The sequence below is a fragment of the Plecotus auritus genome (genome assembly GCF_963455305.1).
Source record: "Plecotus auritus genome assembly, chromosome: 12".
NCBI lineage: Eukaryota > Metazoa > Chordata > Mammalia > Chiroptera > Vespertilionidae > Plecotus > Plecotus auritus.
The window spans coordinates 12,880,348-13,167,071 of NC_137778.1; the positions used below are offsets into that span (position 1 = coordinate 12,880,348).

Below are 286,724 nucleotides of genomic sequence, written 5' to 3' on the forward strand. Positions count from 1 at the left end.
TTATCTTTACCTTTTTCTTCTTCTTCCTCTTCTTAAAGAATACCTTTCAGCATTTCATATAATACTGGTCTGGTGGTGATGAACTCCTTTAGCTTTTTCTTATCTGTGAAGCTCTTTATCTGCCCTTCAATTCTGAATGATAGCTTTGCTGGGTAGAGTAATCTTGGTTGTAGGTTCTTGCTATTCATCACTTTGAATATTTCTTGCCACTCCCGTCTGGCCTGCATAGTTTCTGTTGAGAAATCAGCTGACAATCATATGGGTGCTCCCTTGTAGGTAATTAACTGTTTTTCTCTTGCTGCTTTTAATATTCTCTCTTTGTCTTTTGCTCTTGGCATTTTAATTATGATGTGTCTTGGTGTGGTCCTCTTTGGATTCCTTTTGTTTGGGGTTCTGTGCGCTTCCTGGACTTGTAAGTCTATTTCTTTCACCAGGTGGGGGAAGCTTTCAGTCATTATTTCTTCAAATAGGTTTTCAGTATCTTGCTCTCTCTCTTCTTCTGGCACCCCCATAATTTGGATGTTGGTATGCTTGAAGTTGTCCCAGAGGCTTCTTACACTATCTTCAACTTTTTGGATATTTTTTTCTTTTTGCTTTTTCGGTTGAGTGTTTTTTGCTTCTTTGTATTTCAATTCTTTGACTTGATTCTTGTGTTCCTCTAGTCTGTTGTTGGGTCTCTGTATAATATTTTTTATTTCAGTCACTGTATGTTTAATTTCTAGTTGGTCCTTTTTCATATCTTGGAGGGTTTCGTTATATTTATTGGCCTTTTCTAGGATATTCTTGAAAAGCCTTATAACCGTGGTTTTGAATTCTATATCCAGTCGTTTGTTTTCCTCCATTTCTTTCATTTGTGATCTGTTTCTTTGACGCCGCATTTTCATTGCTTCCCTGAGTTGGTAGGGTAGATTTGTGTGCTAGGTTTCCTATATGGCCCAGTGGGTCGGCCTCCCAGTTAACCTGAGGTGGACACTCTTGGTACACCCCTTTGTGGACTGTGTGTACAGCCTTGTTGTAATTAAGTCTTGATTGTTGTTGGTATCACTGGGAAGAATTGACCTCCAGGCCAGTTGGCTGTAAGGATCAGCTGTGTCTACGCTGGGAGAAGTTCGGTGCTGGAGACAGCTTTATAGAATTAGACTTGCCAAATTGCAATAGCCTCTGTGCTCAGCTTCGATGGGGTGGAGTCTCAGGGCGGAGCAGACAGTCTTGGCTTCCAGTCAGCCTTGCCCTTGCGCGCGTGCGCGTCTGCAGACCTCTGCCTTCCCCAGCTCCCGAGTCTCCGCCCGAGAGTCCAGATTCCCCTCACAAGAGCGTGGGTCCCCAGGGGCTCGCCTGGAACTGGGGTTCAGTGCAGTCAGAACTGGGGCTCAGTGCAGTCAGGAGCTTCTGACTCCCTTCCACTAGGGAAAGCCTGTGGCAACCTCCGCAGCCTTTGTGCGCACTGGCACGCGTGCGCCTCCAGTCCTCTGCCTTCCCCGGCTCCCGAGCCTCCGCCCGAGAGTCCAGATTCCCCCCGTAAGAGCATGGGTCCCCAGGGGCTCGCCTGGAACTGGGGTTCAGTGCTGTCAGAACTGGGGTTCAGTGCAGTCAGGACCTTCCGACTCCCTTCTGCTAGGGAAAGCCTGTGGCAACCTCCGCAGCCTTTGTGCACACTGGTGTGCGCGCCTCCAGACCCCTGCCCACCGGGGCTCCCCCGGGTCTGCCCAGGGTCTCCGAGTCTCCGGGTGCCTTTCTCTCTACCTGACAGTCCAGACTCCCCCTGTATGAGCCAGGGTCCACGGGGTTTCATCCGGGACTGGGGTTCAGTGCAGTCAGAACTGGGGTTCAGTACGGTCAGGGGCTTCCTTCCCCCTTCTGCCAGAGAAAGTCAGCCAGGCTCTCAGCCGCCCTTCCTCTCTGCGCGCACAAAGACCCTTTGCCGTACCTCCAATTCTCTGTGAGCTTTTCTCTTTCCTTCTAGTTGTAGAATTTTCACTCAGCCAGCTTTCCCGTGGTTTTGGATGGTGTCCGTTCTGTTTTTTAGTTGTAGTTTTGAAATTGTTGTGCGAGGCAGCAGTTTAGGTGCTTACCTATGCCGCCATCTTGGTTTCCCCATAAAATTATTTTCGTTGCTACTTCATAACTGTAATTTTGCTACTGTTAGGAATCGTAATGTAAATATCTGTTTTCCGATGGTCTTAGGCGACCCTGCTAGTGGTTCTCAACCTGTGGGTCGCTAGCAGGGTCGCCTAAGACCATCGGAAAACACGGATATTTACATTACGATTCATTAACAGTAGCAAAACTACAGTTATGAAGTAACAACGAAAATAATTTTATGGTTGGGGGTCACCACAACATGAGGAACTATATTAAAGGGTCGCGGCGTTAGAAAGGTTGAGAACCACTGCTCTAGGGTGATGGCATTATGAGCAAGGCCCCAAAACACAGGGTTAGCCACACAATGAATTACAACGTGGAAGAGAAGTGGTTAAGAAAGTATCAAGAGATGCCCAAGTGGATCACCCAAATGCCAAACATGTTTCTCCCTGCCTCCAATGAATAATGGCAGCTCTATCTCCCCTGGCCAAAACAGTGACTCCTCTCTTTGCCTGAGATACCAAGGAAGTAAGAGTTTCTAGTTCAATGGGATTTCAGCAGGGTTTCCCCTTTAAAAAACTGTCCTTACACAGGTAGAGCCCAGAGTTGTGGGGGTGAGCAGCACATGTTCCTTGAATGACCCATGGAATATGAGTCTATTCTGCCCAAATGCAGTCAATTTGCCACCACATGGCCAGATGGTTTCTTTGAAGGATGATGTTCCATTGTGAGAGCAGCATTGTTCCCTGTTGCTGGTAGGTTGGTCAGGTGACAGTGACATTAGATAAATCAGCTCTGGGAGTTGGTGCTGCTGAGCTCTTGTATAATCCCTGCCAGCATGGCTCTTACATTCATTGGCCCATGGTGCCAATGCAGGGGTGGCCAATGACATAGATCCTGGCCAGGTTTTCCGTGTACCCAGTTCTACAGTATCTACTCTATGGGAGAACGCTCTCTGATAGGCATAAACATAAGATACAAAGGTCTTTGCACGTTAGGCCCACTTCCATATATCCATCCTCATGTCTCTAGCCCATACCTTCTTGTCCCCAATCTTCCAATCTTTCCAGGTTCCTCATTAGCCAGCAAACCTGTGAGTCCATAAATGTTCTAACTGTGGGCCATTATTTTTAAACATAAAGCAGATGACTAAGAGGACTTCCTGCGCTCTTCCCACCGCGAAGCTTTCCCCTAGTCACTGTCTTTCAAACCCACCCCTGAATAGTTATAGTTCAACTGCAAAACATACCCCATACCCAGCCAACCTACCCGTGAACCAAAATGGGGCTTCTTTCTCCATCAAGTGGTCATTAGGCACCACATGTGTAGCCACACATGTGAGCTGAGGGAAAGGCTCCGGTGCAACAGTGGCAGAGGCCATGGGGTCTGGGCTACTGACTGTGCAACTTGCTTGCACCCTCTGGTCCTGCTTGTGCTCTATCCCAGGTGTATCGCTTTCAACATAGGAAATCTGGGCTCTCCTGACCTTCGATTTGGTGAATCTGCTCAAACCTGGCTCATGAAGGGAAATTCCAGATGCATGGTCATTTAATGTCCTATGATCAAGTGTTCCATCTCTACTAGGGACCAGTACTACTCCATGAACTGTTTCTCAAAAGGGGTGTAATTCTCTGCTACAGATGGCATGGCCTCGTCCTAGAATCCCAGGTGCCTGTATTTCAATCCTCTCTCTGGACTTCCCCAAAACCCTCCAGTGCATCGTTTACCATCACTGACACCCTGATACCACTGGGTCTGACTGTGTGGCTCAAGCATCAGAACCACTTGTACTACAGCCAGACTTGCTCTCGGTCCCACTCAAAGCTGACCATCATTCATGTCACCTGGTATGTGGGTTGTACCGTACTCCCAAGTATAGAATATCTGCCTCCAAAATCCAAAACAGGTATTGTGTTTTCTTCTTTATGAAGGGAGGGGCAAGACACAATACATTATCTTTCACTTTAGAGGAGATATTCCAACATGCTCCAGCCCATCAACTCCAAGAGGGTGCACATGTTGCCTTCTTCACATAACCATGCCGCTGCTGGTTACACTTCATACCCTGGTATCTGGTCTTTTACTCACTAGCAATGATCCAATAAACCCTTTTTAAAATTTTTTATATTGATTTTTAGACAGAGAGGGAGAGAAAGAAACCTGTGAGAGCAAAACATTGACCGGCTGCCTCCTGCATGGGGGATTAAGCCCACAACCCAGGCATGTGCTCTGACCAGGAATGGAACCAGCAGTCTTTCGGTGGCCAGGATGGCAACCAACCAACTGAGACACACCATCCAGGGCAATCCTTTCTTTTAAAAAGGCTTTCGGCCATGGAAATTATAAGTCATGTCTTATAGGAAAAACCACACAGGCCTTCATACGACATTGCTCCTATGGCTGTGTCCTCAAGCCAGAAAGGCCCAGCCAGTCTGGAAGACGTAGTCCTCTACTGCCTCCACTGCCTTCTCAGGGACTGGCTTTGGGGTAGGTGGCAACAGAGGGTCTGGATCCTCCCCCTCCTCTCACAGCCCCTTGTCTCCTACACTGTAAGTACAAATATATTTTGAGTGTGTGTGTGTGTGTGTGTGTGTGTGTGTGTGAGAGAGAGAGAGAGAGAGACCATATTCACATAACTTGTATTACAGTATATTGTTACAATCATTCTATTTTGTTAAAAATTATTGTTGTAAATCTCTTATTGTGCCTAATTAGTAAATCAAACTTTACCATAGGTAGTATGTACTAGTATATAAGAAAAAAATATAGTAGGGTTTGGCACTATCTGTGTTTTTAGGCATCCACTGGGGGTCTTAGAACATACTCCCTGCAAATAAGGGGGGACTCCTGGGTTACTCAAGGATAGCAACCGACTTTTCCTTTTTAAGTTTCCAACACTCTCTGCTCATAACCTTATCATCAAGCTTTGAGAGACAGAGCAGCTAAAAATTACTCACAGCAAATGGCCACTGATGAGTCAGAAACCCTTAAAAGCTGTAATCTGGGGCCAGTGTGATGCATATAATTCCCTGGTCAGGCAAGCAGGAGTCATCTCCAGGAAGGATGGAGATTTTTCCCAGCAGCCTGAATGCTGTGCAACCAACCGCCCCTCCCGCAGCACCTGGCTTCTCCTTAATTTACCGGTGACATGTTGCTGCACTTAATTGCATTTGACAATTAGCAACATTTCAACACCTCTTTTAATGGAACAATTAAGAGAGTGCTTGTCTGGGTTGCAAGGAAATATATGAGCTGATTTTTCAGAGGAAAAGAAAAAAGACCAAACGTAAAGCGCAATTGGTAATTCAGTTATAGACAGCTTTGGGGTCAGCCCTTCTCCTTCTGCATTTTGCAAGAATTATGTGTCAGCTCGCCTTTCCGTGTTTGTTTGTTTGTTGCTTGGTTTCCTGAATGAGCATTTTTTCACCAGACAGCTCCAGGCTGTTCACCAGCCACGTGATATTAATTACAAGGAAGAATGGATGCTAAGCAGTTGCTGTTACTCATTTCTCACTCGTGTTGTTGCATTGATTGCCTGGGAAAGCAGATGCCCCAAAGCCACTTCTTCCCACAATCAATGAGGCCTCCTGGGAATGCTGGGAAGAGTCTTTGAGCCTTTGTCCTGGTTTTCAGTTCTTTCCAAGTAACAGATCAGTGGAGAAATGTGGCCCCTCAAATAACTTAAGTACCTGCTTTTTCTATTATCCACTCCCCACATCAGTAAGAGAGAAAAATCATGCTGCTCTGTTATTATAAACCTTGCCTTAAAGCAATAGTTTACAAATCTCTTGACTCGCAAATTATACAATATTGTCACTGTAGACAAGACCACAAGGTGTGTGCATTTGAAGACTCTTCTTTAAGAGCTGTGAGGGGCACAGATTAAATATATCATTTACAAAGGTTGATGCATTTTATTTTCCAAAACATTCATTTGGCAGAGCAGATGGCCTAGGTCTGTGGTTGGCAAACTGCGGCTCGCGAGCCACATGCGGCTCTTTGGCCCCTTGAGTGTGGCTCTTCCACAAAATACCATGGCCTGGGCGAGTCTATTTTGAAGAAGTGGCGTTAGAAGAAGTTTAAGTTTAAAAAATCTGGCTCTCAAAAGAAATTTCAATCGTTGTACTGTTGATATTTGGCTCTGTTGACTAATGAGTTTGCCGACCACTGGCCTAGGTTATAGAAGTGGTGTCTGCCTTAGAAAAAGTCTCAAGAATCTGACTGACAAACTGGTTGAGGCTTCTGCTGTTGCCCAGTGTTCACCAAACACAGGGCCGATTCCACCTTCACAGCCCACTGCCATCCTGGTTCACCAACTGGATACCTGCTATCCGACAGTGAGCGAACGCTACTCTCCCACCACCACCTGGCCACGTGCCATTCCTCCTCTCTGCTCGCCCCAATCTCACCATTCCTCAAGATACAGCTCACATGGCTTCACGAAGCTTCCTCTGACCTCCTCACCCATTCTCTCAGACCCCTCACCACACTGGGATGCCTCTCAGATCGTTCATTATTTATGGCATTGTCTTATAAGCAGTTGGACCATTTGATTTTGCCTGAATAGAATGTAAACTCCTGAGGCCAGAAATCATCTATTATTATTCTTTAAATTATTTATGAACTCCATAGCACAGTATATGCTTATTTATAATATCAATAATCCTTACAGCTGTTGTGTGTCCTTCAATAATGTTTTTCAAATTAAATTGTATTGAACATTCAGATATTGTGTCTGAATTTTTAAAAAATCACATTGGTTTGTTTACCCCATTCCATCCCCCAAAATAGTGTCTGTCCAGATGAAAGGCTGGGAAGGGCAAGGAAAGCACTTCTGCTCCTCCCGTTGAAATTGAAATCTCCAACAGCAGCCATTCCAGAGGAGCTGGGCATTTGCAACCCAAGCCAGGTCACAATGTGCCCTGGGGAGAGATGCAATCAGAAGAGCAATGATGACTTTCTGTGAGCTGGGATGAACGACCTCATCTCTTGGGTCACTAGGGCAACCATCTTCCAAAATCTACCACAGATTTATTTTTCTTCTTTCTATTCTGACACTATTCCCTCTCCCCTTGCCCCACGCACAGCAGCATGCACCCAAGGGGCCCTGATTGGAATATCTGAGGATCTAAACAGAAGGTTCACAGGCACCATCCCTGCCCTGGGTCAGCAGGAAAGGGGGCCTCTGGATCCCAAAAGATGGACTTAGTTTCTTCTTGTACTGAACATCCTGAGCACTTGTACGTCCACCGCCTCAACTCTCCCCCTCCCCACCCTCTCCCCCATGCATGCGCGCACGCACACACACACACACACACACACACACACACACACGCATGGCTAACTGAACACACTAATACCACATCTTGTTAATTGCATTACCCTTGCTGGTTATTATTAAGGTCTTGCTTTCAGAACAGAGCGGGAACCAACCACATAATGATCAAGGAGACAAATGGAGCATATCACTGCAGCGACTGTGCAATGATAATGAGTTACATAAATCAAAAGTTCCGTAATTTACCTATCAGACTGAGCAGTGAATAGGGGTGTTGCGTTACTGTGATTGTTTTGTGATAGATTTTTTTAATAACTCTTTTACCGAGATGTTCTGGAAACTGGGGATTTCTGTCCTAAGGGGAGGCGGCACAATGCTGTGCCAGGAAAGTGGCAGGATGCATCAAGAGACCCGCAAGCTAATTTTAGCTCTCCTCTCCGGGAAGAACCAGCTCCCTTCTCTGGCCTTCAGATTGTTCTGTCAAATAAAAGGGGCTTTGCATTCTTTAAGGGTCCCCTTCTCTCTGAGGCTGTGTTACCTACTCCTTCTGCCTTCCCCTTTGCAGAGAGAACTGGGCAGCAGCTTTAATGGAAGTCAGCCAGCCCTTCACCAACTGGAGAAACCTGAGTTTTGACTCACTCTGGGTGCACTGCTTCCCTCCCCAGACCTGACACCAACTCAAGGATGGTATAACCCGCTCTCTTTTTACACTTGGTGAGAGGTTTGCCTGTGCGTGGAATTGGGTGGCGTCATCCACGGTAGTTTCCCTGAGTTAGAATGTTTTCGGTGTTAAACCACTTTGTTTATTGGTGATTTGTGAGTCGATACTTAGGAACTTTGGGGAAGAGATTATATTTTGGATCCATGGTATTAATAATTCATTTTATTCCAATTTCCCAATGGATTAAACCTCAGGAAGTGCAATGTCCCTTGATTCAGACCCAGACTCAAGAAGCATAAGTCCCACCAAGACTGTTGGTTCAGAGAGGAACCTGGGCACAGGGTTCCTTTGAGGGGCTGTGACTAGGAGTGTGTGTACATGTGAATGTGTGTGCATGTATGCATGTACATGCGTGCATGCACATGTGTGTATGTAATTGTATGTATCTATATGTATATGTTGTCTCTGTGTATATGTGTGCTATATATGTATACATGTGTCTGCATGTGCACACATGTGTATCTATGAGTACTTATAAATGTGTATGTATATGTATGTACATGTATATGTTGTGTCCCTGGATGAGATGATGGTAACATTGACAGTAAAAATGGTAAAGATGCCAAAATCTTAGCCCTTCCCCAAACCACTAGCTTCTACCTCCCTCTCAAACCAAGATCTTTCACTCCAGCCACAGGGAGAAACAACCCCTAGGTGGAAGGAGACCTGCCAAGCATGAAGCGATTTGGCACCGGCTCCTTTAGAAAGGAACAGACAAGCACACAAAGGGGAGCTTAGAAGGAGGACCTGGGTTACGTATAAAACAATGTTTTATTAAGCTGGTATTAAATTTCAACTGAACGGTGCTTGGGATACAGAGGCACAGGCATATTCCTGAAACTAATTGGTTTTCCACATCTGCCTCACTTCCTAATTGGACTAATTACTGCACTGTAGGATCATGCTCCGTGTATTACAAAAAAAGCAAGAAACCTTGATTTACAGTGAGAGGAGCAGCAATTAGAGGGAATTAATTCATAAAACAACATCTAAATAAATCATATTATGGGAAGACAGCAATGTAATTATTGTGACTGGTGGGTCCCTGGTGGGAAAACATCAAACTTAAACCTCAAACCAAGCTGCTGGATCCTCCCCACGTCAGTGTGGCATCTTCAATTTCGTCAGGTGTGTCCTACCTATTCTTTAAGGCCTAATTGAGGTGCCGTGTCAGAAGCAATGTGGCCCGACACTTCTCCTCTCCAGTGGCAGCAGTGAAAGCAGCACGTCTCCCCATCTCGTCTTTGTCCTTTGTCAGAATTAAATATGAGCTCAGCATGACGTGGGTAATGTGTTATGGCTGCGGTCTCAACACGGGAGCCTTTGCAAACTTAAGTGTCATTATGAATCTCCTCTTGACATCCAGTGGTATTTTGGGGTTGTTGCTAAGAGAGCTTATTAGTAAGAATAGCAAGTTAAATGCTGATGTTTCAATAACTCATCTGTCCTCCTTATGAAATCACAGCCGAAGGTCCTGCCTGGCTCTGGTGGGTCTGGAGGCCCCTCAATATTCACTGCAGCTCCTCCCTTTGACAGTGGGGAGCCTCTTCCTCCCTTTGCTGTTCTTGCTTTTTGTTTGTTTTCTCCTGTCATTCATGGCCTTTGAAGAACTGGTGAACAGCTTCCAGAGTACGTTCTGTTCTTTGACCTGCAGTTTCCCCATTCATAAAACCCAATGATTTTTTTTTCTTTACTAAGGTGCCCCGTGCAAGATGCTCTAAGAAAGGTTTCCCTGTGTTTTCGCATCAAGGCCTCTGTAGGAAATCATGCTTTTATATGACACTAGGGTACCCAGAAGGGGCTGTTAGTGGTCAAGGGCCATTCGGGTTTCCGGATCCAGGCTCTGGCCACACTCGTGCCTGGCTGCTCTGCTGCCTAGTTAGCTGAGGGGATTGGTACAGTGGACACCCATTGGGGAACTCACCCCAAAGGAACGACACTGTCCGCTTCAAAGAAGCTTCCTGCAGACTCTGGCCTGGAGCAGAGCAGCCCTCCCCTTCACCACACAGCAGGTCATCCCTCTCTGTTGGTCACCACCACCTCACTGACCACCGGGCAAGCCTTTGCTCATCTCTCTCTGCTGGTAGAGCCTTAAGGAACACTGAGCAGAAAATATTGTAGGAAAATAATCTCCAAAGTAACCACACACAGTGCGAGGCCTCCGCACTTCCTTCGGAAGGAGACTGACTCCATGCATGTGAAATCCAGAAGACTTAGCAGGGGTCAGACCATGGCTTTGGAAAAATGGTGTTCACTCCCAGGACCAGAAGAGACTAAATTACTACGAACAAGTGCTTTTAGAATAAAAAAGACCTGGGTTTAAATTTATTTCTGTGATGGTTAAGCTTGAACACACCATTTAACTTCTGCACCTCAGTGTTCTCATGCTCAAAATGGAGATACTGGTACCTGCTCCGTGAGGTTGTTCTGAGGCTTAAGTAATATACTGTATGTATTTAGCATCTCCCCTGGCCTAGACTCTCTCAAAAAATAAAAGTTACCGTTATTGTCATCACTATTATTTACTGCCCACATCTAGTCCTTCTGGTCATTCTTCTGTAACCTCACCAAATGGTTGTCCATCTGAATTCCTCTGAGAAAAGGAATTTGCTTCCTTCTGAGGCAGCCCATTCCATTTTCAAGCAGGCCCAAATCTCCTGGCTTCAACTCTGAATCTACAGGATGTCAGTTTGTCTGTGTCATTTCAAAATGATTCATTTTGTCCAAATTAATACAGCAACATCATTCCCAGGGAGCTGAGGGAGCTACCTTTCCTGTTAGGACTCCATCTTACATTGGGAGTTTGTCTACAGAGGTTCTCTCTGGGGATGATGGTTCAAACACTGTTCCGAGCAGATTTTTCAAATCCAAAGCAATATCTAGTCTGACCTCATGAGCATAATTCCACCTGGGTTTATAAAAACAATTGCCAACAGGGAGCAGTTCTGTTTTAAAAAAATAAATAAATAAAAGAAAGAAAACTGAGTTTATTTCTATTTCTCTCCAGGCACTTCCTTAAGATGCAGACCTAAAAGAACAAATTTCCTTGTGATGTAGAATCATATTTTATGCCACATTCCAACACCCATTTGGATTCTCTGACACTGCGTAGGCCATTGGCTAATATACATAAAAGTTGAATAAATGTGAACGTGTCCACATGAACTGCAATGGCCTCCAACAATACAAGAAGCAGAGAATTTCAAGTCAAAGACTTGGATTTGTCTTTGTCAAACGAAGGGCTCCCGTAACAGCAGCCAGCTCGCTGGGGTGCAGGAACTCTGGGCAGGACTTCAGCAGGTGCTCACACCTGGCCTTCTCCCTATACCTTGTGGAGAAGTGGCCAGCATACATCTGGATGCACCATGAGGCTGGACCCCAGCCCAGGCACCACCACCTCTATGTGCTCATTGTTTTGTGGGGTGAACACAGGAGCAGCTTTGTATGGGAGGATAAACATTTGGGGCTCAAACGTCTAGTAGTCTAAGGTTAGGTGCTGACTCAGAGCAATACTCAGAAAAACATATGCCCGCTGCCTAGATTATACTTGGGGCCCTCAGGACCCGTGGGAAGCTAAGTTTGGGCATAGCTCCTCCCTCTGTGGAAGGGAGATTCCTTGATACCAGCTAGCTCAGGATCAGGCAACCCAAGTTTCCAGGTTCATTCACTGGACAACCCTCTTTGTTTCTCCAGACTTCCAGCTCTACATCCTAATCTCTGTATGATTTCAGGAAAATAGCTTAGACTATGAGTCCTCACTGACTCATTAGGAAAATGTGACTGATACGCATGCTTATCTCACAAGGCTGTGGTGTGAGGAGTAAATAAGATGCTGTGTACAGAAGGCCCCTCGTCAACAGTCAGGATGCCTTGGGCTCTCAGGATGTTTAGGACAATCCACTGGGGAACAGCTTCCCTTTCAGGAACAGGAGCCCCTGTCTATTTTCCTTTGATGTTTTATAGTCACATCACATTAAGCTGTGTCAAATCACCTTCATATGATGGAGGAGAATTAACATAATATGTAGTTGGAGGGCATGTTTGCTGCTTGATACACCATAAATTCCTCCATTTAAAAGCAAAGCTTCACAGCCAATTACCTGCTCTTAACAAAAATTTTATCCAATATGAGCCAGAAAGATGAGGGATCGTTTCAGGCAAGCAGAAAGGGATCCATCTCGATTTGTGATGCTTATGCCATGGCTAGGAGGCCTTGCAATCTGTTCCTAGCTAGTGTGGTGAGATAATATCACTCCAAGGAGATGCAATCCAAGAGGGGCAGAGATTTATTCAACATTTCTCTCCTCTCTCTCTCTCTCTCTCTCTCTCTCTCTCTCTCTCTCTCTCTCTCTCTCTCTTCCTCTTCCTCCCTCTCTCTCTCTTTCCTATGCAATCAATGGCCATGATTTGAGGAAGCCAGGGCACATGCAGAGGCCTCACGTGAGTGTTTCAGCCCTCAGCCCCAGTAAAGATCTCAGTTGTCAGTCAGCATCAACCACTACACATGGGAGGGGACAAGCGTTCAGATGATTCCAGCTCCCAGCCTTCAGTTCTGAGACCCCAGACATTGTGGAGTAAAGAAAGGCTCTGCTGAAATGTCTGACCTATGGAATTCAGGAGTATAATAAATGGTTCTTTTATGCCACTAAGTTTTAGGGTAATTTACTATGTATCCATAGCAACTAGAATATCATCTTAATAACAAGCTTAATAATAACAGGGCTTCATAGATTTTTATATTCACTACTCACTTAATCCCCCATGAGAGACATATTATTACACTCCTAATTTTAGAGAGACAAAATTCCCTGATTAAGAGACAGAGCTGGCTGATGGTAGAGCGAGCTTCTCTGGCTCCAAATCTTGTGGTCTTTTCCATACCCCCTCTTCCCTGGGTCACAGTGCATTTTGATAAACAGGAGATGGGCTCAGTTAGATCTGTGAGTTTCTAGCACCAGTGTAGCATGCTATGTGCAGTGGCTCTGAGATCATATTGCCCAGGTTCAATCCCTGGCTCTGCCTCCTATGACCTGTATGATCTGGGCAAATAAAGAGGTATACCTGAGTTTCATCATCAGTAAAGAATTTAGAACAATGCCTGGCACATCAGATATGCTCAATCAATGTTGATCATGATTGTGGATTATACAGTCACTCTTAAGAGTCAGGAAAAGGGGCCCCTGCCCTAGGCCTTCCAGTTTAGGAGGATGCTTTTTGACTCATCTCCAACCATGACCCTACTCACAGGGAAAGGTACATGGAACCAAGAGGGCATGAGTATCCAAGCCTATGTCCTTACCTCAAGAGTGTGCTCTAGGTGAGTAAGGTTAGGTTTAGGGGTTTAATAGTCTTCCCAACGTTACCCAGCAGGCAAGAACCAGAGCATGGATGTCAACCTACTCTTAGTTCTAACCTCTCATAGAATCATCTATCCTCAGCATTCAGGAATCTGTCCACAGTGTGGAAGAATTTAGGCAAAGTGAACAGAACAAAGGCCAGAAAAATGATAGGAAGTTAGTTAAGAGGATACACAACTCACTGTAGATGGCAAAGTTTCTTCCCAGTGAACTGCTGGAGGGAGCAATGTATTAACGCTGTCGACATAAAAAACATCCAAGCCTTTAAGAATTGTTATGAGTTATTTAAGCCAATCTGACGACAATTGCCAGGAAGCAAAATCTCCCATGGATTGAGAAAATGCTCCAGAGAATGGCAATGTTGTACCTTATTTTATACATCAGAATCAGAGGGGGTTACATGAAATCCTTTGGTGGTAGATTAGGAAAGCAGGAGAAAGCAAAGCAGGGAAATCTCTGAGATCAGATTAAAAGTAAAACAGATAGACACATACTGCTTTTTCATTGGTAGGTATAAAATAGTTAACAATTAAAATTTACAGCACACAGAGAGGGTATGTGGGAGAACAAGGTAACAATGGGGGGGAGGTTCCTGTGGTCTCATGATTTGGTGGGAGATTGTGCCCTCAGGGATCTGGAGAAAGGGGGTTACTCTGACATTCCAAAGGCATGTTATTGTAGATGCAAAGACAATAGACAGGCTTAGTTAAGGTAAAGATTGACCTTTACCAAGGAGGATACCAGCCTAGGACACGACTACCCACAATGATTCATTTTTAGCTAAGAAGTTTTAATTTCAGACCATCCTATGTGGTTACTTTAGATCTCTTGAGTTTGTAAGGCTTGCCATGCAGGCCTCCCTGAGCTCGTCAGGTTTAGTATGTGGCCCCTTTTTCATTCACAACACTAAGAAGGGACTGTCAAATGTGAAATACCAACCACTGAGTAGAGCAGCTGGACTGAGACTGTAGGTGAGTGTGGGGTATGGATAAGAGTGGAGAATTATCTTGGTGAAGAAATCATATCAGCCTTGGAGGTTCAACTGAATAACCATCTTTCTTAACCTCGCCCCCCAAACAAGTTTAGACTCTATGTCATGAAGCACTTCTCAGCTCTCTTAAAACACCATATTCTGCCTTCCATTATATATGTGGCAGCCTTATCTACTTTTGGAGATTGCAAACTTCCTAAAGACTGTGTCTTATTCATCTTTGTTTCCAGACTGCTTGGTACTTAGTAAAATCTCAGTGAGTCTGTTCAATTGAGAATTGTCCCTCAAATAAGTCTTCCTGGAGGCAAAGAGAACTGTCCTTGATGGTGATACTGTTAATAACCCAGTTATTATTTACCAGGAAAGGAGTAAAGGGGAAACTAAATACTATAGGCACCCCATTTATATAGCTTTGCCAGGAAACTGCAGTTAAGATTCTCCAAGACTGTCCCCCACAGATCGATAGGGAAAAGGACTGGACAAAGGCAGTTTAGACACATGCCCAATAAGGTCTGAGAAATGTGGGAAGATGCTAACCTGTCATCACACCTAGGAGCCAGTCAGTGGCCAGAATAAGCCTGGCCACTGCAAAGGCATGAAATCTGAGATACTTAACTACTAAAGAAAGAGAGTTCTCTCTCTTGTCTCTCCCTCTTTCTGTTCACACCTGATGGCCTGCGGGGCTCCCATGCCCTGCATTCGCCCACATGGCTAAAGGCCATGTAGAACCCATACAATGGACTAAATCTAGCATAATGCTACATGGGCCTCAACTCCACCATGGAACGGAAACTCTGGTCACTGGCTTTGTCTTTAGCTCTATTAAAATCCCAGCTGCACCTTGTTCAGGACTGGGTTAAAAGACATGAGATTTTACAACCTGAGGAATGTAATTCTATGCAAATAAAAAACATTCATTCTCCCATGCGAGTCTTAGAAAATTCCTATTCTAGATATCGCAAGAGCCACCCCACTTCCACTGGTGAAGGAGAAATCCCATCAATCCAATCCTCCTGCACCAATGGGAAAAATTTAGGTGACTATATTTAGAAGGATTAAGGGGGCTCCTTCTGAAAGGAGTGCAATTGGAGAGAAGGAAAGATTATTTCCAGAACATTGGGGGTTGCAGTTATTTGGAAAATCAAAGTCAGTGTTCTCTGTTAACTCAAGGATGGTCCTTTGCATTTAAAAGCAATGCTATTTATTTACAAATTATAATGTTTTCATGCAAATGAACCACTTCAGGACAGTTTCCTGTCCTCCAGATTAGCTAAGAAACATGAGAAAATTGACCAAGGATGCAAAATGCTAAACCAGACCTGAGGCCTATTAAAATAAAGCTTCTGTTTAATTATTTCTGTTTCTGAAGTAAGAGGCACTTAGGACCCAGTGAAGTGGCAGGAAGGGTCTGACCCAGAATTTTGCTTTTATGTATGTAGATTTTTAGGTCTGGATGCGGCCAGCAGAGCACACTTGACCTGACAGTGTAGGGAAATTGCAGAGTGCAGCCGCATGTCCCAGGCCGGACCTGACCCAAAGTTGCAGGAAAATTGTGTTAAATGACTGAACCCCATTGGCCCCCTATTTCTCTGTTAAATAGGGATAACTATCCTGTCCTCTTTATAGGAGGACTGGTGACAGAATATTAATCTAATGGCTGGCATTCAACAATTTATAATTTATAAAGTGTTTTTGCATCCATTATCTTATTTGACCCTCACAAGACCCTGTGAGGTGGGAATTATCATCATTTGCATTTCCAACAGAAAAACTAGTACTGGTAGAGGTTAAATTGCCCAGGTCACATAATCAATCAGTGATGGAGGCATGCTGCTTCTAACTCCAAATCCCATTAGGCCTTTTTTCCTTCCTCATAGATAGAAAAATAGTAAGAAGTGTAGGGGAGAAATGTTTTTCCCTGCACCCATCTTAAGTTTTCACACCGGAGTCCTGTCAAAGTGACTGGTGAAAGAGATTAACAAGAGAAAAACACACAGAAGTTTATTAACAGGTGCACTGCCCATGTACACATGGGAGCATCCATCAATGAGCAATGTGGTGGTTGAGAACAAGCCACCCCCAGATGTGCTTCTGTGGTGTGTGCATTATTTGGAACTAATGCCAATTTTAGCTTCAGGCTCAAGAGAAACTTCTGCCCCTCCCTTACCTGCCTAGACAAAATTGAGTTGACACAACTGTGGTACTACTTGAAAGATGAAAATGAGTATTTCCCTCCCATTCATCCCTTCTCCTCACCCAGGAGAAATCATTCCTACTAACCGTCATGCTGCCAGGAACTCTACCATTACTGGTCATTTCTGCAGACAAAGTTATTAGTTTCCCTTGTTTAAAGGCTCTCACTCTACCTGTCTCCTTACCTACCCACCCCACCCCACCCCACACACCTGCACACAGAATAAAGTCTAACCTTCTAGCAGAAAATCCTCCGTGATCTCAACTCCCTCTTGCTCAGCTCTTGCCTCTCCCTGCTTCATACCCTGTCTTCCCAGCCCACCAAGGCCCTGGACATCCTTTGAAGAGGCCATGATCTCCTGCATGTCAGTGCATCTTTATGTTTCATTCTCTCTTCCTCATTATCCTATCAAACACCTATTTTTTTTTAAGTTCTTTGCTGCCCTCCCAGTTTACTCTCACTGCGCTTTATCAGTGCTCCCATAGCAACCCGTGCATTTTCCTTTCATAGGACATAATTGTTCGAGCAAATTAACTGGGAGCTACTTGAAGGGAAAGGTTATTTTTTTTATTCATCTCTGTATTACTTATTTCAATGCCTGGTACTTAGTAGCTATTTGATAAAAGTTCCTCTAAGTCAATAGTGTTTATCAACACTCTATTATAAACTAGTTTATCAGTACCTTTCTTCCACAATAGAAATAGCTTTATCGGTATGTGTTTTCCTGGTTATTAAAGGAAGGCATTCTTTGTTGTAAACGTTTTTCATTATTACAGGGAAATGTAAAGAAAAAAATAAACATCACTAATATTATTACCATGCGAGATATCTTCCCTTTTAACTACTTCTCTATAATAGCAGCTAGCTGAGAAAGGATGGTACCTACAACATGTTTATTCAACATGAACAGGCCCAAGAGAAAAGGAGAGACCTGAATCATGGAGCACTGCCCTGGCAAGCCATCTGTGCAGTGAGCACAACTTTATACGTTCCAGACCAGTAGGGACAAGCAGGGGTCACTGGCTGCTGAAGAAAGAACACCAGAAGAAATGGGACAGCCAAAGCTATGGCAAGAGAATGAAGGCGCAGCCTTCTTTGCTACCTTCGGAGAGCAGAACCAGCATATGTGGAAAATGTACAAAGACTCAGTCTTTGACTCACTTTAAACAACTCCCTAATAATCACAGAGATCTACAAAAATAACATTGCCTTCTAAGCTAGCAAGCAGCCTGTTTCCAGAGGTGTCCAAAGAGCTGCTGATGGTACCAGACTTCAGTGTGTGCCCAATGCTTTGAAAAAGTCAACACACAAAATGTCAGAGTTTGGAGTAAGGAAAGGTTTATTGATCGAGAATGCACCATCTGAGAAAATGGGAGTCTTAGAAATACCTCAAATCCATCTTGCTTACTGGACTAGGTTAAGAGCTTTTAATGGGGCAACAAGTATGCAGAGATGCTGACAGGTCAAGTTTTAATTGGAGGACCTTAGAACTTGACCATTTATGATAAAGGGACATCAGGGGGACCCTTTCCCCCTCCCTACGTGGGAGTCCATTCTGTGGGACGCTTTCCCTCTCCCCATGTGGGAATCTGTACTTGTTCTTCAATAAATTTCTACCTATGCTATACTAAAAAAAAAATAAATAAAAAAAATAAAGGGACATCAGTACTGGATCTTCCTGGACAACAGACTCTTGCTCAACTTAACCCCTTCACACATGTACATCAACTCCTCCCCATCTCCTAGCTGTCTCTTCAGGACCCCTTTCCACCATTACAGTTGACCTGGACCTCTGCATAGAGATGGCCTCATGGGGCATCTAGATGGTGATAGAGGAAACATTTGCAGACTGGGCAACTCACTGGACTTTTGGCTAATGAAGACATTAGGGACAAATAAGGTGACCCCCTCATGTGACTTGACTATCAGGTACTTTGTTCCATAGTAAAGATCCTGATCTAGCCTACCTCCTAGAAACTTAAATAGGACCCCCTAGTGGTCCTCTATGTCCAACTGCCTAGCACCCACTCTACACACTCCTGGTGCTGGGCCTCCCTCTTTTCTCTTCTTTCCCAGTCTCTCCCCAACTGCAAAACATACTTGCATTGCCCTCCACCCAAAAGTTTTATTTTATTCTTTTCTTTCATATGATACCGAAGTGCAAGTTTAATGTGATCCAAAATAATTATCACGCATGCACATGTGGGTATGCACACACATAGACACACACAGGTGCAGGGAGAGTTTGGGCTTCAGAAGCACAGTTGCTAGTAGGGGAAATGTTTGTATTTTATTCAAGAGAAGGTCACCTTCCTGTCCATAAGAGAAATTGACTTCTTCTAATGCAGTAATGAAACAGCCAAAAAAGTAAGTTGAGTTGTTGACATTTTTATAAAAAAAAAGCAGGTTGGACATAAATATTCTGCTATATCCATGGAGGATCAGCCAAAATAGCTTAATGACTGCTAGCTCACAGAAGGGCTGGGGACACTCCAAGTGTGGTGGGAAGACAGCAGAAGACACCACAAAGATGATAGGAGACACAGATAGAGGGGGTGTATGGGGTGGGCCCCACTTGACTGTCAACCTCAGCATGTCTACCCAAACCTCTGCTGCTGTTTCTGTTTCCTGCCTGGATGGAGTGGCCTGGTGGGTTCCTCCAAAAGTCCCAGATAGGCAACTGAGCAGGCTGGCTGGGTGTCTTTAGCAGATACTTCCTTACAGGGGATGCTTAAAAGAGCAGAGGAAGAAAGTGAAAGGTAAATGGCAAGGTTGTGTGCTGAAGAGTCTCTTTTCTGAAGCCGATCCTTGAATTCCCATCAGCAGGGCAGCTATGTATGGATGTGTATATTATTATCTGCAAAAATTAAATTAAATTAAAAATAACACATAGCCAAAGAAGCAAATTGAGGCTAAAATGCAGGCCTGCCCCAAGGGCTACATTTACCCAGAGCAGGCATCCCTTCTAAATCCCATAAAGGCACTGCATGGGTTAAAAATACCTGCTAAGAAGCAGCTCTGGGATTATGCTGCTCCTGTCATTCCAGTCCCCATAGTCCACGGGCTGGTTCCCTGCCCTGGAAAAAGCTGGAGCAGCAGGATAGAATCCAGCATCATCACCATGTCTACATCCTCCCACCAGGGCCGGTACTCCTCTCTCCACACACTGGGATTGAAGGCAGCTTGTAAGGGGATAACAAGGGGTCTGAGGTTTCCAGGGAATTTGTTTCTTGTTCAGCTGCTGCCACCCTACTGTGTGATTGATTCGGAGCAAGTCACCTAATCTCCTTGGATCTTTTATTCCTAAAAGGAAATAGATCACAGTCCTACTTTGAAGTTTACTGTGGCAATGAGATAAAATGAGTGTCCTGCCTTTCAGACCTGAGGAGCAATCAGAACTATCTCCATCTTGTTCTCTGCCCACTCCCCACCACTTGACTTCAAGTGAGGACAGTGTGCTGTATCCATTGCTCCTTAAAATGCTGCAGGGTATTTTCCCCAATAAAGTGTCTTTGGGGGCTTACTGTCTCTCTGCTTCCTTCATCTCTGACGGGAGGAAGAGATGCTTACTGAACTTGTTCAAATAACTCCAGATAGCTGAACCATGAGGCCACCGGTCTGTGCTGTCTCCAGCCCCTTGGTTTGCTGCCCTCTGCTCAAGTCATCTTCTGAGCTGATGGGGGAAAGGCTGAAGTCCTCTCAGCAAGTGTGTAGAAGCTATATCAGGCATCATTGTCAACACGGTAGGTCTCTTTGACCTTCAACCCAGCATCCCTTGCAGGGCAAAGGCTCTTGTGAGATCATTATTTGCTCCAACCTTCAGCTGCCAGCTGGGTGTTCCCAGAGCTCTCCATCTGGAAGCCCTTGGGACTGAAGATTTAGTAGTTGTCCAGGCACCAGAGCTTCCAATTTATGGTTCAGAGAAAAGAAACCCTATTAATCTGGCACCTTTTATTCCACTGTAAATCCCAGCCATATTTAACTCAGCCACCATCAAGGTTTCCCCCCCTATCTGCCAATGGCAGGGCCATAATATAAAGCTTGCCAATTCAAGGAGAAATTAAGATCCCGCTTAGTATTCAAAAGGTGGTCCCTTTCACTAGCTTCCTTTCGAGGTGCCCACCATGCTCATCATTTACACAGGAGAGAAGAGTCTGCCATAATTTAGGGGAACTTTATGGGCCATGTGGTCAGAAAAAAAAAATACTTAGTCTCCTTCCACCAAGTTCAAAGTAAACCTGGACTATCTGTGCTGATGACCTGGTAACAGTCCCTTTCCGCATGAAGCCCAGAGAACAAAATGACTCCCCAATGCCATGGAGCTCATAAGTAGCAGAACCAGGGACAGGGAAAGGAGAAAACAAGGGATTCCAATTCATTAATTGGTTAATTAATTAGTGAGTGACTTCTATATTCAAGGCACTTTTCCATATTCTGTCTTATTAAATGCAAATCTTCAAAGTCAGTCTTACTATCTCCATTTCAAGAAGGAAGAAACTGAGGCTCTGATCGCCCAGCTAATAGGAGGAAGCCTAAGATTAGAATCCCCAGTTCTAAAGGCAATTCCTTCAGAGCCACCCAGTGGTTTGTTTTTGGTTTTTTTTGAGGACACGCTATGTGCCAGGCACTGTCCTGGAGCAGGGAATATAGACATGAATGTGATATCTCTTCTACTCTAGTGGGAAAGACAGAAATAAGGAGATAAATATGAAAAATATCAGAGTAATAAAATAGGATCATGTGATAGAAAGAGGCAATGACTGATTGAGTAGTCAGGATTGAGGAGGTGATATTTAAGAAGGGATCTGAGGGCAAGAAAGTGCCAGCTCTGACAAAGGAAAAAGAAACGGGAATTGTTGTCACTGCAAAGGGTCCAAGGCAGGAATGGGTGGCTGGTTTATGTCGGAGGACCAGGAAGAAGGCCAGCATGACAGAGTATGACATGAGCCCAGTGCTGCAGGCAAAGGCCAAGTTAAGGAGTTTAGATTTTATTCCAAATATAATGAGAAGCCATTGGAAGGTTTTAAGTGGGAAACTGACACCATCTTTCATTAAGAAGAGCTGCTGGCCCCTACAGCTTGGGTGGGAATGATGAGATGTAACTGTTTTCCTGGCTAAGACTTTCTCAAAAAGCCAAGTGGCCAGATTCTCTGTCGTGTTATCTGAAAGGACAGCCCCTGCCATTGTTCCTGAAATCCTTGCCAACAAAGAATTGTTTTGAGGCAAAGAAAACAATGAACCTCTTAAAAATAAAAACATGAAGGGGTCAGAACCCACTAAACCTGTGTCAGTTCTGGCACCACAGAACCAGTTGACCAGATAAATCATTCCAAGTTCATAGGCCTGGAGTAACAAGACCCAGGATGGCGATGTGCTGATTGGGGAGGGCACAGGTGAGGAGAGGCCCAGGTGATAGGTTGGGCCAAGCGTCCCTCAACATCTAATAGCCTGAGCAGTCAGTCTGCCTAACTCCCTGAGACTTTACTCAGGTGTATTTGAAAGCTATTGGAAAGTTGACTAAGTAACTTCCCATCTCTTGATACAAACCGGCAGCTATAAAGTCCAAGTCTATAGCTCAGCCCCTGAAAGGTAATAGAAGGCAGAGTTGTCCTTCCATCTCTTTCTCTTCTCACAGGTTTGCTTAGATGTGATACCTGGAGCACTGGCACATCTGCCCTAGAACCACATGGAGCACCACTGATTCACTGGCAGAACCAGGGCATGTGAATTTGCAAGAATGGCAGCATTCTGATGCTGGACAATATTCAACTGCTGAGCAACCAGCGAGTCACCTTCTGTTGGCTGCTGATGGAACTCCTGATGGAGGGTGCTTCAAAATATTGCTCATGTCAACTCCTGCTCATAATAGTTCAAGCTCTACCCTTTTCAAAACAAAAATCATCTCATTTGTCTTCAAAGCCCTATGAGAAGATAAGGAAGAATAGACTCATTCACTTTGTAGAGCTGAGGAAATAGAGAGGGAGGTTTAGTGACTTCCCCAAGGTCATGTAGCAGGTAAGGATTAGAGCTAGCATTCGAATTGGGTCTTCTGAGTTCAAACCCTGTGTTGTTTCAACTTACACCAATCACCTGAACCAGAACAGAGCAGTAACGCCCCTTCTTTCCAGCACTGGGAGGAGACTGCCGAGACCTGGCAACAGAAAGCTATTTGGAAAGCACCAAGCAGAAAAAGAAACGCTGTGCATGAAGGGAACTTCATTGATCTGATTCATCTCAATGATAAGGAACTACCCTGGTCCTCAGAGCACAGGAAGACCTAGTTATTGTGCTCTCCCTGAGGCAGGTTTTAAGAACTTATAAAAGACTGGATTTTTTTATCTCTTGATGCCTACCCTGTAGATTAATCAGTTTCCAGATCACACTGGCTCTCCTCTCCACCAACACACGTAAGGGAGGGACTGAAGCTGTTTCTCAACGTGGGAGAAGGCAAGAAGGGAGAAGATGGGGGTTTGGAGTGGAATTTCTGTTTGTTCCTGAGCCAAGTAAGCTTGTCCCACTCTAGGCCCTTCAGGGAAGGGAGGGGAATTAGTTCTAAGGGGCTTCAAAGAAAAATCACGACTGATTGGCAAGTCTGAATCCTATCCAAGTTGGAGTGAGTCAAGGGAGAGTGGGGTAAAAAAGAGGAGGTGGCATATTTTTAACCCCTTATGGAGATGTTCTGACCAGCTTAAATCAAAGATCTTCAAATCCTAGAATGGATAAGAATTATATTGGATTTTATGTTAAATGCAAATTCCTAGGCCTATCCCCAAAGAATTTCATTCCGGAGGCCTGGGATGGGGCATCTGAATTTGCCCTATGGCAAGGACCCCCAGATCATTCTATAGGATGGTCCACACGATCATACCTTGACTGCCTGGACCAGATCCAGGGCTAGGATTCCCACAGATTCCCTCCCTAGTAACACTTTACCTGGACAGAGAAAGCTCATTTCAAGTAGGAGCTTAACAACCCCCATAATCCACTGCTTTGTTCCCAGACCATTACTGCACCTCCACAACATGATGAGGAGGAGAAATATTCTTCCCTATCTCTGACTTCCGTTTTCAGATTCTTTTCTACCCTGGGACACTATCCACCCTTACTCCTTCAGTGCCCTTGTGAAATAGTTGCCCATGGATTCCAGGATACAGAAGTGAAATGAGGCCAGGAGAGAGCAATGGCCCAGAAAGGTAGACAAGTGCTCCGCAAGGTTAATGATGAGGTTTATGAGAGAGGTAGAAGCCAAGCAGTCCCTGGTGACAGCAGAATCCAGATGTTTCCACTGAAAGGAGCTGAAGTGAACTTGTGTGTGACAAGCAGAGCGACTCTAAGGCTGTGGAATTGAACATATCCACATGGACATTGAAGTTGCTCAGACAATGATGGGAAATGGCTTGCAGAGGAAGGCTGTAAGCCAGAAGCTAAATACTTCAAGGAAGAGATGGCCATGTCCACCAGCTCAATAGATGACAGCAAGCCCTGGGTGTCAAAGGAGGAGGGGCTGGGGAAGGAACAAATTTGGACAGTGATGGTTAAAAGCAGAAGTAAAAGCCTAAAGAATGTCAACTTGGTCTCCACCCTGTAGCTAGAGGAGGGGCAGTGAATAAGACACAAGGAACATTAGTAACTTCCCAGGAGAGGGTTTCAAAGGAGGTGGCCCTATCAGGAGGAAGCCAAATGTCAGTTAACACAGCATCATGTGATGATTTAGGAATCAGACAGACTTGGGCTCTAGCCTGGCTCTGCCAATTTCTAGTTGTACTATCTGGAGCAAGTCACTTCGTCTCCCTTTGCCTCATTTTCTTAATCTGTGAAATGGAGATATAAGCAGTGCCTGCCTTATAAGTTGTTTGTAAGGCTCTGATAAATTAATTTATGTTGGGCGATTACTACAGTGCCTGGCACATACTAAGTGCTCAATAAATGTCAGCTATTACTACTAATATGAAGTTTAAAAATCAATGCATGGATGGAATAACTTAGAAGAAGGATTTTTGCAGAGGAGGAAACATTGCTTAGTGATTTGACAGAGACTGGCTCGCCCATCCCATTTCTTCTTCTCGGGCATACAAGATTATGCTTTCCAGTCTCCTTTGCAGTTTGCTTGAATCTTACATAAATTAAAATCTTTCTTTGAAGTATTTTTGTATACTTTCTAAGAAATGCATTTTAAGCACAAGATAGCAACCAAAGGAAGCATAAGGGTTGAACAAATGCAAAAGGAGGACCCAGTTCTTTCCTTCCAATTGGCAGTAAGCCTGTTTTTCCCTCCTTAACCCCCTCTATGGACAAGGCTGTGTTCTGCAGATCATTATACAAGATCAGAGATTGCTTTTCTTCACCAGGTGATGCAGAATGGGTTTGACCTGGAGCATCACTGACGAGATACAGCAAAACACCTGACGTAAGTTATTGTCTTCATAGAAGATGCTATTGCATTCCTAGAACACACTTTGAGGTGTTTCTTCTGGCACAGTCATATTCTCACCAAGTTTCTGGGTCACTGATAGGTCCCATTCCCAAGGGGTCTGTTAAGCGTGTTGAGAAGCCTTAACTAGGGCACAGGGCAAAGCTATGGGGAACCCAACATACAGCGTTGACCTCATTAGTGCTACGCTGTAAAAAGCTGAACACAACCCCATAATCATGTACGTAGAGCCTCTCCAATGGTGAAACTCTATATTCATTTACTTAACCAGTGTTCATGGAGTGTCTTCTTGATGTGAGACAGCATGCTAGGTACTAAAGGTTTGATGATAAACAACTCAGACAAGGTCCTAACTTGCCTGGAAGATAATTATTACAACACACTATAGTAGTGAAGCACTAAGGGTGTTAGGATAGGGAAAGTACTATAGGAATGAATGTAAGGAAACTCTAATTGCAGTATCCTTTCCATCAATGTCTTGTGGATTGAATAACCCTGGGCAAGCTTTTTGTATGTGCACGAGTCTCAGTTTTGTCAACTCTACAATGGAATATCATATTTCTCCCTTAAGGGTCTTAGAGGTAATGTATGTATAATACTTCCTAAAGTGCATATTCTTGCCCAAACATGAGAAAGTATTGCTAAGAGATTCCCAGTCTGTCTTCCCTTCTGAAGGGCCCATCATGCTGAATGGTGAAAGAATTTCCTGATGGTTTGAGTTTTACCAAAATTAACAATGCTAAAGTCCATTTCTGGCTGAGCCCCCAATAAACATGGCACACAGGAAACACCGACCAGCAGTACCTATCTAAGGCTCATTCTCAGTGTCAGCTGTTTGCACTCTTTCAGGCTGTGCCTTGAACTCCTTGGCCATCCCTGCTTTATCCCTACTCTCCTGTCCCTTTCAGGATGGTTAACAGAGCATACTGCAATCTTCTCTCTTTTATTACTCAAACGTGGGATCTGAGCACCAGCAGCATCCATGTTTATTGGGTGCTTGTCAAAATGTAGAATCATGGGCCCTAATCTATGCCTGGTGAATTGGAATCTCAATTTTAGTGAAATTTCCAGATGATTTAATGTACATTAAAGTTTGGGGAACATTGGCTTAGAATATAAGTTGATTTCTACCCAACTGCATAATTCTTTCATTCTAAAAATAACAATTCTGCATCTACTATGTGGTGACACTGTGCTAGGTGCAAGAGTTATACTGTTGAACCCCCAGAATAGTAGGGAAACATCTATTTGAAACCTTTTTGGAATGAGGCAGGTTATAAACTAATAGGAAGTGGCAATCTCACCCATACATGTATTGGCGTGGTAGAGTATGAGAACTGCTCTTTAAGGATGACAGAGGGCTGTGGGAATATGGGAAGAGTTAAGTTGGCATGGGCAGTTGAGAAAGACTCCACAAAGGAGGGAATGCTTGGGCATAACATTGAAGGATGAGTCAGAGCTGGATGGGTGGAGCAGTGAAAGGATAAAATTCCCAGCCAAGGGACAGAATGATGAACGTCAAGGCAAGAAGAGGCCTGTTCTGCTCTTGGCTGCTGGCCCGAGCTCTGCTGTCACCATGGGAAAGCTCTCCTCCACTTGGTGCTCTGCCAACAATCACTATGGGGCCTTGAACAAACCGCCACTCCTATATGGGCCCTATATTCATCTAAAACTTGTGGGTTGGATTATAAGTTGGCAGTTTTTAAAATGTAGAGTTCTTTCAACCGTCAGCCATGGCCAAAGGAATGGAGAGGAACCGGGGCTCTGGGCAGCCAAGAGAACATGGGTCAAGTGTTAGATTTCTTACCATGGGCTTCCACTTAGCTTTAATAAGGGAGGGACAGGTGAAGTGTGATTCCACATATTGAATAAGTGTGAAAACCACTGAAGGGATGATCCCTAAAATCTCTAGTCAGTGATAACACTGAATTCTTATCTAGTTCTTTAACAACTCTCCAGGTTGGACTTGCAACTTGTGGCCAGAGGCCTCCTTTCACTGTATATACCAGAGCTGTAATTTTTATGCTTTTTTAAAATAGCAGAACTCCTTCCCTACATAAAGTCATATAGGAAAAACACAATATAAAGAAAAGGTCAAAGGAATAAATGGATTTCTGGGCAGATTAAATCTTCATTACTTGGCAATACTTTTTGTATTTGGGTCCCCTTGCTGTTATCACTATCCCACCTCATACCCTTCGGTAGACCCCCAGGATTGAGTATAAAAAGCAATGACTCCACCGAAGGAGTTTAAGCTAATATGAAGGTTGCATTCGTTAAGTCCTGCAGCTATGAAAGCAATGAGTTTCCTAGAGGAAGGTACAGCGAGGGGCTGGAAGCAGCGGCTTGAAGGGAGTTGGGAATGGGAAAAGGGGAAAGGAGAGAAACAACTAAAAGAAACCAAAAAAACAAAAACAAGAACAGAAAGCTCCTCAACTGGCCAACTAAGTGGTCTGAAGGAAGACCACACAGCGCCTTAGTACCTACTCAGTGCTTTCTTTAAAAGCCAGCTTTTAAAGAAAGTTGCCTTGATCCATCCTTCCACATTTGCTTGCTAGTATGGGTCAAGTTGTATTCCCCGAAAAAGATATACTGAAGCCCTAACCTCCAGCACCTCATAGCATGCTCTTATTTGGAAATAGGGCGGTTGCAGATGTAATTAGTTAAGATGAGGTCATACTGGAGTAAGATGGGCCCTTAATCCAATATGACAGGTGTCCTTATAAAAGAGAGACAAGAAACAGAGATGCACAAGGAGAACACAATATATGATAATGAGGCAGAGAAGGAAGTGTTGCAGCTGCCAACCAAGGATTGCTGGCCACCACCAGAAGCTAGGAAGAGGCAAGGAAGGATTCTCCTCTTCCTGCTTCAGAGAGAGACTAGCCCTGTTGACACATTTGATCCTGGACTTTTAGCCTTCAGAACTGTGAGACAATAAGTTTCTGGTGTTTTAAGCCACATAGTTGTGGTCCTTTATTAAGGTGGCCCTAGGAAACCAATACACTTGCTCTGGAACTAGCAGCAGTGGGTTTTGCTAAAGAAATCATCCCTGATAGTCAGCAGATCAGTTGGGCATGGGTATGGGTATGGTCACAAAAAAGCTGGGGGCCTCTGAGCCAGCCTGGCATTCTCTGTCCACTTGGGCATTCCCATTTATTGCTGGCAAAGCAAGCCAATCACACCCTTTCTTTAGAGACACATAAATGCAATGGAAACTAGAGAGAGAGCAGATCAGAGCCCAGCTCACCCCAAGTCACTGTTTGCCAACCAGAAAACACTCTTAGTCAAATCTGGGCCAAAGGAGGAGGTATCCCATAAAGAAAGAGATCGTAAGAGTAACAGAGAGGTCAAAGCAAGAAATCCCCCAAAAGGATATATAGTGCAGGCATGCTGTGAAATAAACCTGTTGCATGGGCGATCACCCTAGGAATGACTACAATGCCTATATTCCAGGCAGGGAGGAAAGGAAAAAAGATAGGGGAGTGAATGTGTAGAGAGAAATATGAATGAAGGAGGGAGGGACTATAGAATGACCAACCATCACAAATTGCCCAGGACTGAGGGGGTTACTGGAACACAAGTTTGAAAACCAAGACAATGCCAGGCAAACAAGGATGAGTTGGTCACACAACAAGAGATAGTAAAACATCTGAGTGAAAAAAAAGGTTCACAAGATAGGCAAGGGGTCCACCCCCAGAACATGTCCGCAGAAGTGTCTGGACCAATCCAGGTCAATCCAAACATGGGGCCCTTGGCCATCCTCTGGCTTAGCCAGGTGGGCTTCTCATTGGATTCAGGGGAACTGGTGCTCAGGATTCACACAGACCCTCTATTTTGACCATGAACTCTTGAGAAGAAAATGGTGGGTGACAGGAGCACCCCCTTCTGCAGTCTGGAAGGCTTTGCCCAGTCCAGCAATGTCTCCAAGGGGAGGAACCCTTCACAACGAACTTGCCAACAAATCTCATTCTATGGGACTGGTCCAATGCATCTCTCAGTCTGAGGCCCTGCCCACAGAGATGCCTTTCCTTCTCTCCTTGTCTTTCACTCCACCCCCACCACAAGGCATACATGGGATGCTCTCAAGGATGTGTGGAAAAGGTCATTTATCAACTTACCCTATCTAAGCAAGAGAAGTCCTGCTGTTTATGTTTCTATATTCTCCTAGTTCAGAATGTAACACAGTCATTGGTTTTATTTCCAACCTCCTCTGCTTGAAAACGATTCCTTCACAGCGGAGTCCACACCTTGCTCTTCTTTGATACCCTACTGCACAGGAAAATGCCTGGCATGCAGGAGTCTCTCCTGCAATATCTGGCAAGTAAGCTAACTAATGAGTGAATAAGTTAATGTGGATCAGCATGATCTTTTACTTTGAGTCAAGTATCTGTGACCTGGCTCTTCCTGGATTTCTGATGCATCAGTCAGTAGCCCACCTGCATGCAGTTAAAACAAGGGAGAAAGAAGGAAACACATCAGAGCCCTGCAGCCTCACAGCGAGGCATTGTAGCAGCTCTAAGGGCCAGCCCAGGGTCTGATGCCGGGGCAGTGACAAGGCTCGGGAAGTGGATACAGACCCCTATGCACATGACATGGGCTCTTCCCTGATGCTCCTACTTCTTCCACTCTCACCTGATGACTTGGTTCTAAAAGAAGAAAAAAAGAAACTGAGCTAGGGAAAAGACCCCTCCAGACAGAAACTCTATAAAAGACAAGCAGGATGGTGTAATTGCCTAAGACAGTGGTCGGCAAACTGTGGCTCACGAGCCACATGCGGCTCTTTGGCCCCTTGAGTGTGGCTCTTCCACAAAATACCACAGCCTGGGCGAGTCTATTTTGAAGAAGTGGCGTTAGAAGAAGTTTAAGTTTAAAAAATGTGGCTCTCAAAAGAAATTTCAATCATTTTACTGTTGATGTTTGGCTCTGTTGATTAATGAGTTTGCCAACCACTGGCCTAAGAGCACACTTGGCTTGAACACCCCATGACATTAATCAGATCTTGTCATGAAGGCCCTTGATGATGAGGTAGGGGACTTGGGGTCTAATCTCCATTCTACTGCTGTGTGTCCTCAGCCAGTTGTTTAGCCTCTCTGAGCCTCTATTAGCCCATATCTACCCTCAGCTAATACTCCTTTTGCATGAGGTCCATTGGGTAGACACGTGAAACAATACAATCCAGACATCTTGAACTCTTCTAAAGAGGTCCCCTAGAGAAATTCAAAGGAGAGAATTTTCTCTGCCTTAAACTAACTCCCAGGGCTCCAAGGACAGTTATTTTAGAAAACCTGCTGATGAATTAAAGTTTATGAACCTGAAAGCTAATGTACCTTCCATGGTAAAGAGCAGGGTACTGCTGGGCTTTAGGCTGTGTAGAAACTCAGTCACCCAAGAAGCCTATTAGTAAATAAGGCCTATCCTTTGTAAAGTAAGCATCCTACTTCTAGAACAGCGCTGTTCAAAATTCTTTTGTTCTGCAATTGTATAAAGAAAACACACAAAAAGATAGGCCTAATGTTTCACTGACCTCCTGTGGGCATAAGAAAGAAGTACATTCATTCCACAGATCTAGATGTCCTGGCATGCGCTAAAGAAGAACTCCTTACAACTACTTTCCTGATGGAAAATTCATGCTGCAGTAACACGCCCCACACACTATTTTACCTTGCCCCAGGATCCCTCAAGGCCTGATGGAAAGTTCCTCCTGATAATTTAGCTGATACTTCAATCCGTTTTACAGATGCATACAATGGCAGAGCAGGCAGCAACGTGGAGGAACTAATTAAAATGCAGGTTCCCCTGCTCCAATCAGAGATTCTGATTTTGAGGGACTGTGGCGGGCCTGGGAATCTACATTATGCTGCTAAGCGCCTGGGCGATTCGGATGCCAATAGCTAGGTTGATGGATAACAAATCCGAAGGCTGATACCAGGAGACTTCTCCTTTTCAACATTTTACCCAGGGTGGTCATTCCTAAGACAGAGGAAGGAGAATCTACTCTAGGCAGGGCCTAGATTCTCTGCTTCCTACGCCAGGTCATGCCCGCTGGGGTGGAAGCTTGACAGCCCCTCCAGCACCCGGAACGCAGCAGAGGAAAGGAGCTCCCTGCCGCAGAAGGCGATTTCCTGTGTGCCAAGGGAGAGAACTGGGCTCGGCAGAGATGCCGCACTGGCAATGTGACCTCCACTCACAAGGTCACCAGGAAAGATGAAGCAGCCACTCCTGAAAGGGGGAAGTGATTTAGAAATCAGCTGTGCCCATCTCCACCATCTGCTGCTGAGCACGAGTAATTAAAATGGAAGGGAGAGCCAAAACCGGTTTGGCTCAGTGGATAGAGCGTCGGCCTGCGGACTGAAGGGTCCCGGGTTCGATTCCGGTCAAGGGCATGTACCTTGGTTGCGGGCACATCCCCAGTGGGAGGTGTGCAGGAGGCAGCTGATCGATGTTTCTCTCTCATCGATGTTTCTGACTCTCTATCCCTCTCCCTTCCTCTCTGTAAAATATCAATAAAATATATTTTAAAAAAAAATGGAAGGGAGATCCGTTGGCAAGTTAATAACAGGGCTAACACCTCAAAGGGGTAAGTGGGAAAGGATCCATCATTAACGTGGAAGAGAAGGGCAGCCATTGGGAAACACCCAACTTACAAGGAAGATGAAAGAGTAACAGGGAGAATGGTGAGGGATCTGGAACCCCCGACTCGGTGGGCCTGCAGGGGTGCTCCTGCTCGGGCTGCTTCTTTCTTGTTTTCCTGAAAGCCCCAGAGAGGCTGGTTGGGAGGATCCTCCACATCAAACTGTAGACACCCACCACAGGATGCTGCCCCAGCTGCGAGGGCTCTGGAACTTGAACACTTCAGCCACTGAGTTCTGCTAAGAGGAAGCCAAACAGCCTGGCTCAGCGAAGCTTCTAGCAAGATAGGGTGATGCAGTGGGCGTGGTGAGCATAGACTCCACCCCAGCCTGGCACCCCAATGAGCAGGGACAGGAGGGCATGCATTTCAGTGCTACTGGCTAGGTATTGAGCTGGATGAATGAGGTGGGGTGACGCGAGGGGCCAGAAAGAGCAGCCTGCTGCAGGTAATCAACCTGGTTTCTGTGTCCCCTCCCAAAACATGCCCTTAAGTATCTGCAGTGGCTCCCAATGCCACTTTCTACAGGACGAACGCCTTAGCATCTTACAGGGTCTTTTACAACTTGGCCCTACTTTCCAGTCTCACCTTGCTGCGCCCTCCCGAACCCCCCCTTTCCTCCAGTCACACAGAACATGTCCCCTTCCCCTGAACATCCCAGCCTTTGCAAAGACTGTCCCCTCCACTGTGGGGGCCCTTCGTTTCCTTTCTTTCCAGAGCAATTTCAACATATCTGCCAAGGACCAGTTCACCCCTTTACAGTCCCTTTGCTTTTTGTTCCTCTGGTATATGCATATGGCATTGATAGAATCTGTTTATCTAGCAATAATGATAATTAGCATCATTAATTGAATCGTAATTGTGTTTTAAGTATCCAGTATGTTCACATTGCATGGAAAGAATCTGTTTATCTGTTTAATAATAATCTAATGATAATATAATACAGATAATGGGCAGCATTAATTGAAAGCTAATTGTGTTTGAAGCACTGGGCTAAACGTTGACATATATAATTTGGACACTCAGATAAGCCTGCACCGTTATGCCAATGGCAGAGGCAGGACTCAGGCCCAAGGTAGCCTACTCTGGAAGACACAGCTCCTCAGCAACAGGGACTGTGCTTCATTCATTCCTGACCTTCAGGTCATACCAGGCCCTCAAAGAAATATTTGTAAAAGGAGGCAGTAGGGATATTGAGGGGAACTTCACTCGTGTTAACTGCCAACACCAGCTGAATGTTTATCGTCGGCCAGGCACGATGCTTCACATTTTACTTGCCTTCATTTAATTTTTGCCAAAATACCTGGGAGATCGGCACTGTTATTATTAGCATCTATCACAAAACCTGACACATCATGCAAGCTCAAGTAATACATGGTGAACGAGTGCATCTCCATTTTATAGATGTGGTGACTGAAGCTTAGAAATCGAACTGGATCCATAGAATAGGACGCAGCACAGCTGAGACGGGAAAATACCTGTATCCGTAGTAGAAAGGCTGCCCAATGGCTGTCTCCTCCTCTCACACTAGTCTGGATGGAGGGCGGTGTCTGAGGTTTGGAATCGGGGCACGGGGTGTTCCCTGAAGTGGGCTTTCTCTGTGGTAGCTTCCAGCCAGAGTCCCAGCCGTGGGCAAACTACGGCCCGCGGGCCGGATCCGACTGTTCTATCCGGTTCTCTTGCTCTCCCCTCCGCTCCTTTACTTTGAATTTATATTAGTTCACACAAACACTCCATCCATGCTTTTGTTCCGGCCCTCCGGTCCAGTTTAAGAACCCATTGTGGCCCTCGAGTCAAAAAGTTTGCCCACCCGAGCCAGACACATGGTGGAAATCAGCCCTGGGCTTCTTAGGAAGCTGAATCCTGGTCTGATCTCTGCTGACAGGCAGAATAGCCTCAATGAGTCCCGTAAGCTCTGAGTCCAGCCCCTGTATCAGCAAAGCAGGTCCGTTTATAGGCTCTGATGCCAATAGAGAGAGATGGAGTGGGTATAGCGTGAATGGAAAGTTAGGGCACCTCTGATTAAGATAAGTCCATTGATGTTACAATAATTAGCACGACGGAGGCCTGATAAAGGTCTCCTGTGTGCTCAGTGGCAAGACAATTGATGCAAGGAGTCAGCAGCTACCCCACAGCTCCTCCACGGGGAGCTGCCCGAAAGTCCAATTAGCAGCCTTGCACCCCACCTGGTCCTGGACAGCTCTGGGTCCCTGGAGAGGCTGCCATCATCTCTCTTCCTCGGATTTGATTAGGATCATAATTGGACATTTCTCCACTTACCTGTGGTGATGAAAGAGCATCATTGTTTCCATCACGCATGGCCCGGGAAGTGAGGCTAGGGCGCCACGCATCACTTCTCATTGCAATGATGCGGCACCAAAAAGCCATCCTTCATCATGTAAAAGACACTCTCCACACCACAGTGTCTCTATTTGTAACAGCCTCTGAGATATTCATGCGATAGATCATCTATTTGCCTGAATCAATATTTCCCTGACACTGGGAAGCCCGCCACCCATCCGTCCCATTCTATTTGATAAAGCCTTTCTGTGTCGCCTTTACTCAGGCTGGTGGGACCACAGGCCCTGTTTTCCCTACTGATGGAGGATGTCCAGATGAATGATTGCTTTGTAAATTACTATCTTGAGAGCAGAGCCCCCAGAACTCAGTCAAGCCTGTGTGGAGCAGACAGCAAGAAGAAGGGCAAAGGTTCATAGAACCTGAGCCAATAAGCTATTAGTCCAACATTCTAATTTAACTGAGGAGACTGAGGTCTACAGTGGTTAAGTAACTTGTCCAAGGTCAGATGGTTAGGTATAAGTAGACTTTGGATTCCCACCACACATGCTATCTCCCAGGGTTGGATCCTTTTCTTTCTTTCTTTCTTTCTTTTTTTAACTGTCCAGGAAAGCTAGAGAGAGGTGATCCCAGCTTGACTCTGAGAAAGAAAGATTTCAATTCACATTCTCTCTACTCAGCACCTAGCAGACTCCCTGAAGTGAGCTCTAAGGCACCAATAAAAAAGTTTCTTCCCTAGAAAAATCCCACCCCTTGTTCTGTGGCTGAAGAAATTGAGTGACCAAATGAAGTACCCAAAGAAGACACATAGATGGCCAATGGGTACATGAAAAGGTGTTCAACATCACTAATCATCAGGAAGGGAAATTGAAAATCAAAACCACGATGATAGTACCTCACACCAGCTAGAATGGCTATTATCATAAAGACAAGATATAACATATGTTGGTAAGGGTGTAGAGAAAATCTTATATACTGTTGGTGAGAATGTAAATGGGTACAGCCACTATCAAAACCAGTATAGAGGTTCCTCAAAAAATAAAAAAATAGAACTAGTATATGATCCAGCAATTCCATTTCCATTCCAAAGAAGATGAAATCACTATCTTGAAAAGATATCCCATATTCACGGGAACATTATTTACAATAGCCAAGACATGGAAACAACCTCGTGTGTCCATCAACAAATGAATGGATCAAGAATATGTGATACACACACACATGCACACACAAAATGCAATATTATTCAGCCGTAAAAGAATTAGTATTGTTGAAAGAAGGATAAAAAGAAGGCTATCCTGCCATTTGTAATAATACATACAGACTCAGAGCATTATGTTAAGTGAAATAAACAAGCAGACAGAGAAAGACAAATACTGCATGTTAATACTTATATGTGGAATCTAAAAAGAAGAAAAAAAAAGCAAGAAGGTCAAACTCACAGAAACAGAGCATAGAAGTAGTTGCCAGGGGCTTGGGGTTGGGGGTTGGAAGTTGGGATAGGGAGAGATTACTAACAGGATACAAACTTTCACTATAAGATGAATAAAGTCTGAGGATCTAATGAAATACATGGTGACTATCCTATCTAATAAAAGAGTAATATGCAAATTGACTATCATTCCAACACCCAAGATGGCCGCCCCCATGTGGTCAAAGATGGCCGCCCCCATGTGGACATAAGATGGCTGCCACAAGATGGCCAGCAAAAGAGGGCAGTTGGGAGGGACCAGGCCTGAAGGGGATGGCAATTGGGAGGGACCAGGCCTGAAGGGGAGGGCAGTTGAGAGTGACCAGGCCTGAAGGGGAGGGCAGTTGGGGGGGACCCAGGCATGAGAAGCACAGTTGGGGGGGACCAGGCCTGCAGGAAAGGGCAGTTGGGGGGGACCAGGCCAGCAGGGGAGGGCAGTTGGGGGTACCAGGCCAGAAGAGGAGGGCAGTTGGGGGTACCAGGCCAGAAGGGGACCAGACCTGCAGGGGAGAGCAGTTGGGGGTTGGACCAGGCCTGCAGGGGAGGGCAGCTGGGGGTTGGACCAGGCCTGCAGGGGAAGGCAGTTGGGGGGGACCAGGCCTACAGGGAGGGCAGTTGGGGGACCAGGCCTGCAGGGGAGGGCAATTGGGGACAATCGGGCCAGCAGGGGAGCAGGTAGGCGTCGAACAGCCTGGCAGGGGAGTGGTTAGGGGGTGATCAGGCTGGCAGGCAGAAGCAGTTAGGGGCAATCAGGCAGGCAGGCAGGCAAGTTGTTGGGAGCCAGCAGTCCTGGATTGTGAAAGGGATGTCCAACTGCCTATTTAGTCCTGGGCCTAAACGGGCCTAAATGGGCAGTCGGACATCCCTTGAGGGGTCCCAGATTGGAAAGGGTGCAGGCTAGGTTGAGGAACACCGCCCCCCCATGCACGAATTTCATGCACCGGGCTTCTAGTAGTTTATAACACTGTGTTATATAATTGAAACTTGCTAAGGGATTAGAAGTTAAATGTTCTCACCATAAAAATAAATAAAAATTAAAAAGATAAATACATGAGGTGTTAATTAACTTGATGGTTGGAACCCTTTCACAATGTATATGTATATCAAATTACCATTTCAAATCCTACAAATTTATTTGCCAACTAGAGGCCCAGTGCACAAAATTCGTGCACGGGAAGGGCGGTCCCTCAGCTCGGCCTGCACCCTTTCACAATCCAGAACCACTGGCTCCTAACCGCTCACCTGCCTGCCTGCCTCATCGCCCCTAACTGCCTCTGCCTCGGCCTCGGCCCCCGCTGCCATGGCTTCATTGGGAAGGACATCCGGAATGACATCCAGAAGGTCGTTCAGCTGTCTGGTCTAATTAGCATATTACGTTTTTATTTATATCTCAAAAAATAAGAAAAAACACCTTGAAAAAAAGTTCAGCCATCCAAGATTATTGCAGAGACTGGCCCTTTCCCAGTGCCCACCTTCCTGCTTCCAGTTGGCCACAGTTATTGCATCTTCTGAAACCCAATATTCGAAGAGAAACCAAGATGGCGATATAAGTAAACACCTAAACTGCTGCCTCGCACAATTTCAAAACTACAACTAAAAGACAAAACGGACATTATCCAGAATCACAGAAAGGCTGGCTGAGTGGAAATTCTACAACTAGAAGGAAAGAGAAAATCACACTGAGACTCACAGGAGCTGCAGAAGGCAGAGGTATGGAGGCGCACGTGCGCGGAGAGGGCTGGCAACTGAGTACGCGGCTGGCTTTCTCAATCGGGAGGGAGACAAAAGCTCCCAACTGCTCTGAACTCCAGTTCTGGGTGAGACTCTGGGGACCCAGACTCATTCAGGGAGAAACTGGACTGTCTGGCAGCGGGTGAAACTCGAGGGCGGCTTTCTCTCGAGGTGCTTGCAGCGATTACCAAGGGACACTGAGATCTGGGGGCCTCTTAGGGCAGGGCTGATGGGAAGCCATTGCTGTCTGCTCCGCCCTGAGACTCCGCCCCATCCAAGCTGAGCACAGAGGCTTTTGCAAGTCTTGTCTCATAAGGGTGTCTCCAGCACAGAAGTTCTCCCAGCGTAGACACAGCTGATCCTCACAGCCAATTGGCCTGGAGGTCAATTCCTCCCAGTGATACCAACAACAATCAAGGCTTAACTACAACAAGACTGTGCACACAGCCCACAAAGGGGTGCACCAAGAGTGTCCACCTCAGGTAACTGGGGAGGCTGAGCCACTGGGCCCTATAGGACACCTAGCACACAAAGCCACTCTATCAACTCAGGAAAGCAGCCAAATACGGAGACAAAGAAACAGGTCACAAATGAAAGAAACGGAGGAAAGCAAACGACTGGATATAGAGTTCAAAACCACGGTTATAAGGTTTTTCAAGAATTTTCTAGAAAAGGCCGATAAATTTAGCAAGACCCTCGAGGATATGAAAAAGGACCAACTAGAAATTAAGCATACACTGACTGAAATAAAAAATAATATACAGAGATCCAACAGCAGACTAGAGGATCGCAAGAATTAAGTCAAAGATTTGAAATACAAAGAAGCAAAAAACACTCAACCGGAAAAGCAAAAAGAAAAAAGAATCCAAAAATATGAAGATAGTGTAAGAAGCCTCTGGGACAACTTCAAGCATACCAACATCCGAATTATGGGGGTGCCAGAAGAAGAGAGAGAGCAAGATACTGAAAACCTATTTGAAGAAATAATGACCAAAAACTTCCCCCACCTGGTGAAAGAAATAGACTTACAAGTCCAGGAAGCACACAGAACCCCAAACAAAAGGAATCCAAAGAGGACCACACCAAGACACATCATAATTAAAATGCCAAGGGCAAAAGACAAAGAGAATATTAAAAGCAGCAGAGAAAAACAGTTAATTACCTACAAGGGAGCACCCATACGATTGTCAGCTGATTTCTCAACAGAAACTATGCAGGCCAGACGGGAGTGGCAAGACATATTCAAAGTGATGAATAGCAAGAACCTACAACCAAGATTACTCTACCCAGCAAAGCTATCATTCAGAATTGAAGGGCAGATAAAGAGCTTCACAGATAAGAAAAAGCTAAAGGAGTTCATCACCACCAGACCAGTATTATATGAAATGCTGAAAGGTATTCTTTAAGAAGAGGAAGAAGAAGAAAAAGGTAAAGATAAAAATTATGAACAACAAATACATATCTATCAACAAGTGAATCTAAAATTCAAGTGAATCAAAAATCTGATGAACAGAATAAACTGGTGAATATAATAGAATCAGGGGCATAGAAAGGGAGTGGACTGACAATTCTCGGGGGGAAAGGGATGTGGGGGGTGCGGGAAGAGACGGGACAAAAATAGTACACCTACGGATGAGGACAGTGGGTGGGGGTAAGGGCAGAGGGTGGGGTGGGAACCGGGTGGAGGGGAGCTATGGGGGGGGGGGAAGAGGAACAACTGTAATAATCTGAACAATAAAGATTTATTTTTTAAAAAAAGAAACCCAGTATTCACTGATGTTTCTTTTTTCATTTCCCACATTCTGTTTTCTATACTAGTTATTTGCATACCATTTTTATCTATTAGGTAAAGAGTCTCAGATGTTGTGAAGGTGTAAAATGGGGCACATTCCAAAGTATTCCTGCAAGATCACTCACACTTGTGTTTTGTTGTGTGTTTTTCATACTAGGAAGAAAACAATGGTGTTCTGGCCCACACAGGAAGTAGTTGTGCCTGACCTGGGTCTGCTCTTGGGGTAAGTGGCTAGTATATCTCTAATTGGGCAAAATCTACTGCAGAGCAGTGACTAAGTTTTACACACTGGGTCTCCCCTGTGTCCCCTGGCCCAGGGCTTACTTAGGCAGGAATTCGAGGAGCATGTGTGAAATTCTTCCCTTGAACTAGAAGATCTTCCCTAGATCTATTCTAGATCTAGACTCAGTTCAAGACTATAACCCACAGAAGACAAGGCAAAGTTGCTGACCACCAGGACAAAATGGAACTCTCAACAGTTTTAAGTGTTTCTTTCACCAGAAGGCATTTGCCTTTGGACCAACACATGGCCTTGGTTTTGACTTATTAATAACAATGTGTACCCCGCCTCCTGTGACCCCAGGGTGAACCCTGTACATCCTGGATGAACAGAGAAAGGCTGGCTTTGTTCCTTTGACATTGGGTGCTCCATGAGGTATAGGAAGCTCATACGAATCCTGCACTAAGGCCCAAAACTGGTGAACAGTGTGGCCAAACCCAGAGAAAGACTAGCAGAATGGGGAGGAGGCTTCCCTGGCCACAGAATGACAGCACAGAGGCAAAGGAGTGGAGGTGGGAAGGGGTCCCATCCGTCTAAGGCAAAGGGACAAGGAGGCCCTTGCAAATCAGGAGACTCGGCATCTTCTATGGAAATGGGAGCTTGTTCTGAGCAGGGCTGCCGTGAAGCACTCCCTGAAATCTAGTTTAACTCTATTTCCCCAGCACAGAGCAAGCAGAGAAGACAGAGCAGTCCAGAGTGTGGCCCCAAGCATTCAGTTGCTGTCATGTGTCCCTGCTGCCTCATTTGCTGATCACTGACATTGAAGTAAAAGTACATACCATTGGGTACGTATGCACACAGGCACAGGAACGAACATACACACAAGTGCACACTAACTTCTCTGCAGCTGGCACTCTGGGGGCTAGAGCTGTTTTGTTAGATGCAGGGGGCATGGATGAGTTCCTCGCTTGGGGACAAACCCACAGTGCTCTTCTTTTAGGATCAGAAAAGAAAAGAAAAAACAAAGCATTCATGCATCGCCACCTAATGGTACTCATACTTCACTACAGTCTTGGATCTATTCTAGACAACAGGTAGATGGGTCCAAAGTGCAAGATGCAAACTCAGCCTCCCAGTACAAAATGCAAGCTTGGACTTCATCTTGCAAATGTATATACCAAGTGTCCAGCTGCAGCTCATGGGGTCCTGTGCCCTGTTGGTTGCCTGCAACACTGCTTGTGGCAGCTGCCTCAATGCCCCTGTTCTAGTTCTAGCACTTCGGGTAGCTCCCAGCTATCCCTCCGGTGCTTCCCAGCTAATCCTTTAGCACAAAGCTTTGGTCCCCTTTAACATACCCTTCTGGGGACTATCACTTCCAGCTGTTATCACTCACTTTCCCAGATGTTGTCAGACTCAGGATAGGTTTCATGGACCACATGTTTTTTGCCTACAGCTAATCTGCCAGATTCGCCTCCAGCTTACCCTCCAGGTTCTAGCCTGCCTTCATGGGTAAGCCTGGGTCAAAGGGATTTGGAAACTCAAGTGCTTTTCATTCCCAACTGGACTCTCAGGTGCTGAGCCAGATCTGACTCGCTCGGAATCTATTGGGGTCTTTGTGGCCTGTTACTAAGCACTGGTTGTATCAAATCACAACCTCTGAAATAGGCTGAGTGGCTCCAGCTGACTTTTGAAAACCCCGGGAATAGAAATCTGAGTAATCAATAAGGAAGGAAGGGCCTTCGTGGGAGACTAAGCCACACACTGTTTATATTCACGACACCAGGTGGATGGGGTGCCTCTGCCCTCTTCGCCCTGGGCTCAGCAATTCTCTCCCTTGGCGTCTCCCAGTAGAAAGACAGTGGGTCATCATCTCCACTGAAATTTCTGAAGAACAATGTCTGGAGAAGTTAAACCACTTGCCTGCGATCATGCACTGAAGCCCAGAGGAGAAAAAGCTAGGGTGTGGGTCTCCCAGCTTCCAGGTCTGGGTCCTCCTTCTGGGCTCAGGCTGGCAGCCCGGGCTGCACAGACACCCCTGCTAAATTCCCACTGTGTAGTGACATTTACATGCCTGCATCTATTGGTCTTTCCTGAACAGCAAAGCCAATGTCTTTAAATTTTTTCACATAACCATTAGCTCTAGTACAGTCTTTGGCCCTAATAAGTGCTCGACAGTTGTTTGGATGTCCGTGTATCAAATGTTAAGGTGATGATAATTAATGCTTACATAATGCTTAGTTACGAAGTACTTTCAGCCATGATGCCACATTTAATTAATTCTCACAACAACCCTGAGAGGTGGGCATGACGATGCTCCCAACTCCTTCTAGAGAGTGAGCATCCGGGGACCAGACTGCTTCGTATCCGCCCCTGTGGGGCTCAGCTCAGAGAACAAGGACTTCCGAAACTGAAGTGTGACTTCTGAGGATGAAGACACAGGGTTTGAGGGTTTGTAATTTGCACCGGGTCACCCCACTTGCCGCTCTGTCACAGCCCAGCCACAGCTCCGCATTCTCTATGCTTGAATTCCACTATCACTGGCTTTTCTTTCTTCCTGATAATGAAGCAAAACCTGGTGGGTTAATGAATCTTCCTCAATGCTGGATCAAGAAGAAAGCCTTTCTCCTCCTGGGCTCCCAAGGGTGCCTGGTGGGGGCCCACGAGGAGGTGGAACACAGCCTTCAGTCTGTTAATTGTTCAAGAGCAAATCATCTGTCAGCAGGAAACAGAAGAAAGACACCACTGAATTCATACTCAGAACAATAAATAACAGTCAGCACTATACCCTTGAGAAAAATAAAGTTGCCGGCATTCTGCTTCTCAAATAAATGCTCAGTATTTCTTCAGACCTGTGGACTACTGTGTGATGTGGAAGAAATACTGCAGCCCATTCAGACTGGGTGTCTATTACTAACGCAGGGCCCACTGACCCCCTATGCCACCCTCAACACCCCTGCCCCAGGGAGACAGAGGCAGGCAGCTAGAAAAAGGTGATCGTGCAAAGGAGAAAATTAATTTCCTAATAGAAAATCCTTGGGGAGAGGGACAGGGAGACATACTGCTGTCACCTCACTTCACACTAGTCTCCCTGCTTCCATGCCTGTGCTCTCAAACCCACCCTAAGTAGTTCCCCAGAGAGAAAGGTACACCCCAACCCCCACGATCTGGCCCTTCTCCAGCTCTGCAGCCACACACCTTTGCCTTCAGCAACACCAAATTGCTTGTGGTGCCACACTCAGGACACTGCTCCACTCTGAGCCTCTGTCTCTTCTTTCCTCTCCATTAAGAGTGCCTTTTCCTACACCTGGCTGAAGCCTTCTCAGTCCTTGAGAACCATTTCATCTACTGTCACAAGTGTCCCACTTCCAGCCTGGATCAGAGGAGCCTCTGTGACACTCTATGTCATACTCAAAGTGACAATCCAGTGCTGAGCCAGATAGCCCGGGTTGGGGTCTAATCTCTGTGTATTTATCGCTTGTGTGATCTTGGAGGAGTTTCTTGACTGCTGGGTACCTCTAACCCTCACTTCTAAAATGGAATGGAGATAACAGTTCCTACCTCATAGAGCTGTGTGAGGATTAGATTACTTAATACGTGTAAATGACTGAGAGCAGTGCTCATTGAGAGCTATTATAGCCATTTATTATATTTCCCTGTAATTGCTGTCAAGTCCATCTTCCTCTCTAAGCTGTGAGCTTAAGGAGGGAAGAGTCCATTACTCATCTATTCCTCTATGCTGAGCACTAAGTGTAGTGTTGCCGAATACTTGCTTCTCTCTTCCCTCCCCATTGCCCATGACTTGCAGTGCTTTCCTAAGGGAGCAGCGGTTTCCCTGCCCATCAGCATCCCACATGACCACGTGACTTGTACTGGCCAAGGAGATGTAGGTAGAAGTGACAGTGGGCCAGTTCTCAAAAGAAGTTTCAAAAGGCATCGCGTAATTTCACCAGCTCCCTTCCCCCTCTGCCATGAGAACAGCGCGTCCCAGACAGAGATTGCTCCTTTATCCCGGATCCCAAAAGCCGAAACACTCCTTGGAACAGGAGCACAACCACTGCCGACCTGCAGCCAGTACATAGCATGAAGGAGAAACAAATACTTGGTTGTTAGCTGCTGAGGTTTGGGGCTTGTTTCTTCCCCACATTATAACCTTAGAGGGAGCTGATTAATGCAATACCCACCAAAGGCTTGCTGAATAATTGGATGCACTGATAAAAGAATGAAAAGGGATTGAAGTGTGCCGTGTGCAATTCCTGCTTGGACGATGCCTGGGTATGTACATCACCAAACCCACTCATTTAAGCATGTGCTTTCAAAGCAGTGAGTGTGTTTTCTCTCATTAATATGGAATATAATTCTTTCTGAATGAAAAATGAGGCAGCGATACTGTTGTCAACCCAGACACATTCAGAATGTCTATCCCTAGCCCAAGCGAAAGGGCAGGTGGCAGTGAGAAGAGAGCATTCCTAGGGCAGCTACTGTGTTGTGAGCACTTGACCTTGGCCAGTCCAGCAGAGCCTCTCAACAATCTTAGCAACCAAATGCAACGTGTAAATGACTGAGAGCAGTGCTCATTGAGAGCTATTACTGCATTTCCAGATGTGCAGGCTGAGGCCCAGAAACCGTGTGAAGTTCACCAGAGACAACAAGGGATGGTCCAGATGTGAGCCCAGACCTGTCTGGGTACAAATCCCATTCTCTCTCCACTAAAGGACACTAAAAAAAGTATATGAAACAACCCTGGAAAGAAAGCCTGGCCAGCCAACGACACTTCTATGCCACCTAACATTCTTCATTTTCCTTTGTCACATGGCCCAACATTTTACTAGAGATCCAAGTGAAATAATTTGAAAATGCAATCTCCCTGGTGGGCACACGCAGACTATCAGTCTTTCACTCTCAGCAAATGGATTTGTTTAATCAGATTGTTTCCTTATCACAAAATTAAAATCTGTTCGGGGAAAGAGAAAATGCTAGTGTGGGTGCAATAGGGAAGAGAGACAGAGGAAAGAGTAATTTCCACCAGGGGCTTCAAACTTACACACATACTGGGCCAACCAGGTCAGATAATAAATGAAGAAGGCTGAGTGGGGTGTTGGCAAAGCCAGAGCCCACGTGCCTGGTCGAAAGGGGACAGCAGCTGGTCCATTCCAGGCAGCTGCTACCATTCAGGATTGCCAGCTCTGGAAGCTCAAAAGCTGGACCTCCGAATATTGAAATGTTGGCAGCAAATTCAGGTTACGTTTCCCAATATTGTATATTCCAACCCTCCTCCAAAAACTGTCACATGGGTTCTGACTTCTGTGTCACCTGTTTGTGATGCATAGGACATTTGAGGGAATTGCAGGTTTGGGGGGACCCATGCTTGGAGGGGGGGAAGGGAGGAGCCAGTGTGAGAGCATAGGCAGGAGGATGGTGCAGGGCTGGCAGAGAAGGTAAGTGGGAGGTCCCAGAAAACAAACTTCTCTGACACAATAGGTTTGGGCTGACTCAGTTCTTCCCCATTCCAACACTGCCACAAGTAAAAGGAAACTGACGAGAGAAAGCCATTTATTCCCAAATAAACTTTATTACTCTGCGAAGTATCTTTACTGGATTTCATGTGATCTCAGTCCTTCTCAATTCAACAGTGCAGTCAGCCAACTTAACCTTTTAAAAGGAGTTTTATTGATGGCATGCATTTCTCCAAAAAAAAGAGAAAGAATTAAATTGCTTTGTTTAGCAATCTTAATTATCTGAAATAATTAACTCCAGTCAATTCTCCAAAAAGAGCTCCCCAGAGAAATTAGTGTTTGGGGAAAGGTAAAGAAAGGGGGCGGGGTGCACAGTGGCAATCTTGGGATAAAAGCAAGCATTTGGCAAGTTATTTGGAGATATATAATTAACCCCAAGAGTGGGACTGACAATCAAATCCACTTCCTTAGTGCTTAATTATTAAAGCAAATAAAGAAAGTAAATATTCAGGGAGCTAGTCTATTGGATTCTGGAAAATAGGAGCCACTTTGCACCAAAGTACTCAATAAACCCCAAACACACAAAGGCAGGGGTGTGTGTGTGTGTGTGTGTGTGTGTGTGTGTGTGTGTGTGTGTGTGTGTGTGTGTATGCTCCCTTGTTTTTGTTCCTGAAGATCTTTGCTTAGGATACTCTTCTATCCCATCTCTGCCTAGAAACTCCTACCAGCCTTTTAGGAAGTCTCCCAAGACCCACCTTTCTTCCCAGAGGAAATTGTTCTCTCCCCTGTGCTTCCATAACCTATTGTACAGAACAATCATCCCATGTGTATTCAGTAGGTGCTCATCTATCCCACTAGATCAGCCGTGGGCAAACTACGGCCCGTGGGCCGGATCCGGCTGTTCTATCCAGTTCTCTTGCTCTCCCCTCCGCTCCTTTACTTTGAATTTATATTAGGTCACACAAACACTCCATCCATGCTTTTGTTCCGGCCCTCCGGTCCAGTTTAAGAACCCATTGTGGCCCTCGAGTCAAAAAGTTTGCCCACCCCTGCACTAGATTGTAAACTTGCAAAACTCCAGCAAGTGCTTATCCACCTCTGTATCCTCAGGGCCTGGTGTATTTGGAAGAGCGTAGGTCCTTGTTAAGTGAACGTTGAATGAATCTATAGACTAACAGCTTTTGGTGCAAAATCTGGTCCATAGTAAAAGCTCAATAAATATTTTGTCTTTTCTTCTTTCTTTCCTCCTTCTTCCCTTCTCCTTCCTTCCTTCTTGCCTTCCTATTATTTCACTTTAGTTTCCACAATTAAAGGTATTGATTCCAGAGCTCCTGAGCCCAAATAGCAGTGTTCTCCTATGTGAGGTCATCATTTTTGACTCATGATTGACTTCTAACAAGTCAACGCAGATCAGTGGAGAGGCTGAGAACCTCCAGGCAGGGTGAGGGGTGGCATTGGGTACCTCCACGCAGAACCCCATTGGGAGGGAATCATCTCAGTTTGAAGCCACTACTCTTATGCTTGCAGTGTATGAAACTGCTGGCCCCAGAAGAAGACATGGAAGAAGCCTGGGAGGGATGGGGAGGCGGGAAGGGGAGAGGAAAACCCAGTGACATTCAAGGTGTCCTCTGATGTAACTCAGGGTGATTTGTCAAAACCAACTTGTATGTCTGCCTTGAGGACTATGCGAATCCTGGGGACTCTGCAGAATTTGATTTAGATATTTGCCCCTGAACCTGGAGCTGAATCTTGAAGGCTCAGTAAGAATTAACTGGGTGAAGCAAGTGAAAAGTTCTTTCAAAGGGAAGGATCAGCATAAACATGGGCACGAGGGTGGAACATCATGGCGGGAATGGGAATCCAAGTCGGGCAATTTGGTTTTCTTCACACTAGTGCTACTCTCAAGAAGCCCTGTCCAGCCCTAACTGGTTTGGCTCGGTGGATAGAGCGTCGGCCTGCGGACTGAAGGGTCCCAGGTTTGATTCCGGTCAAGGGCGTGTACCTTGGTTGCGGGCACATCCCCAGTGGGGGGTGTGCAGGAGGCGGCTGATCGATGTTTCTGACTCTCTATCCCTCTCCCTTCCTCTCTGTAAAAAAATGAGTAAAATATTTTTTTTTTTAAAAAAAAAGAAGCCCTGTCCATTGTTCTTGTGCATCAAGGTTAACACACCTTTGAAACTTAGACGTAATCCCCCTTCCCAGACCCCTCAGAGGTGTAACCATCCTCAAGAGAGCAGGTAATTTTGATAACCACCCTGTAAACCAGTCATAATCCACCCACCCTTGCTTTCTCCCACCTTCATGTAATCTTCCTTATGTGTTCCAGCCTTAAACCCAGATGTATAAAAGGAATTGTAAAACTCTCATTCTCTAGAGCATTTGAGATCTTGCTTTTCAGCATGTCATCAGTTTGGCTCAAATAAACTCTTATAAAAGTTATCTGCAGGTTTGGACATTCGTACATTGATTGACACATGAAGTCCAAGAGAATGAAATACATTTATGCTGCAGGAAAGAAGTTACTGGATTTGGACCTGATGAAATTGTTGTGTTAGAGAATAGGAATGATTCTCCCCTGCTCTACCTCTGCTCCACTGTCTGGGCTGGCACATACAGAAGGCAGGTGAACAAAAGAGAGCAGTTAGTAATTTTAGTAATTCTCTCAGGAGCAGGAAAGAAACTCATCTCACATAATAAAAGCTATGCTAAGGAGAAGCCCACTGGGCAAGAGAAGGTTCAGATTGGCTGTTAATTGTGACCTCATCCCACTGCCCTGCCCATGGCAGAATTCAGAGGTGCACACACACAAAATCCCTCTCCCACATACCCACACACTCACACACGGCCACACACACACACACATTTGAACACTTGCATGTACGTGCACATATTCACACTCATATATCACAGCCACACATGTTCACAAGTGCCACACACACACACACACACACGCCCATCTGGAGGGAAGAGGGAATGAATGACCAAAGCTAAGGCTGGGAAAACAGATGGGAACCCAGGGAGAGAGTCCTGGTGAGGAGGCTTTAGCTCTGTCCTTCCCTCACCTGAAATGGCCCTCACAATCACGTCTACGTACATTCAGATCTTACCCGGCTCCCAAAGGAGCTGGCCAGCCCCTCTTCTCAGGGAACTGCTTCCACCACCCAAAAGAGGTCTTAGCAGCCATGTTTCTGGGTCCTAGTTCCCTTGGCCATAGTTAATTAGTTGAGGGTTGAACTGTGACACTCATCTCGGTTAATCATATTATAGCTCTCGGAAGTTGAAGGTTGGATGAGAAAGACAAAGAATCATTGGCACTGAACCCTGTTGACAGAGGAACTCTCAAGGGGAGAGACACCCATTCACCACTGAGGCCCCTGGGGATCTCTGCTTCCCACCCCACCTAAGGCCTATTTGTTGAATACTTCCTTAAAGTCTGTGAGATACCACAGACCTACTCCCTCTGAACATCTAAAGCTAGATTATCTTTGATTCATTTTACTTGAAGACAAAAGATAAATACACCATCCATTCTAATCCTATTAAAACACCCACTTCTGCCTCCAGCTACAAGGGACCTGTTCATCCTCTGAACACCCACAGCATTTTTTTAAAAATATGTTTTTATTGATTTCAGAGAGAGGAAGGTCAAGGGAGAGATAGAAACATCAATGATGAGAATCATCAATCAGTTGCCTCCTGCCATGCATACTGGGGATCAAGCCCCCAACCCGAGAATCAAAAGGTGACCTCTTGGTTTCATGGGTTGACACCCAATCGCTGAGCAATACTGGCCGGGCTCCACAGCATTTTTATGACTCCACTGTCTTCTCTGTACCATTGGTTTCTCTCTTACCTTCAATGCTAGCTCATAGGTCCTTGAAGATAGAATCCATGTCTTAGTCATCATTTTAGCCCACACAGCACCCAGCGCCTTGCACACAGCAGTTCTTGATGAGTATATGTTGAACAAATGATCAAATGCATCATTGAATAAATAAATGATCTCAAGTGATGCTAAGTATTTCTTCTGTTTTCCCCAGGAATTCATCAGGCCATAATCCTAGAATCTAAATATCCTCATATGTGAATCAGTTCATTTTATTTATTTGTTGTCATCAACTATGTGCCACACACAGAGGATACAAAGATGAGAGTAAGATATAGACTCTGTCATTAAGGACCCGTGGTGTCAGTGGACTGAGGGGGGGGGGGGTGCGCGGGTGAATGAGGCAGAGGTACGTGGCTTCCCACCCTGGGACGCAGCCCTGCACACCCTGTTCCTGGGAGCAGCAGAACTGGGAGAGTCACCCATTGTACATCCACCCCCATCTTGCATCAAGGCGGTATTAAAAGCCATGTTTCAAGCCTGAGTAAGATGTTTATGACCTGATAGATGATGGCTGGCAAACTCATTTCACCATAAATATCACAGCAGATAATATACCCACTATAAATGATGCACCTGCCTTTGCCAGGATGCTCAGAGTGAGTGATGCTCCTCCGTATGGGCTTTGTAAAAACAAACAAATTATGGGCCATAATTACCTGACATTTGATTTTCTTTTTTAAGAGCTTTTCTTTTCGCCCTAATTACACTCAGGGTGGGAAGATGGAAGCTACAATTGGGACAGACGGGAAGAAAAGGGCTCTGCTTCCTCGGCTGTGAGGGATGTCAGAGAGAGCCCTGAAAAAGGAGCTGGCATTTCTGTTGCTCTGCAAGGAAAGGAAAAACTCTGCAAGTCATCTGTGCAGAAAGTGGTGACTCAAGAGTGTATACTTGGATTTTTCAGCTCTGGCTGGTGCCTCAATGGTTAGAGCATTTGCCCGGGCATGGGTTAGATTCCCGGTCAAGGGCACGTACCTGGGTTGTAGGTTCAATCCTGGCCCTGGACGGGGCTCATGTGGGAGGCAACCAATCGATGTGTCTCTTTCACTTCTCTCTCTCTCTCTCTCTCTCTCTCTCTCTCTCTCTCTCTCTCTCCCCCTTTCTCTCTCTCTCCCCCTTTCTCTCTCTCTCTCTCTTTCTCCCTCCCTCCCTTCTGCTCTCTGTAAAAATCAAAAAAAAAGTCCTCAGGTGAGGATTAACAAAACAAAAAAAAGAGTGTATATTTTTTAAAATGTATTTTATTGATTTCAGAGAGGGAGAGAGAGGGAGAGGGAAAGAGATAGAAACATCAGTGATGAGAGTGAATCATAGACTAGCTGCCTCCTACACACCCCATACTTGGGATTGAGCCCACAACCCTGACCAGGAATAGAACCATGACCTCATGGTTCATAGGTCAATGCTCAACCACTAAGCTACACCAATCGAGTAAGAGTATATATTTTTCAGAAGATGCCAAGGACATAAAAAAATTCTTTCCCTGTATCTATCTCTATCTCTCTCTGTCTCTCTCTCTCTGTCTCTCTCTGTCTCTATCTCTCTCTCTGTCTCTCTCTCTCTCTCTCTCTCTCTCTCTCTCTCTCTCTCACACACACACACACACACACACACACACACACACACACACAATGCAGGTAATATTTATCACCTGCAAACTGCCCCTCCAACTGCAGAGTGTGGGCCCAGATTTGCAATTCTCTAATCTGCTGTGACTCCTGAATTTGGCCCCCTCCTCCTTTCTGGGTGCAGTCTTTTCTGTGTCCTTCCCAGGTGTGCTTAAACTTCAACTTTACAAACACCTCAAGACTCCCGACTGGTCTTATCATCTATTCCACCAAAATGTTTCCTCTATGGTTTCTGGGCATTTTGTTACAATTCATACTTGAAAATTAAACCTCACCTTAAACTAGGGACCAGATTCTATTGGGTTAGTACAGTGGTCGGCAAACTCATTAGTCAACAGAGCCAAATATCAACATTACGACGATTGAAATTTCTTTTGAGAGCCAAATTTTTTAAACTTAAACTTCTAACGCCACTTCTTCAAAATAGACTCGCCCAGGCCGTGGTATTTTGTGGAAGAGCCACACTTGAGGGGCCGAAGAGCCGCATGTGGCTCGCGAGCTGCAGTTTGCCGACCACAAGGTTAGTATCGTCTTTTGAGGGGTCAGAGAAATCCTTCGAAGTGGGCAGGAAATATATCATTAAGAATAAATTAAAGCAGAAGAGGGTCATAGTGTAATGTAGTCGAAAAACCTCTGGATTGGAAGTCAGGAAATCAGGTTTAGTTAGGTCTTTCACCATTTCTTATGCAAGTAATGTTTCTTTACTTCTCTTCAATTTATTTCTCCCTCACTTAAAAATGGGAATCACCACCTAGCAGGTTGCTTTGAAGATACAATATAACAATATTCCGAAAAGTCCCTGTCATCTTCTGGGTGTTCAGTAAACATTTGTTTCATCCCAGATTCCCATGTCTGGGTTATAACGGGCTGCGAAATGTGCACAGCGCCCTACGCTCTGCTTTTGAAGGTTCTGTCCCATTAACAACGTTCTCCGGGGGGCTGGCAAGATTAGTGGTTTCCTTATTTTATCACTGAAGACATTGGAGCTCGGATGGGTTGAGAGTTGCCTAAGGCCACATGAAGATTTTAAACCCAGATCCTTGAGTCTTTCTGCACTTTTCACAGAAGGCACCCTCACTTGGGATGATCGGGTCAGAAGGAGGTTCCATTCATGAAATATTTACAAACCCTGACACTTCGGAGCAGAGAAACAGTCCACGCAGTTGTTGAGCTGTGAGTCCAGCAGGTGTGAGCTTTGCCCTCAAAGAGAAAAAGCCAGCTGACACCTGATGCTGAGACGTGATGGATGAGGTTAACGGTTTGGATCAGAAAACACGAGCTGTGGAGGCGGAAAGGAAGGATGCTGGAACTTAGTGGTAAATGTATTTGCTTCCTGGGACTGATGTAACAAGTTACCACAGACTGGGTGGCTTTAAAACAACATATTCTCCTACAGTTCTGGAGGCTAGAGATCTGAAATCAAGCTGTTGGCAGGGCCACGTTCTCTCGGAAGCCTCTAAGAAAGAATCCGTCCTTGCCTCTTCTTAGCTTCTGATGATTGCCAGCAATCCTTGGCATTCCTTGGCCTGGAGACTTCTCCAGGATTCGGAGGTGACTCCCTCTCCCTCCCGACCAGAGATATCTGGCCAGTTCTTCTCTTTGTAGCTGGTCCCAGCCATCTGCCGGACCCTGTGAGTTATTTCTTGATTCCCAAGATTTCATCATCTAAGACTACAACTTTGTCCCCCTTTGACTCAAGCCTGCGGTGGCAGAGGCTGTATTAGTAAGGTCCTAGTTGGCACTCCTAAGCTCCACAGTACCTGGAAGTGTGTGAAGGACGTACTTGTCTGCCTGTTCCAACACATCAAATAAACTCAGCTCACCAGAGCCAGTGCACACCTGGAGGGTGTGAAAAATTCCCGCTAGAGATGCAGGCCAGCTTCAGAATCCACTAAACTTCCCAGTTATCCTCTGTTACTCCCTACTCTCCCCTTAAGAACAAGAGACCTAAATTCAAATCTGCCACTTACTAGCCTGGAACCTTGGGTAAGTTAATCAATCTCTCCAAAAGATGGAGACAATAAATCCTGTGGGTAAGAGCCCTCTGCCCCCAATCCCTGGTGCCAACTGGCCAACATGCTTTTCTACCTCACACATCAAATAGTAGGATCTGAGAATTGGTGATCAGTGCAGACTTATTGACTTGACCATTTGACATCAAGCTGCAGGCAATGACCCATTTATAACAAGTGGGAGGATTACCAGCACCAGAGATGCCATAGGTCAGCTTTTGGAGGAAGAGCTGATAGAACGCACACTGGTAGACCAGTCTTGTCAAAAGACGAATCATATAAATATGTAACGTCATAGTAGCATTAAGGCATGAGTCAAAAGATGGATGAAGAGGATGGGGACAGGGGCACCAATGGAGCAGAACGATGAAGCAGCAAGAATCTTTCTGTTCAGGCCACTGCCCCACATTCCATTTCCAGGTTTTAGTGTGTTTTTAATCACTTTACTATTCTGTCTACAAACCAACAGCCGGTCCCTGGTGGAAAAATAAAATAATGATTCAAGCATGAGAGTCATTTTCTTATTGATTTCCTTTCTCTTCATTTCCTTTTGACCTAAGTAGAGAAAGTACAAGTCTCGCTATTCCAAGAAACCATAACTCAGTCCTCACTCATGGACTTTAAGAAAGTGCTTAATATTTTTCTTCTTATGTCCCAGGGAACTACATTTCAGGTGTTTAATCATCTTTACAGCCCCCAAATATTTGGGATTTATGAGAAGCATTTAAACTCAGTGGGAAAAAAAATAAAAAACAAAGTGTCCTAGATTCAGGGTAAATTTCTACTCTCATTGTGGGTGTTAATTTATTATTCGACAGTGATTTCAAGGCTTTTCCTCAGATCCTCTAAGGCTTGTATTTTCTTCTTATTCCACCTGGTTTTATTCTCAGTGTCAAATGAATCCCACATTTAATCATAGAGTCTAATGTCCCTGCCCAGGTTCTTAGTCTATGGAATTATAAGATGAAGACCAAAGTAGTCTTTGTGGTATCTCATGCCCATGCCCCATGATGAAAATGCCTCATCCTTCAAAAGGCTGATTCTTGAGGGGGCCAATGCTTCTGGGAGCTCAGCCTTGAGGCCAGAGTGTCTCAGCTGCTCTGAGTATGTCTCCCAGCTACTGCAATCCCATAAAGTTACTCCAAAGCAACAGGGTGGTTTCTGGGAGCATTAAACTACGCTCACTAAACTGGCCTTCATTCCTTGGTCTCTGATGGTGGATCCTTCAGTCATGCTTCAAAGAAGGAAGAAGGGTCCTAGCTGGTTTGGCTCAGTGGATAGAGCATCGGCCTTCGGACTAAAGGGTCCTGGGTTCGATTCTGGTCAAGGGCACGAACCTCAGTTGCAGGTTCCTTGCCTTGGTCTGAGGCATGCTGAAAGCAACCAATCGATGTGTCTCTCTCACATCGGTGTTTCTCTCTGTCTCTCGCTCTCCCTTCCACTCTCTCTAAAAATCAATGGGAAAAATGTCCTTGGTGAGGATTAAAAAAAAGAAGAAGAAGAAACTGGGACTGGAGCCTCCAGTTAGGAGTCGTTTTCTCGCCCTTATGATGAGAGGCAAGAAGTGATTAGAACCGATCAGGGAAGTGGGGATTCAAGGCAGATTTTGGATGGCAGGGTAAATCCTAATAGTTCCACCCAATCATCATTGCTCCTGCCCAAGGCTGCAGGCTCACTTTGAAACACCTATGCAGCTACCGTCTCAAGACATAGCACAGTCTCCTCTGTCCACCCTTGCTTTAACCTTCACCGCTAGCTTCCCTAGACATTGTTGCCTGCTCTTCCCTCCTGGACTCCTCCTTTCTGACTAGCCCCTTCACATTGATAACCTGTTTCAATAGTCTGCCTGGCCTTGGGGTTCACCTGCTTCCCAAGATGACCCTCTCAGTCCCATGGTCCTCACCTGTAGGCTGGTAATGCCCTCATCTTCACATTCTACCCAAATCTCCCAGGATCCGCAGATTCCCATTTGTCTGGAACAGAGATTAGACAGCCTGTGCCCTTCCGGTGTGTGCTGTCTCCCGTCCACTCTGACTCCACAGGAGGCCACTCAGGCCTGCTCTCCCAGAGCTGAGCTGAACCCTAGCTAGCTCTCTTCCTCCACTTTCCATAGCAAAGTCACCCTAACCATGTTCTACAAGGCCTGCTAGGTCCATGATATACTGACATCAGACCACATGAAAATAAAAGTAACTTTTCTTTAAAAAAAAAAAAAAATAGCCCTAGCTGGTTTGGGTCAGTGGATAGAGCGTCAGTCTGCGGACTGAAGGGACCCGGGTTCGATTCCAGTCAAGGGCACATGCCCGGGATTGCGGGCTCGATCCCTAGTAGGGGGCATGCAGGAGGCAGATTCTCTCTCATCATTGATGTTTCTATGTCTCTCTCCCTTCTTCTCAGAAATAAATATATACACTGAGTGGCCAGATTATGATGATCTCTGAACGCATAATAATCTGGCCATTCAGTGTATTTGTATCTCAAATGGGTACCAAAAGTATTCTATCAGCCAGTGCAAAGGGAAAAATTAATCAGGTGCACGATTTATAGTATCTTTAATATCAAATAAATGAGATACTCAAGAGAGTACACTGAGTGGCCAGATTATTATGCATTCAGAGATCATAATAATCTGGCCACTCAGAGAGAGAGAGAGAGAGAGAGAGAGAGAGAAAGAGAGAGAGAGAGTGTGTGTGTTTTAAGTAGTGCAGCTATGAACCAAGGAATACCAAAGATTGCTGGTAACCACCAAGAGCTAAGAAGAGGGAAGGAAGGATTCTTTCTTAGAGCCCTCAGAGGGAGCACGGCCCTGCCGCCACTTTCATTTCTAACTTCTAGCTTACAGAACCATGAGAGACTAAATGCCTATTGTTTTAAGCCACCTAGATTGTAGTAATTTTTTATGGCCGCCCTAGGAAACTAAGACATACACTGTGGAGGTAAAAAGGCAACATGCTACCAAAAAGCAAATCATGAAAGAAGAAATGCAAATATAATAAGATATGTAAACAGCATTCCACCTCAGGGGTAATGAAAGAAGTGTCACTTAAAACAATGGTGTGCCCTTTTTACTCTTCAGATGGCAAAGATTAAAAAGAATTATAACGCCTACTGTGGGCAAGGAGGTGGGAAATGGACATCTAAATGCTGCTACTGGGAATAGGTGGGAACAAATCTTCTGGAGCGTAATATGGTAATGCACATCAGACGCTGTAAATCTCACCATATTCAAGGAAATAATTAGGTGAGGGTGCAGAGATCTATGCCTAACACTATTTTCATTCAAGCATTCTTTATTTAGCAAAATAAAAAAGGAAATTTAAAGTTCAAACAATAGAGAATTGTTAAATAATTTATGTTATGTTCCCACAATAAAATTATGAAGCCATTAAAAATGATGTTGTTATATATGTCTATATATATTTTTAATATATTCTTACTTATATATTTTTTATATACAGGGTTTGACAAAAGTAGGTCTACAGTTGTGAGTACATGAAACACACTTGTATTATTATTTACTAATCTTTGCATTATTTTCCATCCAAACAACTGTAAACCTATTTTGACCACATATATATATATATATATATATATACACGTGTGTGTGTGTATATACATACACACACATATATGTATGTGTGTGTATATATATATATATATGTATGTGCGTGTGTGTGTGTGTGTGTATATATATATATATATATATATATATATATATATATATATATATTTAACCAGTCATCTTTTCCTGGATGTTAATGCTCAGTTAATATATAAAAGGAGATAGGAGTGCCAGGCAAAGGTTCATGGTCAGGGATGCAGACTACGCCCTCCACCCTGGGGCCTCTTTGGTGGTATTTGTGGGGTCACTTGTATTTGAGTTCCTTGTAAGAAAGGCAGTAGCTGCAAACACAAAAACTGCCAGCCCACAGAAACCCACAATGCTCCTTTCTTCACATTGACAAACGTTTTGTAATACTGGTAGCAACCTCCTTGAAATGCTACAACATGCCCTTAGGGACGAAAGCCTGCTCAGTATCCAGTGTGGCATCTCCCTTATTTTTACATGTGTGAGTTTCTTCTCCATCACTGGTATGACTGATGCCATCTTGGAGCCCGAGAGTCCTCTGTAGAAATCAGCTTATATTTATCAACAAGGAGAGATGTTCAAATATATTGCCAAGTAAGAGAATCACAAAATAGAATAATAGAATTGTGTGTGTGCTCTGTGTGTGTGTTGACTGAGAAAGGGAGAATGAGGGAGAGACAGAGAGAGATCTAGGATATATACTACCAGTATGTTAACTGGATGGTAACCTTATACATCATTTAGTTTTTCAATTTTCTAATTTTTCTAAATAAAAGCAAATATTTTTTTAAAAATAAGTATATATTTTAAAGGAATGAAGTAGATTTGAGCACTTCTCTTCCATATCCCGGAAGGAGAGGCCCTGGCGCTGCCTCCCCAGGACCTTTTGTTCAGCACGGGGCCCCGTCACCAAGGAGGCCAGTGGTGCAGTGCGAGCCAGGCCCACACGGCGCGCCTCCCCTTGCTTCTTAACTCTGCTTGGAAGTCTTGAGCACACCCTTATTCTGTTTTCTTTTTTTTTTTACCTCCAAATCAATCAGTTCTTCCTTTAGCTCCCACTTTTGGGGTTTTCTGCTCCTCTTTACGACTCCACCCTAACTTTTAACCAGGTCTAGTAACAGAATCGGTGCTTTCTTCCCCCTTCACATCGTAGCCCAGCTGCCTGTGCAAATGCCCATTTCCCCAAGACAGTGTGAGCCCTTTACTGACCAGCATCTGGCCCACCTGCCTCTCAGTGCTGCCGCTGTGCCTAACCCACAAATGCGGATGGAAGCAAATCACACAATTTCTAGCCTTGAAAAGGCTTGGCAATCACTCAACATTCCTATGCTATAGATAAGGAAAGGAAAGGCGCAGAAGACGGAAATGACCTGCCGGTGGCAAAACCAGGCAGGAGCCAGAGCTCCTAGACCACATTCTTCCTACACGTGGACTTTCTCTAGATATAACCGTCCTTCAGGCCTGGGCTTCAGGACCTCCAGCAGTTTCCGCAGAACCTTCTGGAAATCTGGCACCCTCACTGAATCCTCCCAACTGTTCCTTCCCATGTGTCTATCCTTCAGCCCTTTCCCTGGGAACAGGCTTTCATCCGCGGCCCTGTGCCAGCCTCCTTCCCCCGTTGTCCCTTCAGCCCTGGCCTGTCTCCTCCGGTCCCTCTCCAATCTTTTCATACCCTCTGGCCACATTTCTCAGCTCCCATCTATGTTCCCCCACCTCAGTCTCCACTCCAAGTCAACTCCCGGGCCAGCCTCCCATGTCCAATGGCCCAGAGAAAGGGGGTTGTGCCACTGCTGTCGCTTTGGGCCTCGTATTTCTCTTCCAAACCTGTGTTCACACCCATACCTTTCACCTGGCCCTGCTGCCTGCTCAGCTTCCTCACACTGCCCTGGGGAGCGGCATGGAATATGCTTATAGCTTCTGCTTATAAGATCCTCACAGACTGAATAATGGTAACCTTAGCCCAGTGCCCAATCCCAAGAATTACCCGGGCCCCAAACTAAGTATTCTCAATGTATTCTCATTCCTTAAGTGATTTGATTTCTAGGCCCCCTTACCAAGCTGGTCAGCATCCATGGGAAATATCTACACTTGTCCAGATCCCTTGGAAAATGCCACCCTTCATCCAGTGCTCAGATGCAAGTACTGTGTGGCCTCACCTTTTCATGGACTAACAGTCCGGCATCTTCAGCAGTTTCTCGGTTCTGCTAACACAGTGGTCGGCAAACTCATTAGTCAACAGAGCCAAATATCAACAGTACAATGACTGAAATTTCTTTTGAGAGCCAAATTTTTTAAACTTAAACTTCTTCTAACGCCACTTCTTCAAAATAGACTCACCCAGGCTGTGGTATTTTGTGGAAGAGCCACACTCAAGGGGCCAAAGAGCCGCATGTGGCTCGCGAGCCGCAGTTTGCCGACCACAGTGCTAACACATACCGGTGTGCAAGAGCCTGAAGCCTTCTCTCCTGCGGTGCTACTGAACTCTGGCCCTCATCCATAACAATTCAATCCCGAGTTGTTCAGAGGAAAGCCTGCACGCAGGCAGCCGACAGCTGAATCGAGAGGTTGGGATTTCCCATTCCCCACAGAAGGGGAAAATCGCAGTGCACATGACCATTTTCCCCTCTCAAGGCCCTTAAGCTAAAGATGCCTGTTCCCAGGGTTGTGGAAGTAGCACAGGCAGGGAGTGAGATCTTACCTGTATAGTGATAGTCACCAAGTTTAAACTACACAAAACGACCTTGAAATAATCTTGAGAGTCGCCAATATCTGATGTCACTTCTCCACCCAAACCAGCCAACCTGCTTCCTGCCAAATGAGAGTGGGCACATCCAAGAAAAGATTTGGCTCCTAAGCTGACAGGTAGTGGCACTGGGCTGGATTTATTTAGAAATCCCTAATTAAGCTCCAGAGTCAACTAGTCATCAAGGTGTTTAATCGGCAGCATGTGACCATTAGGAGCTAATTAAGTTGTTCTGTCGTACTTTAATTAATGTCTTTCATCCGGCCACTATATGACTGGTGCAAGTTTAAAGAAAAGGGAAGCCCTAGCCGGTTTGGCTCAGTGGATAGAGCGTCAGCCTGCGAACTGAAAGGTCCTAGGTTAGAATCTGGTCAAGGGCACAAGCCTGGGTTGTGGGCTCGATCCCCAGTGTGGGGTGTGCAGGAGGCAGCCAATCAATGATTCTCTCTCATCACTGATGTTGCTCTCTCTCTTTCTCCCTTCCTCTCTGCAATCAATAAAAATATTTTTTAAAACTTTTAAAGACTAGCCAGCCCATAGACTATGTCCGGAGCTGCTGCTGGTTAAGAGTGGCCTTACCATGGCAGGAGCCCCAAGTTCTTCCGAGAGCTCTTCAGGAGCAAAGAGTCTCCTTGCCCACACTGAGCACTCTTGGGTGGTCCTCATAAACTCTGAGTACGCCTGGTCTGAATGTCCTGTAGCCATAGCTACTATAGTTGCTTCTCCCCATGTTCTTATCCATAAGCCCTCAGCAGTGCCCTCAGTAGATGAGTTACCAGGTGCTTATCGACAAGCACAAATGCCCATTATGACAACCTGACACAACTTCACTCTTACATCAAAATAACTTTATTTATAAAAACAATTTCAGCCCAGCTGGTGTGGCTCAGTGTTGGAATGTGAACCTATGAACCAGGAGGTCACAGTTGGATTCCTGGTCAGGGCGCATGCACGGGTTGAGGTCTTGACACCCAGTAGGGCACGTGCAAGAGGCAGCCAATCAATGATTCTCTCTCATCGTTGATGTTTTTATGTCTCTCTCCCTCTCCCTTCCTCTCTGGAATCAATAAAAATATATTTTAAAAAAAAAAAAACTTCATTTTTGTCAGAAACAAGTGGATTTGAAATCCTGTGAAACAATACACAGCAGAAGGCTTTGGGGAAGAGATGAGACATAGACCCAAGCACTGAGATATGGTTAGAGTGAGGTAGGCTAAGCAGAGGACCAAAAAGCTTCCCCAGCATGAAAAATAGCAGTATCAATAGTAATAATAACAACAACAGCCTAGTGAGTGTATAGGATTTAGCATGCCCAGCTCTCCGCATTTTGTAAGCGTTATTTAATTTAATCCTCAGAGTAAGTAAATTTACCCCTTTTTTCAAATGAGGAGATGAAGGCAAAGAAGGTTAATAATTTCCCCCAATATACACAGTCAGGAGCACAGTGGGACTGGGACTCTCAGCCTAGGTTGTCAACCTCCAAGCCCACGCTCCCTCCCACTGGATTCCCCGCTTTGATCTAGATTCCCTCCCACTCCCTGTGATCAGATGCTGCCATGTCCCTGGTGTGTCTATATTCATGTAAATAACCATTTCCTAAACACACTCAATGAAAAATCAATTACATAGCAAAGAGGCTGAGGTTTGGATAAACATCCTAATTGTTCCCTCTGGGGCTGCTGGCTGAGCAATCCCTACAGAAAGAAGAATGAGTTAATGTTTATTAAGAGCTCCGCCTCAGGCACTGAATGTGCATTTTCTTCCCCCTTGACCATAGTGGTCTGAGCCCCTGTGGCCAAGCCCCCATAACATCCCAGGGAAGTTCCTGGTCTCTTATACCACTCCCAGTGTGGCTAAGTGGGAACCCCATGCTCAAAGTAGACCTCTAAAAGCTGACTTGAAAATTTGACTCCCAAGGGTGCTTCCCAGGAGCCTTACTCATAGATGAGCACCTGGCTGCCTTCCTGACTGATTTGATAACTCCTCCAGGAAGGCCACCCTGATTACTCCCCGGGATGCTCCTCATGAGTTCTATAGTTCTATACTTAAAATCTGGCCATTAGACTTTCTTTTGAGTCAGGACACCAAAAAGATGTATTCCATCAAACCTTGTCAATCATTAGCACCTTACTGTGAGTTAGTTTTCAGAACTTTTCAACCAAGCAAGTAATTAAAATTGAGCATTGGCTAGAGAAGATGTAAAGTCCTGGTTTGGGGCATAGCAAGGGAAGGCTGAAGACAGAAAAGTGGCCTTTGATAAGAAAGACCCTGAAAGGATGGCATTCTAAACTGAATTTGCATAGGTCCTCCCACCCCATACCAGTTATCTATTATCAGTCATTTATGGTGAGCCAGGTAGGGTGTGTGGTTGGTGATGATTGAAGAAAGAAGGTATGGTTCCTTCCCTGGGACTCACCATTACCACAGCACGCAGTCAGTGCTATAGGGACATGGGAGCACACCTATCAGCACTGGAATAAAGCAGTCCAAGGTCTGACCATCTGACTATATGGAAGCAGCGGGATAACTGAAGCAGGAAGCAGGAAGTCAAGGGACCTGGTTTCGGTGCATACTTGCTGTGTGACCTTGCATGAGCCCCTCGTTCCCTCCCTCCCTCCCCCTCCTCCCTCCTCCCGCCCAAGCACTGTACTAAGTTTTAGGGATGAATATGATGATACTAGACCAAAGTCCCTGTGCCCAATGGTTCAAAAGGCCAAAGCTTAAAACATCAGGGTTTGGAGTAAGGAAAGCTTTATTGGTCGAGATGGCATCAATCGAGAAGATAGGAGACGTAATGGTGCTTCAAATCCATCTTGTTCGCTGGACTAGGTCAAGGGTTTTAAGGGGTCGGGGAAGAGGTATGCAGAAGTGCTGGTGGGGCAAGTTTTAGTTGTAGTGAGGCAAGAAAGGCAGAATAGGAAACAAAGGCCTCAAGCTCTACCCTCCCCTTTTCGTCCTGAGCTGGTTCTATAGTCACAGTGATAACATTATAGATACTATCCCTGCTGCCGTAGGTTTTATAGTCTAATAGAGGAAACAGACATGAAAGAAATAACTTCCCAATTTGCCTCTGAAATGATGTTTGTTTAGACTGGAGGCTTTCAATCTTAGAATCAACTGGGAAGTTTTAGGGGAGCTATCTGGGCATTATCTCCAAAAATTACAATCCACACTGGTGGGGCTTGGGCACAGATATTTTTATAAGTTCTCCCAAGTGATTCTAATGTGTAATCAGGGCTTAGAACCAGTGAATGTCTCTTTATGCTCAGATATTCTATGAGTCTTTTATATTCTACTAGAGGCCCAGTGCATGAAATTTGTGCACTCGGGGGTCCCTCAGCCCAGCCTGTGCCCTCTTGCAGTCCGGGAGCCCTCGGGGGATATCCAACTGATGGCTTAGGCCCGATCCCTGAGCAGGCCTAAGCCGGCAGTCGGACACCCTTAGCACTGCTGCAGAGGCGGGAGAGGCTCCCACCACCACCGCTGTGCTCACCAGCCGTGAGTCTGGCTTCTGCGTTGATTGTCTGCCCCCTGGTGGTCAGTGCACGTCATAACGACCAGTCATTCCACCATTTGGTCAATTTGCATATTAGCCTTTTATTATATAGGATAGATAATCTAGGACATTTATGTGTGCATATATGTGTATTTTTATTTATATGTATATAAGAGAAAGACAAAGGTACACAAGGAGATTGAGAAAGAGAGAGAGAGACCAAGTCCAAGTGGAATGTGAATAAGCAAAACATTGGAGATCAGTGGGAAAATAGTATAGATCAATACTTCCCAAACTTGGCCTGAGGAATGTTCAGTTGGAAGAGACTACTGGCCTACTCAACATTCTTTCTTCCATTCCTCTTTAGTTATAAACCTCTGATTTAATTCAGGACAGAAATGTGCCCAGCTCTTGGCCTGCATTTCCCAGCCTCCATGGCAGCTAAATGTGATCAATGAGATGCAAATGGAAGTCATGGATGGGACTTCCAGAAACTCTCCTTAAGAAAGACATTCACTAAGGGAGAGCATACGTTAATGCCCTTCACCCCTTCTTCCAATTTTCTGCTTGGAACATAGTGCGATGGCCAGATATCATTAGCCATCTGGAACTGTGTAGTGACCTTGAGGATGGACCTAAGGAGCTAAGGACATTAGAAGAAAGAGATAAAAAGGAGCCTAGGTCTTAGATCATATCATGGCATCACAATTGCCTGGACTGCTTATTTCTGGTTTTCTTTCATCTGAAAAAAAGCTAAAACCCCACTTTGTTTAAACAACACACTGCAGATTCTTTGACTCTAATACGGACATTCTATAAAAAAAAAAAAAAAAAAAAAAATCCCCCTTTCGGAATAAGTTTGGGAAATATTGCATATCACAGGATAATTCTCCACCTGGTCTGTCAGGGCTCCCCTTGCACCCTTGCCCATAATAAAGGTTCATAAAAGAGAAACCTGCTCACTTTGTTTAACTTGGCATTCAGAACCTGGCTTCTCCCCCCACCCCCCACTCCCTTCCCACAATATCTAGTCAAGCACAGACACATAGAGGATCTTTCAATATTGCACAAAACTAATATTGTTCAGTGCCTTATTCAAGAACCTCTGACATTGAGGTCTGCGGGGTGGGGTGGTCGGCCCGGAGTGGGTTTGGTGTGCTGAGGAAGGAAAGGAAGATGCGATTGGAAAACGGCTCAGCACAGTACCTTTCTCATTGCGGACCAGGACGGCGCCAGCCGTGGACTGGATGGGCGGTTGTTTCATGAGTGCGCTTGGGGCCGACACGTTCACGGCAGCGCAGTCCTCCCCAAACTTCACTGATTCCAAATAGTAAACAGCTGTCAACTTCAAAGAACAGAAAAATCGTCTCTAACTAGAGGCCCTGGACTTGCAACGCGAAGGAAGAAAACAGCACTTCAAGAGGAGCTAGAAACACCGGAAGTGTGGGACCAGAGGATTGTGGGATTGTGGAGGACGCCTGGGCGCCTAACGTGAGCCTGTTATTGCGCATGTGCATAGTCAGCCCTCTAGTCCTCAGTCTGGCAGTATTTGGATGTGACTTCTGGCGGGAAAAGAAATTATTTTCATTGAGGTTTGCTGTTCTCTTGTGGCGAGGAAGATCAGGATTAAAGGTTTCATTTGTTACCTTGGTTTGAAGCAGAGGAAAATGGGGTAGTGACAAATAAGAAACTTTGGAGATAGTGAAGGGCAGCTTGTCCAGACTGTTGAGAGCTCAGAATTAGAGTTTAATTGGGATAGAAATCCTGCTAATAGCACCTGATGCCTGAAATCTGAGCACTCTACTTTTAGGTTTTCCAGTTCAAGTTTTTGGAGACTGCCTATTAAAACATGCCTGGTAGGAAAGTGTTTGTATAGAAGCCCATAAGTATTAAGTATTTGCTGTGTTTACCATGCTTAGCTCTCTGTAAGGAATATGGAATAATGTTAAACGCCTCATGTTCTCAAGAAGCTTCAATTTTAAAATAAAAAGTAAAGAAGAAATATAAATATTAAAAATTTTAAAAAAGAAGCTTAAGTTTTAGGGGTGAAATCAGGCAGGCAGGCGAGCGGTTAGGGGTGATCAGGCAGGCAGGTGTGTGATTAGGAGTCCCAGATTGCGAGAGGGTGCAGGATGGGCTGAGGCCCCCACCCCCAGGCACGAATTTCGTGCACCAGGCCTCTACTTTATTATAAGAATAATGAAGCTTATTATATATGGTTATGATTATTATACTGAGCACTTAATCACATAGCAGATACTGAGCTGTAAACTTTACATGAGTGATCCTTATCAATTCTTACAATGATCCTAGGAGGTAAGAATTATAATCATTCCCATTTTACAGATGAGGAAAATGAGTTCAAAATGCATCTTTCAAAGTTAAACAGACAGTAGGTGGCAAAGCCTGATCATGACACCAAAGTCCACACTTTAGACCTCAAGTGTCATGCCCAGTTAAAATGAATCTCGCAGAGTTCAAACAGCTTGGGAAGGTGGCAAGCGCTAAGTCTCAGGTCCATCTAATTCATTCATTTCCTACTTTGTTGCATGAAGGAATTGAGGCACTGCCGGACAACTACAATATTCGTGTTTATCTAGAACTCTCTAAGTATGTATTTGCCTTGCTTCTTTGCCAGTTTTATAAAGTGGACAGAATTGATTTTATTATACCAATTATTTTATTTTAATTCTAGAATTACTGCCCCCCTTTTTTTGCGAATGAGGAAACTAAAACTGCCCATAATCCTTTCTGAGACTTGCCCCACCCCATCAGCATTCTCCAAACCCCTGAGGAGAGCGCATCTGACAGCTGTGAAAACTACGTGGAGGCTGCTGACCCAACACCAGGGCCCCAAAGCACACAGGGCTCGCATAGCTGAGCAGGGGGTGGGGGGAGGGGGTGGGGGGTGTTAATACATGCTCTTGAGCTTTCGGATATCACCAAAAGTGAGGGCTCCTAGCTGACACGGCCCAGCAGGATGGGACCTGTCTGTCCACAGCCTTCCTCATGGCCCAGGAGCAGAGGAAGGGGCATGGCTGCAGGTCTTGCAGGAGGAGGGGTGTGTGGGGCTCACCCCTCACTGCCACTCCCTGAATAAGGGTACTTACTCTGTTGCTCAGAAAGAAAGGTTCTTCACTGGACTGTGCCAAAGGGCCTGTTTTTATTAATTACTAGTGGCCTGGTGCACGAAATTCGTGCACATTAAAAGGGGATTAATTAGAGGAAATAATTTAATATTGCTATTTGCCCTTTCTCTATAATAGAAGTGTCAGAGATGAAAGAAAATTAGTAAAATGTATATGAAAACCTTCCTCCTGTCAGAGTCTGGGGCACAGCACGGGACCCAGAGTCAAGTCCCACCCACCCACATGTGCCTCAAAATCGCGTGCGACCCAGACCCGGCCGACCCCTCGCATTGGGCTAGATCCAGACCCGGCAAGTCCCACCCTTGTCAAGCCTCACCGGGCAGGGGGCGTAGCCTCAGGTCTCCTGGCCCAGAGCCAGGACGGGGGGGGGCATAGCCTGAGGTCCCCCAGCCCAGACCAGGGCGGGGGGCATGCCTTGAGGTCCCCTGTCAAGCCCTGCTGGGTGGGGGGCATGGCCTGAGGTCCCCCATCAAGCCCTGCCAGGCGGGGGGGGCACAGCCTCAGGTCCCCCATCAAGCCCTGCTGGGCAGGGGGCGTGGCCTGAGTTCCCCTGTCAAGCTCCGCTGGGTGGGGGGCATGGCCTGAGGTCCCCTGACCCAGCACTGGGGGTGCACCTTGAGGTCCCCTGTCAAGCCCCGCTGGGTGGGAGAAATGGCCTGAAGTACCCTGTCAAGCCCAGCCAGGCAAGGGGGTGCAGCCTCAGGTCCCCTGACCCAGTGCTGGGGTGGAGGGCACAGCCTGAGGTCCCCCATCAAGCCCCATGGGGCGGAGGGTACAGTCTGAGGTCCCCCAGCCTGGTGCTGCGGTGGGGGGTGCGGCCTGAAGTCCCCTGTCAAGCCCCACCTGGTGGGGGGCGCAGCCTGAGTTCCCCTGACCCAGCACTGGGGGTGCACCTTGAGGTTCCCTGTCAAGCCCTTCTGGGTGGAGGGCATGGCCTGAGGTCCCCCGTCAAGCCCCGCCGGGCGGGGCATGCAGTTTGAGGTCCCCCAGTCTGGTGCCAGGGTGGGGGGCACTGCCTGAAGTCCCCTGTCAAGCCCCACCTGGTGGGGGGCGCAGCCTGAGGTCCTCTGGCCTGGTATTGGGGCGGGGGGAGCAGCCTGAGGTCCCCTAGCCCAGGACCAGGACGGGAAGCGCACCTTGAGGTCCCCTGTCAAGCCCCGCCGGGCAGGGGGCATGGCCTCAGGTCCCCTGGCCTGGTGCCAGAGTGGGGGGCACAGCCTGAGGGCCCCCAGCCTGACGCCAGGGCGGGGGGCACGGCCTGAGGTCCCCTGTCAAGCCCCATGGGGTCAGGGAAGGGTGTAGCCTCAGTTCCCTGCTGATTGCTTGTTAAGGCTCCTTATGGGAACTTGGCCTCAGCTGCAGGTGCAGCCATCTTTGTGACGGAGTGATGGTCAATTAGCATATTCCCTCTTTATTAGATAGGATGCCCCAGGCAATGGTGTGTGTGGTGGGGTGGACCAGAGTCATTTAAACCTAATATAACCTGCAAAAAATACAAACAGAGATTTGATTCCGAGAGAGCCAGAACTGTGGAGGAGCGTGCTAACACTGATAAAGGGGACAAGAGGTGGACCAGCAGGAGGCGGGCCTCCACCGGGAGCCTCCTCTGGGTTTTTGCTCGGGGTGCTTTTCTTTGTCGAAGGGATTAGAGAAGAAGAAATAGCTTTTGTTTTCCTTTTTCCCAGTTGGCTAAACATGACATCCGACCTACAGACTTGAAAACAACCACTAGCAGTTGAGCGATTAGACAGGACAACAGCCTAGGGCATTCTCCTGGAATGGGGGAAGCCCGGGCTGTCTTTTCTTCTAACATTTGTGACAATCATCAGAAAAGAGCAGCTGTCAACCTCGCCTCCTGCCCCAGTGGGGCTGCCAGGCCACTGCATCTCTCTGTCATGGGTTTATTAATCTTACAACGCAATGCCAGCCTCTATCTCATTGTACCTTTCTAGGAACCAGCTCTGGATTCTGCAAACATGTTTAATTAAGCTCCCAAAGCCACAAGCCTTCTCCACTTGTTGATGCTCTCCCACCAGGCCAGACACCAGCCAGAACTCCAATAAATACAAGGCTCTGCCTCCCTGTCCATCTGTCCCATCGGGGGTGGTTATGGGAGGGCAGAACATTCTGGGGGAAGAAATGTCCACTTCATCAGAGGTTTGCTGCTCTCCATGATGGGGGGGGGGAAGGGGGAGCAGGGGGGGAAGGGCGGGGGGGGGCTGCTATCCTGTGGAGAAACATGAATTAGAGTGCTGGAGGGAAAGGTAAGAAAGAGAAAGACGTTATTCAGACTTTTGCATGTAAGTCACTCCTGCTCCCAGCCATTCAAACTTATTGGGAAGGAAATCTCCCCGCCACAAAGGAGCTGCGCTTCTCCAGGGTTCTGTGAGCTCCTGGAGACAAGGTCCCACCCTGGGGAGTGTGTGTGTGTGTGGTGGTGGGGGCGGGGTGGGGGGGCGGGTGTGTAAAACCAGGAAAGGAGGGTGGGAATATCCAGAGATAGGTCGGGAAGAAATGCACGTGTGTAGTTTGTTCTACAACTGTGTTTTCACAGCTGTGTGCACATCTGTCTCACCCAATAAACTGTGAGTCCTAGCAGGCAAGGACTGCTATCTGGCATAGTGCTAGGTGCATAGTAGACATATACATTTTGAAGGAGGAAAATAGGAAGGCAGGGAGGCAGGAAGAAAGGAAGGGCAGGTGAGTAGGTGAGGATGGGTGGAAAGATGGATGAGTGGATGAGTGGCTGGGTGGGTGAATGGGTAGTTGGATATGTGGCTGGGTGGCTGGGTGAGTGGGTGGGTGGATGGGTGAGTGGGCAGATAAATGAGTGAATAGATTATAAGGATTTGGATGATGGAGTCCACTCATTATTATATGGACCTCATTGCTCTAGAAAACCAAACCATGGTGTCTCTTCCTCAGGCTGTTCTTTCATTGGCCAAGTCTCTTTCCTGGGAGGGCATGGTCAGAGATGGCTTACACACAGTCTGCATAGCACAGCGTCAAAGCAATGCCAGCAGGAAGAAAAAAATCCCAATCTGTCTGGTTGTTTTGAAAACAAGAAGCTAAACATCTCACTGCTTGGGTTGTAGAGGCTATTTTATTTATTCGTCTATTTGTTTTTACTGAGTTGTGTCCACAGGACACCAAGCACTCAGAATAAGCAAAACTGCAAAAATTAAATCTACCATCTGGACTTTTCTAAACATCTGGCTATTTGGCATCGTGTTGACCCCGACTGGATAGCTTATGGCCATGTAGTTATATTCCAGAGCAGTAGTAGGGCCAAGAAGGAGGCCTAAGTAAGGGTGTTAGCGTGATCATACATTCAAGAATGCCCATAAATGTTCCGATTTCAAATACTCCGGCCCATTGTCAGACTATGTCCCAATCTTTTAATTTGAAAATGGTTCTAGACCAGGGGTGGGCAAACTTTTTGACTCGAGGGCCACAATGGGTTCTTAAACTGGACCGGAGGGCCGGAACAAAAGCACGGATGGAGTGTTTGTGTGAACTAATATAAATTCAAAGTAAAGGAGCGGAGGGGAGAGCAAGAGAACCCTCTGCTCTTTCGGCTCCGGGGTCCGGATAGAACAGCCGAACGGGCCGGATCCGGTCCACAGGCCGTAATTTGCCCACGGCTGTTCTAGACACATGAGTAAAGGAGAGAATACGCGGGATAAGGGAGAGAAAGAGAAAGAAGACAGGGAAGGGAAGACAGCAAGTGAGGAAAGGACCTGCTTGGGGCACCTCTCTGAGCAGTGAGTTGGGGGCAGCTGCAGACAGCACCCTGTGCCACGGGGTATTCCTCAGAGGGTACTTTCCCCAGAGCTGCCACTTAAGGCTAGCTCCGGCTGTTCTCCGCATCCCAGGCCCACGACCCAGATGGAAACAGCCAGAGCACCAGCTCTCCCGGGTTTATCTTACACCATTTTAATAATGCCCCCACTTTTCCTCACCCCGGCAATGGGAGCAGAGAAAAGAGAGTGAAGCTCCCATTCTACAGAGAAGAAAACTGAGGCTCAGAATAGAAGCTCTCCAGTGATGAGCCACAGGGAGGGCTCTCTGTGCTTCCAGGGTACCTTCCCCAGAGGGAGGAGTACAGCGAAGCCTAGCGGAAGTTCTTTTCTGCTGCCCAGGTACGTGTCAGGAAAGAGGCAGGATGACAGCGGGAAGCCTAGAAAGATTGGCATCACTTTAGGCATGAAAAGTGGAGACGGGATTAAGCAAACACACACACACACACACACACACACACACACACACACACACACTCTTAGGCACAGACAACAGTACAGTGATTACCAGAGGGAAAGGGGTGGGGGAGGTAGGAGAGGGTAAATGGAAGGAGACTTGACTTTGGTTGGTGAACACCCAATACCAGACGTCCTCAAACTACGGCCTGCGGGCCACATGCAGCCCGCCGAGGACATTTATCCGGCCCGCCGGGTGCTGCTGTCTGTCCTGCTTAGCAGCCGACTCGTCCCGGGCCCGCACTGTGCATAGGAATTTGTTCATAGTTTTTTTTTTTTTAACTATAGTCTGGCCCTCCAATGGTCTGAGGGACAGTGAACTGGCCCCCTGTTTAAAAAGTTTGAGGACCCCTGCCGCCAATACAATATACAGATGATGTGTTATAGAATTGTACACCTGAAACCTTAAATTTTTTATTAACCAATGTCACCCCAATAAATTCAATTAAAAAGAGGCAGCATGCCAGGGGAAGCCTGGGAAAGATGGGCATCACTTTAGACATGACTCAGTCTCTCTCTCTCTCTCCCTTTCTCTCTCTCTCTCTCTCTCTTTCTCTCTCATACACACATGCATGCACACACATGCACACATACATATGTCATATGTCTGTAGGTTTGTTTTAGTTTAAACCTTTAAGAGAAAAATATTCTCTCCCCAGGACCTCCCTCCCCGCCTGCCAGCCTTGCATCCCCTCCTAGCTGTTCCCGGCTCACTGTAGTGTGTTTTTGTTTTCTGACTGGGTGATTGATTACAGACGAGCACATTAGCTCCCACTGCTTTTAAGATGCATTTTCTCTCTTAAAGAGAAGGTGATGTGTGTGAACATTGCTTCTCTCTCCTGCTGCCTGTCTTGGCCAGCGGCTGCAGTCAAGGTGGCTTTAGAAAGGAATTCTTGAAGGCAGGCGCACACAGGCAGCCCATAGCAGCCAACCTGCTGTGACCCAGCCCTGCACCCATCCACCATTGCCACCTCCTAGCCCCAGGGAATCTCTCTGGTTACTGCAGACTATTTTTAACCATCTCTGTGTCAATACATTGAATCCAGCTGCCTAGCACAAGGTAGATAATGTTGAATGAATGGATGAACACATAAATGATGAATGATCTATAAACAATGAGGTCTCAATGTAATGAAATCTCTCTCTCTCTCTTTCTTATCTCTCTCTCTCTCTGCTGTGGACCTTGCCATTCAAAGTGCAGTCCCCTGACCAGAAGCCCAGCAATCACCTGGGGGCAGGGTTTCCAGGTTCCCAGGTGACCTACATGACCTATACACAGACGTATAGACTTTGAGAAATGCTGCTATGTGGTCTAAGGAGACAGGTAGACAAGATGATCTCTTACATGTGTCTCACTCAGTGATATCAGATTAATCAGGTTATGGAAGGCTTAGCTCAGGGGCATTGCAGATAGAGTGCTGGCCTAGGAGAGGGAAGGTGCAATTTCAACTCTTCCTTCCTTTGTTTCTAGCCCTTCCTGCTGTCAGCTCTTTTGGGGTTCTCAGCTGACAGATCCAGAGCACAGCATGGCTTTGCTCTAACTAATTGCCAACAGTTGGCTGTAGCTACATTCGTTACTCAAAAAGGCTCATTAATCTCCTAATGCCAGTGTAGCCACGAGTGCTAGTGGTGCTCTCACCTCCCTATACCCAGAGCCCCGTGGGGCATCCTGGCTCCTCTGTCAGCAAAGCAATGGGAACAGCCTTCTTCTTTGGCTAAGTTGGTGCCTCATCACAGGGAGCCAAGCTGATGTAGAACCTGGTTGAGCCTTGTTTATGAATACCAGGGGGTTGGCTATCTGAGACCCTTTGGATGAGCTGGATTGCACTCATTCAGCCAAATAATAGGATCTGTCTTTATTTCTCTCAGGGATAGGGATGGGCTCTACCTTGGAAAACCTTGCAAGGTGTTTGGAAACATGGATGAGGTGCCTTCTAGAAAGCTAATGATGAAGTTTGAAGAGCTTGAGAGCTTTTGGCCAAGGTTTAAATCAGAGGCTCAAACTAGTATTTATCCTTTGGCTCCAAAAATGTGACTTCAATGTTCTCCTGCCTTTCTCCTCTAAGTTCTGCTTCTGTGGCTTGTCCTTCCAAGACTATACATTCTTTTAAAATAGATAGATAGATAGATAGATAGATAGATAGATAGATAGATGGATGGATTTAGAGAGGAAGGGAGAGGGAGAGAGAGATAGGAACATCAATGATGAGAGAGAATCATTGATCGGCTGCCTCCTGCACGCCCCCTACTGGGGACTGAGTCCACAACCCGGCCATGTGCCCTTGACCCGAATCAACCGTGAGCTCCTGGTTCATAGGTTGACACTCAACCACTGGGCCACACTAGCCAAGCAGACTATACATTCTTAAAGGAAGGGATCTGCTGTGCCTTTCACACTCTGGCCACCAGGGCCCAGCCCTGCTAGCCCATCAGCCATTCACCACCTAGACTCACAACTAAGCACAGGATAAAGGAGAGAGCATGAGGGAAAGAGAAAGAGGAAGGACAGACAGGAAAGGAAAGAGAGCAAGTGAGGAGGGAGCCGGTTGGGGGTACCTCTCTGAACAGTGAGAATATGATGAATATTAAGAATAAGATGCTTGCCCTGGCCTGTATGGCTCAGTTGTTGGCTTTTGTCCCGTGTACCAAAAGGTGGCTGGTTTGATTCCTGTTAGGGCACATGCCCAGGTTGTGGGCTCAGTCCCCTGTCGGGGGCGTGCAGGAGGCAGCCAATTGATGTTATGGTCTCATGTCGATGTTTCTCTCCTCTCCCTTCCTCTCTCTCTAAAAATCAAAAAACTATTCTTTTTTTTAAAAAAAAAAGGAATAAGATGCTTAATAAAGGCTGCTGTCACTGCCTCCAGTGGCTATGGGACTGGTCCAGGTGGGTGAGCCACCCACTAGGGCTAAAGTGGCACAGCTTATGGCTTTATTCTCTTTCTTCTTTTAACATTTTAATATGAAATTTTTCAGATGGAAAAGTTTGAAAGAATTATATGGGAAATGCTAATTGTTGACTATAGGTGGTGGGTGTGTAAGGATCCATCTTTGTTGCTATTTTTGTTCTTCCAACGGACCAGACTCTGACTTAAGTCAATTCCATCAGTATTGCCAAAGCAGATGTGAGAGAGCATCCTTCTCACCAAAGTAGTTGTTAGTGCAATACTGCCCTCTGCTGGTCATAAGTCCTCATTTCCCCAGGAACTCTGGTTGGTAAAGGGCTCCAAAAGAGCTGGTCAGATTGTCCCATCCAGCCCTTGCCTTGTCCCTCCTGTGTCTACCCTTCACCGAGGCCCCCACTTAGTGCTGGTGGGACCCACCCAGGCACAGCGGTGGGCACCAGGACTGAAACCCAGCTAAGCTCAGACAATTAAGCAATGTGTTAGGTCAGCCAATGTCTTTGTCTTCATGTTTCTACCGCCATTTACTGAGGATCTGCTGGTGTGAGGCGCAGTGGGCAGTGCAAAGCTGTGTCTTCGTGCCGTGAGTAAATGACTTGACCACTCGGAGCCTCGTTTTCCTCCTCAGAGAAATGGGGATCATCAGACTCTTTCTTCCCTGGGGTAAAGCAAAGAAAAATTGCAATAAACCTGGTGTTTCAGACACACCTGTAAAGAACTAGAAAGCATCCATCTTCTTAAATCTACAGTGACCCCCTATGCAGGTGGTTTGTTGACATCAGGTATATACCCTGGGCCTTGATCTGTGTGAGGTCATTCTATGAGGCAGCTGGTGCTTAAATAGCACTACCAATGGGAAGGGGGTAAAGCAGAAGGGATCATCCAAACAGTGGCCACCTGAAAGGAGAGAAGTCCCTGGGCCACTGGAAGCCTGGGGAGCAGGGTCTCCCCTGTGCCTTGGACCTGTTTTATTCAGGAGAGGTTAGAGCAGTGGTTCTCAAACTTGAGCCGTATCAGCATCGCCTGGGGGAGTTGTTAAAACCAAGATCGCTGGCCCCAATATCAGCTTCTGTTTCCATGTGTCTGCAGTAGAACCTGATCATGTGCATCTCTAACAAGTTCTTAGGTAAGCAGACCACATTGAGAACTGCTGGGCTGGGCTGTGCTATGGTAATAGCTCCTGAACCTCAGTAGATTCCCACCATAAAAGATTATTTCTTGCCCTAACCAGTTTGGCTCAGTGGATAGAGCGTCAGCCTGTGGACTCAAAGGTCCCAGGTTCGATTCTGATCAGGGGCATGTACCTTGGTTGCGGGCACATCCCCAGTAGGAGGTGTGCAGGAGGCAGCTGATTGATGTTTCTCTCTCATCAATGTTTCTAACTCTCCCTATCCCTTCCTCTCTGTAAAAGGTCAATAAAATATATTTTTAAAAAGAGATTATTTCTTGTTCATGCTGCAAATGGAGGGTCAGTGCAGGTCACTGGAGGACTCATGCCAACAGATGCCCTACCATCGTATCACTGCAACTTCTGGAACATCTGACCTCCTGGTTAACAAAGGAAAGGAACTGAAGTGTCATGTTTGAGTTTTTAACTATCTCAGCCCAGAAGTGATGACACAGATCACATCCACCTATTTCATTGACTGGAACTACTCACCTGCCCTGCCCATGTTCCAGGTAGATGTCTGCTATGGCCCTAGAGAAAGTGGTGAACTGGATGTTGGTGAACACAAATACTGTCAATGATGCCACCAAGCATCTCTCTTTCACTCTCAGGAACATATGCAATCAATCAAAACAGGTTAGTAGGGACACAGTTTTGTCCTTTTAAATGTTGGCCGTAGAGTAAAGATGATGATGGTGGTGGTGATGATGATGATGGTGATGATGATGATGATGATGATGATGATGATGATGATGATGACGACGATGACGATGGCCATGGAGAGTTTACTATGTGCCAGGAACTGTTCCTACTGCTTTTTGTGTATTAAATCAGCCTCACAACAACCCTATGTGATAAGTATCATTTACATCCTTGTTTTATAAATGAGGCAAAGTGTGGTTCTGTAGTTTGCCCAGCTCACACGGCTAGCGAGGCAGAGCTGGGATTGTAGCCCAGCCGGTCTGACACTAGAGTCCATGTTTTTAGTCACCCTTCTGCTCCATCCCTGTGCAGTTGACTTAATTTTGAAGCGAGCGTAGGGGAGACCATGGTGGGAAGGCCTGGTTTCTGGATAACCAAATGGTTCAAATCTAAATGATCAGAATATAAACAGTTCTACAGAGAGAGCATGAAAATCCAAAGGAGTAGGCTCAGCTGCGTAGGTTAAAATGGGATCCAGTTCTGGGGTGTCTTTAAGGGTACTCACGGAGGCCCCCCAAAGGCTAGAAGGCCATGCAGGTAGTATCTGCTCTCCCAAAAGAACACCATCTTCCTAGTAATTGGTCAGGGATCTGGAGGACGAGACAAGACATTTCTCGATTTTTCTCATAGGATTGCTTCCCATATCATGCAGGTCCTCCTTTAATGAAGACCCAGAAATCTCCTTACTCTCACTTCCCCCCAGTGCCCCTCAACCCCTCCCCTTGACCCTACTTCATCCAGAAAAACACATCAAGCTACATGTTCTCACCCTGAGATCTGAGCATCTTCTCTCCCTCTACCCTGGTGGTCGAGTGGCAGGTTCTTACTTAATATCATAGGCAGAGGCTTTAAGTCTTAGTGTTGCTGAGGTGCAGTCCCACTAAGTAGTGGCTAAAACAGTTCCTCAGGGTGGATCATCTATATGCAAAATAAGCATTTCTCCCAGCGATGGTGATATGCTATGGTAATAAAACTGTCCCTTTGTTCTGTCTTACCAAAGACCCCCAACTCCACAGAAATTGGGAAAGGAGGAGCTAGGAAAATATATAGCTGGGAGAGGGAAGGATAATCCCACCTGGACACGTTGGATCTGATGAGTTTGTTTAAAGGGCCAGTAGAGGGCGCTAGTCTAATGCCTGAGAGAGCTTCAAATCAGGAAATTCAGCCTGCCCTCTCTGGTCACTCCATGGCATCTCTGGGAGAGTGTTACATCCTCAAGAGGGATCTGTTTAACCCAAATGACCCTTGTCAGTGCATCAGAGGGAGCCGGCTGTCTTTGGCCTCAAAAAGTTAGATGCCTTCGCTGGGATTTACAATCCTCCTATTTCCTGTTTTTCTTCATAAAAGCTCAAAATCTCCTTGGCAATGATTTTGAAACACTACGTTTTCTGGGCAATCTGAAAATACTGGCTATTTTGTTTAGACAGCTATCAAGGATATGTGGCCAGTTATTCCATCTTTCTCTTTATATCTCTTTCTCTCTCCTACACACACACACACACACACACACACACACACACACACTCACTCAACATTCACAGTTTCTGCTGGCAGCTCAATCCCACATCTGCAACGTGGGATCTGACTGAGAAGACAGATGATTAGGAATTAACTGAGTGCTCAAATAAGTTATTCTGCATTGAAGGTCTGTATTGTAAAGGCTCTCCAACCTGTTTAGGAGTGTGCTTAGCATTAATTACCAGTTGAGTGGTGACTAAAGCAATTCTTTCCAGCTGAGTCTCCAGGTGGTAAAAGGCATGGAAACATATCTTTTCTTTCTTGCAAGAGTACCTGTCAGCTGGACCAGCAGTGGGAATTGGGCTTTGAAAAGCAGGCACTAACAGCTCACTCCTCTGCTGATTCTGACATGTAACGCATGTTGTGTACACGGCTCCTGGAGGCACCGATGGGCTCTGCCTCCAGACTGAGGATGAAGAAATGGGGATTGAGCATTTCACACTGTTAGCAAATCCATGTCTTGAGAGGTCAGTAAAGGCAGACTTCAGATCTCCCATAGCTCTCATTCCAGCCCGTATGCAGGGGAGGCTGGCTGACCCTGATACTTCCTTACTGCACCCTAACCAACTGCATAGGATCCTACCCCTATGGAGGTGTATTAGTTTGTTAGAGCTGCTGTAACAAAGTGTCACAAATTGGGTGGCTTAAACAACAGAAATGTATTGTCTCACAGTCCTGGAGGCTCCATGACCCAAATCAAGTGTTGGTAGAGTTGGTTCCTTCTGGGAGCAACGAGGGAGGATCTGTCTCAGGCCTCTCTCCTCGTTTCTGCTGGTTTGCCCACACTCCTTGGCATTCCTGGGCTTGTAGAAGCATCACCCTGATCTCCCCCTTTATCTCACATAGTGGTCTCCCTGTGGGCTTATCTGCCTCCAATTTTCCTCTTTTTATAAGGACATCACTCGTATTGGATTAGAACCCTCCCTAATGACCTCATCTTATCTAATTGCATCTGCAATTACCCTGTTTCCAAATAAGATCACATTCTGAGGTCCTGGTGGTTAGCTGAAGTTTTAAATGGGTTTTATGGATTAAAAAATACAGGATGGGTGTCCTAAGCAAAGGGAGAGCAGGGACATGATAAAGTCCATGAAGCACAACACAGCGAGGTCATTCAGCCATACAGCATAGATTTGATCCTGCAAGCAATGGGGAGCCATGAGCAGATTCAACAAGCATGCATGCTCGGATGTGCATTGCAGGTCAGTCACTCTATCAGGGCTAGTGAATGTGAATGGGAGAGGGACAGAACTAGAGAAATGAGCTCAATTCAGAGCTCTCACTATAATTCAGGCAGAAGGAGTGTGGAAGGGGCAAATTTAAGAAATACTTAGGAAATTAAATCAGCAAAACGGGACTTACTGGATGTGGGAGGGTGAAGGAGGGTGGTGGGGTGGGTCACAAGCAACTCATGCCTCCAGATTGGATGGCTGAGAGGATAACACAGGATACAGGTGGGAGAACGGGTGTGGGGACAATACATCAAGTTCAGGTCATAGGCCCTCTTCACCACTGCCCCTTCTCACTCCCAGCTTCCCTGTTCACACTTCCCACTGAGGTGCAGTTTCAGACGTGCTGATCTTGGGGAGCTGCAGACCCCCTGAGAGTGTTCCTCAGTACCCTTAAATAGTTTACATTTTAAGAGAGAAAATAAACATGTTTGATGCAAATATGCCTAGGCTCAACTACCTACAGTTTCACAACCTAGTACCTACAATTCCAAAATCCAAAAATCCCAGAAAATCTGGGGAAAAATTTTTTTTAAAATAAATTTGTTCATTTTAGCAGCACAACTAAACAGAACTCACTTGATCTCACTGCTTGACCCATCAGCTGTGGCCAAGACTAGGTTCTATGTAAACATGATGGCTTTCATTGGAGCTATGTGACAACCCCAGGGGGTGGGAGTGTGTATCCAGTGTATCCTATGCTCCTAGGACCCCCAGGCCGTCAAGGCTACATTACTCCTCCCATTCTTAGATGAAGAAACTGAGGCTCAGATCTAGACTGAAACCTCTTCTATTAGCTAAGAATTTGCAAAGGGCTGCTAGGACCGGAACTGTCTTTATTCTCAGACTTTTCTCGTTCACTTTCTGGTTGTTTTCATGTTGACTAAACACCACCCACGGGCATGTTTTCATACCTGAGCTCTAAACTCCTCTCCTCCAGTCCATCCCTGCCTTATTCCTAGGACCAGTTTTCCTCCTTGAACCCCATTTTCAACCCTGACGCATGTGTGGGGATCCCTGTAATAAACTCTGCCCTGTGCCCAATTCCTCAGAGCCAAAGGTACTTACCTACTTTTGTCTCCACCCCCACCCTGGGCTTGGAGTCCCATCCTGATATCTCCCAATAACCCCCACCCCACTCCATGCTATCTGCCAGCCTGCCTTCTTGAATCCCAATTTATATTTGTTAAATGAATTGATACATTACTGGCCACTATTTGCTAGGTACTTAAAGACAGTTATCTACTCTAAGGCCTCAAAATTGTGTGAAATAATTTACAAATTGAAATTTTTTAATATAATGGAAGACTGAATAAGATATTGCTAAATGCTGTGGAGAGAGTGAATTATTTTGTGATGGAGGGTTTTATAGAGGTGGTTAGGATGTGAGCTGTTCTTGAAGCACAGTTGGTAACCCTTGAAGCAGAAAAGGAGAGGGCAGTCCAGCCCTAACAGGTTTGGCTCACTGGATAGAGCATCGGCCTGCGGACTAAAGGGTCCCAGGTTCAATTCCGGTCAAGGGCATGTACCTTGGTTGTGGGCATATCCCCAGTGGGGGGTGTGCAGGAGGCAGCTGATTGATGTTTCTAACTCTCTATCCCTCTCTCTGTAAAAAATCAATAAAATATATTTTTCTTAAAAAAAAGAGAGGGCAGTCCAGACCAAGGCATGTGGCATGAGCATCTCAGAATCCTCCTTCCCCACTGCTGTTCTGCACACACTTGTGATGCCCCATTACCTCTTGAGGGAATTTGTAACGCGTGGATTTGCTGGACACACCAGTCACTGCCCATCACCATCCTCTCTGGATATTGAGCTCCTAATCCCTCCATTTTAGCTAGGTTACAGGTTATGATGAGGTCAACCTTATCATACAGAGAGATGTCCAAAATGACTTGCTTTAAAGGCTAATACTTCCACCATGCCCTAGGATTGTGAAAGGAACAGGGACTGCCTTTGGCGTTGCTCTTTCCTGAGTCCCTGGAATCTGCTATGCCCTCGTCCAGGAGATAACTAGTAGAAATGTCTCCTTTCCTTCTCTCTGCCACACCCCATCTTGCAGGCCTGACTCCCAAACATGACCCTGTCAATATGCTAATGTGTGAAAAAATTTAATAATTGGAATGTAGAACCCAGGATCAATCGAGAATTCACCAGTGCTCCCTAGTATGCTGGTCTCACCCCCACTGCAAGAAGATAATCCATGTCCTCTTTGAAATCTTTCATTCTGGTTGCTTTCCCCCAAGGTTTTGCAAAGCCTGGGCAGACCATTTTCTCTCTGCTTCCTCCCACCTGTTGGGGAGCCTTGTAGAAATGCTGAAAGTTGAGATCAAAACAATCCATAACACAGAGTGTCAAGGCCAGCCTGCTCCCCACCTGCCTGCTGAGGACTTGCCTCCGGTATAAAGCGCAGGCACTGGCCTTGGATTTGGAGTGCATTGTGCCTGTTCCAAGGCGCTGTCCAGAGCAGGGAGGGGGGCGGCCATTGTTCTCTGCCCACAGACCTTGCCCCGGAGGCATGGTGCCTGCATTCTCTCCTTCTGCAAATGTTCTTTCAGTCCATCCCTGAAGGTCAGATTTAGACTATAGCACTGAGAACAGTTAGAGAAGAGATCTGTTGTCTCCATCAAGCAATTGTTTCCTTTCTCAGGAGTGAATTACTTCTGCTGATTTCTACTTATCGTCAGTTCTATTATGTAAATGTTCCAACTCAGCAACAAGAGCAGATGAGAACATCTAGGTGGTGACTGCTAGCAGCCTCCGGAGCACTCCTTCTCCTGAAGGCCTAGAAGGGGGGGTGGGGAGAAGTGGGGAGGCGAGGGAGAGGGGTTCACTGCCCTCAAAAGGTGGGAGGCAGAGAACCATGGGAAGAAGGGTTTCTCATTGCTACTTTCCCCAGGGCCCCCAATAGGGTGGGTGTGTTCCCAGAATGCTGTCCAGCTCCCAGATCCTAGGCGTTCCAGTTGTTCAAGAGTCCAGTTGTTCAAGTTGTCAGCCTCCCATGCCCATTATAAAGGAAAAGCTAGTCTGTTCCTGGCTCCACTACGACTAAGTCCCTAACCAGGGCCTACGTTGGACTTTGCTGGCACTAGGTTGCTCAGGGGCTCAGGACGGCTCCTCTTCCTGGGAAAGATGGTTTCTCCAGGAGGGAAGAGGACCTGTCATCTCCGTACCTTAGAATCGTAAAATGAGACCTCACTGTACATGGACGTCCACTGTCCCAGACATCTGGTTTACAGGAGTGCACGTACACACACACACACACACACACACACACACACACACACACACACACACGCCAGTGCTGACACTGCCCCTTCCCTAGCCCCGTCTGCTGCCCTCACCAGCTCCCCTGAGCTGCCTTCCTCTCTCTTTATTGGTCCCAGCAGTGTCTCAAACTGAGTCACAGCCCCAAAGGGTCCTCTTCCTGAGTGTTTATCATTTTCCAAGCACTTTATAACCGTTATCTCATTTAATTCTTATGACCCTCTTGTTGAGAAATGTGTTCCTTTAAGCCCAATTTATGCCTGAGAAACAGACTCAGAAATGAGAAGAAAATGGCCTAGGATCATACTGCTAGTAATAGAGCTCCCAATTCAATCCAGAATCTACTCCTGTGCCTGACTCTTAGCTTCTCCACTGTAACTCTCAAGGAGGAGTATGCATATTACAGAATGTTAGGGTCTGTTTGGGAAGACACTCCTGAAGGTCAGCTATTCACTCAGTAGACAAATTCTTCAGTAGGTTGAGTCCTTCTGGGATGCCTGCTCCGTGCCTGCTCTGGGCTGGGTACATGGGCACAGAGAAGATTAGCAGGCAGTCCCTGTAATCCCATGAGGTCCTTTCTCCAGAGGTCAGCGGGCTCAGTAATCATCCCTGGACATTTTTCAGAAGGTTGACTTTGTGGGGATGACTGCTCTGAGACCTGCCCCTTCTAAGGGAACGGGGAGCAGAGGGAAACAGGGAGGAGGGGAAGGAGTGTCACCTCAATGCCTGGCACAGTGTCCCCACCCATAGCAGACACCTGAAAAGAACTTTTTGGTTCTAATAATATTATAGAAAAGGAGCAGCAGTCTCCACCCACATCAGGAATATGGAGAACTACGAGGCAAGGCATTGTGAAGGCAGGTTAGTCAGATACAGTCCTGCCAAGGAAAAGATCAGCCAGGCGGGTGGACACAGGCACCAGGTCTGGGCAGAACGCTGTCACTAGAGGGCAGTGGCAGCTCACTCTTGGGAATGAGGGCGCCCGATAGGCCATCATTCCGGAGAAGCCAAGAGCAATCCTGCTGCTTTATAACTCTGTCCATGCGGGGAGGACCTGGAGGTGCGCACGTGACTTCGGCGGGGAATAAATGCAACATTACCTCCATGTTTCATTTGACCTCGACAGTAGCCTCCAGAGGCAGGCCGACATCGTTAACCCAATTTGACAGGTAAAAACAGAAAGATCCTTGTATTTCAGACGCATCCCAGGTTGCTTGGCTAATAAAGATGCTGTGAGGATAATTGCTAGGTCCCCTAAACCCCAGTCCAGGGCCAAATCCAAGACCTGTTTGTACATGGTGATGTGGGCTAAATGCTTTAGGGAAATTCTCACCATCACAGTTTTTCCTTTATAGGCCATTCCCTTTGTTGTTTGTTCATTCCCTGCAGGGTTAGGAAGTAACAGAAAAAGGAGATTAAAATCAAATTGGACCATCAGTTACTTTGTAAGTAAACTTGATAAAAGCTTGGATGAGGCAAGTGATACTCATGACTGCCCACCCACTGCCCTTCAAGTCCATTCCTGCTGTCTTTCAAGGTCACACACTGGTGACCTTGGAGAGTCATGATGTATTCCTCCAGCTGTGGATACAGAAATACTTGCAGATAATGATGGACACTGAGGAGAAAGGTACGGCAACCTCTGCCGAGGACCAGAGCAGGTTCCCACTTCAAAACTGACTAGCTCATCTAGCCAAAACTCCCAAGTCCATGGTGATGGGTTTATCCCACCCCACACCGCTTCCTGGAGCTGGGCTCATTTGCGAATGTGGCTCAGACGACGATGGTGAGATTGTTTTAGTACATGGGCATACAGCAAACATATGAGGAGGGGATCAGGTGAAAATCTACTCACCTTGTAGACATCTTTCCTGCAAGATCCAATGCTACCCCACCCCACCCATGAGAGAGCTAGAGATAGCCAATGTTTGCTGAACCTTGGCAGAGGCTAAGGGGGGAGGATCTGAGGAAAGGATGCATAGGATGAAGGAGTCATAGGAAAGAGAAGGAAGAGAAGATCCAGGCTGATATCTTCCTCCCTAGGAGGTGGGGCCATTGGGAAGCTGCCAGAGAGCCTGACTGAATGGCCCACCTGACACCCGACTCTCCGCAGACTCTAAAGAAATCGGAAGATGCAACACAAATCAGGGGAAATGGGCTGTTACCTATTCTTCTGGATGCTGCATATGTATAGGGGGCAGCCCATGCTGAGTCCATTATTAACGCGCTGAACTCCTCCTCCTTCTGCTATCAGTGGTATCCAAATCAGGACACACCAGTAAGTTCTCCTTTTAGGTTTGAGTCAGCTCTTTAACTTTGTAGATCTTTGGGGGTCCTGCTCTCTGCCTGGTGAGAGGGTAGCATCGAGGCAATAGGAGCGTGGTTTCTGCCTTAGCAAACTTGTCACTATCAGGCAACCCTGACATGTATCAGACCAGTTTCCACCCCAGGGTGACGCCATTGCAGCAATGGGCTTGGGGAGAACAGAGAGGGTCATCCATCTGCTTGTGGACCCAGGAAAGGGTACTCAGGAGAGGAGAATGCTTACGGGCCCAGCTCACATAAAAAGATGAGCACATCGCAAGCTGCAGGAACAATGCACACCAAGGCACAGCAGTGTCTATTCTTGGAAGTACTAGAAATCTGGTGTCTTATTTTTAAAACAAATAAATGCTAAAGTAGCAAGTCATACATTGATTCATGCCTGAGTGCCAGCCTGTCTCTATTGTCCCGTAATTTTGATTCCCTCCCTCCTACCGCCACAGCCTGTGCCTACTCCATCCTGTTATCCAACTTCAAATTGGAATGTGTTCAAATTGGAAAGTGTTATGAAATCAGTGCTATTTGATTTTGGGTGGCCCCTCCCGTTAGCCTTCCTGTCATCCGTTCAAGGCTGTGCACAATTTGTTCCTTTCCCACCTCACCAGTTGCACTTGGGGCTTCTCTCCCCCATGCCCTCACTGTCCAACCAAAGTGCATTTCTCTCTGTCTCTCTAAGAGGTGTGGCTCCTTTCCGCCCCGGGACCTTTACACAGGCTGTTCTTTTGTTTCTCTGACTTTTCTTGTACCTGATTCTTTTTCCTTCTGATTCCATTGGAAAGTCACTTCCTCAGGGCTAGCTAAGGTCCCTATAACATGTATTTTCATAATGCCCTCTTCATAGCACTTATCACAATTATAATTATCTGTATTTGTTTAAAATCTGACATTACTGCTAGAATGTAAGAGTCATTAGAGCAAGACTGTGCCTATCTTGTATACTACTGTATGTTCAGAGCCTACCATATTGCCTAGGACAGGGTAGGTGCTTAATAACTATGTGTTGTATGAACGAATGAATGATGAAGATCACTTTCCCTTCCCTTTTTTCAACCCTGGCACCTCATTACATCTTGTCATCTGGCTACCGAAAAAGCTCAAGATCTAATTAAATATAAAAGACAATGCAGACCAAAGTGAGGTGAGAAAGAACTGTTCTGTCCCCATGAGCACACCCCCCTCTTCTCTTTCTTACATCAAACCAGAAGAGGACCCCTTATTTTGTGTATTTCAGGGATAAGCGTGACCATGTGGGAGCAGCAGAGGTGAGAACCTGAGAGTACACTTGGCCACATCTCCCTTTGCCATCCTTACCTGGATAAGCTCTGACCCACCGGTCATTTGGGATGAGAGAAGGATGCTTCCTGACAGGCACCGGCACCTCCTTCAGGTCATTCCCTTCTCTCTACTCCTGCTGCCCCGTGGTCCAGGCCCTCGTCCCTCAGCTCAGGGACTGCAGAGCCTTCCTACGCTGGGACTTGCAGTCTCCACCTCCCAACCTCAGACACACAGGGGTTTCCCACCAGCACCCCTGCTTAGGAACCTACAGTGAGTGACTGTCTACTGACTTTGCAGCCATGTCCAAAGCCCCCTGCCGGGCTGCTCAAACACCCTCCCCGCCAGCCTCACCCCACCACATGGCAGGCCCATCTTGTCATTTCCAGCATGCATCCTGTGTATTCCAACCTCTGTGTTTCTCCTAATCCCACCCCACCCACCGCACCTCCCAAATCTGGCCCTACTCATCCCTAAGGCTCAGGCTGACTCCCATGGCAGTCTTTCATGAAAACTTTCCTGATGTCTCCAGCCCACAGCAGGCCAACTGCATGGTCCCATCCCTGGTGACCACGTGAGCTAATAGCACCCCACTTAACTATGGATGGGTCTTTGAACGCTTTCTGTATTTCAGTCTTATCTTGTCTACAAGGCACGGAGTGGTTGTTTAATAAATATTAGGTTGAATGGGTGATTGGGGAAAACTTAGAGATAAGGCCCTTAAAAGATTCTGAACCAGACAACACTGCAAGCATGGGTATGTGCATGTGTGCATGTGTGTATATGTATGCTGTATGTGTTATCATACCCAAAGCTCTCTCCCACCTCCTTGAGAAACATTCCCGAATTCTCTTTCAGTTCTCTAGTCACCTGTGCCAATACTCAAGCAATGGATGCTTTGCCTCCACTCTGGCCTCTGAGGTCTGGCATGTGGCCTGGTCAGTACCTACCAGGACATCTACCTTCTGAGCTCAGCATAAAGAGGCAGCTCTTTCTCCTATGGTGCCCGACTTCTACAGGACCTATTTCTGTTTCCACAGCTGAGAATGCATCCCTGGCCTGTGGCTTGCCAAGGCCAGCAGTGTGCAGGCGGATTGGAGAAAAGGGGATGAGGAAGGGGGATTCTGGTGAGCTGGTGTTGACAGGCAGTTCCTTGCCCAATTCAAACTAGTACCAGGGCACGTGACAAATCACAGACTGGACTGACTTGTGTGCTTGGACAGTAGAAGTTCTATGGGTATAGAATCTGGGTCTGGTTTCATATCCCCAAAACCTAGTACCCAGGCAGTGCTTAATAAATATTTAAGGAATAGTGTGTGTATGTGTGTGCTGGAGAAGATGTCAGAGGCGGAATTCAGCACCCTACAGATAAACTTTCTAACTTTTGTTAATGTCCATAGGCATTGCTGGACCACCTCAGGCTGTGATTAAATTCTGCTGACCAGTGTTCAAACAGGAGGAGGACAGCTGCTGGTTGGGATGCTATACCCAGAGAATCTAAGCAATGGAAACGCAAACTAGAATTCAAGGCAGAAAAAATATTAAGAACCAAGGAGAGCTGTACACGATGAGTTTGGGGACTATATTTATTCAAAAATCACATAAATGATCCTATCTAATAAAAGAGTAATATGCAAATTAACATCACTCTGCTATACCCACAAGCCACACCCACCAGCCAATCAGGAGCGAGTATGCAAATTAACCCAACCAAGATGGCTGCGGCCACTGAGCGAGCAGGAGGCTTGAGTTGCCCCTGGCGATGGAGGAAGCCAAGCTTTCCGCACACCCTGGCAGGCCCAGGCCTCCACTCAAGGCTACAAAGTTTCAATTATAGAAGATAAATAAATCCCAACAAAAATGGCTGTGGCCACGGAGCGAGCAGGAGGCTTGGCTCTGCTCAAGGCTACAAAGTTTCAATTATAGAAGATAAAGAAATCCCAGATACCAGGGCCTCTGTTTGGGTCGCCGGGGGGCATGGCTGGCCTGCAAACCACCACAGGCCCCTTGCCCAGGCCGTCCCACGCCCCAAGGGTACCCCCACCCTGATCCGGGACACCCTTCAGGGCAAACCAGCTGGCCCCCACCCGTGCACCAGGCCTCTATCCTATCTAATAAAAGAGTAATATGCAAATTGACCATCACTCCAACACACAAAGATGGCTGCCCCCATGTGGACACAAGATGACCACCACAAGGTGGCCAGTAGGGGAGGGCAGTTGGGGATGATCAAACCTGCAGGGGAGGGCAGTTAGGGGTGACCAGGCCTGCAGGGGAGGGCAGTTAGGGGCAAACAGGCTGGCAGGGGAGCAGTTAGGCATCAATCAGGCTGGTAGGGGAGTGGTTAGGGGTGATCAGGCTGGCAGGCAGAAGCGGTTAGGGGCAATCAAGAAGGCAGGCAGGCAAGCAGTTGGAAGCCAGCAGTCCTGGATTGTGAGAGGGAAGTCCAACTGCCCGTTTAGGCCTGATCCTACCAAGATCGGGCCTAAACGGGCAGTCGGACATCCCTCGAGAGGTCCCAGATTGGAGAGGGTGCAGGCTGGGCTGAGGGACACACACCCCCATGCACGAATTTTGTGCACTGGGCCTCTAGTATAAAATAAAAAGGCACAACTCCAAAGCTAATTCGAAGAAGCAATTGAAAGAGTAGAATAGCTGACTCTATCTGAAGGGCAATGAAAGGGACAATGTGGCCAAAGGAAGCACTTGTGTGTTTGGGAAGATGGTAGCAGGTAGCCTCACTGGGAAGAATGGGAGGAGAGTGGGTTTGAAGGAGACTATGGCACATTCAGCTTTGTTTGTGGATGGCAGTGGACATTTTGATGTTGAGATTAAGGTGGATGACCCAAATGGGGGTATTGATTTGGGACATTCATCTGAAGACCCTGCATTCACATTAAGGGGAGAGTAGAGGAGAAGAAGTAAGAGGGCAGAAGTTCAAGGACTCTCCACTAAGAAGCAGCAAAGAGAAGCTGAGATGGAGACTGGGAAGCATGGTCAAGGGCAGGACCAAGAGGTGAGTGTGAGGGAGCAGAGTTTCCAAAGGAGGGGAATTGTCTCCTAGGGTCTAGTGAGTTAGCACTGAGAAAGGTTTGGGGATCAGAATGCTGTGCTTCTAGAAACAGAGGAAAGGAGACAATGGAACCATTCAACATAGGGTCCCCCTCCAGGACATCCAAGGACTTCTTTGTAAGAGATGTCAAGCCAGACAAATACTGAGGGCTCTTGTCTCTACATTTCAGCCAATGTAGAAGCCCTACTGCTCAGGTAGGTGTTTTTAGACAACACACCCCAGCAGCTGAGTGGTTAAGAGGGAAACTGAGGCAGGCAGACCTAGAAAGCTTCTTGGATTTTCGGTTGTCACCCTATCCATGGCAATGGAAACCTCTAATCTGATGTTCTGATTATGCTTTTATTTTTTCTCTCTCTCTTTCCATCACACTCATCAATGCAAACACAATTACACAGGCATGTGCAGAGAGAGAGAGAGAGAGAGAGAGAGAGAGAGAGAGAGAGAGAGAGAGAGGCAGCATAAAGGGGCCTCTTTGCAAAAGCATTTTTCTGGACCAGACTAAATGCTGCTCAGAGGGAGGGAGAACAGAGGAAAGGAAGGAGAGATAGAAGCCACCTAGCTACTTTTCCTCCCCTTTAAGGCTGCCTGGTTACGGTCCTGGGAAAGAAAACCCCTGCATTCCTCCCCTTTAATTCGGCTTATTGTTAAGGCACTGGAGCAGCTAATCCTCACAGACCTGTAGGAGCTGGAGCGGGAGCACCAGGAGCACGAATTCTTTCTGACTCCCTGGGTAAGATGAGCCCGCTTCTTTTCTTGATTTTAGGAGGTTCCTTGCTTAGTGGGAGGCAGGTGGCTCCTAGAGAGTGGGCTTGAAGAGCCACTTCGTGAGCAACTTGGGCGTTGATTTCAGCCTCAGGTCCAGTGTTGCCTAATTCTTGTGGTATCCAGGGTAAGTTGTCACTGCCTTGGAAAAGAAGTCTGAATGAGGTCCCAGTGGGACCCCGGTGGGGGGCCTCTGGACACCACTTCAGGGTTGGCTTGAGTGGGAGAACCTTTTGCACTCTGGGCAGGAAAAGGGGAGCCCCGTGTCTGTCTATGCCCCTCCTCAATGCCTGCTGCAGGCTGCATTCCGGGGGCAATCCTCAGGGCTCTGTGCCTGGGAGGGCAGTCCATCTACAGGGTGTCGGGACCCCCAGCATGCTGCACCCCTGCCTCCTGCACAGCCTTCATCTCTTAACCCCTCTGACCCCATCTGTCAAACGGGGCAATGCTCCATCTGCCTACCTGTCTGGGTTGTGGTAAGGATTAGGGCAACCAGTGGGTTAAAGGAGGTTTGTGAACAGCCTGTGGCTCTGCAAAGCCAAGGAAGGTAAACCAGCCTCAGCCTCGGGCCCCCCTCCTCCCCCACCGCAGGGTCCAGGGACCGGCTCCAGCTCTCGCCCTTGGCGGCAAGGATGCAGAACTCAGCCACCCGGGGCGGGCAGGCGTGAGGAATTGCTCTCAGTCACAAGACCACTCCTTCTCCTTCCCCCAGGGGGTGCGCCCACCTCCCTCCTGTCTTTCAACTTCCCCAGTTCAGTTCTCAGGTAAAGATGCTAAAAGGAAGTCTGAATTCACCACCACCACCCCCATCCACGCTGTGGCCCCTTCGCTGCACGTAACTTTGACGCACAAACCTTAACCCTGAGGCTCCCGGAGGCGCTGCCAGGGCTCGCGCTGGTCTGCTTGCCGTGCATGGCTGGCCGGCTGCTTGCTCTGGAGCCAGATAAATTGATGATGAGAAAAACCGCTGAGAAGAGTCCAGAGGGTCAAGCAGGTTCCGTCTTGGGTAAGGAGATGGTCTTTCCCAGACCAGAGGCTGAAGACAGAGCCTGGCCCCGGCAGGGCTACTGACCTAAGCTTAACCAGGGCCAAAGAGGAGACCCAACAGGCCATAACACAGAGTGCTTAGTAATACCGGATATGGGACCACGATTCCCAGTGGATGGTGTGCTTTCTCTTAGTTATCTTTCGGATGAGTCCAGCGGGCTGGTGAAGCAAGTATTATTTCTCCTTTTATAGATGAGATCACTGAGACTCAGAGAGGTTAAGCCGTTTGCCTGGGGTTGCAAAGCTTGATGATAGTAGCATTTGAACCCAGATCTTCTGACATCATCAGTGACCTTTCCATGATGCTGCAGAGAGCTAAGGTGTGTGGGAGGAGGGCGGGGGCCGGAGGGGGAGCAGTCTTTAGAAAAGGGGGCAAAACTTTGGGAAAGAAGCTTCAGGTTAGAGAAAAGGTTTGGGCCAGATCAGACACTGGCTCCACAGTAGATGCCTCAGGCCCCAGCCTCAGTGCTAAGAACTCTGAGTTTTCCAAGATCATCCAAGCCCTGTGTTTGGGGGGAGGAGGAAGAGCAGTCAGGTTTGGGAGTGCAAGCAAGCATCCTAAGAATGAGAGTGGTGTGAGACCCAACAGTCACCACCAGGAAAGAGGCAACAGGTTGTGTGGTAGGGGGACTAGGAGGCTGCTGTTGGCCTCGGATGGACTGTCATTTACCATCTGCTTGATTTGGGGCATTTTGCTGAACATGTCTACCCATCAGGATTCAAGCTTTGGGGTGAATGACACCTACCTTGAAAAGCTGCCGAGTGCATTAAAGGAGATAATGCTGAAGTGCCTAGCGCAGTGCCCCACCCAGGCAATCGGCGGGCAGGACTGGAGCAGTTGTGGGTGGGACTGAAAAGAATCCCTCTCTAAGAGGAGAGCACCTCCCTCGCCCCCTCTCTCCCACTCACGCACGCACATGGCCATAAACAAATTGCCACACGGAGTGCCTGCGAGGGCTGGGGCCCCGCCGCAGCCTGCCCGGAGCCAGGAGTGAATGAGCTGCAGGATGAATGAGAGAGGTGGAGCGGCTGAGTGCGGCACTACAACTGCAGGCGCGCCTGCCTGCATGGTCAATGGCAGGGGCTGGAGCTGAGCAGCTGCCAAAAAAAAAAAAACGCAAGTCCGTGGGGGCCAGCAGGCCGCAGCGGCTTTGATGATTGTCAAACCGGTGTCCTCGGAGGGAAGGCTGGTAACACAGAGCTTCTTGCTCCAGCAGTCGTGAGCTCATTTGCTGCCTCTGTGCTCCCTCCCCAGGGGGGAGATCCCTTCTCTCACCTTCCAGAAGGCGGAAGGTGCGGTAGAAGGTCTGGCTGGGGCGGTGTACAATCAGAAGCCCCCACGGCTGTTCAAAGGAGGCGCCTCCTGCATGGGAGTTAAGCTCAAAGGCAGCGTGTGGCAGACACAGGCAAAACTATTATCCTTGAAAACTCCTTAGAAAGGGGCCAGGGTGGAGATGAGCATATTGCCCATGGGAGAAAAAAAAAAAAAAATCCAACACCAGCAGTGTTTCCTACAGTGTTGCAACAGATCTCTGTTTTCTTGGTTGAGTACCAGATGAAGTAGTTGGTTTGCATTTCAGGGCCGTGGTGTATGAGAATGTATATATCTTTAAACACTTCGGAATCACAGTGAGAAGAGATGCTCACGCTGCGAGAGGCATGTGGGAGCCAAGACCAGCTGAGGAAATAGCATTCACAGCTCCTGTCCTGCACTCACCCCTATTTAAATTGTTATTTTTTTCCCTCTCTCTCTCTCTCCACATGCCTGTGGTGTGGGCCCACAGCATAGCCCGTGAGAGGGTACGGGTGCTTTCATGCCCGCTGATGGACTGCGCGTCATAGGAATGCCGAGAAATAGACAGAGGTCCTTATTCCCTTCGGCAGTTGAGGACACGGAGGCCTACTGTGGTTAGAAGCACATTAAGAACAAGTAGCTGCCCTGGCCAATGTGACTCATTTGGTTGGGCATCATCCTGGAGGTTGCCAGTTCGATTCCCAGTCAGGGCACATGCCCAGGTTTCGGGCTCAATCCCCAGTGGGGGTCATGCAGGAGGCAGCCAATCAATGTCTCACTCTCACATCGATGTCTCTCTCTCTCTCCCTCCCTCTGCCTTCCTCTCTGTAGAAATCAATAAAAATAATCTTCAGAATAATAATAATAAGTAGCACCCCCTGCTCTCTCCAGTGACTCCTATGTGTCACCTAATGAAGTCCTGGGGAATGTTCCTCGCTTCCTAGATGAGAGGCACACAGTACACCTTAAACAACACATGGATTCTGGCTTGTCACTGCAGCGGGAGGAATCCGGTTACACTTAAATGTGGGTTTGAGCCTGAAATAAACTGCAGGAGGCAATTGAGAAACGTCCTTCCTCAGTGATTTTGCAAACAGAAACTGGCAAGCAGAGTTGGCCTTTGAGATGGCAGGATTCGTGGGAGGGCTGGGGATGGAGTCCGTGCTGCTGAGAAGTGCTGTCCAGCCAGAAGTCCCCAGGAGGCTGTAGGGTCCGGGATCTGAGCTCTGGCCAGCTGACCAGCCACTGGAGTGGCAGTCCATGAATGGGAAGCAGGTTCTGACAGCTCACACAGACCCAGCCATGTGCCTGTGACTCGGTGAGGAGACAGGTCTTTGAGGGATGACAGCAGGCTACTGGAAAATCCATATATTGCTCAAACAAATGGAGGATCACAGAGCAGTAGAGATGGCCTAGTCCCCATTTTCCAAAGTAAGCTCTGAGCAATTCTACATTCCCCTGGATGCTAGTAGGTGTTACAGAAGGAAAGACTTTCACAGCCTAGTAAATCTTGGGGATGCCAGGTTAAATAGCATGAAGCAGGTATCTTTAATAGTCCCCAGAACCTTTTTAATAAGCGAATGTGGATCATTAAAGACACCTGCTGAAGAGGCAGAACATCCACTTTGCTCAGAATCTCCTGGGACTAATAATATTCTAAAAAACAAACTTCAGGGAAACTTAATGTACTTCTATCTCTTTTCACCAAGAGGAGAGGTGGAAGGCCAGAGATGTACAGTGATCTGCCTGGGGCTGCACAGCTCCTTGGTGCCAAGTCAAGACTGCAGCCGGGACTTGAGTTCCTTCTCGTGCCTCTCAATCCAGAGTGTGATGGAAAGTCTAGTATGGGCTCGAGTCCAGGAAATGGCAGGGCCTGGGCAGGAAAACATCCCAGCTTTAGCCTTGCAGGCCCTTTATAACCAGAGTGCCCCAGCCTGGAGGCAGACAGCACATTCTTTGTTTTGTTTCATTTTGTTTTGTTAATCCTTGCCACAAGGTATTTGTCCACTGATTTTTAGAGACAGTGGAAGAAAGGGAAGGTGGGACAGGAGAGAGAGACAGAGAGAGAGAAACATTAATGTGAGAGAGACACATTGATTGGTTGCCTCCCACATACACCCAGACCAGGGCCGGGATAGAACCTGCAATCCAACCATGTGCCCTTGACCGGGAGCTGAACCCACACAGAGCATATGTGGGCCGACGCTGTGATCACAGAGCCACACCAGCCAGGGCAGACAGCCCATTCTTATGACATATGATCCAACTGATAACCTCCCTCTCAAGACCTGCAGGCCTTTCTGAGTCATGATCCAAAGAAATGGAAAACCGTGGAAACACAAGGCAGTGTCAGGGTGGCCTGACTCCTCTGAGGTGCGTGAAAGGGCCATATGGTCCCTCGGGAAGGCTCTGAGGCCTGTTCACTATGCCCCCTGTGAGAGCACCGGGGAAGGCAGGCTGCCTCTTCCTGTAGGTGGAGCTGAGCGCCATTACCTGTGGGTTGAAGGCTGCAGAGGTGCTGCTCAAAGATCCTCTCCTTCTTTGTCCCCATCTCTTAGTTTGTTGTGTCCAGACTGGGAGCTGGACTGTGGATTGGGTAACACATTGCATTGAGGTGAATTAAATTGAATGCCTCTGGATTAATGCCTCTGGATTGTTTTGTTAAGGATTAACAAAACAAAATGAAATAAGACTCTGGGATATCTTGTCAGGAGGGAATGACACTCATAAGCAATTAGCTCAGCTGATTGATTTAATAAGCAGAGTCCTAAGTGGCTGTGACTCAAAATAGGAAACTTTTGATAAGGAGGTTACATGGAGCAAGGCAGGCAGAAGTGAGGGTCCAGAGAGAGGCTCCAGGGCCATGTGGGGCCACAGGTGGCCGGGCACCTTCGCAGGACAGTGATGACAATGAGGAGGCACCGAAGATAAGCTCATCTGCCTTACAGTTCTGTCTGGGAGCCTGGGAAGGAGAGAAGGACAGGGACGACCCACAGCAGAAGCATGTGAAGGACGCCTGCCTCCTGGGCTCCCAGCCCAAGATCTCTCACCAGCACCTCATATGCATCCAGGCTGGATCGCACAGCCTGTTCCCAGAAGCTCAGAAAGGCCTGCTCAGAGGCAGTTTCTACCCCCAAGATCATGTGTTCTGCCTTCAGGAAGAACTTTTCCCTCTGGAGTCTCCTCCCAGCTGTGAAATCTTCCCCCCAGAAATCAGGAAGACCATCCAAAAAATATGACTGAGTCCTAAGTAGCTGGAGCCAGGCGCTGAGCTAGGCCCAAGGGAGACAAGGAGATGGACCAGGTCTTTGTTCGTATGGAGTTGATTTCTAGTGAGGCTATGAGCTCAAACAAACCAACAGGAGAATTTCCCATTGCCAGATGTGTTACAGAAGACCGCTCAGGCTGACATTATAGAGGAACTTTGGGGGCGAGGGAAGATGACTCTATCAGGGGTGGGCAAACTTTTTGACTCGAGGGCCACAGTGGGTTCTTAAACTGGACCGGAGGGCCGGAACAAAAGCATGGATGGAGTGTTTGTGTGAACTAATATAAATTCAAAGTAAAGGAGCGGAGGGGAGAGCAAGAGAACCGGATAGAACAGCCGGATCCGGCCCATGGGCCGTAGTTTGCCCAAGGGTGCGATAGAATGGCCGGGAGCGGGGGCGGGGGAGGGGTTCTTCAAGTGTCCCAGGAGGATTCTGCTGACCAAGAACTAGACCTAGAGCCCAGCTGTCTGTCCCAGAAGTGATGATGATGGCAAAGAAGGCAAGTCGATTCTGCCCTCTCTGCTGCTATGCCTTAGGCAGGGTCTCACAGCGAGAGCTTAGAGAGGAGGTCCTACCGCCTGCCCTTCCCAGGGTGCAGGGCTCCCTGCTGCTGTTCCTCACTAGAGAAACATCAAGACTACATCTCCCCACCCACTTCAACACCCATCTGAAGTCCAATTCCTATGCAAAGCAACCCCTGATCAAGCCCGCCTCCCCACCCCACCCTCACCCCCCGGGGCTCTGCTCCTCACTCATTTAACAAATATGGGCCAGACCCTTGGTATGTCCCAGTCTCAGTACCAGGCACTAGAAATTCCAAGACGAGGAATGTATGTCCTCTGCCCTTTAAGCACGCGCATTCTGGTGAGGGAAACCCACATGTAAGCAGTCAGCCTACAGTCAACCTCTGAACCATTTTGGCCCTGACCCAACGTCACTCATTTGCCAACTCTCATCCACTGGTCCGTGTTCTTAGGTATTTATTTATATGCCTCTGCTTGGTCTTTCAACTTGATTGTAGGCACTTTCCAGGGTAACCTCATGTCATAAAAAATGTCTATGTTTAGTACAGTGGGTATACAGGAGGTAATGTCGAATGAAGGGGTGTTACCTCCACAACCCAAAGATGGTCCCATGTAATGAGGTCATTTCCTTTGCCGGGACCATTTTGCAGAACAGTCTTAAGGGCCTGGCCCTTTTGAAGAATGAGGGGCCCGAGCCAGCCCCGACTGCCAGCATCCACATCTCCTGAGCTGCACGGGGAAATCAGCTCTAACTCTCAGAGAAGCCTACAGTGGCTGTTGTGGAGCTTTGGAGCCCAATAGAAATTATTGCAGAAACAGAGAGGTGGGGTGAACTTTGGAAACAAATGAGAGCAATAGTGGAGCTTCGCCCTTTTCTGAATTTGTTTTATTTCCCTCTGAATGGGCCTTGAGGTTTCTCTGAGGCTAAGCAGGGGTTGGAATGAAGCAGGGGTTCAGATATGGCCCGGACTTTTTCATGTAGCTCTGAAGAGGAACTAAATTGTTAGCATTGAGTGTATGGGAGGAGGGGTGGGCGGGAAAGATGTTTGCTTACAGCCTAGCTTAAGCTAAGAATACGATGTTTTAAGAAGCTATTTAAAAGAGATGGGAAAGAAGGAACAGCACGTACAGATCTGCTAATGAGGTGGTGATGCCTCCTGGAGAGCAAGCAAGCCGTCATTCCATGGGGGCTCCACCAGGGGGAGTGACGGCCGTCCAGCTGAAGGCCACAAGTGGAAAGAAGGCTTTTGATTCGCTCCCTACCTGGAAAAGCAGGGTCTGTCTGCAGCCCTGTTCTTTGGAAGGGGAAAGAGCCAGAGAAAGAGACACACACACACTGACCCTGTTGATCTGGTTCCTTTTAACACCCACCCTGTGTTCCCACATGTTTCCAGACTTCTCAGCTACAGTATGTCTACACGGTAGGAAGCATTTGGCCCAAGCCCAGATGCCAACCGCTCTGATAAGTGGAAGCTGTTAGATTTGGGGCTAAGAATCTACAGAATCACATCTGGCTAAAGATAGCCTTCTTGTAATACTTCATCTTCCTCAAAGTAGTCTCTGCCAATCAGGGTCCATTTGTCTCCACCTTGCATTCTGCCCTCAAAGTCCAGGGTGAGGCCTCCAAAAGGAGCAAATCAACAAATGAGCCCAAAGTTGCCAGCACGAGCCACCAGATCTACACTCGGCTGTTTCAAATGTGTTTTTTCATAATTATATAGCCAGGTTGCAAATTTACACATTATACTAAAATGTGCAAAGAAATGATAGATTCTTTATTTCTTATAAAATCGTATGCCCAGCCAGTGCGGTTCAGTGGTTAAGCATCAACCTATGAACCAGGAGGTCACAGTTTGATTCTGGTCAGGGCACATGCCCAGGTTCAGGCTCAATCCCTAGTGGGGGCATACAAAAGGCAGCCGGTCAATGATTCTCTCTCATCGTTGATGTTTCTGTCTCTCTCTCCCTCTTTCTTCCTCTCTGAAATCAATAAAAAGATATTTTAAAGAAAAAAATCTTACCCCGCCAGGCAGCAAAAAGGAAATAGGAAACTTCACATTTGAACTTGTCCATTATAACATCTCAGATTTAATAAAGAGTCTCATTTAGCCCTTTATAAAGTGTCTCTCAGGAACACACAGCCTTGGATGGCCTTTCCTCCTCCTGCTCTAGTTCAAGGTGGCATTTCCGTTATAAGGCACTCGATCTAGTTTTAGTATGGGAGAGGGGGGCCTCAGACTTGCCAGGGACCTCGAATCCCAGCTGTCTGGGATCTCGTCAGAAACTGACTAGTGGCCTCTGAGGTGTGACTGGTCTCATCTGGCCCATGGAATGTCATGCTGACACCCTCCCCTGAAGGCTCTGATCCCAGCCATTTGCTGTCACCTGAGACTCCCTGATTATAGTCAGTCTCTTCATCCAGACCCCAGGTGACATCTCCTCTAGCAGCAATATATCCCCTCACCAGGGCCATGGGCAGAGGGGAGCTGATAAATGTTTTGTTTGCTTCTTTATGTTTTGATAAATGCTTAACATCTGGTCCTTGGAGAGTGGAGGGAGGAGTGGGGAAACACCCTGCTTGTAGCATTTGCCTGTTTCCATGGTGTAAATACTCCCAGGATGGCTAACAACATGAGGCTACTAAGCATGCGGCCGAGAACAGACATGCACAGTCAGCTGTCATGAGGTGGTACAAGCTGGCCCTGGGCTACTTCTGCAGATCATGCGACTCAGTCTTGCTCAGCTTCTCCCTCTAGGTCTGCCCCATAAGTACGTTCTGACCTCTCGGATGTGGCTGCAGCCAGAGTTGCCCGTAGGCTTACGGTCTCCCATCAGTGGGGCCCTGGGAAGCCCACCCATCTGTTCCTGGATGGATGCTAGCAAAGATGTGTGCTTCTGACAACTACATCCTCTGTCTCCCCATCTCCTTCCCAGGATCCACTCAGGACCAAAGTAGCAGCCTTTCCATGCCTTGTCCTCTCTAGCAAGGACCTCACTTGTGTCACATTCTTCTTATTCCCAGGGTCTAAGCCTCACAGTTATGTCTAATGGCACAAGAGGTTTCCTTCTATGCTATAGAACCTATTTTATGACATAAGTCCTCCACATGGGTATGACCAGGAGTGAAAAACCATCAACTTAACATCCCCCAACTAATATCTCTGTTACAACTACTTAATACAGGTGAGACAGTTTGCTAAGTCTCTGTGTACACCATTTGATTTATTCTTCACCATAACCAGAAGGGGTGTTGTCCCCATTTTACAGATGATTTAATGGACTCAACAAGGTTATTAACCTGATTAGGGCAATTTAACTAGTAACTAGTGGAGATAGGATTTAAACTCAGGTTGACCTCCAAGCCTATGCTCTTTATCTAATGCTAAATTGTGTAGGCACAAACTTTATCTTTCTTCTATAATTATTAGAAGACCCTATGGATTTTACTGGCATTTTTTTTAATGAGGAAGGAGGGACATTGCCTGAGACATACAGCCATTAGACATACTTTCCTCTTTCTCTGTCAGGCCCAAGAAGTTTGTAGGAGAAGGGTGCTGGCAGAAATGTGTCTCACCCACCACCCACAGAAACTCAGGATGTCTTCATGCAGAGAGTCCCAACCCTACTCCCCCAATCACACCCCAAGAACATGATTCTCTGTAATAATCATGACCTCAGAAAGGGTACCATCACCCCAGGATGTTCCTACCAGAAGCATGAGAGTCAGTCTAGACTCCTCTTACCCCAACTTCGACACATCACCTAGTGTCGTAGAAAACTGGACCCCCGGAATATATCCCAGGTCCACCCACTTCCCTCCTTTCCTACCACCATGGTCCCTACCTACCATCTCTCTCATAGGTTTCTGCCTATTCTCCATGGGTCAATCTCTGCCCCTCCACTCCATTCTCCACAGAGCAGCTAGAGTGAGCTCTTTAAAACCTTAGTGATCTAATTTAGCTCTCTTGCTAAAAATCCTTCAATGTCTCCCAGTCTCACTGAGAAGAAATTCCAATATCTAACGAAATCTGTAAGGCCTTCTAAGGTCTGCCCTATGCCCACCTCTCCCTGCCTACCACTGCGCCAGGCCATGCAGGGTTCAGTCTACTCCAGTTACACGTCTCTTCAGTCCTTTGGGCTCTTTCCCCCCTGAGGACTTTCACATTCTAGTCCTTCTATCAAAATGCCCCTTCCCACACTCCATTTGACTGGCTTCTTCACAAACTTCTGATCTCACCTAAAATACGACCTGCTCAGAGAGGCCGCCCCTGACCTTTCTCTAAAGAAGACCTGCTCTGTTGGTCTCTATTCCAAGCCTGGGTTTTGTTCTTCTGTGGTTTTCCCACACTTTGCACATGTTAGTTCACTTGCTCGTTGCCCGTCTCCTCAAGCCTGGCAGCCCCAGGGAAGCTGTGTTTTTCATCAGGACACAGCCGGCCCTGACACGGCATAGGTGTCGACTGTTGAATGCCTGTGGTAACTCCAGAACTCTGATATTAAAGTTAGGACCTGATTCAGTTCAGATTCTAATGAATAACTATTTCCCAGCACTGTGCTAAATGTTGTGGGAGTTGCAGAGGGATCACAGTACTCATTCATCTATCATCCATGTGTTTAACCCATAACTGGAAGGACAGATGTGGGAATAGGGATGGTTGGGGGAGGTAGCAGAGTTGGGATAATAGAAAAGGAAGTTGGGCTGACTCAGCAATGTGAATAAACACCTTGGGGATCACCTGGTAACGCAGGAAATGCCTTAGCTCAGCCCAGGGGGATAAAGCCAAGTTCATATATGCATGTATGTGTTACTGCCCTTAAATGCATATACACAAAATAGAGTTCCCACCAGAGACTAGACTCTGAACTCGAGCGTGTGGCAAGCACAGTGGGTATGTAGTAGACACTCAAAGCCCAGCCAGCGTGGCTCAATGGTTGAGTGTCGACCTATGAACCAGGAGGTCACGGTTTGATTCCAGGTCAGGGCATATGCCCCAGGTGGTGGGCTTCATACCCCATGGAGGTGGTGAACAGGAGGCAGCCGATCTATGATTCTCTTTCACCCTTGATGTTTCTATCTCCCTCTCCCTTCCTCTCTGAAATCAATAAAAATATAAATTCTTTTTACAACTCATCTCATTTTATTTGAGAAACCAGCTGAGCTGACCCTTTCTTCCCCTCCTCAAACAAAGCATCCCCGGAAGCTTCAACTCTGGAGGCGATGGGTCGGAAGGAAGAAGATGACTGCAGCTCCTGGAAGAAACAGACGACCAACATCCGGAAAACCTTCATCTTCATGGAGGTGCTGGGATCGTGAGTGCGGGGCTGGGAGACGAGGGAGTGGCTGGGGCACCTCCTGGCGGGGGGGGGGAGGGTTGGGAAGGAGTTATTCCAGGCCAGCAGAGACTGATCAATCAGGACATCATCTCAGCAGCTCCAAGGGACCGAGGGCAGTGGAGAGTAGGGAAGGTACCTTGGGATAATACAGAGGACGGTTTGGTATACTGGAGCCGCCAGGGAAAAGGCCCCTCCCCAGCTTCTGTCTCCCACTCTGCTCCCAGGGACCCTGCCTATGTCCATAGCTGCCACAGCCCTTGGGTCCTCATCCTGGTCGGAGGAAAGAGACTTTCTGGAGCACTTGTGGAGGTTCAGTGACCCTAGTGCCTCCCTGGGCCTCCTCACCCAGCTTCTTCATCTCCGCAGGCAGTGAAAGGGCAACCCCACAGTCTGCTGGAGATGGGAAAAAACGTGCTTTGCAGGCGAAGCACGGATGGGTTCACACACCTGGATCAGCTCTGTGCCCCACCAGCATCTCTGCTCCCTGGCCAAGTGCTGTGGCAGCTATGGACATAGGCAGGGAAAAATAAAGTCACGCTGCAGCCCACACTCCTGCCAGCCCCCGGGTGTCTATGCCTCTGCCCCTTGACAATGATTACCCGGCTGGCGGAGCAGAGCCGGCTCGGCTGCAGCTGACTCTCCACTTGGCCCTGACTCTCCTCCGGGAGGGCTCAGTCTCTGACGCAGGCTGGGAGCACCTCTGGGCCTCCAGCCCCATCGCCTCAGAACCCCAGCTGGTCAGCTAATTAGTCTGGGCTAATTGGCCCAGGGGCCTGGGGAAGTGAGGGGCAGTTAGTGGGCTGTCCATGTAAGCAAGCTCTGCCTTTGGCCAGCTGGGCTGAGTTTAGCTCCCTCTGCCTTGGCTAGGAGGCAGTGATCTCAGACAGCGAGGGCTGGCCACACTCACCATAGAGAGGAGCAGGCTGGGTCCTGAGAGCAGGCCTCTGCCCCCGCCCCTGCCCCTCGCCCCAGGCCAGGACTGGGCTCTGTGCTCACAGAAGGGTCCCAGCGGCGGTGCCGGTCATCAAAGCACAGGCCCTCCATCAGGGGCCTTTGCCAAGACGGGGGTGGCTAGAGAGGAGGCTTTTGGCAGAAGAGAGAGGAACAAGACTCGTGAGTGAATCTGAAACGGTTTGCTAAGCAGCCCAAAAATCAAGAGAAGGAGGGAGAAGGACGCCTGGGTGGACAGAAGCTTACTCACCGTCTGCCCAGACTGGGGCGGTAGGACTATAGAAGACAGACACGCTGCTACGTGACACTCAGGGAAACCGGCCACAGCAGCTTCTAAACCCCGCACATCAGAGCCACTGGAGATTATCCCTCTAACTGATAACTGCGGAAATGCTTAAGAAAAGGCAAAAGAATAGTTCAACATCAACATACCCCCCTCCTACATTCAACAGTTGTTAACACTTCACTGTATTTGTTTTATACACACACACACACACACACACACACATTTGTACACTGGCTGCAAACATCATCACACATCACTTCCGAATCCTTCTGTCTGCATCTCCTAGGAATAAAGGCATTTTCTTCCATATCCATAATATCATGTTCACCCTCAAAAAATAATTTGATATTATTTTAGCCCAGGCGATTTTTTGAAAAACAAAACAAAACAAAAACAGATTCCTGGCCCCAGGGATTTGGGAAGACAGAAACCCAGCAGTCAGGAATCTATATTTTAAGTGTTTCCAGTGGCTCTCACATATCCAGCCCCCACAGTGATTTGGGACAACTAGGAGGCAAGATAGGGTCAAGTCACTGCTTAGCAGCTAGGGCTGAGGAGAAGCTAAGGAGAAAGCTCCTCTGTGGTGCTCAGGAGGGGGACAGGCAGCCCGGGCTGCAGACCCCACAACTGACCCAGGGGAGGCGCTGTGGGCAGGGGAGCAGGGGGCAGAGCAGACTCCCCCATGGGGGATGCACCAGAATCCCAGGCCAAAGGCCCCTTCTCTCCAGTCTTCGGCTCCTCTGCAACAACTCACCAGGGAGAACAGGCTTTTGCTAAATCTGCCCAGACACAACCCACAATGCCAGGGCCCTGGGACAACTGTAGGGACCCTGGGCAAAGCTAGTCTGTAGCAGGAGGTCTGTCACCCAAGGTCCAGGCCACCTCCTTTCACTGCCCAGGAAAACATTTTTTCTCCTTGGCCCCTGCCCCCACCTCTGGCAGCACCCAGGCTCCCAGCAGGAGTGGAGAGCTACTCAGAGCAGGAAATGCAAACCAGAACTATTGAAGCCATTACTCCTGGCTCTGAAGGCTCTGCCTGTCTTGCCTCCTGACCCGAACAACCTTGACTGCTCGAAACTAGCTCTCTGCTCCCCAATCTGACAGTCTGACAGATGGCACAATTAAGTCTTCCAATCCCTCTCCTCTGTCACACACACACACACACACACACACACACACACACACACACACACACACACCACACCACACACAGTAGAAAGCAGCCTGGGGCAGAAGAGCAATAACATCACTTCAATTGCCACAACAGGTGCCACGGACACGCACCTTGATGTAAATGACACCCCAGAAATTTGATCTCATTGCACAAGAGGGCCCAGAGCAGTGTCAGCTTTGAAACTGGGGGATCATTCATGTGAGGCTGTAAAGGTAAAGGTGAAAGAAGCACTCTGGGTAAACCCTACAAAGTCACAGCTGTTAAGGCCACGTTTCTCAACTCCCTCCTTCTATGAATAAGGAAAGTGGAGTCTCACCCCTATCTGCTGCTCCCCACCTCCATGCTTTCTCATGTTCCTTCTCCACCCCCACCTGAAACACCACTTTCAAGTGTTTCTCTCCCTCCCCTCTCCCCCACTGGACTAACTCTCATTCATTCCTTTAAACTTAAGCCAGGATGTTCTTAAGTCAGACAGCCATGAATTACATCCTCCTCAGCTATCCCAAATGGTCACTGTACACATCAGGAAAAATCACCCTTTTCTCTAGCCTACTGTCTGCTGGGGGGCGGGGGGAGATGTTGTAATAATTACGTTATAAAGCATACAGTGGCTCCAAGGTGAATGGCATCTGCTGGAACTGGCAGCACACAGCCAGCCCAACCATAGTAGGGGCCATGTCTTAAGTATCCGTTTTTGGTGCTCTCATAATACCTCCTGCTTATCTGTAAGTGTCTGTCTCTCACACTAGATTCTAAGCTAGAGAGAGAAAGATAGAAATATCAGTGTTGAGAGAGAATCATTGATCAGCTGCCTCTGCAGGCCCCCTACTAGGGTTTGAGTCCCCAACCCAGGCATGTGCCCTGACCAGGAATTGAACCGTGACCTCCTGGTTCATAGGTCGATGCTCAACCACTGAACCACACCGGCTGGGCTGCAGTGACCTCTCTTTAATGAGTTTCCCAAGTGAAGAAATCTCTCCAAAGCAAAGCAGAGTCTCTGGGAGTCCTTCCCAAATTGTAGACCCAGGAAATAGCACCGTATAGTCCGAGTCTGTAATAGAATCATTTCTTTCCCACATGGTGGATGAAAGAGAGGGCACAATGGCATGTCAGATAGGTTCTGCCATCAACGGTTCATCAGGTGCCCATAATGACAATGGAAATTAATGACCTGCCCCATCTTCCTTCATTGACACTTTGGTTTTGCCTCCAACAATGCTCTCTAGCTAGCCAGTACTAATTTTTATTTCCCCGTGTCTTCTACTCAGAGGAGCTTTTTCGGAAGTTTTCCTGGTGAAGCAAAGGGTGACTGGAAAGCTCTTCGCCCTGAAGTGCATCAAGAAATCACCGGCATTCCGGGACAGCAGCCTCGAGAATGAGATCGCTGTGCTGAAAAAGTGAGTGGGTCTTAGGGTTGGCTGAGTACAACTGTGGGGTCACAACATTTCCTTCACAAATCACCTTCGAGAAGGTCTGGGGCTGGGTTTGTTCCCTTTGATTGAGCTACTGGGTCAGTTTGATTAACCAGCTAAGTTTAGCCAAAAATCTGTCTTGGCTGAATTTTTTCTCCCAGCCAGTTGTACAGTGAACCAACAGGTAGCAGAGCTGGTTTATACACATAGACCAGAGGGTAATTATCTTAAAGGAACAAACTTCAGTTGAAGGCCAACCCTAGGAAGAACTGACAAGTAAAGAAGCAGTGTAAAACTTGGAAATGAACCTCAATTTGTTCCAAATCAAATGCAGGATTAATACCCTAAGCATCATGATGGAGGCTACACTAATAAATCATAATGTTTACAGCAGGACTTGTGCAACAAACCCTTGTGGGATTCCTTTGGTGTGCAAAAAAGTGTAGTAGGCATCAGGACCATAAGGAAGAAGCCAACAAAATTCCTTACCCTTAGGAGCTCACATTTTCTGGGCAGAGACAGGGGTACTCATAGCAAACTCTACTCCCATTAGATGTGACTCACACTAGCAGAAGGCAGAGTTTGAAGGAGACAGGGATTCATTTTGCCTGCATGTGTTTTATGAGTAAGGACTATTAGGTACATTTTCAAAGAAGAGGAATCTTGATGGATGAGTAGAATTTTATGGAGGCAGGAGAGGCAATGCAGGAAGGGAATTCAGACTGAGAATAACATAAGCTTTAACATAGAATCATGGAGCTGCAAGGGGTGTTGGGGAAGAGTAAGTATTGGAAGCCCCTGAACTTGTTATCAAGGGACAGGAGATGAAGCCAAATGGTCAAGTGGGACCTGATTATAAAGGGTCTTGGCTGTCATGATAAAGACTGTTGACTTTATTCTGTGGGCAAAGAAAAGTCATCAAATGATTTTAAGTAAGAAGTCACATAATCAGATTTCAATTTAGAAATCCTGTATTAAGCCAGAAATAAAGAATGCCAGCCTAGAGGATAGGAGATCAATTACACGACTTTCTCAAGCAAAGAGGATATAAGCAAAGTAGTGGCAGGATCATGTATTGGCCAGAAGACCAAGGTTAGGAGGCATTTCAGAGAGAGAAGTGATTGAGTTGGGGTTGACTGGTAAGAATATAAAAAAAAAAAGCATTAAAAATGACTCTGAGATTGAGTGATTAAGTGGACAGTAATATCATCCTTGGGACAGAAAGCAAAAAGGATGTCTAGGCTTGGAGGAAATAGAAATTGATTGGAGCACAATGAATATAAGTATCCACTTATCTCTACATGAAGGTATCTGGTAGGATGTTAAAGATATAGGTCTGGGCTTCAGGGAGATTAAAGCAGAGAGAGCCAGGCTGGTGTGGCTCAGTGGTTGAGTATTGACCCATGAACCAGGAGGTTAGGGTTTGATTCCTGGTCAGGGCACATCCCTGGGCTCCAGGCTTGATCCCCAGTAGGAGGCGTGCAGGAGGCAGCAGATCAGTGATTCTCTCTCACCATTGATGTTTCTCTCCTTTCCTCTCTCTGAAATCAATAAAAATATTTGTTTAAAGCAGAGAGGGACTAGACTCATTGAAAGCAAGGTGGACTTTGATATTATTGTATTGTATCATCAGTCCCTAATAGCACAGATACATAAATAGCCATAAACATTTGTTCAGTGAGTGAATCATCAACAAATTGATGTTATTTTTGTCAGCTTGTATGTATAATTGAATCCATAAGATCACCACTGCAAGAAGTCTATATTTTTAGAAATGTCTAAAAGATGATAGGTATTATTAAGTACTAGAAGCCCAGTGCACAAAACTTGTGCACGGGTAGGGTCCCTAGGCCTGGCCGGTGATCAGGGCCGATCAGGGCCTCCCTTCCCTGGCTGCCAGCTGCCAATCGGGGCCTCCCTTCATTCCACACCACCCCCTGGGGGTCAGCGCCCATCACAGAGAGCAATAGAACTCCTGGTCTCCTGGTCGAACTCCTGTGGGGACACTTTGCATATTAGCCTTTTATATATATAGATGTGTTTACTATTCCCCAGGCACTGTGCTAAGTATTTGACGTGCATTTTTTTTAATACTTATATAACCCTATAAGACAGATCTTTGAAGATGAGGCAAGTGAGGCTTAGAAGATTTGAGTAAGCCAGTCAAAGTTACCCAGTTAATAAATGCCTGAGCTAGATCTGAACAACTGACTTAGAGTATAAGTTCCTAACCCCTGTGTTGCACAACCATGAGTCAAACTTCCTAGAAATTTTCTTCCTGGACAGCCATGCACTGAATTGCTGATTGGAAAGCCAAGCCCTCAGCTAATATGATTATTTTGCTTGCCTCTGCCTCTGAGTAATCCCAGCAAAGGTCATCCGGGGCAAGGTTTCCCCACCTCAGCTCTATTGACATTTTCGACCAGATCATTCTTTGTTCTGTTGGGGCTGACCTGTGCATTGTAGGATATTTAGCAGCGTTTCTGCTTTTATCCAGTGAATGCCTGCAATATCTCTCCTGTCACCAGTCATAATAATCATAAATGTCTTTAGATATTGCCAGATGTCCTCTGAGGGACAAAACAGCCCTGATTGAGAATCATTGGTCTAAATAAGACATCCCACAGAAATGAACCCTCAAATATTGTGAGCATCTACCTTCTCACAATATCCTGGAACAAAACGTTTGCAACACTTTCTCCATGGTTACCCATGAAGAGGCCTTGCTAACCTAAGTCCCTCCTGTTGTAGTAGCCTTTCTTCATGCCATGATTCTGAAAGGGACCTGGATACTCATGTTGTAGACTAGCCTAGTGGTCAATGCTACCTTAATCTTCCTCATGTCTTTTAACTTTCTCTTTTGATCAAGTTGAAAGAGGTTCTTAAAGTAACAAATGAAACATTTGTTCCCTAAAGACAGGATGATCAATTATCCATTCAAAAATATGGACTAAGCACCACTCTGGGAATCTTTTTCCTTGGATTTCTTTGTGATGGCCTTTGTGTTAGGAAGGCTTCATAAGGACCCCTTCTTCCTAAATATTGTCATCAAAAGTCTCCAATAAAAATAAGAGTCTCTAGTTGGGCTGGGCCGGCATCCTTTGTCTAGATGACCTAAACCACATGCCTTACACCATGACCTTACTTTCCCCAGGATCAAGCATGAAAACATCGTGACCCTGGAGGACATCTATGAGAGCACCACTCACTACTACCTGGTCATGCAGCTGTAAGTAAAGGGGACCTGCTTCTCCCACAGACACCCCATGGGACCTCAGAGGCCTGGAGGAGGCTAGTTAGTGGTGAGGGAAGGATGGTGATTAAAAATCAAGAATTAGCTCAAGAGAATCTGAAATGCCAAGAGCCCTTTTAGGATAAGTATGCCTCTGGGTGTGGATCTGTTCTTTATGCATCCAGGGATAAAGCTAGGGTTGATTATTGAGTTGGTACCTACCAGCACAGCCTTACTAGTTGTTAAAATATTTCCTATCAGTCAGCAAGTAGCTGTGACTCTAACCTATCCATCCTTCCTTCTGGCCCAGTCCCTTCCCTCTGGACCTCCCCACAACCCTACAATTGAAGGGGTACTGCCTGGCAAAGCAGGGGCCTCCAGAACTCTTCTCTTGCCCCATGGCTTGAGTCCATTTTGACCAGTCATGTTGAGCAAACTGGATATTAAATGGTTTAACATGACTCCAGGGTAAAATTACTATGGGAGTAGAAGCCACAGGTAGATAGATATTAATTCAATATAAAGAAATACTTGCTCAAAAGGGAGTCACCCAAAGTTAAAAACAGGCTGTGATTGTGAGTGTGTTCATGTGTAGGACTGAAATGTTGCCTCGTTAGGAAGGTCTCCCCATCACCGTCATATCCAAATAAGAGTTCTGCCTGAGGGTGGCTGCTATAGGGTTGATCAGTGCTCCCAAGGACTCCTCACTGGGCTCAGAGACACTCTACTTATAAAGTACACACACACTCTCACACACACATCACTGCAATTTCATCATAACTGGATGCAATGTTTTTGGCTGACAGGCTAATTCCTCAGAAACTCTAATGAACTAACTCTGGCCTCAGCAGGCTATTAACCCCAGGCTCACCTGAGGCCCAGTGAATAGCAATAGCAAGAAGTCAAGGGAGTAAGGTTGGGAGAGGGCCCAGAGCATCATAACAAGTGAGCAGGGACCATGTGACACTTCAATGAAGCCAGGATTATCACACAGTCATTCCGATGGCTAAGGGAGGCAGGAGGATGGGAAGATTCAGGAGTCACTGAAGAACCACCAAGCCTCCCTGAGCACTACCCTCAGGGCTCAGGATACTCTGAGTCAGGAGTTCTTAGTTGTGGACCAAGTGTAACTTTCTCACATGGGCCTCCAACTCCCATGACAGAGTCCAGAGCATCAGGACAGAAGCAGAAAGAGTAGGATCTCATGCATTTTTATTGGAGAAATTCTACACCCTTAGTACTGCATGGTCCTCACCTGGGTGCATAGCCACATCTTATGTCATGAGCAGTAGAAGGGGATTAGAGCCCCTGACTCGTGGCTGAAGTAGTCTGGGATATTTATCCCAGAGAAGGCCTTAGAAAAGCATTTCAGTGCACATACCTGAAAAGATTCATGTGATATAGGATGTTGTTTTTGTTCTGTGTGGCCCTCATGGGCCCAATGGTGGCATTACTGTATCCTGATAGAAACTATAGGGAGTCGGTTCATCATAGAGCTAGAAATATTGAGGTGACAAAAGATGAAACAGTCTGTCTTAAAAGGTAGTGAGTTCTCTGTTGTCCAATACTTACTAGAAAACTTCTAGGCGATGGTACTCAAGAGATGGGGGTCAGACTTGATCTTAAAACTCCCCTAAATCCTAAAATACCATACCATGTGAGCCTCAAACTACCCCTACAACTCCACCCCATACTTTCATCTTTAGGTGGCCCAATTTGACAAAATGAGGAAAGAATTCCCAACGTAAGCACAGAATTCTCATTTGCACGCCTTCTCTTTGCCTAATTTCAGTTTCACTTCTCTCTTTCATCATTTCTTCTTCCTGTGTCCTAGGCCGGGAGAGAAGGCAGATAAGAAATGTGTCCACAGAAAGGAACTATTGGCTTCTTGGGAAACCCTAACCAGGGGCATTTTACATTTCAAAGGACGTTTCCAGGGAGAGGTCAATGGTTGGCCCAAAGAAATGACTCCCTAGCGATATCACTCCAGGCACCTGAAGGAGGCATTCTGAGACTGGAGTGGCAGGTCCTCCTTGTGCAGTCAGGGGTACCTGTCTGTTTCTCCACAGCTGTGTCCCCAGCACTACAGAGCAAACCCATTCATATGACCCAAAATAAGAGCTGGATTCCTGCCTTTGCCCTGTGCCCACAGTGTTTCTGGTGGGGAGCTCTTTGACCGGATCCTGGAGCGGGGTGTCTACACAGAGAAGGATGCCAGCCTGGTGATCCAGCAGGTCTTGTCAGCCGTGAAATACCTCCACGAGAATGGCATCGTCCACAGAGACTTAAAGGTGCCAGGGTGGGCCCTCATTGCCGGGGGGGAAGCGACAGAGAAATGATCCTTTAGGAAGGTGCAAGGGTCATGGGCAGTCTGAGGTATGTAAAGTGGAAAGGGCTGGACTGGCTCACCCCTAAGGTCCTTTCTGCCCTTAGATTGAACAAATCTTAGATGAATGAGCAATCATTGTCAAGTTGTACCTCACCCTTTTCCTGGACTTTTCACCAGTCCTTACCCTATTTGGCTACCAAGATAATCCACAGGTTTCTGGGACCCAGCCATAGACATACTCAAATGTAACCAATACTTACTGAGAGTCAACATTGCACCAGGCATGTGCCAGACTTTGGAGAGGTAAGAGCTAGTTAACCAAAGGTTAATTCCTTCAAAAAACATTCTTAGGGTAGTTGGGGAATGAAGGGAGAGCGGGATTATTACCTTAAAGGCTATAAAGCTAAGCAAAGTCAAGGCCATAAGCAAAATACTGAATGATGGGGTACAGGAGTTGAGGGTGCAGGTAGGAGGCAGGAGAGAAGAGTGGGGGAAAGATGAGTCTGGCCTTGAAGTCGGGGGCCCAGGGTGCAGCTTCCTAAGAAATTATATATCAGGGAGGCGAAGAGATGTGTGTTTCAGATTATTATTATATACATGCTATTTCTTCTCACCCATAGCCTGAAAACCTGCTGTACCTCACCCCTGAAGAGAATTCTAAGATCATGATCACAGACTTTGGTCTGTCCAAGATGGAACAGAGTGGTGTCATGTCCACTGCCTGCGGGACCCCAGGCTATGTTGGTGAGTCTGGGAGCAGGAGGGAGGATGACCAATTGGCTACATTTGACCACATAGATATTATTCACAGAGAGGGATGTGATTCACAGTTGTGAGGAGACAGGGTTCAATTTCAGGGATGATCCAAGTAGAACAATCACTTATGAGGTTCAGCGCCAGACAATCCATTGATCTCTAAACTACCACTGCTGCTCCCAAGCCTACATCTGAAAGACAGCCTACCCCAACTTCTGCCTTTGTCTTTCAGGCTATACAAGGGAGAGAGACAAAGTCACAAACTCAGAAACCTTTAGTCAATGAAGGGTTGTCCACTAGCCCCTTTTCTCCCACTTGAAAGGAAACCTCAGCCTCCCAAGTGTTGGTATCCTGGAGGCATAGTGCTGAGTTTGTATCTAAGGAACCCCCAAATCACACCCTAGGAAACTGGCAGAAGTGGGGTCTCCTGCCTAAGCAGGAGGCTTTCAGAGCCCCCCAAAAAGTAAGAGCAGGTGCCCTAGCCGGTTTGGCTCAGTGGAAAGAGCATCGGCCTGCGGACTGAAAGGTCCCAGGTTCGATTCTGGTCAAGGGCATGTACCTTGGTTGCGGGCACATCCCCAGTAGGAAGTGTGCAGGAGGCAGCTGATCGATGTTTCTCTCCCATCGATGTTTCTAACTCTCTAGCCCACTCCCTTCCTCTCTGTAAAAAAATCAATAAATTTAAAAAAAAAGTAAGAGCAGGCAAGATACCAGGTAAGATCACTGGGGGAGAAAGCCCAGACTCAGAGCAGCCACTCCTGCCCCTTCCCCCTTGGCCAGTCCTCACCGGGTTGGGATTAGGAAGTGGGAAGTACAACCCTGACTCAACAGAGAGAATGGGCACTCTCCCTAAAAGAGAGGTTGGTACTTACCATTAGGTATTTAGTCCCACTGGGCACAAAGCCCTGGTGTCTGTGATCAATACAGAAGACAGATAAATGCCCCAGAGCTCCCAATCAGTGGAAGACATGGCTCATTCCCTCGTAGAGCTCATGATCTGATTAGGCAGACTAAGCCCTGCCCTCAGAAGGCACCACAGACTGATGGGACAGGTACAGCCGGCCCTCGGAGAGTTCCTCACTTAACAGGGGAGACTCAGTCTCTACCTTCATGGAGATCCTGGTCTAGTCAGAGAGAATCCCTAACATGCAGATTTTTCCATAGCCCCTGCCCTGGGGATCCCCAATCTAAGTGGGGAGACACAGGACCTGCCTTCAGAAAGCACTCAGTCCAATGGGCAATACATAGCCCTGAGATCTTCAGTCTGAACAGAGTCATAGGCCCTGTCCTGGGGACCTCCTAGTTCGATGGAAGAAGATGTAGTTTGATGGGAAAGACACATTCCCTGCCCTAGGGGAGTTTTCAGCCGCAATAAATCCTCTTCTCTAAGCCTCTTCCTGACCTTCAGTCCCCAACCCACTGCGCTCTCGTCGTGCCCCAGCCTTGACTCTGCCTTTGGTTTGCAGCTCCGGAAGTGTTGGCCCAGAAACCCTACAGCAAAGCTGTGGATTGCTGGTCCATTGGCGTCATCACCTACATATTGTGAGTAGAAGCTGTCATTGGCTCAGTTCCTGGGAATTCTCAGAACCTGCTCACCCCCTCTTCTCCTGTCCTCTGTCTCAACTCCTCAAGCGGCATCCACCTCCAAAGCATGTGCATATACATGTGCACACACACATACACACACACGCTTGTGCACACAGCTCCACCTGTCCTGGTGTCTACCAGGTAATAAAAACAGCTCAATAGGAACCCACTGTTCAGCCACCTGGTAGTCCGTCCTCCTGCCCCCTTTACTGCATGTGTTGAGTCCTGCTCTGTGGAATGAGCAGTGAAAAGGGCAGAAGCCAAGCGCAGCTCGGAAGCCACGTGGGCACAATGTTCATATCTAAGATTTTTCTCCTGGTGATGTCAGCCCAAGACCAAGCGATGGCCTGGATGAACCTGGTCATTGCTCCTCCCCACACATTCCCAGGCTCTCCTTTCCAAACCTGCTCGCCACCCCTTCCCCTCCAGCCCTCCTCACCTGTAGCGAACTCTGCTCTTAGAAACATAACCTACTGTTTGTTAGTTATTTACCACTTGATGTAGATTCAGTTCTCTATTTCCTTAGCTTATGTCGAATAATGACTCTCATTCATTCATTTACTCAACAAATATTCACTGACTGTCTACCCTGTGCCAATCACTGGTGTAGGTACTAAATAACAAAGAACAAAACAGCCTTTAAAATCCCTCATAAAGCTTACACTCAAGGATGGACATTCTACCATCCTTCTTAAAGATATTTTATATTGCCCTAGCCGATTTGGCTCAGTGGATAGAGCATCAGCCTGTGGACCAAAGGGTCCTGGGTCTGATTCCAGTCAAGGGCACATACCTTGGTTGCAGGCTCCTCCCAGGCCTTGGCCTTGGTCATGGCTCATGCAGGAGGCAACCAATTGATGTGTTTCTCCCCCCTCAATGTTTCTCTCTGTCTTTCCCTGTCTCTTCCACTCTCTCCAAGAATCAATGCAAAAATATCCTCTGGTGAGGATTACAAAAAAATGGGGAAAACAAGAAAGATATTTTATATCATCTGGGAGTCAGGGGAGGTACAGGGAGAGGTGGCAAGGGTTTGGGGGAAGAATGTCCAAAGGGGCCTTCCAGGGCTGCCTGTTCCAAGCTTTGGCTGCTGCATAAACACTTGATGGGACCTGCACTGTTCCTGAGTCAGAGGCAGACCCCCGTCCTGGTCACACTGCTGGGGCTGGGGGGGGGGGGATTCTTATTGCTTGCCTGTGTGCCCAGTGGGAGGCTGGCCCGTGCGGAGAGGCTGGCCCAGGAAGGAAGGGTTGTTCAGCAGCATGGCCCTCCTGTCCCCCTGCAGGTTGTGTGGGTATCCTCCTTTCTATGAAGAAACTGAGTCTAAGCTTTTTGAGAAGATCAAAGAAGGTTACTATGAGTTTGAGTCTCCATTCTGGGATGACATTTCTGAGTCAGGTAAGGCCGGTGGGTGTGAATGACAAGATAACAAGCTCAAGGCAGAGGCTGCCGAGAGAAAAGAGCTTAACAGAGGATGACAGCAAGCTCTTGAAAGTCCCTGGGGAATCTTACAGAAAACAGGCTGCCAGGGAGGGTAGAGAAATCTTTATCTGGTTCAAAGGCCAATATATTATGCACATCTCAGGTTCATGCTTTTGCTTTCCCTGGAGACAGAACCACAGCCTGCCTGGGAAAAGCAGGGAGGCAGTCCATATGAGGGGGCAGGAGGCACAGCCCGGAGAGTCTTCCAGCAGGACTGGCAAAACCAAGGCCAAGTTTTGCCTTTTACACACCAAGACCAAGACCGTGCCACGTCTCTGTGTGTGAAAGGCAATCATTGCATGTTGTTGGATCCATTATGTAGAGATCAGAGCTGGGAAAAGCCAGCACTCACATGTGTGCCCACGTGTGGGTGCTGGCCCCTGAATGGTGTAAATACACACGTTGGTGCCTCGTGACGAGAGGTGGACGTGCACTGCTACGTGGGTGAGGCTGAGGAGAGCCTCTCTTTGGTGCTTTATGGTGGGTTGTTGTTAGGTGGTTTGGATTTTTTTTAAATCTCTTTTTAAGACTTAAAATTGCCTCTTTGGAAGATTAGCTAAAAAATGCATTCACTGCCACCCACCAGCCGGAAGTGAATTTTCATCAGTCATGAAATCTGCTCCTTAGCCTGTGTCTTTGATTGCTCCTCTTAGCCAAGGATTTTATTTGCCACTTGCTGGAGAAAGATCCGAGTGAGCGGTACACCTGTGAGAAGGCCTTGAGGCACCCCTGGTGAGTGAGGAATGGGGTGGGTTCAATCTCCAAACCGTGGCTCCCCAGATACCACGCTGACCTGTCCAATGGAATATTTCCCTGGAGTCTGCTTGCCCTGAGCTGTCTACTGTTGTGGCATTTGGGGAGCATAGATGTGTTCACCGGGTCCAGCCAGAGACGCGAACAGCATTTTATTAAGTGGGTTCTGACCCCAGGGTGGTGGCTGGGCCATCTAGTCAAGTGCAGAGGGCAGCAGCGAGGCTCTGTGACAGCACTAGAGGGCAGCACTCAGTTCTAGTTACCCAAGAGGCAGCTCTGTCTATCCTTCAGAGCATCATTTAACGCTACTCTGCGGTCAAAACCTGTTCCAGATGAGGTGATTTGAGCATGATCACAATTCATGAAGTAGGTCAATAAAGTCTTGAAACACCTCCTTTTCTTCTTGCTACACCCCTGCTCAAGAATTTACAATAGCTCCCTGTTCCCTACCACAGCAATCCCAGAATCCTTTGTCTTTCCAGGTTTTCCCTAATCTGGCCTGACCTCCAACTTTACTTCCTGGGATTCCCAACATGCCTTCTCTGTTCCAGAAAGGCCTATGAGCTATACTTCTGTTCCTGCCCTCCGCAGCCCCATATACCAAGCTCTTTCCGAACTGCACCTTGGGTTATACCATTTTCCCCACCTGGAAGGTCCTGCCTCTTGCCTTGCATGTAGCATCCTTCCGGATCCAGAGTGGTCTCTGCCCTTCCCTGAATCCATGGCTCCTCAGTCCATGGCATGAAGCAAGGCTCCACACCCACACTGTAAGCCTCTAGTCCAGTGGTCGGTAAACTCATTAAACAACAGAGCCAAATATCAACAGTACAAACGATTGAAATTTCTTTTGAGAGCCACATTTTTTAAACTTAAACTTCTTCTAACGCCACTTCTTCAAAATAGACTCGCCCAGGCCGTGGTATTTTGTAGAAGAGCCACACTCAAGGGGCCAAAGAGCCGCATGTGGCTCGCGAGCTGCAGTTTGCTGACCACGACCCTAGGCGATCAGGACCACATCTGTTCCCTCTCTGGGTCCCTTAGTACTAGCAAGTACTGTGCACATGGCCAGTGTCTGAGGAACACTGAGAGACGCGTGAACAGGGCCTGAGGGGACAGGAAAAGGGCCGCCTATATTGGGTGGCCTCACTGAGGAAGGTTTCCAGGAGGAGGTGGGTTCTGAGCAAACTTTTGAGCTAATGGATGGTGACAACCCAAGTGCCTCTGACCCAGGGGTCAGTAGAGTTTTATATAAAAAGCCAGATAGTGAATAGTTTAGGCTTTGCTGGCCATGCATGGAAGCAGCCATGGCCCATCCCTGAATGAAGGGTCATGTCTGTGTCCTGGGAAGACTTTTTTTTTTTTTTTTTTTTTTTTACAAAAGCGGCAATAGGTAGATCTGACCTACACACCGGAGTTTGCTGATCCTACTCTATCTAAAGCAAGTTTTGGTTTTGCCAAAGCACAGACCCCTGCTGACTTTCCCAGGGGACAGAGGAGCTCGGATCCCAGCCTTCCCTGCTGTGGGCCACCCTCTCCTTGGGCTCCGCTTGGTTTAACCTGGACCCACATGCACAGTCTCCTGACTGAGTTCCCTTAGGCTTCCACTATCCAGGTGTCCCCTCTGCATCCACAGGATTAACGGAAACACAGCCCTCCACCGGGACATCTACCCCTCCGTCAGCCTTCAGATCCAGAAGAACTTTGCCAAGAGCAAGTGGAGGGTAAGTGGTCCTCCCAGGAGGCCGCAGGCTGCTCTGGGCCCCTGGAGGCGGGGCTGGGGCAGGGCTAGTGGAGGGCTTTCCTTGAGGATTCCCAGTAGACACTGGCACTCCCTGGTTCCTCTCTGAACTGAGAAGTGGGCATTTCAGTTTCAAGAGGCCACAGGGCAGAGGGAAAGTGAGCCCTGTGGTCCTCCGAGACTGGAGATGGCCAAGGCCAGTCTTATCTCCTTAGCAAGCCTTCAACGCAGCCGCCGTGGTGCACCACATGAGGAAGCTGCACATGAACCTGCACAGTCCCGGCGTCCGCCCCGAGGCGGAGAACAGGCCTCCCGTCATGAAAGCCTCAGAAGCTTCGAGACCCAGCTCCCCTGAGATCACCATTATTGAAGCCCCCGTCCTGGACCAGAGAGTGGCACTCCCTGCCCTGACCCGGCTGCCCTGCCAGCATAGCCTCCGGCCCACAGCTCCTGGTGGCAGGTCCCTCAACTGCTTGATCAACGGCTCCCTCCGCATCAGCAGCAGCCTGGTGCCCATGCAGCACGGGCCCCTGGCTGTGGGGCCCTGTGGCTGCTGCGCCAGCTGCTTGAGCATCGGGAGCAAAGCGAAGTCCTCCTACTGCTCTGAGCCCTCACTCTTCAAAAAGGCCAACAAAAAGTACGTCTTTTCTTTTCTTTTCTTTTCTTTTCTCTCCTTTTTAAATATGGTTTTATTGGTGCTTAGAGAGAGAGGAAGGGAGAGGGCTAGAGAGATAGAAACATCGATGAGAGAGAAACAACATTGATCGGCTGCCTCCTGCACACCCCCTACTGGGGATTGAGCCTGCAAACCGGACATGTGACCTTGCAGGGTATCAAACCGGTGACCTCTTGGTTCCTGGGTCAATGCTCAACCACTGAGCCATACCAGCCAGGCAAAAAGTATGTATTGTCACCCAATGACAGAGGTCTTGCCCTACTCAGCGTGGGTCTGAAAGAACTCAGGCAACGAGCTAAAATAAATTGACCAAAGGATCTCTCCCACTCGAGGCAGCTCCGTAGGGTGGGAAGAGCTCTGGATCAGGGGTCAAGGGAAATGCTGTCCTTTCCACCCACTAGCTGTGTGGCCATTAACAAATCAATGTCCCTGCCTCTATTTTGCTCATCTGTAAAATGGGTTTATTGAGTTATATTTACCTGCTCAGCATGCCTCACAGAGGCACTAGCAAAGTTTGGTGAAGCAGCAGGAATTAGAAATGCCAGCAGAAACCTGGGTGTATGTGTGAATGAATGAGCATTAGATTCCTTGAGTTTCCGGGGCCTCAGTGTTTTGTGGGGAGGAAGGGGGCTTGCTTGTCTTGTTTGTCTTTTCCACAAGTGCTTGTACTTTCTGAACCGCCTAGAGCCGTGGTCGGCAAACTCATTAGTCAACAGAGCCAAATATCAACAGTACAATGATTGAAATTTCTTTTGAGAGCCAAATTTTTTAAACTTAAACTTCTTCTAATGCCACTTCTTCAAAATAGACTCGCCCAGACCGTGGTATTTTGTGGAAGAGCCACACTCAAGGGGCCAAAGAGCCACAGTTTGCCAACCACAGGCTAGAGCAAGCATGTCAAACTCAAAGGCTAACACAGGCCAAATAAATGAGGCATGTGGCCCTTGGGCCGAGAGTTTGAAATGCTTGGCCTAGAGCAGTGGTCGGCAAACTCATTAGTCAACAGAGCCAAATATCAACAGTACAAAGATTGAAATTTCTTTTGAGAGCCGAAAACTGACTTCTGCGCATGGGCCACGAAGTTTCAATCGCACTGTACATGCGCACCTGCACGTGATATTTTGTGGAAGAGCCACACTCAAGGGGCCAAAGAGCCGCATGTGGCTGGCGAGCCGCAGTTTGCCGGCCACTGGCCTAGAGGAAGGGCTGAGTGCATGCCACAGGCACTGGAAACTATCTGGGCTCTTCTTCCCGTGTCAATGTCATCATAGCCTACTGCCCCACTTCCTCTCCAGGAACTTCAAGTCCGAGGTCCTGGTGCCCGTCAAAGCCAGCGGCAGCTCCCACTGCCGGGCGGGGCAGACTGGAGTCTGTCTTATTATGTGATCCCTGTGTCACTGCAGCTTTCAGGTGAGGGGACTAGAGGCAGGAGGGCTGGTGGGGGGGGGGGAGCTTGGTGGGGGAGCTTCTATCCCAGAAGGAAGGCCCCATCCCAGAGTCTGAATAATGGGCCTGAGGGGTGCCAGCAGGGCACCCCCACTGCACCCTGCACCCTTTCCTCTGCAGGAGAGATGACCAACTCTTCTCTGCCCTCCTGAACCTGGGTCTACTCTGCAGCAGGAGGAAGGGAAGCAAGCGGGACAAGGCGTGGCAGGAGCAATTTCTGGTCAGAAGCAGCCAACTGCTTCCCCCTGGGGCACACCCTCACCGCAGGCCCAGGCAGGAGCCACCCGGCGACAAGGCCTCTGAAGCTGTGGGCAGGAGGAACGGCACCCGCCGGCTTCCAGGTCTCCCTGGCCTGCTGCTCTGTGCCCCACTCCCCACGTGCCGTGGCTCTGTGCAGTGTGCGTAGATAGCTCTTGCCCAGGTCTGTGTTGTTTGTCTTGAAAAGCTTATCAGGCTGGCCAGGCTGTGTCACCCTCAGAGCAAAGCCATACGGAGCATCTACCCAGACTCCCCGCTCAGCACTTACTCGCTCCTGCCTCTCAGGCCTCCATCCCTGTGGCCAGAATGGGCTCATCAGTGTAGTCGCCTGCCCATCCCATCTGCATGAATGACTGGCAGCTGGGCGGTCTGCTGTGCGCTCTCAAAGGGAATTTCTAACTCCAGGATTGGCTCCTCACTGTGCCGAGACCCCCAGCCCACTCCAGCCCACTTCTGAGCCACCTCCCTCCCCGCCCCAGTCCCAAGGCAGTGCCGCACCCTCCAAGACGGTAAAGGAGGAAAACCATGACGAAGTACTGTGAGGAGTAATATCCTGGCCAGATGCCCTCCACACACACACCCGATTGAGTAAAAACTGGAAGTTGACTGTTTTCATTGCAGCCAGTAATTCTAACTCTGCCTCTGCTCTCCTCTCTCTCCCTGAGAGTCAGGCGCATCGTTCTCATCCTCCCCCACACACTTTTCTTGCCATCCGACCCCCTTTCGGCTTCATGCTCAGTGTTGTGCTTAATAAAATGGACATATTTTTCTCTATGAGGCTTCCTTTGGTTCTTTTTTTAAAACATATTTTTATTGATTTCAGAGAGGAAGGGAGAGGGAGAGAGATAGAAACATCAATGATGAGAGAGAATCATTGATCGACTGCCTCCTGCACGCCCTCCTTTGGGGATGGAGCCTGCAACCCAGGCCTGTGCCCTGACCCGGAATCAAACCGTGACCTCCTGGTCCATAGATTGACCCTCAATCACTGAGCCATGCTGGCCGGGCTCCTTTGGTTCTTCTCAAGTCAGAAGCAGCTCAGGGACTTGTGAGCATGTGTGGAGAGCAAAGTGCAGGGAGAGGTTGAGGCCAGGAAGGACCTAGCAAACATGGACCGGGAGCACACGGTGTGCCAGGCGCCTGGTGACGGGAGTGAACATACTGACCCATTTCCTCCTCACAAGGACCCCTTGGAGCCCAGGTGGTCCAGCTGCAGCCTCCATGCTCCTAATGACTGTGTGAGAAGAGCATGAAGTTGAGGCCCAGCCCTGCCCTGCCACATCGGCCACCCTGAGGAAGTGGTGGAACCCTCTGTGTCACCTTGGTTTCCTCGTTTGTCACATGAGAACAACAGCGCCACCTACATCATGAAATAGTGCAGACCGGGTGTCCAGCCCAGTGTCAATAAACAATCTCTTTATAGAAAAACCCTGGGTGCAACACGGTCACGGCAGAAGTTCGACCAACCTGAAGGAAGTCAGTCCTGCAGGGGTCGCCTCGGCAATGGCTGCGTTTTCCCCGAGCTGTTCCCGCAGAGGGCGAGGTTTGAGGCAGGAACCGGCCCTCGGAGGGTGGAGGGTCCTGGGTCGCCTTGGCAACTGCTGCGCCCTCCCCGAGCTGTTTACTTTGAGGCCTGAGAGAAGAACCCACCCTCAGAGCGCCAGGAGCGACCAAGGCAGTCAGTCCTGGGTTGCCCAGGCCAAGGCCACGCATGGTAGAACTCTGGGTCTGGCCCAACAGGGGGCATGGCCAGCTTTCAAACCAGACCCTGACAGGAGGGAGGAGAGAGCCCCATGCCTCACAGAATCAACAGGTGGCCAGCTTGCTGTCAGGGGCCTGCCAGCTAGGAATCCTATTCACCTGCATATCTGTATGTGCTGTGCCGGCCCGGCCAAGGGTGACCCTGAGTGGAAATGGTGAAAGGCTTAGAAAAGACAGACAAGAGAATGAAAGCTGGGTCTCGGTGGGACGCTGCTTCTCTAAGAGACAGCCACCACATCCACAAGCCGTGCCTTTATTTTATAGCAGATGCCACGAGGCAAAGTAAGGGTGTGATCAAGATGTTTACAACATTCTCATGGGTTTCAATCCTACTCAATTACATGCACCTGAACTCTATCAAGCCCACATCACTCAGGCATGTGTTCAGAGCCAGGGTTCCTCAAACTTTTTAGACAGGGGGCCAGTTCACTGTCCCTCAGACCATTGGAGGGCCGGACTATAGTTTAAAAAAAAACAACAAACTATGAACAAATTCCTATGCGCACTGCGGGCCTGGGACGAGTCGGCTGCTAAGCAGGACAGGCAGCGGCACCCGGCGAGCCGGATAAATGTCCTCGGCGGGCCGCATGTGGCCCGCGGGCCGTAGTTTGAGGATGCCTGGTTCAGACCATAGGTTCAAGCCCACAACCATAGCTGTTGGCTATAATTGTGCTGGGAGGGCCCTGCCCTACAAGCTGGGACTTGCACGTGGCAATGAGAGGACTGTGCCCTCTCAGCAGTCCAAGGCTTGAACCTGTCCAAACACTGTAGCTGCTCCCCACATCAGTATAAAGTTTTAATACATTATATTAGAGGTCGTGGTGGTACTGTTTTATCCACAGCGTCTACAGCAGGGGTGGGCAAACTTTTTGACTCGAGGGCCACAATGGGTTCTTAAACTGGACCGGAGGGCCGGAACAAAAGCATGGATGGAGTGTTTGTGTGAACTAATATAAATCCAAAGTAAAGGAGCGGAGGGGAGAGCAAGAAACCGGATAGAACAGCCGGATCTGGCCCGCGGGCCATAGTTTGCCCACGGCTGGTCTACAGGAATTGCTGCAGATATACTTCTCGGTGGAAGAACCTTTCATTCCCAATATAAATTACAAATTCCATTAAATGAAACTTCAATTTCTAGACTCGATATAAACAGTGAAGTTGCTAAAACTATTAAAAAGGCCCAACTTCTCTTTATTAATGCACTATGGCATCCAGTCATGCTATAAACACCATAGACAGATTACTAAGAGAAATTATGAATTTCAATGTTGTATTTGGTGGGAAAGTTCTCCTTCTTGGAGGGGGTTTTCGACAATGTCTCAGTATTGTACCACAGGCTATGCGATCGGCCATAGTACAAACGAGTTTAAAGTACTATAATGTTTGGGGATGTTTCAGAAAGTTGTCTCTTACAACAAATATGAGATCAGAGGATTCTGCTTATAGTGAATGGTTAGTAAACCTTGGAGATGGCAAACCTGATAGCAGTTTTCATTTAGGAATTGATATTATTGAAATCCCCTGTGAAATTATTTGTAATGGATCTTACTGAAGCTACCTTTGGAAATAGTATATCTATAGATAATATTAAAAATATATCTAAACATGCGATTCTTTGTCCAAAAAATAAGCACGTTCAAATATTAAATGAAGAAATTTTGGATATACTCGATGGAGTTTTTCAGACATATTTGAGTGATGATCCCATTGACTCAACAGATGATGCTGAAAAGGAAAATTTTCCAATCGAATTTCTTAATAGTATTACTCCTTCAGGAATGCCGTGTCATAAATTAAAATTGAAAGTGGGTGCAATCATCATGCTATTGAGAGATCTTAACAGTAAATGGGTTCTTTGTAATGGTACTAGATTTATTATCAAAAGATTGTGACCTAACATTACCGAAGCTGAAGTATTAACAGGATCTGCAGAGGAAGAGGCTGTTCTGATTCCAAGAATTGATTTATCCCCATCTGACACTGGCCTCCCATTTAAATTGATTCAACGACAGTTTCCCGTGATGCCAGCATTTGTGATGACTATTAATAAATCACAAGGACAAACTCTAGACAGAGTAGGAATATTCCTACCTGAACCCGTTTTCGCACATGGTCAGTTATAAGTTTCTTTCTCTCAAGTTCGAAGAGCATGTAACGTTAAAGTTCTAAATACTTCATCACAAGGGAAATCAGTCAAGCACTCTGAAAGTGTTTTCACTCTTAATGTGGTGTACAGGGAGATATTAGAATAAGTTTAATCACTTTATCAGTCATTGCATCACTGTTGTTTTTATATCATGTTTTTGTTGTTTTTCTATCATGCCTCTGTTGTTATATCCTTTTGTTACTGTTTATTTATTAATAAATTTATATATTATTTTCATATACATTTTACTAATTTCCTTTCATCTCTCACACTTCTATTATAGAGAAAGGGCAAATAGCAATATTAAAATATTTCCCCTAATTAATTCCCTTTTAATGTGCATGAATTTCGTGCACTAGGCCACTAGTATGCCTAATAACGATCAAGATGTTCCTATAGATAAATGTCTAGCACAGTGCCTGGGCTATGGCAGCACACAAACCCTCATGCCATTTCCATATCCACCCCCCATACACACACACACACAGACACGTCCATTACAACTTCTCTTTGAGATCCCAAAACACAGAGGTTCTGGTTGTAGTGCTTCTTCTAGAAGCCATATGAATTTGGACACCTTGCTTCCCTTCTCTGGATTTCTATTCCTCATCTATAAAAATAAAATCGGGTCATTGTTCAAAGACGAATTGGCTCCTTGGGTCTCTCGAGGATGGAATCTGCCAGGCCCTGGGATAAAGGGGCCAGATCTCCCTAAGATTGGGTGATGAGCAAGCTGGAGGAGCAGCGTGGAACAGCCGACACCTCCTACACCACCAGGCCTGGGGAGGCAGACACACGTGATAAAACGTCACTTTATGGACGACAGACTATTTTCCCTCTTTGAACTTCCAGGCTCCTTTCCAAAGATTTTATTGGGCCTTTTCACTTGTACATCATTTGGGTTAAGTTTCTGTGTTGGTCCAGGATTCAGCCTCAATGGAGAATGAAGAGCGAGGACACTGCCCAGCCTACCTCCCTCCCTCCTGGTCACAAGGGCATGGCTCATCTCTGCCATCTCTGTCCCTCACATGTGGCTGTCCCATCCGCTCAGCCTCAGCTGCGGCCCAGAGTACTATTAGCTGCATGCCAGGGGTGGTCCAGGCGGTGTTTTCGGCTGCATAACAGGAGCTGGAAAGCATTCCAAACCAGTCTGCGCTCCCCATCCCTCCCAGAAAAGAGGGCAGATGTGTGGGGCCGGAGCTGGCAGCTGGAGCATCACTTGCAGGTGGCGTAGTAGAGCACCCGCTCATTGATGTGGTCACGGATCTTCTCCACGTGCTTCTCCAACCCCGTCAGGTCCGCGGAGCGAAGCATGATGGCCTGGCTCCCCTGCAGCAGCTCCGACTCCATGACTGAGGGCAGATGGAACAGCGGCGGGGGGGAGGGGGAGGGCTGGTGAGACCCCCCAAAGACTCCCAACCCTTCCTTCTCCTCCCACCCACCTAGAGGCAGCACCTGCAGAAGGAATCACTTCTGGGGAGCTCCATGCCCCTCCAACCCTATTCCACTGTTGGAGAAACAAACATGGCAGAGGCCAGACCCAGGAAGCCTTTGCCCCACTTATCCCATGGCCCCTACCCTTCTCCTCTGCTCTGGGCTCCCTCAGTTGTCCCAGACTAGTGAGGGAGGCCACTGGCGCCAAGATTAGCACCTGCTGCTATTGGACGCAGAGAGCTGCCACCCCACCAATGATCCTCAAGTGGGCCCCTTGGTGAAGAGCTGGCTGAGTGACCAGAATTTCTCCCTAAAATGCCACTCCAGATAAATCTAGTCCTCTCCCTGTAGTCCATTCTGCACACCACCACCACCAGATTGTGCATAGAGGATCTGAAGGACTCCAAAATGGCCTCATCTAGCTGGTCTCTCCTGTCACCCTAGGCAGGAGACCCTCTACCACATTCACAAGAGCTGAGACCCGGCCTCAGCTGGGTTTTTCCAGGAATAGGGAAGGAGTGCACTGCCTCCCTAGGCTCCAACGTTAGGCATCTCTAGTTGTTTAAAAAAAGACTAGTCACCCTAGCTGGTTTGGCTCAGTGGATAGAGTGTCGGCCTGCAGACTAAAAGGTCCCGGGTTCGATTGCAGTCAAGGGCACATGCCCAGGTTTCGGGCTCAATCCCCAGTGGGGGATGTGCAGGAGGCAGCCAATCAATGATTCTCTCTCATCATTGATGTTTCTGTCTCTCTCTCCCTCTCCCTTCCTCTCTGAAGTCAATAAAAATATATTTTTTTTAAAATAAAAATAAAAAAGACTAGTCATTAAGCCAGAATCTGACCACTTCTTGCTTATACCCATCATCCCAGGTCTATCTCCTGGGGGTATCCTATCTAATAAAGAGGGAATATGCTAATTGACCATCACTCCATCACAAAGATGGCTGCACCCACAGCTGAGGCCAAGTTCCCATCAGGAGCTTTAATGAGCAATCAGCAGGGACCTGAGGCTATGTCCTCCCCTGCCCCCGTGGGGCTTGACAGGGGACCTCAGGCCTCGCCCCCCGTCCCTGGAGTCAGGCTGGGGGACCTCAGGCTGCACCCCCGCCCCAGTGCCAGGCCAGGGGACCTGAGGCCATGCCCTCTGCCCGGCAGGGCTTGACAGGGACCTCAAGGTGCGCTTCCCATCCTGGTGCTGGGTGAGGGGACCTCAGGCTGCTTCCCCCGCGCCAGCACCAGGCTGGGGGACCTTAGGCTGCGCCCCCCACAAGGTGGGGCTTGACAGGGGACTTCAGGCCATGCCCCCTGCCCCAGCACGGGGCCAGGGGACCTGAGGCTGCTCCCCGCTGCCTGGCTGGGCTTGACAGGGGACCTCAGGCTGTGCCTCCCACCCAGCAGGGCTTGACGGGGGACCTCAAGATACACCCCCAGTACTGGGTCGGGGGAACTCAGTCTGCGCCCCTGCCAAGTGGGGCTTGACAGGGGATCTCAGGCCATGTCCACCACCTGGCGGGGCTTGATGGAGGACCGCCCCAGTCTGGGCTGGGGGACCTTAGGCCACGCCCCCATCCTGGCACCCAGCCAAGGGACCTGAAGCTACGCACCCTGCCTGGCAGGGCTTGACAAGGGTAGGACTGGCCAGGTCTGGATCTAGCCCAATGTGGCCAGTGTGGGGGCAGCCAGGTCTGGGTCTCACGCGATTTTGAGGTGCATGTGGGTGGGCGGGGACTTGACTCTGGGTCCCATGGTGTGCCCCAGACTCTGACAGGAGGAAAGTTTTCATATACATTTTACTAATTTTCTTTCATCTCTGACACTTCTATTATAGAGAAAGGGCAAATAGCAATATTAAATTATTTCCTCTAATTAACCCCCTTTTAATGTGCACGAATTTCCTGCACTGGGTCACTAGTAGGAATATATTTGCTCTGCCTCCCACATGGCAGTCCTTCAAATGTCTGAGACTCATCTTCTCTAGATTAAACCTCCTTAATTCCTTCATCCATTCTTTATTTGATGTAATCATAGAGCCCTTCCCTACCTCCCAACCCTGGTCGCTCTCCTCCTGATGTTTGGTTTGTCACTGCCCTTTCTGAAGGTGTAGCAGCCACCACTGAACACCACCCCCAGGTGAGATCCTATCAGCAGAGTGTGACAAGGTTGTTCCTGGGCTGACATTCAGCTGGTGAGCACTCATGTGGGCCTATGGGCTGATAAAATACTGAAATTTTAACAGCTGCTGTCCTGTTCCCAGTACCCATCCTTAGGGCCCCCATGCATGATCATCCTATAATCTCGTAATTAAGGTCAATTCCTTCAAGCAGCTAAACGCTGTCCCAAGGCTATAACCTGAGCTTTTTCTGATTGGTAAGTGCATGACATACTTACATAGTTTCTAAATATTTTTAACATCATCCCTGAGCCAGTATGTATTTTGGCTGCTTTATATGTATTCGCTCTTTGCCAGTAACAATACATGGCTGACTTATATCAAGGTTACAGTTACTCAGCACTCAAGTCATTTTCAGGTGATAACAACTCACACATGCTTATCACTTACCAGTTAATAGAGTGTTTTCACTGAGGCCAGGCGCACAGACCCAGCTGCACGGACCCCTGCTACTTCTCTCCATCCAACCCTGAGCCTCATCAGCCCTCCTCTCCTGCTGGGTGCTCCTGCCCCATCTTCATAACATGCCTCATCCTTCCTGCTCACCCTGTTTTGAGATCCCTCCCTTCTTCACAGCCTCTCCCATGTCTACACATCCTTCAGGCCCATGTCTAATCTTATCTGCTCTGAACATCCATTTCTCTGACATTGTTTAGTCTCTGAATCCCCAGACCTCTTATTATTTGGGATCCTATCATAGACCCCGGTATGCTATTGAGTACAGTGCCATGCACCTCGTGTATAATAGGAAAAGTGGTTACATCTGGATTGCAAGCTTCTTGAAAACAGGCCACGTCGTCTGAACATCTCTACATTCCCCCGCAGCCCCACCACTGTGGCCCATACTTACTATGTGCTCAGGAACTTGCGACTGACCTCGCTCCCTTAGCACCGCGAGCTCCAACAAGACTGAGCCTCAGAAGCCCTGGGGTGGGACCAGCCCTCACCTCTCATCCTGTCCATCATCTCCATGGTTTCCCCAAACAGCTCCTCCGCCTCCATCTTGACTTTCAGGATGCGGTTGCCCTGCTCCCCCAGAGCAGGGCCCTGATGCAGCCGGTCCTTCAGCTCCGCATATTTTCTCTTTATTCTGTCAAATCCCTGAAAAAGGTAGAACATTCTCTGTCACCATTATCATCATCCAGAGTCCTAAAGACCTTTGGCTAGAGCCCTTGTCATCCAAATCAACACCGAGGGATAAGGCACCACCTAATATCCCCAATGGATTGGTTTTGCCTATAAAAAAACAACAACAACCTAGGCCCATGGTCGGCAAGCTGCGGCTCGCGAGCCACATGCGGCTCTTTGGCCCCTTGAGTGTGGCTCTTCCACAAAATACCACGGTCTGGGAGAGTCTATTTTGAAGAAGTGGCATTAGAAGAAGTTTAAGTTTAAAAAATTTGGCTCTCAAAAGAAATTTCAATCGTTGTATTGTTGATATTTGGCTCTGTTGACTAATGAGTTTGCCGACCACTGACCTAGGCCATAAGCTATCTTAAACTTCTGCATGTCCCTCCCTTCATCTATAGTCCCTGTCACTTCCCACTTACCTCCAGCTCAGTGTCGGGCATATAGTTGTCCCTTAGTAGTATTTGGCAGCTTGGCCATTGTACCAGGACTAAGTACTAACGTTCCTGGTACACTGAGAACATTGAGAATGGCTCTTTGATCTTCTCTCTGGTCTAACACTGGCCAGAGAGAGAGGGGGATCTCAGGTTAGGCTAAGTCAACAGTGTGTCCTGGCTGGGCAGCCATGACAGGGACAAGCTCTGGATCGGATGTCAAGAGACTTGCTTTGTGCATGGAACAGAGTGCAGAATCTCAGAGGGAAAGCGGGAGGGGGGGGGGGGAGTGGGTAGGGGGGTGGAAGGTAATCAACCAAAGACCTTGTATGCATATATTCATAACCGATGGACATAGACAATTGGATGCTGAAGGCCTGGGGGTGGGGTGGGGGCTGGAAGGGGTTAATGGGGCGGGGGGGGGGGACATATGTAATACTTTCAACAATAAAGAATTAAAAAAAGAAAAGACACCTGCATTGCAGATGAGCTTTGCTTTGGACAAAGTTACCATTTAATCTGCAGAAGGAGAAGGACTGGACTAGATCATGTCCAACATGTCTGAGTCAGCTACGATCGAGGCAGCCAGAAGGAGAATTCAGATGTCTGGCCAGATTTGGGTGAATCCTGAAGCCCCTTCTGGTATTCTAGAATAACTGTCATTCTACTTGCTCTTGAGCCCATGGTCCTACATAGTGTACAAATATCTCCTATAAAGTGCCCTCTCCTGCTTGCAAGCCCCCCACTGCTGTGCTTCCTCAGGCCAGCTGTGACCTCTCTGTACCTCCTGGGCACTCAGCGCCTGCTGGCTGGCACCCTCCGCGAGCTGCTGAGCCTGGGCTGCCTGTGCCCGCTGCTGGCTGGCCTGGTGGAGGAGCTCCTCCATCCGTGCTCGGAAGCCGCCCAGCTGCTCCGTCATGCCCGTCACCAGCCTTTCCGCTGGCCCCAGCACCTGCTGGACCTTTGTGGAGAGAGGGAGACCTGGTTCAGTGGCGGGTCTCACAGGCAATGGTCTTGATCCCTCCTTTCTCCAACGCACCAGGCAGCTACAGCTTTCTCCAACCAGAACACCCCTACCACCCCCTCCCAATCCCCGGTCTGCCCAGGGCATCCCGGCCTCCCCCTTCTCCAGCTCAGCGACCCCACTCCTTTATGCACCTGGCTCCAAGGCCCAAAGCCAGGTTCAAGGCTACAACCCTCTTTCTTTGGGGTCCCGGCTCGGTTTCCATCCAGGTCACTTTCTGGCATCTTCTATGCCTTGTGCCTGAATCTGTTTGCTCATCCCCAAAAAGAGGGAAGGAGGCCATGACACCTCACCTCAGCAACCCTGTCCTGGATGAGCCGAAGGGAGCGGCTGGTGCCCTGCATGGTGCCCTGTGCTTCCTGCAGTGCCACGCTGCCCTGGCGCAGGTTCCCCACCACGTCCTCCACCTGGCCTTCCACTGCGTGCGCCCGGCTCCTAGGGCCGACAGGGCAGAGGGGAGAGAATGTGTGGACAGGAATGAAGAGGCGAGTGGTTCTACCCACTCACCAGTCCAAGAGAATGTTCTTCCCAGCCAAGACAAGGGAGCACTAACTCAGTAGCTTTTCCATGCCAGGCCCCCACCCAGCAGACATGATGAATGGGAGGTTATGTCTGAGACACCCTGTGGGCATGGTTTCCCATGTGAAAGGCAAGGGTCACCTTGAGTAAAGTTCTATTGTATCTCACGTCGCCATCCCCCACCACAGTGAGCATCCCCTCCTGTCGCCCAGCCCCCCTGTACTCCTCAGACTCGGAGAGCTTCTTCTCTCACTTCCAGCAACAGACTTGGGGAGCAGGACGCCAGCCCAATCCTGGGCAGGGTGGAGGAGTTCAGGCCCAGGGCCCTACCTGGCCTGCTCGGCCTCGGCCTGGAGCCTGCGGGCCCGAGCAACGTCCTGCTTGGTCTGGGACAGCACCAGGTCCACGTTGGGGAGCCTGGCTGCGATGGCCTGGATCTCATTCATCTTCCGCAGGACCGTGGCCGAGTCTGTGGGCAGCCACAGGGCCAGCACCGCCTCGCTGACCTCCTGGATGGTGGCTGCGTCGGTGTCAGGGTCTAGAAGACAGCCGGTGGTCAGACTGGGAGAGCCCTTCCACCTCCCCAAAGGTCAGAGGCCTCTCTGGGCTGAGCGGCACCCATGGGTGGGGGGGGGCACTGCTGTGGCATCTCGCCTGGTGCCCCAAGGCCCTGCTGCCCCCTCTGAGGCACACTCAGCGGCCCATTCTCTGAGGGTTTCCGGAATGTGGGAAGATGACTGTCGGCACAGCTGTGACAACTAAGTGTCTGGTGGCACAGGAAACTGCAGGCTGGGGAGAAGGAGGTGATGCCAGACAGCTGGTCCTGCACAATGCCTGGAGCACAAACATAATCAGCCCTAAATTCGGGAGGGCGGCCAGGAACTGGAACTGCTCCCTTGGCAATACGACTCCTTCCGCGTGCTCCCCCTCAGACCAGAGTGCTCCTTTTGGCAAAGGCAGATGAAAATGATCAGGTCTTTGCTCAAAGGTCACCTTCTCAGAGAGGCCAATCCTGGCCATCCAATCTCAGATCACAACCTCCACCCTACACTGACCCTCCTCACCTTCCTTCTCTGCTTATCTTTCCCTGCCTTATCACCACCCACATGCCAACATATAGCTTGTTTATCTGGTTTTTCTGTCTCTTTTCCTACTAGAACCTGAGCTCCATGAGGGCAGGGTCTGTTTCATCCACAGCTCTATCCCCAGCCCCTAGCACAGTGCCCGGCAGGTGGGGACACTCAGTGTTTGCAGAGTGAATGAATGATTGCAAGGGCTCCAGACCCAGGCCTCCCCACTGCTAGTCGAGCAACCTGGGGCAAGGCAAATGGCCTCTCTCAGCTCAGTTTCCTGATCTGTGAAATGGGAATAACCATCCTCAACCTGAAGGGATGAAATGACACAATCAAGTAGCAAGAATTTTACAAACCATCTCTGGATCAGAGAGTAAGCTCAGAAGTACAGAGAGAGCATCTCCTCCCCATCTCTCCCTGTTCATTTTTACAGATTCCACTGCTATTGACGCGGTAGGGAAGGGAACGGGGCGCCCACCTACCCAGCTGGTTTGCCCTGAACTTGAACTCCTCTGGGGCCCTAGGACCCAATCTAAGGGGTCCAGGATAGGCTTCCTAGAGAGTAAGATACCTGGAGAGTTCCTAGAGGATGAGTAGGAATCAGCAGGTAAGGAGATGTGGGCCAAGGAAGACAATCCAGGGAGAGGAAAAACATTAGCAAAGGCAAGGAGGCAAGAGTGTTTGTGTGTGTGTTGTATGTGTGTGTGCTCATGCTCGTGTGTCCGTGTGAACTATGGAGTAAGATGAGTCCTCTGCACTCCCTCCAAGCTGGATGCCCATTGGCAAGTTACTTAGCCTCTCTGTGCCTACAGTCCTCATCAGCAGAGCGGTAGGCAGTCGGGATGGAATGATGTAGTACATGGGAAGCACTTAGAACAATGCCGGGCACTTAGTAAGAACTCAGTAAACCTGAACTATTGTTTTGTCAGTTCCATTTGAAGATCCAGGAAAGGCGACACCCCCTCTCCCCCAAGGTCTCCGCCCCCACACTGTGACCCTGAGTGCCAGCACCAGGACTCTGGAGACCAGACCCTGCCATGGAGACAGAACTGTCCTTGGCCCCTCCTTCTCTCTGCCCCTGGCTCTGTAATAGGACTTGACCTGAGACACAAGTATAACTGAGAGGACGAAAGGGGCCCCCAGCCTGCAACTCCCTGATGTTCATGTGAGCCTTGCACCCTGAGGACAGACTTGGTCTGACTCTGAGCCCCAAACTTTGCCCTGCCCCTCTGTCCATGTTTGTCGGGCACCATCTCCCTGCATCCCCAGGTAATTCTCTCCCCACTCTGGGGCTCCCTGGGAGGGTGGCTCCAGCATGACCCCAGAGAAGCCAGGGGACCTCAAGGGATCCTTTCTGGCCCTCTCTGACCCGCTATCAACTCTCAGGAGGGGGCTTCAGCCTGTTTGGAGAAAAGACAGTTCAATAGTAGCAAGAAGAACCACTGTCGTCACACCAAGCCCTCAGCTCCTTTTAACGAGGCTCCCAGCCAAGCAAATTCCCTGGCAGGGACCAGAAATCTAATAATATCAACTCATATTCCTGAGGCACCTTTAATTTTTCAAAACACATTTTACATCAGTGACTCGATCCCCGGAATACACTTGTGAAATACTACCATCCTAGTTTGCAGAAGCAAAAGATGAGGCAACGCGAAGAGCGACTTGCCCGAAGTCACCAGGTTCCTGCATCCCATCCAGGGAACTCTGCACTCCTCAGGTGGCGTGGGAGGGGCTCTGGTTCATTTATTCATGCAACCAGCGTTGGGTATCTGGCCTTATCCTAGGTACCAGTGACACAGAGAACAAAACAGACAGCCATCCCTGCCCTTTGGAGTTCACAGTCCAGTGGGGAGACAAACAATTCACTCCTGGACGAATGGATTCTAGAACACAGGCTCGGAGCAACGTGATGAAGGTCAGGTGCCAAAGGGGAAAGGGAAGGAGGGGTGGCCCAGGTAGGACAGCCATGGAAGCTGTCTCCCCCTCCCCCCGCACGGGGAGATGATATTTAAGCTGAGACCTGGAGGGCAAGAATCCGCAGCCTTGGAGAGAGCACGCCAAGCAGAGAAAGACCAAGCAAAAGTCTCGAGACAGGCAGGAGCCTGGCCTGTTCAAGGTCGTCAGTGAGCAAATCAGGAAGACACAGGGCTGCCTGCCCCGGGGGTGAGCAGAGGCCATGAGAAGGAGCTGGGAGTTTATTGAAAGAGCAAGGGGAAGCCAGGGGAGGATTTTAGGCATGAGTGGGACCCCACGCACACATTTTTTAAAGATGTTTTTGGCTGTTTTGTTGAGGCGAACCTGAGGGAGCAGGAGGGGAGGTGGGGGCAGCCAGCTAGGGGACTGACAGGGCCTGGTCCAGGTGGCCTGGAGGCAAGGGAAGGAGGCGGCTGGTTGACCTGCCAGGACAGCAGGAGTGGAAACATTTCAGCCCAGGGCTGGGCAAAGGCCAGGCTCACCTGAGAGGAAGTCCCGGACCTGCTGGATGAGGAGCCGCGTGCGCCTGACGTCTTCCTCCATCTGGGAGCGGCTGGTGCTCACCTGGGTCTCCAGGCGCTGAGCATCTGACTGCACCTGCGAGGCGGCCTCCTCGGCTGCCCTGATCTGTAGACATGCGCTACAGGTCAGCGATCATCAGAACCCCAGGAGAGCCTCCCGCAGACCCCAGGGTTCTGAGGACACCCGCTACCCAAGATCTGCCTGGGAAACATTTATAACTAACTCAGTTTGGTCCCAGAGAAAAGTGATGTGGAGTCAGATATTTTTTAAAAAGCCCAAAATGTTGGCACCAAAGTCTACTTCTCACTTGCTGTGAGGCCCGGGACAAGTCAGGGGACATCTCTGGTCTGTAAAAAGGAAATTGCCCTCCCCAGGGAACTCTGTCCTCTCTGCCCCCTCCTTTGGGTGCCCACCTCGCCTTGGTCGCACCTACCATCTGCCTGGTCTGCTGGAGCTGGGCGTTGAAGCCCCGTAGCTGCTCAGCCACCTGCCCCGCTGTCCGGAAGGCCCCACCGGCCTTGGGGAGGGTGCCTCTGCAGTGGGAGCCGCAGGCTGTGCCGTTGTCTCGGGGGCAGAGCTCACCAGGGCACGATCCTGGGGTGCAAGGTGTCTGCCTGGAACCCCCACAGAGCTGTGCAGAGAGGGGCCATCAGAGGTACCCAAGGCTCCTCAACAACCACTCCCATCCCACACAAAGAGCCAGACATCTCCATGGCAACTGGGCACCAGAAATCTGTTTCCTTGGCAACAGTTGAGCACACCGTGAGGGGCCAAGGGTCAGGATGAGTTGGGGAGTGGGGTAGATTCACATTGCCCTAACAGGAAATGCATACAGGTAGTTGGTGTGTGACAAGCTGGGGTGTGTGACAAGCTGGGACCGGGCCTCTGGGAAGTGGGGCTTCATGCCATGCCTCACCTTGTTGATGGTGGGTGTCAGATCAGGCAAGGAAGCCATCTCCAGCTTCAGGGCTGCGAGCTGGGGGCCCCCAGCTCCTCCTCCACCTCCCGCCTGCTGCTCCAGCCTCTCAGCCTCTCTCCGGCTGTCCCTGACTTGGAGCAGCCGGTGGGAGCTGTCGGAGACCTGCTGGCTGGCCTGGGATGACCGCTGGTAGGCTTCGGTCAGCATCCGGAAGGCTCCTGTGGGAAGAGGAGAGGGAAACTGAGTCACCCTGGACCAGAGGTCCGGAGATAGAGGAGTAAGAGGCGAGGTGTGGTGTGGGCGTGCACACGGCTAAGTTCCCCCTCCTCACCTGAAGGGTCGGCACCGCTGATCTTTTCAAACTGCTCCCTCTTATTCTGATACAGAACGAGGAGGTGATTGAAGCTTCTGTCCAGAGTCTCCAGGTCTCCAGGGAGGGACAAGGTCTCCTCCTCCAGGGGCAGAGCGGGCTGCAGGTCCTGCAGGGTCCGCCTGAGATGCAAGAGGAGTGCACTCACATATAGGAGGGGTTCCCAGAAACAGCCCTCCCTTTGGAGAAACTGCTACCAAGTCAGGAAAGACAGAGAGGCCTTCAGCAAAGGTAATGGGACGTGGATGCCACAGGCTGAGGGTTCTGCTGGACAGAGGCTGGGAGGGCAGCCTAACCCCCCTCCCTCCCTCCCTCTGCAGGCAGGTCCAGAAAAACCTCTCCTTCCCTGACTGCTGTGTCACCGACATCCCCGACTCCCCTGCACCTTGTCTGTGACCCCGACATTCCCCGACTCCCCTGCACCTTGTCTGTGACCCCGACATTCCCCGACTCCCCTGCACCTTGTCTGTGACCCCGACATTCCCCGACTCCCCTGCACCTTGTCTGTGACCCCGACATTCCCCAACTCCCCTGCACCTTGTCTGTGACCCCGACATTCCCCGACTCCCCTGCACCTTGTCTGTGTCCCCGACATCCCCGACTCCCCTGCACCTTGTCTGTGACCCCGACATTCCCCGACTCCCCTGCACCTTGTCTGTGACCCCGACATCCCCGACTCCCCTGCACCTTGTCTGTGACCCCGACATTCCCCGACTCCCCTGCACCTTGTCTGTGACCCCAACATTTCCGACTCCCCTGCACCTTATCTGTGACCCCGACATTCCCAACACCTCTGCACCTTGTCTGTGACCCCGACATTCCCTGACTCCCCTGCACCTTGTCTGTGACCCCGACATTCCCCAACTCCCCTGCACCTTGTCTGTGACCCTGACATTCCCCAACGCCCCTGCACCTTGTCTGTGACCCCGACATTCCCAACTCCCTGCACCTTGACTGTGACCCCGACATCCCCAACTCCCCTGCACCTTGACTGTGACCCCGACATTCCCCAACTCCCCTGCACCTTGTCTGTGACCCCGACATTCCCCGACTCCCCTGCACCTTGTCTGTGACCCCGACATTCCCCGACTCCCCTGCACCTTGTCTGTGACCCCGACATTCCCCAACTCCCCTGCACCTTGTCTGTGACCCCGACATTCCCCAACGCCCCTGCACCTTGTCTGTGACCCCGACATTCCCAACTCCCCTGCACCTTGACTGTGACCCCGACATCCCCAACTCCCCTGCACCTTGACTGTGACCCCGACATTCCCCAACTCCCCTGCACCTTGTCTGTGACCCCGACATTCCCCGACTCCCCTGCACCTTGTCTGTGACCCCGACATTCCCCGACTCCCCTGCACCTTGTCTGTGACCCCGACATTCCCCGACTCCCCTGCACCTTGTCTGTGACCCCGACATTCCCCGACTCCCCTGCACCTTGTCTGTGACCCCAACATTTCCGACTCCCCTGCACCTTGTCTGTGACCCCGACATCCCCGACTCCCCTGCACCTTGTCTGTGACCCTGACATTCCCAACACCTCTGCACCTTGATTGTGACCCTGACATTCCCAACTCTCCTACACCTACCCACAGCTGGCTCCCTTAAGGGGCACCCCGGCCCTCCTCCTGGGGTCCCTACAGGTTGACCTCAGCCACCACCTGTGTAACTGAGGCACCGAGGCTCTCCTCGGTAGCCACACTTGCTCACTGAGCTCCTACAACTGCTGCCCACTGGCTGTCTGCACCTGAAGGGGGTCACCTGCCCAGACCCACGCCATAGAGCTTTCAGAGATTGGCCTCTCGCCTCGCGTGCTCAGGCCTGGACCGCCCATCCACGGACTGCCCGCCCGTGCCCACCAAACGCCTAGGGATTCACTGCTCAATTGTGAGAGTGAGGTCAATCACACACCTGGACAGCTCTGGGCAACTGGCATCGTGAGGACTCTGGGAATGGGAACTAAGTATAGAAGCTTCGAGAGCCAAATCTCACTAAGAAGGCGCTTCTGCTGGTAGGAGGGGTGTGGGTGGGACCGCTCCCATTCCAAAGAAAAAGACAAGTTATTCTTAGATCCCTTGCCTCTCGGATGCCCTCCGCCCGGCGGGTGACTAATCCAGAGCTGAGTCCCTCTCCCAGGCAGGCCCGGCACTGGAAAGAAGCCCGGCTTGGGCTCGGGCCTGGGCTCAGAGTCCCCTTTTCTCCCCCTCCCGCCCCCCGCCCCGGTCCCCTGTGGCCACAGGGCTCTGTCATCTCATTTACCTGGGCTTGTTTCCTCACCTGAAAAATGGAAGTGATGACACTCATCACACCAACCACACGGACCGTTGTGACAGTTAAAAGAGAGAGTCTGTGGAAATGCTTTGTAAATGGCAAAGGGCTCTACCCACTCGATGAAAGACTGGGGCGCCCTGGTGTGAGGCCCTGTGGCCTAATTCTTCTCAGGGCTTGGCAGGGGGAGGATTACCTGAGAGAGAAGATGGCATTGGCCACCTGGGCCACCTCCTGCTCGGTGGCCGGGGCGCTGCCAAGAATTGCCTGGATCTGCTCTATCTTGGTCTTTGCATCCAGGATCCGGGAGGCCAGGTGGGGGTCCTCTAGGCCAGACACAGGCCACAGGGTGGCGGTGGCATTGCGGAGGCCGTGGAGGCGCCGGGCCTGCTCCTGGAGGTTGGAGTCATAGGTCTGGAAGCAGGGATGACAGGCCACACACAGCGGGTAGCGGTCGCAGTAGCCTCGCTGGCACTGGTCACAGCGGGGCCCGGTCAAGCCAGGGCGGCAGAGGCAGCGGCCGGAGGCCTTGTCACAGCCTGGGCCCTCCGTCCCCCGGAAGTCACAGTCACAGGCTGGGGAGGAGGAAGGAGGCCAGGGTCAGGGAGCCAGAGGGGTCTAGTAGGGAGAGTCTGAAGAGGAGGTCTTTCTGACTCAGAATAGGAGACTAGAATAAAATCATGGTGACGCCAGCACTGTCTAGCACCTACTATGAACCAGGCACTGTTCGAAGTCACCACGCACACAGGAACTCGCTTAACCTTCACAGCCGCTCCACGACAGCTGGCCACCCTCATGCTCTCATTTTTTTAAAAAAATATATTTTATTGATTTTTTACAGGGAGGAAGGGAGAGGGATAGAGAGTTAGAAACATCGATGAGAGAGAAACATCGATCAGCTGCCTCCTGCACACTCCCCACTGGGGATGTGCCCGCAACCAAGGTACATGCCCTTGACCGGAATCAAACCCGGGACCCTTGAGTCCACAGGCCGACGCTCTATCCACTGAGCCAAACCGGCTAGGGCTCATGCTCTCATTTTTATAGATGAGGCACCGAGGCACAAAGAGCTTAGGTACCGAGTGCCCCTTCCCCAAAGGAGAAGACTGAGGCCTGCAGAGGGGGTGACTTGCCCCCGTCACTCAGTAAGGCCAAGCGAGCGTGGCCACTTGTCAAATGGACTTTCTGGGCAAATTACTCCTTTCCCTCAGGACTCACTGTCTCCATCTATGAAGAGGGACAAAACATCGCCCCTCCCGACTGCAGCCCTGGAGATGGCTCTGAGAAGTGCTTGCTCAGGGAAGTGGGGAGCAAAGCACCCTCCTGTCATGGGGATGCAGGGAGGACACCTTGTCCCTGGCCCAGGGCTGGGAAGCCACACCGGCTGCTGGAGCAGTGGGGAGCCTGTGCTCTCCCGGGGCCCCCCAGAGCCCACACCACATGAATCACATGATATCCTCCCAGATCCCAGACCACGTGCCCCCACCACGGGCCCACCCACGAGCTCATCCCGTCACAGCCTCCACGTCCCCCTGCCCCGCGGGCACGAACCTCGGCATCCCCCGGCCACGTCGCCGTAGGTCTGGTCGGGACACTGGCGGATGGCCGCAGCGTTGCACATCAGGCCACCAAACCCTTCCCGACAGGGGCACTGCCCTGTGAACTGTGGGGGAGGGAGGGGGACACCATGTGGGAGCCTCCCTGGAGCCCCAGCCTCAGAGAACCCCCCTGGTGTGGCCCCACACAATGGCTTCTACTCAGAGACAAGCTCTTAAGTCTCAGCCCAGGATGGCCCTGCAGAAGGGGTGGCGAATGGGCAATGCCAATGCTCCCGGCCACAGAGGAAGCTCACTGCTCAATTGTGAGAGTTAGGTCAATCACACACCTAGACAGCTCTGGGCACTGACGTCAGTGAGGACTCTGGGAATGGAAACTAATTATAGAAGCTTCCAGAGCCAAATCTCACTACGAGTGGGTGGCCTCTCAAAGGCACTGGGGACAGAGCAGCCCAGCCTGGCTCTGGAAAGGCCCGGAAGGGCAATGGGAGGGGATATGGATGTGCTGGTGGACATACGCCCTCTCCTGTTCCGGGGCCCACGGGGTCACCCCCACCACATACCGGGTTGCACTGGGGGCTGAGGGAGTTGTTTGGGTCGCAGGCACACGGCTCGCAGCCCCGGCCACTGGCCAGCTTCCAGTGGTAGGGAGCGCACTGGTCACATTTGGGGCCCACCACATGGGGCAGGCACAGGCAGCGCCCGCTCTCCTCTTCACACGGCATGTCCCGTCGGGACCCCAGGATGCTGCAGTCACAGCCTGCAAGAGGGAAGGCTGCTGAGCTTGGGGGTCAGCCCACCAAAAACTCACCCCCAGAGAATATGCACCAGGAGGGGCCCAGCCTGGAGAAGAAGCAGGCAAGGCCGATCCCTCCAGATAACCTGGCTGACTCATAAGGCCTCCGGGGTTCCCACCCGTCCCAGCACCTGCCTGCTGGGCTGCCCGCCCTGCCTCCCACTGGTTGACTCAGTCCCACCTTCCAAACTGAGCCTGTGCTGCCACCTGCTGGAAGGCATAGCACAGTGAGCAGGTTAAGTCATGGATCTGGTGGCTCCGTGCAGCCTGCCCCAGGCCATGCCACGCTGGGCCCCCTACTCACGGTGGCAGCCCTGCGGGTTGGTGTAGGTGAGTCCTGTAAAGCCCGGCTTGCACAGGTCACAGCGCTCTCCCTGCACATGCTCCTTGCACACGCACTGCCCGGTCACTGGGTCGCAGGGAGCCCCCGGCACTGCCCCGTCCGGGTCACACTCGCAGGCTGAGAGACAAAAGCGGCCACCACAGGAGGAATAAAGAAGAGCAGAGAGTGATGAGCCCACTGTAGGGGCCAGGCTTCCTGGTGAAAATCCTTGTTCTGCCACTTACTGGCTCGCAATCTGACAACCTTAGTAGAGTTATTTAAACCCTCTGTGCCTGATTCCTCAGAGGCTTCTTTTGAGGAATAAATGAGTAAATATCACAGGGACCAGGGCTTGGCAGGTGTTAAGCACTATACACGTTCTGTCACATTATTTACTGAACAACTGTGCACCACGCACTGAGCCAGGCACTCCGGCATGCTGCCCTAGGTCATCCTCATGATAACCATGAAAGGTGGAGATGATCATCCCTACTGTGCAGATGAGGAACCTGAGTCTCACGGATGGCAAACAATGTACTCGGGTCACACAGCAAGCAAGTGCTGGAAACAGAAGTCAAACTCAAGTTTTTCTCACTCTCTCCATACATAAATAGTATCAACAGGAAGTGACCCACCGCCACACCGAGACCTCGCGCGTGCCTTTCAGAACACAGACTCCCAGCCTCTAGAACGGCTTTCCTGATTAACCCCGCCTGCGTCGGATGGCTTCCGTCCAGCCTGCTCTCTCCCGTATGAACCTCTGGACCTGTGGCCGAGTCAAGTCGCCCCTGGGCGTTCATTTCATTACATGCCATTCATTTCTTTATTCACTAAACATTCTTTGAGCATCCGTTCTTTGCTTGTCATTGTGTGAGGTCCCGAGGATACCAGCTATAATCCCTGCCATGGAGGGATTCTCAGTGTTTGGGGAAGATGGAAAAATACGGAGCAAACCACATTGTAGCATGTAAAGGCAGTGACCTATCTAAAGACAACAGGCTGTGCCCCTCCTTTTCCTGTGTGTATGGTTTATATTACCAAACAGTGTATGTGCTTCTCGACAGCAGGAACTGTGTCTGATATTTACTTTTCTCTCTCCTCTGCCCAAAAGAAGGATTACATATGATTGATTGACCAACTGACGAGTGGTCCAGGCCACTTGCTTAGAAGCAAGCGCACAGCTAAGTTAAAACAATGGCCCACAATCCTGACACACAACCAAGTCTTCCTGTGTGTTTGTGTGTCCCCAGGGACATGGGCTCTGTTGTGTCCGGCACGGATGGGGCGTCGTGGACAGATGGTACCCGGGGAGCCCCCAACTCACGGATGCAGGTCTCCTCAATGGGGGCACCGGGGCGCCGGTTCCGGAAGTAATGGAGCTGGCAGCGCTCGCAGTTCTTGCCCTCGGTGTGGTCCCGGCAGTTGTCGCACACCCCTCCATGCGCCCCCTGGCTGGAGGTGAATGCGGCTGGGTCGAAGTGACACGTCTCTGAGTGGCCGTTGCAGTCACACTCTGAAAAAAGGAGTTTCCAGGGCTGATGTTGGGCCATCTTGCAGAGCAACAGCCCCCGCTACCTCGTTGGCATCCCTCACAACTCGACAACAGGCTCAGGTCTGGGAAATGAGGACACTGAGGCCCGGGGAAATTTGTGTAATTTATTTAAGGCTATATGGCCAGTCACAAAGCAGAATAGAGTGAGAACTCAGGCCTTCTGACCCCAAGTGTGAGGACTAACCCAAGAATCGTTGTCCGTGTTGGGCCAAAGAGAGAGTGCCTTGAATGGTCCATTCCAAACCCTCCCCCATTGCCACTGTGGGTCTCCTGCTGAGTCACTGCCTCTTCCTGGACTGGGGACCCCTGTTCCTTCCCCTCAGTTATGCAGAGAAAGGCCCTGACTCTAGGGGACCAGCTGAGGCAGGAAACCAGACACATCTATACAGGAGAGGGCAAGTGAAGAGGCCAGAGAGCGAGGATCTCTCCCAGCCTGGCTGAGGAGAAGGATGCGGAGGCACACGGAGGTTGCAACCCAAATACTCTCTCCATCCCCACAGAGCAAGGAGACCTTAAATTGCAGCGGTGCAATTAAGACTAAATTTAAATAATGAAGAATCCGTTCTCCCTGTGTCCCAGGAAGGGTCGCTGTGGCCCAGGGGGGCCAGCACCCCACTCAGTCATACTTTGGCATTCATGGGGGTCCTGGTCATCCGCAGGTCTCCAGGGCCGGTTGTTGTAGAAGGGCGCACAGCGCTCACAATTGAAGCCGGCAGTGTTGTGTTGGCAGACACAGGCATCATGGACCTAGCAGAGGGGCCGTCAGTCATTAGGAAGGATTATCAAAGGAATGGCCCAGGATGGGCCTGCCCTTTCCCTCTGACCTTCTCCTAGGTCCACCACTCAGGGTCCAGCTCAGGCCCCAGCTCCTCCGGGGTGCCTGTGTGTGCATGTGTGTGTGTCTGCTCTGCTCCTCTAGCTGGGCTTCTACAAACTCATTCCTTGCACCTGGACACCCCCGTGATGCCCAGTGCAAAGCAGCACCCGGAAGTTACCCGGACACCCTCACTGGTAGACTGTGATTCGAGAAGTTTGTGGGCCCTGTAGAGCTTTCTATTGCAACAATGTATGACTGAGGTTGTTTGGCTAATGGACCGCATGATGAATCGTTACTAGACTCATTAAGGTATAAAAATAGAATAGCTATTATGTGCTAATTGTCTTCCAAATTCAGCCCAACACCCCCAGCCTGGCATTCAAGGACCTGTATGTTTATTCCACGCTCATCACTCCCTCCTGACAGCATAGGCAAGCTGAGCTCCAGAGCGGCACCTTCCACAAGCCCTTATTCCCTCACCTTTTGGCTTGAACTGATGTTCTCCTTTCTGCCTGGAATACCTTTCTCTCTCTGTGCACCCATGAAACACTGCTAGCTCCAATGGCATCTCCTTCACAGGCCTCCCTGGCCCCTCCAGTTCCATGGATTTCAACCCTGGCTGTGCTCCAGAATCATATGGGGAGTTTTTTAAAAAATACCAACAACAGGACCAATTCAGTCAGAATCTCAGGGACAAAGGCCAAGCATCAGTACTTTTTAAAGTGGCAATTTCCTTGTACAGCCAGATTTGCAAACCCCTGGGGCTAGGCGAGCCCTGTCCCTGTGCTCCAGCCCACAGCACACAGTATTCCCCATGTTGGCAATCCCATGCTCTGGTCCTTTGTTAATGAGCCTTCTGGCCTCCTCTGCAGCTGGGGCAAGAGCTGGCCCGGAAGCAGAAAGAATAAAGCTAACCAATGTTCATTTCGCCTGTATTTCCCTCTCGGGCCATGTCACATGATTGCCTGGTGCCCACCTGTGGACAGGGCCAATAGCAGGCTGCCTGTGTGAGTAGAATGGAAGCCCTGCACAGCGAAATGACAGCTCCCTCCTTCCTGGCCCAGGGTTCTCCTCCACTGGTGGTTCTAAGTTTGGTTTCACAGCAATAGCCCCTGGGTGGCTGGATATGTTGGAGCCTCTAACCCCATCCCTGATGCATCTGACTCAGCTGGTCTGGGGCACACGTGGCATCCGTGTTAGATGTTCTCTCTCTCACCCTGCCCATCGCTCACCACGAGATGGGACTTCAGAGTTTCCAGGCCAGGAGCGCTCAGCCCTGGCAGGGTATTAGAACATCTCAAAGCTTTAGAAAACAAGGGCCTGGCAATATGTCCAGGAACTGATTGTGTGTGGCTAGGGCTGAGAAGCACTGCCTTAAACTCCCCCACGCCCACACGCGTGCTTACATGTAACTGAGAACACCGAACTGCAGATCTCAGTCAGGGCGACAAAATCGTGGTCTTTGAAATGATAATCACTTACACTTTTCGCACCATTGCTAAAATACGAAATATTCACGACTTAAATGGAGTGCCCACCCGACTTTAAGGGAGGCTCATAGATATCCCTAATTGTTCTGGTCTTGCCCTAGTCCTTCCCACCCTGGACTGTCACCTGCACGGCAGTGGAGGGGCCGGCAGCGGGGGCTCCGGGCTCGGGGGCGCAGCGGTCAGCATGGCCGTGGCAGAAGCAGCTCCCTCGCAGGCGCAGCTGGGACACCGCGTAGTAGGCGCTGGGGGGATAGTGGACCCTCTGGGGCACAGGGGGCAGCCTGGTGAAGTTGACTCTCAGGTTTGTGATCCCCCCCAGCTCTGAGAGGGGCAAACACAGGGAGAGAGGGGGATGGGAAAAGACAATAAGGAAAGGAAGTTAGAGGCCATTAGTGTCTCCATGGGCAAGGTGGGAAAAGAAGGAAATTCTGGTTTTACCAACCCGCTTCCCTGCCTTTATAAGGTTATCCCAAGGGTCATCTGCCCCATCCTCAACGCTCTGAGGCAGAAAAGACAAACACACACACATTCAGGCCTTTTGCAGCTCTGGGCTACCACGGTAACCCTACGGGGCAAGCAGGGCAAGTGTTCAATCCCGCCGTGTTGTCAGAAACAGGAAAGAGCAGGGATGCTCCGTGACCTGGGTCCCACCCCTGTTTTGTTCTCCACCCACAGTCCCACAGGCTTGAGGGGCAGCCGTGCTGACCTTGAATTTTTTGACTTTGAGTTGCTGGAATCCCAGAGGCTAAATCCATAACGTTCAGTTGGACCTAAGAGAGGAAAGAGGCAGGCACTGAGGAAGAGGTAGAATGTGTCCCCAAGCTCAGAAGTCTCCCTTCCACTCAATGTCCCACCCTCCTCACGCTACGCTGAAGTCCTTCTAACCTGGAACCCAAGATCACCATGAATGAGAGGCCTGCCAACTGCCCTCGGAGAGTGAGATGATTGCACGTGCGCGTGCATGTATGTGTGTATGTGTATGTACAGTCTCTCCTCTCCATTGAAAATAGAGCAATTCCAAGAATCTCCTGATTTCCCAGGACCAGAAATTACAGTAAGAGATGTACTGTACATGCACAGATTTAGGGAATACTAATTTTTTAAAGCCCAGGATGAATGAGAGGATCCGGAGCCCAAGAGGTGCATGGATGTGGTAACTGTCACCCTCTACACCCCAATTTTAACTACGCTTTTCCTTTTTAATATGAGTCATTTATTGGATGTGACTTTATCTCATACCCCAAGAAGAGTTTTCACATCAACCCTCCACAAAGCAGGAAAAAGCCCTGTCTTTTGATCTGGGGTCTGGAGACTGTGGTCATCAAGGATCTGGGTGTGATAATAACCAGGGAGGGAGCAGCTGTTACAGCGAAGGAAAGAGACCATCCAAGCACCCCACGGGTCAGAGCAGCTCAGAGAAAGAACAAACAGCCTCCCGCTGGCGGTGGGGGACGCAGTGATGGAAGGAATGAGGGGATTTGATGGGGTGGGAGGATTCAGAGGAGAGGCACTGAATTGTTTCTAGGGACGGTTTCTCATTTCCAGCCCAGGGTTTAGGTTTAGGGGACTGTGGCTTAGACCTGGATTTCCTCCAAGGCAACGATGGGGCTCCAGGAATGGATTAAATGGAAAAGTTAAGTCTCGTGTTATACCCTATTGAGGTGAAAGCAGAGATTAGATGAAATGTGTGTCTTTGCTCACTGGACTCTAAGTAGCTGTCTCAAAATCCTCACATGGGAGCAAAGTCGGTTGTACCCTCTCCACCATGGGGATAGGCCGATGGGACGTGGGGTAGGGGGCCATGACAGAGGGTAGGGGGCCATGGCAGAGGGCAGGGCTGGATCAGCAGTGCGCTCAACGTGTTTCTGAAATACCCTTCCTGGGCACGAAGAGAACAAGCAATGAATATTTTGAGGATGGAGAGCTCAGGAGAGACATTGAGGAGCACTGCCCGAGGGGGCTCTCATCTCTTCTCAAGAGTCTGGGTGAAGGTGTGAGCGACGCCATGGCAGAGACCCTCCGGGCTACATGTCCAGGGTCCCTTCTACTTACCCTGCCCCCATCTAGGTGCGCATTAGGCCTCTGGGGCAGAGACTGGCACCGAGGGTCCTGCCAGCTCTGAGGCTGGCCCTGGCGGACGCGGGGGAAGGCAGACCTGCAGTCGGCAGCCAGGTACTGGTACACGTGCCAGGTCTTCCCGAAGTCCGAGGAGCGCTCGATCAGCATCCCGTCGGGCATGGGCCCCTGCAGAGACACAGACAGGGTGAGGCGAGGGGAGGGGAGGACCTTGGGGACACAATCACAGAAACAGGCTCCTAGAGATGTGCTGGTGGCTGCTGCCCTGGTCACTGCAGGATGCTTAGCAGCATCCCTGGCCTCTATTGACCTCTACCCAGACCTCTACTCACTAGACGTCAATACCCACGGTATGACAACCAGAAATGCCTCCAGAGATTGCCAAACATCCCGATTGAGTACCGCTACCATACACCACAGACCCCTTTGTCTGTCTTATTCACAGTTGTATTTCCAACATCCAGCGCATAGTAGGTGCATAGAACACATTTGTTGAATAAATGGGTGAGTCTTTAGTCTGCTTTATGCCTCCCCATTTATATCTGTAAACTCATCTCTCACCAGTTTTCTGCCTTCCATGTCCCCATCTCTCACCACCAACACACACTTTCCCCTCCAGACCCCATGTCCACTCCCTTGCCCCCTCCCCAATGATATACCTTTTAGCCTCTTGTCTCCTGGTCTTTGCTCTTTACTATTCCCTTTGCCTAGAAAGAACTTTGCCCCTCCCCTGGCTATTACTGGTCTAGGAAGGCTTATCTTCCTGTGGGTTCATTCTCTGACACCCCCTCTTCAAGACATAACAAGCTAGATGTCCCCTCCCATGCTCCCAGAACCCCTTTTTAGCAATATCAGAGCACACTCTCTCACCACTGGTTCGCTGCTTTCCCTCCATGTACTAAAGTAATGTGAGGATCATGATTTAGCTTTATTCATCTTTTATCCCTGACTGCTGGCCCCAAACCCAACACATAATCAGTGTTCTATGTGTCTGTATCAAGAATGGACATATACATGAACGGGTGAGTGATAATAAAACAATGAAACTAACTGTATCCATCCCAATGAAGGTACTTTTGGAGACTGGGCATTTACTCAACGACACTGGCATTTCTCAAAACACTTTTGGCCTTTTCTTGGGGTGAGGCTCTTCATGTCCTCAGTAACACAAGAAATTCGGTTCTATTGCTTTTTATTCTCAGCTCATTTTAACTCTCGAAAATGGTATCACCCTTCCTGGCCATCTAATCTTAATAACCCATCTTGATCCTTAAATATTTCACCATTTCTGTAGAAATATAAAATCAAACCTTCTCTGACACAAACCAAAAAATAAAATAAAATAAAATAAAATAAAATGACCCGTCACAAATGAATAAAAATGTTCCCTCCGAAAGGAGTATCTCAGAAGGCTAGTCCCACAGCAGAAGCCGAGAGGACTCTGAGAGGTCACAGCGCTGGTGAGCAGTCAGCTCACCAGAAGGGCGGCTCCGAAAGCGCACCTTCCTGTGGATGGATGGGCCAGCTCCTGGCTGTTTGTTAACTCAACCTCAGCAGCACACTTGTGAGAGCAGAGTAATCAAGAGGGCGCAACTATGTAAGTGACAGCCCCAGTGGAATTGGTACTTGGCAGAGCTGAATCCGTTAGATGTGCTGGGGGAGGGGGGGCGGGGGGGGCGGGAGGGGAGCAGCAAGGAAGTGGATTTATAACCACTGCACGGCAGAGAGGGGGAGCCTGGAGTTCTCCCTGGAGTGGGGCCTCTGCTGTCACCATGATATAGGCTCAGGGCAAGTGTCGCCCAGCCTAGGGGAGGGAGGCCCACCCAGCATGTGTGCCCATCAGCCCCGCCCAGGCAGGCGAGAACTCTGCGCTCTCCATGAGTCAGCTCGCAGCACCTGGGGTCCCCTCTCCTATCCTGTGCCACCCCGGGAAGCGCACCTTAAAATCCATCAGGATGTCTTGGAGCTGGAATCTCCTGTCCAGGTCCAGCTGCAGAGAGACAGGGTTCACGTCTGGAAAGACAAAAAGGAGGAACTTCAGGCCAGGGACTTTCCACCTTCGCAGCCTGAAGAAGGCTCTGGACCGCCCCAGCTCTAGGCAGTGAGAAACTCGCTGACCCTGATTCTCTGATTTCCCTCTCTGGGAGGAATGGCACCAGCACGTTTCTGCATATATTATCTATTCAGTATCCTGTGTGCTTTTGGCCAAGCTTCCTGCCCACCATGGCTTGTTGCCCCTGAGATGTTAAAGGGGTTTCAACTTGTCTATTCAACACAGACCTTTTCCCAAACCTCAATTCCTCCAACAAGCCCACTGCAGGTAAGTGGGGTAAAATACCTGTAACATCTGCAAGCCCTCACACCTGGAGGAAGTAGTCTGCTTGTCAACCACCACGTCCCAGAGCCCTAACAAATGCCTGTGAAACCCAAAGAGTTCCCAGGCACCCTTTGGCCACCCCACCTGTGGGACCCTCCTCAAGCTCGGTTAATTCTCATGTTATACCCTAGAGGCGGCGGCCTTTACCGTTCTGTGACTGCCACCAGCGCACGGGGCCTGAAGACGAAGCCACATTCTCCACTCGGAGACTGTTGTAATGGTGAGGCAACCTGGAGTCGCACTTGCAGCATTTCACCTTCCACTGTGGGGACAGGGAGACGGCAGACTCAGGGGTGAGGTCCAAACAGCATTCTCCCCTTGGATCCTGAGAGCCCAGAGCACTCCCTCCATGGAAATCCTTCCCATTGATACACTTGAAAGGATTAACCTCTTAAAACAAGGATGATGGTCATCTTTAAACTTAATTCCTTTGTGTCCATCCTGAGACATAGCTAAATGAATAATAAATTAAAGTTTGGGTTGAGAAAGAGGTCTGAGGTGGTAGAAAGTCATTGGTATATGACTTTGCCTCCAAGAGAAACTTAAAAATGATGCCGGGGGGGTGGGGAGGGAAAAACACATTAATTTAGCATCTACTATGTACTAAATGCAGGCTACAGAGTTTTATATCGCATCTCACTTAATGCTGGCAGCCTGGGGGGAATTGCATTTCTGAGGATCCAGGAGAGGGACCAGGGAATCTGGGGTTCCAGCCCTAGCTCTGGGAACTCACGTTCTGAGCTCAGTTTTCTCCTCTGTAAATTGAGTGGAGGTTGGAAGAGTCATCGAATCATTCAACGCATACTTATGTGTTAGCATGTACTATGTGTTAGACCCTGCTCTGGCCTCTGGTGTTATAATAATGAACAACACAAAGACCCTGCCATCAGGGAGCCCACATTCTGCTAACATTTAGGGGATCCCTAGGGCCTTCCAACACTGATGTCTGGGACTCGAGGCTCTTTCCTAGGTTTGGCCTTCCCCCACCCCAGGAGAGAATCCTGGGGGCCCCAACCAAATGGGACTGTAGGTAGGCAGTCCCGAGGCCAGAGAAGCATGCAGCCCTGGGCTGAGAACAATAGCTCTTGCCCTTGAAGATCAGGGCTGAAGTGGGCAGCCAAGAAGGAAACAGCCTCATGGTGAGATCCCATAACCACACCTTCCCTAGCCTCTGCCCTGGAATGAGACAAGAGAAAGAACTGAGCGCCATGGGCTCCATAGGAGGGCAGGGATCGCCAAGAAAAAAGAACATGGCCAGAGAACACGGCCCTTGTTCTTTTAGTTATTGTGTGTGAGCACACCCCACAGAGCGAGCATCACCTTGTCCCAGCTGCCCCTTCAACACACATAAAATTGTTTTCTCACAGTAACCATGGTCCCAAACCTTGTGCCCAGAGCAAAGATCACTGTGCAGAGGGCTCCAAATTACCCATAAGTAGTAGAAGCAAGGCTTGGACAAGAACCTCCCTGCCCTGCTGGTCCTCCTGGGTAGAAACCACTGTACCTCCACCTCCCCTCCCCCCGCCATGCCTCTGCTTCCCCCTGGGCCTCCTCCTCTGAGGCCCTCCAGCTGCTGACCCTCCACCCTGCCAGGGAAGGTGATGAACTACCGAGGTCATGTCTCCTGAACTGATTAGCCCCAAAGCTCTGTCCCAAAGGGACCCAGTTAATTAGTATGTCAGGCCTGTGACTTAGTTATAAAGTCCTTGCCCAATGCCATCCTTCCTCTCCACAGCTGACAGCTTGGAATGGTGACCACAGAAGGGGTGCCAGGTGTCCTGGCTCGCGGAGCCTCTGCCTCCCACCCCTTTCCAGCTCTCACCTTCCATCTGCAAGAGAATTGGCACCATCCTGGTTCTTGGAGCTGTCCTCACTGTGTCCAAAAGTGCTTTTTTAAATAATAATTTTTGGACATTTAATGCGCCCATTATGGCTGGCACATGTGGCCTGCAAGACACAGCACCCACTGCCCCTGCCCCTCTCTGTCCCTGTCCATTCCTTGCCCGGCCACATTTTTCTTCATAGTACATATCTCCACTGGAATCTGTGCATTCACCATCTACTTATTTGCTTACAGTATTTGTTTATTGTCTTCCTCCCCTGGTAAGTAGTATGATTCCCATTATACATGTGAGAATGCTGAGACTCAAAGAGGTTACGTGACTTTCCTATTGACTGATAGGCAGTATCAGCATCAGAACCGGAGAGGGTCCTTCCCTCCTGCTCCTCCCTCCTCTCTCTCTCTCTCTCTTGCTCTCGCTCTCTCTTGCTCTCTCTCGCTCTCTCTCTCTCAGTGAACAGCCATCATGGGAAACATGGTCAAAAGAAACAATGTCTGTCTCACCCAAAGGCCATTTCTGACCCTGAAGCTGACCTTGGGGGAGGCTAAGGCAGAGACAGCACCTTGGGAAGAAAGCCGGCTTCTTGGGTTGACCCAGCTCAGTTAGCACGAAGACTGCATATGTGTCCGTGGCTGAAAGAGTGACATGCCACCTCAAATGATCCTTTCTGGGCAAGAGCAGCCTCCTGCTGGGATCTGACTCTCCCCCAGGTCCCTATTTTGGTCCCTGGCAGAGAGCACGCCCTTCTCCCCACTCTGCCCAGCCTCTCAGGGGCAAACGTTCCTACTCCCCACCCTCTGCACTCAGCACACGTCCCTCAGAGACAAGAGCTGCTGTCTTCCGGTGGCCTGTCACCAGAGCTGTCTCCCCACTCTGCTGGGAGCTGATCCCAGCTGCTCCCTGGCCAAGAGAGTGGCAGAAGCAGGCTCTTTCTTTCCTGGGGCCATGGGAATGGGAGCTAGAGCAGCTCAACCCAGGACTCTGGAAATGCCCTTGATATTCCCAAATGATGGAATATTATGTAACTACTAGAGGTCCAGTGCATGAAATTTGTGCACGGGGGTGTGTGTCTTTCAGCCCAGCCTGCACTCTCTCCAATCTGGGACCCCTCAAGGGATGTCTGACTGCCCTTTCATAATCCAGGACTGCTGGCTTCCAACTGCTTGCCTGCCTGCCTTCCTGATTGCCCCTAACCACTTCTGCCTGCCAGCCTGATCACCCCCTAACCACTCCCCTGCCAGCCTGATTGATGCCTAACTGCTCCCCTGCCAGCGTGATTGCCCCTAACTGCCCTCCCCTGCAGGCCTGGTCCCCTCCAACTGCTCTCCCCTGCAGGCCTGGGTCCCCCCCCAACTGCCCTTCCCTGCAGGCCTGGTCACCCCCAACTTCCCTCCTCTGCTGGCCTGGTCACCCCTAACTGCCCTCCCCTGCAGGCTTGATCGCTCCCAACTGCAGACCTGGTTCCTCCCAACTGCCCTCCCCTGCTGGCCTGATCACCCACAACTGCCCTCCCTTGCAGACCTGGTCCCTCCCAAGTGCCCTCCCCTGCTGGCCATCTTGTGGTGGCCATCTTGTGTCCACATGGGGGCAGCCATCTTAGACCACATGGAGGCAGCCATCTTGTGTATTGGAGTGATGGTCCATTTGCATATTACTCTTTTATTAGATAGGATTAAAAAACTGTTGACATATGAGGAAAATGCTTACATTATAATGTTTTATGAAAAAAGTTGGGCATAGACTTGAATATACATCATGATCTCAAAAGTATATATATATATACATATATATATATACACACATATATATAGAGTATATATATATATATATATATATATATATATGGAACAGAAAAATGTTTGGAAGGAAATATACTAACATTATAAAATTGCTGATATTCAGCCATTTTAACCCACAAAAATGACAACTGCATGTAGTTTAATCTAATACCTCTGGGAAATGGATTATAGGTAACTTATCCTCCATCTTTGTAATTTTTTAATAATTTAAACCTTTCATACTTTGGATATAGATTAACTTTTATACTCAGGAAAACAGGCATTCTTGTAAAATAAAACAAACTAAAAAAAGGTCCCAGGTGTTCAGTGTGGACTTGTTACCATGCTGCCTCCCACAGTCCTCACAGTCTAGGGTGCCCATGCCTTCTCCACCTTCCCTCCACGTGTGCAGCCACTGATGGAGGGATCAGATGGCTTGTACCCCTAACACTATGTGCTGCTTATCATAGTAACGCAGCTAAAGGAGGGATTTATCTCAATCCTTAGAGACAGGCTGAGCCAGCCGGCTTGCGACAGGTATTTTAAGTAGCTCTGCTTGCCCACTGGCTAGCAGGATGGCGGCCCAAAATAGAATTGCTCATGGCACAAGCCCATGTGAGGACAAGCTGCTGATTTCTTCTTTCCCCCTGGGCCTCAGTGTCTCTTTCTACTTCATTCTTGTATGCCTCTATGTAGTGTGTGTGTGTGTGTGTGTGTGTGTGTGTGTGTGTGTGTGTTTCTCATGGTGAGGCTCTTCCCCTGGTGTGTGCTACGTGTGCGTGCCTCTGTCTCTCCGAGTGATAGAAGCTCACAGCTGCAGCTGCTCTCTCTGGGGTCACTTGGCTGCATTCTCCTGGCAGCGCTGCCCCGGAGGCACAGAGTTAATATCAATTTAGCCTGTCAGGCCTCCAGCCAGTTTGGCTCCCGCTTGTTCTCCATCTGGCAAGGTTGAGCTTCTTTCCTTATCCTGGAGCCTTCTAGAAGCTCAGCTCAGTCTGGCCAGAAGACAAGCCCTCCCAGGGAGCTCAGGGAGGGCAAAGGAGAGAGCAAGAGCCAGCAGGAGGCAAACGCAGTGGAGAGGGGTGGGAAAAAGATGGCAATGCAAGCAAAGCTCTGTGTCTTTGCAGAACACAACTAATTCTGGGGCGGGGGCGGGGGGGGAGTCTGGGGCGGGGAGGTGATAGAAAAACGGGCCCTGGTTAGACAGGGCCCAGCTCCCTCCAAAGAGCAAGCCAGAGGCCACCTGTGTCTATATAAGGAGCTACAGTCAGGGTTATGGCTGGCAGCCAGGGGCAGAAGAAAAAAACAAAAAACAAAAAAACAAAAAACAGGACACACAAAAAATAATAAAATTTTTAAAAATCCAGCTCTCTGCAAGAAAAAAACATTCCCTCCACTTCAGCTTCCTCATTGGTTAAATACAGGGGTGGGATGAGATAATGAAGTTCCTCCTTGCTTTAACATTCTATTAGAATTCTCCCCTACTCCATCCAGCTTGTCAGCTCAGAAGTTACAGACTCTAAACAAGAATGCAAAGGAGCCCTAGCTGGTTTGGCTCAGTGGACAGAGCATTGGCCTGTGGACTGGAGGGTCCCAGGTTCAATTCCTGCCAAGGGCACATGCCCGGGTTGTGGGCTCGATCCCCAGTAGGAGGCGGGCAGGAGGCAGTCAGTCAATGATTCTCTCTCATCATTGATGTTTCTATCTCTCTCTCCCTCTCCCTTCCTCTCTGAAATCAATAAGATATATATTTTTTAAATTAAAAAATAAAGGAAAGAATGAGAAGGAAGCAAGAGAAATATAAGCCAGTGGCCAGACCCCATACTGGAGAAACACTCTTCCCAGCAAAGTGGACAGGGAAAGAAAGGTCTCTAAAGGCCTTTGTCAGCAAGGCCTTCATTAGACCCCCAATGAGATCCACCAGCCTCACCACTTCTATGTCAATGGATGTTGCCAGCAAAGGTCAAAAGTCAGGGCCTGCTGGGTTGTGGGTAGGAGGAGTGCCCCAATGCTATGAGGTACATTTTGACCAAAGTCTTAATTCTATACCACCCTTATCTCCATCCAAACTAAGTTGAGAAAGGTCACTTTCTGAAGCTGATTATAAAAATGATATATACCACACATCCAGAAATTACACTGCACCTTGCTCTCTCCTGTGTTACTGTATTTCATCCTTCCAAAATCTCTGAGGCAGATGTACTATATTAAATGGTAGGTATCTTCATTTCACAGATTAGGAGAGCAAATCTCAGGGAAGTTAAGAAATGTGTCCAAGTCCATAGAGCTAGGAAGAGAGGAATCAGGGATTTCTGCTCCAGGCTACCTGCCTCCAAACCTTCTTGTCCTGTTCTAGGTCAAGGGATACAGTGGTAGGTTGGCAACCATGGAAGATCGCAGGGACTAAAACTGGTTGTCAAGAGGCTTCTTCCCCTCTGTCCTGGGAAGGGCAGACCAGCCCAGACGTCTACAGAAGGAGGGGTCCCCTTACACCTGAGTGCAGAGAGTTGGCCTGGACCTCTGCAGACTTTACCAGTGACAATGGTTCCTACAGTTCCAGATAACAAAAGAACAAAGTAGGTCTGCAAGAAATTGCCCAGAAACTTCTTGTGACCTGAACCCCTGGAGCAATGGGGTGAAAGGTCAGGCCAGCAAAGCTGTGAGCCCACCCAAGTTTGTGTCCAGGACTTCCCATCACATCTTTCCCCTCTTGTCTCTCCTTTTAGATCCATAAGCCACACTCCTCAGCCCATAACAAGTAGGACCCAAGAATTTCATATTCCACCAACCCAAGTTTGGCTTCCCTCTGACAACAACTCTTTTCCTCAACGTCCCTTTCGATTTTCTTCTATCCCCTCACAAGTCACTCATCCCGGGTCTTACTCTCTTGGGACCTTTTGCAAACTCCAGAGCTAATTTTCTCATAAGCAAACCCTTGCTGAGTTATAAACGGTTGATAATAGACTAATATGGTGCCTTTCCCAAGGGTGTTTGCATTTTAAACAAGGAACTCAACAATGCTTCAACCCCAATGGTTAGAGCTTTGCTTTGAGAGTTTCAGACCTGCTGAGAGCTTCTGGGAAACAGGAGAGCAGATATTTGACCCAGAGACAGTCTCAAAGTCCTCTGAGAGCAAGGAGGATGAGGCTCTCAAGACCTACATGAACACCATCCTCTGTCTACACATTCGCCATGACAAAGGTCAAGAAAACAATCAATAAAGAAAGACAGTGGTTGTTGGGTGTGTGCATGTGGGTGTGGGTGCACTCACGAGCATGTATGTGTGTTGGGGAGGAAGGGATGTCAACTGGCTACTGCCCCCTCAGCTTGCTTCCAAGTGATAAAAATGACAGCTGGCCCTGGCTGGTTTGGCTCAGTGAGTAGAGCACCAGCCCACAGAATTGAAGGGCCCCAGGTTCAATTCCAGTCAAGGGCACATCAATGTTTCTCTCTCGCTGTCTCTCCTCCTCCCTTCCACTTTCGAAAAATCAATGGGAAAATATCCTCAGGTGAGGATTAAAAAAAAAAAAAAAAAAGGACAGCTGTTTGGTGTACACAGCTAATTAACCTGAGGAATGCATTGCGTGAGACTGTTATTAAGGCAGCTGGGTAATTAAGTTTTCCCCCACCAAGGAGGGAGTGGGGGATAAATAAAGCATCTGGGGGAGCAGACACGACATTGGAGGAGACAATGTCAGGGGCAGAAATGGGGTTGGAGAGCTTCCAGGTGAAGCCCCCTGGTTCCTGAGGAGCATGCACCAGCCCAGAGACAACCAAAGGGCATGGCCCAGTGCTCACCTGGGAAAGAACAGGGCAGACCCTCAAGGTCACACACAGACACACCAGCCCAGCCAACTCCAAGAAGCTGGAGGAGATATTAAAGCTGAACTAATGTAAAGGTTGACTAACCCACCTCTTTCACTTCATAAATGGCGAAGTGGTGGTCTAGAAATGAGCCACGCCTTTGAAAGGTCACGTTTCTATTCTAAGTGTCAGAGCCAGGACCAGAGCGACAGCCAGGACCAGGCAGGCGACTTCGCTGACTATGACTGCCTCCAGATCCTCTAACACCCACTGCAAATCAGATCAGTGGCTGTCACCTTGGCGGCAGAGAGTGGATGGCCCAAGGATGGGTTCATTTCAACAAACATGTGAGTATCTATCATGATCAGGGAAGAAATGCTCAGGAATGTGATTCACAGACGGGGTGGTCTCTACATGTCGACACAGGTCCCAGAGGTGGGTGGGAAACGGGATGTAACATTTAGCATCTTCCAGACACCACGCCAGTGGCCAGGTGGCTCATTCTTTTATACAGTCCTCACAACCACTTATTGAAGTGGATCCTGTCCTTCCTCCCATATTTTCAAATGAGGAACTGAGGCTCCGGGAACGCACAGAAGAGAACCAAGACCAGGGATGGTCACAGACCTTTTCATTCATGCTTGAGCTTCAGGGGACCATGGTGCAGTGAGGTTACCCAGAGGTTATCTAGAAGCTGGAAGAAAGAGAACAAGGGGACAGGGTGGTACTGCAGCCTCAGGCCATTTAGGTAAAAAACTGCCTGGGCCCAGCCCAGGCAGCTAATGGGTAGTCAAGATAGGCAGCCTGGAAGTGGGCGGGGAGGAGTGCCACAGGCAAAGCCGGCCAAGTTCTATGTCCATCGGGAGAGTTGCAATATGGACCCCAAACCCACCAAAACTAGCCTTCAAAGCCAGTAGGATTTAGCCACTGAGATAAAATTGGGCAGAGGTAGCATGCCAACAGGCTAACATGGCCCACACAAAAAGAGACACGCTCTGATATTTAGAGCTGCGACAGACAATTTTGGAACTGGAAGGGGTCCCACCAGCTTCTGCAACGCCTATTCCACTGAGTCCCCATGCGGCTGGCGGGTGGGGAGTGAGCATTGCAAAAATGTCCAAGGTCATAAATCCCCATGGCACTTGCATCCGTTCCAGGGCAGTGGGCAGGCAGCGGTGCTGGGTGATCTTGTACTGAGCTTAGGGCTCACAATGTCACCCCTGGATGGAAATAGGACAGAGGCACTAACCAGAGGCTTTGACTTAAGGAAGGTGTGTATATGGGAGTGGGGGCTGGTAGAGAGGGGACAGGGGATGGAGGGAGTGGAGAGGCACTAGCAATGCATCTCTGTATCATGCCACCCTCTTTCCAGCTGGGGCTGCTCAGAAAACTCAACCCCGATGTGTTTCCATCAGAAGTTTGGGGTCCCGGCACACACCTTCCCAGGAGCTCATGGGGATAACAAGAGCCACCTCATGGAGTATTGTGAGAAATTAATTGAGATAATTTATATAAGCCTCTTAGTATGATGCCTGGGATGAATAGTATGTGTTTAATAAATTATACTTGCTATAATATCTACTAATAAAATAAACTTAAGAACTGAACTTGGAACTCAATAGGGGGGATTCTAATTTTCATCTCCCAGCCACCTCTGCACCCGGTGAGGACTTGGGGTACATCGTAGGAAGGGAGTATCTGTGCCTTCAGTGTGTGGGTTCACCACTGGCAACCCATGGCCTCTGGAAGATTAGGCAGGTAAGGGAGAGGGGAGGCAAAATCAGACAAGACAGAGCGGGTAGGAGAGAAGCTGGTTAGATGTTAGCCCATTCCCAAAGAGGGCTGGAGCAAGGAGCGGCCCTGAAGACCATTTCATCTGACACTCATTCTCGGAAGAGAAAATTGAGACTTGGAGAGGGGTAGCATCTGATCACATCACAGGTGAGTGGCAGACCTGGGGTTGCACCCTGCACTCAAGATTCCCTTCCCGCCACTCTTTCCAAGAGGGCCCATGGATCTACTCCCCTTCGAGAAAAAGAAAAGGGGCCAATGCTTCTCGACAGTCACAGCTACAAAACCACTGAGATTTATCTATCCCCAGGGTTGTAAGTCTAGACTTCTCTTTTGCAAGCACCCTGTTTTGCTCTCGAGGGGACTTAAAAGCAGGGAAAGCAGTTGGCTTCCTGGGGCATCCACGAGACTCAGAAGGTGAGCCAGGTTGAACCCAAAGCCCCAGGCCCAGAGGGAGAGAGGCTGTCCACACAGGCCTGGGGTGGAGGGGACGGCCCAGCACTGCGGCCTCTGATCTCTCCTTGCTTCCTCTCCCAGAGGTGGGTCAGCCTAAGGAAGGGAGGCAGAGGTCTCCCTGAAATTTCTAGACATGGCTCAGTGGCACAAGATTTTGAGAATGTGTGAGAAGGGACAGCTACAATCATTCTATTGCCCAGAAAGCTCAATTCGGCCAGGTCCCTGGATGCTTGTGGAGTAATCTGGGCCCACAGGGAGGCCTCGCCTGATGCTGGCCATCTTACCCAACACTGTCAGACGGTTTTCCCATTTCCAAGTGGGTGAGATGCAGAAACCATAGCCATCTCTGCTCAGCAATATGCAAAGGACAACTCAATACCATCTGTGATTTAAAGTTGCCAAAAGAACACTGGGCACTAGAAGGGCAGTGAGGCCCAGATGCAGTATCAGATACATCGCCATGGTCCTGAGGACAAGAACATTCCGGGAAGAGGAAACCACCAATAACACAAGTCTCCTTCCCAGCAATCAATCTGTCTCACTCCCTTGCTCTCTCTGTCTCTCTCTTCCCCCCTCCTCCAAAGGCTGCAGAGACTCAAGGCAAACCACACCCTCACCCACTCCTTCATCCAAACCTGTATTTTGAGGGCAGAAAAAATGGTCCAATGAGATAAGCAGCTGAGAAACAAGAAAACACTGAGTGATTTCAACCTTCGTGAACATGAAAGCAAAGAAGGGCCCCGTCCTTTTTGAAGTTCCTACAAAAAAAAAAGCTCCAGAGGCAATATAGAAGAAAAATCTAGAAGAAAACTCACAATGGCTCTGAGTAAATCCGTTACCTTACAGGCGATGTTAACTGGCGTAGCTTGAAGAGTTGGCGCTCCTGAATTCGCTCAGCTCATTTTCTCACTTATCCACTGAGCCCCTGCACCTCCTTGCTAACCTCACATCACTTCCTCATTTATTTCACTGATCTATGTCCCTTAACAACAGTTTGAATGCTTCCCCCTCTGCCTCGGGGAACAAAGCGTTTGGGCCAAGGAGGCTGGGAGGTAAGAAAGTTGGATCTTCATGCATGATAATTACAAAGCAGAAGAGGTAAACTGCAGCCTACAATCACATATTCTCCTGCTAGCTCTGTCCACAGCCATCCCCCCGCGCTGCCCAAAGAGATGCTGGCAACAGAGTGACCGTGGTGCCTCTCAGTTCACGCCCTGGCAAGACACAAGCCAGCGCACACATCCCAGCGCCTGTGCTCCCCAGGCTTGGACTTTGTCCACCAAACATGGCACATAAGACCCTACATATAAAGCGTCTCTACTTATCTGATCGCCTATCCCCAAGACCTAAATGACTGCCCTGCCCATGCCCAGGGGCTGAGAAATAACTGTCCTGCCCATGCTCCAGTTTCATGGAGCAGAAGAGAGAAAAGAGAAAAGGGCTATTCGGCTACTTCTGAGTACCTTTTCGCTTGCCCAGCCTTATACTTTCTTGCATAGTGCATGGGGCTGGGCCTATACCAAGTACGCTGTAAATATTCAGTGAACAATGGCAGGCTCTCCACCCCACCCACAGCTCCGTCCTCCAGCGCTGGAGGCAGTGGGCCTACCTCGCCATACTGCGTGCAGTAGGTCTCAGGCCTGGTCAGTCCACAGGTGGATGAAGCTCGGAGATGGCGGGTTCTCCCAATGAGCAGGTCCCCAACAGGAGGATAGCAGGCCCCACGGGAGCAGGCTTGCTGGGTACACAGGAAGCTGGGCAAGACTGAAATCACAGGGGTGCTGGGGTTCAGCCTGAAGAGCAGTGGGTCTAGACAGCCACCCTGGCGTCCCTCAGGGAAGCAGACATCGACAAGACTAGACCCTCTCCTGCTCTCCTGCTCACACTCGCTGGTGAAGGTAATTATTATAATCCTGGGGCTATCAGGCCAAAAAAAAAAAGCTGATTTCATGTTCTGTAACCCCAACTTAAAAAAGAAAAAAGGAGGGAAAACTGGCAACCAACATCCATGGATGACCCTGAAATGTAGCTTTCAAGTCAAGCTTCAGACACACGCTTGGCCACCAGGACACAGTCCACATCTCTCCTCGCTGGCAGCGTGGCCACTGTCAACAGCCCAGAGGAGGGCTGGCTGCTGGCCACTTGTGGGGCATTGGGAGGTACCTGCATTCTTGCTGCCCCCTTATCTGCAAAGCTGACCCACATTTTGTGAGTGCCGCCCTCCAATTCACTGGAAAATCGAGAACTCGAGCCATGATAGGACTGGAGCCAGCCTGGGAGTGAAAGGGTGGGAAAGAGACCGTGCAGGGAAGTTGAGGAGCAGAAAGCACCCCCAGGTGGGACTAGGAAGACACCTCAAGAGAGGCAGCAAGTCATCTTCCTTAAGGCCTGAAGGAGCAGAGAAACCTCATGGGTGTCCCCTATAGACAAATGCTCCAAACCCTAGGACTAAAGGGTGACAGGTTATGCTCACATTTTGGTTAACTGTCCTTCTACCCATAGCTGTCACCACCCCGCTCTGCTATATGATAGATGCCAGCGGGATGGGAAGGGATACTTACCGAAACACAGGAGAAGGACTGACCTCATCTTCAGCCAATGGGGTGATCCCCAGAGAGGACCTCACCTGAGACAGAGCAGAGCAGCCTGGGTAAAGCCATGCAAGCTGCTAGGGCACACTAGCCCCTTTTCTGTTTCTGGGCTCAGGTTTTTTCAGAAGTCTTTACCTACGGTCTTGACCTAGGACACCTCTGAGCAGCAGGTACATTTGGAGCCAAAAGCTTGGAAAATGCCAGAGCCCCAGACTACTGTCCCAGCTGGCATATGACTCATGGGGTGCCCTGGTGGAATGCCATCCCCTCCCAGACTCCAGCTTCCTCCTCTGCAATGAGAGGCCCTGCCCCAGATCGTCATAAGGACAACATGGGAGCAATAAACGGCTGGGCCCTTTGCAGAGAGGTCTGAGGCCTTGTTGCTGCCCAAGAAAGAGGACTGCCTTTCTCAGAGCCCGGCCCAGCCCACAGGTCCAAAGGCGAGTGGGTCAAATTGGCTGAAAGTCTGGAGGGAGCCCTGTCCTTCCATGGGCATCGCCTTGATACCACTGAGGGCCACCTCGAGGGTAAGGCTGTGGCGGCCACAACTCTAGCCTAGGCAGTTAGCTGGAATGTGATGGGGAGGCCTAGAGGATTTTATCTAAACCGGAAACAATCCAAAATGTCTCTAATGATGGGCCAGATCTGAGCAGGAAGGGTAGGGTTGGAGGCCACAGAGTGGGGACTGAAGAAGGCCAGGGATGGATGCTGGAAGGGTCCGAGAGGCAGGCAGGCCTGCGCAGCTCATGCAGCACCCACCTCTGCCTGGGCCTGGATGCTGACTCTGCTCCTGTCAGCCAGAGCTCCATTGGCTGCGGGAGGGAGGTTGGCAAGGCAGGACCGGACTGGGAACTAGGGCTCTCCTGGCATCTTTAAATTATACATCCTAATGCTTTGGACTCCCTCCTTCCAATCAGTTCCCAGAAGCGTCAGGGGCCCAAGGAGGAAACAGGTGACCTGAGGTCATACAGCTAATCATGGCCCAAGAGGAAGACCCATCTTCTGGTTTAGCTCCAGAGCTGTCTCTGCCCCTCACTCCTAGAACAAGGCATTGGGAGCAGCCTCAGAAGAGCCCTGGCCCCGCCAGCCCACCCTTCCCACTCCTCTTTGTGCTCAGCCCCCCAGCCCACCCTTCCCACTCCTCTTTGTGCTCAGTCCCCATCTGAACTTGCTTTCTGCTTATCAGATGTGAAAAGGCAATTCAAACAGAGGCAGACATTCAATGGAGCCTTTGCAGGTGGCTCATTCAGGTGAGGCGGCAGGAAGAGAAAGAACAGGGGCCCTGCAGCCAGGCCCCAGAGGCCCAGAGCAGAGCCCTCCTCCCGCCCGCCCCCACCGGGCAGGCAAGGGCAGGAAACATACCTGGCTCCCTGCTGCCACTGTCCTTTCTCCAGATCGCCTCTCTGAGAGCACCCTTTGAATGTGGGGGTCTCTGCTCCTGGCTCCCAGTTTTTAAACAACGGCCTCACCTCTGGAGACTCCCAGGCTGGGCGTAGCCCACTGCAGGGCGGGTCTCAGGAATCTGGCAGCTGGCACGCCCATCTGCCGTCACTGCAGCCCCGCAGCCCCACAGCCCCAGGACAGGACTGGGCAAGTGGGTTGGTCCCAGAGGCCTCGCAGCAAGCCTGGCAGTACCCGCCTGCCTGTGGGTGCCTTGGGGGGTGGAGGGGAGCATTGCAAACTGAAAGCATCAGGCAAGTATTCAGGGTCATTCCAGACCAAGATTCGGGGGGCAGGAAGGGCGCCAGCATCTGTGGCAGGCGCTGTGCTTGGCATTTGTCAAGGCTCAGAGGGGTCAGCTTCCTCTCGTGTCCTAGACCACCTGGACAGGAGACCAAGCAGAGGACGCAAGATCAGGGCTTGGAGACAGGGTGTTACAACCCAGACCTGGCCCCGGGCTGGGAGGTGAGGAGACCCAAACACCCAGGACCCCAGAAAGCACCAGCTCCTCCCCTTCCCCACGGAAAACAGAAACAGTGGAAAATCCCTGCTTCTTGGGGAATTCAGGAGAGCCTTAAAAGGCTCCAGCTCATCAGGAAGGGGTCAAGGCCCAACTCACCCGAGGAAGCTTAAGAGGCATAAGCAGAACTAAGCTCTAAATCCCTCCCCTCTGGCTCCCTCCCTGGGCTGGCAGGGAGCCCTAGGGCAGGTAACTACCTGTGAGTCACTGCCCCCAGCTTAGGAGGAGGGCTGGTCTCCTAGCCTCTCCCTGCTGGGCAGGAATGCCAGCCTGGAGGGCCAGAAAACAGGCCTGACCACAAGTGATGGAGGGCAAGGCTGAAGCCTAACTGGACCGACTAACCCTGGCCCCCCGCCAGGCTGGGGAACACAGCTTCCTTTGTGGGACCCTGGGCCGGCTCCTGGCTCAGGGCCACGGGGGCCGAGCCACTGTAAGTGGCATAGCAGGCCAGATCGAGAGAACACCCTTCCCCCAGGTTAGCGTCAGAGGGCTTTAGAGGCTTCTGGAAGGTCACCGGTGCATAGCTTGGCCCTGAAAGCCTGCACTGGCATTGTTCGGGAACAGTATTGCCTCCAAGTTTCTATTTAAAGGAGACTCTTCACTTGGAATCCTGGCCGGTCAATCTCTCCTGGGCAGGAAGTTCTCTCTACAATGGAGGGTTCAGTCCAAGAAATCGGTTTGAGAACCCTTTAGGAGAAATTGCAGCATTTCGTGGTTTGAGCTGGGCACTTTAACCCTCCGTTTCTAATTCAGCCCAAGAAATCTAGGTGGGCAGGAGGAATCATTAGCCAATGGGTAGTAAGTTGCTTAGATGCATAATGGACATTCCAATAAACATTAGCGTCTTGACCCACATAAGCATTCCAGTGAAATCTGGCTCAGCCCAACACGCCCGAGTCGGTACAAGCAGCCTCCCTTCGTGGGCCCTGCAACACACAGAGACCCTCATGGGCGCTGACACCCCGGGTTTTGAGGCCACCTGCCTGGCTTCTTTCTCTCCACTCCTCCAAGTCCCTAAACGCAAGGCTTCCAGGAAACACCCCGCTCCCGGAGCTGCCTGGCCTCTGCCCACCACCAGGAAGGAGGACGTGACAACCGCTCATTAACAGTTAGCTCAGAGGAAGAGCCGTGTGGCAATCCCAGATGCTCAGCCGAGGTGGGCTGGGCGGGTGGTGGGCCTCACCTTTCAATCCCCTCTGACTCCCCTGTTAGGAGGCTGGAGCCAGGTAAACAAGCCTTTAGTGGCTCAGACATCACAGGCTGGGGCAAGTCCAGGGAGCCGCTGGGCTTTGCAGGAGGGAAACGGCAATTGTTCTGCTTGGGCCTCCCACGCGCTCCTGCCAAGTCCGGAACAGGGAAGAGGACATTATTTCTGCAGTGCCCAAGAGCAGCCCAGGCAGCCGCACTCCTTAGGGACACTGAGCCCTCCTCCTGTAGATCTAGTGCCCCCAGGACTGCAGGGCCCCAGGCACAGGCTTTGAACTTCAGAACCCAATTTGTTCAGACACAAGAAGCCTAAAACAGAGCCAGAGGCTGGGCTGGGACCCAGCCAGGGCTACAGGGGAGGCAGGGGCGTGGCTCCAACACTGCAGCCTCCCCTCCCCTCTCTCCCTGCCTCCCACTGAGCTGCACTGGAGCCCTCAGCACTCAGCGCTCACTGAGCCTTGGCTCATGTAAACTTACCCCTCAGGAAAGTGGCTGCCAAGTCATCCCTGACTCCTGACTCCCTCGCCCCCACATCAACCCATTAGGCAATTCTGCTGGCTCCCCTTCCAAAGGCAACTGGGACCACGGCTCCCCTCCCAGCTGAGCCTCTCTTCCCAGATTTCTCCAGTGGCCTCCTAACCAGTCTGCAGTCCAGCCCCAACACACCAGGTCACAGCCTCCCCTGCTCAGAGCCCTGTACCAGCTCCCTATTGCAATCAAGGTTACAGCCAAAGCCCATAAAGAGACCCCATATGATATGACTCCCCCCGCACCATCACTCTTCTACATGACTGCTGCTCCCCCCTTCCTCCTTCCATTCCAGCCACATGGCATCCTTGCTGTGCTTCTGAATGAGCCGCTGCCTCATCTGAGGGTGTTGCCCCAGCTGCTCTCTCCATCTGGACCACTCTTCCTCCCATGTCTGCAAAGCTAACTCTCCCACCTCCTTTAACTCTTTGTTCAAATAGTATCTCCTCAAGAGGCCCACTCTGACGACCCTCTTTAAAATGACCACTAAGTCAAGTGGGTATAAGACTAATCGGGGGGATCACTTTGTAAGGTATATAAATGTCTAACCACCTGTACACCTGAAACTGATATATTAAATGTCAACTGTCATTGAAAAATAATAAAATAAAATGACAGCCAAGCTCCCTGCCCCATCCCTGTCCCCCACCCCAGTACTCCCAAGCCCACCTACCCTACATTATTGATAGGTTGGGATTTGGGGTTGGGGTTTTGTGGGGTTTTATTTTCAACACTTACCTCCTTCTAACTAATTCTGTAACTTACCTATCTATCATGCTTATTTTCTGTCTCCCTCCACCAGAATGCGGTGTTCAAGAAGGCAGAGATTTTTGTCCATTTTGTTTACTGCTATTTTTCAACTGCCTAGAAATAATTCCTGGCACATAGTAGGTGTTCGATATATGTAGAATGAATGGATTCACGATGAAGAGTAAATCACTGAGGTGGTTAATGAGTCTCCATGCCCTTGTATGTATAGTTAACTCTCAAAGGGCACAGTCTGGGCTTTTGGTCACTAGAATGAATAGCTAATAGTAGTAATTCATACATCAGTCAGCTGCGGGGGTTGGGGGACGTCTTTTGAGGCAGCTTCCCTCAGATGACAGAACGGCCCTCATGCTAATGTAGGCAGGCGCCTCCTCTGCCTGCTCATCAGCGTTCCTGGCAGGGTCTCTGACAGGGAGAGGAGTGGCATCAGAAGATACGGTCTCCATTATCCATCTGTCTGACTTAAACCATCCAAGTTGCTAACGAGATCAGTCAAGTTCTGATCAAAAAGATGTCAAAGGATAAGGATCAAGAAAAGGAGGAAAAGAGGAAGAAAAGGAGAAAAGATGTTAGGAAGGATAAGAGAGCCTGGTCCAGGCTGTGCATGCTGATGCTCAGGTGTTGGAGAAAGGGGCGCCAGGTGACTAAGGCTCAGGCCTCACCTGCATGCAGTGAGTCATGGCTGAGTCCTTGTCTGTGGGACAGGGTGGGCTCCAGGAGTGGTGCTGGGATTCGCCACGTGACTCAAGCTGGCGTGGCCCTCACTCCAGCACAACCGCTCAAGTGCCCAGACAATCAGTCACTCTTCTGTGTGCCTCCCCAGGAACCAGAGAGAGTGGGCTGCTGTGTTACTGAGCAGATAGGCACCGGCCTCGGGCAGAGGCCAGCAGTAAGCACAGGAAGTCCCTGGGCTGCCTGTCATGGGGGGACTCTATTCCAGACCCTTCTCTCTACCCCCACTCTCACCTCCCCAACCTGAATGTCTGCCCAACGGACAACGGTGCACATTGGCCTAGGCCAGTGGTCGGCAAACTGCGGCTCGTGAGCCACATGCAGCTCTTTGGCCCCTTGAGTGTGGCTCTTCCACAAAATACCACAGCCTGGGCGAGTCTATTTTGAAGAAGTGGTGTTAAAAGAAGTTTAACTTTAAAAAATTTGGCTCTCAAAAGAAATTTCAATCGTTGTACTGTTGATATTTGGCTCTGTTGACTAAGGAGTTTGCCGACCACTGGCCTAGGCCTTAGGTCTGGGAGAAATCAGGCAGTCAGCCTAAATTAACTACAGCTAACATTTAGCCGGGTGCTCACAGCATGCCAGGCATTATATCTATTAACTCAGTTAACACCCACTCAATTATCCTCCCTTTACAGATGGAGAAAATGAGGCATATTTTCAATAGCTTGGTCCCAGCTAGTAAGTGGTCCCAGACCCTTACCTGTAATTACGCCTAAACTCTCTGACTCCACCCTTGGGAATCCTTGACCAAAGTCCAGACTCTCAACTTCATGTTTCCCAAACGTAACCAAGACAATCTAAAAATGTCTCTTTGAGTCCTTGATCCAGCTCTTGGAGCACTGATGTTGACTGAGGGCTCCTGGAGAGACACTGCAGAAACATCTAGAACAGATACCACATTTTGTTTGTTTTCCAGACTGATGGCCCCTCTTGTGTGAGCTCAGATGGAGAAGGTGCTGGACCCCAGATCTCTGGTCCCGGAGACTCTGGTACATACCATCAGGGTTTCCCCTCATACCAACAGGAAGCCACTGTGAGTGAGGACAACAGCACCCTAGAAGGAGTAAGAAGACAAGAAGGTGACTAGACAAACATCCCGGTGAGCTGATGAGCTCACACAAAGGGCGTGATGACCACAAAGGGCGTGATGACGGATAACACAACTTCCTCCTCACCCCAGGAAGGGAGATCCCCTCCCCGGAGGTCAGGCCCTTGAGTCACCTAGGGGGGCCTCAGCTCCTTCTGTTCTATCTCCCAGGGGCAGCCTGCAACTTGGTGGAGTCAAATGCTGGTGCATGGCTGGCTGGCTTCCCAGAGAAAAGGAAGGAGTATCTTGGCATTTCTACCACCGTCACTGCCCTACCTTCCTCTGGCAGACAGGCCAGCTCATGACCACGCCCCCTCCTCCACCCCCAACCACCTCTACTGTCTAGCCTGTGCCCTCTGGGAATTAGGTTCTAAGTCCATCATTGTGACCTTTCATCAGCATGTCCCTGCAATGCCTGTGGCCACATGGGGTCTGTGCTTGAACTTGAACCTCTCTTAAATCTGAGACCTAGCTTCAACTCTGCTGCTCCATAGAAGCATGAACTTAGGCAAGCCCCTCTAGGGCCTCAGTCTCATGATTCATAAATAAAGGTGTTGGATTTTCCTGGTTCTCAACCCAGGCCACCCCTCAGAATTACTTACAGAACCTGTAAGACCATATCTGCAGGCCAGGCCCCACCCAGGGACTGAATTGGCCTGCAGAGGGGCAGGGCATTCAATGTTTGCCAAGCTGCCCTAAGGGCCCCCCCCCACCCCCCCACGCTCTAGGATGCTGTTCTCAGGGGTTGGTGGTTTAGGACAGCAGTTAAAAGCCTGCACTTTACAGTGGGAGAGATGGACCTTCAAGTCTGGTTTTGCACTCACCAGCTCTGACCGTCTGATGGTGGAGCAGCAAAGCAAGTTGCCTCCAATGGGAACAGTTAACAATCTACCTCATGGGTCCTTGTAGAGATGAAAGGAAACAATGCGTGTAAACCTTTCAGCCAAGTGCCTGGCCAGGGGCTGCTCTATAATGGGCGCCTGTCCCCACGTGTGTGTGCCACACAAAGGTGTTTGGGGCCATGATCAGCAGCCTTTACAGTTGTTCTAACAAAAAGCAAATATCACTCCCACGCAGATGTTTTACAGCTCACTCACGGGGCAGTGAGTGGCTGGGCTGCTCCTCTCCAACGTGCCGCAGGCGGCCCCAGGTCCCAACCTGAGAATCTGTGCATTCCTCTCAGTCCCATAAGGGCTGCAGACTCCCAGGAGCTGTGACCTGGCCCAGAAGGAAAAAAACGGGGCACTCAGCGGGCAGACTGAGCTCCCCAAGAAGGGCCATGCTTCTGGCCTTTCTGAAAGGGAAGGACAGAATGTGGGGGTAGGGGCTGTTTACAAACAGAGGACAGAGGAGCAAGCTGGCTTCAAGCATAAGAGTGGCATAGTTTTATGGCTTCAGGCATTAGTAAAACCGGAGTCCACACCTGCTTAAGATAAGAGGCAAAGCCCTTCTGGACAGCACGTTTGTTACTTAGCGTGGGGCAGCTGTCCGGCAAGTGTGAGGGCTACAGAGAGAAGGCGCTTTCTTTTCTTGGTGAAGAGTTCAGTTTGCAAAACCTGAAACATCACCAGTTTGCCCTTCTGGAAAACTTTGGAAACAGAGACAATGAGATCTCTGCAAGTTGCACCCAGAGGGTAAATATCTACAAGGCATACATGCCACTCCAGTTTCTAAGGGAAAAACCACTGTGGGTTCAGGGCAAATCTTCAAGGAGACAATTCCGGTTTGTCGCAGGGTGACCAACAATTCTAGTTTGCCAGGACTCTCCCCGTTTAAGCTCTGCAAGTTCCATGTCCCAGGACACCCTTCAGTCCCAGACGAATGCTCAGTAACTTGGTTGATCACTGATACTTTTTTCTCCCACACGAGTTTTAAAAGTGTCACCCCAAATGGCTCAGTACGCTCTGCGTGAAGGTGCATAATGATCTGAGAAAGTGAAGCTGGCTCTGAGTCCAAGAAAAACCTGGATGGAAACATCACAGGAGAATAGAACTCTCCCAGAGGCAAGAACTCGGGAAGCTCCTGTATGAATGTTAGCCATCTTAGTAAAGCAGTCCTATTATTATTATTATTATTATTATTATTATTATTATTACGTTTTTATTGATTTCAGAGAGGAAGGGAGAGAGAGATAGAAACATCAATGATGAGAGAGAATCATTGATCGGCTGCCTCCTGCATGCCCCCTACTGGGGATTAAGCTGGTAACCCTGGGTATGTGCCCTGGCTGGAAATCAAACTGTAACTTCCTGGTTCATAGGTCTAAGCTCAACCACTGAGCCACACCAGCCGGGCTAAAGCAGTCTTTTTTGAGGACTTGAGGGAAGAAAATAGTAGCCAAGAGGACTTTTGTTCTGGAGACTCTATTCCTGTTGCTGTGAACTGATGACAGGAGGCTTTTCCCAGCCAGAGCACACTACAGACCCATACTGAGCTTATAGATGCATTAACACCTCTGTCTTTTCGAGTCAAATACTGTTAAAAAAGGTTGCCCCTTCTTGACTTGGGGCTATTCTTAAGGCGGACATGCACACGCACACTTACACACAGGCACACATGTAGAAACACTCAAATCCCTTGCACTTTTACATATGACGTATTGTGTTGTTAGCTTTGGCCTGCTGCTCCATTTGCTAAGCTGGAGTCGGAATGCACTTTGACCTGTACACACTCCATCATCTCCAGATTAAAGTCCAGAGTCCACAGCCAGGCACCCAGGGTCCTGCTGAGAAAAGCTGTATTTCTGGCCCTAACACACAGCCTCCTTCACTCAAGTGCTCTGATCCAGCTATGCTGTTCCCTTGACCACACTTGGGCCTGAGTCATCTGGCTCTGTCTGCGCTGCCCTCTCCACCTCGATGTCCTTGGCTAAGTCCTAAATCCAAGACGTGCTTCGGGTTCCTGGGCCAGTGATGGCTACTCTGCTGTTCTCTGTCAATTCTTCCCAAGCACCAGCAGCAGAACTTACAGATACCATTCAATTAGTCATCAGTTCTGTTCTGCTGTGTGAATCCCTTCTGTCTCAGCTTGACAAAAAAGTTTTGCAACTTTTATTTTGTGATTTGTCCCTAAACCTGGATTGCAAACTCTTTGACAACAAGGATAACTCTTGCTCACTCTTTTTATCCCCTAATGAAGTGCATAACCCAGTGTTTGTACATAGTAAGTGCTCAATAAGTAAATATTGATTTATTAGTATGGATCCTTAGGGCAAGGGAAAACCTAACAGATCACACAACCACTGACTAGTAGTGTGATCTGAGACATATTACTTAAGCTTTCTATTCCTCAGTTTCCCCATCTAAAAACCAGGAATAATAGTTTACCCACTGGGTAGAGTTGTGCATAAGATTAAGAAATTAATACATACATTAGAAAGCATTAGGGATGCAATGGCTTTTAGCTTTGACCATTCTATGTGAGCAATGATGGCAGCTTGGCCCAGGTTGGATGCAGTGGAAATGGAGAGAAGTGGATAAAGTCAAATTATATATTTGGAAGTAGAACAAACAGGACTTTCTGAAAAATTGGCTGAGAAAGGTGAAGAAAAGAAGGGAATAAACCTGGCTGGAGTAGCTCAGTTGGCTGAGCATTGTCCTGGCACCAAAAGGTTGCCAGTTAGATTCCCAGTCAGGGCAAATACCAGTTGGGGCATGTATAGAAAGCAACCGATCAATGTTTCTCTTTCTCTCCCTTCCTCTCTCTAAGCATGTCCTCGGGTGAGAATTTTTTTTAATGGAATAAAAGATGGTTTCCATGTTTGGGACTTTAGGAATTGGATGGAAAATGATGCCATTTACCAAGAGGGGTAAGACTAAGAAAGGAACAAGAATTTTTGTAAAGGAAAAAAATTAAAGAATTTCTTTTTGTGCGTATTAAGTTAAAGACACCCATTAGCTATCTAAGAAGAGCTATCTAATTAGACAGCTTAATATGTAAGCCTGAAGCTCATGAGAAAGAAAGAAACTTCAGAGTCATTATTGTACAGAGCTGTGCTGTCTAATACGGTAGCTACTAGCCACACTTATGGGGTCATTTAATTTAAATTTAGATTAATTAAAATTAATTAAATTATCCATTCAGTTTATCAGTCACTTAAGCCACATTTCAAGTGTTTAATATTGGACAATGCAGATATATAACATTTTCATCATTGCTGAGATTTCTATAGGACAGCACTGAGCCTCCAACCATGGAACTGCAGGAAATCATCTAGGAAGTGGTTCACCATTCTGGCTACACATTTGAATCACCCCAGGAATTCAGAGTTGATTCATCTTGGGGAACTCCCAAGGTGAATTTATAAAACAGTCCTTTATAAAAGCTCCCAGGATGACTAACGTGGAGCAGGGCTGAGAACCACGGACCTAGGGAAATAATGTAGGCAGAGGGGAGGGATCATGGCAGGACCCTGGGGTGCCCCGACATTAAGAGCAGTGATTCTCAAACTTGGCTGCACATTAGAATCACTTTTAGACTTTTAGATATTGCCCTAGCCAGTTTGGCTCCGTGTATGGAGCGTCAGCCTGTGGATCGAAGGATGGAGCATCAGCCTGTGGATCAAAGGGTACCAGGTTCAATTCTGATCGAGGACACATATCTTAGTTGCAGGTCCCGCCCCGGCCTGGGCCCTGGTCGGGGCTCCTGCAGGAGGCAACCAATCGATGTGTTTCTCTCACATCGATATTTCTCTCTGTCTTTCCTTCTCTCTGCAGCTCTTTCTAAAAATCAATGGAAAAATATTCTTGGGTGAGGATTTTAAAAAATAATAATAAAAATAAAATAAATATTACTGATGTCTGCATCCTGCTTAGAAGGATTTCTGATTTCACTGCTCTTGGTATTACCTGGTTTTCAGAAATTTAAAAAGCTCCCCAATGTTTCTAATGTGCATTCAAGGCTGAGAACCACTGATTGAAAGAGGATAAGATATCATATGAAAACATGCTCAAAGTCACTAATCATCAGAGAGATGCAAATCAAAACAACAATGTGGTACCATCTCACACCTGTCAGAATGGCTATTATCAACAAATCAACAAATGACAAGTGCTGGCGAGGATGCGGAGAAAAAGGAACCCTCATGCACTGCTGGTGGGAATGCAGACTGGTGCAGCCACTGTGGAGAACAGTATGGAGTTTCCTCAAAAAACTAAAAATGGAACTCCCATTTGACCCAGTGATCCCACTTCTAGGAATATATCCCAAGAAACTAGAAACATGAATCAGAAAGGATATATGCACCCCTACGTTCATAGCAGCACAATTCACCATAGCTAAGATTTGGAAGCAGCCTAAGTGCCCATCAGCAGATGAGTGGATTAAAAAACTGTTGTACATCTACACAATGGAGTACTATGCTGCAGTGAAAAAGGATTTCTTACCATTTGCAACAACATGGATGGAGATGGAGAGCATTATGCTAAGTGAAATAAGCCAGGCAGAGAAAGATAAATATCACATGATCTCACTCATTTGTGGAATATAATGAACAACATAAACTGATGAACAAAAACAGATCCAGAGACAGAGAAACATCCATCAGAACGTCAAACCTCAGGGAAGGTAGGGGAGGGTGGGGGTAAGGGGGAGAGATCAACCAAAGGACTTATATACATGCATGTAAGCCTAATCAATGGACACAGACAACAGGGGGGTGGGGGCATGAATGGGAGGTGTGGGGTAATTGGGGAATAAGGACACATATGTAATACCTTAATCAATAAAGAAATTTAAAAAAAAAAAAAGAAGGAGGGTAAGATATAACAAAGGAGACCTAGAGAGAAGGAACTAATATGGTAGAATGAAAAATAGTAGAGTGCAGTGTCCCTAAAGCAATAAGTAAAAATAAAAAGGAAGAAATGGTTATATCTGTTGGATGCGAAAAGTCACTTCATTCAATAAAGAGCCTGCAGCCTATTAGATTTTGAGGGGGAGGTGGGAATGGAAACCATATGGCAATGGGTAAAAGAGTGAATGGTTGATGAAGAAACTGTTGCAGTGATTGTAGACAACTGATAAACAGGTTTAGTTATGAAGAGGAGCAAAGAACCATGCAACAGCTGGGTAGTGATTTGGGGTCGTGGACTAGACTTTTTCAGATATTAGAGTATGCCCTTGGGCCTAGGCGGTTTGGCTCAGTGGATAGAGCCTGCGAACTGAAGGGTCCTGGATTCAATTCCGGTCAAGGGTACATGCCCAAGTTGTGGGCTCAATCCCCAATAGGGGGCGTGCAGGAGGCAGCCGATCAATGATTCTCTCTCATCATTGATGTTTCTATCTCTCTCTCCCTCTCCCTTTCTGAAATCAGTAAAAAAATATTTTTAAAATATATATATTAGAGTATGTTTGTATGCTAACAGAATACTATAATGAAAGAAGAAAATAATTATTTAGGAAAGGGGAGAGATATGGCAGGAAGTTCACTCCCTACCCAAAATCCACACCCTCCTTCCTCACTGCTAAAGATCCCCAGTATTTTTCAAGTATTCGGGGCAGTTGTCCTTTCTCCAGCTCAGAGATTAGCTTAAACGTGTGGTTCTCAAACTTTAGTATGTACCAGAATTACTTCAAGGATTCTTTACAACAAAGATAGCCTGTCCTGCATGCATAATTCAATAGGTTTGGGGAGGAGCTCAAGAATCTGCATTTCTCCCAAGTTCTCAGATGATGTTGCTGCCGCTGTTCCCAAGGACAACCTTTGAGACTATGGTCTAAGCTCATGATGGTAATCCTTTCCTTCAAGTAGTCTTAGGGATGGGCATTCATCCCAGTTCTGGCCATGAAAGGAAGTCTCTGGAAGGATTCTAGGCAAGCTTTCTTTGGCAATGAAAGAGAAAGAACATCCTCTCTCCTTTCACTGGATGTTGTCATATTCAATGAAATGCCTGGCACTGTGGCAACTATCTTGGAACCAGCATGTGAGGACTATAATAAGTCTCCATGCTGGGGATATAAGATTGTAAAGATGGAAAGAACCCGGGTTCTTGATAATGTTACACTACCGAATGAATTGATCCTGAAATCCCCGCTTAGTAAAATCATATATTTTTCTTATTATTTAATCATTTTGAATTAGATTTTTTTACTTGTAGCCTAAAGCAACCTGAGTTATTCATGGACTCCCAAAACCTTAATTAGATGAGTCTGGATTAGATGGAGGGGCAGTTCTTTATAAGAAGAATCAGGGATGCTTCCTCCCTGGTAATGTGACAGAAAGTAGAGCAGATAGATTTGGTGGTTAGAAAATTAAGTAGTTCCTGTCTGATTCCTTCTATTTCACCAGGTCATGAGGTGTCTGTGGAAAAATCTTTTTAGAGAGTAATAAAGATAAGTGACTTGGGTAGCACAATAAATTATAGCAGATTTCCCATTTGAGATTTGTGGTCTTAAATTCACAGAAAATACAGTCAACCTGAATAGGTAGTTTACTCCAGCAATAATAAACTACTTGGGTATAGATTGACATAGAACAGATAGCTGACTGACTCCAACCATGGTTAAGTCTTTCTGGGTAAAAATAAAAGAAACAGAGAAGGTCAAAAGAGTACAAGGTGACAATGGACCACAGAATCTAAGCCAGGTTCTTCCCATCCTGGTTAGTCTTCCTAGTCTTTGTCAAGTTTGTTGTTGTTGTTGTTTGGTTAATCCTCATCCAAGGATATTTTCCCACTGATTTTTAGCGAGAGTGGAAGAGAGAGGGAAAGTCAGAGAGAAACATCAATGTGAGAGAAATACACTGATTAGTTGCCTCCTGCACAAGCCCTAACCAGGGCCTGGGTCAGGGAGGAGCCTGCAACCAAGGTATGTGCCCTTGACTGTAATCGAACCCGGGACCCTTTGGTCGATAGGCCAATGCTCTATCCAGGCGTCCTCAAACTACGGCCCGCGGGCCACATGCGGCCCACCGAGGACATTTATCCGGCCCGCCGGGTGCCACTGCCTGTCCTGCTTAGCAGCCAACTCGTCCCGGGCCCGCAGTGCGCATAGGAATTTGTTCATAGTTTTTTTTTTAAACTATAATCCGGCCCTCCAATGGTCTGAGGGACAGTGAACTGGCCCCCTGTTTAAAAAGTTTGAGGACCCCTCCACTGAGCCAAACCAGCTAGGGCTTTGTCAAGTTTGAATGGGTTTTCTCCTGACAACCCAGCAAGAGCTCATAGCATGCAGCTTATATTAGTTCTCAATCGCTACAAAACAAATTACTTCAAACTTAATAGAACAAAATGCATGCATTAACTCACACTTCTGTAGTCAGATGTCTGGCACAGTGACTCGGGATCTCATGAAGCTAATAAATCAAGTTGTCTGGTGAGTTGCATCCTCATCTGGATCTTGGGGTCTTCCTTCAAGCTGGTGTAGTTGCAGAATAATTCAGTTCCTTACTGGTGTAGAAAGGAAATAAAATCAAGAGATACTTAAGAGGCTGAATGACAAGTCTTGGTGATTGTTTACATGAGAGGTGACAGAGGGGGAGACGAATATAGGATGACTTCCAGGCTTAGGGCCTGAGCTACTAGGTAGACAATGAAGCCTAAAATAAAAAAGATGGTGGTGCAAGTTTAAGGGGTAGAAATGTTGAATTTGGCTTTAGACATGGTAAGCTTGATACCTGCAAGATATCCAAGTGGAGATGCAGCACAGACAGGGGAGACAGGGCGAGAGCTCAGGTTTGTATGTCATCTGCATGGAGGCAGTAATGGGAGCCTTGGGAGAAAACTAAGTCACCTAAAGGAGTGTGTAGAGTAAGAAAAGAGGCCCAGCACTGGGTCCTGAGAAATGCTGACATTTATAAGTCGTATAAAAAGCAAAAGTGAGATAAAGAACTGAGGAGTGTCCAGAATAGGGCAGGAGGGAAACTAGGAGACTATGATATCCTGGAAGCCAAGGAGAAGGTGTTTCTAGACAAAGAGAGTGGTCAGCAGTTCCTAGATATGGCATTTGCAGTTGATCATTCATGTAATTGTTCAATATCTGCCTCCTGCCTACCACTGCTTCATTTCCTCCATTTCCCGAAAACCATCCTTTATGCTCTTAACACCAATCTTGCCTCACTTCTCCTGGACCATGCGATGCTTTCTCATGCATCCTCCCATTTTCATATGCAGTCCTTTCTCATTCCAATCTCCCAACCCTGGCTCCCACTCTACCCCAGAGTTCCCTGGTGGACACTGTCCATCCTTTAATACCCTCAGCTGCTCAATCAGCATCCACTCTTGGGCCTTCTTTGACTACCTCCTTCCTGAATTGAATCAATATATTTCTCATTGTATTCTTTGTATACCAGGTATATACTAGTATTTCCATTATTGTGCATATCCTGGTATAATGTAACAACTTATTTAATGTCTGTGTCCTCAACTAGAATATGAGCTACTTTGGGGCAAGGACAATTACGTATGCTGCTTTTATAACTATACTTAACACAGTATTGAATACATAGCTAGCTTCAACAAAGGTTTTTGGACCTTATTGTTGCCTATATGTCCCGCAGGGAATGTGAATGTTCTGGGCTGGGATAAAGGACCATGGCAACTGCTGACATGGAGCAGGAGGTAAAGACAACTGAATAATAAAAGAATAATAACTCAATCAATAATGTATTGATTGCTTCAGTGGTCTAGCTCACTCAAGCCTCACCACACCCCATCTTATAGAGGCTACCATCACTCTCACTTTACAGATAATGGAGGCTAGAGAAGTTAAGTCACTTTTCCAAGGTCAGACCCTGGGAAGAGGAGCTAAGACTTAAATGAAACCAAGTCGGTTTGGCTCCAGATCCTTGTACTCTCAAGTCCAGCTAATATTTGAGCTGGGGGAAGTCCCTTGTGCTGGTTGCAATCGGTACAGTATAGTGCTGCGATTCAGATGTGGTATGTGGGCAGCAGGGTGCCCATGGCTACCCAAGGCTCCCAGCACATCTGCATGCACCGGCAGCTAGTGGCTCTGTGTGACCAGAAGCCATGAGGGACAAAAGCAAAATGTCTATGAAGGGTCTGTTCCTCAGAGTTGATTTAACAAGGCCCTGGTGTCCCAGGAGCAGGTTGGAGGGGTGCCCGAGAGTGAGCCAATCGCTGCCACATCAGACACTAAGCTGGGAGTGCAAGTGAAAGGTGAGGAACCCAGAGTGGAGGGAACGCAGCCAAGTTGCCAGGGCTTGGGTAATTATAACCCTAAGGACAAGCCAATGTGCCCAAAATAACTTCCCAAGAGTCTTCACTGATCCTTTTGCAGTCTCTATCCCAGTACTGACTTCCAGGTCTGTGGAACTAGCATTGATTGGGCCCCTGTTATATTTTACCACCATGAAGGGAACAGATTCAGGGCAAGCCCACGGGAAACAATGGAGAGCTGCGTGGCACAGTCCACAGCGCAGTGCCAACCTGTGCAGCACAAGACACAAAGGCAGCTGCACTTCACAGAAAGGGGCGGTCAGGGTGTGCTGGCACAGGCGGCGGTGGCTTCTTGGAGCACATGAATTGAAGGAGGGAAGACAGAATAGAAAGGGAACAGCATTCCAGGGAGGAAGAAGAGTATAAGCCAAGGTGAGGCAGCAACAATGCAAACGAGGTACTTTTTGGGCTGTGAGAAACCCACCTGTGGAGCTGAGGGTTCTTGTTGGAGATGAGTAGGGGAGAAAGTCAGATGAGTAGAGAAAATCAGATCACAGAAGGCCTGGATTCCAAGAATATTGGTTCAAGCAAATTCAACATGCAGAATCCAGAAATTCATCATGTGGGTGAGAAATCACCCCAGGTTTTACACAGGCAATGAAGAATAAAATGTAATTTAGGAAGATTTATTCGGTGGTAGTGTTTGAGATGAATTTGAGAGGAGAAGACTAACAGCAAACTCCCCCCCCCACACACACACACACACCACCACCACCACCACCAAAAAAAAAAAAAAAAAAAGAACGCTGAATGCTTCTTTGAACATTCGCCAAAAACCTTACTACATGCAAACTTAAAAAACATGGTTCCCCCCACACCAGGCTTCACAGGCCAGTGGGAATGACATTCATTAATCCCATAGTTACCTATTAAGCATCTACTATGTACCAAGAAATATACTGGGCCCTGGAGACCCAGGGAAGAAATAAACAAAGCCCTGGTCCTCATGAAGCTCATTTTCCAAAGAATGTGGAAGACAACTCAAAAAGCAAACCAGTAATCATCTATACTGATAAAAGGGTAATATGCTAATTAGACCAGATAGACCAGACGTCTTCCAGATGTCCTTCTGGACAAAGCTGCAGCGGCTGCGAGGGCAGAGGAGGGCAGGCAGCTGTGGCAGCAGCAGTGGGGTGATGTGGGCGGCACCTTCCTGCAGAGGGAGGCCAGACTGCAACTTAGGCCCACTCCCCATAAGCTGTCAGTAGAACATCCCCTGAGGCTCACAGACTGTGAGAGGGGGCAGGCGGGGCTGAGGGACCCCGCCCCCAAGACATGAATTTTCGTGCACCAGGCCTCTAGTATCTACATAAAGTCAGAACTAAGGGCTACTGAGAAGAATAAAGCAAGGCATTGGGTGATGGGATGGGGTGAACTGGTCAGGAAGGCCTCCAAGAAAATACCACCATATTTCAAGCCCAGAGAACAGGTGAAATGGAGATGCCGCTGCTAGAAATAAGGAGGCTGAGAAGGTGACTTAGTTTGTAAGAGTACAGACAATGCGGGGAGTCTTGTTTTAAGTGTGTCAAGCTGTGACAAAAGAAGGATAACCACACAGAAAGGTCTAGACCAGCCTTGGGCAAACTACGGCCCGCAGGCCAGATCCGGCCCGTTCGGCTGTTCTATCCGGCCCGCAGAGCCGAAAGAGTGGAGGGTTCTCTTGCTCTCCCCTCCGCTCCTTTACTTTGAATTTATATTAGTTCACACAAACACTCCATCCATGCTTTTGTTCCAGCCCTCCGGTCCAGTTTAAGAACCCATTGTGGCCCTCGAGTCAAAAAGTTTGCCCACCCCTGGTCTAGACTCTAGAACGCGAATCTTCAAGACCAGAGGAAGATAAAGATTAGAAATGTAGGTTCCACAGAGTGATAAGAAACCTTCTCTCCAAAATATATTTACATGAAATAAAAGTAACTCAAGGACTGAAAAAAATTGGAGTGTAAGATCCACAACTTACCATGTCTCCTATGATGATACCCTCCCTCCAGCCTCAGGGAACCCTGGGTTAGGTAGTGACTTCAGTAGGCAGCAAGCCTCTGGTTAACAAAATAATGCTACTAATAACTGAGGTTCATACATAACCAACCACCCAAAAGACCTCTGTCCCCTGCTCCTTCAGTCTCCAAGGCACAGTTGTAGGGACAACTCTTTCCTCTTCCCTACTTCCCCCTTGGACTACACCTCACCCCTTTTTATTGTTTTCTCTGTAGGTGGCTCTGGGTACCTTAATGTTTGGAAGAAAGGGATTTGGAAAGCAAAATAAATTTTAAACTAGCCTTCTTTGTCTTCCTAGAAATGTCAATAATTAAATATTGGGGTAGACTCAAGAGTTGTTCCTGACCGCCCAGAACAGCCCCAGTTTCAGCATCGTAAGTCATACATCTTGGGGAAACCCCTCCGTCCTGGGCAAAGAGGGTCAGTTGGTTACCAAGGCTGCTCAGAACTTCACAGCAATAACCTGTGACTGACCTGTGTGTTGCAACACAAGACTTTACATCTCTAAAGTGACATCAGTGCTTTAACACATGGGCTTAGTTTCCCAAGCCCTATCTAATCCCTCACCCTAGCAGGGGTCCTCAAACTTTTTAAACAGGGGGCCAGTTCACTGTCCCTCAGACGATTGGAGGGCCGGACTATAGTTTAAAAAAAAAAAAAAAAACTATGAACAAATTCCTATGCGCACTGCGGGCCCTGGACGAGTCGGCTGCTAAGCAGGACAGGCAGCGGCACCCGGCGGGCCAGATAAATGTCCTCGGCGGGCCGCATGTGGCCCGCGGGCCGTAGTTTGAGGGCCCCTGCCCTAGAGGCTGGATTCTTTTTCCCGTCCAGACAGAGGAGCTGTGTCAGCAATTCCTAGCTAGGGGGTGATCATGGACATCTGCTAACACCTAAACCAGGAACTCCAACTCCACAGCAACCCCAAAGCATGCCACTTGCTGCCCTCTCTGCCCAGCCCTGGTCAGCAAGCTGGTGAGGTCTGGGGGTTGAAGTCAGATTGTCAAAAAGGGAAAGAACTCATCTGAGGTGGTGATGTGCCCTCCCACCAAAAATCACAAGAAAGGGGAACCCCAGATAAATTACAGCCTGCTGACCTTGAAGGACGTGTGGTTTGCGTCCTTCGAGTTACAGAAACACCGGAAATACTGACACGTTAATTTTGGAGTTTTGGGTTCATCGCTGGGCTGACTCACCTTCAGAGCAGAAACCAGGTAAAGGCCCTGATATTAAGATGCACGTAACATGTTCTCCCAAAAGCCACCATGTTTGCGACACTCACAGATCTTGGGAAAGGCTACAGATCATTTCTGCCAGTTATTAGAGATTCAAAGAAAATGCCAAGAATGATATTAATCTCTCCTTGTTATAGAATTTTCCTGCCTGACAAGGTTAAAAAGATAATAAGCAGGGGATACAATCTTCCAGAAATAATCCCAATTAGGACCATTGTCACCTTGACCACTGTGTACAGACAAAAATTTATAATGTTAAATTAGCTATTTAGGTAACCTTGACGAACCTGCACAAACCAATCCTATTTCCTGAACTATGAATAGCCCAGGCAAAAAGTAATTATTGATGCCATTTTTAACTAAATTGTCTGAGGAATTGCCTTAGACCACCTTCTCCCCCAAAGAAAGATTACTGTTAAAATTTTCAGAGATTCATATTTTTGATCCCTGAAACAGCTCTTCCTATCCCTCCCTGTGGGGCTTAGCTTGAATGATTGTGACAGGCTGTTGCAAGATTGCATCACTGACCTTTGCAATTTTCTGGCCACTCCAATTTCCCCCTTCCTCCCCCTGCCCTCTCTCTTTCCTAGGTTAAAGCCCTTTGGCCTACCAGTTTCTCCTTTTCCTGACTTGCTGACTCTGGCATATGGAGAACAAAGCTAAATCAGAACCCCCATATGTACCCCTATTCCCTTCCCCTCACCCCCCACCACACACACACAGGATGATGTTTTATCCTAGTCACAATCAATCCAACTATCCTCTCACTTCTAAGAGTACTCTCCATTCTTCACCTTCTTACCAAACTCTACTCTCACTCTTCTTCCCCTAAACTATGGTGAGCTGAGCTGGCACGGTAGTTGCACCCCCAGATCCAGGGAAGTGGCAAATAACTTTTGAGGACAGCATGAAATGCTTACATTCCAGACCAGCAGACTAACTTTTACAGACAGCTCCTCTTCCATCTTTGTCTCCCCCCGGCCCCCAACTTTGCTTCTCACTTGGGAAAGGGAGCGATTTGGATTTAATGGCAGTTCCCTGATACACAGAAATACATACACAAACACCTGCACGCACAGAGACTCACTCACACGCACACACACACCCCACACCTGTGCATAACAGGGCACCCTCCATGAATAAGTTATCTATCAGGGGACCCTCACAATGCAAGCAACCTGTGAATAAAACCAATCAGGCCAGAAAGAAATGGTATCGGTACACAAGGCCTTAGGCAGAGCCTGGACACCTGCTCAGTTCTGTATCCCTCCCCCTTGCCTTCTCCTCTATGATCCCCCCAACTGTGGGAAGATGACAACCCTTCAGAATAAAAACGAGTGTTTTTTTCCTCTCAGGTAGAACCCCAGATGTCCTCCCTGGCACCCTGGCGCGGTCTCCCCCTCCCAGCCCCCAGTTCACACGGCCCCGGCGTGAACAGCTCGTGGCCGCCCCACCCCCTCCCTGCCCCGCTCCTCCCCCAGGTCCCCCTTCCGGCTCCCCCCACCCCTCCTCCGCCTCTCTGGCAAGCTCGCGCGCCCGGCGCTGGCCCCAACCCAGGGAGCCCTGGAGGCGGGTCCAGGAGGAAGATTTAAGCGACCGCGGGACCTACGGGGTGTCAGCTGTGGAGTCTCCAGCTGCAAGAGCCACAGCGGCCGCAGAGGAGGAGAACGCGGAGCCGGCCGGACCGACGGACGCGCTCACTGCCCAGCTCGCGCTGCCTCCCAGGAGCTCGCTGTGCGGTTCAGGTGAGCGGCTGGGCTGGGCGCGGTGGGGCGCGGGGTCCTTCCTGCGGGGTTGGGGGCGGATGCTGCGGCCACCGGAGCGAGCCATCTCTCAGGTGACTAACGGCCCCCTTTCTGCTCCGCTCCTCCCCAGGTTCCTCCTGTCCCCGAGAGCCCCGAGCCGCGATGGAAACGGTGCAGGAGCTGATTCCTCTGGTCAAGGAGATGATCGGCCAGAAGCCCAGCCGGAGGCTGGTGAAGGTGTACGTGCTGGGCGGCGTGCTGGCCCTGTTCGGCGTGGTGCTGGTCCTGGTGGAGACTGTGTGCAGCCCCTTCACGGCCGCCAGCCGCCTGCGGGACGAGGAGGTCGCCGTGGCCGAGCTGCGGGCCGCCCGGGAGCGCCAGGCCCTGCAGACACAGGCCCTGCAGGAGAAAGGCAAGCAGCACGAAGCCACCCTCTGCAGCCGGGCCCTCGCCCACCGGCAGCACGCCTCCTAGAAACTGTGGGAGCGAGGATGGGCCAGAGGAGAAAGAAAGAGAGCGAGCAAGAAAGAGAGAGAGACGGAGACTGAGACAGAAGCTGATTCAAGCCGGGGAGCGCAGGAGTCCTGAGCTGTGTGGACTTCGGAGAAGCCGCTGCCTGCTAGAACTGAACGAGCTCTCAGATTCACCAAAAGGAGTTTGGGATGGGTTTTGCTGCTGTGCAGCACTGCGGAGGGATGGCATGTCCAAAGCCACGTGTCTTTGAGCTGAGTGCACCTGTCATTTTGCACTGGGGCAGAAGGAGGAGAAATGCTTTTTATATTATTATTGTTATTGTTATTATTTTTACAATGACCATTATTTTGCATTTTGAAAATGAAAACATTTTGTACTATATCTGTGTCTGATTCCTGGGGGGCATGGTTCCCTGGGTGGGCAGGCAGCAGAGGGGGGTGGGCATGCAGGTGAGGGGTCTCCCTGAGTGAGCCAGCCCTCAAAGCGCAGCTTCCTGCAGGTCAGACTACCCTTCCTATCCTCCTGGGAGCTCTGATATTCATATCCCATGCTTCTAAGTCGGTTGAAGATTTGGTTTTGTTTCACGTTGGCAGTGGGAAGAGAGAAACTTCCGTAAGTCCCACCAGACTTAGCATTTTAAGATCAGAAGATCAACTTCTGCGCTAGGAGACATGAATGGGAGGTACTGATCAGTTCTGGAACAGAAAGTGCATTTGTCATTTCACACCCATGCACCAGAGGCTCCTATGGCTGATACCTCTTTCTTCCTAACCATATGTTAACAAGAGAAAGAGGGAGAGGAGGAAGGTGAGGGGGAGGGGGAAAACCAGCCAGCTGATAGGAAACCAGGGAAGGCAAGCTCCCAAGAACCCCTAATTGGATGTCTAGTTCTACCCAGCCTTCCTCCCTAGAAACTCAAATTGCAGTAAGAGACCCTGAGGTTAGAAGGACAAAAGACTGGCTGTCACAGATCTGAGTCCTCTTCCTCCAGGGACCAAGCTGCTTCGCGGTAATAACTAATTCAGTGTGCCTGTCTATAGGGCTCAGCAAAGGAAATTATGAACAATGACTCTTAAAGAGGTAACGAGGGACATGGGCTTGATGCCACTCTCCTTGCAATTTTAATGTGTCTCCTGCCCTAGCCAGGTATAGACAAGTCACTCGTCATCAATAGTGATGCGTTTCTGCCAAACATACCAATGGCTCCTGTCTTTGCCTCTGATCAGACCCTCTCCACCACCACCCCCTTCCACACACCCCTCCATTGTATTTCTGCCAGCTCAAATTCTACCCAGGGTTCCTGGCCCTGATCAAATGTCATCTCTCCCTGAAATGGATCCTTATCGCTCCAAACAAAAGAACAACCAAAAGGGGATGAGAGTAATCAAGGGGAAAGAGACATGTTCAAAGGAAGAGAAGTATATCAGTGGCACCCCTGTTCTCTCTGTTTCCAAATTGGGAACCCCATCCCTATATTAAGATATAGCCTCACCTTCAACGTCCAATCTTGTTCTTCCAGTTGGTCTACCCAAGTGCCTCTCCTTTTAATGTTAATTATTCCTCCTCCCATTTAGCCACCACTGTGACCAGCTCTCAACAGCTGAAACCACCCCCTAGGACATTCTCCCCAAACTCATCCACTGCCAGACTGTCCTTCCTTCATGCACTAACCTAACTGATTGAAACTAAATAGGGAAGGAGATACAGTGCAGAATTTTGGTCCAAAAAAATCAGTTGCACGCTCACGGAATTGTGAAGGTTTATTCTAAGCAGCAGATCATGTGGAAAAAGACATAGGTGTCTTCACCAATTACAAGTCCAATATGAGCCAACAAGCGCTTGTGACAGGGCTGCCAAAACAAAGCAGCACCTTGTTGGTAAAAGCAGACGGTCCAGGAAGAGGGAAGAGGAGGTGGTTTTGTTTTACTTGGCAATCTGCAGGTGGGAAACAAGAGAAGTGAAGTCCCACTGCCTGAGTGCTTGGATTTGCAATCTGACTCCCTCTTTGTGAGTTCTGAGACCTTGAACAAGTAAGTTCCTTATAAACTGCCTACCTCAAGTTACTTAAACTATTTTCTCACCTGTAAAACAGTATCTTCCTCGTGGCCTAATTTTGCAAATTAAATGAGTTAAGTGCTTAGCAGGGGTGGGCAAACTTTTTGACTCGAGGGCCACAATGGGTTCTTAAACTGGACCGGAGGGCCGGAACAAAAGCATGGATGGAGTGTTTGTGTGAACTAATATAAATTCAAAGTAAAGGAGCGGAGGGGAGAGCAAGAGAACTCTCCGCTCTTTCGGCTCCACGGGCCGGATAGAACAGCCAAACGGGCCGGATCCGGCCCGCAGGCCGTAGTTTGCCCACGGCTGGCTTAGAGAGTACCTGGCACATACTAGTACGGTGGACCCTTGAACAATGTTAGGGGCACTGACTTCTGTTGCAGTTGAACAGCCACATGTAGTTTTTGACTTCTCCAAAACTTAACTACTTTCATTATCCATGGGGGATTGGTTCCAGCTACCCCCCTCATCTCGTGGATGCCAAAATCTGTGAATGTTCAACCCCCCTATATAAAATAGCGTAGATCAATGCATATAGGCCCTCCAAATCCGTGGATTCCCAACCACGGATTGAAAAATGTATAAGTATTTATCGAAGAAGCTCTCGGCCCTGAACGGGTGGCTAAATTAGTTGGAGCATCATTCTGTACACCAAGAAAGGTTGCAGGTTCGATTCCCAGTCAGGACACCTACCTAGATTGCAGGTTCCAACCCTGGTTGGGGCACAAACAGGAGACAACCGAACGATGTTTCTCTCACATGGATGTTTTTCTCTCTCTCTCTCTCCTCTCTCTCTCTCAGAACTTAGGTCATTAAGAAATCGGAGCATTTCCAAACATAACACCTTTCTTGTGATGTATAGTAAAAGCCTCATTACTAAAAGCACCCAAGCAGAATTTAGACATCATCTGCCAGGGATGGTATAACATGGAGAGGAAATTTCTGAACTTGGAGGGATGTTAGTCTTATGACCTCTGAGGTCCCATCCTATCTAATAAAAGAGTAATATGCAAATTGACCATCACTCCAACACACAAGATGGTTGCCCCTATGTGGTCAAAGATGGCTGCCCCCATGTGGACACAAGATGGCCACCACAAGATGGCCAGCAGGGGAGGGCAGTTGGGAAGGACCAGGCCCACATGGGAGGGCAGTTGTGGGTGATCAGGCCAGCAGGGGAGAGCAGTTGGGAGGGACCAGGCCTGCAAGGGAGGGCAGTTGGGGGCGACCGGGCCTGCAGGAAGGGCAGTTGGGTGGGAACCAGGCCTGCAGGGGAGAGCAGTTCGGAGGGGGGAACAGGCCTGCAGGGGAGGGCACTTAGGGGTGACCAGGCTGGCAGGGGAGCAGATAGGCATCAATCAGGCTGGCAGGGGAGTGGTTAGGGGGTGATCAGGTTGGCAGGCAGAAGCGGTTAGGGGCAATCAGGAAGGCAGGCAAGCGAGCAGTTGGGAGCCAGCAGTCCTGGATTGTGAGAGGGATGTCTGACTGCCCGTTTAGGCCCAATCCTACAGGGATCAAGCCTAAACGGGCAGTCGGACATCCCTCGAGGGGTCCCATATTGGAGAGGGTGCAGGCTGGGCTGAGGGACACACATCCCCGTGCACAAATTTCGTGCACCGGGCCTCTAATCCAATTATAAGATGATAGGATTCTGTTTAGTAAAACCACCAAATAAGGGTTGCTTCTCTAGAACCCACCATCCCTTCTTCTCTATTTCCAATGCCTCTTTGCTCTTTTTCTCAGCATGCTGACAAAGATTTTCCTTCTTGCTAGATAATTAAAAGTAATGAATTTAATCCTCCAAATAAACTACTTCCTGATTAAATTTATCTAACTAATACTCTTGCCTCTTAGAAAATGCCTAAACCTAGTGGCTGGACCTAATGGTTCTCAAACTTTGTCATAATGAAACATTTATTGCCCTGCTCAGTACAAAACTCCACGGAACTCTGATCTATGAACATAAATAAATACATTATTTTATGTTTTATCAGATGCCAATTTTGCACTATGTTCTAGTGAAAACAAATAGTAAGAATCAACTGTGAGAATATTAAAAAGTTACCACGTTCTTGGGGAAAGTTTGATTGCTCTATAATCACTGCACCCAGAATTCGTTTTAAACCCACTGGCTCAATCAATGACAGTTCACCTCAGTTAAGACACTTTTAAGCCAATCAATCAGTGATACCCCTGAGGGTCAGCCAACCAGGAACTAACTCACCCATAAATAAATTTCAGAGTGCCAGCCATCAACAAATAAATGTCTCCATAAATGATGTCAGCCCACTTAGGTCTCAGGAAGGACACCACTCCCTGAACTCCATACTTCCCAAAAATCAACAATGTACTTACTGAGTTCCTTGGGTAAACTCTATTTATCCTTCAGTCTATTGCCAGATAAATCAGACCCAATACTAATCTGTGCTCAGCTAATTTCATTGAGTTCTCACCATTTCTATGATTTTTAACCAAGCAGGTCATTGTATAAAATTATTAGCCCTTAATCTTTGTATAAACTAATTGGAAATTTTAGTTTGCAGGTGTGCATTCTGGTTAATTATACCTCGGTGCTCGTATAAGGTCCTTAGATATTTGGTTTGGAAAGTAGATCATTGAATAAATAGACATAGATCTATATATTAGACTTTTTGTGTTGGAGGTGTACCATTTGACAACTATTTTTGCCATTAAATTGCTTATTCTCCTGGTGCTCATTTTGCTTTTATTTGTCTATATTAAAAAGTCTCATTATATGTGTTTTTGTTTTGTTCTGGAATACATTGTTTCTCATAGATGAATAAGGGAGTACTTCATATGGAATGGCTCAATAAGTCACCAATCTAGTCCAAGCTGGTCCTAAGGTATAAAGGCAGGAAGTCCATTAAACTGGTGACCAGTTCGGGAAAGGGCAATTGGTCACACTTAGCTTTAGGTTCTACAAAACATTCATGTGGGCACTGTCTTGTCAATGTGTGACAGATTACTTTTAGTCTGCATGCCAGGGTCAGATTGTCAGGTCATTATCTGCATGGCCCACTCCTAACTTTTGCTTATAAAGGGAACCCAAGATACCATTTGCAGGCACACACTCTTACTAAGTTGCCTCTCTTGGGTTCTCCTGTGTCACAACCCCAACTTTCTCTTGGAAAAACTCCTGATTTCCATATAAAGTTGCACTGTAATCCTAACTCTTGCACTTACTTTGATAAAAAAGCATTTTATTTAGAATAACAATGGCCATTATGGAGAACTTTTGGCATTTCAAAATCAACAAATTAATTCATTTATAAGAATTTTTGGCATTTCAAAATCAACAAGTTAATTCATTTATAATGAATACATTTAAGAGGAACCCCAGAAATCTAAAAAGTCAAGTTTACTTCTTTAACTAGTATGCTGAGGTTTAAAAAACAAAATTTGCACTCCAGCATGGTCTTTTCAAAGACTCTAAAACCAACCCTAATTTAATTTCTCTCTCTTTCCACTCATCTTTACATGACCTTTGATGTGAGCCACGCATTTTTCAGTTTTACTGGGGAAAAGCAATCACATTATAAATTGCAAAATCAGAAGGCAGCTCTAAAGAAGTTGAATGAACCATTCTTTGTTTTTATTGTTTTTGCTTATGTTTTTAGTTCAAATAAATAGAATTGTTTTTTTTAAAAAAAGTTAAATTTAAACCTTGGTTTAGAGCCATATTAAGAGTTATAATTAAGGATTTTCCTAAACCACAGGAAGCCAGGTAGAAATCTGTTACATAATTCAAGATTTTATTAGCTAATTATTGTTCTGAACTACAGATCCATACAAGTTCAGTTGTTAGTTCTTCAACTGGAGAAAAAAAGTTGTTTAAAACCAGAAGGGTAAAAAAGAACACATTGTAATAACTCATCTGTGTCAAACGAAGAAAACAGTGTCTTCAGAGAGCAAGAAAAAAATTAAAATACAGTACAAAAGACAATTCCAGAAGCCTTTTTTAAAAAGTTACATTGAATAAAGATTCAAAATTATAAACTAAGTAAAAATGAAAACAGATTTCAAGAAATTTTAAAAGAATATTCTGGAGTAGAACAATAGTTGAAGTTAAGGAGACTTTTTTTTCATTATTACTTTGTTTTGTGTTGTTGTTTTTTCCTTTTTCTTCTTATGGGCTCAAATATGAATAAAGGGACTTAATGAGAAAAAAAATTAATTGAAATCCAAAATGAACTGTTTAGAAAATATTCAATATGTGGGTAGACATTTTCAGAGAGCCTCAGAAAGTAAATGAGCTAGAAATCTTCAGATAACACAACTGTCTTCTGAAAGGAAAACAAGACTAGAAGGTCTTCTATCCTCTGAGAATTGGGAGTCTATAGGTAAATACACTTGCAGATAGTATAAGCAGAAGGGTCACTGGAAGAACCAATGTCCCTTTTTGGCTAAGAAACAGAAAGATGACCATCTAAAATCTGTCCAGTGATGCTGCTCCAAAGGAGACATTAGCACCCAATAACTTCAACCCTTCCTCTAAATTGATGTCCCCAAATCTCATAGAGACCAGTGTGCAACCACATCAATTATAATCGCCATCAAGGTAGAGCTATGTTCAGTTTGGTTCATCACTCTATTCCTAGCTCCTATGCCAGTGCCTGGCACGGACTAGGTGCTCATTAACTCTTTGTTGAATAGTGAATACATAAATGGATGAAGAGAGTGACCTCTTTGTTGACACACTGTTGTCTATGCCTTAATCCAAAAGAATGAAAACCTCTGAATTGGGTATGATGCTCCATCACTAATTGGTGTAAATCAGGCTGGAATTATTATCCCTTCTTATGGAATCCTTACCCTACCTGGATCCTCTTGCAGGCGCCTGCCTGCCCTCTACCATCCATGCTCCTGTTGATGGGATCACCATAATGGTTTATAAGACACATAGGTTATTGCTTAAGGGGGTTATAATTAAGAAATGTGTAGAAATGCTCTTCAATGGTGTTGGGGGAATGAGACAAATACTCGAAAATGGGTCAGCAAGGCAAATTTACTTTTGCACAAAAAGGTGTGCTGCCATTAGCAACAATAGGGCAGGCAGGCACACACAATGAGGATTCTGCTCTCATTTTTATCTATTCCCTGAAGAATTACTGCACCGCATCCTGACTGGCTGAAGGACGTGGCTTTACAGCCTGGCACTAATGTCTAATCTGAGAAAGGCAGCACTTAAGGAAGGAGACTGGATGTCTGTAGGGGAGTAGGACAAACGACCTCTTCTTCAGGAATGTTTACACTTCTGGTTACTTATTAGATTGTTAATTACCCGCCAATCTAATGAGGGGAGTTAATATCTAAGCTATAACTTTGATGGAAAAGACTTCTTAACTCTTACACAGAGAACATTGATTCACTAGAGTCTCTCTTCGTAGGAGGGAAAATCTGTTCAATTCTTGTTTCAATACTTTTCTTTGAGGCAAAGCCAGGAATCCAAGAGCAAACGCCTACTAAAGGTGGGACAGGGGTTCTGCCTGGTGTGCCTTTGGCATGATTAAAGCTCACAATAGTAATGGATAAGTCTCCAGGGCAACCAGGACCACTTCCAAACATTCATGCCCTGGGGCTGCCTCAGGAGGTCCTCTGTCCTCTGGGGAACCCTGATGCTTGCCGCCCAAGATTGGCCCACTCTGGCTTCCCTTTAGGGCTCCTCTCCCTGGCGGGCGTCTCCTGGCTGCAACATGGTCCCAGCACAAGGTCTTCTTCCTTGACCTGGGTTTCACCTTCTTGTATCAGGTGGCAGACCAGCTGGTTCCAGTCCTGAACCAGATCTTCTGACTCCTCCCAGAAACCAACCAACTTGTGAGCAGGAAATCTTGCCCCTCCCCAAAGAGTGGGAAACCGCAGAGGAAGAGAGAGATGAAACAGAAGGGAAGGCAGAGGAGGAGAGAGGGGAAGAAAAGAAGCAAAAGGAAAAAGGAGATCCATAAAAAGAAGTAAAATTTGGTTGAAACCTCAAGGTAAGACTTTTTAAAATCCCATTATGTTTTATAGCATCACCATTGTGTCAGGGCCTAGTTCATAGTATGTACTCAGAAAACCACTATTGAAATAATGGAATAAATTAGAGGGCTGGGCTGAAGAGAGATTTCAGTGTCAAATGCTGGTCAAAGGAAAAAAAATAAAAAAGAAGAAGAAGAAATGCCCACTGAGTTATGAAATAAATGTGTAGGAGGGAAGATGTAAGACAGATGGAACCAGACGCCTGTCACTGGCACTGAGAGCGTTCTGATCATCCTGGGACAGAAAGTTAAGATGGAATGAAAATGTTGCAAAAATGGTTTTTAAAAATGTCTGCACATTCTTTGAAATCCTACAAAGATTGCAGGTCATAAGCATTTTTTAAAAAATTGGCTTTATGGACACAGACAACAGGGGGGTGGGGGCATGAATGGGAGGTGGGGGGGTACTGGGGGAATAAGGACACATATGTAATACCTTAATCAATAAAGAAATTTTTAAAAAAAATTGGCTTTAGCCCTAACTGGTTTGGCTCAGTAGATAGAGCATCGGCCTTGCGGACTGAAGGGTCCCGGGTTCAATTCTGGTCAAAGGCATGTACCTTGGTTGCGGGCACATCCCCAGTGGGAGGTATGCAGGAGGCAGCTGATCGATGTTTCTCTCCCATCGATGTTTCTAACTCTCTATCCTTCTCCCTTCCTCTCTGTAAAAAATCAATAAAATATATATATTTTTTTTAAATTTGCTTTAACCCGATGACAGAGCACAAACATCAGGCTATCTCCTGGGAATTGCTAAAAGTGCTGGAAACTGCATCTTGCAGCCAGTCATCAGCCAGTTGAACATTATTAATGTGGAGATCGGGAGCTTTGAGAAAGGCTCATTTTATTTATTTATTTTTAAAAATATGTTTTATAGATTTTTTTTATAGAGAGGGAGGGAGAGAGATAGAGAGCTAGAAACATCAATGAGAGAGAAACATTGATCAGCTGCCTCCCGCACACCTCCCACTGGGGATGTGCCCGCAACCAAGGTACATGCCCTTGACTGGAATCAAACCTGGGACCCTTCAGTCCGCAGGCCGATGCTCTACCCACTGAGCCAAACCGGTTAGGGATGAGAAAGGCTCATTTTATTTCGACAAGTCTTGTTCAATGGACCAAGGGAGGCCTGAAGTTGTCAGTCAAAGTTCTTCAAGTACTCTTCACCTGTTCCTTAGTCCCAGTCCTGCCAGGAGGCTCAGGACACTAGGATACGGGCCTTCTGAGCTTTAAAAGGGCCTGTGTAGAGCGAATTCAAAAGCACTTCTTTCAGGCCAGTTAGAGAAATGCTGACAGGAACAGGAAATGCCAGTCCCCACTCCCACCATTTACCCGAACCCTCACTTGCCATCAATAACAGTATCACCCAGAAGCTTGCGGTTTACTGATCCCGTCTTGGAGGGATTTAAACAGCTAGACTCAGGCTTTGGAAAGTGTCTACAGACAGATGATGGTGATGTGTTTTCCCGACAGCTGGCTTTTAAGAGTCCCGCTCCCCCAACTTTTCCAACAGAGCTTAAGAATTCAGAGGGACACGCTTGAAGTGGGCTTTTTAGTGCCTGTATTTCTCGTTGGGGTTTGTGTGAGTAAATCAAAGTCAGAAGCTGGAAGGAAGGTGGAGAGACAGAAGGATCTCACTTCTGCTTGCTTGCCAAGATGTAAAAGGAATTGCCTTTCCCTCTGTAGCATGATAGGAAAATAAAACCCGAAAAATCCAAGGTTGCTCTTTATATTATTTCAGTACAGCTAAAAGCTTCCTGCATCCAATTTCTGAGCTGGAACAAATCTTAATGCTAATCTAATTTAATTCCTCTCATTTGCCAGGTGAGGGAATTAAAGCCAAGGCAAAGGAAGGGCCTTGTCCAAGGTCACACATATGTCAGTGGTGGAGGGGAGTCTGGGACTCAATTCTCCTGGTCCCACCCGGGGTCTTTCAGGAAACCACCCAAACTTTACAGGAAGATGCCCCAGATGCTCGAGAACTCATAAATACTGGATCTGCTAATTAAATAAAATATTCTGTTAAAAGTTGATCCTGGCCTGGCCAAAATGGAAAGAGAGGAAAGATTTTCCTAATAGTTAAGATTTTCCAGAATCTGTTTTGTAACTGTCAGGGGACTAGATATCATGGAGAAGGATTTAAGGCAGGTTTGTCCTAAGAGAACTAGAATATTTTACATTCCTACCATTAATCCAGGGTTACATATCTCATCTCTTTATATAATCTCATGACATCTCCATTTTACAAATAATATTTTTTAATTTGCTCAGATTCACAGAGGGAATCACATAGTCTGCATCTCTCCTTAGTAGGCCCAGGACCACAATCTGGACTAACGTGGGTACTTGTAGTTCAGTGGCCACTCCCCCATATGCTCCAATTTCCGTCTACGTGAGGTTCCTCGGGCATGTTGTGCTATTTCTAGACCCCTTGCCTGAACACAGGGAGTTCCCTCTGCTTGGAATGCCCTTCCCCCAACTTCATCTCCATAACTTGTACTTAGCCTTCAAAACTTAACTCCAGGGCCACCTCCTCCCAGAAGCCCTTCCCCTTCTCTGGGCTGATTTGGATGGCCTGTTCTGTATTCCTCTAATAACTTCTCATCTGCAAAAGATGGTTAAGATATCCAACATGAAAACGGTAACAAGAATGAAATGAGATCATCATCATGAAAATGGCTAGCACAAGGCAATATGCGCATCCTTATTATAGTGTATTATTAGCTATTGTGACTTTTAATTTACTTGCCTGCCTGCCTTATGTTTAACTACAACTTCCTTAAAGGAAGATAGCAAATATTGCTCAGCTTTTATATTCCTGGCACCTAGCATAGCTTAGATTATTTATTAGTGCACAATAAATGTTTGGAAAGACTGGATGAATAAACGAATGAAATATTTTTCGTCCTTTCCTTCCATTAAAATGATTTAATGTCTCATTTCCACACTCTTGACTCTTGGGTAACTTAGGGGAGAAAATAGAAGATGTCACAAGTTTCCCCTCATTTCAAGCCTGACAGTCTACTCGAAAGAACTACCTACCTAGGGTTAAACGTGGGAGTTGAAAAGCCACATTCATTTCTGCTTTCATACAAAAGGCACTTATCACAGTAGGAGAATTGACATGCTATAAAACACAAGGTCAAAGAGAACTGGAATGGAAACAATAGCGGATAAGAGATGTCAACACTCTTTTGCAAGAGGGAAAGTAAATGGACGAGTGATACGTGACTTAGCAAACTGGAGACAGCTGGAGGAAGCCCAAGTGCCCATGGCAGGAAGCCAACAAGAAGTCACAGAGCCCAGGAGAGTCTCAGGAACCAGGGCATCGGGATCTCAGAACAGAGAGGGACAGAGGGGCCAACCATAGAAGACATTCCAGATCCCCTCTCCTGCCCTCCAACGGAAGAAGGAAAGTCTCTATTTTGGAAAAACTGGCCTAAGAGGCAGCAGGCTCAGCAGAGCGTGGGTTTAGGCATGGAGCTAGAAGCAGGATTAGAGAAAGACTCCATCCTGAAAGATGAGATTCCCCAGCTCCTTGTTCTGGCTCAGCTCCCGGAACACCAACAGCCGGGTTTATATCCCTCTCCAGCCCACACTAGGCAGAAAAACTAAGGATTCCTCTGTGTAGAAGATATTCAACCAAAAGGAAAACAACTAACGGCCCTGATATTAGGGGTCCCCCAAATGAAAATGTCCAGTAACCTCTGGATTATACTACATTAGAGCCAACAGTTAGCAAGCCCTGCCGGTCCACACAGAGCTTCCAACAGCCCAGGAATGGACTCCAAGGATAATCAATCATGGAATAAAAGCCTCTGACATTGAAGATAAAAACTCCAAAATAATAAAGAGAACAGAAGAAAGAGTTAATTCACAACAACATCGAAATTATCCCTGAGATAAGGAAAAAACAGGGCCTCCATGAGTGAAGACCAGGAAACTGGTGTTTTTAAAAAGTAGTAGGGAACAAGAAAAAGCTTTTTTAAAATAAAAAAAATGCAACTAGAAATATAAATTTAAATGAAGCATTGCAAGATAAAATTGACAAAATCTCCTGGAAAGCAGGTCAAAAAGGAAAATAAATTTAAAAATAGGACAATAACAATAAGAAACTGACAAGGATCAATCCAGGAGCGCTGACATCTTCTAATATGAATTCCAAAAAGAGAGCACAGAGCAAACTGAGTAAAATACATTAACCAAAAAACGAATGTCTCCAAAATTTCCCACAATGAAAGATTTGCATTTTCCTATGGTAAGGCCCCAGTGTATACTCAACACAATAAATGAAAAAAACTCTCCCCAAAGTACATCGTTATAAATGTTAGAACCCCAGCAATAAAAGGATCCCAAGAGTTCTCGAAAGAGGAAAACCAGTTCACAAACCAAGGGTCAGGAATCTGGGCAGCAACTGGTCTTTGCAGGATCAACACTGGAAGCTGGAGACCGAAAGGCAATCCGGCAGTGTCTTCCACTTCCAGGAGAAAATAATCTCCAACCTAGAAATCCCTACCCAGCCAAACCATGAATCAAGGCAAGGGTGAAATAAGGACACGCAGGCAGGAGCTGTCACCCTGGGGTTTATGTGGCCATGACTTGATGGATGGGTGCCCATATGAAAATGTTAAAAGTAAAATAGCACTCCTGCATCCAAGGTCTCAAAGAATTTCCTTACCACTTAGGGAAAGTTAACCGGGAGAGAAGTCGGAGTTCCCATGTGGATGGCAAAGGGATGTCCCAGCGACCAGCCTATCAAGCTTCTACTGCAAATTGGCACAGCAGGATTGAGGGCTCCAAGAAGGATGCCACCAAGGAAAAAAAATCAGATTATCCAATTAATTTAACCGATTTATTTTTCTAGCTCTTGTCAGAGGATTTGGAGAACATGGACGACTAAGCAAGCAAACAAACAAAAGTGTGATTGTAAACTCTAGTAAAGAGGGAAGGTGGGAAGAATAAGTGAAAAGAAATGCAATCAGTACATTACATTGCTGAGCTGTAAACAATTAGTAATAATAATATGAACACTGATTTAATTAAAATGATGAAAGAATAGTACTAGGAATCTAGAAGAAAGGAAATGAGTCTCTACATGTGTTGTTAAAAAAGCAAAATCTTAATATTTCTTAGTAGAAAATCAATAAATAATTTCTAAAATTGCATAATCAAAGAACAGTAGTAAAAGCATATTGTTTTAAAATACGTGGTTAGCCCTAACCGGTTTGGCTCAGTGGATAGAGCGTCGGCCTGCGGACTGAAGGGTCTCGGGTTCGATTCCGGTCAAGGGCATGTACCTGGGTTGCGGGCACATCCCCAGTAGGGGGCGTGCAGGAGGCAGCTGATTGATGTCTCTCTCTCATCGATGTTTCTAACTCTCTATCCCTCTCTCTTCCTCTCTGTAAAAAATCAATAAAATATATTTTAAAAATAAAATAAAATAAAATAAAATACGTGGTTAATTCTCAGAGGAAACAAATAAGATTTAATAAAGGGGTTGCCAGTATGGCTCAGCTGGTTGGGCATCATCCACTGCACCAGGAAGTTGCCAGTTCGATTCCAGGTCTAGGACAGATGCCTAGGTTTCAGGCTCCATCCCCGGTAGGGGGCGTGCAGGAGGCAGCTAATTGATGTTGTGCTCTCACATCAATGTGTTTCTCCTTCTCTCTCTCTCTCTCTCTCTCTCTCTCTCTCTCTCTCTCTATCTATCTCTCTCTCTCCCCCCCCCCTTCTTCCCCTCTCTAAATCAATAAGCCACTCTTTAAAAAACAGAAAGGGGGGGGTGCTCTGAAACGAGGTTAGGGCATGGAGATATGAGGAGTAATGATTGCTGTTATTCATAAGCTTTTATAGAAATTATTTTTTTTTGAGAGAGACAGAAAGTTCAATCATAATGGCGGACTCCCATGGATTACATTCAATCCACCAGTCAACATGTTGATGCCTGGAGCCTTTAAATTAAGTCTCAAACAAGCTACAATTAAAGTACTTACCTAATTACCCAGAGCAGTTTATCAGACTGACTGTCCACAGCTTGCTTCAGAATCGCCTGGGGAGCTTTGTAAAAATACAGATTCCTGGGTCTCACCGTTGATGGGTCTGGTTCAACAGGTCCCGTTGGGGTCTGGGAATCTGCCCTTAGTTCCCCCCATGACTCAGTGGCACTGCAAGGTTTAGGAACCACTGGGCTAGAGAAGAAATTGTCAGTGTGCCTACGGAGGGGTGAAGGGGGAGGGAGTTCTGTGCGATTTGTGTGTGTAACTGTTGCTGTGTACATGTCAGTGTATTGTAAGTCTAGCTTTCCCCCTTCCTCTCTCTTGCATCCTCTTTTATCTGAATTTGACTCTTAAGTCCCTCTGGACTGCTGCACACATTGCCAGAAAGTTCCCCACCCTGGTGATTTTTAACCCCTCCGGTCTGAGCTTTCTCTCCCAACCCTGGGGCTCCCTCTGCTGGCAGAAACTCAACATCCTAAACCTAGACCGTGGTGGGCAAACTCATTAGTCAACAGAGCCAAATACCAACAGTACAATTGAAATTTCTTTGGAGAGCCAAATTTTTAAACTTAAACTTCTTCTAACGCCACTTCTTCAAAATAGACTTGCCCAGGCCGTGTTATTTTGTGGAAGAGCCAGACTCAAAGGGCCAAAGAGCCGCATGTGGCTCGGGAGCCGCAGTTTGCCGACCACTGACCTAGACCATGCTTCTTCCATGCCTAATTAGGTCATTTTTCTGGGCTGTTTCCACACCCTCCAACGTCATGACCCCGCCCATCAGACAGAAAGTGGAAAATTCAACCAACCTGGAAGGACTTCATTGCCTTACAGGTGTGAATTGCATTTAAAGATCAGGAGGGAGCAGGACGAGGCAGAATCGAGAGTGAGAGGCACATACTGCAGTCAACCTTCTCCTGAGGAAAAGGCGGCCTTAAGGAGTTCTTCTCCCACCTTCTTCCTTACCCTCACCCTAGAAAGATGAATGGATGTGGAAGACACAACCTTCTGCTTTCAAAAATCAAAGGAAGGAAACACGTTAGGCTGAGAAGCTCATTGGATTGGGAAGCAGAAGACAAGGTTTCAACATCCACCTTCACTTCCCCTCCTCCATTCTCCTTTTCCGGACCCCATGCCACCATCACCGGACCCCATAAAGCATGTCCCTCCGCCAATCATTCCCTTCTGTCTGTGGACTCTAACGGACCTTTCCCACAAGCTGAAAACACGCTCAGCCTGACTCAGTGTCTGGCCTGGGAAAAAATGCTCAGGGACATTTTCATGACAACCTAACTCATTGCTATAGTAAACATCAAAACCCTCCTTTAGATCTACACACCTCTCAACGCCTCAAAAATATTCCCTCCGTGCCCACGCCGAACATTATTTCCTCGTGCAACCTCACTCTTCTAGCCATAGCATCTGGCTTTAGCTCCTTCGGAACTCTCCGATGCAGGTACCCAGTGATTCCTACACACCAGACCCAGTGCATTCTTGTCACTTCTCACCATCCTTGGACTCTCAGAAGCTTCGAAGCTGTGACCTGTCCCATCTCAAGGAGACCTCGTGGGATGCGCTATTTCCTTCTTTACGCCCCCACTGGAGACTTCCACGATAGCACTAGTAACACTTCATACATTTCACTTATTTCCACGCCTGTCAGGAAAGCATTGTGTTTTGGGTTTGTTTTTCATTCATAGTACCTGACACGTCGTAGGCACTAAATAAATGTCAGCAGATGCAACCTCCACTCAGCCATGTGGGAGGCATGTGTCCTTGTCCTCCTTTCCTACCCAGAGTCCTTTGGGAGGCAGTCTGTGGCCAGGCTCCTGAGCTCCATGGTGGAGAAGGTAAATGGGTGGTCTCACCTCTACTCTCAGTAGCCCACGGTCAAGGATGTCCTGCCCACACCTGAGGCACAGCTTCCCTGTGTTCCCTAAGCTCTGTGCCACATCTAAGAATCTCAGATAAAACATAAGATACCCAGTTACATCTGAATTTCAGATAAATAATGAAAATGTGTTAGCATAAGCATATCCCCTGCAATAGTTGAGATTACAGGTATCCTAAAAACGCATTCATTGTTTACCTGCAAAGCAAAATAAATGGGTGTCCTGTACTTCCATCTGCTACATCTGGCAGCCCTGCTTCCCACCTGGGAAGCAGTTCCCTCTAATGCTGGTCCCTGGCACCCTAAGAAAGCCACCGGCTATGGCTGCTGTGCCAACTCGCTGTGCTCCCTAAAAGCCGGGCAGAGCAACCAGGGAACAATGCTGAGAGGTGGTTTTTGCTGGAGTCAGTCCTCTCAGCTGTGTGGGACTCGCCCTCCACTCCCTTGTGTATCAATGTTTCACCCATGTCTTCAGGCAGTGGCTTCTTCAGTTACTGTGTGGACTCTGCCCTCCTCCATGGCTGATACCAGTCCACGGGAGCAAGGCCAGATGGAAAAACCTGACAAACCCGCTAGGACATGTTCTGAGCTGCCTCCACTCCACCCCCACCGAGGGGCAGGGATCCACGCTGGCTCCGGGCCTCATTAGGATACTGGCTCTTCCCCAAGAGGCTCCTAGCTCTCCCAGACACAGGTGGTCTGCCCCACCAGCGCCCCCACCACTGACCACAAATGACAGGAGGGGACAGGACAGCGCACACAGGGCACCCCTAGTTCATTGTTCCACATCGGAGCTTCCATCCATTCGGTGGAAAATAAGAGTAAATCTGTTCATTAGGAGGAGGGTCATGCAGAGAGTTGATGAATGATAACCTCTTCCCCCGGGGAGAGAGAGGAAAGGGAGGAGGGAGAGGAGAGAAGGAATCCCTGTTATCAGAAGAAACCATAGTCGTGTCCACCGCTGGGAACAGATTTCAGTGGCCTGGCACAGATTTACAAATTCCTCCTAAATCAGCCCTAGGGAACTGGCCTGGGGTGGCGGGGTGGAGAGAAGGGGGAATTTTATACATTCTAACGTTATGCCAAGATCCTTTCCTGTCTCAACAGATGCGTGTTATTCTCCCAGGGAAGGCAGCGCCTCCCAACAGGGAGCGTTCACCCACCAGTTACTCTGGGTCTGCCCGCTATTCCCCTGGCAGGATTCATTTTTAAAAAAAGAGGCCTCTTTCTTAGCAAAGCTGCTGAACAGCCCTGAAAAGCACAGTAGCGGCTTGGGTCTCAGAAATGACAGGAACTCCTCTGGAGATCCGCATGTTTAGGCCACATGAATGCAAATTTCCCCCTGGCTGCTCCTTCTCAAGTGTTTACCTTCTCCTAGTAGTCCTCCCAGGCCTGGCCCATCCCCCAGAGACCCTTTCCCTTCAACCCCTGTGTTCCTCTCACCTTGTGGCTTTTTCTGGACCCCATTTAGTTGGTTGGGAATGAATGCCTGGCAGGCCTCCCACCTGCACCTGCAGCTGAGGGGAACCCATTCTCTGTGGGTTTCTGAAAACTGCCAGGTTGTGTTCATGGTATTTCACAGAAAGCCTGCTCTGAAATGTAGATAGTCAATGCCCTGCAAAGAAGCGGTGGCACGCAGAATGGTAGCTCTACTCTTAATTTTTTGAGGAGTCTTCATACTGTTTTCTTTACATATCTACTAGAGGCCCGATGCACAAAATTCGTGCAAGAGTAGGCCTTCCTTCCCCCGGCTGCCGGCACCAGCTTCCCTCTGGCACCCGGGACCCAGGCTTCCCTTGCAGCCCTGGCTTCGTTCAGAAGGACATCCAATCTAATTAGCATATTATGCTTTATGTATATATATATATATACATACATATATATGTGTGTGTGTGTGTGTGTGTGTATATATATATATATATATATATATACACACACATATATATATATGTACATATATATATCTATTTGATTTCAGAGAGGAAGGGAGAGGGATTGAGATAGAAACATCAATGATGAGAGAGAATCATGGATTGGCTGCCTCCTGCACACCCCACACTGGGGATGGAGCCCACAGCCTGGGCATGTGCCATGACCTGGAATTGAACCATGACCTCCTGGTTCATAGGTCTATGCTCAACCACTGAACCACGCTGGCCAGGCCATACTGGTTTCCATAGTGGCTGCACTAACTTAGTTTCCCACCAGCAAGAAAGAGGTTCCCTTTCTTGCACACCCTCTCCAACACTTGTTATTTCTTATATTTTTTTATAATAGCCATTCTAACAGGTGGGTCCCAGAAGGGAAAGTGGGGAGGGGAGGGAGCAGTGGGTAATTGGGGTCAAATATATGCTAATGGAAGGAGATTAGACTTCAGGTAGTGAAGCACACAGTAGAGTACACAGATGTCCTATTATAATGTTGTACCTCTGAATATTCTATAATACTATTAACCAATGTTACCCTGATAAATTTAATTTTTCAAAATGGGAAGCAGCACAGAGGAGTGGAGTACACAGCTAGCTTCAGTGCTGTGGCAGTGAAAGCAACTTTACTTGCTTGGAGAAAATTTGACTCGAAAGAAATGCGAGGTGAAATGGTTGTGTTTCCTTTCATATTTTTTAAAAGCTCTAGAAGAGGACTAGGGAGTGAGGCTGACAAAGTGAGAGGATCACAGGAGTTGAAGGGAAAGGGACTCTGGGGAATGGGCCAGGCCTGGGAGGACTACTAGGAGATGGTAAACACTTGAGAAGGAGAAGGAGCAGGACATTTAGAAGCTCTAGAAGAGGACTAGGGAGTGGGGCTGATCAGGTGTGACCAGGGATTTCCCTGCTTTTTAACTCAGTCCAGGAAGTCAGCCATCTTCTCGTTGCTGCAGAAACTCAGAAACACTAAAACAGCAAAGATGAAAATGATGTAGTCCCTTTCCTCCAGGAGTTTATAAGCAAATGAAACAACCAGGCATGTAAATATGGACATACAGTGATCCGTGTTTATTATGTAACTAGAGGCTCAGTGCATGAAAATTCATGCACTGGAGCGGGGGGTCCCTCAGCTCGGCCTGCCCCCTCTCATAGTCCAGGAGCCCTCAGGGGTGGGAGGCGACCTGGCGATCAGGGAAAGACAACGCCCCCACCACACCTCTGCTGCTGCCACTGCCAGCAGCACGAGCCTCAGCCGGCCCTGGTTACCTGAGCCTCAGGCGGCCCTGGGCAGCTGGGCAGCCGCCATTGGTGGTTTGCCTGCGCCTTGAGCCGGCCCTGGGCGGCTGGGAAGCCACCATCTGAGGCTTGCATGTGCCTCAGGAGTTGGCTGGGCAGACACCATCCGAGGCTTGCCTGCGCCTCGGGCATTGGCTGGGCAGCTGCCATCCAAGGCTTGCCTGCACTTCAGCCAGCCCTTGGTGGTTGAGGGGCTGCTCCATGCGGAGCAGCCGGACCCGCCTGGGGGTGGGCCTGGCCATGCCATGTGCCTGCCACTCTGGCAGGGCTGAGGGGACTGGGCACTGCCATCTTGTGGCTGTGGGCACCCCCATCTTTGAGGGCATGGCGGTCAATTAGCATATTCCCTCTTTATTAGATAGGATATGGCCAAAATGTGCTACTCCTGGGTCCCTGAGACCCCATTGGGGTTCTAAAAGATCAAAACTATTTTCATAATCATACTAAGAGATTAGTGACTTTTTTCCCTGTTATTCTCTCATGAGTTTTCCTGAAGCTACAGGATGTGTGTTAATAGAAAGTATACTACGTGTATGCTTATGTATTCTTGAGTTTTAAAAATTCTAATATATTATATCAATAGCTAAAACCCACATAATGCAAATTTCTTTGTGATCCTCAGTAGTTTTTAAGCTTGTAAAGGGATCCTGAGACTAAATATTTTAAGAACTGCTAAGAATATATACCATTATGCATTGTCCTCATTTCTCATTAATGCATTTTACTGACTAAAAATTATTTCAACTAATTCCATGAATGTTACTTTGTTAGGTGCTTTCTCTGTCCTTGTTTTCTGGCATGATAGCTATTAGGTTATCAAGTTATTCATCTGTGTGTGAGTTAATGTCTGTGTTTATATGTCTTTTGAAGCAGCACAAGTTTATTTTTTAATTCAGCCAACAATCAACTGTAGTCAATGCATTAGTTTTACATTCTATCACCCTGCTGTTTATCCTACTCATTGTTATTTTTTATTTCTTTAAATTATCTTTTCAGTAGTGAACTTTAATTTTTTTTATTTTTTGTCAGACAATAAACTTTCCTAGTCTCTCCATCTTTACATCCTTTCAGCAGCATCATATTTTCAAGCAATTGTTCCTTCCTATAATTTTATTATTAATAATACAGTATTAAGAAAATAAACATAAGTTTCCTTCCCTCTGGAGATGAAAATGGAGTCTAGTCTGTAACATACCTTGGTAGCATAAAGTCAGTTATAAAATTATGCATATAACTCTTACAGTTCTGACCATAGGTAATATAATTTTCTACTTGAATTTTTCTTTTTATTTTTTCTATTTTGTCCTCCATGGACTTTGAGCTCTATCTAGCCCTTAACTATTCTCAAATTTCCATTGTTTTCTGGAAGTGAACTTTACAGCTGTGGATTTCTACTGACAAATTATTTCATCTCCTTTGGGTCTTCAAATTTTTTCCCTTACTCTGAAGTGAAAGTTCAGGAAGCGTTTCCAGATCCTGTACTTGGGGTCATAACTCGATTTGTCTTAATGTTATGAGAATCCCCCAACCCCTACCCTCAACCCATATTCCTCGTCCAAAGCCCCATATCCATTCTTACCATCACATGTAAATGGTTTTCTCAGTTCTATTGGTAACTTTGCAGAATTCGAATTTGCTCTGTGATGGGGTAATTTTTATGGTTTGGTTAGTTGATTTTTATTTATTTTTTAATTTAATAAATCTTTATTGTTCAGATTATTACAATTCTTCCTCTTTTTTCCCCCATAGCTCCCCTCCACCCGGTTCCCACCCCACCCTCTGCTCTTACCCCACACACACTGTCCTCATCCATAGGTGTATGATTTTTGTCCAGTCTCTTCCCGCACCCCCCACACCCCTTTCCCCCCGAGAATTGTCAGTCCACTCCCTTTCTATGCCCCTGATTCTATTATATTCACCAGTTTATTCTGTTCATCAGATTTCTTTATTCACTTGATTTTTAGATTCACTTGTTGATATGTATTTGTTGTTCATAATTTTTATCTTTATCTTTTTCTTCCTCCTCTTCTTAAAGAATACCTTTCAGCATTTCATATAATACTGGTTTGGTGGTGATGAACTCCTTTAGCTTTTTCTTATCTGTGAAGCTCTTTATCTGCCCTTCAATTCTGAATGATAGCTTTGCTGGGTAATCTTGGTTGTAGATTCTTGCTATTCATCACTTTGAATATTTCTTGCCAATCCCGTCTGGCCTGCATAGTTTCTGTTGAGAAATCCGCTGACAGTTGTATGGGTGCTCCCTTGTAGGTAACTAACTGTTTTTCTCTTGCTGCTTTTAATATTCTCTCTTTGTCTTTTGCTCTTGGCATTTTAATTATGATGTGTCTTGGTGTGGTCCCCTTTGGATTCCTTTTGTTTGGGGTTCTCTGCGCTTCCTGAACTTGTAAGTCTGTTTCTTTCACCAGGTGGGGGAAGTTTTCGGTCATTATTTCTTCAAATAGGTTTTCAGTATCTTGCTCTCTCTCTTCTTCTGGCACCCCCATAATTCTGATGTTGGTATGCTTGAACTTGTCCCTGAGGCTCCTTACACTCTCTTCATATTTTTGGATTCTTTTTTCTTTTTGCTTTTTCGGTTTAGTGTTTTTTGCTTCTTTGTATTTCATTTCTTTGACTTGATTCTTGCGATCCTCTAGTCTGCTGTTAGATCTCTGTATGATATTTTTTATTTCAATCAGTGTATGCTTAATTTCTAGTTGGTCCTTTTTCATGTCCTCGAGGGTCTCGCTAAATTTATCGGCCTTTTCTAGAAAATTCTTGAAAAACCATAAAACCGTGGTTTTGAACTCTATATCCAGTCATTTGCTTTCCTCCATTTCTTTCATTTGTGATCTGTTTCTTTGTCTCCACATTTTGGCTGCTTCCCTGAGTTGATAGAGTGGCTTTGAGTGCTAGGTGTCCTATAGGGCCCAGTGGCTCAGCCTCCCCAGTTACCTGAGGTGGACACTCTTGGTGCAGCCCTTTGTGGGCTGTGTGCACAGTCTTGTTGTAGTTAAGCCTTGATTGTTGTTGGTATCACTGGGAGGAATTGACCTCCAGGCTAATTGGCTGTGAGGATCAGCTGGGTCTACGATGGGAGAACTTCTGTGCTGGAGACACCCTTATGGGAGAAGACTTGCAAAAGCCTCTGTGCTCAGCTTGAATGGGGCGGAGTCTCAGAGCGGAGCAGACAGCATTGGTTCCCGTCAGCCCTGCCCTAATAGGCCCCTGTGTCTCAGTGTCCCGTGGTAATCGCTGCAAGCACCTCTGAGAAAAAGCCGCCCTCGAGCTCCACCCACTGCCAGACAGTCCAGTTTCTCCCTGAATGAGTCTGGGTCCCCAGAGTCTCGCCCGGAACTGGAGTTCAGTGCAGTCGGGAGCTTTTGTCTCCCTCCCACTTGAGAAAGCCAGCCGCGCACTCAGTTGCCAGTCCTCTCTGCGCACGCACCTCGGTACCTCTGCCTTCCGCAGTTCCTCTGAGTCTCAGTGTGCTTTTCTCTTTCCTTCTAGTTGTAGAATTTCCACTCAGCCAACCTTCCGGTGGTTCTGGATGATGTCCATTTTGTCTTTTAATTGTAGTTTTGAAACTGTTGTGTGAGTTTAGGTGTTTACCTATGCCGCCATCTTGGTTTCTCCCTCTGGTTAGTTGATTTTAAGTTGAAAAACTTAACAATAATATATCTTCAATTCATTCTTTAAGAATTGCTCCTTAATGAATTCTTACTATAGACATACCAGTGTGGTTATTTCTATAATTCTATGATAAATTCTAAATGACTAAGGGTTTCTCCTCTATGGTCCTTGTATTGTTCCAGATCAGTTTTTAGCTGGATGTGGGATTTTCAGGCCAGTTTTCCCTCAATGGTGCTTGCTGCTTGTTCTCCTGAACCAGGCCTCCTCTTGCAGCAACTTCTCCATAGTTGTCATTCCTCAGTAGCATTTACAAGACCCAGTTTAATAGCTTTGTACCGTTTTGGGGTTTTGGCACTCATTATTCCTTCTTTATTTGCTATTAAAGTCTTAAGTGGACATTCCATTGCAATTTCCTGGGAGTTTGTTGTTGTTATTAATCCTTACCCAAGGATATTTTTCCATTGATTTTTGGTTTTTGGTGTGGAGTTTTTTTTGTTTGTTTTTGTTTGTTTGGGTTTTTTGTTGTTGTTGTTGTTTTGTTTTGTTTTGTTTTGTTTGTTTGTGTTTTAGAGAATGGAGGGGGAGAGACAGAGAGAGAGAAACACTGATGTGAGAGAGAACATCAATTGGTTGCCTCCCGCACAGGGATCAAGCCTACAACTGTGGTAGTGCCTGGACCGGAATCAAGCCCAGGACCCTTCAGTCCATGGGCCAATGCTCTATCCACTGAGCCAAATGGGCTAGAGCTTTCCTGAGAGTCTTGCCATCTGGGTTCTGGCTGGCTTGCATTCCCTTTTGATGCTGTAATACATGTTCACTGAACTTGTGTGAGGTTTATCAGGCTTGTTTATTTTCCAAGAACACATTTTGCACATATTTTCTTAAGAAGCTTATTTTTCTGTATTGGGCTATTATTTTTAATTGCTTCTGACTAGGAGGTGGGACTGAGAATGAGATTTGACTTGAATTTGGCTCTCTTGGCTATTACTCATATTCCCCCCAGAAGCCACACACATGAACATGCTCTGAAATGGGGGTCTGACATGCACTTTTGTAAAGTCGTCGATTCCTAGTGTAAATGGTGTTCAGAGGAAAATGGACTCAGGGTAGTGATGCTGGGAATCCAGTCCTGTACAGTCATGAACTTGGCGATCCGTAAGTCCCTTCTTGCTCAATGCAATGGAATAAATATTGTTCATTGTGAAATCTACCATGCAGACTGCCAAGATAAGTGCGATCTCACCCATAGCCAATCGCTGCTCTTACAGGGAAATTGGCTAGCACTGCCTGAGACTACTCCAGCCTCCCCGTCCCTGATGTCACAATTCAGAGTCTGCTGCCTGCCTGGAAGGCTGTAAAAAGTTGTGTAGGTTCTTTCTGTGTGTCCTACAGGGCTCCTCGTGCCAGATCCCTGTCTGATGGCTTTTATGAAAAACTATCTCCTACCCATTCTGGGGATCTTCTTGGCCTACTACTACTTTTCCGCAAATGAGGAATTCAAACCAGGTAAGTACAAATATGTCTAATTTTGAAGAGATAGATAAAAAGAAAAAAAAAACAAAAAACGTGTAGCTGGAGTGCCTGAGGATCATGCTGATTTCCTGACCTCAAAGTTGTAGAACGACAAGGAACCCTGAGGTAGGAGAGGATTTCTGTGTCCTCCAGCCACAGGGGATGGGTAACAGGATTATGGGGAAGGGAAATCACATAGCCAAGAGCAAATGGTCCGTGTGGTACTTGGCCACCCTTAATAAAAAGCAATGTCAGATCCCCTACAAAAATAACTCCAAAATTCACAACTCAGCCAGATATTTGAGCTCCGTGGAAGGACTGATAAGTGGGAGGCAATAAAGTAGTCTGTAGTTGATGACTAACTAGAAGTGAGGAAAATCCCTGGGATCTCTGAGAGCACATGTGTTTTGATTACTTTTTGCATTTTTTTTTCAATTGAGCAAAACTGGCTGAGTCCAGAAACACCTGAAACTCTAGTGTTCCCGCTAAAACTTCTGTACATGGAGGGTTGTTTGTTTTGTTGTTGATTTTTAGGAGATACAGTAGGTAGACTTGGTTTTGACCAACCAAGCCAAACTCCCATTTCAGAGCATATTTATGAAAGACTTGAACTTTCCTCCACTGATGTATGCAGTTTGGAATAAGTTGATCTGGACTCATAACCATGAGGCATTGAGATAAGGCTGCCCATGTCCAGGGCAGGAGGAGGAATGTTGCTGCCAAGTTAGGTTTTTCTCCTCACTTCCTTTTGGGGTTTCCCAGAGATGCTCCAAGGAAAGAAAGTGATTGTCACAGGGGCCAGCAAGGGGATTGGAAAAGAGATGGCCTATCATCTGGCGAAGATGGGAGCCCATGTGATGGTGACAGCGAGGTCAGAAGAAGCTCTAAAGAAGGTGAGGGTTCTGTGCCCACAAACACATACATGCTCACATGCCCAGATGTATTTTTATATATACTTATGTATACATGCCAACACAAAGAGGCTGGCACATCCATACACAGATGCATACACACACATAAACACACACATATGCATGCACACATACATACAACTTTAAACACCCACAATAATATGAAAATATGCATTTCAGTGTTCATTCCCATGCACATATATATGGAGAGACACAAAGTTCTTTGGTTGTATAGACTCATAGACATGCCTCTACACACACAGTTATACACAAGTCACAGATATGTAGATATGTACTCAGATATCAAAATTCCAGTACCTACACATGAATTAATATTATTGTACCCATGCAAACTTTCCCTCATGCACACATGCCCTCTCATATGCTCAGACTTACAAACCCAAGGATATAAAAACATTCACAAACCTAGGGCTACCTACATAGAAACTAGGATCGTTCAAAAACAACTATTCACAGAAACTCACATATACAAATCATGGACTTGAACCCAAGCAGGGTGGTGACTTATCCATTTACACCCTACCTGAAATACTTCCAGAAAAGTATTTCACACAGAGGACAAAGATTATGTTGGGTTGCATTTAGCAACACACACACACACACACACACACACACACACACTCACTAAATTCACATTCATGCACATAAACCTGCTAACATTTCTTATCAAAACAGTGCTGTGAACAACTCATCTAAATCTCCATTACTTCAGAGGCTGTCCCCAAAGGTCTGTAGCCAATACTACAATAGTAGTAATTGTACCTCATCCCACCATTCTTTTGACATTGTGTGTGTAAGGCTGACTCTGACTAACATGTAGCTTATAGATAGACAACACATTAGTATGAGAATCCTAAGAACTACTTCAGAAGATACAGAATCCAATTTTCAGTCATCCCAGTTCCAGGAGATTTGCTAACCTTCAACCATAGAACGAGGATGACAAAAAAAAAAGCACACCAGACCACCACTTGACCAGTCTCAAGATCCTTATCAGAATGGACTATGCTGGACTGCACATAGAGAACTCTTCAACCCCTTCCCCTTGATTTCTTTGTTCTGCTTTGCCTCTCTCTCCTTATAAAAACCTCTGCCTGGTCTGCCAGATGGCTGGCTCAGTAGTTGAGCACTGACCTATGAACCAGGGCACATACCTGGGTTGTGGGCCCGATTTCCAGTGGGACATGTGCGGAGGCAGCCAATTGATGATTCACTCTCATCATTGATGTTTCCATCTCTCCCTCTCTGAAATCAGTAAAGATATATTTTTTAAAAACACACACACACACACCACTGCCTATACTGAGATGATGGGCTTTATGACAAGAGTCCCCCATCTCCTCAGGTGACCAGCACTTGAATAAAATCTCTTTCCTTTTTCACCAGCATCATGTCTCATGAGTTTGGTTTTCGTGCTGGCAAGCTGTCAAACTTGGATTCCGGTTACAATACTGAAACCAAGGTCACTGTGTCCCTGCAGATAGTAGCCGACTGCTTGGAGTATGGAGCAGCCTCGGCACACTACATTGCTGGCACCATGGAGGACATGACCTTCGCAGAGCACTTTGTTGCCAGAGCTGGAAAGATCTTGGGTGAGGCTGCTTCTCTTCTCTCCTCCTCTGGACTTCCTCTATCATCTTTGCTCCTTGGGACTTGGCTCGGGGAGTTTAGGAAAGGGAGAGGGGGAGGGGGAAAGAAAAGGTAAGGTATCAACCCCAGATAGCTTCTCTCAACACAGTCATTTCTTGCAGGAGGACTTGACATGCTCATTCTCAATCACATCACCAGCACTACTATGCAACCATTTGCTGGTGATATCGACTTAGTGCGCAGAAATATGGAGGTCAACTACATCAGTTATGTGGTCCTGAGTATGGCTGCCCTACCCATGCTGAAGCAGAGCAACGGAAGCATTGTCGTTGTCTCCTCCATGGCTGGTGAGTGGGGCAGGGGCCCCTGTAGAAGGTAGGAGCAGGAGATGTGCTAGGGATGATGTCGGGGGCTCTGTAGTAAATATGAATTTTTTACCAGTTCTCATGCACAGAAATATCACAATATAAACTGGAAGTTGAAATGCTCACAGTGATATTAAGCAAAAGCCGACTGTCAATTTTCCCATATGCGTTGGCAGGCAGATCTATATATATAAAAGCCTAAGCAACTGTTACGACCAGACAACCAGCCAGTAGCTACAATGTGCGCTGACCACCAGGGGGCAGATGCTCAATGCAGGAGCTACCCCCTGGTGGTCAGTGTGCTCCCACAGCCAACTTCCCATGGCCAGCCAACCTCCTGTGGCCAGCCAACCTCCCATGGTCCCTCCCCCTGGACTGGGCAAGATGGCCCCGATCACCAGCCAGGCTGAGGGACCCCACCCATGCACGAATTCGTGCACCGGGCCTCTAGTATATAAATAAGAGACATGGGCTTGCATGCTGAGTAAGAGAGCTGCCATTGATAACAACGGGGGCAATACAAAATGAGGGATCATTCAAGGTAGATGGGCTACAAGTTCCCTGGAAGGAACGGAGAAAGACCAGCAGTTCAGAATGCCTACCGGAAGCCTGCTGGCTTATGATCTACAAACGGAAGTCCAATGGGACATCGAGAAACTTCTAGAAGTACAGCCTGTCCTGATACTAAGAGAGAGACCTGGTCATGATGAGTAAAAATGATTTTGCTTCTTTCATCTACAAGAGCTGTAGGTAGGTGAAGTTAGTTGATGCAAAGGTAGAACTGAAAAGTGAAGTATTTTAACAACATACTGTTGCCTAATTGGTGGGTTAAGCTAAGGCAAAGTGAAATAAACAGAAACAAACATACCATATTATTAATAGACATGCCTAGAATTGGGGTATACTCCAAATCTGAACTTGCTACACTAAAAGTCCGATCTAAACAACCAACGGGGTAGGGAGAGAGTGTGTATAGAGGAATAGAACTGTGTGTGATCAAGAGAAGTCCCTGATGTTCTGGATGGTGGCAGCATCAGAAGTTGTCCCCAGTAAAAAGCATGGGGGATGCCTTGGTGCATTTCATCATAGGTCCCAGAGAAAATTTTTTGATTGGTTGTTTTGATTTGTTGATTAGTCAGTTAGAAGGATGTGGCTGGAAGGTACAAACACCAGCATCAATGTCAGCCATCTCAATTTCATTCCTGGCAATGTGAAACCAGCAGCCTAGAGGCCTTTGTAAGTTCTTACGTACTTCACAAATGTCAGTTATTGCTATGACTAAAAATGCCATCGATGTTGTAAAGAGCTCTACTTCCTGGACGGGAGAGGCCTGCATGGTGGTGGGATAAAAGGGCAATGTGTCTGCACTACCCACCAAACAGTGATTGATATGCATTCCTGTGCCTCCCAGGCAGCACAGACTCCCCACCCTCCCCAGACACAGCCTCCCTCTGGGCTGAAAGGAAGGGAGAGCTTCCAGATGCATACTGAGTGGAAAGGGTGCTGGGCACATCCCCAGTTCACCCTAGGGCACTGGCCAAAACCCTCACATCAGTCCTGGTGTAGGTGGCTTTAAGAATTTCAGTTGATTAAATCATACACTTACTGATGCAAAGACATGCATCATCTTTGGCTGGAAATTTTAACTTTCTATAACATACGCACAGTGTGACTGTTTTCGAAAGGAACAAGAATTACTGTAGAAGTCCAAGGGCATGGTGACAGGTTGATAACCTCTGCTTCCACACATCACCTACACCTACTAAATATCACTTTGTGATTTCTGTGAAATCTTGGAGATGGAAATCTAGTTGGACTACTATCCTTCAAGTCTATTGGTTCTTTAGCCAAAGAATTCAGCCTGTTTGCTTAAAGCATGTCTTTGAACTGCCAAAGTCCAGACAACTTCACTTTCTCTCCCTAACTGAAGAATGTCTCTGTTCTATGCCATATTCTTTTAAATAGGCAACATCAATGTTCATTAATCCTTCCTCCTTAAAATCTGAATTCCACAAACATGGGATGCTAAGTCTCAAAATGAGGTCAGCCAAGGAGTATTGGACTGGGTTTTTAATCATTCCTTTCAGGGACTGGATTAAGTTGTTTATGGAATTATAGTGATAAGCAATCGTTTTTATCCCCAATGCATGTCTAGGCATTGCATTACACTGAAATCTTATCCCTGATGAACATGAATTCTAAAATCTTAAAATATTAGCAAACCAGATCCAGCAATTCATTAAAAAGATCATACTCCATGATCAAGTGGGCTTTATTCTGGGTATGCAAGGTTGGTGCAATAGCTGCAAATCAATAAACATGATACATCACATAAACAAATTGAAAGATAAAAATCACATGATCAGATCAATAGATGCTGAAAAAGCATTTGATAAAATCCAGCACCCATCTATGATTTAAAAAAAACCTCTCAACAAAATAAGAATAGAGGGAACATATCTCAACTTAATAAAAGCCATATATGACAAACCTACAGCCAACATCATATTTATTGGGCAAAAACTACAAGCGTGTCCCTTAAGACTGGGAAAAAGACAAGGATGTCTGCTTTCACCACTCTTATTTAACATAGTACTGGAAGTCCTAGCCACAGAAATCAGACAAGAAGAAGAAATAAAAGGCATCCAAATTGGAAAGAAAGAGGTAAAATTGTCATTATTTGATGAAACTGTATATAAAGTAACCTAAAGATTCCACACAAAAAAAACTTTTAAAACTGGTAAGTTCCATAAAATTGCAGGATACAAAATAAAATCCAAAATACGGTTGCATTTTTATACACCAACAGTCAACAAAATGAAAAGACAACCCACTGAATGGGAGAACATATTTGACAATGATATATCTGATGATGGGTTAATATCCAAAATTTATAAAGGACTGATATAGCTCAACACCAAAAATACAATCCAGTTTAAAAATGAGCAAGAAGAAGACATACAAATGGCTAATAGACACATGAAAAGATGCTCAACGTCACTAATCATCAAAGAAATGCCAATTAAAACCACAATGAGATATCACCTCACATTTGTCCAAATGGACTTGTCCAAATGGCAACCATCAATAAATCAACAAGTGTTGGTGAGGACGTGGAGAAAAGGGAATCCTCGGCACTGTTGGTGGGAATGCAGACTGGTGCCGCCACTGTGGAAAACAGTATGGAGTTTCCTCAAAAAATGAAAAATGGAACTGCTGTTTGACCCAACAATCACACTCCTGGGAATATATCTGAAGGAACCTGAAACACTAATTCAGAAGAATACATGCATCCCTATGTTCATTGCAGTGTTATTTACAATAGCCAAGATTTGGAAGCAGCCCAAGTGCCCATCAGTAGATGAGTGGATAAAACAGCTGTGATACACTTACATAATGGGATACTACTCGGCCATACAAAAAGAAGGAAATGTTACCCTTTGCCACAGCATGGATGGACCTGGAGACCATTATACTAAGTGAAATAAGCCAGTCAGAGAAAGGTAAGTACCATATGATTTCACTCATATGTGGAATCTAATGAACAAAATAAACTACCAAAATAGAAACAGACTCGTGGATAGAAAACAGACTGATAGCTGTCAGAGGGGAGTGGGGTTGGGGAGCTGGGTGAAAAGGAGAAGGGATTAAGCAAAGAAAAAAACCTCATAGACACAGACAATAGTATGGTGAGTACCAGTGGGAAAGGGGGTTGGGGAAGGTACCAGAGTGTAAAGGGTGATGGAAGGAGACTTCACTTGGTGTGATGAATACACAATACAATATACAGATGATGAATTGTACACCTGAAACCTATATAATTTTATTAACCAATGTCAACCCATTAAATTCAATAAAAGAATTTTTTTTAAAACTAGAAAGCAGGCCACCCCACATGTGTATCCTACATATTACATACACACCCCAGACCCAATCTCTCTGAAATCCAAGGTCCATCGTGAAAACAAAACCCCTTCTATCAGATGCAGGGGACAGTAGGGTAGGTGAAATAATGGCAAGAGAATGCCTACATGGTATTTGTGAAATAAACTGAGACAGAGATATTAATATTCCAATTTGATTGGGTGGGTGGGGGGAATCACTGGATTGGGCAGAGAACATTTGGAAATCTCTGGAAAAGGTTTATCTGCCATTAGTCAAGTGGGTCTTCAAGACATAGGTTCCATTTTAGAAAAGTAAAGGTCATTCCATTGTCATGCCCTTTAGCTCCATGAACTTCATAACTGTAGCACATCACATCAATTACACACTAGATTTACTGGGTGGAATGATGGGAATGTTTTCAAAGCTATTGTTTGCAACAAGTGACAATTTTATAGGTAAAAGGTGTTTAGTACAGTCGTCCTTCAGTATCAGCAATGGATTGGTTCCAGGACACCACCACCATCACCCCAGGATGCTCAAGGCCCTTCTGCCAAATGCAATAGTATTTGCATATAACCAACGCACATTCCTCTGTATACTTCCGTGAAAACAGATGACCGGAGTCATCTTATACTCTGGACTCCGTCTTGTTGGACAAACAAATTGCAACAACCTTGCTGACTTGCAAAAAAAAAAAACCACACAAGTTTTTTGCTGAGAAAGAAGCTTTCTAAGACTGTGCCATATAGCTGTGCTTCCTAGAACTATGCAAAAACGTTTCTTTCCCAATAATGGAAAGTCAGTGTTCATGAGAAGCCAATGACTTCCAAAAGATAAATTTCCCTTTGATCATAATCCTTGGTAAATGGCTAATGTAACCAAAATGTTAATCCCAGACAGGACACTTTTCTAGTTGCTTCCAGAATCTGTTTCTGAATTTCAGTTCAAAAGCCCAAATAAGGAGTTTTTTTTACCTGGCAGCCTTACCTTTTTCTCTCAGTCAACACTCTAAATCATCTTTAGATTACATATAATACCTAATATAATATAAATGCTATAAATAGTTGTTATACTGTCTTGTTTAGGGAATGATGACAAGAAAATATCTGTACATGTTCAGTACAGATGTAGGCCTAACTATATATACACGTTCCCAACATAACATTTCTTTCAAATATTTTTGATCTGCTGCTAGTTGAACCTATCAATGTGGAACCCGCAGGTACAGAAGACTGTATTTATAATTTATTTTCTTAATATATTTTAATTTATTTCAGAGAGGAAGGGAGAGGGAGAGAGAGATAGAAACATCAATGATGAGGGAAAATTATTGATCAACTGCCTCCTGCATGCCCCTACTGGGGATCGAGCCCACAACCCGGGCATGTGCCCTTGAGGGGAATCAAACCTGGGACCCTTCAGTCCGCAGGCCAACGCTCTATCCACTAAGCTAAACAAACTAGGGCTGTATTTATCATTTAAATTTGTTCACTTGTGAGATGACATGTGAGGTCCTTGTTCTCTTGAGAGAAGTAGAATTCTATTTTTTGGTTATCATCATATCTTTATTTCCTATAACAGCACCTTGGAGGTATTAAATATTTAATGAAAGTCAAATAATTAATGAATGAATTTTATTGTCATGTGTTTACAGGCAATTTATAATTTCTGTTCTGTAAATTGTTTTTATATGGCCTTGCCCATTGAGATATTAGCAACACTCTTAAAACAGCAAATATAGCAAATTGATTTCCTATGCAGCTTCTTATTGCAAATATTGACAAAGGCATCGCATTAAAACACACACACACGCCCCTAAGTATAAAGTTAAAAAAATGAAAAGTGAATTTGACGTGGTGTGAAAATATAGTGTCAGAAGTTGAGCTTGGCCCAAGGAGGATTCTTGTTGAGATCAGTATTGATTTCAATGAGAAGTCCACCTAAGGAAGCACAAGATGAGGAATGACTGGGAAGAGAGCAGAACTCTACAGCAGAGAACTCTATTCTACAGATGAACTTGCACAAGTGCTCCCCAAATATATCCATTCATTTACTCACAAAATATGTGTGGAGGGCCCACTCTGAGCCAGGCCCTGTGCCAGACGCTGGGCGATGGCAGCCAGCAAAAGAGGCCAGGTGAGGTCAGGTGCTCGCCCACATGAAGCCTACATCCCAGCGTCAGCAATTGCTAGGGCATTGCTTACAGGAATAAAACACACACTGGAAACAACCAAAGTGCCCTGTGATAGAGGACTGGATAAAGAAGATGTGATGCATCTACACAATGGAATACTACTCAGCCATAAGAAAGGATGAAATAATGTCGTTTACAACAACATGGATGGACCTTGAGAACATTATGCTAAGTGAAATAAGTCAGACAGCAAAAGCTAAGAACCATATGATTTCACTCATATGTGGGATATAAAACTGAAACTTATGAACACAAACAGCAGTGTAGGGAGAAGGGAGTCCTAATATTAGGTGACAGGAGAAGATTTGACTTTGGGTGGTGGGCACCTGGTGCTATATACAGATTTTATAACTTAGAAATTTGCACATGAAACCTATATGTTCATGCTGACCAATGTCACCCCAATAAAATTTAACTAAGAAAACAACAACACGGGGGAGTCTGGACTCTCGGGCGGAGACTCGGGAGCCGGGGAAGGCGGAAGACTGAAAGTCCGCTCGCGCCAGTGCGCACAAAGGCTGCGGGAGGCTGCCACAGGCTTTCCCTAGCGGAAGGGACTGAGAGGCTCCTGACGGCACAAAACCCCAGTTCTGACTGAAGTGAGCCCCAGTTCTGACTGCAGTGAACCCCAGTTCCAGGCGAGCCCCCGGGGACCCACGCTCTTGTGGGGGGAGTCTGGACTCTCGGGCGGAGACTCGGGAGCCGGGGAAGGCGGAAGACTGAAAGTCCGCTCGCGCCAGTGCGCACAAAGGCTGCGGGAGGCAGCCACAGGCTTTCCCTAGCGGAAGGGAGTGAGAGGCTCCTGACGGCACCAAACACCAGTTCTGACTGAAGTGAGCCCCAGTTCTGACTGCAGTGAACCCCAGTTCCAGGCGAGCCCCTGGAGACCCACGATCTTGTGGGGGGAGTCTGGACTCTCGGGCGGAGACTCGGGAGCCGGGGAAGGCGGAAGACTGAAAGTCCGCTCGCGCCAGTGTGCACAAAGGCTGCGGAGGCTGCCACAGGCTTTCCCTAGCAGAAGGGAGTCAGAGGCTCCTGACGGCACTGAACACCAGTTCTGACTGAAGTGAGCCCCAGTTCTGACTGCAGTGAACCCCAGTTCCAGGTGAGCCCCCGGAGACCCACGCTCTTGTGGGGGGAGTCTGGACTCTCGGGCGGAGAATCGGGAGCCGGGAAGGCAGAGGACTGAAAGCACACACGTGCTAGCAAGGGCAAGGCTGATGGGAAGCCAAGACTGAGACTCCACCCCATCCAAGCTGAGCACAGAGGCTATTGCAATTTGGCAAGTCTAATCCTATAAGGCTGTCTCCAGCACCGGACTTCTCCCAGCATAGACACAGCTGATCCTTACAGCCAACTGGCCTGGAGGTCAATTCTTCCCAGTGATACCAACAACAATAAAGACTTAATTACAACAAGGCTGTACACACAGTCCACAAAGGGGTGCACCAAGAGTGTCCACCTCAGGTTAACTGGGGAGGCAGACCCACTGGGCCAAATTGGAAACCTAGCACACAAATCTACCAACTCAGGGAAGCAGTGAAAATGCGGCGTCTAAGAATCAGATCACAAACGAAAGAAATGGAGGAAAACAAACGACTGGATATAGAATTCAAAACCACGGTTATAAGGCTTTTTAAGAATATCCTAGAAAAGGCCGATAAATATAACGAGACCCTCGAAGAGATGAAAAAGGACCAACTAGAAATTAAACATACACTGACTGAAATAAAAAATATTATACAGAGACCCAAAAACAGACAAGAGGAACACAAAAATCAAGTCAAAGAATTGAAATACAAAGAAGCAAAAAACACTCAACCGAAAAAGCAAAAAGCAAAAAAAAAAATCCAAAAAGTTGAAGATAATGTAAGAAGACTCTGGGACAACTTCAAGCGTACCAACATCAGAATTATGGGGGTGCCAGAAGAAGAGAGAGAGCAAAATACTGAAAACCTATTTGAAGAAATAATGACCGAAAACTTCCCCCACCTGGTGAAAGAAATAGACTTACAAGTCCAGGAAGCCCACAGAACCCCAAACAAAAGGAATCCAAAGAGGACTACACCAAGACACATCATAATTAAAATGCCAAGAGCAAAAGACAAAGAGAGAATATTAAAAGCAGCAAGAGAAAAACAGTTAGTTACCTACAGGGGAGCACCCATACGACTGTCAGCTGACTTTTCAACGGAAACTATGCAGGCCAGACGGGAGTGGCAAGAAATTTTCAATGTGATGAATAGCAAGAACCTACAACCAAGATTACTCTACCCAGCAAAGCTATCATTCAGAATTGAAGGGCAGATAAAGAGTTTCACAGACAAGAAAAAGCTAAAGGAGTTCATCACCACCAAACCAGTATTATATGAAATGCTGAAAGGTATTCTTAAAGAAGAGGAAGAAGAAAAAAGGAAAGATAAAAATTATGAACAACAAATACATATCTATCAACAAGTGAACCTAAAAATCAAGTGAATTAAAAACCTGAGGAACAGAATAATCTGGTGAATACAATAGAATCAGGGGCATAGAAAGGGAGTGGACTGATAATTCTCAGGGGGAAAGGGGTATGGGGGGGTTCATAAAGAGACTGGACAAAAATCATACACCTATGGATGAGGACAGTGGGGGGTAGGTAAGGGCAGAAGGTGGGGTGGGAAATGGCTGGAGGGGAACTATGGGGGAAAAAAGGAGAAATAATTGTAATAATCTGAATAAAGATTTATTTAAAAAAAAATAAAATAAAAATAAAATAAAATGGAAAAAAAAAAAAAAAAGAAAACAACAACACGGAAAGCAACCTGAATATTCACCACTAGCAACAAGTTCTTTAATTGTAGTGCAATACTATGTAAATTTGTATACATACTCACTATAAAAATCCTATGTTCAAAGGAAAAATAATTTAGAGGACAGTATATATAGTATGAGCCCAACTGTGCTTACAGAAAGGGGTTTTCAGCTTTTATCTTATACACTTCGGAACTGCTTACTGTACCATGAGCTTGGTGTAAATTTTATTAGTATAAAAAGAAAAGTAAGGGATAGGTCTCTACCTGTAGCAAAAACAAAATAGTTCTCCTCTGACTTCAGGAGGATAGAGCTTGTCTCAACTTCCCAAGTAAACAAACAAGTTCAAATGACTAAACCAACTAAACTACCGAATTCAAACTACTAAATACCATGGTGGGGGTGGGCTGTTGTTTTTTGTTGTTTAATTTGGCTTGTTGATCTACCTACAAAATTGTCAATTGTTTAAAACTTTGTTAAGTCCACAAAGTAGGTGTGAGAGAGGCACTCTCATATACTGTTGGTGGAAAGGGGTATGGTTCTTGTATTCATTTTAACTGGTTTTCACAATTGATTTTTTTAAATCTAGTCCTTCACTTTTCATTTTGTCTACAGCAATTTGACAACATGTATCAATAGCCTTAACAAGTGTTCCTATCATTACACCCAGCAAATATAATGCAGTCACAGATATAAATACTAATATAAATATGTATGTGTGTGTGTGTGTGTGTATATATATATATATATATATATATATATGCACATATGGCAGGATATTTTTCAACATGGCTATGAACATATAAGCAAAGTTACCAATGTTGCAAATAGTTAGCTGACATATGCCTGAAAGTCAGAATCCAAATAATGTCTGGCATACTTGATTTTACTACTATAGGAGTTATAAATTATTTAATGTTTTTCCATGAAGATGTCTGGCTCAGGAACTCCCATGTAATACATATATGTAATAAATCCTTTATTTCTGGCATTATAAAATCACTCTTGCCCTACAGGCTCTAAGTAAATGCTGAGCAATATTTAACGAATATTATTTTGAAGGGGTGCCAAATCACTGGCCCATACTGGGCACACATTTGTCTCAGTCCATCCTTGGAGAGACAGCTGGCCTTATATGGAGAAGTCACCAGGAAATAAGGCAACCTCAGGATGTCCCAGAGCGAGTGTGGTTATGCCAAACCTGCTTCTCTCAGCACACCTGACCCTCTTCTTCTCTATTAGCCTCTGCTTCATTTGGTGCATAGTTCAGCCTGGCTGCCACATCCCTTTCTCAACCTAACAACTCTCAATATGCTTTTGACTTCTGCCTCATTGCCAACTCTCTTGGTCTCTCAATCTCCCAACGCCAAATTCCTTCCAGAGAAGAGGTGTCTAACTGGCTCAGCTGAATTGTATAAGTCAATCCCATAAGTCACTCAACTGAGAGAGGGACAATTATTGACACAGGTCTAATCAGCAAGGCCACAGGAGGGCAGGGTTAGGCTACAAGAAGGGGAGGCAGGGGTAGATATGTCTGACCCCCCTGTGCATCCAGGGATAATCATCCTTAAATATTGCTCTGTTGGCTCAGGTTGCCAAACTTGAGCAGAATGGGACAGCTTTGTGTCAGGGAGCAGCTATGGCAGCCTGACTTGGGATGTCAAGACCGAGATGAGACAAGAAGGGCATCCAGACAAGAGGCAGCAATGGTAGTTTGGTGTATACCAGGAACCTGTTTCACACCAGACCAAGGAGGATGTCCATGCAGCACCTGGCATGGGATGTCAATAATAGAGGCGACAAGGGCCTCTGCAAGGGAGACTACAAGGGGGCAGCTCAATGGGGAGTAAAGAGGGCATCCTTGTGGCCTGGCATGGGGTTCAGTGCCCAGTGGGGATGAGGAGGATGTCCACAGAGAAGGCGAAGATACAACTGATGGATAACCACATACTGGGGGGCATTAATCAAATAAATAATATATGTTGAGGATCAGGTTCTCACTGTCAGTGTTACAAGTATGAAAAGGAAGAAAAATAGAATGAACCCTGTGATCCTGCCAAAAAAAATGCATAGCCTGAATCTAATCATGAGGAAACAACAGAAAAAAATCAAAACCGGGGGACATTCATCAGCAGGGTGCTAGTAAATGTTTAACAACTACCTCTCCAAAAGGTGACAATCAAAAAATGTTATGTGTAGCATTTCCATGTATAAGAACCTCATGATGGCCATTTCGACATGCCCTCAGCCTGCCCGTAAAAATCCGTGGAAATTGAGCAATCAGCTCTCATGATGCAGTAGGAGTCAGCTTCAGCAAATCACCTTGTACAGAATTATTGGCAGTACTCAACAGTGTCAAGGTCATAAAAGTCAAGGAAATACTGGGTAATGTGCCAGCTTAAAGGTAGCTCAGGAGTGATGACAACATATGAGTCTCAATCGGATCTTTAGCTATAAATGAAATTATGAGGACAAGTACAAAACTTGAATGTATCTAGTCCACTAGTGTTAATGTAGTAGGCTAAATGGTGGCCCTCAAAAAGACATGTCTATGTCCTACCTTCCTGAACCTGTGTACGTGAGTCACTCCTCCACAATTCAGGTTCAAGCGCCCGTTGCACAGGTAGTAGTAAAGCCAAAACATTGCGACACTGATGTTTCTTTGATTTGGACAAAGCAAGAGGACAGGAGAGCAAGATTTCTCAAATCCATTTCTCTAAAAAAGCAAACATAATGAGTGTTTATGCAGCTAGGGGATTTGGGAGGGGGTGTTTCAGGGAACTGGGAGAGAAGTCTGTGTTTCTTGAGTTATAGATGACGCTTATATGTATCAGACTCCTGGGCGTCAGCAGCTGCTCACAGCTAACTTGAAGACATTCTTTCCCTCCACAAAACAAACTCATAAATTCTCTTTATGGCCCTGAAGGTATCTCCTCCTGCTTGACAAAGAGACACCCTGTTAGCAGGTAATGACTAACTTCATGAGAACAAAAGGAGTTGAGCAGAGAGAGTGGTTAACATAAGAACAAAGGCCTAATTAAGAATTAAATTAGCTGCCAAAAATAGTAGAGGCGTTAAAATCACTGATCTGCTGCCTCCTGCACAGCCCACATTGGGGATCATGCCCTGACTGGGAATACAAGCCATGACCTCCAGGTTCATTGATCAATGCTCAACCACTGAGCCACCCCCAGCCGGGCCGGCAGAGAGCTCTTGCCAAACTCTTGGATCCCCAGATATCTTTGGTTGGAGGTGAAAGAGTTAGCAGCTGTGGGATTACATGGCTCTTTTTTAGTCCCTCTTATTTACTAACCTTACTAAAATGTAACCAATCCGCTCTGCCACCCCGCTCAGGTCTTTGGATCAGCCCTAAGGTAGTCAGTAGCCCAGTGGTACCAGGTAGTCTGGCTGGACATTCTGTGTTGCACACCATTAGAGTCAAATCCCAAGCCAAAACTCATGATTCAGGCTGGAGTTGGAGTGGTTCCCTAAAGAGATTTGTTTGTATTTTTTTAAGAGTTCTTTATACATTAAGGTTGGAAAAGAAATTTTTTTTTAATTTTACAATTCATTTAATGGCAACTGGTAATCATGAAATTAACAGTGGTTATCTTCAAGTTATTGCACTAGCTGTCCTGCCATTTCCTGAGGTTGATCATAGATATCAGACTTGGCTTATCACCAGCATTTAGAAAACCAGACCTAGGGCAAGAACTAGGTCTGGGGACACATGCATGGTCTTAATATAGCGAATGTTTAGCCTGCCTTGATTATTACAAAATCAGAACAGCGAGAATATTTGCAGAGAAATTTTTTTCTTTATATAAATTCAACACAGCATGATAATCTCTATAGGGAGCAGAGAGAAACTATGCCTTAAAGCAGGCGTCCTCAAACTACGGCCCGTGGGCCACATGCGGCCCGCTGAGGACATTTATCTGGCCCGCTGGGTGCCGCTGCCTGTCCTGCTTAGCAGCCGACTCGTGCCCGGCCCGCACTGCGCATAGGAATTTGTTCATAGTTTTTTTTTTTTAACTATAGTCTGGCCCTTCAACGGTCTGAGGGACAGTGAACTGGCCCCCTGTTTAAAAAGTTTGAGGACCCCTGCCTTAAAGGGTTAAGGGACACCATAGGAGTTAAAACACCTGCTACAGATAAAGCCAAAATCAGCTGAAATGGATCACCTCATTAACCTATTTATTTATTATTTAGGGAAAATGGCTAGTCCACTTGTTGCTCCCTATTCTGCAAGCAAGTTTGCTCTCGATGGGTTTTTCTCCTCCGTCAGGATGGAATATTCAGTGACAAAGGTCAATGTGTCAATCACTCTCTGTATCCTCGGCCTCATAAACACAGGTAAGGTCAAGAGATTGGAATAAATGGCCTGCAGATGGATTATCTGCCTTACCATTGTGGATAGAGGGTGGTAAACTCCCCGATTCATGTGTAATGACCTAAAAGCCAATGAGAGCACTAAGTCCTCATTTAATGAAGTGCTCTTGTCACTAGTGGGGCCTCTGACTACTCTTTGAACCCTTCTTTCCATTCTTACCCCCAGATATGCTGAGTGACACCACACGCATCACTTGATCCTATTCTGAACACCTTATATCCTCTTGGACTCACAATGGCCATTACTTTCCTATATGAGACTTACCAAATACAAGTTTTTCTTAATAACATCACTAGTAATAAGACATATCAAATATGAACCCTTTGATATGCTGCACTGAAAAAGACACAGCAGTGTGTTCATAGTATTCTTGCCAAAAATGCATCACCTCAATCCAATTATAAGAAAACAATGGACCCATGAGAGACAAGGAAAGACTGAAGAGCTATCACAGATTGGATGGGAAATAAGAAGAACTTAATAGTAAGTGAAATCCTGGATAAGATCCTAGATCATAAAAAAAGGTATTAGTGAAAAAATAAGGCCTGTAGTTTAGCTAGTAATAGTGTTCCAATTACACCACACCTGTTCTTGATAATTGTGCAATGGTTATGTATGATATTATGATTAGGGGAAGCAGGGTGACGAATGTAAGGGAATACTTTGCATAATTTTTATAATTTTTCCATAAGCCCAAATGCAAGTTTATCTAAAACATGTGGCAAGTATGATAAGAAACTTTGTTTAAAGAGTAATTGATTTAACTGAGTAGCAGTTATAGAACAAGAGAGCGAAAAAGGCAGAGATGCACAGTGAAACAAGGAAGAGATAGAGAGAAGCTGTGCAAAAAGAACATGAAAAGCTGAAAGGTGAGAGAAGATAATAGTTTCCTTCTAAGTGAAAGTGGATAATGTTGACAAGGAATCAAAGGCCTAGATTCTTGTCCTCTTCCTTTGGCGAGTCAGTAAATCATCATGCAGCACTCTTTTTGACTTCTCTCTGTTCTGCTCGTCCACATTACTCCCTCACCCCCAACCAAAACACCCAAGAGAAGAACATGACTCAAATCTCTCAACTAATTCGCTCTAACTGCCCCCACAAATCTTCACCCAGGAAGACAGGGCCTGTATTAAGCCTCTCTTTGCCCAACAGACCCTAAGCCTACCCAGTCTTCTCCATGTGTTCCCTTTAGGGCCCATGGGCCTTTCCGAGTAAGCACTGGCAAACAGCCCCTATCAGCTAAGTTGTTGGGGTCAGCAGGCCTTTCAATGATGCAGGCTCTACTAGTCTTGGATAACCCCACACTTCTCTTGTCATTTAACAGACTCAGCCATGAATGCAGTGTCTGGGATACTCAACATAGATGCATCTCCCAAGGAAGAGTGTGCCCTGGAGATCATCAAAGGGGGAGCTCTGCGCCAAGAGGAAGTGTATTATGGCAAATCAGGATGGACCAATCTCCTGCTGAGAAATCCAGGGAGGAACATCATAGAATTTCTCAGCCTAAGAAGTTATAATATGGAAAAATTTATAAACAACTAGAAACGTCCTTAGGGTTTGGCAGGATAAGGGAGCTTGGGACTGTTCTGCCAGACGTTTATCTAAGCTCCATCCATGAAGGCATCTACTCAAAGAGATGAATGAGTCAGTCTCCCCAGAGAGTTGCAAGTCATGCCTCATGTCTCCCAATCTGAAGGAGTTCCTCTAACACTTGCACAGTGCACATGTGATTATACTAAATGTCATGAAGCTGCAGTATCTATGAGGTTTTTGTTGTTTGTTTGTTTGTTTTTGCTTAGCCCCTTCCCCTTTTTCATTCAGCCCTGCAGCCCCTCTCCCCTCTAATAGCTGTCAGTCTGTTCTCTATGAGTCTGTTTCTATTTTGTTAGTTTATTTTGTTCGTTAGATTCCACATATGGTACTTGTCTTTCTTTAACTGGCTTATTTCACTTAGCATAATACTCTCTAGGCCCATCCACGCTGTTGCAAAAGGTAAGATTTCCTTCTTTTCTATGGGAACCTGCAGTTGTGAAGTTGTTAGTCACCGTAGGTATAAAATTATAAAATAGTTATATCAAATTTACCTCATATATAATAATGTTCTGGTGCTTAGTATAATAAATTGTAATAGAGGTCACATAAACTTTCCAAATCATAACTGGTAGCTGTAACTTTAGTCCATTCAGTATGGTGCCTTTAAAACCATAACCTTTACAAGTAAAAATTATCAGTATTCATTTCTCATTTTATGGTTTGAATCTTTTCGTTGTTTTTGAGTTGAAGAAATCACCCTACTCTTCATTTAATTGACATAATGTCTTCACTAGTCTGAAAAAGTGTATTTCAGATCCTTTTTCTATTCTTTGTTATTGCTCCTCTAGGAAGGAGGACCCCTGGGTCTGAATCACTAGGGAAAGCCCCCCAGAGTGGAGGTCTCCAGAAACTTGAGCCACACAGCCTATGCTCGTCCGTTGCACTCAGAGTGCATAAAGCATCAATGCTTTACATGTGAATGCGCAACTGTTTTTTAGACATTTGGAGAGAAGGAGTTGGAGTTCAAATCCTGCCATTCACACATTTAATCATTCCTTCGGTCAACAAGTATTTATCCAACACTTGCCAGGTATCACCTGAATATAACCAAATAGAAAACAAGACTTCAGTTACATTAACAACTCAACAAAACCCTTGTTAAGCCCCAAACTTGAAAAAGATGGCGAATTGGATAATTTTAATAGAGTTTAATAACGAGGGGGTTATTTACAACAAGTGTGGGCAAGGGCAATCACAAGAGATAACGTGTATATCAGGGCCCGTTGAGGCGTTTCCAAGCCTGGGCCCGCCATGGTAGGAGGGACAACAGGAGAGAACTGTTATGAAAACCCAGAGATAAAAAGAACTGTTTGGAGAGTGCCGTGTGACAGGAGCTATGCCATTCAGTTAAAGAATGCAACCAGCCCACTAAGGATCCTGAAGGAGGAATCTGGAGGAATAAATACCCCAGCCTCACACTCGTCACTCTCTGATTTCTTGCTGATATTTCCTATTAGCTGAGCAGAGGCGCAAGGGAGCAGATTGATATAAACTAAACAGGTCAGCTTTCCCCATGCACAGAGCAGGGTGGAAAAGAATGGAGAGTGTTCTGGAGAGACAGACTGTATATCCAGCATGAACTCAACGCTCCCAAACGTAGTGCTTCCATGGTTAGGGATTCAAGGGCACAAAAAATTATGTCTGAGAACTGAAATCATTGAGGGCTCCTAGCTTACCGTCTTCATTAGCATGACATTACAATTGCATTGTCTTTATCAGCTTGACTTTACTACTCCAAGCAATGTTTGTCCAGGAAGATAAATGTTGCAAATCCATTTTAAATGCTCAACTTTTCAACAGACAGCATAAAATGACCGTTAACCTTTCATGAGTCTTTGGAACCTTCACCTCACTATGCTCACCAATCCCAAGCCACTGCATCATGATCCTTACCCAATCCTAGCCAAGCCACCACACTGAATACCCACCTGAAACTAAATCCAATACTCATCAATTCCCCAACTTTGCTCTCCCTATTCTTTTTTAAAATATATATAATGATTTCAGTGAGGAAGGGAGAGGGAGATAGAAACATCAATGATAACAGAGAATCATTGATCGGCTGCCTCCTGCATGCCCCACACCAGGGATCGAGCCCACAACCTGAGCATGTGCCCTGGCCAGGGATGGAACTGTGACCTCATAGCTCATAGATCAATGCTCAACCACTAAGCCACGCTGGCCAGCATTTCTTTGTGGATTCCAAAAGCAATTCCACTCTTACTGAGTGCGCCCTGTTGCATGTTCCTAACATTTCGGAGAAAGAAGGAAGACTAAGTTTCCATTCATTCAGTGTGTATCATCTAACTCCAAAGACCTCCCTTAGCCATGTCTCTTTCAGAGTGCTTCCTCCTGGCTCCACCTCTAATATGACTCTGACACCCAGGGAATTCAGCTCCCTTTGGCCTTCTCCTCCCCTCATTGATCATGCAAAGTGGATTCTGACTCTAGCTTGAAGCCATCCAGCAATTTTTTTAAGAAAACAAAGATATTCTCTTACTGCAAGAACCTGTTAGGAAAATAAAAAATTTTCTAAACATTACATTCGTGGTTAGGGCTAACCCCAACCAAAAACTTAAAAACCTTAATGTCTACCCATGGGACATCAATATTATGAAATCACTATATCATGACAGAAAGGGATGAGGCAGATTTCTGTGTACGCACATGCAAGGATCTTCATGACATACTGTTAAGTGTATAAAACAAGTTGCTTACAAATATGTATAATATAATCCATTTTTGTTAAAATATTATACACATACATGCCTTTCCGTTACATGTGTGTTCAGTATAAATCAGCAGCTCCCTGATTCTGCTCACTCGTCACTTACTGAACTGCATGGGGGAAGTAAAAGAAGCTATGAAACAATATTGATGTTGTTAATAAATGAAACCTTTGACCTTTCCAAGGATGTGTTCGTGAATGTTTAACAACTGGCGCTCCAGAAAAAGCAAAGGAAAGGGGAAAAGCCCTGATTTGTGATATTTGCTATGCCCATGATGTAAACACTCTCACCATGGTGGATTTCAAGCCACCAGTTGACATCACCCAGTGTTAATGAGAAGAGATATGCACCAGCAGCTCTCTCAAACCTGTTCAGCCGGCTCCAGCTGCACCGCCCTGACTTTCTCTCTCCACATTCTTGACATAAGTAGCTGTTCTTAAAGGCCCAGCACAATGCCTCTCTCCCCCTCCAAGGACTTGAAAGTAACAGAACAGCTTATTTCTACCACTGCCAGGGAAAGAGGGGGAACAAGGGCTCCCAAAGAGGGGATATTCACACCCTTCAACTCTCAAGGTGCCCGTGTCTTGCATGAAGTCAGCAGCCTTAACTAAAGGGTCAGCGAGTTGACCTTCATGTTTGCTAGCACTGCACTCCTCTGGGAGCAACAGAAAAACCCACTGTCAGTGGCTGAAGCAAGTAGACATTTATTTTCCTCCCATCACAAGACGTCTGGGAAGGACAGACCAGGGCCTTACGGAGCTGGCTCCTTCTGTCTTTCCATTCAACTATCCATCCTCCTCCTTGTCACTGCGTGGTCACAGGACATCTGCTCTACTCTCAGCATCACGCTGTGTTGGGGCAAGAAAAACAGGAATAGGAAGGGCGAAAGATGCACATGGGCATGCCAGATGAATCGGGCCCAGAGGAAGAGCCCACTGGGAAGCCCTATCCAGGACTTCAGCTCACATCCCCGGGGCTAGACACACATCGCATGATCACCTCTCCCTTTAAGAGAGGTTGAGAAATGGAGCACATTCCCACCCCCCAAACACGGGGTTCTGTTAGGCCACCAGTAGTATTTGTCACAAACTAAGAGGGATGGGAACAGGGGAGATGTAAGGGATAAGGCAGACGAGAAAAGAGAGAATTTTCAAAAAGGCACAACAGGACTTAGAATCCCAAGCTCACAGGAGGGAAAACCCAGGAGAAGCAGCTCTGCACAGATCCAGAACACACGGGGTGAGGACATGGACCTGGAGCAACAGATAATGTCCCCGGGGGCGGAGGGGCAGATGGATTTTGGAAAAAAAAAAACAAAAAACAAAAAAAAAAACAGAAAAACGCCAGGTCAAAACCCACTGGGTTGGAGAGGCTTTGGCGATGGGAGTCTCTGAGAAGGAAGACGGGAAACAGAAGCCAGAGGGGAGGGCACATTGGCCTGTGGAAACTGAGGGACAAATTAAAAAAAAAAAAAAAAAAAACAACCCACACCCATGAGACCTGAGGCCTGAAGGACCCAGAAAACCAGAGTGCTGACGTGTCTATCTGTGCCCTGCTTGGCTCACCTGGGACTGTTGGGTTGGTGGACCTTCCTGCTACTGTCCTTGGACAGTCCTGTAGGCCCTGAATTCCAGGTAACAGTGAAGGAAGAGCTATGCCACCCAGGGCCAAAGAGCAACGCTGTTCAAAGGAAAGACCTTCTTTTCACAGGCCTCCTTTTCGCCGTTAGAGGCAGCATCGCCACCTAGTGGCTGGTGGTGGTGTGCGCCTCACTGCACCACAATTTCTTTCCCCAATTCGTGCCTTCGCTCTTTCTGCTCTAGGGCTACCGCCAGCTCTTCACAGCCTGCCTCCTTCTGAGTCACCGCCTAGGGCAGACAAACAGACCTAGTGCGGGCCGGGCGGGCCGGGCCGGGGCGGGACTCAGTCATCTGGTAGGGCCACCTGGTAGCAGCCAAAGACACCATTGGCTTTGAGCTATGGGGAGCTAGAGCTGTTCAATAGCGACAGCTAGCGGTCACCCTCCAAAGCAAGGTGCTCTGAGCCTCACAGGGAAAGAAAGCTCAAGGTGTGGGGAAATCAGGACCAGATTCTTGGCTGTGAGTGGAGACTGGCACACATCCAAAGCCATTCTTGGCTAAAATGGTATGTAAAAGCCTTAGCTGGTTTGGCTGAGTGGATAGAGCATCGGCCTGGGGACTGAAGGGTCCCAGGTTCAATTCCAGTCAAGGGCACATACCTGGGTTGTGGGCTTGATCCCCTGTAGGGGGTGTGCAGGAGGCAGCCCATCAATGATTCTCTCTCATCATTGATGTTTCTATCTCCTTCTCCTTTCCTCTCTGAAATCAATAAAAATATGTATTTTAAAAAATAAAAATAAAATGGTACATAGAAAACCCAAGCTCTTTAAAATGATGCTCAAGGACCCTGGCTACCTCCCCAGCCACATCTCGGGCCATGTGCCCTGCTTTTGGTTCCTGAGGACAGAACTGCTGGTACTCAAGGCACTCCGCTGTTCCCACCATGCCGTGACCCATGCCACGACCCATGCCACCTCTTCTACGGAGACAGCTCTTCCCTCTCCGATTATCCGCTGAATCCTGCTCATTCTTTAAGACTCAACTCCACCATTACCTCCTCCAGGAAGCTTCTTGCCTTCACAAGCTGGGATGGGTGCTTTCCCACGGCATCCCATGCCTCTGTCACTTTCTATTTGTCTATCACTTGAGTTCACTACACTCTAATTTACCGAGCACAGATTTAGTCATGTATGAAGTTTTTGATTAATGTTTGAGGAATAAAGGATTCATAGACTCTGATACTAGGGAAGGCTTTGGAGAAAACATATCCACAGGGACAAAACAACTTTGCATTTCAAGGGAGAGGTGTAGATGGGTCTAAAAGTCATTTCACTAGATTCCAGCCTTCTACGCTTTGCGCCACACTACCCTGTTTTTGCCTCTCTGCTAACATCCAGCAGCACGAAGCCCTCAAGCTGTTCCAGCAATGCCCTAAACCCTAGCTCTATTCCTTCCTGCCCACTTCCTGCAAAACCTTCTCTTCCAAACTAAACTGCTTCTCCCGACCTGTGTGGCTCAATGGTTGAGCATCTACCTATGAACCAGGAGGCCACGGTTGTATCCCAGTCAGGGCACATGTCTGGGTTTCAGGCTCAATCCCAAGTGGGGGGCGTGCAGGAGACAGCTGATCAATGATTCTCTCTCATCACTGAGGTTTCTATCTCTCCCTCTCCTTCCCTATCTGAAATCAATTAAAAAATATACTTTTTTTAAAAAGAACTAAACTGCTTCTTCACGGAACTGCTTCAGCATATCCACTTCTGGGATTTTATCCTAAATATCTTTAAAGAAAAAAAACACACACATAACTGCATACACAAAGATGCTCATTTACAGCATTGTAAAAGCTAAAAATTATAAATGACCAAGTATCCATAAAATTAATTCCTCCATATAATCTCCATAAGAATAAAATTTTCAATCAAAAACTAAAAAGAGCATCACCCCATTGAGATGATTTGGGGTTTTTTTTGTTTGTTTGTTTTTGTTTGTTTGTTTTTTGCTTCATTGTATTAGCAAACACTCCCATAGTTCTATGTTCAGGCACTATTCTACTGTATGAATAGTAAGAGTATAGATAGGCCTATGAGGTAGGAACTATTATGACTTCCACTATTTACTTCAAAAAATACTTGGTTTGCTCTGTCTACAATGGAAGTCAAATGGCTTTCAAGACACTTATTGGGGGGGACACTGTGAGGTACCTCAAATATTCTTCTTCCAAACAGAGTAGTGTGACATATTCTTAAAAGAACTTGCCCAGTTGACTTGAGTTGGGTGAGTGTAAAAAGTTACACATGTTAACTTCTGCCATCATTCCATGGCTGTGGAACAGAAAGACTGTGAAAAAGCCTGGCTGTGAAGCAGTTCTAGGGCCAGGCCTCTCTCTGGCTGGACAGCTCTGCTCTGCTAGATGGTCAGCTCAGCCAGGGAGACACAGTGTTCAGTATTCCATGAAAAGGGAAAGTACACTCTCTGAGCCAGAGGGGAACTGGCTTATATGAACAGGAGTCCCTGACTGGTCCATCCTTATGCAAATAAGGACTCCAAATCCTCACTGTTTGATTGGTCCAAAAGGCACTGTCCTGATGGGTCAGAATAAAGCTGCTCTGATTGGCTGGAGCTGCCACAGCTCTGAATAGATGGTGAAAGCCTTAGTCGCATCCTGGTTGAAACAGGATTTCAGGAATTCCTTTAAAAGGGCTGGTTCAGATGGCGGAAACACAGTGCAGGCAGGCAGGCAGCACAGAGGCAGGCTGTCCAGCCCAGGCTTCTCTGTGAAGTGCAGTTTTTGTGAGAGGCCCCTGTGCAGACATGATCCTAGGTTCTGTTTTTGCTTTTTTGTTTTTTGGTGTTTTGTGTGGGGTTTGTTTGTGTGGTGGTTTTTTGGGGTTTTTTTTGGGGGGGGGGGAGGTGGGAGGGGAAGAGAAACATCAAATTGTTGTTCCACTTATTTATGCATTCATTGGTTGATTTCTTGTATGTGCCCTTTGGAGACTGAACCCACACCTTGGCCTATCTGGATGACACTAACCAACTGAGCTATCCCACCTGGAAGCTAAACTCTGTTTTTTAAAATCTGAGCCCAGTTAGCCACCAGGAGCGCTTTAGTAGGTGTCTTTTTTCTCTGGGTTCACACTGTTATTCATTTTTCTTATGTCTATTAAATTGTACTTACCAGTGGTTAATAATTATCCTGAGCAATGCTGGGTAGACACGGCTACTGTTCAATAATAAGGAAATATTAAACACTACTGGCTTGGTGCATGGATTCATGCACATTGGAAGGAAATTAATTAGAAGAAATATTTTAATATCGATATTCACCATTTCTCTATAATAGAAGTGTCAGAGATGAAAGAAAATTAGTAAAATGTATATGAAAATAATATATAAATTGATTAATAAATAAACAATAACAACAAAGACATGATATAAAAACAACAAAAACATGATATAAAAACAACATTGATAAAAACAATGACTGATAAATTGATTAAACTTATTCTAATATCTCCCTATATACCACATTAAGAGTAAAAACACTTTCAGAGTGCTTGACTAATTTTCCTTGTGATTAAATATTTACAACTTTAACTTTAACGTCACACGCTCTTCAAACTCGAGAGAAAGCAACATATAACTGACCATATCTGAAAACGGGTTCAGGTAGGAATATTCCTACTCTGTCTAGAGTTTGTCCTTGTGATTTATTAATAGTCATCACAAATGCTGGCATCACGGGAAACTGTCTTTGAATTAGTTTAAATGGGAGGCCAGTGTCAGGCGGGGACAAATCAATTCTTGGAATCAGAACAGCCTCTCCTTCCGCAGACACTGTTAATACTTCAGCTTTGATTATGTTAGGTCACAATCTTTGGATAATAAATTGAGTACCATTACAAAGACTCCATTTAGTATTACTGATTTGTTTCATTTTAGTGGCATTCAAATTATTGGGATCTGGTTTATAATGAATGAGCAAGTCCCTTTCAAAAAGAGGTTCTCCATCTTAGTTGCTGAATATGACCGCAACTTTGGTTACACAGGGATGATTATGTCTGCCTGGATCACTATTATGATCATATTTAATCTCCATTGTTACTTCCATGGGAGCAATGCCTTTCACTGCTGCTTCAGATTGGGCTCCTCTTGTACCTCATATAGCATTTCACACACGTGCGACTGGCGCCAGCAAGAGCTTTATATGTATCGCTCATGTGAGAGTCAACGTTTATCTTTATTTTTTATTTTTTATTTTTTATTTTTTATTGATATTTCACAGAGAGGAAGGAGAGGGATAGAAAGTTAGAAACATTGATGAGAGAGAAACATCGATAACCTGCCTCCTGCACACTCTCTATTGGGTATGTGCCCGCAACCAAGGTACATGCCCTTGATCAGAACCAAACCCGGGACCCTTCAGTCCGCAGGCTGACGCTCTATCCACTGAGCCAAACCGGTTAAGGCTCAACGTTTATTTTTAAATAGCCAATGTGTGTCATATGTACTGGCCAGCCGGTCAGATGGATGGACAGTTGGTCACTTAGCCTTTTATATATAAAGGTTATGAAAGATTATGACAACACTGAAAGGTAAAAATATGAAAAAAATGTAAAAACATGAGAAATAGTCATAATATAGTATAAAGAGTATCAAGTGGAAAAAAACACATAATTGTAGGATTACTATGTTTAAAATATGTTTTTAAAATGTACATACAGCAAAAACTAGAAGGGAGTGTGAAAAAATGCAAAACTAATTTATGTGTCAGTGGTAAGGTTAAGGTGATTAATCTTCTATTTTAAAAATTATTTTAGTGGCATCATATCACAATTTTCATGAAAATGAAAAAAGGAAGTAAAGGAAAACCTGAATGTTTTCTGACCCATTGCTCCATGAACCGACTTTCACTGTTCGTCTGCAAAACCCTGAAAGTGCTCTCTGCTGGCAGCCATCGAATATGCCACCGCTTTGTGGAGATCAGTTTTGGGTCCATTTTACTGCATCGATTTAAACAGTCTCTGTTGTGGATAATGGGTTTGCTGAGTATAAAGGAGATTGAACGGTTAGTGCAGAAATGTGTAAAATGTATAGAAAAGGCTCGGGAGAATGTTTTTAGTTTGGAATGTGAGGCTGCCCGGGAAATTATTGGGATAGCTGAGCCAAGGCTGTGGGAAAATGACAGTTTAACCAGGGAGCCGAATCGCCAGTTTCAGAAAGAGGATGACAGTGCTAACTAACCCAGTCTTACCAGAGAGCAAACACCTCTGGAATTAGAGGGTTCATGTGAGTACAGTTACTGCTGTTGAGGCCTCCACATTCTTGGAGTAAGACAAAGGTAATGAGTGGCTCTGCCGGCTGAGGCTATGGTGAGAAAACATTACATAAATGAAGTAAAGTGAGTGGAAGCACATGTTAATGAATAGAATCTTCATATATTTTTCTTTTGTAAAAAATTTTATCTTTATTGTTGAAAGTATTACATATGTCCCCTTTTTCCCCATTGACCTCTTCTAGCCCCCCATCCCCCTGCCCCAGGCCTTCATCACCCTATTGTCTGTGTCCATGAATTGTGCATATATGCATACAAGTTCTTTGGTTGATCTCTTCCCACCTTTCTACCCTCCCTCACCTTCCCTCTGAGATGTTGCAGTCTATTCCATGCCAGAGGCTTCATATTTTAAATTTTGTGTTAAATGATGGTTTTTGGTAGCTCGGTAATTTACAAAAACATATTGCTTTTAAATCAATAATGGAGGTTTTTCCTGACAAACTAAGAGTCCTCAGAGTCCTGTTATTAAATAAGTCACACACACACTGAGGAGAGGAGGGTGTTGTTTCCACTGAGTCCTGAAAGGCAGCAATCTTTAAAGTTTAGAAAGAGGTGTTGCACGCCTAGGGGACGAGTCATTATATTTGACTCAAAACTAAGCCTTATTTATATCCTGGCAGGCCCAAGGGGACTAATCTGACATGAAGCCTAGAGGAGAGGAATGAGGTTGCTCTAAAGATTAACGTGTGGTTTTTCGCTTTGGCCCAAACAGAGCTGGGTGCCTGGGAGGCCCTTTTTCTGGTCTACCTTCCTCTTTCCTTTCCTGTCTGTTCTGTTACACACACACACACACACACACACACACACACACACACACGCAGTCGCTGTCCCCACCCCAGGCCTGAGGTTCCCATCTTTCTCAGGAGCCTAGGATGAAAACTAATTTGTCTTTCTCAATGCCGAGACCCATAAGAATGGGTCTATAGCTGGTTGGCCTTAGGCTTAAGTCTTCCAGATTCTTAGCATCTACAAAATAGACAAGTCTCTGACTAATACTGATCATCTCTTAACAGCAGTGGTTCTCAACCTTCCTAACGCCGCGACCCTTTAATACAGTTCCTCATGTTGTGGTGACCCCCAACCATAAAATTATTTTCGTTGCTACTTCATAACTGTAATTTTACTACTGTTAATGAATCGTAATGTAAGTATCTGTGTTTTCCGATGGTCTTAGGCGACCCTGCTAGCGGTTCTCAACCTGTGGGTCGCGACCTGGGGGCTGCAGAGGGAGCTATGATTCCCACAGGATGAGAACCGCTAGCAGGGTCGCCTAAGACCATCGGAAAACACAGATATTTACACTACTATTCATTAACAGTAGCAAAATGACAGTTATGAAGTAGCAACGAAAATAATTTTATGGTTGGGGGTCACCACAACATGAGGAACTGTATTAAAGGGTCGCAGCGTTAGAAAGGTTGAGAACCACTGTCTCACAGCATAACTTTGAAGATTTATTATACTTAAAGGTCCTCTATCTACTATGAAGACACAAAACAACCTAAGAGAGAAGAGGACTGAGAACTCAGTCCTGCCATGAGTGTGAAGTTGCAAACTTGCACATGTAGAAGTTAAGGAAATATTTATCTTTTCCTGATGGGTTACAGCGGTTCACAATGTGGGGCACACACCCCACGGGGGAGGGGGGCAATTTGATTTTTAAGGGGGGCAGTTTGAGAATGAGTTATTAACAGTGATTTTTTTGCATTTCTTATGGTTCTAGGGGCCTCATATACAGTATATAAATATATATTGTGACATTTATGTATTTCAGTTCTCTATTATATGTTTTGAAACTTTATTTGCTATTTTTTCATATCACTTCATATTATTATTTTTTTAACAATTTCTTTGTCATTTCTTCCTCAGTACTTCAACTGTCCTTTTGTTCTTTTATTTTTCTCTTTCATGGATGCCATGTTCTTTGGAAGCTTGTTTAGACCAAGTTTCTGGCCTTTTAGGCTTCCTCCACGTGAAGAGTTCACTTTTTGAATAGTAAGAATTATATGTCACAGGGGGGATGAATATCAGGATTTTAGAGATGCTTAGGTGGAGCATGGTCAAAAAAAAAGGTTGGGAACCACTGGTTTAGACTGTAGCACTTCTGAGAACATTTGTGCTTAAGATACTTGTGTGGCCCTAACCGGTTTGGCCCAGTTGATAGAGCGTGTCGGCCTGCGGACTGAAAGGTCCCAGGTTTGATTCCGGTCAAGGGCATGAACCTTGGTTGTGGGCACATCCCCAGTGGGAGGTGTGCAGGAGGCAGCTGATGGATGTTTCTCTCTCATCGATGTTTCTAACTCTCTATCCTTATCCCTTCCTCTCTGTAAAAAATCAATAAAATATATTTTTTTAAAAAAGATATTTGTGTGGACATCTGACTAAATAATTATCACCTAGACACTTGGAAGACTAACAAAGAGAGTTTTCAAGTCACTCACTGGGGAGACCTTGAACAGGAACAGACTTAAGTTTGCCCAACCTGAGCCACTCTGCAAGACTTAGAGTTCCAAGCTCCCCTCCCCACACATCAATGATGAGAGAGAATCATTGATCGGCTGCTTTCTGCATGTCCCCTACTGGGGATCAAGCTCAACACCCCGGGCATGTGATTCCTGTCTGGGAATCAACCATGACCTCCTGGTTCATAGGTTGACACTCAACAACTGAGCCACACCAGCCGGACACACACTTCTTTCTAATTTTGAATGGAACCCAAATAGTTTGTCCACAGCAACTCCTACTACAATCCGCTATCCCTTCTGATGCTCTAATGCCCTAAATTCCCCAAGCCCTCTCACTGTTTCTTTTGTGCCAATGAAATTCTCTTATTATGCATCTTGAATTCCCCAACCCCTCTGTCCGCCACTCATTCCCATCTCCATATGTCAAACTCCAAACACAGGACCTGGGGCTATTGTCTCTCATCCTGAGGGCCTGCCATCTGCCTTGGGTTCTAATGTTTGAGAATCCATCCTCTGCACTTTTCCCTGCCAAGTCCTTGTCCTTTTCCTCCTCCGAGAATGGGGAAGTAATAGCAATGAAGATTGTGACATACTCCCCATATGTTAATAAGTGTTATTACAGCTATTTAAATGTCTCATTATGCACCTCATACGTGTCAAGCCTCAGAATTCATAGGCACCATGTACTAGTAAATCACCCAACCACGTACTGAGTGTACCGTTCAGACAAAGTGAATTGCACAAGGTTACAAAGCTACTCGGTTAACTTGTCCCAGTCCAGTTCCCTTCCCACTATCTTATCCTGAAGTTCTTGGGAATTTCCTGACTGTGTCATCTGTAATAGTTTCTTTGTAATGCACACTGATCAGTTTATTTTCGTTTTCCCCCAAATTTCCTAGTCTATTGAGTGGAAAATATTTTTAGAAGATTCTACTATTGCTCCCTTCACTACCTAGCCACACACCCTTTCATAAACACACACACACACACACACACACACACACACACACACACACACACACGATGCTTCAGCTGGCCTCATTTCAGAAATATGAAAAAAACACCAATACTTCAGAAGAGCAGAAACTCTTTACAACGCCAGGACTGGGAAGAGGTAATCAAAGGAAAGAGAAAAATTGAAAACCTACAATGGGAGCATCTCATCGAAGCTGCAAGATGTGAATCTGACCCAGAGACCCATCCTCGTCTACTCTTGGAAAGGGATCTTAACTTGAAACTATCCAAGAGCTCAGACCAATCCAGTAGCAAGAGAAAGGGTGGCTGGGGTGCCCACTGATGGGAGGAGCTCCTAGGCCCAGCCCTGTGGAGGCCTCCAGGGCTCAGGGGCCCACTCAGATTGTGCCAGAACGCAAGAGAGAGGAACTGGGGTGAGCAAGCATTGTGGCTTTATCTGTTTCCTGTTTCAGCGAGGCTTGCAAAGAGAAACAGTACCAAGAAGGGAAATGCTAAGGGGACGCAGAGCCATGGATTGAGAGCTTGCACTTGATTCAGCTGCTGTCTTGCCCCATCTGAGACCAGAGCCAAGATCTGCCCGGGAGCTGGAAGGCTTTTCTGAGCTGCTTGGGTTGGAGCCTGGGACCCAAGGTAACGGAAGAGGAGGATGTTTTTGTGTTCAGGTTGGGGTCCTCCGACTCTGGGGTGGAACAGAAGACCCTCCATCGTTGGAGCTTCCCTGGGCTGAAGGGGGAGACACAGGAGCTGATGGTGTAGCGTAAGAGTGTTGGGTGTTGGGTAACTAAGAAAGCACCCCGCGCTGGTTTCCAGAGCCACTGGCCACAGTGTACAGCTTCCATTGCTCCTCCCTCCATCCATTAAATTGAATTAGGAGTGAGTCAATGACAGGATTCAGGCTACCTAGTGACAGGGGCATAAATTAAATGAACTTTTGCAGTTCTCTTCAAAGCAGGGAGTCCCCCAAACAAGTAGCTGCCTTTCCAGCAGCTTAGGTGTAGGCCCATCTGTCCTGGCTCACACCGAGAGCTCTGGGCTGAGACACCATTCACCACACACCCAGCCAGGAAGTGGAACAGAGACTCAGAAGGCCAGCACCCAGACATCTCCCTCTGGCAGTGAGGAAGGCTGTCCCCAGCCAGTCTCACATCTCCCCGGAACTCCACTGGGCCCTGTCATGCTGCCAAGGGGCGCCCCACAGATGCCAGAAAGCCCGGACAGTGGCCCAGTGACCTATCTTTGAACCTCACAGGGACCAGTTCCTTTTTCTTCTACAGCCCGTCGTTGTCAGTGAGCTGACCCACATGGCCTCTTGGTGCAAGCCATCAGAACAGTCCAGCTGTCTCGGGAGCTGGGCATGATTCTGCTCAGCTGTCCGCAGAAGTGCTATCAGGCTTGAGGGCCTGTGGGTCGGGGAATGCTCCCTTCTCTAAGGAGCCATTTCTAGCGTACCTCCCACTTGGGTGACAAGCCCCAGCACCTGCCCCTCAGGAAGCGGAGGGGGCAGCATGTTTCAGCGGATTAGTGCAGACAGCCTGGTGGTGTCCAGAGAGGCCTTCCCTCAGATTCTGCTCCTCCCCATGGCCCTGTCCTCTTCACAACAAAACAGGGGAGGATTCTCCATACCCAGGGATCCACCTCCTCTACTTAGCCTGCGGTTACCTGGAGCCAAACAGGGTGGGGACCTCACACCCCACATGTAATGGTGGAGCGCAGGCTGGACACAGTTCTTCACCCCCATCTCTTTGCCTTTCTGCCAGGCCTAACTGAGAAGATGGCTGTGTCCTGACCACAGAGAAGTCCTTTCTTCTTCTGGTCCAAACCCAGAGGCCAGATGAACCAGAATAGCAAATAGGAGGATATCCCAGGACTGGCATCCCCTCCGTGGGATAAACAGCACCCCTTCAAGAGAAAAGGGGACTGGAGTGTGCGGCATTCTTGGTCCTGGGAGCGCTAGGTTAGCCTGGGGCCTTTGTCTTACAGCACTGTGTCTGCAGTATCCAAGATCAGCAGGACGGGGGTAATAATGATCATAGCTGATCTTTATCTACACTAATCTACACTAATAAAAGAGTAAGGTGAAAATTGACCATACCTTCGAGAAGCCCACCAGCCAATCAGGAGTGAGTATGCAAATTAACCCAACAAAGATGGCGGGTTAATTTGCATATGCAAGGGCCAAGTGGCCAGGGGCGCTCCTGGTTTCTGGGCAGCATGGGAAGGCAGAAAGGCGGCTCTGGGGCTGGAGCAAAAAGGCGGCTCCAGCCAGAGCAAAGGCGGTGCCGGCAGCCAGGGGAAGGAAGGCCCATTCTTGCCAAATCTTTGTGTATCAGGCCTCTAGTTATTATTATAAAAAGCTGACATTTGTTGTGTGCTATGTGTCAGATGCTTGACATGCATTATTTTCTTTTCTCTTTTTAAAATATATTTTTATTGATTTTAGAGAGGAAGGGAGAGGGAGAGATAGAAACATTAATGACGAGAGTCATTGACCAGCTGCCTCATGCACACCCCCTACTGGGGATCAAGCTGATAATCAGGACATGTGCCCTGACCAGGAATTGAACAATGACCTCCTGGTTCATAGGTCGACACTCAACCGCTGAGGCTGATTGCTGGTTTTGATGGCACAGCCTATGTCTGGGCTAAGAAAAGCAGACTTGACACCATACTTAGTTCTGACAGGGAGGTGATTCCAGAAAAATGAAACTCTAAACTCTGAGAATTATTGAGCTGCAAGTTCTGATATGGGTTTTGCCAGCACTGGGCCTATGGCAGGTGCGTGGCCAATACTGATCTGAGTTGATCTGCACCTGAGAGTCAGAGCCTGGGCTGGGAGGGGGTTGCCAATGGACCATGATTAGAGGAATTAGGGTGGGGTTTCTATCCTGGACTATGCCCAGGACCAAGCTCACAAGCTGGTTGCTAAGGGCTAAGAAGAAAGCAGCGGGTGCTGATCTCAGGAGAGGCCACACCTTGAGAGGTCTGGGTGTCCCTCCAGGCCTTGAGTAGAGTCACTGGCCTACTCTAATAACAACCTTGGCCAAGACAGCAGTAAAGATGCTGGCTTGTCTTTTAGATTTGGGAACAGGGAGCCATTCAACTGGTTCTCTAGGAGTCCACAACGAATGAACACATCCCTGCCATCCAAAAGGTGACAAACTCATGATGATTTCTATCAATTATTTCTCATGGTCCCCTGACTTAGAGGCAGGGTGAGATGTTTGGTCAATGAAGAAGTGGCAGCCAGAAAGACTTTCCACTTTGCAGAGGGGAAGACAAAGGCCGGAAAAAAGCAGAAGTTAGCACAGACTGGACCCTGAGAGTCCTGACTCTCAGTTTGACCTCCTCTGTTTTCAACCCACATGTATATGCTATTTCTGCCCCCCTGTCCAGGGAGGTAGTCGTTTTTCTGCCCATCTCCTGACCCCTCCCCTTCTCCTCCCTCTTGGCATTTGGCAGATCCCGACAGCTATTCCAGGAACTGGAAGCCAAGCACAACAGGTGCTCAGGAGCTCCTCATGATCAGTCCAGACCCCAGGCCTCCCGCTGCCTTGGCCCGGTGGGCCGAGAGCTACGAGGCCAAGTATGAGCGCCGGCAGGAGACCCGTGAAAGCCGCCGCTGCCGCCCCAACATGACCACTTGCCGCCAAGTGGGGAAGGCGCTGAGGACCCAGCACACAGAGCAGCTCCAGAGAGCCCGACAGCAGCAATTCTTCAGGAGAAGGAACCTGGAGGTGGAGGAGAAAGACAAAACACAGAGTGGCCCGGACAGGGAGCAAAGTCCCTCCAGGAGGACAGGCCAGGAGGCTGAACTCAAGAAACTCTTGGCTTGGGCCAACAGGATCCCTCCCCCCAGACAGCAGGTGGGCATGCCTAGGGACACGCTGCTCTGTTGGGGGATGGGTGGGCTCCAGGTCATTGAAAAGTAATTTAAATTAAGTCCCTTCTTCCTCAGTCATATAGTAAAGTTTCCCTTAGCCACTTACAGAGATTTTTGTTGTTGTGTTTTTTGCTTGTCTATTTAGCTATTTTTGTTTTGCACTTGCCTTATAAGAGAGAAAAAATAATTTTAAAAACAATTCCACAGCTAATTCTTAGTATCAGTTCAAATGTAGGCAATCTACACATCTTCTACATCCTTCATCCATCATTCAACATGTATTTATTGAATGCCTATTGTATGCCAGGTACCCAGGCCAATCTTCTGATGACCCTCTCAAAACACACACACACACACACACACACACACACACACACACACACACACACGTCTATTCTTCTGTGAACTATTGCACCCACCCACCTTCTCTCTTCCTCTTGGGCCATTCCAACTCAACTAAATTCACTCAGCTAAGGCCTCATCTTGTCCAGGAAGCCTTCCCTAGCTTCTCCAACTCTGCTCTCTGTGGTTCTCATGAGGCTATTAATCCTCTAAGATTAAATAACGACCCCAGAGCCCATTCATTAGTCTGGCCTGGGAGGAAGCTATGTTGGCAAAAGAAACAGGGTGTGTCAAAATGACCTCAGCCAGCAAACTATCTGTGTCTTCCCATCCATGCTGAGCATGTTGACAGCAGGGGTGGGTCTACTGTATTCCCTGGAAACGCCTGGCCTTGTGCCCTACCCAGAGTAGGTGCTCTGTCGGGGCTTCTTAACTAGTGGACCTGTTGTCCACAGTAGGAGGTGCTGTTCAGAAAAAATGACCCTCGAGCCCAACTGTAAGATAAAACCAACTGTGTATGTTCTTTTTTAAAAATATATATTTTTAGTAATTTCAGAGAGGAAGGGAGAGGGCGAGAGAGATAGAAACATCAATGATGAGAGAGAATCACTCATTGGCTGCCTCCTGCATGCCCCACATTGAGGATCAAGCCCACAACCCAGGCATGTGTCCTGACAGGGAATCAAACCATGACCTCCTGGTTCATAGGTTGGCGCTCAACTACTAAGCCACACCGGCCAGGCAGCAACTGCGTTCTTTCTAAGGCAAGAGGGTTTCTGAATGTTTTTGTTGAAAAAATATTTAAGGAGAAAAAGATTGGGCCCTGGCCAGTGTGGCTCAGTTGGTTGAGCGGTCATCCCATGCACCAAAAGGTTGCTGGTTTGATTTCTGGTCAGAGCACAAACCAGGTTTTCGGGTTCGATCCCCAGTCAGAGCGTATGCGGGAGGCAACCAACTGATGATTCTCTTTCACATTGATGTTTCTGTCCCTTGCTCTCCCTCCCCCTTTCTCTCTCTCTAAAATCAAATAAAAAAATTAAAAAGGTCGGGAAACACAATTAACTAAAGAATTCCAACTGAGCCTATCAATTATCTAAAGTTTTTCTAAGCTGCTTTGGCTCAGTGGATAGAGCATCAGCCTGTTGACTGAAGGGGCCTGTGGACTGAAGGGTCCTGGGTTCAATTTCAGTCAAGGGCACATACCCGGGTTGCTGGCTCAGTCCCCAGTGGGGGGGTGGGGGGGCGTTCAGGAGACAGCCAATCAATGATTCTCTCTCATTATTGATGTTTGTATCTCTCTTTCTCTCTCCCTTTTTCTCTGAAATAAATAAAAATATATTTAAAGTTTTATTGAGATTGAGTTGGTCTGCATGATTAAATACCGCAGGCATTTCTTAGCCTCTGAGTGTTATGTTACAAGCAAAGCATAGAATTTTTGAATATGTCAAAAAAGAAAATATAAATAAAAAGAGCTTACTAAATTGTGACAACTACTACTACACCCGTCCCTACAACTCCCTAGTTTACCTTCTCTTCACACACACCTCAGCAATATTCCAGCTATTGCTAAGAGGATGGAAGACATCCCTAGAATACAGAAGGGAGCTTAGAGTTCATCTACTCCAAACTCATGACACAGATAGGAGACCGAGACCTGAAAAAGGTGGGCTCTGATCCCAGACCCCCTCACTCCCCACTCAGACCCATTCTCTTTCCATATCACCATGCTGGCTATGTAAGTGGCTGAGACCAAACAAGGTAGATGGGGATTCTAGAGAGCCTAGTTGGAGACAAGCCCAGCTCCTGCTTCCTGGCTTGAGCAGGACCATTCCTGCCAGCTGAAACAGGGAGGGCAAGAGCTAATAACCATGTAGCCTTGAAGGCTTGAGGGGTTACTTTGGTCCTCTGGGCCTGAAACTTGATCATCAGTCCCTCTTTCTGCAATCAGCTGGAGAATCCTGTCCTAGTGGCTCTAGAATCCATCATCCCCCATTTGCTTTCCAGGTGCCAGGGACCAGCTCTGAGGTCTTTCCAACCCAACAACATCCTTTCTCAAGTGTCTGGAGGGATCTGGACAATCATCTTCCCTCCCAGGCCCGGGGCCTTCCACCACAGGACTTTCCCATCAAGAAGCCACCCAAACACCATCGTGGTAAGAGCAGAACCTCTTTCCCTCACTGGGGCCTATAGAGAATCCTGCCATGTCAGTCCCAGCTCACTGGCAGCAGAGAATCCCTGCCCCTCCCCACTTCCCCCACTTCCTCCCCGCTGGTTCTGAATCACCTGCTCCTCCATCTCTCAGGCACTCAGACAAAGGCAAAAGAAGCACAGCCAACAATTAAAAATGATGCCAGTCAGCAAACCAAGTAAGTACCCTTCGTGTTCCTGACCCCAACTCCTTCACATCCCATCCATTCCTCTCTTCTATGTTTTTACGTGAATACTCTCACCCAGTATGTAGGGAACACAATGAATGTCCATGTTCACCTTCTTTAAAAAAAAAAAAAAAAAAAGCCAGTGGTTGAGCATCAACCTATGAACCAAGAGGTCATTGTTCGATTCCTGGTTCCTGGTCAGGGCACATGCTCAGGTTGTGGGCTTGCTCCCCAGTAGGGGGCATGCAGGAGACAGCCGATTAATGAATCTCTCTTCATTGATGTTTCTATCTCTCTCTCCCTCTCCTTCTTCTCTGAAACCAATAAAAATACATTTTTTTTTAAAAAGAGGAAGATCTTTCCACCCTATTGGCTTTTCAGAAGAGAATAGAGATGGAATCAGCCCACCACCTCCTAACCTGTTAGTTTCTTTGCTCCATTGTCATTTTTGTTATTATTTCTTCTCTTCCCAGTTGTGGAGTTGCGGTTCTAGATAAGGTAAGAAAATCCTTACCTTGGAGGGGTTGAATCAGATGGTATACAAGCTGCTCCAAACTCTGATATTCTGGGATTCCATGATGAACTTAGCTGGGATGGAGGGGTGCCTTCTCTCTGGATGAGCATAGACACGAGGGGCTGGAGGGACTCTGTCTGAATCAAGGAAGAAAGTTTACTCCGCATGAGTCAACTCCAGCTCTGGTTCCATGTCCCGGGACTTCAGGAGAACTAGAGTCTTCTTGACTACCCTTTCCTTTCTCTCTAGGAAATCATCCAGCTTTCTGAGTACCTCAAAGTAAGTAACGTGAACTCTCCCCTCAACTCCTCCATCTATGTACTCTCTCCTGTGCCAGGTTAATCTTACCCTCTTGCATTCTGCTCCCAGGAGGCCCTACAAAGAGAGCTGGTTCTAAAACAGAAAATGGTGATTCTCCAAGACCTTCTATCCACCCTGATCAGAGCTTCTGACAGTTCTTGGAAGGTAAGGAAAATGAAACCTCTGTCTGAACAAAGCTCATCGGCTTCTAAGTTTGCACATCTCATTCTTCTTTCCTTGCCATCCCTACAAGAGTAGGGGTTTTGTGTGTGTTTTTTCTCACTACTGAAGAGGCAGGAGGTAGAGAATGATGCTAAGACCTAGAAGTCAAACAGCAAATATATGGTCACAGAAAATATATGGGACGGCTCAAAATGCAGGGCCATGAGGGCTATGCTGCTACACACCCAGGGAGCAAAAGGGACAAGAATCCCCAGTTTTTAATTTGTTGGAAGAAGCGAGATCCCAATTCAGTTAATATTACTAGCTGTGGTAAATGTCAATTATTTTTGTATGACAGTCATACCAATATGAACTCCCAGCCGGCATGCACCTACTGCTCAGTTCAGACGGGAATAGGAGAGTGGGAAAGAACCTTAGAGGTCATCCAGTCTGTCTCATTTTGCCCACGAGGAAACTGAGTGTCAGAGAAGTCAAGTGACTCACCCAAAGTCACACTGCTGGTTAGAGGCAGGACTGAAACTAAAATTTAGACCTCCTGATTTCAGCCCATTCATTCAACAAATATTCATAGATCATGTTCTCTGTACTGAGCACTGGAAATAGTGAGATTAATTACACAGGGTTCCTGCTTTCAGAGAGCTTCTGGTTTTGTCAGGGAGCCAGATGCCTAAACAATGCAGAAATATGAGAAATAAATGTTTCAGCCCTAACCAGTTTGGTTCAGTGGATAGAGCGTCGGCCTGTGGACTGAAGGGTCCCAGGTTCAATTCCAGTCAAGGGCACATGCCCGGGTTGTGGGCTCAATCCCAGGTAGGAAGTGTGCAGGAGGCAGCTGATCAATAACTCTCATCATTGATGTTTCTATCTCTTCCTCTCTGAAATCAGTAAAAATATTTTTTTAAGAAATGTTTTCAGGATATAGTAATATATAAGAAGGAATGAATAACTCTAAAGAAGATGAGAACCAAGGAAATATTTATAGCTATATAAATATTTTCCAGGCAAATGTGGAAGAAGGAACTATATTCCAGACAGGGGATATGGCACAGACAAAGACCAAGGGTCATAATATAGTCTAGTGCAATGAGTTGCCAACTTTTTAATCTCAGGACCCCATTATGCTCTTTAAAAAAAATACAATGAAACTCCCCCCAAAAAAATATTTTATATTTGCCATGTTAAAAATTTACTATATTAACAATTAAAACAGGAATCTTAAAATATATATTAATTTTAAAATAACAATAGTAGCCGAAACCGGTTTGGCTCAGTGGATAGAGCGTCGGCCTGCGGACTGAAGGGTCCCGGGTTCGATTCCGGTCAAGGGCATGTACCTTGGTTGCGGGCATATCCCCAGTAGGGGGTGTGCAGGAGGCAGCTGATCGATGTTTCTCTCTCATCGATGTTTCTAGCTCTCTATCCCTCTCCCTTCCTCTCTGTAAAATATCAATAAAAATATATTTAAAAAAAAATAAATAAATAAAATAAAATAACAATAGTAAATCCATTACACGTTAACCTAAACTTCATATTTTTAGGAAAAAGAAGTATATTTTAAAAAAATAGTAAAAGGAGTACCATTGCTTTAAACTTTTACAAATCTTTTTTTAATGTCTGGCTGAACAGAAGACAGCTACATTCTCAGATTTGCTTCTGCATTCAATCTGCTGCAAAACATTGTTTTGGTCAAAGCATATGAGGAAAATCTTAACTCAAACCGATCTGTAGCTGGAAAAGGGAAGATCTCGCTTGAAAAGGTCTCAGGGATTCCCTGGGCTCCTCAGATCCCACATCAAAACCCCTGGACTAGTGTGTTTAGGGAGCTACAAGCAATTTGACGCCATCAGAGCGTACAGCACCAGGTGCAAAGAAAAGAACCCACACCCTCGAGGGCCTCTGTGATCATCTAGCCCACTGCACAGATGGCTTATGCTTAGACAGAAAGAGGAAATGGAGGGCGTGGAACCAAAATGAGATGTTTGCAGTGATGTAAGAAAGATTTCCTAAGCTCAGCCCTCCCTCCTCGCATCCCTCATTGTGCCTGGGATTAGGTATCTATGTTCCTGATTAAGGAAGTCCTTTCCATCCATAGACTAGGAGCCTGGGGCAGACAGCTGTGCAGGCCAGAAGGTTTCCAGCGCTGAACTACATTGAGATGTTTCTCTGTTTTACTCAACAGACAGTTGATAAGTTCACACTATGTGTTGGGCCCTGTGCTACCGGGGAAAATGAGGAGTGGGGTCTTTGAGTGAGGGGCTCACACTCCGCAGCGAAGGGAGAGATGTCATAAACAATAGCACAATGTGACAAAGCTGTAACAGCAGTGTCTACAAGGTGGCCCAACGAAGAGAAGAGAGCCATTATTTGGCCTGAGGTGGAATAGGGCAGGTTCTAGAGGACAGGGACCATTTGAGCTGGGTCTAGGAGGATGAGGGGGAGTTTACCGGGACAGAAGTGGGAATGATGATGAGGCAGAAAAGGCAGAAGGGCAAAGAAACCAGAATGGTTCCAGGCCTAGGAATGACAAAGCCTTGGGTGTAGCAGAGTATGGCTGAAATGAAGAGATCATGTCAGAGTCGTTGCTGAAATGAAGAGATCATGTCAGAGTCGTTACAAAGATAAGACCAGAAGTGACCTCAGACAAGTCTCTAGAATTATGACCGTTACACTTTTACTGTTGAACATAGTATCTCAAACTTACATAATGTATGGACTCCACTTCAGAGGGAAAAAATACAGATATCTCAGATCCATGAGATTGCGTGTTATCTCCAGTTTGGGAAACACTGCTGTAGACAATAAGCAGAATAGCAATGGAACTAGGCTTCATTCAGGTTTAAAGTCCTACAGTGTCACGCTGGCCAGTTTTGCTCAGTGGTTAGAGTGTCAGCCCACAGACCAAAGGGTCATGGATTTGATTCCCAGTCAAGGGCACGTACCTTGGTTGCAGGCTCCATCCCAGGCCCCAGTCAGGGCACCAGGGGGATGCAACCAATCGATATGTCTCAAATCGTTTCTCTCTTTTTCTCTCTCCTCCCCTCTTCCCTCCCTTCCACTTGCTCTGGAAAAAAAATTCAATGGAGCCCTAGCTAGTTTGGCTCAGTGGATAGAGCGTCGGCCTGCAAACTGAAAGGTCCCAGGTTTGATTCTGGTCAAGGGCACATGCCCGGGTTGTGGGCTCAATCCCCAGTCAGGGACTTGCAGGAGGCAGCCAATCCATGATTCTCTCTCATCATGGATGTTTTTATCTCTGTCTCTCTCTTCCTTCCTCTCTGAAATCAATAAAAATACATTTTAAAAATCAATGGAAAAAGTATCCTCAGGTGAGGATTTAAAAAAAAAAAAAAAAGTCCTACAGTGTCTGGTCCATCCTTAGAAGGAGCTCAATCCATAGCTCCGGAACTGAATTGAAAGTGAGTGATGAGATCTGTGTTTTAAAAGGTTCTCTGACAACAGTGGGGACCCTGGGTCGGGGTAGGTGTGCGGGTAGTGAGCACTTAGAATATCCCAGGTAAAACACAATCAGAGCTGGAATGACAGCAAGCTCGGTGAGAATGGGGAGGAGGTGTTAAGAGACATTTTCGAGGTAGACTGTGGGGGCAGTTTCACACCACACACTCCAGCAGGTGAGCAGAAGTTCCCCTGGCTGTGGTTTCTCTCTCTGCCTTCCTGCCCCTCCCACTGCTCACCCTCCTCTTTTTCCTCCTCCCCATCAACCCCCTCTCTTCCTGTTTTTAAGGAAAATAGTCTCAGACTTTTCAATAAAGACTTATCAGTTACTTTTCCCCAAAAACAAGGCAATTCAACCTTCTACCCCTCCCATGGAAGCCTCAACTTCAATGAAAGGATAGCCCCAGTCAGGTGTATTTGGGGAAAATAATTGATGTGGCCGGAATAGGACATTCAGCCCAGTTCAGGCCTTTATTTTTCCCATTTGGTCTCTATGATTTGAATCTCCAACTTGAAATGCACAGTTGCTCACAGCAAACTCTCTTAGAACCCCAAGGATCAGCGCCCTCCACGGCCTCCAACCTCCAAGTTGACGCTGGGCCTTTTGGATGCATAGGTCCTAGGGCACCACCAGGGTCCTACACTGGGTACAACCGGCAGAGCAAAAGCAGTCCAGGCAGGAAAGCGACTTCTCAGAATTGGGCAATAAAAAAACAGGAGTGGGGCTCAAGTGGGCTTTTAAGTTCCGCAAAGTAGAAATGAGATCTTGAGATGACAGCGCGGCAGGGGATTGGCTGCAAATCCTAAGCCACCTCTGCGCGAGCAGAGTGGAGCTGGGGGCTGGCGCTTCTGCGGTGAGGAGCTAGCGGGCCTGGAGAGCAGAGGCAGGGAGAGCCACGTAGAAGCAGGAGCTGAAGCCCTAGACCGGCACCAGGTGTGTATGGCCTCCACCATGCTCCCTTCTCCAAATGGGGGTACTGGACTCCAGGGGTGTGACTGCCCCAAAAAGTCCACAACAGGCCTGTAACAAGTGCTTCTCCCCACATCCTATACCACGGGGCTTCATGTGGGGCGAGCTGGGGCTCAGACCAGGAAACTATATGCCCCGTTTGCAACAACTTGGCTGCAACTGTCCTGCCTGCCTTGGGGAGTCTGTGCAGAGCTGTAGGCAAGAGAGGTTTTTTTTTTTTAATCCAAGACTTGAGTGGCCCTTTATCTCCCGTGAAGGGGGTTATGCTGAATTGTATCACATTGCAAGATGAACGGAAACGTAATCTGGGGTGCGGCTAAAATACAAAAACAGTTGGAAGAGGTAAAATATTGAATTGAAACCAGAGTAAGGGAGGAGAGAGGAGCTACCGAAAAAGGGTAGGACACTGGGGGAAATGTAAGAATATTGCCTTGGGTTGGTCTGTTTTCTTCCCAAAGTCTGGCAAGATAAACCTTAAACTCGGTGGGTCTGATTGCAATCTGCAGAGTAAGAGTTCAGGCAGAGGAAAACGCCCGGTCGGAAGATCTGAAGCAGGAGATGCGGGTGTGGAGGGAGTGGATTTCAGGACCTGTGCACTGACAATGCACAGGCCACTCTGGGGAATGCAGCCCTGGAACCAGCTATTCTGGAGCCCGGAACAGTGGAGGTCTTTGTCCATCTCTGTTATCTGTCCCAAAGCCCTGCGGTTATTGTACTCACGAAATCCCTGACTCTCAGCTCTCACACGGGACGTTAGGGAAAACATCAGTTGCAGGAGACACTGAAAAATTATTTTCGGCAAAGCCTTTTGCTTGTGCAAGGCCCAGCTGAGTAATACAGGAAGCAGAAAGGGTGGGGGCGCCCCCTCGCTCCCCGGGTTAGAAGAATCAGCCTAACGGGAGCTATGAGATACCACTTCCTGCCTACCCCAGGTGCCCTGAAACTCCCTGAGGGGGGGCCAGCCTCAAAACAGAGTCCCCTCTTCAGCCCCAGGCTATTGTGGACTGGAAACCGTTAGGGGCATTGGAAATGCGCCTGAGAGGAGCCGGCGCCTCAGGCCGGAGGAGGAACAGGCCTCACAAGTGTCCCTCCCACAGGGCCTGGCTGGCAAAAGCATCAGTTACTCCTAAGGAGACCCATCCTTTTCTTTGGGAAACTGGCTCTCCATGGCACCCTCCCCTCTCCCCCATTCCCTCCTTAAATCAAGTTCAGGGCTGGAAGACCAAAACCCCTACCTGGGGAAAAGGGACGAGTCTACAGGTGGCAGCAAGGAAGTTGTTAGCTCCTCAGCTTAAATGCTGAAAAGTGGAGGAACAGATAAGGGCCCCTTCTGCCTGCTTTTCTCTACCCTCGCCCTTGAGATCAGCATCCCGCCTGCAATGTCCACAATGCCCTTAGGTAAATCCAGCTTATGTGTAAATAGAATGTAGCTTTCTGTAAAGCCCTTCTACCACCTACCCCTACACACACACACACACACACACACACACACACACACACACCCTGCATTAACATCTCTCCTCCATTTCTTGCTTTCTTTTTTGCCACATAAAACTTTATTGGGACAAAAAACATAGTATGTGTATATTGTTAGTAAAATCACTTTTCAAAAGTAAAACCTTCCTCTCCCAGAAACATCCCCCCATAGGACCTTCTCCAAAAACATAACCACTATTAGTTTCTTATAATTCCTTCTAAGCATAAGGGCTGAGGGGAATATACATAAATAATCTATACAGATGTTTTTATGTATATATGTCTATATATTCATACACATATTTAATAAAATATATATATTGTTCATAATTTTCTGTACCTCACACTTACATGTAATAATGTAGTTTGAAGATGTTTACATACCAGCACCTACCGATCTACTTCATTTTCTTAAAGTATCTGGGACATCTTTGCATAACTAGTAAAGCATCATTCATGCATCCAGTTCTCCCTAAGGGACACTTTAATGTATCAGTCTTGTTGACTCTCATTTCTTGCTTTCTATATATATATATATATATATATATATATATATATATATATATATTTTATTGAGTTTTTACAGAGAGAAAGGGAGAGGGATAGAGAGTTAGAAACTTCGAAGAGAGAGAAAGATCGATCAGCTGCCTCCTGCACACCCCCTACTGGGAATGTGCCCGCAACCAAGGTACATGCCCTTGAACCTGGGACCCTTCAGTCCGCAGGCCAATGCTCCATCCACTGAGCCAAACCGGTTTCGGCATTTCGTGCTTTCTTAAAGAATTTCTCATTTTGAGAAGTGAGGCAGGGGGAGGGGGCGGGCAGTGAGGGGAGTATATAAGTTTACTAAGGCTGCTATAACAAAGTACCAAAGACTGACTGAACGGGTTATCCAACAGAAATTTATTTTCTCACAATTCTGGAGGCTGAAAGTCTGAGGTGAAGGTGCTGACAGGGTTGGTTTTTTTCTAAGGTGTCTCTCCTTGGTCTGCAGATGGCTGTCTTCCCCCTGTGTCCCCACATGGTCTTCTCTCTGTGCATCCTGATGTCCTAGTCTCCTTCTCTTATGCGGACACCAGTCACACTGGAATAGGGCCAACCCTGATTACCTCATTTTAACTTAACTACCTCTTTAAAGACCCTGTCTCCAAATATAGTCACATTCTGAGGTACAAGGGGTTAGGATGTCAACATAGGAATTGGGGGGGAAGGCACAATTCAGCACATAACAAGGGGTAAGAGAGAGAATGTATACTCCCCCTACGAAGGGAGTCCCCTTTACTTTAGAAGTAAAGGTCCATGTACAAGACTGAGAGCAGGTGAGGAGTACACAAGTGCCCAGACAGACAGGGAGAGAGGTAATGAGGGCAGGAAAGGACAGGTTCCCTCAAGGAGACCCTGCTAGGATCCCTGAGCCATTTGATAGAGAACCTCAAAATAGAGAGAGGACTTTGGAGGTCAGTCTGATTCTTCCTTCTCCTATTCCAGAAAAAGAAGAATAGATCCTCTTCTACCCAAAAATCCTTTGTCATCCTTCCTCCTCACTAGTTCTTGATAGAGTTCAGTTTGCCAAACATTGAGCATAGACCATGTTCTAGACCAGGGGTGGGCAAACTTTTTGACTCGAGGGCCACAATGGGTTCTTAAACTGGACCGGAGAGCCGGAACAAAAGCATGGATGGAGTGTTTGTGTGAACTAATATAAATTCAAAGTAAACATCATTACATAAAAGGGTATGGTCTTTTTTTTTTATTTCAATAGTTTTATTCATTTCAAACATTTTAATAAGAAGAATGTAAACACTAATTATTATAATTTGAAACTTCAAAAAATGGAGGAATCATAGCACAATAACATACCTTATATTGAAGATGGCAAAGGCAAAATAAAATTGCCTAACAAAGGAAAGGTACAAAAGCCTTTCAAATTAAACTTAAATATAATAAAATAATTTAAAACTAAAACAAATAGAAAAGAACAAAATGTGTAAACAGTAAATTAAACATTTTCTTTAGTGCAACTTGCAAATTATGCCCGGGACGTAGATGTAGATGGCAATGTAGACTGGGTTGAAAGGTTTTTGGTCTTTAAAACATCAACTTCAGTGGGAACAGTGTTGTTGGTCTCCTTTTTAGCTAATGCTCTGATACTGTGCTCTCCAGGGGCGTGTCTCCCTACATCACCACGATAACGGTCTACGCATTCCCAGGGTGATGTCGGGGACGCGTCTGCGGGCATTACAAGAAGCCTCTGGAAGATTGAGAGGTTGTTCGTTCTACTGAATGGGCGGATATAAATCCGCCCACTCAGAAGAAGGAGCTGCGGCCGTGTTTCCCGACGTTGCCATGTTAACACTGCTGCTGGTGAAGGAGCAGAGGGGAGAGCAAGAGAACCCTCCGCTCTTTCGGCTCCGCAGGCCGGATAGAACAGCCGAACGGGCCGTAGTTTGCCCACGGCTGTTCTAGACAGTAGGCTGGGAATACAGAACAAAATATTTTGTATGCTATATTTTGGCCCAAACTCTTTTATTCATCCCATTTCTTCCAGGGACAGCTTAATGAAGACAAATTGAAGGGCAAACTGAGATCCTTAGAAAACCAGCTGTACACCTGCACCCAGGTAAGCATTCTGGAGAACATTTCTAGCCCAGGAATCTAGAATTAAAGGAGAATGCTTGAATCTCAATCTTATGCTCTAGAAATGCCACCTGATAGAGATTAATGCACACACTCCTACTCACCCAGTTCTGGCTTTGCTATTTTCTCTTTGATCCCAAATATACCATATGTCCACATTCTGTCTCCATCCTCCTCTCCCTTTCTCCCAATGCCCTTCACTTTGCACCCTGGGGAGGAATCTCAGCGCCAAGCACTTTGCCAGCTCCAGGGCAACCTGGAGAATACCTGGAGCTATAGGGAGGAGCCCTTGGTAAGGATTCACAACACCCAACTAGGCCTACACAGGTCCCAGTTTTTGAACAGTTGAGTTGAATGTTATAATGAAATTTTGCAAAATTCTTTTCATTCCATGGGCAACTTTCATCTTGTAGCAACCTGCGGAGAATGTTGTCAGGCTGTACTCTTGGCTTCCCTGTGGCATTGTTATCCAGCTTCAGTAATCTCTTGATTGGCCTGATCTTGGATACAAGAGATAGAAAGAAACCAGCGTTCACACTTTAGAAGTGATGTGTTTCTGATAAGTGGGGACATGCCAAATAAGAGACTGAGTTGGAGCAGGAAGACTGCTCCTATCTGGAGCTAGGGAGATAAGGTGGGCCTGGCCACACAGTTGGAGTCTTGCAGAAGAGTTTATAGAAGAGTCTATAGATTTGCTGATCCACAACTTTAAATTTTCAGTATGACCTCTTTTGTCAGACTCTAAATTATAAACTAAATTGTGCCAACCAAGCTCATAAGAGACCAACATATAATCTAGAATGCCAATGAATTCATTTTCCATGGAGGATAAAGCTGTCCAGTAACCAGCACCATTAAGTCCAATAATTGGGACATACCCATGTATGACCTCAACCGATAATTCCTGGATATGCTTTCTAATGAAAATTCTAAGAACGTAAGACCCATTCACATTGCAATCCAAATTTTCAGATGATTCCAAAGCTAAATGGGAATTTCATATTGATCCCTAAATTTGCATTATCTAGGTTACTGCTTATCCAGTGGGTAATCCAGAATGGACAATAAAAGCTACCTGTGTTCCCCAAAATCACAGAGCATAAAGGTGAAAGGCATGGGGCCCTGGCTGTGCGGCTCAGTTGTTTGGGGCGTCGTCCTATACATCAAAAGGTTGTGGGTAGAGTGGAAAGATAGAGACTATGTGAACACTAAGAAAAGCTACCTAACCCATAATGTTAGGGGGTAAGGGTAAGATTTATCAGAACTTACATAATTCTTGGGTTGAATCTTGAGTAGAAGTTAACCAGGTGAAAAGAGTGGATAAGGATGCTCTAGGCCCGTGGTCGGCAAACCGCAGCTCGCGAGCCACATGTGGCTCTTTGGCCCCTTGAGTGTGGCTCTTCCACAAAATACGACAGCCTGGGCGAGTCTATTTTGAAGAAGTGGCGTTAGAAGAAGTTTAAGTTTAAAAAATTTGGCTCTCAAAAGAAATTTCAATCGTTTGTACTGTTGCTATTTGGCTCTGTTGACTAAGGAGTTTGCCAACCACTGCTCTAGGCAGTGCCATGGGCAAAGGCAATAGCCAGAAAGCACAGTGCTTTCTGGAAATGTGCAAGCAGTTCAGCTTGGGTGGAGAAGGCATAGAATGAAAGCCCGGGCCTATTAAGTAGGGACCATGCCGAGGAATTTGGGCCTGGTCCTCAGGACACTGGGAAACCACTGAGAGATTGAAACAGGTTGTGACAGGATCAGATTTACATTTTAGAAAGAACCTTATAGCTGCAGCACTGAAAGAGTTTGCATTAATTCATATAATATTATTAGAGTCTGAACTAAGGGATTGGTAGTAGGATAGAGACGAGACAGGTGTGAGCTGTAAAGGAGCTTAACTTGACAAGGTTGATGACCAACTGAATCCTGGGAGAAAGCAAGAGAGAAATCAAGGTGACTCCCAGGTTTAGAGCTTGGGACACTGGATGGGTGATCATGCTGGTCACTGAGATACTGGAAGCCGAGAGAAAGGAGCAGATTTAGAAAGATTTGCCAAGGGCCCTGTTTATTATCTCTGCTCGCCTTGTACATCACCTGAGGGACTTTCCCTGCCTGGCTCTCCCCAGCAAGAAAAGCTCCACCAGATTACTGGTATCTCTGCCCTGTAGGCAAATTCTTTTCATTTCTGTATCCCAGCTCAAGACTGGACACAGAAGTTCAATGTGTATTTGTTGCATTGCATCAAATTTACAGAAATATTCCCCTTGGGGAATGAAAAAGGTACTGATGGAGATGGAAGACCAGAAAAACAGCTATGAGCAGAAAGCCAAAGAGTCGCTGCAGAAAGTGCTGGAGGAGAAAATGAGCGCAGAGCAGCAGCTGCAGAGCACGCAGGTGCGGGGTGCTGCATAGTTACTGCAACTGGGGACCCAGGGCGGCTCTGGGAGTCAGCTGCACAACTCCAGGGAACCCAAGGGACCACCCTCTCCCTTGCTCTCCCTCAGCGGTCCCTGGCTCAGGCCGAGCAGAAATGTGAAGAGTGGAGGAGCCAATACGAGGCTCTGAAGGAAGACTGGAGGGCCCTGGGGACCCAGCACAGAGAGCTGGAGAGCCAGCTCCACGTACTTCAGTCCAAACTGCAGGTACCAGGCCCTGGAGGTGGGGAGGTGGGAGAGGAGGCGGGGTTTAGGGGGAAGAAGGTTGGTAACAGCAGTGATGAGAGAAACTGCTCCTGGATTGGGGGCCCCAAAGGCAGTTGAGAGCATCTGGCTTTCAGTTCCTCACTCACTGTTTTGGCTTTGAAATCGAATTTCGAGTTTAGCAAGGACGTTTGCATCGCCCACGCAGACAAACTAAGTGTTCATTGGAATGACGCCATCCAAATGCAAAGGGCTGAAATATTCATCAGCCCACTGTCAGATCCCAACCCATCCTCTGCACCCATCCCAGGACAGCATCCCGTTCAGAAATGCCCACTACTGGCACAGAACAAATGCCATTAGTTTACCTATAGGCTGGGTAGTAACACATCCTGCCACATCCCTGGCATTCTCAAGGGTACTATCATTTCTGATCTGCGTTACCTTGGAGAAGCTAACCAACCTCAAGCCTCAGTTTCTTCATCTCGAAAATAAGTAGCTATATCATAGGGTTGCTATGAGGGGGTAAGTGATGTGATCCAGGCAAAGCACTTAACACAATTCCTGGTACATATAAGCCCTCATTAATATTAGCTATTATTTTCCATAGATTTTTTTATTTGGTTTGGAATTGTGAGGACCCAAATAAAAAGGTTTATCTAATTTTCCTGAAGTGGGAATCTGAATACAGTTCACTTGATAAGAGGATGTCTTATCAAATGAGTGAATTTACTGACCACTGCATTGCATCCATATCTCAAATCATCCACAAGGCGACTCTTACAAATCTTTTTCTTTTTAACCTTAATTCTTTGTGAAAATGACACTACCAAAAAAATTTGATAACGCTAGGATGAAATGTAAAGATAAAGTGAAGACATCTAGAAAAATGATGATTTGGTATTCCTGAATTTGGACATTTACCCAAATGAGTCCCTTGTGAATATATATTTTAAAAAATCTAATGCATTATTTGTAATAAAAGGAATAGAGCAGAGCAAAGGCAAGATTTTTTAAGTCCCTCTGTTTCTATTTCCCTAGTATTCCTATCTCTAAAATTCTCCAATTTCCTGTAATTTTCCTCTTCCATGGGATCTGCCCCCACCCTCCACCCTAGCACTGACCGGCTTCTGCATCGCCTCTTCCTCCCTGCAGGGAGCAGACAGTAGAGACTTACAGATGAACCAGGCTCTGCGACTTCTGGAGAATGAACACCAGGAACTGCAGGCCAAGATTGAATGCCTACAGGGAGACAGAGACCTGTGCAGCTCGGACACCCAGCACCTACAAGGTACCCTTCTCCTCAGGGGCCTCTGGCCGAGTGAGACCAGCGAAAGAAGCTGGATGGAGAAAGGGGCTTCGTTCAGCACCTTTTTGTTTGTTTGTTTGTTTGGTTGGTTGGCTTTAAGGTTCCATTGTACCTTAAGGGAAAGGCAGGGCTGCTTGAATCATCCATGACTGAAAACTGATTATTGGCACTAGCGCATCTTGGAGTATCAGCTCTTTTCCAGCCCATCCCTCTGGGCCAGACCACAGCTGCTCCACATCGGTCACATGTGTCCAGGCCACATTCCTGATTTGAAAGGGAAAAGTCAGTTGAAAGGTTTCTGAGCAGTCAGCTGAGAGGACCAAACTGTGGGCAAATACAACACTTCATTCACCCCATTTGTTAATGCAAATGACAGCCAAGGGGCTTTGGTTCTGGTTTACCTCCTCAGAAGTGGGACAAGTAGAAGGAAGGGCAACTTGCACTTGACACATATCAGAGCCACGGACAAGGCAGTACCTATTATGAATTTCCATCCTCGGGTGTCGAGTGCATTAATCTTGGGTTCTTCTATTTCGGTTTGTATTATTTCATTTTTAGATCAACTAAAGAGGTCAGAGGAGGAGAAACTCGCCCTGGTGACCAAAGTACAGCAGCTGCAGAGTAAGTTCCCTTTCCAGATTTGCAAAGTAGCACAGGTGGCCTTTCGGTCGGTGTTCCTGGGGGCTCCTGCCCCGTGGAAGGCATCCAGAGGAGGGGTTGGGGTCCAGTCTTTGGCAGCTCCCCTACCTCTAACACCCCTGTTCTGTGAAGTGAGCTCATTTACATAGCTTTTCATACATTATAGATTAGCCTGTCCTTTTTTTTCTTTTCTACTTTTTTCCTTCCATGCCAATGACAGCCACCTGCATTTCCCCCAGAACTACAGGTTTTTTAAAGTATTAAGTTTTCTAAGGTTGTTCTTATTTTGTCTATTCTCTTTACGTACATGAATATGTCACATAGACCTTTGTCACTAGAATGGTTCAGAAAATAAGCTCACTCTACACATGCCACTTCAACACTACATATTGGGGCCAAAGAGGAGGAGGGACTTTCCATAAGAAAAGTAGACATTTTCTGAGAAGCTGGAGAACCTGATCCCATTAATAGCTCTGCCGGTGGCCCACCACCTGAACCTCTGACACCCGCCATGGACGTGTCACGCACACAGCAAGGAATATTAAAAGAGCAAGGCAGGCACAGGGGAGGGGAAGATAAAACAGAAGCTGTGCTCCTCCCGCGCAGGCGCTGAGTGGGCAGGAAGTCACTTGAAAATCATTTATGTACTCAATACATAGGGCATGAGCCCCTACCAAGTGCCAGCCACTCTGGCTATACACACTGGGAACACAGTAAGGAACATACCCGATACGGTTCCTTCCCTCGTGAAGATGACATTCTAAGTAAGCTCTGGAGGAGAGTATGGAGTTTCTGTGAACAAACATGTGTCAGGTAGTGAGAGCTGCTATGGAGAAAAATACAGCAGGCTAAAGGAAAACCTTGCTGTTTTATACAGGATCATCTGGGAAAGCCTTTCGTCTAAGGCAGTGGTTCTCAACCTTTCTAATGCCGCGACCCTTTAATACAGTTCCTCATGTTGTGGTGATCCCCAACCATAAAATTATTTTTGTTGCTACTGCATAACTGTAATTTTGCTACCCACAGGTTGAGAACCGCTGCTGTAGAGCCTAAGACCATAGGAAAATACTAGATATTTACATTACGATTCATAACAGTAGCAAAATTACAGTTATGAAGTAGCAGCGAAAATAATTTTATGGTTGGGGGTCACCACAACATGAGGAACTGTATTAAAGGGTCGCAGCATTAGAAAGGTTGAGAACCACTGGTCTAAGGTAACGATTAAGCAGAGACTTAAAGGTAAAGACGTAGTCGAAAGAGATAAAAGATGGTGCATTCGTAACAGTGCCACAGACTGGGTGACTCTAGAACAGAAATTTAGTTTCTCACAGTTCTAGAGGCTAGAATCCAAGATCAAGGTGTCCGCAAGGTTGGTTCCTTCTGAGGGTTTTGAGGGAAGGATCTGTTCCAGGCTACTTCCCTTTGGCTTGTAGCTGCTGTCTTCTCCATGTGTCTCTTCACATGTCTTCCATCGATGCATGTCTGTGTCCAAAGGTCCCCTTTTTATCAGGATGCCAGTCATATTCAATTAGGGCCACCCTAATATCCTATTTTAACTTGATTACCTCTATAAAATACCTATCTCCAAAAAGATCACATGCTGAGATACTGTAAGTTATGACTTCAACACAATTTAACCAATAATAGATGGAAACATCTTTAATAATTAAGGTTCTGAGCCAAGTTCTGAAAAGCCACTCTTTGCAGTAAACATACCAGCACAGACAAGTTTCTTGTGTTTTCCAACAGGTCTGCTTCAGAGTCAATCCTTACGGCTTCAAGAGCAGGAGAAACTCTTAATAAAGAAAGGTCAGCAAATTTACTTCCACCAATTCTAAGACATTGCTCTTTCCATGCCTGCCTAAAGGCAGGGGGATGGACTACATGGCCTCTTGGAGTCCCATCCAGTTCTGGCATCTGTTAGGTCAGGGATCTGGGAAAGCTTTTTAAGGACTGATCACTGGCTCTGAGAACACTTTAATTAGTTAGCCTCCTACCCTGAGAGGTATGTAAACTGTGAAAAAATTTCTACTTCCCCTGAAAACGTCTGTGTTGAACATTTCAATAAATTGATTTTGAACTCAGGATTGCATGTCAATTTTTACACTTGACTTTCCAAATCACATCCTACTTTCCCTCTAAACCATGTTGCATGCAAAAGTTACCTCACTCTCGGCCCTCAAGAGTCTGCTGCCTTAGCTTCCTGAGACTCCATCATGTATACGGAGGGGCAAAAACTCCTCACTTACCACTACACAGGCCTTTTGTATTCTCATCACAATCACTGGGTAAATGTAAGGCAGAAATTATTACACCCACATAGTATGGATAAGAAAATGAAGGTCTTATGGTCACACAAATTAAAGACACAGCTAAGACAACAATGCAGAATTTAACCACTAGTCCAGTGGGCTCTTCACAAGACTAAGACTGCCAGGTGGCTGGAAAACCATCTTTAACCACATGAGGATGAATTCTAGGATATGACTGCCTTCTCATGACTGACATGAGGAGGACAGAAGGGAAGGGGGGTTATATTGAAGCATCCAGCAAGCCTACCAGCATAACTAGACAGGATGTGACCCCTAACCAAAGAAATTGGATTAAGAAGTATACTCTAAAAGTATCTGGCATTAGACAGGACGAGGGACTTGAAGAAAAGTAAGATGCCAACCTTGCCCTCAGTGGGGTTCAAATTCCAGCTCTGTGTCCAGTCTAAGCAGGGTCCCAATGAGAGTTCTTTAAAGGGCAGAGAATTCCATTCCATGAAGGCTAACCAAAGACAGGCCCGCTCTTTCTCCCTCCCCACCCTTCCCCTCACTCCCAGGGGTCCTCTCACTGACAGGGCCCTTCCTCAGAGGTGTGGGCCTCACCATCACTGAGAATCTGGCTGCTTTTTTAGATCAGGCTTTGTCTGTGCGGAGTCCAAAGCCCTCCCATAACGAAGTGGAGCCTGAGGGTACAGGGAAGGAGAAAGACTGGGATTTCAGAGACCAGCTGCAAAAGAAGACTTTGCAGCTCCAGGCCAAGGAAAAGGAGGTGAGACGGTGACCTCAAGTAGTGGGGGGCTCAGCCTACAGAGATAGGGAAAACTGCTGGAGCATCCAGAGAGCAGGGATTTCAACACCAGACATTGTGATTGGATGCCTCCAGGGATTCATTTGACTGTAAAAACTGTCTTGCTTTAGGGTTAGTTTATCGATCATTTTCCTTCCTTATACAATCCTTATTCATTTTATTAGCTACCTTTTAGTAAGTCAACCTAAACTCCAACACACTTAATGAACATTAACTCCTCAAACTTTGCGCTACACTGAGTATGTTACAACTTTAGTCTTTTAAGTAACAAAACACTTCCTATCTACAAATTCGCAAACACATATCCTCGGCTACTGACCAAGAGCCTTGTACTGTGATTACTTCCAAGTCTTCTGTGCTATAATAATTTCATTTTTTTTGATGTCCCCATTTACAAAGTACTTGCACACTGTCACATGAAAGCACATACTTATATAACACCTATAAGTAACTAATATATAACATGCATTATAATCACTCATATAAATGAACCCATTCCAGACAAACTAGGTCAGACAGCAGAAGGCAAACTGAAATCACTGAGACAGCCTGGGAAGGAAGGAAGGTAGTATAAATTCCAAATGAATGAATGGGTAACTTACATGGGGCCCTCTCCTTTACCTGGTGATGACCTTGGTGGTATTTTCCCCCCGCAGTGCAGAGAACTGCATTCAGAGTTAGACAACCTCAGTGATGAGTATCTCTCCTGCCTGCGCAAGCTGCAGCACTGTCGAGAAGACCTGAACCAGAGCCAGCAGCTGCCTCCCAATGTAAGAGCATGATCCTCCCATTCAGCCCAAGGTGATGGTGGGACTATTCCTCCTTTAGCCAAATCTTCTGACCAGCCTGCCCCATTCAGCTTGGTTTATACCGACAGTACAGCAACCATGGAAAGAAACACTGGCTTATGCACCCCAGCTTAATTTTCATGGAACGCTTTTGTTGTTGTTGTTGTTGTTAATTCTCAGCCGAGGATATGTTCCCATTGACTTTAGAGTGGGAGGGTGGAGAGAGAAGCATCAATGTGAGAGACACATTGATTGGTTGCCTCCTGCACATGGCCCAATGGGCCGGAGAACGAACCTGCAACCCAGGTACATGCCCTTGACCAGGAATCGAACCCACAACCCTTCTGTGCACAGGGCAACACTCTAACTACTGAGCACACCAGCCAGGGCTTTTTTTTTTTTTTTTTTTTTTTTTTTTTTTTTTTTTTTTTCATGGAACAACTCTTAAGCCTGAAGGAACTTAGTATTCGCTAAAATATGAAATGGTGTTTTTTGGCCTATTGAGTGTAGTGGCAAGGACAGAATGAGAGAAAATGTAACAAGGAGTATGAACAGAGAACAATACAATTTTGCTGAGTTATTTTCCACCTTTGATTGGACTTGTATTTAAGTATCTGGCTGCAGCTGGCTGTGGTCCCCTGGGCCAATGATCCTGGCTTATGGGCCAGTGACTACCAGCAAAGTGGTTTTATCCCAAGGAAGGTAACAAAGTGATAGAGAAAACCTTCCCCTCTTCCACCAACCCAAGAGTTCCCACTGGGCCAGAATGGGAAGGAAAATGGTTTTTGCCTATATCTTCTCCAACCAACCCATGGCTTCTTTTTTCTCCCCCTCCACCTTCAGAGGCAGTGTGGCCGATGGCTATCGATACTGATCGTGATGATTGCTATAGCATTAGCAGTGTTCCTGGCCAACAAGGACAGCCTGGTGATCTGAATAACTTGTGACAGCTGCCTTGGGTGAAAATCAGAAGCAAAAACTCAATAAAAAACTCAGAAGGGTTAGATACTTTTAAGTGTGAGATTTCTAACTTTATTATTTTTTTCCACCTACTGTAAAATAAACAAATAAACTTCGTCTGACAATCTCTGTTCCCCAGAATTGTTTATTCATGAATGACCGACCTATCACATCACAAATATAAGACACTTGAGCATCCTGGTCTACTTTCCTTAGTCCAATTCAGTTGGAGGTATATAAACATGCAGCAAAGCCCAGGCCTGGTATTTTCTGGTGAACACTACCCACAGAGTATACTTACAACATTACCATACCATACATATAGTATACAAGGGTACACTACTTGTCCTCCACCTCCCTTCTTCTCCACAATCTTTTTTAAAATAGCTATTTTCCCCCTTATACCCTTCTCCACCTACCCCCTCACTCCCCTTCTCCACAATCTCTTTCCTTCTATCTTCTATCTAGTGAAAAAGGAATAGACATCTCAGTTAAGTCAAGAGGACTCCTTAGTATACGTAGAAATGGCAAGTATGTACTACCAATACTGCTGCCACCACCACCTGTTCCCGTGCCCGTCACAGATGTGGCCAGTTGACTAGAGCATTCTTCCCTAGTGTTCTCAAGATGCTCAGAATTGACACTTGAGATGATGCCTATTTGTGTGGGTTTTTTTTAAAATATATTTTATTGATTTTTACAGATAGTAAGGGAGAGGGATAGAGTTAGAAACATCGATGAGAGAGAAACATCAATCAGCTGCCTCCTGCACACTCCCCACTGGGGATGTGCCTGCAACCAAGGTACATGCTCTTGACCGGAATCGAACCTGGGACCCTTGAGTCTGCAGGCCAATGCTCTATCCACTGAGCCAAACCAGTCAGAGATGATGCCTATTTGTAATCCAGGACTTAGAGCTGAATATTTACTGAGTACTTTCTACATGGGAGTCAGTCAGAGGGCCACAACTGGCAGGGTGACTATCTCAGAGGAGATGCTGAGGTCAGTAAAGTCATTCTGAGCCCTACATCGAGTCCTAAGGTCCTTCTCCCAAGTGTTTAGAATGTCTCTCAGGGCTGGGAATAAGCTCTCTGGGACACTAAAGGAATAGAGCAAGACTGGGGGTTGACCAAGAAGCCATGAGATCCGAGCAGTGAACACCCGTAGTGGGGTCAAGGCTAAGCAGTTGTCATCTCCCTGGTTCAGGTGAAAGGTATAGGGAACAGGATAGCCCAGGAGAATCCCAAACACAGTACAGAGATTCCAGTCTGAGGAGCAGAGTCTGCTGCAGGAGACGGCCGGGGAGAGGTCCCTCTGCAACCCCTGCAAATGGGTGATGATCTCGGCTATGAGGGACTTCAAGTCCTGAAGCTGGTCCAGGGAGCAGACAGAAGGGTGAGATTGGGAGCTGGAAACATCCACAAAGGCTATAGCACCAAGCAGCACCTGCTCCAGGTGCTGACATACATGTTCAGGTACGACGATCAGGCTGTTGCCTCCAATATCAAGGATGTGAAGTCCCTTGGTCAGGAAGCCCAGGCCCTGCAGCTCCCCCAGATAGCTCTGGAGCTCTGATGTCCCTGCACCGTTGCAATCATAGAGCAGAGCTGGCTTCAGTCCCCGGGCCACAGCCAGGACCTCTCCGGCTAGGTGAAGGCAGACAGCTCGGGCTGGGCCCCGTCTCTTTCCCATGCTCAGGGTCTGCTGAGCAGCTGCCACCAGCAACTGAGGACTTGGTGTTGACATGGGATCTGCAAGCAACATCAGGCATGGCCTCTTTAACTAGAGACAGTTCCCACCCCTGGGCCACATCTCTGAGCTCCGGACACTTGAAGGACCTAAAAACAAAGCAGGACCAGGGGATTATTAACAACCAGCCAGTGACATACATACCAGGAAACCTGCCAACAGCCCTCCCCTGTCTGATAGCATCTTCCAAAGGTCATTTTGTCCCTCCTTATGCTTTGGAATGCTAACCCAGGCCAGGCAAGATGGGGTGATTTCTACAGTTGACTCCGTCTTCCTGAGCCCCAAATACATGTGTCTTTCTGGATTTAGGGATAGATTTATATTCTTTCTGGCTTCTATTCTAAATTGTAGCTTTTGTAAATTACTTTCTCTGATTCAATCTTTGTGAAGTTTGGGGCAACGAAGAGGCACGACAGTCTCTTGCAAAATTCAGAGCATTTCACCTAAAACTGCCCTCAGAGAAAGAGTTCTAGGTTCCAAATGTACTCTTTTCACTGCCAATGTCACCTTCTCTTCCCACCAGAATAGTTCTGAGAATAGAAATCTGATTAAACTGATATACACTAGAATGTGGACTGATAACCATCTCACCCTGTGAAAGTAAATAAATGAAATGTGTAAGAATTGCAGGAGGGTGGTATTTTAATTTCCGCCATCCCTCCTGGTGGACATCCACGGACCCTCCGCCGAAGGGCTCCCTCCAATTCCCACACCCTTTTCTGAGCAAATTATCGTGCTTTGTATCACACACATACGTTCTTCTTCCACTTCCGCTGCAGGTTCGCGGGCTCAGGAACTTCTTTTTCCAGTCCCTTCGCGCTGCCACACAAGCCATGAACCTAACGATCCGCCACCCCACTGGAAATCCCGCCCGCTCGGCTTCCGGTCGGCAGAGTCGGTCTACTGCGCATGCCCAACGCGACTCCTCCCCCCCGCCCCCCGCCGCCTTCCATGACGTCACCAGCCCGCTCGCTGGGAGGCCGGTCCTTTCCTACTACCAGAAGCTGGCCCCGCCCCTCGGCATAGGAACCGCGAGGAGCGGAAGTGGCCCTGAGAAGGTGGGACCTGATTGATTGGCAGCACGCTGCTACCGTCCTCGGCTTCGGGCTGCTGTCTCCATGCGGTGCAAAAACACTTTCATTTGTGTCTAGAGAAATGCGATTTCCCCTCCAAACGAGATTTATCTCAAGACGGCGCGACGTGTTTTGCAGAATCTCCACACCTCCTTTGGTGCTACAGAGTTTCAGAGGTTTGTTTTGTTTTGTAAACTTGGACCCGCCTAAATCCTAAATTTGAGTGGCTCAATTCTGAGAAGTGGGTGGACCAGTGCTTTCCTGGCCCAGGTTGGTCATGTCTAAGCAGGGTGTGAAGGGCAGGAGTACTCCCTGTGAACAAATGTGTGCTAGGCATGCTTCTCGGAGGTGTCACAGCGCACAAAACAACCCTCCCTCCCCCTGCCCTTCATGCAGCTTAAGTTGTCGGAATTCAGTTTGCTGGCTTCATATGAGAAATGAGACAGGGAGATGCAGAAGCTTTTCAATCAGGTCTTTAAGAAGAAAAGTGGTTTTTCACCGAAGGGTGAACACCTCTTTAACTACCAGCAATCAGACCCATAAATTGAAGGGAAAGATTTTGAGAAAACTTTTATCTGAGAATAAGACCCAAATTTATTGATAACATGGGCAGGGCAGAGGCTAAGGGAATTGCAGGCACCTACACTGGAGGTTTCACTACTGGTCCTAGCTTGGAAGTGTCTTCACAAGATGAAGAGACCATTACCAAGTAAAGATGGGGCCAGCCTGGAAGGAGGACTAGTTTGTAAGGGGTTCTAGTCTCACCCTGGTCCTTAGCTCAGAGGGAGTCAGAAGCAGAGACCAGAAACTAATTTTAGAATTTTTTCCTGTCCCATATTTATTTTACCATGTTGGTTACCAACAGATCCCCAAGATAAAAGACTTACTTAGTTCATTCATTTATTCTAACAACAAATATTTGAAAACATATTACCAGAAAATATGCTAAGGGCTGGCATCAAAGTCCAAAATGAACAGTCCCTACCTTCAGCAAGTTTGTAGTCAAGACACAGATGCTGAGTAATTACAAGGAAATTGATGACTTTGAAAGAGAAAGTACAGAGTGCTATGGCAACATTGACCAGAGACCTAATTATATGTGGCGATCCAACACTTGCCCTCCCAAGTTACCTACAGTGGATTCTTCTTACTTTGAGTTAACTTTGGTGGTAGAGTGGACACCATCTAACTCTTCCCAGTCTTCATCAAGGTGAAGTCAAGGAAGTAGAAAACACCAAGGGAATGAGTGGGTTAGCCACGAAAGGGGATAGTAACCTGGATCTCCAAAAAAGAAAGGACACCCCGTATCTACCCATTAGGACCAAAGAAGGAACACTGAGTGAGCTCGGTGGGGAGCCCTGCACGGGTCTCCCAGAATTCTCAAAAGGATTTTTAAAAAGAAACTGGGCTCCAGTTAAGACCACGTAAAACCCCTCATCCATTCCTCTGACATGTTTATAAAGTTTTCATTACAGTCACATACTAAGAGTTTGATGCTTCTTGGCACTTCAGAACACTATTTTCAATACCCAGCTTCACATTCTCTGGGCCCCAAACCAGATGGACAGCCTGGCTGTTAGTATCTCACAGAATAAGGGAAAGCGACCAGCTCAGAGCCGACAGCCGCTCTACCCATTTATCTACAGTGAGTTCTTTATCATTTGGAGCTATGCAGACACAGACAGACATCAAAACCAAAACCCTCACTTCACCCACCCCGCAAAATAACCAAAAATATAGTTTCTATGCCTTGCATATTTTCTGGTCTCTAGAAGCCAAATTTCAGCTCACAGCTGAACACCTCAGCTTTACCCAGATTTCTCTTGGTCAGACTTTAGTAACAGATCCTACTAGATCCCTTAGGGACCCTAAAACTGGGGCTTAAGCATTCTAAATAAGTCCCACTGACACCTGTGGTTAAATTGAAGCTATGGTTTTGAAATAAAACTAGCTTAACTTTTCAGCTAGCTCGACTCCAGTAGCAAGTAGGAAGTGGCTTGGTTTAAGGGTAGCAGACTAGACACGGGCTTTCTAAATATGGCCTGATGCCCTGACTGGTTTGGCTCAGTGGATAGAGTGTCAGCCTGTGGGCTGAAGGGTCCCAGGTTTGATTCCGGTCAAGGGCATGTACCTTGGTTGCGGGCACATCCCCAGTGGGGGGTGTGCAAGAGGCAGCTGATGATCGATGTCTCTCTCTCATTTTATTTAAAAAATAAAAGAAAATATTAAAAAAAATTATAAATAAATAAATAAGGCCTGGCACCAATAGCCATCAGTATTCAAGAGGATTGGGTGTGCTACCAGAAATTAGCATCGTGTTTTCCACGATGTCCTTGAAATTTAAATCATGTGTGATTTTACCCGTAAAAAAAGAAAAAAAAAAAAAGGTAAAGGGTCAGGGGGCTAGCAAAAGTTAATAGGTAAGACCAATTCGTGGCACCTATACATGCAAAGTTCAACACCTTCATTATTCACACCCGGCTACCTCCACTAGGGAGACAAGCAGGTTTGTGCTAAGGTGAGTCTTTTCCAGAAAAACACTTCCCAGCCCTTCTTCACCTTGGCCTTAACCCAGTCAGCACCCTATTTTTCCCAAATGCAAATAACCCAAATGATAAGAAGGCTGTTAAAATTCTCCAAACAAGGAGGAACTGTCCCTTTTATACTCAGCAGAGTTTTCCTAGATGCCCAGCTCATCCCCAGGTCTTCCTCAGAGAATTAAAAAAAAAGAGGGCTCTGTCTTTTCTGCAGGCTGCCAGCAAGTCATACACTCTCATCTACCGCACACGCACAGTGGTATCTGAGTGGTGACGAGGCAAACACCAGCCAACCAATTCGTCCACAGGATCCTGGGCCTTCTATGTTGACAGCTTCCCTTTAGAAGCTCAATTTATGAGCGTTTACTCCACAGGTCGGGTGACTTTCAGACTTTGGCACCCATTTCTATTTAGATATCATGTTTGGTTCCTAGGCAACCAGCTGGCTCCCTTCCCTCACACTTCCCCCATCAGGGAGCCAGCTTACTATACTAGCAGAACAGGTCAAACAGATCAATCCTGGACAAATCAGTGCTTGAGGGAACTTTAATGAAGGCAAGAAAAAAAAAAAAGTGGTACAAGAACAATTCAGAAGGGTTCTGTTCCAGGCAGTTTTGCCTTGTACAAGTAGAATGAAGTCATCGAGTCAGAGTTTTAAAGCTGGCATTATTTCAGGCATCAGTCCAACCCCTTCACTTTACAGTAATGAATCTGAAGCCCAGAGGTTAAACGACTTGGTTCAAGGTCGTACATTGAGAGTAAAGCCGTAGTTAGAACCCTGGTGTCCAAATCTCCTCCTACTACAATTCTACTACCTTAAAAAAAGAAAGGGAAAGTATAAAGGGTGATTTTTCCATAAATTAAATCAACTTTAAGAACCAGACTTATTTGGAGAATCAGAAACTACTAACATTGTTAGAAAGAAAGGAGGTTTTACAAGCTGGTTAAATCTGAATAATAAAAAATATCCATATGTACAATATTGTAAAAAAGAGAAGGAAGATGGCATTCGTGATTACTGAGCCGGCAAGGCCGGGGGCAGCTGCATGTTGGGGGTAGACTGCATGGGCTGCCAGCTTTCCTGGGTTTGGAGGATGCGATACAGCTGCTTCAGCTGAGCAACGATGTTATCTTTGATGTCTGGAGTCGAGATCTGCAGGCGGACACTGCCACTGTCAAAGGATCGTGTGAAATCACCAGAAAACATCTCGTAGATCATCCGAGCCACCACCGGAATAACCTGTTCAGGACACAGAGCACACAGGTATCTGCTGAGGAAAGGGTGTTTTTCAACAGCAGGAGGGACCCAGGATTGAAGGAAGGACCAGTGAGGCCCTAGGAAATCCCCTCACTCTTGATATAGGATATGCCTTCATCTCTCTGAACTATCCTACTAGGGTTTACTCTAAAAGTTGGTTCAAATGAAGGTCAAGAATCTAGATGTAGCATCATATCACATCTCTAAACAAATAACTGCTAATTTAGCAAGACTTTTACCCAAATTTCATCTATTGCCTAGTCTTGTTGTACAAATCCAGGGGCCAAACCCAAGCGATCTTGGTTTTACTTCCTAGAATAAGATTGTGTTCTTAAAAGTAATTGAAAGGTTTTTGTGAAAAAGCTGCAAGGGTCATATCCTGTGAGGTTTCAGCATGACTAATGTCAGTAAGAGAATGAAAGCTAAGGTCGCCACTAAATCTGTCACCCACTTTGAGGACCTTGTATTCCGCATTGTGGACCTACTGTGCAATGTGCAAAGCTTGAGTCTGCTACTCCATCTGATGGGATTAAACCCCACTCAGTCTGATGGGTCCTTGCTCAGGGCTCTACCTCAGACCTAGGAGCTAAAGCTTTGATTAAAAGGTAAAGAGGTATTGACACATCCTTATCTCCTCACCTGAACCAAGATGAGTTTCCTCTCTGGGGGTTTCCCGTCTGGCCATTCTTCTCCAAAGCATAAGTAGATCTCAAATGGCGGCTGCTTCTCTATCTGTCCTTTCTGGTGGGCAATGAGATCTGCAGAAGGTGGAGAGCAAGTCTGGTGTATTGGGTCATTTCATACCCACTCCATAAATACCATCCTACTATGGTAGGCACTAGCCACAACATGTGGCTGTTCAATTTTATTAAAATTAGTTTCTTAGTCACATGAACATGCTCAATAGCCACATGTGGCTAGTGGCTACCATACTGGACAACACAAATACAGAACATGTTCATCATTTCAGAGGAAACCACTGAGTTAGACTTGGGGTTCAAACCACATTGTAAAATTCACAGTGCAGTGCTCTCCCTAAATTTGCCTGCTTGAATTCACCATTCGGATATTTTTCAAAGGAGAAGAGTCTATGTTTTGCTGATTATGATGAACAGGGTCACCTTCCAAAGTTAAGGATAAACTGGTAGCATTTGGGAGCTAATGACAAGGCTGTTTCCCTCTTCTGCCACTAAAGGTGCTAAAAAACAACTAAAAGTAGCGTCTAAGTACATAGCATTGGAGTGGAATGCCCTTCTTTGTTGCCCAGGTCACTTTCATTTCTCAGAACTAAGGTTCTTTTCGACCTTTACTTCCTCCAGGAAAAAAAAGTTGGCTAAAATCTTTGCAGAGCCAGGAAATGGGGGAGGAATGGAGGAAGACATATTTCCAGGGACCACTTCCCACCCATCAACCTACTGAAAAGAGACTCACCACTAAGGAATGTTTCCAGACAAAAGAGTTTGACCTTCTTTTGCCTCTCAATCAGGTTGGGAGCAACAAGTGATGGGGCACATGGCCCCGACCAGTACACCTTGCACTGGCACAGCCTGATGGCATAAATGGCGTGACCGCTGACCTCCAGGATCAGTCCTCTGTCCATGACGTCTAGCAGCTTGCTGGTAAACAGCTTCTGCTTCTCATTGGTGATGTGCTCTGGACCTGGGAACTTGACCTGCTCCAGACTGACAGGACCAAAGAGCTCCTCCTGGTCAGGCATGGGACCCAGGTCCCCATAGAAGAGCCGGCAGCCCTGGGGGTTGCTCACGGTCAAGGTCTGCCCATACTCCTTCCCACGGTACTGAAACTTGATGTCCAGGTCAGTCACTGCAAGATGAGAGAGGACAGTGAGCGTCCTGCTCTGCTGCTCTGCCCATTTATCCCTAAGACTCATACAAGTCCATCAAGATCGAGCCACCTTTCTAGCAGCATTCAGGAAGGCCACTGCCATAGTTATCCTTCCTGCAGTAAAGGGAGACATCAACATAACCCTGAAACAGTCACGCAAAAGGCTGTCTTGAAGCAAACAGTTCAAAGGTCCATCTATCCTATCTCTGCTCAATCACCACACCCTAAGGGCTAGAATTCCTCCAAGCTAAGGTCTCAGTACTGGTCTTCCCATTTCATACTGTGTCTTTGTATCTATAGGCGTTGGAAGGAGCTAGAAACTAAGGTATCTGGCTTGTGTCATATTTTTGTCTCATTGTTTAAAGAAACCAGGGAAACAAGAAATACCAACTCGTCCTTCCGTTTTAACAATATATCATAAAAAAAGATACAGCTCATAGCAAACTAAATTTTCACTGAGCAAGTCTTCCTATGGTCTTAAGAAAGCCTCTTGGACAAAATTCTAGCATTCACTCCCCCTCCCCCCATGTGTAGATTGAAAGGGAGATGGAGAATTGACAATGATTCTTTTTTTATTTTAATATTTTTTTAATTTTGTTAATTGATGTTAAAAAGAGAGGGGAAGGGAGAGAGGGAGGGAAACATCGACTTGTTCCACTTATTTATGAATTCATTGCATGGACACAGACAATAGGGTGCCCTGACCGAGGATCAGCCTTGGCATATCGGGATGATGCTCTAACCATCTGAGCTACCCAGCTAGGCCGACAATGATTCTTCATTGAAATAAATTTGTGCCCAATCCAGAAAGAGGTTTTCTCTGGACCCTAAAGCCCCTCAAAATCTAAAAAAAACCCTTTACTAAATCCATGGCCATTACCTCCCTATCCCACCACTGGCCTTATCTCCAAATCCCCTAGCCCAGTGGTCAGCAAACTCATTAGACAACAGAGCCAAATATCAAGAGTACAACAATTGAAATTTCTTTTGAGAGCCGAAAACCGACTTCTGCGCATGGGCCACGAAGTTTCAATCGCACTGTACGTGCACGTGGTATTTTGTGTAAGAGCCACACTCAAGGGGCCAAAGAGCCGCATGTGGCTCGCGAGCCGCAGTTTGCCGACCACTGCCCTAGCCAAACTGATAAAACCAGGACTCCCACCCACTTAAAAGGTGAGTAACCTGGAGCTGTAACCAATCAGAGCATCCTCATGGGCAATTAGGCATAGGCTAATGTCTCTTTATTTCTTCCCTGGTAACTCATCATCAGGGCCTATTTCTGCCCTGGTAACCCATCATCAGTTGGCCAGGAACCATATGCAGAAGGTACCTGTGGAAAAGGTAGCTATTCTATACAAGGCAAAGAAACGGAAGCAGAAGGCAAGGCAGCAAGGGACTATATTAAGAGCTGAAGACCCATCAAGAAAGCCCAGGGCTCACTTACTTGGAAGAGAGCTGATCCACAGCTCTGGAGAGCTATAGAAGGGCTGTATAGGTGCCTGGGGTACTTCCATCTCCAGAGGTTCCGTTTTGGGCCACACTGCTTCAGGGCTGCAGTTGCCCACACTGCAGTTGCTTACACTACAGTTGCCCACACTGGCCGGTGCCAAGGGAGAACCTAGAACAGAAGGATGTGGCTGAGCAGGCAGGGGCACCACACATGCACAGCATCTGGTCTGAGGCTCTAACACCTAACAAAGTCAACAGACAAGAGTCAAACACTGGACCGAGATAAATGTGGCAGCCCATCGCGGATCCCCACAAGTAACACAACAAAAAACACCTGCTTCTGGGAAACCTAATCATATCGGTTCTCCCATAAACTCATAGTCATGAAAACCTGGGTTTGCTGAAGATTAACAGAGGGGTGAGTTTTCTCTGGGGTTAAATCAGTATGGGCATGTATGGGCAAATTGTAAAATTTGAACCCTGCAATTAAATTGAACCTGATTATATTTCGTAAAATGAACTCAACAGAATCAGTTTATTAGCTTTGAGTAAGAGTTAATTTGGGAGGGGGGGGCAATGGTAAGATATGTACACATATAATACCTTAATAAAAATTTGAAAAAAAAAGAGTTAATTTATCAAAATTCCATTAAAAACAAATACTTTTACATGCATTAAACATCTGGAAGGATACTCAAGGACCCTCCAGGGAAGGAACTGGGAGGTTCAGAGACAGGGATGGAAGGAAAACCGTCCACTGATTACCTTTTTGTACCATTATGAATTTTAAATCATGTAAGTATTGTTTACTCAAAAGTACCTAAATAAAGCTATTCCTAAAAGATCATTTTAAAAACCCATCCTATTTCTTTGCTATTGGCCAGGTTGGCTCACTCAAAAGTCTACAGATATCTCCTCCTAGCCTCACCTCTTAGGCATCTATTCTTACACAATTCTTCTTCCTCTGCCCCAACAGCTCTGAAATCACAGAGGTTAATGTTTCTTGGACCCTTTGGTTAAATCTATGTACCCATTTTACTTCTTTGTTTTTCATATATGCCACACATCTTCCCAAAAAGGGTCCAAGGCAGCCCACAAGTATCTCATTTGACCCATAGCAGCCAGATGAAACTAGAAAAGCAGTGAAAGTTGCTCAACTGAGTGTATGTCAAGGACCATTTTAGTGGGCAGTTCCAGCGAAGATGCTGCAGAGGAACAGTTCAGTTTGTGTTCAAGCATCATCAGCACGGGCAATGGGAGATTCAGTACCTGCCCTATCACACAGTGACCTTCCAACCCCTCAACTCATTTTTCCTGGGAAGCTGAATTTAAGAAGTCTACAAAAAAGAAAACCAAGTTGGTGACATAGGTAAATGCCCATTCTTGCTGCCTCCCACATCCACATCAAAATTACAACTAAAATGCAGAACAGCTATCATCCAGAACCTCCAGAAAGCTGGCTGAATTGAAGTACTTCAACTAGAGAAGTAAAGAAGAAAGCACACTGAGACTGGTAGGAGGCACAGAGGCACAGAATGGGCTGGAGGGAGATAATTGGGAGGGAGATAGCCTCTGTGGAAGCCGCCCAGAGGAGCGAGGTGTCCCAGCCCCACACCAGACACCCAGCCCAGGGTTCCAGAGCTGGGGAAAGAAGTCCCTACGGGCAGTAAGAACTGTGGACTGTAACAACCAGTGCGGATTGGGGCTGAGTGACACACAGGCTGCTGGAGACCCAGCTGCTCCTCTTAAAAGGCCGGCACCATGAACTGAATTTACAAGCTCTCACTTCCTCTGAGCTCCAGTGCCGGGTGAGGCTCTGGGGGACCCAGGCACATACAGGGAGAAACTGGACTGTCTGGCATCAGGGTTGGAACTTAGGGCAACTTTCTTCCAGACGGACGTGCTTGCAGCGGTCCTTGTTCCGGTGCTGGGACCTCCCTGGTGCAGGGCTAATGGGCAGCCATTTCAGTTTGCTCCACCCTGGTGATTCCCTGAGACCCTGCCCCACCCAATTTATAATCCCACCCAATTTATAACCCTACCCAAGCTGTGCGCAGCAGCTTTTGCATATGAATGGTCTTTTCTTCCTCGGGCTAAAAATCTGTCAGACAAGCTACAGCTGGGTCAGGGATTCCCAAACCTAACAATAAAAGGCCCAAGACCCAGCACCAGCACCAGCCTGCCTTGCTTCACAGCTGGGCCTTGTCTGGGCATTTCCAAACCCAATACAAAGAGGAGGAATCTGCAGATCTCTCTGTAGCTCCTGCTGGATGGCCCCAGGCAGTGGTTGACTTTGCACCTCCCTGGAGACCCAAGAGCCAGTGTACCCAGTGATCAGTGTGAGACCATACCAGATTACAACTCTTCACATGCATAAGCAACACATTCAAGGGGCAGACTCAGGGAGTGCCAAAGCCCCACTGAAGCAAGTCCTGCTCCGTAAGGGTGTCTCCTGCACAGCAGTTCTCCCACTGTAGTCGCAACTGGTCCCCACAGCCAATTGGCCTGGAGGTTAATTCCTCCCAGTGACACCAACGGCAATCAAGGCTCAACTACAATAAAACTGTGCACACAGCCTACAAAGGTGTGTACTAACAGTGTCCACCTCGGGTGATGGGGGAGGCTGAGCCACTGGGCCCTATAGGACACCTACTACACAAGGCCACTCTATCAACTCAAAGAGACTTAGCAGCTACCCAATACATAGAAACAAACACAGGGAAGCAGCCAAAATGCAGAGACAAATATGTCACAAATGAAAGAAATGGAAGAAAGCAAACTACTGGATATAGAGTTCAAAACCACAGTTATAAGGTTACTCAAGAATCTTCTAGAAACCTCTGAGGAACTTAGTGAGACTTTCAAGGATCTTAGTGAGAATGCCAAAAAAAGGAAAAGTACCAGTCAGAAATTAAGCATACACTGACTGAAATAAGGAATAATATACAGGGATTCAACAGTAGACTAGAGGATCCCGAGAATCAAATCAATGATTTGAAATACGAGGAAGGACAAAACACCCAACTAGAAGAGCAAAAAGAAAACAAAATCCAAATATATGAAGATAGTGTAAGGAGCCTCTGGGACAACTTTAAGTGTACCAACATCCAAATTATGGGGGTGCCAGAAGAAGAGAGAGACCAAGATATTGAAAACCTATTTGAAGAAATAATGACAGAAAATTTCCCCTACTTGGTGAAAGAAATAGACTTACAAGTCCAGGAAGCACAGACAACCCCAAACAAGAGGAATCCAAAGAGGACCACACCATGCCCTAACCGGTTTGGCTCAGTGGATAGAGTGTCGGCCTGCGGACTCAAGGGTCCCAGGTTCGATTCCAGTCAAGGGCATGTACCTTGGTTGCGGGCACATCCCCAGTGGGGGTTGTGCGGGAGGCAGCTGATCTATGTTTCTCTCTCATCGATGTTTCTGACTCTCTGTCCCTCTCCCTTCCTCTCTGTGAAAAATCAATAAAATATATTTTTAAAAAAAAAGACCACACCAAGACACATCATAATTAAAATGACAAGGTCAAAACACAAAGAGAATCTTAAAAGCAGCAAGAGAAAAACTGTTAGTTACCTACAAGGGAGTGCCCATACGACTATCAGCTGATTTCTCAACAGAAACTATACAGGCCAGAAGGGAGTGGCAAGAAATATTCAAAGTGATGAATAACAAGAACCTACAACCAAGATTACTCTACCCAGCAAAACTATCATTTAGAATTGAAGGTCAGATAAAGAGCTTCACAGACAAGAAAAAGCTAAAGGACTTCATCACCACCAAACCAGTATTATATGAAATGCTGAAGGGTATTCTTTAAGAAGAGGAAGAAGAAGAAAAAGCTAAAGATAAAAAATATGAACAACAGAGTGACAACAAATACATATCTATCAACTATTGAATCTAAAAATCAAATGAATAAAAAAATCTGATGAACAGAATAAACTGGTGAATGGAATAGAATCAGGGGCATGGAAATGGAACAGACTGATGATTCTCAGAGGTAAGGGGGTGTGGGGGGGTATGGGGAGAGATTAGACAAAGATCTTATATGCATGTATGCATTACCTATGAACACAGACAATAGGGTGTCAAGGGCCTGGGGTGGGATGGGAACCAGGTGGAGGGGAGCTATTGGGGGGCGGGGGGAGGGGGGGTAAGAGGGACATCTGTAATAATCTCAACAATAAAGATTAATTTTTAAAAATGTATTTAAAAATCCACAAAAGAAAAGTCCCTAGCAGATCAATACTATCAGAGCTGAGAACTGAGGGCTGTAGAAACCACAAGTTCCCATCACAGAGCCTTAGCTTAGTAGACCCTGTTCAGGAAGTGACATAAAATTTATACTGAGGGAAAGAGCAGAAGAGTCTGCCTACAATTCATGAAAATGATGCCTGCAACTTGGCCTGAAAGAAATCAGCAAAAATGTATAAAAGTTTTGTATGTGGGACTGAGAATTAGTACAAAATTTTAACTGGGCCAGCAGAGTTCCCTTGCCTATGACCCCTACTTGCTAACAGACCAGCAGCCTGGCCACAGGACCTGGTCACTGCTCCCAGTGCAGTGGTGGCTGAGGGGTCAGCAGGAGCAAGGTCAAAGCCCTCCTCACCCCTCTGGACCACCTATCACCCCTACTCACCATTGATGTTCAGGAAGGGAAAGGTGTCCTGGATGGGAACATGGTGCTGTGACTGATCCAGCTCATCTTCCTCATCTTCTTCATCCACATCATTATCCTTCTCATCCCAAGGAGCAGATCCAGTGGATCCTACCAAGAAACAGACACACAGCTGCAAGTGAACCCCCTCAGGTTCCACTGTTAGTGCTGCAGCTAACCCACTGCACGAGCTGGGACAGCTAGCACAGCAGGTCTCCGGGCTCAGTGTGCACCCTCAGTGCCCTAATCAAGAAGAGTGGGACCTGAGGGTAACCTGGTTCCAACTCTTCCCACAGAGCCCCGATGTAAGCTCTCTTCCCCTCCCCTATTAAGGAACTGCATACCCTACTCCCTTCTACAGAAATCTCTTAATTTGTACTCTGACCCTCTTCCTTCACATTAGCATCCCTTTTAAGAACTTCAGGACACCAACTTCTCTCCTTTGTAAGCTGAATGTGAGAATAGACTCTTCCCTCCTGGCAGGGCCTCACCAGATTCGCTGAGGACAAATCAAAATTATCTGGCTCTCCAAAAAAAAAATTATCTGGCTCTTAATCACTTCTTGTTAAGGATTGGGTATATAGGAGGATCGGGTGGTATTCTCTTAGTAAAAGTATCCTACAACTAAATGGCCACTCACCTCAACATTTATAAAGAGAACTTAAGAGCTTTTACACATTATATCAATTGATTCTTGCAATAGCCTTTGAACTAGGCAAGAAAGATGAGCATCCCTATTTTACAGCTGAAAAACTGAGACTCGCTAGGTCAAATGCCTTGATTCAATGTCCCACAAGTAGTGAAGTGACAAGAAACAGCTTTAGAACTCAAACCTTCTAGGTTTTATCTCTTCTTTCTTCTAAACTACCTGGCCTCTGCCCTTAGTGTTAAGTCTCAAGAAGCTATTTTTTTCGGTAGAAATCTATATTATATTCCCTCTACTTTCTAATGCTTTAAGCAATCAGGCTAGTACCTATTCCCCTAAGTGAGCAAGAAGATTTTGCTGAGTTTACATCTTCTGTTCTCTGGATCCCTCCTAGGGAAAGGCTTTCTTGCTTTACCAGTCTTAAACGTAAAAAGCCAGGCAATTTTCAAGTCAACTATCTCTTTAAGAGTCCAGCCTAGAACTTGACAAACGGTCCACCTTCTCCCCAGCAGCTGAGGCCTCACCTGGGTTAATGATGGAGCCCTGGGGCTGGGGGATGTCACACACTTGATATATCTTCACTGGATTCATGGGCACCTCCTTGGTGCCATCATACATCAGGTTGAATTCCCTGCTCTTGTTGAGAGCACAGCGAAGCTGGGCCTTCCATTTAGCCGGGTCAGGGTCATCCACCCCTTCCTGGTACTTCCCTGTCTCCACAGCCCAGGCCTGAGGAATAGGAAACTGCAGTGAGTGCCCACTGATGCCCAGAAACACTGCAAAGTCTGTTCACCCTCTATCTTATAGCAGGCGCGGCACACACACACACACACACACACACACCAGGGCCTACGCAGATGACATGGAGGATCCATACTGATGCAGCAAAAGGTAGCACCCACCACAAGGCCATCACTGTGACTTATAAATATCACTTGTTCAAACCTGTTCTGAGTCATACTTCTGAGATTCTGGCCACTGTACAGGTCCCTATTTCTCTTCCTAAGATGGAAATAACTCCTGCATTTTTATGGTAATTTACGAGTCCCTTCCATACATTCTTTCATTCAATTTTCACAACAATCCTTGCGAGGCAAGCAAGACTGGGTTCATCCCCATTTTACTGAAGGGGAATCTAAATCCCAAGGAGATTGTGTTACTTGCTCAAGACCACACATGCAATTGATGGTAGCAGAACCTGAAGACACGTCTTCCAATTCCCAGTCAGAATGGGGCAGGATGAAAATGGGGGAGAAGATAGGCCTGGGTTCAAATCATGACCCCAACCATGTACTGGCTGTGTGATTTCAGCAAGCTACTTAGCCCCTCAGAGACTCAGCTTCTGCATCTACAACATGAGAGTAAACTCCCTTACAGAGCTGCTGAGAAGTAAATGACATAATGGACTAGGGCAGCCTTGGGCAAACTACGGCCCGCGGGCCGGATCCGGCTGTTCTATCCGGTTCTCTTGCTCTCCCCTCTGCTCCTTTACTTTGAATTTATATTAGTTCACACAAACACTCCAGCCATGCTTTTGTTCCCCGCAGTTTAAGAACCCATTGTGGCCCTCGAGTCAAAAAGTTTGCCCACCCCTGACCTAGGGTGTGGGTCAGGCATCCACTTAATGCTAGTGCCCCCACCCCTATCCCACCATCCTGTCAAAGGCCGGTCAGAGCTTTGGATCTGTGAAAGCAACCTCACTTTTCTCCTAACTTCCAAGGCTCTCCCTTAGCATTCTGCAAACAGATACACAGATATAAATGACCAAGCAGCTTCCCACAGCCCCCTTTTCTCAAACCCTAAGCACGCAGATTGCTCTTCTGAGTGGGTCTTCCAGGAACCAGCCTCTTCCTCCATAGCCAGCCACCACCAGATACATCAACAGCAAACCCAATTTCAGACCAGCTGGACAGGCAGGGCAGGCCCATCCCCCCTCCGTGCCAACTCGAATGTTGGTGCTGGTTTACAGATGTTTTCCTATCCCTACTGTATCATTACTTAATTTTAAATTAAGTGCTCATTTACTTTTTCGGGCCAATTTTCTCTCTGCCTCTTGTCTCTACACCTGACATAACTAAGTCTGATGGGAGACATCTCCAGGATGGCTCTCCTTTAAGATGTGAGCCCACCTTTCCTGGTCCAATCTCAGCAAGATCTTGACAGGCCCACGGTAGAGACTGAATTTCACTTCTGACTTGCAGCTTATAGTCAGGAAACAAAGGATGAATTCACTTCTTGGTGTCTTGGGGGTGCAGTAACAAAAGTTACCCACGAGCTGGAAGACTGACCAGCACAGAGAAGTTGGTCTGGGGATGGGGTGCAGGCTCGCAAGTTACCAACCACATCGCACCCCTGCCCGCAGCAGCTTCCCACCTACTTCTGGCTAAGTGAGCTCTGGTTTCACTTAACATTTGTAACGTGCCAGGTGATTAAAACTTGTTTTCAGTTAAGTAAAATTACTCTTGTATCACAACAAATTTTTTTATTTTAATGTAATTTTTAATTTTTAAAATTTTAAATTATTTTTCAATTACAGTTGAGGTATAATATATTAGTTTCAGGTATACAACATAGTTATTAGACATTTATATAATTCATGAAGTGACCCCCTTGATAAGCATAATACCCACCCAACACCATACATAGTTATTTCAATATTATTAACTATATCCCCTATGCTGCTTTTTATTTATAGAAAAAATATTTGCATAATGAAAACATAATTAAATCACCTTTTAATTATTAAGCATAGGCATGGATAGGGCAAAATATGTCAATATCAAAAGAAAAACTTGCTTAGGGTCCTCTACACCCATCCTACACACTACGCTAGGAGCCTGCTGACACTCAATAGTCCTGCCCTGGTCTGAAGAGCCATTCCCAGGCCCAAATACCTTTCTTCATAGCAAGAACCCTGAGCGAATGAAGAGGAAGAGTCAATTGCTGACACTTGGGAGCTTTTGGAACAACTCACAAGAGTTTGGCCAACTTTACCCCGGATCCTTTGGAATGTGAATTGAGTACCTTGGACCAGTGGGAAAGAATAAATGACCTCAACCATCACAGACGTGCCCCAACAAGAGAAATTACTATGCCTGTGAAATTTGGGCACCCCCATCATAGACACTGTTGCATCAGCGTTTTGGATTTAGGGTATTCCTCATGTCCAAAGAGAAACCAGAACAAAACATAAAAGCCAACGGAGTCCGAGAGAATGGAAAACGTTTCAAGTCAAATGGCAAGGCTCTTTACCTTGAAAATGGTATTTTCCTCCTCCTGTTGGGGGCTATGCCGGGTGGCATGTTTCCAGGGAATCTGGAAGCGTTTGGAGTCCCTGTGCAGCCAGATGAGCCCAGGGTACAGGCCACTATCCACCTGGGCCACCAGCCAGGGCTTCAGCCGAACTCTGCGGGGGTGGAGGGCCATGATCTGGGTGGGGGAGGGGGAAGAAATGGGGAGAACAGGAGAATTAGGCCAGTTGCTGGGAACTTTTCCCAGTCACTGTTCCCTTATGATAGAGCTACAGTTTCATTAGATTACAGCAAAGAAACTAAATATGGGAATAAACTGTGCCAGGTGGGAAAGAAAAGAAAAGAGGTTAAAGGGTTCTTCTGATTCTTATTCCAAAGCCATTTATACTTCATGCTCTAGCCAAATCAGACTTATCATGTAAGCAGATCACATTTCTTCTATTTAAATCCTGGAGCAGAAAAATGAAAAGATGATGTCATCTCTGCTGGAACACAGTCCTTCCTGAAGTACCAAGGGCTTTGGAAGAGAAAGAAAATTACTCTTTTCTTTTTAATATGTTTTTATTGATTTAAGAGAGAGACAGAAACATCAATGATGAGATAATTATTGACCAGCTGCCTCCTGCACACACCCCCATTGGAAATCAAGCCCACAATCCAGGCATGTGCCCTAACCAGGAATCGAACAGTGACCTCCTGGTTCATAGGTCAACCACTGAGCCACACCGGCCAGGCGAAAATTATTCTTTTCAAACTCGTCTCAGGAGACAGAAGAAAAATCGTTATGGAAACAATAAGGATGTGGGCACGAACCTGAAGCATGCTCTCTTTTTAGACAGACAACTAAAGATAAATGGGAATATTTTAGTAAGAAATGATACCTTCATGGCTGGGGGCGGAGGGGGAGGAGGGGGTCCCAGTTCCAAAGTCCTCACTTACATAGAGCAGGTAGTATATCCACCAGGATCTGAAGAGCTGGGCTTTGAGTCAGCTGTCCTTTCTCTGGGCCACCCAAAGATTCTGTACAGGAAAAAAAAGGGGGGAAGGACTGACTTGATTATCCACCGAACAATCTAGTGCGTGGAAAAAGACCTGGGAACGCTGGAGACATAGGTCTGAGGACCCTGCCCTGCAGCTGAGTCTGGTCAAGCTCAGAAACCCTAGAATAATCAAATACCACTGTTCCTAAGCCTAGAGCACTACAGACAGGGCCTGTCCTGCTAGGATGGCCTCCTTACCTGGGTCTGCTATTTCCCAGAGGCTGGAGTGAGCTGGTTGGTTGCAGGAGCCAGCCTGGGTAAAGTCTGCAATTAAATCTCATAAAAATACCCAGACATAGCAGATAGCACTGGAGGCAGCCCGCACTCACAACAGGAAACAAAGGTTTGCCTAGATTGTGTGCCCAAAGGAAAAGCTAGTCACTGAAGAATTGTTTGCCTGGAATGTTGTACTTAGATTTTTATTATTTATTTCTTGGTGTTCTTATTTTACTTTGTTTTTACTTAAGGTGAGAAACACCTAAAAAATAACATTCAGCCCTCACCGGTTTGGCTCAGTGGATAGAGCATCGACCTGTGGACTGAAAGGTCCTGGGTTCGATTCCAGTCAAGGGCATGTACCTTGGTTACCGGCACATCCCCAGTGGGAGGTGTGCAGGAGGCAGCTGATCAATGTTTCTCACTGATGTTTCTAACTCTCTATCCCGCTCCCTTCCTCCCTGTAAAAAATCAATAAAATATATATTTTTTAAAAAATAACATTCATTCAACAAATAGTTGTGTTGTTCCTTGTGTTGGCCTGGTTGCCTTAATTTTTTCTGCATGGGCTGTGGTCATCAGCTATTGAGTGTCAAGCACTATGCTAGTTACTAAGCACTAAAGCTCAATGTTTTCATCAGACTCCCTCCTGAAGAAATCCACATTAGAAGTGCTCAAGCCCCATAAAGCCCTGAGGAGGAAAGGAAGACGAATAAGTCACCTTCATACCCAGAAAGACCCCCTAATTGGATCACACTTCAGAAACCAAATCAGCTGAGTCAGCGAAAGGCTCCCATTCAGAGGCGCTTAGCGGAGGGGCTGGACCCTAACTCCACTTCTCTCCCCAGCTAGACTTCCATTCAATGGGGGAAAACCCAATGCCAACTCAGCTGGCACTTTAAGAGCAAGGCAAGACCTGCTCTTACCTGAGCCTTCTGACCCAATTACCATCTCCTGCAACTGAAACCTTCCCCCTGGGGAGCACAGCTCAGTGGGTGGGTGAGGTTGGTTGGCATGCAGAATTCAAGTACCCCTCACCCCCCACCCCCTGGGTCTTGGCCTTGGTTTAGGTTGTTTTGCAGGGCAGCAACACAAGCCATCAAAGCCCGGAGACCATTACCTTATAAGGAGGAGGAAACACATTCTCCCAAGGGCAAGTTCTACCTTCTCCTCCTCAGTCCTAGTCTACTGGGAGGGGGAGGGGCAAGGGAAGGATGAAAAGAATAGAAAAATGGGCAGCCAACCAGTCAACCTAGCGAGGGGCTTTTGAGAATTTATATTGCAAAGCATCCAAGTCCTGTGTCTGGGCCTGTCTGACACATGAAATCGACCTGTTGATGGATCGTGGACTTTGAAGAAAAGTGTTTATTCTAGTTGATCCACAGCCCATGAAGAAAAAATTAAGGCAACCAGGCCAACACAAGGAACTGCTGCACATAGGGATGGGGAAGGAGAAGCAGCCACCCATAGAGACCGATGATTAAGATCTAGAGCCCTGGTTCTCAGCGTTCTCCCGAGATGGCCGTACCCAAGAGCAACCCGCCCCAGCCTGCCCTCCTCCACCTTTTGAAAGTCAGCCAAGATCTCCCCCATCTGCCACCCAGTAACTAAGACTCTAAAAACAGGCAGAGAGGGGAAAAATGGAAGCAACCAAATAACAGAGGAGAATGGCTAATTACATGTTCACAGGCTGCAATATTAAGCAGCTATTAAAAACGGGGCAGCTGAATAATTTTTATTGGATTCGGGAAAACGTTTTCAATATGAAGTTAAGGGAGAAAATGCAGCATATAATATTGACTGCCCAGTAGTATCTCCATCTTGTAACAACATGCATGTGGATCTGTATACAGGCACACACAGAATTTTAAAAGGGGAATGAAAGAATACACCAATGCAACAAGACATTCGCAGTGGTTACCTGGTGATAGGATCATGAGTGAATTTTATATTTGCCTATATACTTTTATATATGATTCATCTTTTCCTGCAATGACATGTTTCAATTTATACTTCTTTTTAAAACTACGAGTAGTATTCTTTTTAACCACAGGAAGCTAAGACATTTCTTGGCCACTGTAAGGTATAGAACAGTGGTTCCCAACCTTTTTTTGGCCATGCCCCATCTCTAAAATCCTGATATCCCCCCTGTGACATATAATTCTTATTATCCAAAAAGTGAACTCCCATTCACGTGGAGGAAGCCTAAAAGGCCATTAACTTGGTCTAAACAAGCTTCCAAAGAACATGGCATCCATGAAAGAGAAAAATAAAAGAATGAAAGGACAGGTGAAGTACTGAGGAAGAAATTGTTAAAAAAATAATAATAATATAAAGTGATATGAAAAAGTAGCAAATAAAGTTTCAAAACATAATAGAGAACTGAAATACATAAATATGTCACAATATATATTTATATACTGTATTTGAGGCCCTAGAACCAGAAGAAATGCAAAAAATACACTGTTAATAACTCATTCTTGAATTTCCCCCCTTAAAAATCAAATTGACCCGCCGAAACCGGTTTGGCTCAGTGGATAGAGCGTCAGCCTGCGGACTGAAAGGTCCCGGGTTCGATTCCGGTCAAGGGCACGTAACTTGGTTGCGGGCACATCCCCAGTAGGAGGTGTGCAGGAGGCAGCTGATCGGTGTTTCTCTCTCATCGATGTTTCTAACTCTCTATCCCTCTCCTTTCCTCTCTGTAAAAAATCAATAAAATATATTTTAAAAAAAAATCAAATTGACCCCCCCGTGGAGCGTGTGCCCCACATTGGGAGCCACTGGTATAGAAGATGATGGTCTTCAACTGATGAGACCATGGTAACAACCCTTTATATCTACACAGGCTTTACAGTTTTTACCTGTATTTTTACTTAATGTGTCTGATCCCATCCTCACGATTTGGAAGTGGTATTATTCTCATCCCCATTTGTAGCTGGGTTAACTGAGACACAGAAAAGTTAAGTGCTTTATCTGGGGCCTGGATCCAGCACCCTTGAATCAATGTGCTGTACCAATTCCTGCCACTGCACCCCGCCATCCAAATCTCTCCCTTCTTCTACACACCGAGAGAGTAAACCAAAAACACCAACAAAGATGCCAACACCTTGGAGAGCCAATGAAGTGGCTGGGAGAAGACTGCATGACACCCCTCTTCAAACACACCTAAATCAGAGTTCTCTTTCCAATCATCCTCACCACCCAAATCCCAATGCCCACAGAACAACCTCGGCCTCGTTGAACTCAGCCCTGGTATCTCTAGCTGCCATCACAGCAAAATTCAAGGCCTGTGTCTCCAACATGTATTGAACCAGCCAAAAAGAGCAAAAATGCTAACCTACCCGCTCCCTTCATACTGGGCACTGAGCAGGCACATTTTCAACCTCCCCTCAGGCACTAACCATGCTCTCTCATACCCCCATTCCAGGGGGCAGGTCCTCTATAAACACCCCACTGCCACCTCTGCAGCTCCTGCCCAGACAAGTTTCCGGGGGCACAGCTACCCCAACGCTGAGATTTGGCTGTCAAAGGTTTTCCGCAGAATAAAACACACCGCTATTTCTTGCAGACAGGCCTCCGTGGTGGTCCTGTTTTTTTCCCTTCCTCCCGGAGGGAACTGAAATGCCAACTTCCAGGTTCCCAGTCAGTCCTCCCTTTAGTTCAGCCCTGCTCAGGGCTAAATTCTGGGTCGATAGCCATAATTTCCCTGCCCTTCTTCTCTGCTGGACTGAACTTGGGGTCCCGCCAGGGGGAAGTGCAGGATACTGGGTGCTGCTGTCCTGCATTCGTTAGACATATGTTTAACCCTAAAGGACTATCCGGGCTCCCCACCCGCCTTCACCAGCGGACTCAAGCGCCTTCTCCCTCTCCCTTCCCAGGCTTCCACATTTGACATCCATCAAGAGCAGGGTTGGGGCAGGGATGACCCCTTTACCACCGAGCAGGCTCCCTGTAAAGTGTGGCACCTCAGGCCTCCCTTCCAGCCAGGCGGGGGAGACTTTCCACATTTCTCCACACCACCAGCCCTCCAGCCCCGACGGGAAGAGGCTTCACCCCCAGCGACCACGCCCGGCGCCACCCTCCCAGCACCTAGCTTGTCTACTTGGAAATCCACTGGTGTCTCCAGGGTGGGGGCCGGGGCTGTGCTAAACAAATTCAGGGAAAGAAAACAAACTGGCTAAAGCTCTTGGCCTTCTCCCCCCCGCCCCATCCCCCCCAATTTCCCCAAACACCCACCAGCACCAAAGGCCCGCGGGCCTGGGAATTCCCCTCTTGGGAAATACAGAGGCCGGCGGCCCAGCGAGCCTGCAAAGGGTGGAGGCTCCTTAGCTCCATCCGACGGTGGGTGGTAGGAGCCGAGAGCGGGTTGGGCGGGGAGGGAAAGGGAGTCGACGGAGTGTGGGGTCGGGAGCGCCCAGCGCTGCGGGGCTAGGGCACCCCAAAAGCTACCTGGAGAAGGGCGACAGTCAACCCCACAGGGCATCCCCCCCAAAATACAGATGTCCCCAAGTTTTCCTAACCCCACAAACTCAGGAGCGGACCTTTCTCCACCAGCGGGCGTGTCCCCCCAACCACCACTACCCCCAGATTAGCCTCCAGAAGTTGGCGTCCCCACCTTCCCTCAATCCGGCTACCAGAAGCGGACGTCCCTCCGAACCATGTCCCCAGCTAAGATCACCAGTCGCCACCGCGCTCCTCGACAGGTTGGGCAGGTAACACCAGGCTCTGCGCAGGTAGGGAGTGCGGGCTCGGCTCACGGTCCCGCACTGGCGCTTACCTGCTCCGCCCAGGTGCGCCCAGCTCACGTCAGCGCCTCACCCCAGACGCCGCAGCCACCACCGCCACCTGGCCACGCCTCCCAGGTGTGGGCACGCCCCCTGCGCTCAGGATTGGCGGGTTGAGAGAAATATGAAACTCTGTGCTGCCGGGCGGCCCCGCCCCGCTTCTTACCCTGACCGAGAATAAGTGCAGATTCAGGCTCACACCTTGTGCCCAGGGGGCTGGTGGTCTAGGAAACTGGAAGCGACGGGGAGGTCAGATCTAAGATGCCACCCCGCCTTCATGCCCCATAATTACCCTGCTGTGTGGAGACTGTTAACCCCAGATAAAGGTTTAGCGATTCTGGGTGGCCCGGCTACCCATGGGCCTGTGGAAGCAGGATATGGAGAAGGGTCTCTGGGTCTCTTCCAGAGCAGGAATTCCGCCTTGACTCCGCCTCTTATCTGAGTGACCCTGGCTGAGTTACTGCTTTTCAGTTTCCTCATCTATTCAGTCACTCTCCGGTAAAGATGAAGAGCATGGCATCTGGAGATTCGCACCCCAATTGTTTATCTCATTTCAAAGTATTGGGATTCAAATCCCAACTCCTTCAGTTACTATAGACTTGGGAAAGTTTCTAAGCTACCTGGACCCCAGTTTCTTATCTGAGCTAGAACAAGGTAAATCATAGCTCCTTGCTCAAAGGGTATTGTGGGGATTCAGTAAGATACTTAATATAAAGTGATCGGAACAGTATTTGGCACTCATCGAGCGCTATACAAATATTTGCCATGTTTATTAGTGTATAAGGATTAAAAGTACCATACAGGCAGTGCCTCACAGAACAAGATGAAATCTCCAGTTATTGCCTGAAATTCAAGGCCTATATATCCCATAACAGGCACTTGATGAGAGAACCCCAGTCCAGACAGAATGCACGCTTACAGTGAGCTGTGCACCAGTGCACAAGACCCCGACTACATTGGGCTGTCATCAGTAAGAATGGGCATAAGCAGAGTACTTAGGTGTTGGAGTTTAAAGCACTGAGTGGGAGACCATGGAGGGGGAGTATTATGGTCAAATAGTGTCCCCCTAAATTCAAATGCTGAAGTCCCGTAACCTCCAGTATCTCAGAATGTGACCTTACTTGGAGATAGGGTCCTTACAGAGCTAATCAAGTGAAAATGGGGTCCTTAGGGTGGATTCTGCTCAAACATGACTGGTCCTTAAAAAAAAGGGAAATTTGGACATAGAGACAGGCACAAGGAGAAGATGGCATCTACAAGCCAAGGAGAGGCCTGGAACAGATCCTTCCCTCAAAGCCCTCAGAAGGAACCAACCTTACAGACACTTTGATTTTGAACTACTAGCCTCAGGAGCTAGGAGACAATAAGTTTCTGTTGTTTAAGCCACGCAGTCTCTGGTACGTTGGTGCAAGTAGATCTAGCGACCTAATGCAGGTAGGTTGGAGAGC

The 286,724-nt window shown here is 47.1% G+C and overlaps 7 protein-coding genes across 20 annotated transcripts; 4 read left to right on the forward strand and 3 right to left on the reverse strand.

Annotated features, from left to right (window-relative positions):
• Positions 1-87,456: 87,456 nt before the first annotated feature.
• Positions 87,457-117,937, forward strand: CAMK1G (calcium/calmodulin dependent protein kinase IG). Of its 2 annotated transcripts, none has more exons than XM_080648033.1 (13): positions 87,457-87,587; positions 98,943-99,063; positions 102,767-102,895; positions 106,065-106,139; positions 108,295-108,433; positions 109,092-109,215; positions 110,694-110,769; positions 112,097-112,209; positions 112,947-113,025; positions 114,680-114,767; positions 115,000-115,421; positions 116,756-116,870; positions 117,027-117,937. In XM_080648033.1, the coding sequence occupies exons 2-12, from the start codon at positions 98,972-98,974 to the stop codon at positions 116,844-116,846; spliced, it is 1,428 nt and encodes a 475-aa protein (XP_080504159.1). In that variant the 5' UTR covers positions 87,457-87,587; positions 98,943-98,971; the 3' UTR covers positions 116,847-116,870; positions 117,027-117,937. The 2 variants fall into 2 exon arrangements, with proteins under 2 accessions (XP_080504159.1, XP_080504158.1); XM_080648032.1 differs by lacking the exon at positions 87,457-87,587 and adding an exon at positions 88,491-88,625.
• A 1,174-nt stretch (positions 117,938-119,111) lies between these two features.
• On the reverse strand, positions 119,112-226,549 carry LAMB3 (laminin subunit beta 3). 10 transcript variants are annotated; one of them, XM_080647924.1, is made up of 29 exons: positions 173,050-174,277; positions 172,682-172,822; positions 165,263-165,340; positions 164,349-164,405; positions 164,052-164,233; positions 161,298-161,451; positions 159,517-159,976; positions 158,125-158,189; positions 157,173-157,327; positions 146,041-146,155; positions 145,456-145,529; positions 143,493-143,684; positions 142,147-142,210; positions 141,565-141,761; positions 139,760-139,880; positions 138,906-139,094; positions 137,564-137,719; positions 137,027-137,223; positions 136,459-136,570; positions 135,104-135,482; positions 132,598-132,758; positions 132,264-132,484; positions 131,781-131,978; positions 131,308-131,452; positions 128,109-128,316; positions 127,553-127,694; positions 127,020-127,196; positions 125,621-125,774; positions 119,112-122,423 (listed from the first exon to the last, which is right to left on the reverse strand). In XM_080647924.1, the coding sequence occupies exons 8-29, from the start codon at positions 158,150-158,152 to the stop codon at positions 122,287-122,289; spliced, it is 3,522 nt and encodes a 1,173-aa protein (XP_080504050.1). In that variant the 5' UTR covers positions 158,153-158,189; positions 159,517-159,976; positions 161,298-161,451; positions 164,052-164,233; positions 164,349-164,405; positions 165,263-165,340; positions 172,682-172,822; positions 173,050-174,277; the 3' UTR covers positions 119,112-122,286. The 10 variants fall into 10 exon arrangements, with proteins under 10 accessions (XP_080504050.1, XP_080504048.1, XP_080504046.1 ...); XM_080647922.1 differs by lacking the exon at positions 173,050-174,277 and adding an exon at positions 226,439-226,549 and having other exon boundaries at positions 164,052-164,405; XM_080647920.1 differs by lacking the exon at positions 173,050-174,277 and adding an exon at positions 179,450-180,297 and having other exon boundaries at positions 164,052-164,405.
• On the forward strand, positions 179,748-180,438 carry G0S2 (G0/G1 switch 2; the record flags this gene model as incomplete). The annotated part of the gene is made up of 1 exon (XM_080647932.1): positions 179,748-180,438. The coding sequence occupies one exon, from the start codon at positions 179,748-179,750 to the stop codon at positions 180,057-180,059; it is 312 nt and encodes a 103-aa protein (XP_080504058.1). The 3' UTR covers positions 180,060-180,438.
• Positions 187,994-225,054, forward strand: HSD11B1 (hydroxysteroid 11-beta dehydrogenase 1). Of its 2 annotated transcripts, XM_080647931.1 has the most exons (7): positions 187,994-188,110; positions 204,280-204,393; positions 205,162-205,292; positions 206,812-206,923; positions 207,083-207,268; positions 220,371-220,514; positions 221,876-225,048. In XM_080647931.1, the coding sequence occupies exons 2-7, from the start codon at positions 204,306-204,308 to the stop codon at positions 222,091-222,093; spliced, it is 879 nt and encodes a 292-aa protein (XP_080504057.1). In that variant the 5' UTR covers positions 187,994-188,110; positions 204,280-204,305; the 3' UTR covers positions 222,094-225,048. The 2 variants fall into 2 exon arrangements, with proteins under 2 accessions (XP_080504057.1, XP_080504056.1); XM_080647930.1 differs by lacking the exon at positions 187,994-188,110 and having other exon boundaries at positions 203,462-204,393; positions 221,876-225,054.
• Positions 226,550-235,617: 9,068 nt separating the features above from the next.
• TRAF3IP3 (TRAF3 interacting protein 3) lies at positions 235,618-260,897 on the forward strand. 2 transcript variants are annotated; one of them, XM_080647707.1, is made up of 16 exons: positions 235,618-235,858; positions 238,688-239,091; positions 241,455-241,602; positions 241,753-241,816; positions 242,299-242,323; positions 242,589-242,618; positions 242,709-242,804; positions 251,267-251,338; positions 253,600-253,740; positions 253,851-253,988; positions 255,141-255,276; positions 255,853-255,915; positions 257,686-257,745; positions 258,839-258,975; positions 259,671-259,784; positions 260,646-260,897. In XM_080647707.1, the coding sequence occupies exons 2-16, from the start codon at positions 238,747-238,749 to the stop codon at positions 260,736-260,738; spliced, it is 1,662 nt and encodes a 553-aa protein (XP_080503833.1). In that variant the 5' UTR covers positions 235,618-235,858; positions 238,688-238,746; the 3' UTR covers positions 260,739-260,897. The 2 variants fall into 2 exon arrangements, with proteins under 2 accessions (XP_080503833.1, XP_080503834.1); XM_080647708.1 differs by lacking the exons at positions 235,618-235,858; positions 238,688-239,091; positions 241,455-241,602; ... (5 more) ...; positions 259,671-259,784; positions 260,646-260,897 and adding an exon at positions 247,007-247,206 and having other exon boundaries at positions 257,686-258,024.
• On the reverse strand, positions 260,822-263,396 carry LOC308237159 (UPF0739 protein C1orf74 homolog). Its single transcript, XM_080647709.1, has 2 exons — positions 263,267-263,396; positions 260,822-262,600 (listed from the first exon to the last, which is right to left on the reverse strand). Exon 2 carries the CDS (start codon positions 262,524-262,526, stop codon positions 261,717-261,719), a length of 810 nt encoding a protein of 269 aa, XP_080503835.1. The 5' UTR covers positions 262,527-262,600; positions 263,267-263,396; the 3' UTR covers positions 260,822-261,716.
• A 3,255-nt stretch (positions 263,397-266,651) lies between these two features.
• On the reverse strand, positions 266,652-285,345 carry IRF6 (interferon regulatory factor 6). 2 transcript variants are annotated; one of them, XM_080648035.1, is made up of 9 exons: positions 285,270-285,345; positions 280,176-280,256; positions 279,238-279,414; positions 276,510-276,714; positions 275,322-275,450; positions 270,669-270,842; positions 268,811-269,203; positions 268,019-268,137; positions 266,652-267,361 (listed from the first exon to the last, which is right to left on the reverse strand). In XM_080648035.1, exons 3-9 carry the CDS (start codon positions 279,409-279,411, stop codon positions 267,137-267,139), a joined length of 1,419 nt encoding a protein of 472 aa, XP_080504161.1. In that variant the 5' UTR covers positions 279,412-279,414; positions 280,176-280,256; positions 285,270-285,345; the 3' UTR covers positions 266,652-267,136. The 2 variants fall into 2 exon arrangements, with proteins under 2 accessions (XP_080504161.1, XP_080504160.1); XM_080648034.1 differs by having other exon boundaries at positions 285,108-285,300.
• Between the last annotated feature and the right edge of the window lie 1,379 nt (positions 285,346-286,724).

Coding starts and splice junctions, on each gene's coding strand:
- LOC308237159 (XM_080647709.1), bottom strand. CDS start 262,526: ATGTTGCTTGCAGATCCCATGTCAACACCAAGTCCTCAGTTGCTGGTG.
- CAMK1G (XM_080648032.1), top strand. CDS start 88,532: ATGGCTGGCCGGCTGCTTGCTCTGGAGCCAGATAAATTGATGATGAGA. Junction 109,216..110,693: donor CGGGACCCCAGGCTATGTTG/GTGAGTCTGGGA, acceptor TTTGGTTTGCAG/CTCCGGAAGTGTTGGCCCAG. Junction 114,768..114,999: donor TTGCCAAGAGCAAGTGGAGG/GTAAGTGGTCCT, acceptor TTATCTCCTTAG/CAAGCCTTCAACGCAGCCGC.
- LAMB3 (XM_080647922.1), bottom strand. CDS start 158,152: ATGAGGTCAGTCCTTCTCCTGTGTTTCG. Junction 135,483..136,458: donor CGTGGCCGGGGGATGCCGAG/GTTCGTGCCCGC, acceptor CCTCCTCCCCAG/CCTGTGACTGTGACTTCCGG. Junction 132,485..132,597: donor CAGCGGTGCCGACCCTTCAG/GTGAGGAGGGGG, acceptor CTCTTCCCACAG/GAGCCTTCCGGATGCTGACC.
- TRAF3IP3 (XM_080647707.1), top strand. CDS start 238,747: ATGATCAGTCCAGACCCCAGGCCTCCCGCTGCCTTGGCCCGGTGGGCC. Junction 239,092..241,454: donor TCCCTCCCCCCAGACAGCAG/GTGGGCATGCCT, acceptor TTTGCTTTCCAG/GTGCCAGGGACCAGCTCTGA. Junction 255,916..257,685: donor CAAAGTACAGCAGCTGCAGA/GTAAGTTCCCTT, acceptor GTTTTCCAACAG/GTCTGCTTCAGAGTCAATCC.
- HSD11B1 (XM_080647931.1), top strand. CDS start 204,306: ATGGCTTTTATGAAAAACTATCTCCTACCCATTCTGGGGATCTTCTTG. Junction 204,394..205,161: donor AAATGAGGAATTCAAACCAG/GTAAGTACAAAT, acceptor GGGGTTTCCCAG/AGATGCTCCAAGGAAAGAAA. Junction 220,515..221,875: donor CCTCGGCCTCATAAACACAG/GTAAGGTCAAGA, acceptor GTCATTTAACAG/ACTCAGCCATGAATGCAGTG.
- IRF6 (XM_080648035.1), bottom strand. CDS start 279,411: ATGGCCCTCCACCCCCGCAGAGTTCGGCTGAAGCCCTGGCTGGTGGCC. Junction 276,715..279,237: donor AGGAAAATACCATTTTCAAG/GTAAAGAGCCTT, acceptor CCTATTCCTCAG/GCCTGGGCTGTGGAGACAGG. Junction 275,451..276,509: donor GGGCTCCATCATTAACCCAG/GTGAGGCCTCAG, acceptor GTTTCTTGGTAG/GATCCACTGGATCTGCTCCT.